The 206,660-nt window shown below is 42.0% G+C and overlaps 2 protein-coding genes, 1 long non-coding RNA gene and 1 other non-coding gene across 4 annotated transcripts in view; all 4 read right to left on the minus strand.

Annotated features, from left to right (window-relative positions):
- Positions 1-46,370, minus strand: part of LAMC2 (laminin subunit gamma 2) — a gene marked incomplete in the record, with an annotated part of 60,065 nt that extends 13,695 nt beyond the window's left edge. The window contains 6 exon segments of the mRNA XM_045165670.1: positions 366-502; positions 4,018-4,116; positions 7,059-7,194; positions 14,049-14,237; positions 36,051-36,268; positions 45,648-46,370. Of these exon segments, the coding sequence (XP_045021605.1) occupies positions 366-502; positions 4,018-4,116; positions 7,059-7,194; positions 14,049-14,237; positions 36,051-36,129 (640 nt within the window).
- Positions 46,371-77,168: 30,798 nt separating this feature from the next.
- Positions 77,169-196,523, minus strand: LAMC1 (laminin subunit gamma 1). Its single transcript, XM_025285507.2, has 28 exons — positions 195,653-196,523; positions 122,510-122,814; positions 117,477-117,607; positions 114,042-114,208; positions 111,668-111,856; positions 110,737-110,854; positions 110,293-110,391; positions 110,070-110,206; positions 109,581-109,703; positions 109,300-109,489; positions 108,875-108,987; positions 106,238-106,459; positions 105,928-106,116; positions 99,318-99,563; positions 98,708-98,861; positions 97,963-98,105; positions 96,772-96,950; positions 95,510-95,666; positions 92,743-92,948; positions 92,227-92,306; positions 90,259-90,396; positions 89,583-89,727; positions 87,749-87,898; positions 87,368-87,482; positions 86,200-86,399; positions 84,800-84,958; positions 82,175-82,274; positions 77,169-80,221 (listed from the first exon to the last, which is right to left on the minus strand). Exons 1-28 carry the CDS (start codon positions 196,065-196,067, stop codon positions 79,965-79,967), a joined length of 4,827 nt encoding a protein of 1,608 aa, XP_025141292.1. The 5' UTR covers positions 196,068-196,523; the 3' UTR covers positions 77,169-79,964.
- On the minus strand, positions 147,476-151,529 carry LOC123333641. Its single transcript, XR_006551061.1, has 2 exons — positions 150,646-151,529; positions 147,476-148,994 (listed from the first exon to the last, which is right to left on the minus strand). It is a non-coding gene; the product is annotated as an uncharacterized LOC123333641 (long non-coding RNA).
- TRNAC-GCA lies at positions 165,653-165,724 on the minus strand. Its single transcript has one exon. It is a non-coding gene; the product is annotated as a tRNA-Cys (tRNA).
- Positions 196,524-206,660: the final 10,137 nt, after the last annotated feature.

A 206,660-nucleotide genomic window follows, 5' to 3' on the forward strand; every position in this document is an offset into this window, starting at 1 on the left:
AAAGAAATAATATTAGTGAATGTGAATTCCATTCCAAGACTTGTGTTAAGCCCCTCAATCCAATGATTCTTTTGTGGTTTTAAAGTACATTAATAGGAAATGCAGGGAGTTGAAAATCTGTTCTCTTTTTAGTTATTTTTATAAGTCATTCATAAGCTGGTCCGAGTAAACTGTTCAGATACAACTTTTCCAAGACACGAGGCTCTTTCTTATTGCCTGACAAAATAATGTACATTTAAAGCTAGAAGAGAGTCATCCTGTTAAAGATGACTCAAGGATCCCATCCTGCGGACAGAAGTCTACAAGCACAAAGCCCTATACAGCAGTAAATAAAAGCAAAACACCTAGAAAACAGAATGCTTTACCTTGATGGAAGGTAGATATGATTTTATGGACACTGTAGTCTCCGGAGCTTTGGCAGCTGGCTGAATGCCCGTAGCAAAAACACTGGGTGCAGCCCTCAGGGTTTCTCCCATCCAGGTGATAGTAACCTGGTCGGCACCTGCAGGGGCGTTTTAGAAATTGGGACAATACTATAGGCTATTTGTCATCCCCACAGAGAATACAGTGACTGATCATTTCTACTTTCTCTCCCACCCAGCCCTTAATTCCCAAAGGTGAGAAATACTCAGTTGCACATGCCACTCTCACTCCCAGACCTCCTGATGGACAATCACAGGCCCCCATTAAGATAGCAAGAAGAATATTCACTTTCTCTTGCTCTAGCAGAGCAGCAACACATTGGGCGTGATGGTCTGGAAACGGTGATTTTTCCCATCCTTGGTAAGGAATTCAGTGGGCAAGATGGGGAGAGGTCAGGTAGGGCTGTGCAGAGTTGGCCCAGTCCTAGAGCAAGTGTTTAAAGGCGGTAATAGGGTGGGAAGTGGGGGCCAGCAAAAGACAGGCAAATGCCCCTGGATTGGGAAAATCCCCTGGAGAAGAGAAAGGCTACCCAAACTAGTATTCTGGCCTGGAGAATTCCGTGCACTGTATAGTCCATGGGGTCACAAAGAGTTGGACATGACTGAGCGACTTTCACTTTCACTTCACTTTCATTGTGCAAAATCAGAAAGGCAGGCTAGCTGTGAACTGTAGATGCTACATAAAACAGCAGTAAATAAATACCTTTTTTTCCTCTATAGATCAAGGGTTTAAAAACTCATTATGGTTTCTGTGGAGGAAAACTGCAGATTAAAAGAGATTAAAAAACAAGGAAAGAAGGAAGGGGCAGGGAGAAGGAAAGGAAGAGGTGAGTCGGAGAAAGGGTGAAGAAGGAATGATGAAGGAAGGGAAGGGAAGGGAGGGGCGTCAGCAAAGCTAAACACACAGTGCTTAAGGATGTACTTGGGAGATAAATTGTGAAGAATGGTGGTCACTTCCAGGAAGGAGGGAGGATATTGTGGGGCTGGTACATTTTTAGCAAAGGCCAATTTCATAAAAAAAGCAAGAGAGTTGCAGAAAAACATCTACTTCTGCTTTATTGACTATGTCAAAGCCTTTGACTGTGTAGACCACAACAAACTCTGGAAAATTCTTAAAGAGATGGGAATATCAGACCACCTGACCTGCCTCTTGAGAAATCTGTATGCAGGTCAGGAAGCAACAGTTAGAACTGGACATGCAACAGACTGGTTCCAAAAAGGAAAAGGAGTACGTCAAGGTTGTATATTGTCACCCTGCTTATTTAACTTATATGCAGAGTACATCATGAGAAACTCTGGGCTGGATGAAACACAAGCTGGAATCGATTGCTGGGAGAAATATCAATAACCTCAGATATGCAGATGATACCACCCTTATGGCAGAAAGCAAAGAAGAACCAAAGAGCCTCTTGATGAAAGTGAAAGAGGAGAGTGAAAAAGTTGGCTTAAAGCTCAACATTCAGAAAACGAAGATCATGGCATCTGGTCCCATCACTTCATGGGAAATAGATGGGGAAACAGTGGAAACAGTGGCTGACTTTATTTTTTAGGGCTTCAATCACTGCAGATGGTGACTGCTGCCATGAAATTAAAAGATGCTTGTTCCTTGGAAGGAAAGTTATGACCAACCTAGACAGCATATTGAAAAGCAGAGACTTTACCTTGTCAACAAAAGTCCGTCTAGTCAAGGCTATGGTTTTTCCAGTAGTCAGTCATGTATGGATGTGAGAGTTGGACTATAAAGAAAGCTGAGTGCAGAAGAATTGATGCTTTTGAACTATGGTGTTGGAGAAGACTCTTGAGAGTCCCTTGGACTCATGGAGATCCAACCAGTTCATCCTAAAGGAGATCAGTCCTGGGTATTCATTGGAAGGACTGATGTTGAAGCTGAAACTCCAATACTTTGGCCACCTGATGCAAAGAGCTGACTCATTTGAAAAGACCCTGATGCTGGGAAAGATTGAGGGCAGGAGGAAAAGGGGATGACAGAGGATGAGATGGTTGGATGGCATCACTGACTCAATGAACATGGGTTTGGATAGACTCTGGGAGCTGATGATGGACAGGGAGGCCTGGCGTGCTGCAGTTCATGGGGTTGCAAAGAGTTGGGCAGGACTGAGCGACTAAACTGGAACTGAATGCGAAGAACTGACTCATTGGAAAAGACCCTGATGTTGGGAAAGATTGAAAGCAGGAGGAGAAGGGGACGGCAGAGGATAAGATGGTTGGATGGCATCACCGACTCAATGGACATGAGTTTGAGTAAACTCCAGGAGTTGGTGATGGACAGGGAGGCCAGGCATGCTGTAGTCCATGGGGTCGCAAAGAGTAGCACACGGCTGAGTGGCTGAACTGAACTGAACTTCATATAATTTGTGTGGCTGACAACATTTGTTTTATGAGACTTTCTATTTCTCTGTTCTATTTTGAAATTTAAAAGGTTTTCAGAAAATGACTCCTCTTGTATCACTTAAGCTATGTTTCACCACCCCCACCCCAGTAGTAAAGAACTGGCTGAAAACACAAGCCAGGAATGTACCTGGCATTGCCTCTGCCCAGGTATAAGTGATTGGCCGCATGCCAAAGAACTGCTTTCTTTCTTTGAAGGAAATATGGGGGAAGGTTTTACCTCTGGGGCCCACCTCACAGCCCTCTGCTTACAACAGTCTCAGGGGAGCGAAGAATTTTAAGTCCAGGCTCAGTTTGTATTTAAGGAATTTCCTGCAGCAGCAACTGGGGGCGGATCGGCCTCACTGTACCACCTGCCCCAACGTGGCTCTGACATCCTCCCCCAGTTCGTGTGTGTGCACATAATCACCATCCCATCCCTGGGCAGGTCCTCGTCTGCACACAATGGTTATTTATGGCCATACGCTGCAGTATTTCCACTGACTAAGATTTTCCCAACATGTTTACTTAGGCCAGGCCTTCCCTGGGACTGAGTCATGAGGCTTCATCCCTGCATACCTTGTACAGAGCACCTGGGACTGAGAGCCAGCTGGCCAGGGACTCCCCAGGGCCCCGTCACAGCATACACAGAGAAGGCACCCAGAGCAAAAGTGTGGAGTCTAGTGAGATTTGGGGCCTTGCTTGTATTTTTTAAAAATTATTTATTTATTTAGTTGACTGCACTGGGTCTTAGCTATGGCATGTGGGATCTTCATCTTCATTTTGGCAATGTAAACTCTTAGCTGTGTGACATGTGGGATCTAGTTTCCTGACCAGGGACCAAACCTGGGCCCTTTGAATTGGGAGCATGGAGTCTTAACCACTGGACTACCAGGGAAATCCTTTGCTTGTATTTTTTTTTTTTAAGCCTAGTTTTTGCAGGACTTCCCAGTGGTTAAGATTCTGTACTTCCAACGTAGGAGGCTCGAGTTCCATCCCTGGTGAAGGAACTAAAATCACACATGCCGTGCAGTGTGGCCAAAAAGATAAATTAAAAAAACTAATAATAATAAGGTGTAGTTTCTGAGGCCAGGGAGCAGGAAGAAGGTCATCAACATTGGTTAAGTGTCCCTTTTCCATGAACCGCACTCATGCTGGTTGTCAGGGGACCTCCTGCTGTGTCCAGAGGGCCACAGTTCCCACAGACCTATCACAGCGCTCTCCCGTGACAGCTGGCTTGCAGACACAGCGGCCCGTGTCACAGGGCCCCGCGATGCCGGCTGGATCACAGTCACACCTGGAGTCTCTGGAAAGAAGAAAAATAAAATTAGAGCTGTGTTTCCAAATGCTCTGAACTACACACATGAAGATCAGGCGCTCATAAACAAATGTCACCAACTTGAGTCAATCTTTCATCTTCAATGAGGCCTCTCTTAGCTATTCTTGTCCATGCTAATCTCTCTCAGACCCTTTAAGAATTCATCTGTCCAGGCTACTAGTGTACTCAAAGTGTGGTCCGTGGCTGGAGCCAGTCCAAGAACTGTTTACTACCCACTTCTAGAGAGAGGAGGGGTGTGCCTCAGAATGTAAACCAAACTCATCATGAAACTGTTTAGTTTGGTTGACTGTTTGCGTCAGTTGACTTAAAATTTTTTTATCATTTGTTTCTCTATTGTTTAATCCAGTGGTGTCTGCTTTCATCACGGTTGATTCTACCTATTTGCTTCTTATTCATTTAGTTCTTCCTTCTGGTAGCACTTCTATTTCACATATAATTCATACCCTGCAATTCATTATTTAAAGTATACAACTCATTGGGTTTTAATTGATCCTCAGAGTTATGCAAACAGCACCACAACCAACTTTGGAACATTTTTATCACTCTACATAGAAAGCCTGTGTCCTTTAGGATCCTCCTCATCACCTTCCCCCAAATCCCAGGCAACCAGCAACCAACTTTTTGGCTCTGGAGATTTGCCTGTTCTGAAGGCTCCCTATAAATGGAATTGTACAACATGTGGCCTTTTGTGTTTTGATTCTTTCACTTAGTATGTCTTCAAGATCCATCCATGCTGTATCATGTATCAGTAGTTCATTCTTTGCATGGCTGAATAAAATCCCATCACGTGAATATACTACATTTTGTTCATCCACTCATCAGAATGCACATTTAGGTTTCTACTTTTTAACTATTATGAATAATGCTAATTATTCATAGTAGATAATTTGTGTACATTAATGTGAAAATTTGCATACGAGTTTTTGTGCAGATACATATGTTTTCATATCTCTCGAATGTATATCTAGGAGTGAAATTGCTATCCGTTTCACTGATATTTTTTTCTGGTTGCAAGACTTTCCTCAATGAAAAAAATCAGTATTTTCATTATTTAATTTTGGCACAATCTCCTTGTCTTGTGCAGACTAGCTCTTTGACTGATGACTGGTCTCTGACTAACCAAAGCCCTGGTCTCTATCACCGAGCTTGCCCCATAAGCATATGTACTTATCTCATGCGTCTAACACCAAGTTTGTTCTCTTCCCTACTGACCTGCTCCTCCTGGCTGCCCCATGACCCCATCAGAGCCTGCCCAAACCTGCCTCTGACTCCTCCTCCTTCACATTTCTCATCTAATCAGTGCCAAGTCCTATTGGACTTCCTGAAGATTTATTTTCCAATCTCCATCTTTCAGTTGCCATGGTCTCCTCCCTATCCTGGCCCCTCCACACTATTATCTGGCCCCTCTGAGAAAGACATATTCAGCATCTACTGGTTGCTAAGCACTGGGGATAGTGAAAAATAGGAAACAGTCCTGCTCTCTAGGAGTCTCAAGGGAGGGCAGATACATGAACAGCAATGGCAAGAAAGCGCAACTGCAGCTGCAGCCGAGCTGGAACGCTCACGGGCCTCTCCCCGCAGCAGTGAACACGACAAAGCCAAACCAGGCTTCCATTCTAGTGCGAGAGACAGACAGATACACACAGAAAGTAAGAGACTGTAAAACAACAGAGTCAGCACAGAGCGGTGGGGACTGGTCCGGAAGGCCTCTGAGAGGGGACGGACAAGGTGGGGATGGAACCCGTGAAGCTCTGTGTGGCTCTGTGGGAGGGAAGAGGACTCCAGGCCAAGGCCAAGGTCACACACACTCGGCTCCTTTGAAGAAGGAAAGGAAGCCCGGGAGGGGGTGAGAAATGGAGTAGAAGCCTTAGGTGGCAAATGGAGAGGGCAGGAGGGTCTTGGAGGCTCTAGCTGCCTAGATCGGAAGTTTCGATCTCATTCTAGGTGGGAAAGGAGCTAATGGAGGTTTGGAGCAGAGCCATGATGTCATCTACTTCATAGTTTACAAGGATTACCAAGGGAGACAGGGCCTAGGAGGGGTCAGGGAAGGCTGGGAGGGGAAGAGAACGGGGGATGGTGGTAATAAGGATGGCGCAGGCAAGGCTGGCGGGTGGGTCTCGCATGGACAAGGGGCTGGAATCATGGGTGATGAGGAAGCGGTTTCTCTGTGGGCAGCCTTCTAGCCCATGGCTTCGCTGCCAAGCTGCTCCTCCCCAAAGCCAGCCCAGCACCTTGCTGGCTCTGTACCGCTGCGGGCTGGCCATGTGACTTACAAGGTACGCTTCACCTTTTTCCAGAAAAGTAAGTTGAGGAGGACTAGAGAATGATTCAAGCTAAAGGAGATTCAAATTATGCAGGAAGTTCTCCTACTCTAAATTCACTTATTTGAAACAAGTTCCAGGTTAAAACATAAAGGACTCTTAACTTCCGCCCTAGTTCGTCTATAGGAGGGGTAGTTGTCAGGGTGATGAGCATGGCCTCCACAGACAACATTCTGAGCCTGAGTATGAAGTCCACCCGCAACACTGGGCACCTTATTTATCCTCTCAGGGTTTAAGTTTCTTACCTTTAACACAAGTATAACACTAATCCAGAGTTTTTAGGGTTATTGTGAGGGTTAAATGAGATAGCCCACACATAGTCCCCAAAAGACTTCCCTGGTGGTCCAGTGGCTAAGACTCTAAGCTCCCAATGCAGGAGGCCTGGGTTTGATCCCTGGTCAGGGAAGTAAGATCTCATATGCCACAACTAAGACTCGGTGCAGCCAAAAAATAAACATTTTTCTTAAAATAGTGTTTCCATGACTCAGTTACTTAGTCACAGTTACTCAGTAGATGTAAGTGGTCCCTAATGTTGATACGATCGCCACTAGTCACGGTGCAACCGGCGGTGGTGGCACAGGCACTTACAGGAGCTCCCGGTCTTGGGTGCACCCAGCATCGGTGAGGGTGTGGAAGCCTGGCAAGCAGCGGTCACACCTGTCCCCTGCCACACCCGGCTTACAGCTGCACCGTCCAGTGTTGTCACATCGAGGGCTAAGAGAACCTATAACCACAAAGGAGGGGAAAGGAAAGAAGAAAAGGAACTATTTCATTCATATGATATTAGAGGGCAACCGTCACTGTATGGGAGCTCAATAAATACTAAGTAATGATCTCCTAAAGGAGATCAGTCCTGAGTGTTCATTGGAAGCACTGATGTTGAAGCTGAAACTCCAATACTTTGGCCACCTGATGCAAAGAGCTGACTCATTGGAAAACACCCTGATGCTGGGAAAGATTGAGGGCAGAAGGAGAAGGGCACGGCAGAGGATGAGATGGTTGGATGGCATCACCGACTCGATGGACATGAGTTTGGGTAAACTCCAGGAGTTGGTGATGGACAGGGAGGTCTGGCACACTGCAGTCCATGGGGTCACAAAGAGTTGGACATGACTGAGCAAATGAACTGAACTGAACTGAATCACCACGACCTGCTGCCTTGGGCAATTCTTTCACATCATTGGGATATGCATCCATCACTAGGGAAAATTCTGACAGCCAAGGATGGCTTCTTTGGGGAAAGAAATAGAAATGACTCCGGAAAGCATTATTATTTATATATCTGCTCTGGTTTCAACATTAAGTCATTTGTCAAATCCTTGAGATCTTAAGAAGGAACATTTGTGAATGAGCACATGAGCCTCCACAAAGACAGGATGCAAAAGTGAGCCACCTTCTCCCTTATCTCTGGCAGGCAAACAGCATTTTTCAAGGGTCAGTGCTCATATGGTATGATTGCAAGAGTAGGAAAAAGCCTCTTAACCAAAAATATCTCTACCTACCTGGAGTGGTAGAAATTCTTACCTTTGGAGCATCACCTCTTGTGAGGCGTGAAGACCCTGTGCATCTTACCTGGTTTGGGGCACTAGAGCACTTTCCTATGATTAATTGTTTATAGATATTATCTATAAAATGATCTCGCAGACTGTTGCTGAAAGGTGAGAGATGCTCAGGATAACAAAGTGTGCCATCCTGGAATCCAGCCACCCTTAGCACCTCCCCTTCAACCACCCCCAGTTCAAGCTTCCTCCTTCTCTCACCTGGCCCCTACCTCCATCCTTGACTCCCTACACTCCATTCTCTCTATAGAAGCCAAAGTGCTCCTTTCCAATGGAGTTTGAATCATATGACTGGTCTGTTTAGGTCTTCTGATGGGTCTAGGTCTTCTGATGGGTCCCTGCTATGAGTGGAATAAAGTGCAAACTCTGTACCATGACCTACAAGCCTCGACCTCTCTTGCCTCATCTTCTGCTCCTTCACTGAGGTCCAGCATCCTAGCTTCTCTCCCTGTTCCTGGAATATGCTGATTGCTTCCCTCCTCGGGGCATTTGCACCTGCTGCTTCTTCAGCCTGGAATGTTCTATCCTGAGAACACACCCTAGTTGGCCCATTCTCAGCGCTTACGTCTTGATTAACTTCGCTAGAGAAACCTTCTCTGACTCTCATGTCTATAGTATTCAGCCCACTGCTCCCTCAGTCCTTATCCCTGCTTACTGATAACTCCCTTAGCTTGTGTTCCCTGCTGAATTCCCAGTGCCCGAAGCAGAGTCCTAGATGTCTGTTGCATTAATTAACCCTCAGGAAGGAAGATATGGCTATTGTGAAAGGAGGAGGAAGCCAAAAGATGAGGTAGAATGTGGTTCACCTACTTGATAATTTCCCTAAGGCTGGCAGTATTATAAATAATACTATATCTGAACCGTGATAACCAGGCTATTCATAATCTATAAAGCCAACAGAACACCAACCAGTTGTTCCTTCTTTCTCCTAATCTCTTACTTGACTGTGAACTTTTAATTCACTTATAGATACAAATCAAATCAATAAAGGTGTTTGGCTCTGTGTCTATAGCCGCAGGTAGAACATGAAATAAACTAGTTACATTCACAGTTAGAGTCTGTAGAAGTCTCCGTGTCAACCTTGCAAGGCTTGAAAGGACCCTCAGTGATAAGAACAGAAACTACCTTTTATGCTCTGTGTGAGACACTGAATTGAGCATTATATATATATATATATATATATTAGTTCACCATATTTATTGGTGAATTAAGAGCTGATAAAATATCAAATCCATTTGTGGATCATCGGGAGCACTCAGAGAATCAGACAGCTCACACCGGGAGCAGATAGAGAGAGGAGGGGAAGGCACCTCGGGCAGAAATTGAATATCACTGATTAAGCAAAGGGAAAGGATGACTGGAGTGGGGAGAAGTCTCAGAATAGTGGAAGCCAAGGGAGGAGAATTCCAAGGAAGATTAAGGGAGGAAGAAGGTGGAATAGTTTCCAATATCTAAGACAAGAGAGCACTTAAGATGAGAGTAAGGAGAGGCCACTGGGGTTGGCGTTTAGAGACACACAGCAGACGGAGCTAAGAAGGTAAATTCCTGTTTAAATTTATACAATTTAATTATTTAAACATAAATGAGTACATCTGGGACCCAGAAACATGGTTTTTTTCCTCCATTCAAATTACTGGAAATTATGTTTTTAATTTAAGAAAACTCTCCCCCAGGTCTCCCGCATTGTAGACAGACACTTTACCGTCTGAGCTACCAGGGAAGTCCAATTTAAGAAAACTCTCCCTACAATAGTTTTTCAGAAGCAACTCTTACTAGTCCATGGTCTGTAGCCTGCCAGGCTCCCTTGTCCATAGGATTTCCCAGGTAAGAATACTGGAGAGGACTGCCATTTCCTTCTCCAGGGGATCTTCCCAACTCAGGGATCGAACTTGAGTCTCCTGCACTGGCAGGTGAATCCTTTACCACTGAGCTACCTGGGAACTAAAATAAATGAAGTACCTAACTCAATGTCTCACATACAGTAAGTGCTCACAAAAGTAGTTTGTGCTTGAATCTTCTAGGCCTCCTTCAAGCCTTGGAAAGTTGACATGGAAACACGTACAGGCTCTTACTATAAACAGGATTGATTTATTTCATGTTCCCAAACTTCCAAAATAATAGCACTGGGTTTTCAAAGTATCTCATTAAAATAAAAACACCTGGGGAGGGAGGAGGGAGGAGGGTTCAGGATGGGGAACACATGTATACCTGTGGCGGATTCATTTTGATATTTGGCAAATCTAATACAGTTATGTTAAGTTTAAAAATAAAATAAAATTTAAAAAAATAAATAAATAAATAAATAAATAAATAAAAAGAAAAAAAATTAAAAAAAAAAAAAACACCTATCCCAATTCCTATATCATGAGCTACTCTTAGGAATTGTAAACAAATGGGCCTAAAGGATAGATGAAGAAGAGCTTCTTATTTCAAGTATGTCCCCAAAAAGCACTTCAGGACTTAGGTAGCTACCTGTCTATATGCATTAGAGGACTCAGGAATATATTCTAAAATGACTAAGAGAGCTTGCTTCCTTTTGAGAATGCTTAAAACATATAGACACTTACATTTTTAAATAGCACTATGATTAAATCACTGTATTTAATAATAATTAAAGTATTATCTAAGACATGTTTCAAAACAATAACTCAAATGTTATAGTCTGAGTAATCCACTGCATGGCTTGTACATATTTTTAAAAAATAAAATTAAGAGAACAAACCCAATATCATTAATGTCTGTACAGATCTCAAGAATTTAAGTATCACGGGAGGAAAACACAAACACACAGTGAATTTCAAAGTATCCGCAGAAAGCTATCAGGGTTACGAGAACTGAGGATAATTCAGCCCTGTTGCTGAGCCCCTAAAATCATCACCTAAAAATAAGTCTAGTTGGTATATTTAGAAGAAACTGGTGTAACATCCAAAATCTGTGACCACTTTGGGGGTTATAAATGCTGTTGGCTGCATTTGCCATGCATACAATGGAAGCTTTTGGTAAGATGAATTCTTCTGCATTTGAAATTGAATATACAACAAATTCCCTTGGGAAGTTATATTTTGAAAGTGAAAAATACCCTCTGGCTGATGGGGAAACTGAGAAATCACACAGAGAATTAAATTCTTGCTACTGATTTTGTGACCTGTGCAGCCAACAGGTAGCCGGAGATGGCACACAGTGGGGACAGCCCCGGCCACCAATGGGCGACTCAGCCCTCGACAAGTCCCATCACCTCCCTCTCTAAGCCTCTGCTACCTCACTGTAAAATGAAAATAATAGCACTGTCTTCATAGGGTTATTTGTGAAGATTAAATTAATTAGTGGATGAAAGTGTTTAGAAAAGTGCCTGGCACAGAGTAAGCGTGTAATTCATGTTAACTGTTAATATCATACAAGACATAAATCATCACTGGGTTCCACTGCTTCCTACTGGGTTGTTCACCCGGAGTCCAGGATGTCTATTCCCCCAAGAAAGGAAAGAACCAGGCTCACTGTTTCTGGGTGGCAACAAACGAGAGTGGAGAAGAAGAGACGGCATGGTAAAGCCTCTTCACCATCTAGCTTCACGACGCAGGCTCCTTGTCTACTCCCAGACTAATTGCCTTGTCTTCAGGCCAGGCTTTCCAGCTGAGCCAATTGCATTTCTCATCACATTCACGCTGATTATTTTCCTGGGATGACCCAACTCTAGTGACTCACAACAAAGCCGCATCACCTAAGGGGATATGGGCTTGTCAGAGAGGTTAAATGCCCATTAAAGTGAAATCATTTTTCTTCTAATTTTTCTTTGGTTCAGAGGAAGAATTACTAAACCCCAAAGATTCTGGGATGCTGAGTCAAACCCACAAGACTCAGCAAATCTGACTCAAACCATATGGTAGCAGCAAGTCTGGTGAATCTGAGAATGACTGCTGATGTATGGGTCTGTATCACCATGGGGTCACCCCAGTTTTCGAAGGCTCCCCAACACACGCTACTTGCAAGTCATGGCTGGGCCAAAGCCTGCCCATTTTTAGATTCTTTCAGCTGCTGCTAAGAATCGGCTCCACAGAATTATACTGAGTCATAAGGCTATACCTTTTTGGTAAATTAACATTGGTCACATTATAGTATTAAACACTTTTTGGCAAAGAGAAATAGATATGCCAAGGAAGACAATAGACAAATAAGGTAGCTTTACAAAGTCCCAACTTCAGGGACTTCCCGAGTGGTCAGTGGTTAGAACGCCCCACTTCCACTACAGGGGGCACTGGTTCAATCCCTGGTTGGGAAAATAAGATCCCATGTACCACATGGTGTGGCCAAAATTATTGTTTTTAATTTTTTAAGTCCCCAATATTTATCTCTCTCTTCCTCTTTATCTTTATTAACTTGTCTTTACTGTCTGCTCATGACTATGATGGTAAAGAAGCTGCCTCAATGAGGGAGACCCCGGTTCAATCCCTGGGTTAGGAAGAGTCCCTGGAGAAGGGAATGGCTACCCATTCCAGTATTCTTGCCTGGAGAATCCCCATGGACAGAGGAGCCTGGTGGGCCACAGTCCATGGGGTCGCAAAGGGTCAGACACGACTGAGCAACTAACGCTTTCACTTGTCATGATGACCTCAGCAGGACACGTGCATCTGTGTACACATAAACTACCTATAGTTCTGAGAATACAGCAGTAGGTGATACATTTAAAACAAGAACAACAAAAACAGGCTGTCCTATGAACCAGCCACCCTACTAGATCTTCTTATTTATTGTTCTATTTTCTCTTGCTCACCACCCTGTGAAGGATTCTAATCTACCTATTCTGTGTCTGTCTCTTTTATCAATCTCACTTTATCTTGCCAGCACCCAGCATAGCACCAGAAACAAATCTTTCTAATCTCTTATTTTTGAGAGGCTGGTCAAAGGGATAGTTATGGAAATGAAGAACTATCATTGGAAGAATACAAGCTTCTTTGTGGGTAGCCATTTCCTTCTCCAGGTCAAAGAGTGTCATCTGCTGGGAAAAGTCATCGGGTGCCTCTCTTGGGGCTGGAATTCCAACTAATGTGCCCTGAAGACCACAGCTGGTTCCTACAACCCAGCCTTAGAGAAAACATATTTCCTTTCAGATTGAAATTGCTGAAAAAAAACCAGTGTCTAGTAGATTCCCAGTTGTTCTAGAAATTTTTAAATAAGCTTTATTTTTATAATTATATGTTCATATGTTGAAAGGAAATAATTAGTTTTGCAATATATTTTTCTGTTCTGTTTGTTTACTTTTGGCTGTGCCATGGGGTACCTTAGTTCCTAGTCCAGGGATCGAACCTGTGCCCATGCATTGGGAGTACTGTGGAGTCTTAACCACCGGACCAACTGGGAAGTGTCTGTTCAAGAAAACTGAACATCTGCCTCTTGGTCTGCTCTCTCTCTCTTTTCCCCTGCTTCCCTCCCTCCCCATTGTCTCCCCTCCCCCTCCCTCCCTCCCCACATTCTCTCCCCTCCCCCTGCCCCCATTCTCTCCCTTTCCCCTCTCTCTCTCCTCCCATTCTCTCCCCTCCCCTTCCTCCCTCTCCGTTCTCTCCCCTCCCCCTCCCTCCTTCCCTCCATTCTCTCCCTTCCCCTTCTCTCCCCATTCTCTCCCCTCCCCCTCCCTCCCTCCCCCCATTCTCTCCCCTCCCCCTCCCTCCTCATTCTCTCCCCCCCCTTTCCCCATTCTCTCTCTTCCCCCTCCCTCCCTCCCCATATTCTCTCCCCTCCCCCCCTTTTCCCATTCTCTCCCCTCCCCCTCCCTCCTCATTCTCTCCCCTCCCCCTCCCTCCCCCATTCTCGCCCCTCCCCCGCCCCTTCTCTCCCCTCCCCCCCCCTCCCTCCCTCCATTCTCTCCCTCCCCCTCTCTCCCCATTCTCTCCCCTCCCCCTCCCTCCCCCATTCTCGCCCCTCCCCCGCCCCCTCTCTCCCCTCCCCCTCCCTCCCTCCCTCCATTCTCTCCCCTCCCCCTCTCTCCCCATTCTCTCCCCTCCATTCCCCGCTTTTATCCGACTACCTTTGGAGTTGCAGTTGCAGGGCAAACAGCGGTCTCTGTCCCTGTGTCGGTAAAACCCTTCCTTGCACCTCTCACAGTGAATGCCACCAGTGTTGTCACTGCAGTGGAGGCAGCGGAATCCATTTCCTGTCAGTCTGTGAAGTTCCTGATCAAAGATGCATTGCCTGGACTTCCCATTGCAATCACAGACTAGGGATTAGGGGGAAAAAAAGAAGACATCGTCAGCAGAAAACAAGTCGGGGCAATTCTCCTAGGTGTTTTATTATTATTAATGATGCCCAGGGTACTACATACTAGTTTAAACTGCTCCGTAGCAAAAAGTAACGGGGTGAAATTGGCCAAACGATGATGGAGGGAGTTCTCGGTTTACCTAAAGGAAGCGGTGCTGGAGGACTGTTGCCTTGGAGAACACAAAACGACGTGCAGTCAGGGTTGCCAGACTGCCAGACCCCTCAAGACAAACCAAAGCTCTAATATTACGTATTTTTATATGAAAAGTCCTGATTTAAATACATGCAAGGAATTCATCTTTAAAAGTCTGTGAAACCCCACAGTACAAGTCTATGGGCTGGAGAAGACCTGACGACCGCCAGGATGTGCATTCTGGCACCACTGTGAAACAGCTGAAGGTGTTATCTGTTCAAGACCTATAGCATCTGTCCTTCCAGTGATGGTCAAGGAGCTAATTTTTTTTTATTTACTTTAATGAAACACAGTGATTTGCAGTGTTATATTCATTCCTGGTGTTCAGCAAAGTGATTCAGTTATACATACATATATACATTCTTCTTCATATCCTTTATTATGGTTTATTACAGGATATTGAATAAGTTCCCTGTGCTATGAGTAGGACCTTGTTTATCTACCGTATATGTAATAGTTTGCATCTGCTAATCCCAAACTCCCAATCCGTCCCTCCCCGACCCAGCCGCCTTGGCAACCACAAATCTGTTCTCTACGCCTGTGAGTCTGTTTCTGTTTCATGGATAAGCTCATTTGTGCCACATTTTAGATTCCACACATAAGTGATAACATATAGTATTTGTCTTTCTCTTTCTGACTGACTTCACTCAGCACGATAATCCTAGGTCCATCTGTGTTGCTGCAAATGGCACCATTTCATTCTTTTTGTGGCTGAGTAGTGTTCCATTGTGTGTGTGTGGATCACGTCTTCTTTATCCATTCATCTCTTGACACACATTTAGGTGGTTTCCATGTCTTGACTACTGTGAATAGTGCTGCCCTGAACACAGGGGTGCATCTATCTTTTTAAATTACAGTTTTGTCTCAGTATATGACCAGGAACAGGATTGTTGGATCACATAGCTACTTCAGTTTTTTGAGGAACCTCCATTCTCTTTCCCAAAGAGGCTGCACCAATTTACACTCCCACCAACAATGTAGGAGGGTTCCCTGTGCTTGAGGAGCTAGTAGGACTATCTGGACAGGTATTTCCTCCCCTCTCACTGTGCCATAAGGGTCTCTCCCAAAGCCAGGAGTCAAAAAGAACCACAGTCCCACTAAGAAGGACTTTCCCCAGGGGTCTAGGAAAGTTTACGTTGTGCATGTTCCAAAGAGTCCATGCGGCACTAAAACAGCCAATGAGTTAACAGGGGAAATCCTTAGCGTTGTACCTGGCACACAGCAGACCCCCAACAAATATTTCAGCCACAGTTTGGAAAAGATGATGAGCCTTGGGGTTAAAAGAATGGTATCAAGTACCAGTTCTGCTAGTTCCTCAGGCAATCACTTCAACTCTCTGAATCTTATTTCTTTTATAAACGTAGGCTGCATTTTCTACCTCCCTGGATTGTCGAAAAGATCCCACTGAGAAAAGAAGATCAAGTCCTTCGTCTATGCTGTTTCGCCCCTCACTCACAGGAGAGAGGTATTGCCTCAGACGAGAAAAATGCAGCTCACGAAAGTTAAGTAACTTGACCCAGTGGAAAGCTGGGATTTGAACCTCTGTCTGTTGCCAAAACCCACTTTCTTTCCCCCAGAGACACTGTCTCTGTTGGCCATGCAACCCTAGTGAGAACTTGTCTCTGGCAATGTCCAGGGCCGTGACTTACCCTGGGGGCTCATTTTAAAAGTCAGCAAATGTACCAACAGATAGAGAGCAGCTGCCTGTGCAGGCCTTGTCAGCTCTGACGGAACAAAGGTGGCAAAGGTGGCTAAGTATAGCTGCTGACCTTCGTTAGGGACTTCTTTGCAGTAACTCCTAAAACTCATTCTCTTACTCCTGTGGGTGCCCCTAATCTGAGCAAAGTCAAGAACCCCTATCCAGAGACCAGTATGTTTCTGGGACTTTACATTCAGCAGCTCAGTTAATTCTTGCAATAACACTTTAACATGGGTTTAATAATTTTCATTCAACAGATGAAGAAATGAATGCATAGAGCGGGTGGGTGTCTCACCTCAGCTGACACAGCCAAGTGGCCAAGGTGTAAATGCTCCCAGGTGTGTCCAATCACAAAGCTCTAGCCTTTCCATGTTACTCTTGTGTCTCAAGGCTCTGGTCTGCTCCTGTGTGTAGGTATTCTTTCTGTGACTCCCTCATGGAGAGTTATTCAGCCTCTTCTCCAGTTCTTCCTAATCTGGCAAGATGTCCCATCCCTCCTGAGACAGCTCTGGTTGTTACAAATTATTTTTATGCAATTTTATTTTTTAAACTATCATTTTTAATTGTTTCCCCTCCTTTTCTCACTTATCTGATATTTTATTTATGTTTGGCCGCACTGGGTCTGCATCGCTGTGCACAGGCTTTCTCTACTTGCAGTGAGCGTGGGCTTCTCATTGTGGTGGCTTCTCTTGTTGCAGAGCACAGGCTCAGAGGCTGTGGCACATGGGCTTAGTTGCTCCGAGGCATGTGGGATCTTCCCAGACCAGGGATGGAACTCATGTCCCCTGCATTGGCAGCAGATTCTTATCCACTGAGCCACCAGGATGTCCCTGCAATTTTAAATGTGCCTCTGTCCCTATAATTTTATCATGCATTCTGTTCTTCTGTGGAAAACACAGACACACCTACTCTCTTCTCTATTTATTGACTCATCAGACATTTCTCACATTTACATTTATAAGGCGCTGCATTAGCCAAGCCCTTGAGTATCTGAAGATAGGACCATCTTCATCTTTAGCCTTCTCTTCTTCAGGTTAAGCTGAAGATCTGTCACCTCCAGAACTTTCAACCATTTCCCAGGTCACGATTTCTAGATTCATCTTGACTCCCTTCCTAGGAACAAACTCTCATTTTCACTGCTGCTGCTGCTGCTGCTAAGTCGCTTCAGTCGTGTCCAACTCTGTGCGACCCCGTAGACAGCAGCCCATCAGGCTCCCCCGTCCCTGGGATTCTCTAGGCAAGAACACTGGAGTGGGTTGCCATTTCCTTCTCCACTCATTTACACTACCTTTCTTTAAATGACCAGAATTTATTACAGCTCTTCAAATGTGGTTTGAACAGCTCAGCTTACAGCAGGACCAGATATTCTAATTCCACAGATGAGCCTAACATTTCACTAAACTCACAGCCCATGAAGTTTGCATTCAGTTCAAACTCCCAGGGCTTTTTCACAGAACTGATGCCAAGCCGAATCTTTCCCAACGAATGTTTGTGTAACGGATTTTTCTGGATCTCCAACAGATGTGCCACACAGCTGCCATGTGCTGTGAAATTTCTGCCGAGCAGCTCATTAGGCACGAACAAGAGCTAAATCCACCAGCCAATGATCCTTGTGAGGCTGTCCGGTTGGATCCCACACTGAACCAGTGCCCTCCCTGCCCTGGATGACCTTTGTGAACAATCTCAAAATAATTTCAAACGTCTCATTGCTTTTTTTATTTTCTGCTTTTTGTGTGGTCTCTGTTTTCTTTTTTATATTTATTTTATGTTTATTCTGTTTATTTATTTGTCTGCGCTGGGTCTTGCAGGACCTTCGATCTTTGTTGCAGCATTCGAACTTCTGGTTGCAGTTTGTGGGATCTACTTCCCTGACCAAGACCCGGCTGCACTGGGAGCGTGGAGTCTTAGCCACCCTGACCACCAGGGAAGTCTTTTTTCATTCAAAACAAACTTTTTGCTGGTAGAAGTTAATTTCATTAGGAAGTGATGTATTTTTAGAGCATTTAAAAATAGAAAACCCCGTTATCTTTTTTTAACCATTTCCCTTTCCTTCTGTCCCTTCTGCTTTAAAGCTCTGTTATGAAAGAAATGATGTTCTTCCTTTAAAATTCACAGCCTTCAATGGAGACGCCTTCATATAATTCCGATACAGGAGGCCTTTGGGCAGCGTCTCTCCACTCTGGAACTCTGCGGCAAACCTATTGTAAGCTACCCTGCTCTCTCTCAGTTGGGCTTCTCTTTAAGCCCAGGGTTAGGTACATTTCCCAGGTGGCACAGTGGTAAAGAATTCACCTGCCAATGCAGGAAACACAGGAGACATGGGTTCAATTATTCCTTGGAGTAGAGGAAATAGCAACCCACTCCCGTATTCTTGCCTGGAGAATTCCACGGACAGAGAAGCCTCACGGTCTATAGTCCACAGGGCCACAAAAAGTCAGACGTGACTGGGCACACACACCTATAATACATTTTAAAACAAGAGGAAACTCTAAAAATGTTTTTTTATTACACTTCCTTTTTTATGTTTAGCCTTGTTCAGCTTTAAATCTGTTACAGAATTTTTTTTTTTTTTAATCTACTTGCTATTCTTCTAAATTTGGGGCCAGCTGTAAATTTTTTAACTATATTGTCTAGTTTCCATCAGGGAGCCTTGACACAAAAGTATACAGTGATACAAGTATAAAGATGGGGTCCTGGACATGTCCTAGGTCCATTGGGAATCATTTGTCAAATCCTTTCATCCAACAAATATAGACTGAGCATCTATGTGCCATACCCTGTTTTCAGGAGTTTAGCGGTAGCCAGAAACCAACAGATGGGACTACCCTGGTGGTCCAGTAGTTAAGAATCTGCCTGCCAATGCAGGGGACATGGGTTCCATCCCTGGTCCTGGAAGAGCCCACATGTTGTGGAGCAACTAAGCCCACACGACACAACTACTGAGCCCACACAGCTAGAGCCTGTGTTCTGCAAGAGAAGCTACTGCAATGAGAAGCCCAGGCACCGAAATGAAGAGTGGCCCCGGCTCACTGCAACTAGAGCAAGCCCACATGCAACAGTGAAGATCCTGCACAGCCATAAATAAATACATTTTTTAAAAAACCAATAGCTGTCCAAGACTTCATGGAGTTTTCATGATACTTAGAGGAAAAGACATACATTTCATCCATTCATTTAGTAAGTATCGCTTCACATCTAACAGGGGCACTGCCCTGGTGCTCGGACACTGGGCTTTGTGAGCCAGCAAGATTTCAATAAAGGGAATCATAATGTTTTATATGGGCTTCTCTAGTGGCTCAGCCAGTAAAGAATCTGCCTGCAATGCAGGAGACCTTGGTTCAATCCCTGGGTTGGGAAAATCCACTGGAGAAGGAAATGGCAATCCACTCTAGCATTCTTGCCTGGAGAATTCCAAATAAGATATTAAATATACACTTATTTGAGATATATTGGGCTTTGTCACATACACATCTTGGACATGTCCTTTGTCACATACATATCATGTTATCACAGTTTTCCTCATTCTACCATGGACAGGCATAGGTCCAGGATCTGGCATTAAGCTATTACTGTATCAGAAAATACAGAAACAAATCAGACTCTGACCCTGAACAGACCTGAAGACATATAGGGTCTAGGAATTAAGAGTGGCAGAACCTTTCTCCCTGTCTCACTGATTCTGTATCACAGGAACCAGGTCCTACCCACTACCCTTATTTGACTATTCATTTCTATGGTACTCTTTCCAAATTAGGGACATCTTATCAAGGTTTTGACTTCCCTGGTGGCTCAGACAGTAAAGCGTCTGCCTACAGTGCAGGTGACCCAGGTTCGATCCCTGGGTGGGGAAGATCCTCTGGAGAAGGAAATGGCAACCCACTCCAGTACTCTTGCCTGGAAAATCCCACGGACTGAGGAGCCTGGTAGGCTACAGTCCATGGGGTCGCAAAGAGTCGGACATGACTGAGTGACTTCACTTCACTTTCAAGGTTTCCTCCTGTCCCCTCACCATCCCCTCACTCCACCAGCCTAAATCCTTGCCCTGTCAGCAGGGATGCTCCTCAGGAGCTAAAGAAAGGAGACTCAGCAAGTTCACCTCAAGTCCCACATAAGCCCCGCAGAAACCGAACACGCCACGCAGACTTTTTTGTATTTCTCTGTCTAGGAAAACGTGGGTAGTAATTGTGTCTGACTGCAACGTATGCTGCTTCTTTGGCACTTAAACATTTATTATCATAATAACTGTAATAGCATACCATCGCTGACCCTCAAGGTGCTTCTTAGAAAAGCCCGCCGGGCAGCAAGAGGCAGGCTGATCCACCCACCACCCCCCACGCTCCCCACCAGGAAACACAGTCCAGGAGCTGCAAAGTCTGCAAACAATGCAGCAAGGTGTGCAGACCGCCTCGGGCCCACCTAACACTCCCACCCTCACTCAAACACACAACTCCAACCGGTTGGGACAGGAAGCTCCGGGGCCAAAGGCTGTTTCCAAGCTGTATCCTTCAAAGAATGAAAGGAAACTGAAAATATTTCCTACGGTTGTACTGGGGCAAGGTCTTGGAATAATCAGCATCAGGGGCTGCAGTTCATCAAGACCTCATTTTAAATTCTCCAGAGGAAATGTTGAAAGCAATTACGAGAACAGATCAACAATTTGGCATTCCTGTGACCATTTGTATACAAGCAAGTCCTCTTTCTATTGTTCTAAACATCAAAAGCGCGGCTCTGCTTTTCACCAAGCTGATCTAATTTCCACCTTCCTATGATGGACCCTTGTGCTTTTTAGTGCTCTAACAGTAACAACAAAATTTTAAATCCAAACTCCTTTCAAAACCCTCTAGATCTGGCCCTGCTGACCTCTCCACCTTGACTTTGGTCCTCTTTCTATCTCTCGTTCATTGGACTCCAACACATAGACCCTGGCATGCACTAATCCTGGGGTGCACAAGCTATTTCCCTTCAGGCCTTTAGGCTTGCTGTTTCCTTTGCCTGGGCACTACCTGCTCCCACCCTCTCTGAACTCACTCGGCAGAAGAGCAATCTTAGGAAAAAAAAAATTAGATGGCATTGGTCCATAGTGATAACCAGTTAAGAGCCTCTCTTTCTGATTGCCCACAGGTCTTCATCTCCATCTCTCTCATGGCACTTATCACTTTCAATCCTGAGTCATCCCTATTTGTGTACATGACTAACTTCCTCTATCGCACTTCTCACTTTCGTATCTGAGAAAAGGAATATTACTTGCCATATCAGTAAACAAGCAAGTCACAGTCATTCATCAGAGATTACAGCCCTCCAATGTGAGCCAGTGAACTGTAAAGGAACTCAGGAAGGAGAACACCAGCCATCTAGAGGCCATCAGACTGCAGTCACTCCCTACGCTGAGCCCTAAGGAAAGGGAGCTCAGGATGTGAAAACACAGGATACTGGCCCCAGACAGATGAGGTGCACATCAAAGGAATGGTTTCAGTGAGTCCTGACTCTTACATCTTTCCATTCATAGAAAAGTGCTAAATTCCTTAACTTGGAATATCTGGTTTTCTTTAGTTTACAAAAAAAAAAGCTTTTGACATTCCGGCTACCTGCCCTTTGTTACAAAATTTCTATATACCTGCTCCTGCCACCAACACACCCACCCACCCCACCTCCTGGGAGCAGTTCTCTTTAGGGTTACTTGAGATGCTGCCTCCTGGGCTTAAGTTCCAAAAGATTCCACCAAATAAAACATAACTCTCAACTTATAGGTTGCGTGTACTTTTTTCAGTCGACATAGCCCATCGTACCTAGTACAGGGCTTGCGACTGTGACTGCTAGAGGAAAGGCTGGCTGAAAGGAAGGATGGATGGAAGCACAGACAGAAGGAAGGAAAGAAGGAAGGCGGTCTGATTCTAAGAAAAGCCAAACAAGAACCGGAACATAGAGAAATTTCTCAGGACTCTAGGCACCCAATATGAAATTTTCTCAACATCAATACATAAAGTTTTCATTGTTTACATATAAGGCATTCAGTGTAAAAAAAAAAGTTAATGTTTGTACCCCCAGAAATAAAAACTATGGGGAAATGACAACGGCATGAATTGCGAGAGGAACGTGATCCTTTTGTTAGAAGGAGCGTATGAGACTTGCGGGTTGCTGCTTTCATTGGACGAACCATTTCAGCGCCAGGATGTCCCGACCTCTGCGTGTGAGCCTGAAGCTGCCATTGCAAAGGGCAGCACGCCCAGGACTGCGTGCAAGGAGGGGCAGGGGCGAGGCAGGTGTGCGACCATGAGATCAGTTTGCCTCCATTATGCAGTCTTGACAGGCAGTGTACTTGGCCCCTGTGCTGGACTATCTCAGGAGCTAGGAATCTGAGCGTCATGTTTGAACCTGACAGTGTGCGCTGGCTCCTGTTACGTAGAGCCTCGCTGCTCTTGTTGCCATTTCAGCTGCTAAGAGCACTAATACTGAATCACTTAAACAGCAGCAAGTTTAGAATAAGTGACCTGGAATCTCCTGGGGATAAGTCCACATATAAACCGCTTAGAGATGCTGCTTAATTCTCTTCCTAATTTAGAGGATTAGACAGGTATGTGCCTTGTTTCCTTTCTTGTATTTTCTGCCTCTCATTCCCTTTCTGAGACATCGAATCTTTTCTTCTGCTTCCTTGTTGAAACTCTCTTCCCTTGGATACTATGATGCCATATTGCCAGGTTCCTCTTGGCTTCTCACCTCTTCCCTTACCCTATTCAAGTCTTTGTGGGAGACTTGCCCCAATTCTAAGTGTTGGTGCTTCTCAAGTCTCAGTCCTGAGCCTCCATGCGTCTCATGATAGAACTCTAGAACTCTCTCATCCAAGCCAAGGACTTCAATAACCACAACAGGTGTGGACGTACCAAGATACTTCCCTGGCCCAGAATACCTTCTCAATTTTAGATCCTCATGCCCAACCATCCACTTTATATTTTCAACTGGTTGTCTCAAAAGCTCTTCACACAAAACATATAAAGACTAAATTTATAAATAATACTGCAATGAGCTTTGGGGTGCATGTGTCTTTTTGAATTATGGTTTTCTTAGGGTATATGCCCAATAGTGGGACTGCTAGGTCATATGGTCATTCTATTTTTAGTTCTTTAAGGAACTTCCATATTGTTCTCCAAAGGAAGCAATCTAAATGTCCATTGACAGATGAATAAAGAAGATGTGGTACATATATACAAGGGAATATTACTCAGCCATAAAAAGGAATGATATCGGGTCATTTTTAGAGACAAAGATGGACCTAGAGTCTGTCATACAGAGTGAATAAGTCAGAAAAACAAATATCGTATATTCACACATATGTGTGGAATCTAGAAAAACGGTACCTCTTTGCAGGGCAGGAATAGAGATGTAGACATGGGGAATGGACATGTGGATGGGGTGGAGGGGACGGGAGGATGGGATGAGTTGGGAGAGTGGGATTGACATATATGCACTATCATGTATAAAACAGCAGCTAATGGGAACCTGCTCAGGGAGCTCAGCTCAGTGCGCTGTGATGACCTAGAGGGGTGGGATGGGAGGGCAGTGAGAGGAAGGTCCAAGAGGGAGGGGATATATGTATATATACATATAGATGATTCATTTGTTTGTACAGCAGAAACCAATACAACATTGTGAAGCAACTATACCACATTAAAAAAAAATTATAAAAAAAAAAACCACCACCAAACTTTTGTCATCCCTTCAAGTCAGAAAGCTGAGAGCTATCCTTATAGGGTCTCCATCTTTTTCATTTGCCTATATTCTATTCAATGGCCAATTGTATTGATATAATCCTCTAAACAGCTCAAGCCCATCCAAGTCTATCTCCACAACAGCCACGCAAGACCAAATCCCAGTTGTCTCGTCTCTTGTCGGCATAGCTTCCTAACTGAATCCTCTGCAACTTCTCTTGCCTCCCTCCACTCAGTATAGTCAGAAAAGCTTTTTCAAATACAAATTTTACCAATATCTCCCTGTGAGATATTTACCAACATCTCTCCTCTATAATGCCTTTTTAAAAATTTTTAGATAAAGACCAGAACTCCTAAACATTGCTTACAAAGACTTCCACTGTCTAATCCTATCTACTTTTCCAGCCTAACTTCATCTCTGTCCCATTCATTTCACTTATATTTCATTTTATGTTTTTACTTCCTCTGCTTCTTAATATTCTTGCTTTAGAGGAAAAGCATCATAGTGGGCAGACATGAGTTGGGGTTATCAATCCCAACCACCCTCCTTCCTTTTGTTTGTTCAAAGAAATTACGCTAAAAATTCAATCTTAATTTATTATTATTTAGATATCATCCCCTTCCTCTGAGTCAAAGAACTGGCCTCATTTACTGACAACTCTTTTCTGCTCAAAGACAGCAATCATCACCTCTGGGAAGTCAGCTGTAATGAGGCTCTTCATCAAGAAGTCCAAATATAAATAAATAGATAGACAATGGTGAATAGAAGTAAAGGTGAGAATAGTATACTCACTTTAAAAAGCTGGTAAATGCCTATTTTTAGAACAAAAACAATTAAAGCGGGTGTCCTTTAAGTAGCAATCTATTATAAAGTATTTAAAAAATTATTTTTACAAATACTCCAATTGCACATTACTTATGAAGTCTGAAGCAAGAAAAACCTGACACATCTATCGGTTTGGTATCAAGGGCATTGGAAGCTATCATCCTATTTGCAAAAATTGCAAGTCTCCATGTCTGTGATGCTCAAGATGATGAGTATTTTTATTATAATTTTTAAAAAGATGATGATGAAAATGCTCATATTTTCCAGTTTTAAAATCTTCTACATGAGATTTTTCTTTCCAAGGTTTCATTTGTTTCTCAGCTTGGGTAAATACTTTAAAGCAAAATCTGAATACTTCATAATTTATTTATTTGTAAATATTTATTTATTTGGCTGCATTGAGTCTTATTTGCAGCACACGTGATCTGCATTGTGCCATGAGGGATCTTTCATGACACTGTGCAGACTCCTCTCTAGTTGTGAAATGAGAGCTCCAGAATCAGTAGCTGCTACACAACGGGCTTAGGTGTCGTGAGGCACGTGGGATCTTAGTTCCCCAACCAGGGGTGGAACCCACGTCCCCTGCATTGGTAGGTGAATTCTTAACCTCTGGACCACCATGAAGTCTCCATTTCATCCTTTAAAGTGATCTTGAATTTTATGTTTTTATGTGTGACTGCTTCTAGTTTTAGCTTCTTCAGGTATGTCGCAATACATTTTCTAATTAGAATAAGAAAACTGAAAAGGCACTTCCCTCTGTAAGAGCTTTCTAACTGAATTCCGTTCTCTGCCTGGCCTTTGGCACAGCTTCCTTTTATGCCAACGCCGCTAGAACAACTGGTGCTGTAACCTGCCTGATCATTTGTTTTCCAGGACATGTAAATGCCCAAGCAGTACAAGTAAGCCTGCGATGTGAAGTGCGGAGAGGACCAACAGTAGCCGGCGTTGTAATCCCATGGAAAATTTTGAATGATAGAGTACAGACAAACCTTTTCAATTCTAAGTGGTCTAGTCCTTGAGAGCCAATGAAACTTTTACCACGTTTTTTCAATGATTAGGGCTTACAAGGAGTTACCTACTTTCATCACAAGTTCATAGCACATTGTATTGTAATCTAGACTTAGAAATGGCACAGGTGGATATGGATGACTCAGCCGGGGAGGACTAGACCAGGGAGATGTCTTCCCTAACACCCCACCAGGATCCCAGCAGACAATGGGGATAGGGGAAGAGGTCTCAGTTTCTGCCTGACTAGCAAAGCTGAGAAGGAAGAGAAGGTTAGGACGCAAAGGATACAGAAGAGGCTCCCTTCTCTTACACATGGTATCTTTAAAGGCTTGACTCCAAGATAACAGGAGTCAGCTACAGGGTGTGATCAGTAGTGATCGCAGTGAGGATTCTGTCTGAAAGTTCATCACCCTGTTGTTACTCTACAACCTTCTGACCACAGAAATTGCTGTGAAAGTGAGCGTTAGTTGCTCAGTCATGTCTGACTCTTTGCGACTCCATGGACTGTAGCCCACCAGGCTCCTCTGTCCATGGAGTTCTCCAGGCAAAAATACTGGACTAGGTAGCCATTTCCTTCTCCAGGGGATCTTCCTAACCCAGGGATCGAACCCAGGTCTCCTACATCACAGGCAGATTCTTTACTATCTGAGCCAATTGCTGCAGGAATGTCTATTTTTCATGAGATCATCAAAGAAAAGCATCCCAATACAGAAAGCACATCTGACTATTACTTAAAGAGCATAGTGTTCTTTCAGCACTTGCTACATGGCCCAGCGAAAGGTGTCATCTGCCCCTTTAAGAAATGGCTGACCTAAAGGACTTTAGAGAGTCCACGATAGCCAGAGGTGACCCCTGAAGCGATGAAGACTAAAAGGAAAGAAATCCTGTATGAGGACTCTGAATAAAGAAAAGTTTCAAAGGAAATTCTGATTTGCACTGAAATGCTTTATGGAGTATACATTACATGTGGTTTTTCTATTGCTTACATTTGTGTTTTTTGGCTCCTTAAAAAAAGTTACCTAATGATTCTTCCTCTTTAAACCTTTCGTTGCTTTCATGAACAAGATATTTTTGTACAAGGAGATTAGCCACAGATTTTTTTGCTCTCACTACATTCCTTCACAAAGATACACACATTTAGGCATGCGCACGCTTACCAGGCAGGCACCATTTGAATTCTTAGTTTTGCCAGAAGAACATGGTAACTTGTATACGTTGTTGTTGTTGCTGTTCAGTCACTAAAGTCATGTCCGACTCTTTGCAACCCCATGGGCTACAGCATTCCAGGCTTCCCTGTCCTTCACTATCTCTCAGAGCTTGCTCACATTCATGTCTATTGAGTCAGTGATGCTATCTGACCATCTTATTCATGTACATTACATTGTCGGAAAAGGTATGAAATGCATTTTATAGCACTTTCCTTCAAACTTCATTGCTGAAAAAAAATCCACTTGAAAATTGTAAATTAAAATTGTGGTGCTTAAAGTGAGAACAGTGAATTAAATGGTCTTTTAGGAACCCAATCATTTTGCTGTATCCATGAAGAGAGGTAATAGTTATTGTAAGAAGAATTTGGACTGTGAAACCTCCAGCAGAAGGTAGGATTGACGTGTCCTACATCCCAGCTCTTAGCAAAGGAAGTGCCTTTCCAGTCTCTTACTCTAATTAGAAAACGTATTGTGATACACCTGAAGAAGCTAAAACTAGAAGCAGCCACACATAAAACCGTAAAATTCAAGATCACTTTAAAGGATGAAATGGGGACTTCCTTGGCGGTCCAGCGGTTAAGACCTTCCTACAAGGAAGATCCTTCCCTGTAGATGGTCCTACAAGCTCTGCAGCCCTCATGCCACAACTAGAGAGAAGCCTGTACAAGATCCAGTGGAATCTTTAAGGAAGATCCTTCCCTGTAGATGGTCCAAAAAGCTCTGGAGCCCTCATGCCACAACTAGAAAGAAGCCCGCACAATGCAACAAAAAGTTCCCACATGACACAGTGAAGTTCCCACGTGCTGTGACTAAGATGCAATGCAGCCAAATAAATAAATACATAAAAATAAATAAATGATGTTACTTGCCATGCCTGGTCAGCTGTGGCCTGGCCTCTGTCCCTGAAGATCTCAGCCTGTCAAGATCCCCTCCTACCATATCCCAAGTACAACCCCTCGGAAGAGACAAGAGCCACTGCTTTGGGGTGCTGCTGGATCCACTGGGCTCACAGAGTAAACCGGCCTATCAAGATGAGAGATGATCTTTAAACATTAGAAATCCCCTTTAACCAACAGCAAAATCAGTAGTAACTTGAAAGAACAATAAGTATGTATAAAGCTTAGTGGTCAATGTTCTAGCCATGAAACAGACAGAATCCCGAAAAACTTCAAAACGTATTCTAATAATCTCCAGCCAGGGAGAGAAAGGCTATGGTTTTTCCAGTGGTCATGTATGCATGTGAGAGTTGGACTGTGAAGAAAGCTGAGTGCCGAAGAATTGATGCTTTTGAACTGTGGTGTTGGAGAAGACTCTCGAGAGTCCCTTGGACTACAAGGAGATCCAACCAGTCCATTCTAAAGGAGATCAGTCCTGGGTGTTCTTTGGAAGGAATGATGATAAAGCTGAAACTCCAGTACTTTGGCCACCTCATGCCAAGAGTTGACTCATTGGAAAAGACTCTGATGCTGGGAGGGATTGGGGGCAGGAGGAGAAGGGGACGACAGAGGATGAGATGGCTGGATGGCATCACTGACTTGATGGACGTGAGTCTCAGTGAACTCCGGGAGTTGGTGATGGACAGGGAGGCCTGGCGTGCTGCAATTCATGGGGTCGCAAAGAGTCGGACACGACTGAGCGACTGAACTGAACTGAACTGAGGGAAAGAAAAATAGCCTCTGGACACAACGATACTTTAATAGATTCCAAACATTGAGAGGTAGGATTTCTCTGACGGTCTGGTGGTTAAGATTCTTGAGCCACTTGGTCAATTACAAGCTATGTGATAAAAACAAACAGAAGAGGAAACTTGGTAATCTGAAATTTGCTCTCTTGTCAGTTCTCTTAGAAACTGGAGTTTGTGCTTGGTTTTACCCTGTTGTTCACTGCCATCTTTAAAGGAAAGGCTACTCTAAGGACTCACATACACAGAGCTCTGAAAGGCCAGGACACAGATGTCCCAGCTAGAAATGTAAGGGATGTTGTTATAATAGATCAAGAGTCCATCAACTCTGAAAATTGATTTAAAAGAAAATTCTTAAAAAGAATGAGAAATAAGCCATGGAGGTATCTTGTTAAAGAACATTAAACTAGCGACTGAAATCCAGTCCTGTTACTAACTGCCCGGCTCTGGTCAAGACAATCACTTTCCTGTGCCTCAATTTTCCAATCTATAAATGAGGGTCACATGTCCTGGAGCTGATCTCTGCTCTAGCCAGTGATGATGATCTGGACAGTCACTTTGCCTCCCTGAGTGTCGTTTTCCTTAACTTTAAAGGAGAGGCTCCGGTAGAGAACCCTTAAGAGTCATTCTCACTTAGGTCCATGATGCAGTTAATAAAAGAAGAAAGTGGTGAAACGTGCAAACCTTTTCATAACAAATGCCCAATATAGGTACAGCTGAAGATCTGATCATTTTTCCAGTGTTTAAATTAGTATGGGAAATTATCTAGCTGCAATTTTATTTTTTCTAGGATGTGAAGATCCATAGTCACACAATGAAAGAAAATAAAATCTGGAAAAGAAACAGTCAGGTTTCTGTAAAGAGGTCAACAAAACTGAAGAAGTCCAGGATACATATATGTTTGCCCAATTGACCTCCACCTTCTTCTGATAGAGAGGAAGTCCTCACATTGATCAGTGCTGGAAAAAGAGCCATTCTTTTCTTCTTTTATGACATAAGGAAGCCCATGTTTGTTGGGGAGGCATGTATACACACATACAGTCACCCACAGACACAAAAAAAGACTCAGCTTCTGGCTTTGGGTGTGGCTCAAATATTACATCATATACCTGGGAATTATATTAGAACACGGCTCAGTATGATTCAGTAATCTATTTGGTCTAATTTGTGACTAGAGTATTCTAGAATCTATGGTGTTATTTCTACACTGGTCTATAATAGATTGCTAAATCTTGTAGTGGCAAATTTCTCTAGGAGAAAAAAAAAGTCAAAATAGTTCAGCCACTAAGAACTTAAATGGGAAAAAATGTTCCCAGGATGGCCTCAACATCTTGAGTTCATGCTCCTGACTTTCCCATAAACACTGATCACAAATCAACATTCTTCCTCAGCTTCTTGGGTCAGTGGAGTTAAACCAGTGGCTCCCCCAGTTCGAAACACTCAGAATTTAAACCTACATGGGAATATTCCTACATGGGAATGCACTCCAACGCATTTCTATATGCCAATTTATTATACATACTTGAATATAAGATGAATATAAGGCCACATTTAAGTCTTTTCAAAATTTCTGTTACACAGCACTTTCTCAATTGTTTTATATTTAAAATAAAATATTATTTGGGGAAGACATGTTAACCTGAAATGACCTCAACTAATGTTTCAGATAATTTTTAAATAAGAAAGAGACCAAGCTATCAAACACAATTCTCCTAATAGTTCATCATCCCACAATTGTGAGCGCCTGAAAGTTATCCTAAGTAAGCCTTTTGAGATGATTATGCTATGATGATCACAATGAGTGCTTCGGGATAGGTTTTAAATCTTTTTCATGTCTTCTGAAAATGACGTACTTTTCAGTGACAGCAGCAAAAGATAAGACAAATAGGACCATGTCTCAATTCACCTGATCCAAAATAGAGAAAAACTGCATTAAATTAAAAAACTGCTTGAGGAATGTTAAAAATGGAATTTGAGAAACAACAGATCATCTAATGTGGGGGTCATCTTATACATGGGCATGTTCCAGAAAGTAACACATGCTGAACCTGTATGTGATGAAGTATGATGGTTGACAAAATGTAAGAAGAAATGATATGAAACTGAATCCTGAAATTCCAATCTGCTTTGGGTTCCTTGTGAGGAATTCTGTTTGTTTCATTGGGTGAAACTTAGAGTTCATTTCAGCCTGAGCCAGAGGACTCCTCATCACCTTTCCTGGACTAATGAAAGGAGCCTCTTCCAAAAAACTCAGAAGGCATTATACTGATATTTGGTACTGGCAGAGCAATTAGTTGTATAACAGTAATACTGAACACTGTGAGTGTTTACTAGGCATTGTGCAAAATGCTGTACATGCCGTAATCACAGCAATTCATTATCTTCACCTTAGAGATGAGGAAACCCAGTAACATGGGGGGCAGCTTGAGTCACTCCCTTAAGTGGTAAATGATGCCGCTAGGATTTGAACCTCACTATGTGAGGCTTTCCAGGTGATGCAGTGGTAAAGAATCCGTCTGCCAAGGCAGGATTTGCAAGAGATACGGGTTCGATCCCTGGGTCGGAAAGATCCCCTGAGGGAAGAAATGGCAACCCAGTCCAGTATTCTTGCTTGAAAAATTCCATGGACAGAGGAGCCTGGCGGGCTATAGTCCAAGGTGTCACAAAGAGTTGGATATGACTGAGCACACACACACAGATAAACACAGTCTTACTGCAGAGCCTGTACCTCTGTGCAGGATGCTATACCATTCCAACAAGTTGTGTGTGTGCTCAGTCACTCAGTTGTGTCCAGCTCTTTGCAACCCTATGGACTATAGCCTGCCAGGCTCCTCTGTCCACAGGATTTTCCAAGCAAGAATGCTGGAGTAGGTTACCATTTCCTTCTCCAGGGGATCTTTCCAACCCAGGGATCAAACCCACATCTTCTGCATTGCCTGCATAGGCAGGTGGAATCTTTACCACTGAGCCACCTGGGAAGCCCACCACTCCACAAGTTAAATAACAGAATCTACGAGAGTATAAATCTTTCCAGGGGTCCTTTCCACCAATCACAACACAATCCTAAGTACCTCTTTTCCAGCATCAGGCTATGGGAGAAATTAAATTAGTGATCTGAATAATCTTGGATGCTGAGTTCAGCATTCTAGAACAAGTGGTTCAAAACTGACCTAGTGGCTGAATCCTATAGTGTCACCTTAGCCTTCACCCTTTGTGTGTTTATATTTCTACCTCTGAGTAGAAACTATGACTCCTAAAGTAGAAAGTTTTGACTCTTACATTTTTTAATTGAAGTATAGTTGAACTACAATGTTGTGTTAATTACTGCTGCACAACAAAATGACTCTGTTAAACAAATATATATATGTATATTCTTTTTCATATTCTTTTCCATTATGGCTTATCACAGGATATTGAATATAGTTCCTTATGCTATACAGTAGGGCCTCGTTGTTTATCCATTCTATGCATAATAGTATGCATCTGTTAACCCCAAACTCCCGATCCAACCCTCTCCCACTACCTTCCCCCTTTCACCAGTCTATTCTCTATGTCCCTGATTCTGTCTCTGTTTCATAGATAGCTTCATTTGTGTATGACTCTGATATTGTTGAAACTCTTCCTTGCTCTAACAAAACTCTCCTCTTTCTTGATTCTCCCCTAGCCTCAATGCCCCTTCCTCCTGTTCCTTCACTGTTCTTCCATCTCCTTGTTAAGTATTGAGGTTTCTTTTACCTCTTTCTCCCAGGTAAGAGAGAAAGACCTGGGAGAGGTCATGTATGGATGTGAGAGTTGGACTATAAAGAAAGCTGAGCGCCAAAGAATTGATGCTTTTGAACTGTGGTGTTGGAGAAGACTCTTAGAGAGTCCCTTGGACTGCAAAAAGATCCAACCAGTCCATCCTAAAGGAGATCAGTCCTGAGTGCTCATTGGAAGGACTGATGTTGAAGCTGAAACTCTAATACTTTGGCCACCAGATGCGAAGAACTGACTCACCTGAAAAGACCCTGATGCTGGGAAAGATTGAAGGCAGGAGGAGAAGGGGACGACAGAGGATGAGACGGTTGGATGGCATCACTGACTCGATGGGCATGAGTTTGAGCAAGTTCTGGGAGTTGGTGATGGGCAGGGAGGCCTGGCATGCTGCGGTTCATGGGGTTGCAAAGAGTCGGACACGACTGAGTGACTCAACTGAACCCAGGTAGTCTCATCTATTTTCAAGGCTTTGTTGGACTCCCAACTTCATATTGTTTTAATTTCCTCTTAATTTCAAAATTATAGCTCCAGCTGTTCACTGGACATGCCCACTTGCAACTCAAACTCAACATATCCCCATGGAAACTCACCTCCTCTTCATCTACTGCTGACCTTGCTCTCAAATCTGACCCTTTTGTTGAAGTCCTCATTTCCTTTAATGGCATCACTGCCTAACCAATTACATGAAGTTGAAGCCTTGGACCCATCTTGGACTCTTTCTTATTTCTCACAGTTTCCCCTTACTATTATCCCCAACGCACATACTCACTGGATCACCAAATTCTTCCAACTTCACCTTCTAAATGTCTCTGTGATCTGTTTCCTCTTTGCTGTTCCATGACCATGATGAAAACCCTCATCAAGTCTCATTTGGATTATTTCAATGGCCGTTTATTTGCCTCTCCTAGCTCACTTCCATCCTTTAAGCCCTTAAATGAGCGACCTTTCCCATGTCCACTCTTCTTAGAAACCACCTGCAGCCTGGAGACAGTGCTTTGGAAAATCAAGTGTTCCTCACGTGCTGCAAATTATAAATCCTTCCTTCTCTGGAAAAAAAGACCTTCTGCAACCCTTCTTTGCTACAGGGCACTAACCTAACTGCATATCCTGATCCTGGCACGTAAGGCTCTTCACCACCAGATTCTTGGCTACATTTCTAGTGGCATTCCAACCTCCCTTCTCCAGCCGTACCTCCTCAGGGGAACTCTGCTGCAGACCATTGGACCTACAGCCACATTCACGCCAACTGTGAGCTCCTGAGGGGGAATCCTCATCTTTCTTGATGATCCCTAAGCATCCAAGTTCACCACACTTACACTGTTGGCATCAGACATCTTAAAGAAATGTAGTTCTAGGCATTTTAAAGTTCTTCACAATAACTCCTCTTCCTTTCAACAGCCCTGCAAGGTTACACAGCACTATTGCCTCCATTTAACAGCAAAGAGCCGACTCCGGGCGGCTGAGGTGCCTGAATGGTTACTAATAAGGAACTAATAAACAAAGCAGTCAAAAATGTAAAGCCAGGTCAGGCTCACTCGAAAACATGTGCTTTAGCTGAGACCAACTCTGATTATATCTAACACTATAATTTCACCTGCAAGGTAGCACCCAGGAAGCAATGTCCTTGCTTTAGGCTCTCAGAGGTACACAGATACAGGTCACTTTGGGAGATGGCAAGCACCATACTTTCACTCCAACTCCCACAAGATCCCAGCATCCCATAAATAGAAAAGCAAGGGTGCTCTAGCCTAACACAAACTTTTCACACTCTCATTGAACCTCAAATGAAGCCCTTTGAGGAGGCAGCCTAATATTTTTAAATGGCCTATCTTTGAAAAAGGGGAAAGTCTGGAAATGAGCCTAAACACTACTTCTGACTTAACAATTCATTAAGTCCCTCTGACTTACTGGACATTCTGAGTTTCTCCATCCTTGAGGAGTTAGAGTCTAAACTCTTTCCTCCTGACTCTAATTTTATTAAACAATTGATGTTGTGGTTGGTAAGCCACTAAGTCGTGTCCAACTCTTTTGAGACCCTGTGAACTGCAGCCTGCCAGGCTCCTCTGTCCATGGGATGTCCCAGGCAAGAATACTGGAGTGGGTTGCCATTTCCTTCTCCAGGCGATCTTCCCAGACCAGGGATAGAACTTATGACTCCCGAATTGCAGGCGGATTCTTTACCACTGAGCTACAGGAGGAGCACAAAACAATTGATATTTCCCTACATTTTTGTTTCTCTTATCTAATGCTAACACACACACTCATATACGCAACTATAGCCCAAAGGGAAACTGCTTCAACAATTACTCATTATGTAAAACATATGTACCTGTTCCCTTATTACTTTTATAATAAGGTCCCCAAGCTCCAGTCTAAGTACCCATGGATCAAGTTGCAGATGTGTCTCTGCCAGTAGCTGCTTCTGTAGCTTTGCACAAATCCATTTCCATATTTTCATTTATTAAGTCAAGGGGTTCTAAAAGTCAATCCATAAGCAGTCTCTCTGAATTCTGATACTCAAAGACTATTCTTACTTTTACGATATTTCTCATTAGGTGAAAGCTATTTATTCTAAGGGAATCTAACCTACATGATCATTTTCATAAGTGATTTTTAAATAGTAGTCAAGGATGATGACCTGGAAGTTAATTTCAAGATTATCTTAGACAAAAAAGACTGAATCAAATGCATTCAAATACACACTAAAACATTTGTTCCATTCAAATACCATTCAGGCTGGCATCACCCAGACTGCAAAGTAATAAATGGAGTATCTAAGATAATTCCATGTACCCATGAACTTGGTCTCATGTTCACACATGTTCACATGTGTGAAAATGGATATTGGATATATTGAGATAATTATCCAAGTGCCATCAGATACAAGAAGCAAAAATAAACCCCAAAATTTGAGGTAATTAGGCAAATATCATTGGTAAAATTCAGTGACTACTAAGTAAAACTTAAGAAAAACACCCGTTATGTTGTCATGGCTGATGCATGCATACAGTATACCGTTGCTAGGTGCCCAGGAAGTTTTGTTTATAGGAGTTGAACTTCTCACAGCGTGACAGCCACTGGGTGCCCTAGATAAGATCAAATGGTCTATGACATAGGTGCCCAATAAATGCCTGTTGAATAAATATTATGTGAAAATACTATAAAAAGTAACACTACGCAAAAGGAAAAGCATTGTTAAGACTCTTAAAGCTCATTTTCCATCCCAAAGAAATGGGAATTCCAGAGGGATGATTAAAGAGGTGCCTTTTCAACCTTCATGGGGTTCAAGGTCACAGAAAACATTCCCACCAAAATTCCATCAATAAAAACACACTGTGGGAAAAGAATTTATATACCCACATGTTACTGATTAAACCAGAGCCCCTTGATCAAAAAATAAATAAATAAATAAACACTCAAGAAGGCACTTTTTAAAGGGAAGAAAACCCTGGTTTGGCACAATCCATTGGCTCCACATTTTAAAATCAGACAGCTTTACATAGTATTGGTAAATAGCATATAATACTATTGTGAACCACCCTCTGGAGGAGCCCCACAGGGCGGAGCAGGGGTAAGCTCTAAAGAGGTTCTTGCAAAGTGGGGCGCCTTCTTGCAAAGTGCGTGCAGCCATCACGGTCTGCAGGGCAAGGCCAGTTCCCGGCCCAGGGCTGCGCTGTTCCCTCCGGGAAGGGACTCACCTGGCGTCCTGGAGTTGGCTCGGGCTGCAGGCAGGAGGAGCGAGAGGCAGAGGCAGCCGCTGAGCCAGAGCGCAGGCATGGCCAGGCCGGGCCGCGCCGTCCGCCGCTGCAGGGGAGCTGCCCGGCGCCTCGCCGCTGGGAGCTTTCACTCTGCGCTCCGCTGTGCCTTCCTTTTCCTTGATCAGGTGGTTTTATCGACTCTTCTACCTGACTCAGTCCTGACAGGAAGAGAGCCTGTGTTTCAGGGTGTGACTCACCTGTGAATAAGGAGGACCCAGCCCTCGGGAGGCAGACAAACACACAGCACACACGGAGCTGTAAAAGCGCTCACCCCTGCTGCCGGGCTCCCCCCTCGCCGCAAGGAGGGCGCACACCTGGCCTAGGCCGAGGGCGTGGTGCAGAGGCTGCGGCCCAGGGATCTTGTGGGAGGAATGTACCAGGTCCCCCAGAGCCCTCCTTTTCTCTCAGGGTGGTCCAGAGCAGCATGGGGAGGTAGCTAGCAGCCCGCCCCTTCCTCCAGCTGGGAGGCCCAGTCTCCTGTGCGGCAAACTCAAACAAATCAGCAGCTCTGATCAGCTCTGGGCTAGAAATCAACAAGGAAAACAGGCCAGTCCAACAGTCACAACAGGGTCCCCTCCACCCTCCGGCCTAGGCTCAACCTCTCTCTGAAATACAGTAACCCTACCCCAGCCTACCCACTCGCCCACCTCATTCCTTCCCTCACCATCATCTGGCTGGACCAGGGTTCCTCTACTGGGTCCCCAGAATGTTCTGATCACTAAGTCATCTGTTGACTGGTGGGCCTCCCTTATGAAGGATAGGTACCGCTCTGTATCCGTAACAACTGGTATAGTATCTAGCACATAGTTGGTGCTCAATAAATGTTCTGTTGGACTGAATAAGAGGATCCAGATTTCATATTCCTTTTATGTCATACAACATATTTCTCATGCCACTCTCTATAGGCCCTTTAGAAAATGTTTGTTGAGTCCAACTTTGAGTATTACCCAAGTTCAATGTCCTAGGTGAGTGAGTGGTGTCTAGAAACTGCAAGTGGTATATCTTACTTTGTCACTTTCCCCAGGGAGGCCGAGGTGCATAATTCAAGGAGTTGGCTGTCAAGGAGAAGGCGTTGGTTCCTACTAGAGATTTTTAAATTGTCAGAGGTAGATAGATAGTTAGTTCCATAGATGATTAACAACATAGATAGATAGTTCCATAAATGATTAACTACATAAGGCAACTAATAATGCAAGATTGTATCAAAGGGTGTAAGGATTTCAGTTTATGCAGGTAATCAAGACTAGAGTGGCTGCCTGGACAGCTAGGGATGACTTTATACAGACCATGGAGTATGAACCAGGTGTTCATGGATGACTGGGTTCTGAATACAGCACCAAGGAACCATAGAAGTGAGGTAGATTACTGCACCTACTCTAGAATCTCCAGCAACAAAAAAGGAGGACTAGAAATAAAGCTCCAATTTTCTTATCCCAAGCTTGATTTTCTTTTACTCTGTCCAGGATTCAAAGAAATAATGTAAAGATTCTTCTCTCCCCAAACTCATTGTATCTGATCACTGTTAAAGTTTCAGGTCACAGAGATCAGGTATCCAGAATTTTCCCTTCTAGTATTTGGTACGTTGTAGCAGCTGAAATCATGTCCCTGAATTGTCTATTCCCTGTGCATATATTCATCAGTGATAGGTAATGCTCTGCAGGAACAAGGAGCAGAGCCCTGCAAAATAAACTCTTGAAGGTAATTTCATTTTAGTACAGATTACTATAGTTTATTATATGGCACCCCACTCCAGTACTCTTGCCTGGAAAATCCCATGGACGGAGGACCCTGGTGGGCCGCAGTCCATGGGGTCGCTAAGAGTTGGACACGACTGAGCGACTTCACTTTCACTTTTCACTTCCATGCATTGGAGAAGGAAATGGCAACCCACTCCAGTGTTCTTGCCTGGAGAATCCCAGGGACGGGGGAGCCTGGTGGGCTGCCGTCTATGGGGTCGCACAGAGTTGAACACGACTGAAGCGACTTAGCAGCAGCAGCAGCATTATATCTCAGAAGTTCATAATATCTCAGGAGCAGATATTTCCACCTACCATAATTTTTAGATAGTACAGGACTGGAAAAGGTCAGTTTTCATTCCAATCCCAAAGAAAGGCAATGCCAAAGAATGCTCAATCTACTGCATAATTGCACTCATCTCACACACTAGTAAAGTAATGCTCAAAATTCTCCAAGCCAGGCTTCAGCAATACGTGAACCGTGGACTTCCAGATGTTCAAGCTGGTTTTAGAAAAGGCAGAGGAACCAGAGACCAAATTGCCAACATCCGCTGGATCATCAAAAAAACAAGAGAGTTCCAGAAAAACATCTATTTCTGCTTTATTGACTATACCAAAGCCTTTCACCGTGTGGATCACAATAAACTGTGGAAAATTCTGAAAGAGACAGGAATATCAGACCACCTGACCGGCCTCTTGAGAAACCTCTATACAGGTCAGGAAGCAACAGTTAGAACTGGACATGGAACAACAGACTGGTTCCAAATAGGAAAAGGAGTACGTCAAGGCCGTATATTGTCACCCTGCTTATTTAACTTCTGTGCAGAGTACATCATGAGAAACGCTGGGCTGGAAGAAGCACAAGCTGGAATCAAGATTGCCGGGAGAAATATCAATAACCTCAGATATGCAGATGACACCACCCTTATAGCAGAAAGTGAAGAGAAACTAAAAAGCCTCTGGATGAAAGTGAAAGAGGAGAGTGAAAAAGTTGGCTTAAAACTGAACATTCAGAAAACAAAGATCATGGCATCCGGTCCCATCACTTCATGGGAAATAGATGGGGAAACAGTGGAAACAGTGGCAGACTTTATTTTTGGGGGCTCCAAAATCACTGCAGATGGTGACTGCAGCCATGAAATTAAAAGACGCTTACTCCTTGGAAGGAAAGTTATGACCAACCTAGATAGCATATTCAAAAGCAGAGACATTCCTTTGCCAACAAAGGTCCGTCTAGTCAAGGCTATGGTTTTTCCTGTGGTCATGTATGGATGTGAGAGTTGGACTGTGAAGAAGGCTGAGCGCCGAAGAATTGATGCTTTTGAACTGTGGTGTTGGAGAAGGCTCTTGAGAGTCCCTTGGACTGCAAGGAGATCCAACCAGTCCATTCTGAAGGAGATCAGCCCTGGGATTTCTTTGGAAGGAATGATGCTAAAGCTGAAACTCCAGTACTTTGGCCACCTCATGTGAAGAGTTGACTCATTGGAAAAGACTCTGATGCTGGGAGGGATTGGGGGCAAGAGGAGAAGGGGACCACAGAGGATGAGATGGCTGGATGGCATCACTGACTCGATGGACGTGAGTTTGAGTGAACTCCAGGAGTTGGTGATGGACAGGGAGGCCTGGCGTGCTGCGATTCATGGGGTGGCAAAGAGTCGGACACGACTGAGCGACTGAACTGAACTGAACAAAAATACGGTACCTGTTTGTCATTGCTGCTGTAAATGCTTTATACATAGCCCTTCAGTCTTCAAAACAATGCTACAAAACAGATGGATTATTAATTTCCCATTTCACAGATGAGGAAACAGAGGCATGGAAAGGTCAAGTAACATGCCCAAAGTCCCATTGCTTATAAATGGCAAAACCAAGATTCAAATGAGGCAATCTAGTTCCAAGTCCACCACCCTTTGTTAGATCAGATTCAAAAGCATCATGAAAAAAGACAAGTTCACAATATTGAATGAACTCAATGTCCAGGTCGTGGTGATTTATCGCCATCTCCATTACAAGCCAACCAGATTGTGGACCTTTGGCCTACATCAATAAAGCCAAGTCACAATGAACTCTGAACAAATACTTCTGATTTTCCTAACATGTTAGCTCTGAAAGGACCCCCAGGGGTCACCTGGACCTGGGGTAGAAAATGGGGAGCAGGCTCCTGGGTACCAGGCCAATAGTGCCCTCTTGGATGTGGACAGAATACTGCAGTGCTTCTCAGCTCCTCCCTCTTCTCCTTGCCTTATTCTGGGTCTCCTCATACACCTAAACAACCAGTCTCCTCTGGCTTTATTTCATATCTTGCTCAGGGACATTACCAACTCCCTTTGCCAATTTGAATATTTCTGTAATACATTGCTGCAGTTCAGAGTGCTCTAGAGGTCAAAGATCAAGGCTCTGGAGCCAGTAGATTCCCAGGGCCAAATCCTGGCTGCTTCACCTAGGCAGGTTACTTAGTTTTCTCTAAGTCTCCGTTTTTTCACTTTTGTAAAATGGCAATAATAATAGAATACTTACCTAGTAAGTTTGTTGGGAAAATTGAGTTAATCACCTATATGGGCTTCCCAGATGACACTATGGTAAATAACCCACCTGCCAATGCAGGAGATATAATAGAGGCATGGTTTTGATCCCTGGTTGGGGAAGATCCCCTGGAGAAGGAAATGGCAACCCACTCCAACATTCTTGCCTGGAGAATCCCATGGACAGAGGAGCCTGGTGGGCTACAGTCCATAGGGTCTCAGAGTCGGACAAGACTGAAGTGAGGGATCACAATCATCTATATAGTGCTTAGTGCGGCAGCAGGCATATAATATGCACTACACGAGTAAGCCATGATAATGATTGTTGTTGCTGTTTTCGTCACTAAGCACCATCAGTTTTTGCTTGTTATAATTAGTAACAAAGAACATATGAGGAGACGTCCCTGGTGGTCTGGGCTCCCCTGCTGGTTCAGACAGTAAAGAATCTGCCTGCAATGCAGGAGACCTGGGTTTGATCCCTGGGTTGGGAAGATCCCCTGGTGAAGGGAATGTCAACCCATTCCAGTGTTCTTGCCTGGAGAATCCCATGGACAGAGGAGCCTGGTGAGCTAAAGTCCACAGGGTTGCACAGAGTCAGACACGACTGTGCTGCTAAGCACACACACCATGGCGGTCCCGTGGGTGACTTCTCCTTCCAGTGCAGGGGGTGTGGGTTGGATCCTGGGTTAGGCAGCTAAGATCCCACATGACTTGAGGCCAATGAAACAAAATATAAAAGCAGTATTGTAACAAATTCAATAAAGACTTTAAAAATGGTCCACATCAAAAAAAAATCTTAAAAAATATATGAGAAAGATAGGAGGGTTTCTTTTGTTTGTTTTTTGCTTTAATCCTTCTACTGATTGATTATTACATCATAATTTTAAACTTCTGTGAAATGCTTGGTCTAATCCAGGTTCATGTTCTGATTACACTTACTTGGAAGTTGTTAATTAATTTGCATTTTTGCTGCATCTCTGGAAATCTCCTTCACATTCATATTCACCTGGCTAATGTTTCAAAAATTTTGCATTTGAATATATATCCTTATGATTAACTTCAATTAACATGTGTTTTTCAAAAAAGTAACAAAAATCACTTGCTTTTCCATGTGACCCAAATAAATATTTTTTAAACCAGACAATAATCAGAAAGTAAATTTTAGGTTGTGTGTATTTTTACACAAAAAATGTAAAAAAAAATAATCTTGCTACTACTCAACAATAAAAAGGATTGATCTACTGATACTTACAAACATGGATAAATTTCAAAGCATTGTTCTAAGTGAAAGAAGCCAGGCACAAAAGCCAGATTCTATATGATTCCATCTATATGAAATTCTAGAAAAAGTATAACTACAATAAAAGAAAACAGATCAGTAGTTACCAGTAGGGGTAGGGAATTGACTGCAATGGTATGTAAGGATAATTTGGGGGGATGCAGGACATATTCAGAAATATGAGAGTGGTCAAAAGTAATCAAACACTTAAAACAGGGAAATTTGATCATATGTAAATTATTCCTCAATGAAACTAGTACTAAAAAATAAGAGAAAAATCTCAAAAAAAGCTATTTGATAATTAAAATGAGTGAGTGCGTGCTAAGTCACTTCATTCATGTCCGACATGTTGCAACTGTATGGACTGCCAGGCTCCTCTGTTCATGGGTTTCTCTGGGCAAGAATACTGGAGTGGGTTGCCGTGCCCTCCTCCAGGGGATCTTCCTGACCCAGGGACTGAACCCCTGTCTCTTATGTCTCCTGCATTGGCAGGTGGGTTCTTTACCACTAGCACCACCTGGGAAGCCCAATTAAAATGATACTTTAACTAAAATATGCGAACTCAAACCCAGAACTAGAAATACACCAGCATTCGCATAAATGGTGACAAAGCCAGAGCAGAGTTCAGCCCTGACATTCTGCGGCTTCTGATACTCTCCAAGGAGCTTCAGGTGAAAGGCCATCCCAGGCCTTCAGGCCCATATACCACCCAAGAATTGCAGGGACATCCCTCTCCTGGTTGTTGTTGATTTATTTTACTAAAGCATAGTTGATTTAGGGGTTTCTCTTGTGGAGATCTGTTTCAGCAGTTTACAAAAGCTAAGAGATGCCTTTCTGAAATGTTTGCTTAGCACCATGAATGTCAAACCCGTCTTGGACTTTTGTCCTAGGAAGTCAGCCCTCGGATTTTCCTCTTTTCAAGTTGTCTCATTCATCTAGAGTGGAACCCCTGTATCAGTGGGGTAATGTTTTGTGCAGAAGTTCTCTGATCAGAGATGGAAAGGTACTGGAGCATTCCCACAGGGCGTGGCCAGGAAGGCTGAAGCCTTGGAAGTCCCCTTTGTCCATTGTTTCTTTTGCAGCTCTGTCATAGGCCAGGGGACTTTTTTTTTTCAACAATGCTGTGTAAATCACTTTACAAAACTGTCATCTCTCCACCCCAACCTCCCAAATAGAACTGCAAATGACATGTTGATTTTCTTCCTTGAGTTCCATCGGTTACCTTAGTTAACTTTCAGAAGGAATGTCTGGCATGTCACCCGATTTCAAACTCACTTATGATAAAAACTGAAGCACTGGCTGTTAACATGCCAGCAACAGACAGGGCTGCTGGTCTCAATTTTAAGCCTATAATCTCCGGCAGATAGTTCTAATTACGTCATCATTAGCATAAAAATTTTAAAGGCAAAATTGGTGGAAAAAATCCCAACAACTCCCCTTTGTTCTTAATTGGTAAAGGAAAATGTCCATAAATGGAAATGGTTCGGTGTTTCCTGGATCAGCTGGGTAGATTCTCTGAGGTTGGCCTGACTCCAGGAGAACAGTGTTCTCTGAAGCAGGCACCCAGGCTGAAGTGGCAAGCTTCTTCTATTTAACACAGAAATGTATATGGTGTTCCCACAGCTAGTTTTTAGGAAGCAGTAGAAGCCAGACCAGAGTTCAAGTAATACCTTTTACCTTTTTTAAATGGAAGTATAGTTGATTTACAATGTTGTGTTATCTTTGGGTGTATAGTAAAGTGATTCAATTATACAAACATGTATATTCTTTTTTAGATTCTTTTTCATTGTATGTTATTACATGATATTGAATACAGTCCTCTGTGCTATACAGGAGGTCCTTGTTGTTTATCTATTTTGTGTCTGTTAATCCTAAACTCCTAATTTATCCCTCCCCTCCCCACATTTAGCTGTTTAAAGAGAAGCTAGTGATGGTTTAGTTGCTAAGTCATGTCTGACTCTTGCAACCCCATGGACTGTAGCCTGCCAGGCTCCTCTGTCTGTAAGACTTACCAGGCAAAAATACTGGAGTGGGTTGCTTTTTCCTTCTCCAGGGGATCTTCCCGACCCAGGGATCGAACTCTGGTCTCCTGCATTGCAGTCAGATTATTTACCGACCGAGCTACTAGGGAAGCCTTTTAAGAGGAAATGATCCTTTTTTCTGTGGCTGGCTGGTAATGCAGCTGGGACCAGGGAAGTGATGGGAAATCAAGAGCGGATCCCAAAGAGCAACTCATTTGCATCTTTTGTGATGTAGTTATCACAGGCAGAAATATTCACATCAATCATTTGTTTAACCAATACAAAAAGTGGAGAGGACTGGGGAGAAGGACACATGCTCAAAAAAAAGACAAAATAGAAAAAAAAAAAAAGCAAGGGTAAGATTCTGTGAGGGAACTCTAGTAGATTCAGAGGGTGGTGAAGTTTGCTCATCTACTCAGGTGTGAAGTATCCATTAGCATTAACAGATTAAATGCCACCCTCGAGTCCTCACTCATGCTTGTATGTGGACCAAAGATATTCAGAACTGAATGAGAGAGAAGGAGCCCCCTGCACTGAAGTTCTCCCCTGGAATGCCTTGGTGGGGGTCAGGGCTGCAAGGATGACAAGAAAGTCCAAAGAGGCAGGTGGCCACCTTGGATCAGAGGTCCTCACTCTTGCCTTGCAGAAGCAAAAAGCAAGTTCAAGAAACAATGTTTCTAAATGTGCCTCTTAATTTCAGTCTAGAACTTTCCACCTTTAATAATTTAAATTGTGAAGTCTGAAAAACCCAATAGCGTTTATTTTTTTATTTTTTTCCAATAGCGTTTAGAGTCTAATCCTCTGCCTTTAGTGAGGACATTTTGGATGCGTTTTAAACATTTAATAAGAGCTTTGACTACTCCAATATTGATGGCAAAGCTGGACTGAATATTCTGCTGAATATCCCAGCTCAGTGCTGGGGGCATTGCAGGGGTTTTGGAATTCTTTCCTCACCACCGCCCTCTGAAACAGGTGCTATTATTATCCTCAATTTGAGATTACCCAGGCTCCCTTACAAATCCATGCCAATGCCTCACTCTGGAGTTATTATTCAACGACAGTGTAAAAGCAAATTAAGCCTCTCACTTGGATAAACACATCCTTCTCCAGTTTAAAAAAAAAAAAAAAAAAGCTTAGTTGGAGCTTCAAATAAAAAATGAAATGTCTGATCTTTTTATTTATTTTCACTTTTGCTGAGGGAATGTTTTCCCAGTTTTACTGAGATAGAATTGACAGCACTGTATAAGTTTGAGGGGTATGGCATAATGTTTTAACTTACATACACCATTGAAATGACGACCACAATAAGTTTAGTGAACATCCATCATCATGTACAGATGCAAAATTAAAGAAATAGAACAATTTTTTTGTCTTCCTTGTGGTGAGAACGCTTAGGATTTATTCTCTTAACAGCTTTCATACATAACACACCGCAGAGTTAATTATATTTATCATGTTGTACCCTATATCCCTAGTTTCCATCTATCTTACTACTGGGAGTTCATGCGTCCTCACTGCCTTCATCCAATTCATCCTCCCCTCAACCTCTGCCTCTGGTAATCACAAATCTGATCTTTTTTTCTGTGAGTTTGTTTATTTATGGATGCATACTCAGTCACTCAATTGTGTCCAACTCTTTTTGACCCCATGGACTGCAGCCTCCCAGCCTCTTCTGTCCATGGGATTTTCCCAGCAAGAATATGGGATTTTTTCATATGGGAGTGGGTTGCCATTTCCTTCTCCAGGGGATCTTCCCGACCCAGGAATCGAACCCAAGTCTCTTTAGCTCCTGCATTGGCAGGCAGATTCTTTACCACTGAGACTTCACAAAAGCCCCATAATTGACCTACTAAATACCTAATCTTTATAAACTATACTATATTATAGAGACTCCCCTCCTGTAGATCAGCAATAAAGGTTTGGAGTACATTTTCCTTTTCACATTGAGGTTACCCAGGTTCCCTCACATTACACATTACCTTTTGTAACTCTTCAGTGTGGAATGACTTCGAATTCTTAGGCAAAATCCTTTTGTATCATCCAGTCTGGTCTTGATGGTCTCCTGATACCTTAATCCAGGTATAAGAGCTCTTTATTAAATAACTCAACTCTTGAACTCCTTAGTTTCAGCATGGTGTAGTGAATCTGAGCAGTCTGAAAGAGCTCCAGAATTTAGTAGCTGTCTCCCTGGGTTCAGCTTTCCTAGGGCCTGGTTACACAGAAATCCCCAAACATTCCTGGGTGGTTCTTTAGCAGGAAGCTTGAAGATTGGATTAGACTTTGGTTAAAAGGTAAAACTGTGAGATCACTGCAATTATGGAAAGAGCTACAAATAATCACAGAAAAATCTAGAGACATTCCTCACTAACCTAAAAATTTCTCACAGCCTCAGTGTGTCTACTTAGATTAAGTGGCAGAATTAACACAGTGATTCAGACAACTTAAACCAAAAAACCAAAATGACACACTTATCCCAACTATCTGGCTATTTTAGGTGAATATATTTCAGGCCTGAATTATTTGAATAATTGCTTCAATGTCTTATCTTTTATTGCAGGAAGACCCAACAAAGCAAGATTTAATTGCTTTATCACAGCTGCCTTTGTTATTTTCTTATCTCAGGGTCCTCTATTAAGTCAACCCTGGAAAGTAACTTAGAAAGTCATGGTAAAAGCAGCATATGACTACTTGGTTTTGCAGCAGACTTGTTTATATGAAATTGAATATATTTTACATGCCTCCATAAATTAAAAATGGATTATACTTATGCTAAAAATTCTACACACACACTCAGTCGTGTCAGACTCTTTGCGACCCCATGGACTGTAGCCTACCAAGCTCTCCCTCCATAGGATTCTCTAGGCAAGAGTACTGGAGTGGGTTGCCATTTTCCTTCTCCAGCGGATCTTCCCCACCCAGGGATGGAACCCGGGTCTCCCACATTCCAGGCAGACGCTTTAACCTCTGAGCCACCAGGGACTCCTACACACACACACACACACACACACACACACAGATATGTATTCCTTGAGCTCTGTGCTGTGCTAAGTTGCTTCAGTCGTGTCCGACTCTTTGTGACTGCATGCACTGTACCCGGCCAGGGTCCTCTGTCGAGAGATTCTCCAGGCAAAACTACTAGAGTGGGTTGCTATGCCCTCCTCCAGAAAAATCTTCTTTGGAGTAAAATGTGTGGGCTTTTGTTTGGTTTTCAGGTTTTAGTCTTACATTCAATATTTCTGAGAAAAGGGCAATTCCAAATCTTCTACCCTCAGGGCCTGATGGAAAACCCATCTTTGAGGTAACTGTTCTAATATTATCTACATTCTACTCTTTCTTGCTAACATTTTCTGAAGAATTTTTACTAACTTTATAAATAAACTACATTAATAAAAATTAATTTAATGAGCTTCCTTTTAGAACCAGATCAGAACTGATTGTCTAACCAGTCAACCGCAAAGTTGACTTTCCTTCCGGGACACAGACAGAGCCAAGAATGATAACCATAAAATGCCCTGCTGATTCAGGTCACCATCCCCTCACACAGAGCTAGGCTGGACCTCACCAGAGTACCAGTGGATGTCTTGGGTGTGGGTTGCCTCCATAATACTAACCTTACATATTTAGGAAAACAGTCCAAAATTTCCTAAAATTTATTTATTAGCATGCTATGGAATTACCATCTGTAAATTTAATTAACTTCCTCTTTTAAATATCTGTATTTTCTAGAAGTTTCTGATCTGCCATATAAAATCAACCTTCTTTTATTTTATTAAAGGGATCTCTCAACTGTTCCTAGCTTTAGGATTTGCTGAACAGGAGTCATTTCTCAATTCTTTATGACTTTATTAGATTTAGCTACACATTCTTTGCTTTTCTGGATGAAAAATCTCATTTTTAGGCTCACGTAATAGTCTTCCTTAGTGATGCTTTTGGTTGCTTTATTAAGGATATTTTCAAGCTTTTCCATGGATATATTGACAAAGAGAGACCAGATTGTAAAAGCATCTTACATTTAGATCCATCACAGCTTGCAAACTGGCAGCATAACAGTTTTGGCTGAAGAGCCCCTTCAGGGTCACCTGGTATGGTTATGGCTCATACAACAGCATCTGGCAAATGAAGTGTGCAGGGGTTGGGAAGGAGTACAATACTAAAATCCAGCACGGAGCCTCTCTTGCCAAACCACACACCCTGGCACAGGCCTGCATCCATCCAGAGGAAGAAAAACTTTCTCTACTCGGTCTGCCCACAGGGGTTCCTTTTAGCCATAAGCAAGAAATGGGAACCAAAGGATTAGTCCACATAATTTCTTGATTTTGTCTTAGACATGAAACTGGATTCAGAGACCATCATTTAGTTCATCTGATTTGCATTATTTTCCTTTACATACAATAATCAATACCAGTTTTCATTGAATTTTACATTTCACCTTTCTGCTCACTCCAGTTCCTGTGAGCTTTTCCCAAAAAGTTTCTTCTGTCTCCATTGATTTGATAGTTAGCACCAAACTTCAGCAAAGTACCACCTGGAAGATTAAACCATGTATTATGTCTTCCAGGTAACTTACAATCATTTTGGAAAACATTGCTGACCACACTGATCTTTGGAGGATACTGCTCTTAGCACATTTTCTTTCATCTGAAATCTGCCTATTTTTATCTCTAAGAAAGTTCCTTATGTATAAAAAAATATTGCCTCTGGTTCCAGGGTAAGGAAAGTTTTAAAATAATTTCTGGTGTGGAATTTTAGTAACATTTCTGAACATCCAAACAAACAACTGTTGTTTCTATCTTGTCTTTAAACTCGTTTGTGTTCCCAAAGAGGCACTCCAGTGTGGGAAGATATCTTTTCCCCAGAATCCATGTTTCCTTTTCCAGAGTGAGTTGTTCACCTACTTTTATCAAAGGTTTCATCAACCTGACTCCTCTCGTTGCACTTTCTAAGGTAGTGCTGTTCTGCAGAGATAGAAACGTGGAAATTTCTGCAGAGATAGAAATGTTCTATACATGAGTTTCCTAATAAGGTAGCCACTCACCACACCAGTCTATTGAACCTTTTACATGTGGCTAGCTACTTCAGTACTCTTGCCTGGAAAATCCCTTGGACGGAGGAGCCTGGAAGGCTGCAGTCCACGGGGTCGCTGAGGGTCTTACACGACTGAGCGGCTTCACTTTCACTTTTCACTTTCATGCATTGGAGAAGGAAATGGCAACCCACTCCAGTGTTCTTGCCTGGAGAATCCCAGGGATGGGGGAGCCTGGTGGGCTGTTGTCTATGGGGTCTCACAGAGTTGGACACGACTGAAGTGACTTAGCAGCAGCAGTGCAACTGAGGTTCTTTATTTTTATATTTATTTAATTTTATTTAAATTTAAATAGCCACATGTGGCAAGTGGCTACTATATGGCCTACTTAGCACAGGTCCAAGACCTTCTCTGGTAACCTTTTTAAAAATGGACATCTCACTAAGCACCTCCTTCACCGTGGTCACTTGTACCTAGGTGCTGTATCTTTTGGTCAGTATTTCCAGAATTTGAGTTCTTGCAAAATTATGGAGTGAATAGAATCAGTTCTAATGAAAAGAAAAAAAAAAACTTCTTTGAAAGAAAACATTTAGTAATTTGTTGTTTGACTATTAAAATTTTACCCAGAAGAAATTTTATGCTATGTGTTATTAAACTTTTCCAACCCTACATTTCTACTGGCAACTATCACTTTTATATTAATACAATCCTATAAACTAGAAGGTCTTCCCTGGTGGCTCAGATGGTAAAGAATCTGCTTGCAATGAAGGAGATGCAACAAGAGACACGGTTTCACTCCCTGGGTCCAGAAGATCCCCTGGAGAAGGGAATGGCTACCCACACCAGTATTCTTATCTGGAGAATCCCACGGACAGAGGAGCCTAGTGGGCTACAGTCCATGGAGTCGCAAACAGCTGGACATGACAGAGTGAATGACACTTTCAAACTAGATGTCTGGAAGTGGGGTGTAAGTTTCATGCTCCTTTAGTTTTACCTTCTTGAGTCTAAAATTTGGAGAATTGCACATATTTTTGTTTTCACAATTGTAAAGTAAGGTATTCACATTGCTATATTTGAAGGATGCTCTATGAGAAGTGAAATAACTAGCATGTGTAAAATACCCCAAAAATGTATTTTGAATTTCTGTCTAGAGCACTCTTGAAAACGTAGGTGTTGTCGTCACCTACAAATGGAATTCGCCTACGAAAACTGTCACAATGCAGATTTTGATTTTATGATTTGATTTTTTAAAAGAAAAAAATGTGATGTAAGAAAGATGAAAGAAATGCTTGTAATCTGTCTTTTTCAGTGATCCTAGGTTAGAGTTTTCGTATTAAACTCTGAGAAATTTATTTTATAGAAATAATTTATATACAGAATCTTTCACCACAATAAAATATTTTTCTGTGCTCATTCTTTCATTTACTTGTTGAATTAATTTTTTTGAGCATCTGTTTTGAACCAGCCAGGGTGGTAAATAATTATTATTTATCAAGGCAGGCTTGATAAATAATCTAGTTCATTCTATATAATCTATGACAAAAGAATGAAAAGACAAGTGTTACAGAAACACAATCTACCAGGCATCAGATCAGATCAGATCAGTCGCTCAGTTGTGTCCGACTCTTTGCGACCCCATGAATCGCAGCACGCCAGGCCTCCCTGTCCATCACCAACTCCCGGAGTTCACTGAGACTCTCGTCCATCGAGTCAGTGATGCCATCCAGCCATCTCATCCTCTGTCGTCCCCTTCTCCTCTTGCCCCCAGTCCCTCCCAGCATCAGAGTCTTTTCCAATGAGTCAACTCTTCCCATGAGGTAGCCAAAGTACTGGAGTTTCAGCTTTAGCATCATTCCTTCCAAAGAAATCCCAGGGCTGATCTCCTTCAGAATGGACTGGTTGGATCTCCTTGCAGTCCAAGGGACTCTGAAGAATCTTCTCCAACACCACACTTCAAAAGCATCAATTCTTCAGCACTCAGCCTTCTTCACAGTCCAACTCTCACATCCATACATGACCACAGGAAAAACCATAGCCTTGACTAGACGAACCTTTGTTGGCAAAGTAATGTCTCTGCTTTTGAATATGCTGTCTAGGTTGGTCATAACTTTCCTTCCAAGGAGTAAGCGTCTTTTAATTTCATGGCTGCAGTCACCATCTGCAGTGATTTTGGAGCCCCCCAAAATAAAGTCTGCCACTGTTTCCACTGTTTCCCCATCTATTTCCCATGAAGTGATGGGACCGGATGCCATGATCTTCGTTTTCTGAATGTTGAGCTTTAAGCCAACTTTTTCACTCTCCACTTTCACTTTCATCAAGAGGCTTTTTAGTTCCTCTTCACTTTCTGCCATAAGGGTGGTGTCATCTGCATATCTGAGGTTATTGATATTTCTCCCGGCAATCTTGATTCCAGCTTGTGCTTCTTCCAGCCCAGCGTTTCTCATGATGTACTCTGCACAGAAGTTAAATAAGCAGGGTGACAATATACAGCCTTGACGTACTCCTTTTCCTATTTGGAACCAGTCTGTTGTTCCATGTCCAGTTCTAACTGTTGCTTCCTGACCTGCATACAAATTTCTCAAGAGGCAGATCAGGTGGTCTGGTATTCCCATCTCTTTCAGAATTTTCCACAGTTTATTGTGATCCACACAGTCAAAGGCTTTGGCATAGTCAATAAAGCAGATCTACCAGGCATAAAGGGACCCAAAGGGGAAAATATTATTATGAAGTAGAGTTTCAAAGACACCCTGGTAGAATAAGTGGCACTGAAAGGGGGTGATGAATTAATCCCTTCCATTTATCTAATAAATAGCTCCTCAACTGCTTGTAAAGACTTTAAATCAGCTTGATGAACAGTAAGAATTCTTAATGGTACTGTTTTGGTATCGCTGGGGACATCCAGGCTTGTCAAAGAGTCTGTAGGCTAATGACCCTCCCTAGCAATTCCCCTCTTTCTCAGAATAAACCCAAAGCGGTTATACAGCCTCTAAGGTCCGCATACGTTATGCCCGTCCCACCCCTCCAACCCGTCCACTCTAGTCCTCGTTTTCCTTCATTCTGCTCCCGCCAACTTGACCCCTCTGCTGTATCTCAAACCAGGAGCCCATCCAGCTCAGAGCCTTCCCATGTGAGGATGACCACAATCAGATGCCACCTCTCCCCCCTGCCCAATCATTCTCTGTTTCTTCCTTTGCTTTCTGTTTCTTCTTCCCACTTATTACCACCTAACTTAAGATTTATGTGTTTTTTCATCTCTCACCTTCTAAAATACAAGCTCCAGGACCTCAGGGACTTTCTGTTGTAACAAGGTCTAGAGCAGTGCCTCTCTCTTAGTAGGCTCTCAGCAATATATTTTTGAATGAGTAATAATATTTAGTACTTGTTTTGAAAGACTGAACTTGTCACCTTTCACCTTTCTATATCTCATTTTAAATATTAATATGATGAGGGAAATGAAATATATCTTATCTAAATTAATCCTTAAGAATGTTAGGAAGATGACTAAGTTAATACTACACAGATTTGACCTGCTTGGAAGAAAAACAATTCTAAAACTCAAGTTCTCTTATTTTATTAAGATAATTTCACAGATTATCAAAGCTATAAATTCATACAAATAAAAGAGACTAAAATGAATATGCATGCTAAGTTGCTTCAGTCATGTCCTACTCTTTACAACTGTATGGACTGTAGTCCACCAGGCTCTTCTATTCATGGATTCTCCAGGCAAGAATACTGGAGTGGGTTGCCATGCCCTCCTTAAGGGGATCTTCCCAGTCCACAGATCAAACCCACATATCAAGTCTCCTACATTTGCAGGCAGGATCTTTACCACTCAGATCAGATCAGATCAAATCAGTCGCTCAGTCGTGTCCGACTCTTTGCGACCCCATGAATCACAGCATACCAGGCCTCCCTGTCCATCACCAACTCCCGGAGTTCACTCAGACTCACGTCCATCGAGTCAGTGATGCCATCCAGCCATCTCATCCTCTGTCGTCCCCTTCTCCTCCTGCCCCCAATTCCTCCCAGCATCAGAGTCTTTTCCAATGAGTCAGCTCTTCCCATGAGGTGGCCAAAGTACTGGAGTTTCAGCTTTAGCATCATTCCTTCCAAAGAAATCCCAGGGCTGATCTCCTTCAGAATGGACTGGTTGGATCTCCTTGCAGTCCAAGGGACTCTGAAGAATCTTCTCCAACACCACACTTCAAAAGCATCAATTCTTCAGCACTCAGCCTTCTTCACAGTCCAACTCTCACATCCATACATGACCACAGGAAAAACCATAGCCTTGACTAGACGAACCTTTGTTGGCAAAGTAATGTCTCTGCTTTTGAATATGCTGTCTAGGTTGGTCATAACTTTCCTTCCAAGGAGTAAGCATCTTTTAATTTCATGGCTGCAGTCACCATCTGCAGTGATTTTGGAGCCCAGAAAAATAAAGTCTGCCACTGTTTCCACTGTTTCCCCATCTATTTCCCATGAAGTGGTGGGACTGGATGCCATGATCTTCGTTTTCTGAATGTTGAGCTTTAAGCCAACTTTTTCACTCTCCACTTTCACTTTCATCAAGAGGCTTTTTAGTTCCTCTTCACTTTCTGCCATAAGGGTGGTGTCATCTGCATATCTGAGGTTATTGATATTTCTCCTGTCAATCTTGATTCCAGTTTGTGTTTCTTCCAGTCTTTACCACTAGCGCCACCTAAATAACTGTAACAAAAATGCTATAACATAAATTTCAAAGAGATGTTGCTTATGTAAAATACTTTCTTATGTTTAGAGTTTGAAGATGAAGAAGGGAAAAGATCTGCATTTAAGATCAAAGGTGTGAATGGAAAACAGAGAGAAAGCCCAGATCCTTAAGAGCCTTTGCATTCATCCTCCTAGTCTCATAACAGAGAAATGTTCTCCCACCCAGACATTCCACAGTTCCATAAGTTACAGGATGTTTTAGGTAAACCTCTGTGCTATCTTCTCAGTTTGTTCGACTCTTTGTGACCCCATAGACTACAGTCCACTAGGCTCCTCTGTCCATGGCATTCTCCAGGCAAGAATACTGGAGTGGGTTGCCCTTTCCTTCTCCAGAGGATCTTCTTGAGGCAGGAGTTGAACCTGGGTCTCCTGCATTGCATGTGGATTCTTTACCATCTGAGCCACCAGGGAAGCCCAAACCTTCTCTACCCCACTGGAAGATACACTATCACCAATATAGGCAATTAGAAAGATTTATATATTTTATTCCCTATTTTTCTACATTTATTTATAAAGACAGAAAGGAAATTTTATAGGAAAAAAATGTCAGCTCTTCTCAGGGTTTGCAAACTTGCAGAGCCTTTATACTTGTTTTAAAACTTCCCATCAGCTAGGATGTATTTAGCTGTAAATAATAGAAATACCAACCTGAAGTGGATTTTATAATAAACAAATGTAGAACTGAAAATTCAGAGGTCAGGTGGGTTAAATTATGCTATGACTGATGGTGCCATAGGATCCAAGTTCTATCTTTCTCTTCTGTCATCCAGAGTCCGCTTCATCTGAAGGCTGGCTCCCCACATAGTCATAGAATCATAGTTGTTATCGCCAGTAACAATCAGGGTTGTATGCTTCCTCCTTCATGTGGGGGTTAGCAGATCAAACCCCTCTCTCCTCTCCCAAACATCAAGTGAAAATCTTTCTCCTTCCTGATTGGGCCAATTTAGGTCATACGTCTTTCTCTGAACCAATGACTATCACCAGGAAAATGCTTTTTGCTGATTGGTTTAAGCTTGGGTACCCAAATCACTAGCAAGAGTGATGGATGACTATGATTGGCTTAGGCCAGGGGTCAGCAAACAATGGTTGTGGGTCAAATGCTGCCCACTAGCTGTTTCTGAAAGTTTTATTAGAACAAAGTCACTCTTGGCTACTTTTCCATAAAACAGCAGTGTTCAGTAGTTGCTAACAGAGACCATAGGGCCTATAAATCCTCAAATATTTACTATCTGTCCTTTTACGGAAAAAATTTGCCAACCCCTGGCTTGGATAACATGGGCCTACTTTGGAACTGAGTCCAGTCCCCTAAATCATGATTCAACTACACGATGAGCTAAACTTGGACTAAATGAGGTTGATAAAAGGTCTTCACAAGTCAATCTAAATTAATTTTTTCCTTTGATCTTTTCTGAGCAGAGCTAAACAAGAAAACAATACACTAGTTTCAGAAGGAAAGCCTCAGTTTTTGAACTGACACGACTAAGCGACTTCACTTTCACTTTTCACTTTCCTGCACTGGAGAAGGAAATGGCAACCCACTCCAGTGTTCCTGCCTGGAGAATCCCAGGGACGGTGGAGCCTGGTGGGCTGCCGTCTATGGGATCTCACAGAGTCGGACACGACTGAAGTGACTTAGCAGCAACCTCACTCCTCTCTTCCAGATGGATTAGTGTTGTTTAGCTGCTCAGTCATGTCCAACTCTTTTGGGATCCCATGGACTGTAGCCCGCCAGGCTCCTCTTTCCATGGGATTTCCCAGGCAAGAATACTGGAGTGGGTTGCCATTTCCTCCACCAGGGGATCTTCCTGACCCAGGGATTGAAACTGTGGCTCTTGCTACGACTCCTGCATTGGAGGTGGATTCTTTACCACTGAGCCAAGGAGAAGTCTTTATATTGGTCTGTGTTCCAATCTCAGCCATTTGTAGTTTTGTTTGTTTTGTTTTCTGAATTGTCTTCACATTATTGGTTCATTCCATGGAACCAGAACATTTGAACTCTCTACCAGATCTTCAATCCACCAACAGTGTTAAACGGCATTCCCCAGATTACTCACACAGCCAGACAAAACCTCCCTCAAACCAGGACAGTACTTTGCACCCTGCTCAGCCGCAGGAGGAACCCTCCAGTGCACCTTCACACCATGATTGTCCAGGTGAGCCCTTTCCTGCCAAGACAGCCATCTGCCCTTGCTTTTTTTATAGCTTTACTTGTTTAATTCTATTGTGACAGAAACAATACAACTCCACTGTAGGAACATTAGAAAACACAGATAACCAAAAGAGGGCGAAAAAAGAAAACTTGTCACCATCCCACACCCCAGGGAACTTTTAAAACAAACAGCATTTTCTAGAGGTGAGGTCTTCACTCTAAGTGATCTGAACTAACTTTGACTTTTCCAACAGGAAGTCATGGTGGAATATTTTATTTTTTTAGCTCCCTATATTTATGGAGTTTACTGAATGGGTCTATTCTTTGACTAGCCTTTCTAAGGGTCTTTATTAAGTTGTGAACTTTCTGACCATTTAAGGAAATTTATGGAAAAGGGCAGAGTTTGAGAAGTTGCTGTTTAAATGACTCTTTCAAAGTCTTAGGCCCATCTTCTGCAAACATGAAAGAGCGCCTAGCTCTTCGTTTGGGCTGGTGTATACAATTTCACCTTATTAGGTAAATAAAAGGGAAGGAACCTTTGTGAAATACAGGGTTGGGAAAGTAGGCTCAGCCTCACAAATCCTCACTTAGGCACACCTGTGGGTTCACTAATGCTTATTACAGAAACCACTTGAAAATGACCCAAGGTTGGGTTGTTTCCAAGACATCAGATGGGCACAATGTTAGGTTTAGGGCTAGAATCAACTATAGGATGGGATTCAATACCACTGCATGTCCATGTGGGGGATCTGAGCATGGGATCGGAGCCAATGTCATAATTAGAAACCAGGCATAACTTCAGAGAGCAATGCTTTCCATCCTTCTCCCAGTGCCCGCCCCTCCTCCATTATTCCTCTGCAGAGTCCACACAGTATTGCTGACACCTTGAAAGGGGAAGTCGCTCAGTCGTGTCCGACTCTTCGTGACCACGTGGACTGCAGCCTACCAGGCTCCTCCGTCCATGGGATTTTCCAGGCGAGAGTACTGGAGTGGGGTGCCATTGCCTTCTCCAACACCTTGGGTCATAACAAATTCGGCCATTCATATGGATAATTCTTGTTGAAGAGTGTATGAGCTCCCGGGTCCCTGGAAGAGAAGGGGTGAATGGGGGAGGGAAGTCCACAAATAGAGGTTAAAAGAACACTGGCTCTACATTAAAAAGATGAAATATTGCCATTTGCAGCAACATGGATGGACCTAGAGAATATTATACTTAGTAAGTCAGGCAAAGACAAATAATAAATGATATCACTTATATGTGGAATCTGAAAAATAGCACAAATGCATCTATATATAAAACAGAAACAGACTCACAAGCATAAAAAACAAACTTATGGTTATCAAAGTGGAAGGGAGGGTGCAGAGATAAATGAGTATGAGATTAAGATACAAACTACTACACATAAAATAGATAAGCAACAGGGATTTACCGTGTAGCTCGGAACTAAACCTCTTAATACAATGGAAAATAATATGAAAAAACATATATGTATGATTGAATCATTTTGCTGTATACCTGAAACTAACACAATATTATACATTAATTATACTTCAATTAAAAAAAGAACTCTGGCTCTTGGGCCCCAACTGCCTGGATTTTTATCCCATCTCTAGCTTCACCCTTGCAGGGAAGGTAATCTTGGGTCCTTAAACTTGTTAGGTTTCATTTTCTTCATGGATAAAATAATGATTAAAGTAGCACTCACCTACTTCATAATGCTGGTTGCTGTGCAGGTGGAAAGCAATGAATAGGTAAAGTAAGTATCAGCTGTCATCTCTATGAGGGGAACGGTGCAGAATGAGGAAGTTGGGAGCCTCAGAATATACTTCTCGTCACAGCATTGCTGGCCTGTGGAGATCATATTCACAGGGTTCCCACTACCCAGAACTGCCCGATTCACAGTTAGATATTCTGCACCAGACTGACTCTATGAGAGAAGTGAGTTTTATCTTTCAGCCAAAAAAACCTTTATTGGAATATAGTTGATTTACAATGTCATGTTAGTTTCAGTTATACAAGAAAGTGTTTCAGTTATTCATATATATGTACAATACATATATTCTTTTTTATAATTTCTTCCATTATAGCTTATTACAAGATATTGAGTACAGTTCCCTGTGCTATACAGTAGGTCCTGTTGGTTATTATATTTATATTTATAGCAGTGTGCATATGTTAATCCCAAATCTCCTAATTTATGCCCCCTCGCTTCCCTGGTGGTTCAGACAGTAAAGCGTCTGCCTGCAGTGCAGGATACCCAGGTTCGATCCCTGGGTTGGGAAGATCCCTTGGAGAAGGAAATGGCAACCCACTCCAGTACTCTTGCCTGGAAAATTCCATGGACTGGGGAGCCTGGTAGGCTATGGTCCATGGGATCGCAAAGAGTCGGACACGACTGAGCGACTTCAGTTTCAGTTTTACCTCTCCCCTCTGGTAACAAAAAAAAATTTTGTTTTCTAAGTCTGTGAGTCTGTTTCTGTTAAGTTCGTTTGTATTATTTTTTTAAGATTCTACATATAAGCATTATCATATGATATTTGTCTTTGGTTCACTTCACTTAGTATGATAATCTGTAGGTCCTTCCATGTTGCTGCAAATGGAATTATTTCATTCCTTTTTGTGTCAGCCAAAATAAAATAGATTTTATTTTTTTAGAAAAGTTATAGATTTATAGAAAAATTTAGTATATATTTTAGATAATTCCTATAAACCATATATCCAGTTTCCCCCCATTAAATCTTACATCAGAAGGGTATGTTATTACAATTAACCAACCAATATTGATACATTATTTTCAACTAGCATCCATATTTTATTCAGATTTCCCAAGTTTTTACCTAATGTCCTTTTTCTGTTCTAGGAGTGCATCCAGGACACCATGCTGCATTTAGTCTTTAGCTTCTCTTGGCTGTAACAGTTGCTCGGACTATCCGTGTTTTCAATGACCTTGACAGTTTCGAGGAGTATTGACTACATGTTTTGTAGTATGTCCCCTCATTGGGATTTGTCTGTTTTTCTCATCATTAAATTAGGCTTGTGTGTTTTTAGGGGGAGCAACCACAAGGGTCAGTGCCATTTAATTGTATCAAGGATACACACTGTCAACATGACTTATCATTGTTGATGTTGACCTTGATGACCTGGCTGAGGAAGTGTTTGCCAGGTTTCTCCACTGTAAAGTTATTATTTCCCCCCTTTTCCATCCCATTCTCTTTGGAAGGAAGTCACAACATGCTGCCCACACATACAGGGTGGGGAGATACCCTCCACCTCCTTGAGGTATCTGGAATTCTTCTGTGTGGGGATTAATGTTTTACTCCTCAACTAATTTTTCCAGTCTAGACTTCATTTGAACGAATTATTTTTACCAAATGCCACTGAAAATAGTCTAGAGCCAACTTCCTTAAAGTTGATATTCTCAAAACTCACCACTTTCTGTAATTAAGTATTAATACTTGGAGTGTTCTTACACTGGGCATGGAAGAAATGTGACAAAAACAAGATTTCTAAAAGCTGACAATCTTCTAGTTGAGTGTCACCAAGGGCAGGTCTGGAATGAACAATTCCTCAGTAACCCTATATGGAAAGATCTGAAAATGAATAAGGAATTAAAAATAAAATGAGTGGGATGGCCAGAGCCAATATGAATGAAGAGCTGTGAGCCAAGGGGAGAAGCATCCTTTGGCAAGTTTAAACTGGTTAGCTCAGCATGTCCTGAAAATATGCTCTCATGTGTTCCAGGCCATTAGGCTCCCTTTGTGGGCATGAATCCTGTCCCTCCCCCAGAAGGAAGCGTCTTCTCTCTTTAGATTGATATAGTATTAACATGCTCTTAAAAATCATACACACACACACACACACCCCTCACTACATACCACACACCACCAAACAACTTGAAAATAATTCTATGTCTTAGAATAATTGGCTGAGTAGCTGAAAATCCACTTGAACTTCTCCTTGGAAAGACTTTTCTTTTTTTTTACTTAAAAAAATTATTAAAGTATAGTTGATTTACAATGCTGTGTTAGTTTCAAAGGGATTCAGCTATACATAGATACATATACAAACACATATATATTCTTTTTTTACATTCTCTTCCATTACAGGTTATTACAAGACACTGAGTATAATTTCTTATGCTATATAATAGGTTCTTGTTGGTTGTCTATTTCATATACAGTAGTATTTTAATCCCAAACTCCTAATTTATGCCCCTCTCATTTCTATATTTTTGTCATTTCCAGAATGCTGTTTTATGATAGAATCATAGTTTTGATATTTTTAAAATTTATTTATTTTTAATTGGAGGATAAGCTTTACAATGTTGTGTTGGTTTCTGCCGTACATCAGCGTGAATCAGCCATCGGTATAGTATACACATGGCCCCTCCCTCCCACCTGGAAAGACTTCTTATAAAACTGAAAAGTATATGTTTGGGGTTAATCTGAAAGAAACTGGGGAAAGATAATTGTTGGACCAGTTTATAAGGTTTCCACATTTTCCCCATCTATTTGCCATGAAGTGATAGGACTGGAGAGGCTTCCCTGGTGGCTCAGCTGGTAAAGAATCTGCCTGCAAAGCTGGAGACCTGGGTTCAATCCCTGAGTTGGGAAAATCCTGGATGGGACTAGATGAAGTGATGGGACTCAACCTTGTTAGTGTTTTGAATGTTGAATTTTAAGCTAGTTTTTTCACTCTCTTCTTTCACCCTTATCAAGAGGCTCTTTAGTTCCTCTTTGCTTTCTTTCATTAGAGTGGGACAGATTGAAGGCAGGAGGAGAAGGGGACGACAGAGGATGAAATGGTTGGATATCATCACTGACTCAATAGACGTGAGTTTGAGTAAGCTCTGAGAGTTGGTGATGGACAGGGAGGCCTGGCATGCTGCAGTCCATGGAGTCGCAAAGAGTCGGACACAACTGAGCCACTGAACTGAACTGATTAGAGTGGTATCATCTGCACGTCTGAGGTTGTTGATATTTCCCCAGCAGGCAATCTTGTTTCCAGCTGTGACAGAAATAGGTGAGTTTTTTCATTTCTTCAGAGCCCCAAGACAGAGAGACCTCTAACATGCTCAGGTCAGGCACAGCCCTACTCACAGCATTCCAAGGCTCTGACACATTTCTTTGGAAACCCACTCATTGCATGGTATATAGAAGCATCTGTTGCCCAGTGGTGGAAGCCTGGGTTCCTGTCTTATCCTGTTCTGATGTGCTTTCACAAACTCCTGAAAACAGGCCTTCATTTTGATTTAGTATCTCAGGCCATTCAAATGAGCAGAAGGGGAAAAGCCCTTGAACAGTTTTACTGTAATCATGGTGAAGATTTTTTAAAAGAATTATCCTGGTCAGTTCAGAGCCTTCTCAATTTTCTACTTTCTATACACACAGCAAATGGAGAATCCTTGATCAAATACAAAGCTCAGGAAAGGAGATGGTGGGGTTGAATATGGTTTATTGCTAACTAAGTCTCTCCTAACAGTTTTTTTCTAAAGTATGGGACTTTGACTTTACAGACTAAGGCATTCATGGCTTCATTAAAAAATTAGGTGCCCTCTCTGTGTCATTCACATTGCCTAAAGCATGATTATTATAATCTTTCTGGAAGATTTTAGATTTTATTAATTCTTTTTTTAATATATTTCAAGAAAATATTTTCATAAAAAAAAAAACAAAAATTTCATACAAAATTGAAAAATGGCTACATACTCTTGAAAGCAAGCAGGAGATTGTCAGCTCCTAAGGGTTTGGGGGCCACGTCCTAATGGTCTTTAATAGACAACCCCACCCCAGCAGCCTCCTCTGGAGGGACATATGGTTAACCACCAACATTATCCTCAGTTTGAATAACCAACAGGAATAATCATGACTTATTAGGACAAGACATTCTATACTCTTCATCTTGCAGGCACACAGTATGGATCTTGTTCTTCCTTAATCCTTATTTTTACTGTTCAGCATTATAGGTAATATAGACAGTGAAACCCAAATTTTGCCCATCCTTTGAATTCACTTGGAAATTTTTCATAGTTCTTTGTGTTTTTTTTTTTCAGTGAGATAATTGATATGAGCTTCTATTCTTGAGATATTTTTCTTTTCAGTTAACTCAATTGCTGAAACAATTTCAGTCCAATTAAGGGTTCTGATTAAGGATTTCTGGGTAAATGGTTTTCAAATTCTTTGCCTAGAGGGGAACACTTCAAAGAAGGCAAGTTTGTAGAATGCACATGGCAACCACAAAAGGAAATACAGTAATCTGATATTTGGTTAGAGCAAATCCAATACCCCTACTTAAACCATGGGCTTCACAGAAATGACTCAAGTATACCTCATCAACTCCAAGTATGTACGCTAATATTCATTTGAGATTCAAACCCCTCCATTTCTACCAAATGTCCCAGTCACGTGTCCGAGCTCAGGATGCAGATGGTCAGGGTATCTGACCATCTATGAATTGTGATTGTTCACTCACAGCTTAGGAACTGCCAGTAAACCAAGATTTCATTCGGCTTCACTTGAAAAGTAAACTTCTGCACAATGTAGTGAGGTGCGTTCCACTGGGACAGGATTGAAAGACAGAGATTTGTGGTGCTTGACCAAGTAAACTCTCTAGTAAAACATGCTCACTCAGCTACTTACTCCGGCAATCACATCTAGACCTTGCCATTCCAGGTCACTGTACCTCTTCCAGAACCTCAGTTGCAAGCACCCAGTCTCTTATCATTGCCTCTGATTTTGGGAGGTCAGGCTCTCCAGTGGCCAGACTCTAATGATACCCCAATTCTGTTAGAACCTGTGATCCATTGAACCCACCACATTTACACTCTCCCCTCTACCCTCTTTCCATCACAGTCCCCTTCACCCATGTAAAATGCCACAATCAGTTATTAGAATCCCTCCCCTAGAGTCCCACTAGAATCCCATGCACATTTTACAGTCACATTTTGAATTCATCCTCATTAACCTCAAGGGGTTGTGAGCAATCAGGTTCCATTTCCCTAGGCTGATGGTTTTTCCATTCTCCTCAAAGTCTATTTGCCTCTCTCTCCTTCTCCAAACCTCTCACACCTCCTCCCCATGCCACTCGCTGCTAATAACCTATTTCCTAAGACAGGGCACAAAGAGAAGCCCTTGGAAGAGAGCCTGTACCACCACTTGTCCTGCCGCATCCAACCTGCCCTCTCTCCGCTGCCCGCTGTCACAGTCCCCGTCTCAGGCCAGCAGGAGGGCTCCTCCCTTCCTTCATCAAGGACCGCACCCACCCGCTGAAGCAGGATGCTTCATCCTCTCTCCTGTGCCATCGGTTTTCCTTTCTCTTCTGGATTTTTCCATATTGAAAACAGGTCCCTGGAACCCAGGCTGCATTCAGCTACTGCCCTCGTTTTCTGCTCCCTTTTACAGTTCTCTCCCTTGTGGACAACAGAAGAGTTGTCCACCAGGGCCTTCCCTGGTTTCTTTCTTCCCAGTCTCGTTTGAAACAGTTAGATTTCAAGAAACCTCTCCAACCACTGCGATTAGGCCAGTACCTCCAGGGTGTAAAACTCAGTGGCCAATTCTCAGCCCTCATTTCTTGTGTCTTTCAGCTTCCTTTAACTGACCATTCCTTTCTTTCTCTTTAAAACATTTTTCTTGGCTTTCCAGGACATTGTGGGCTTGTGTGGCTTTTCTCCTGCCTCACAGATCATCCCTTCTTGGTCTCCTTTGCTGATTGCTCCTCATCTCTCTGACCTCTTAATACGGAAGTTCTCTCCTAATGGAGCAGAAACCATCCAAGGCTCAGGTCTTGCTCCCCGTCTCTCGTTTGTCTGTACTCACTCTCTTGGTTTTCTCAGCTGGTCTCGGCTCTAAACTGACGACACTCACATTTATATCTTTAGCCATCTTGAACAGCCCCCTGTGAACTTTTAAGATCACATTCAACTTCCTAACTGAAATCTCCATTTGGACAGATAGCAAAATCCCTGGCATAATACAAAGCTGAGCTCCTGATTTCTGCCTCCTTCTCCCCTTCTGCCTCAGTCTTCCCATCCTTTTGGCCTTCAGTTCAAGCACCTAAGGTCTTCCCTGGTGACTCAGATGGTAAAGAATCCACCTGGAATGCCGGAGACCTGGGTTGAATCCCTGGGTTGGGAAGGTCCCCTGGAAGAGGGCATGGCAACCCACTCCGGTATTCTTGCCTGGAGAATCCCCATGGACAAAGGAGCCCGGAGGGCTACTGTCCATGCGGTCGCAAAGAGTCAGACACAACTGAGTGACTAAGCACATACACACACACCAAGCACCTTAAAGTCATTCTTGACTCTTCCCTTCCTCTCACAGTAGATCTTGCTGCACTGGTCTGCCTTCAGAGCATAATCAGCATTGGATCACTTCTCATCACTCCCACTGCAGTTTCCTTAACCCAGGCCCCCTTATCTTTTAAATTTATTTATTTATTTATTTTTGGTTGTGCTAGGTCTTCGGTGCTGCGCACAGGTTTCCCTCGTTGCAGCAAGCAGGGGCTGCTCTTTAGTTGCAGTGCACAGGCTTCTCAGTGTGGTGGCTGCTCCGTGTTGCAGGTCATGGGCTCTAGGCTGTGCACACTTGGTAGTTGTGGCACACGAGCTTAGTTGCTCCGCGTGATGTGGGATCTTCCTGCATTGGCAGGTGGATTCTTCACCCCTGGACCACCAGGGGAGTCCTGGGCCCCCTTATCTTTTGTACAGATAATTGCAATCCCCTCCCATCTCGCCTCCCTCCTTTTACCTTTGGCCTCTTCTATCTTAACACCACTGCCAGGCTTCTCCTATTACAGCATAACTCAGACCACATTGCTCCCTATTACAGAAGCTTCTGATAGCATTCCATCTCACTCTGAAAGCCAAAGTCCTTGTAATGTTCTCAAGATGCTGCACTGTGCATCCTGGCCCCCTCTCAACCCCCTTTCCCTCCCTGACCCCCTCCTCACTCACCCGCAGTCACGTAGTTGCTTCCTCTTTGGGGCCTCTGCATGCCCCCCACCCCCAGCCCATGCCTCTACCTGGAAAGTGCTTTCTCCAGAAAGCCGTGCCATCCAGGTCTTTACTCCAATGGCATCTTAGTGAGGCTTCCTGGACCAGCTTGCCTAAATCCACAAGCTCCACCCTATCCCCTAAATGTTTCCTTTCCCCTCCTCCCAGTTTTCTTTTTCTTTCATAGAGAATCATTTTCTCTTCTACCCTACTAGACATCACTGTGTCACTTAGAGGCAGTATAATATGGTGGTTGAGCTGCAGGTATATCTTTGGGGTCCATGTGCCTGAGTTCAAGGCCAGGCTGTGCTACTTACCAGGTAGTCAAGATGAAATCTCGCTGTTGTCCATTTTTCTCATTTATAAAATGGGAATAATAATAGTACACACCTCATCAGGTTGTAGGCTTCCTATTTGTACAGTTCTTAGAATGGTACTGGACCATAGGAAATGCTCCATGGTCGACCAACACATATTTCATCCATCTTTTATTATGCCTCCCCCACTAGAAGGTGAGTTCCATAAGGGTGGCATTTTGTCTGTCTTGTACACTGCTCCATCCCCACCACCGAGTCCAGGGTCTCACCAGAGCTGGGTCTCATTGTCTAGCTGTGCAATGAGTTCCTGAGACACTCAAGAGTCAGTGAGGAAAACTTGCTAAAAATTTCCTTAATGTAATGATGTCCGGGCTTCCCTGGTGGCTCAGCTGGTGAAGAATCCATCTGCAATGTGGGAAACCTGGATTTGATCCCTGGGTTGGGAAGATCCCCTGGAGAAGGGAATGTCAACCCACTCCAGTATTCTTACCTGGAGAATCCCATGGACAGAGGAGCCAGGCAGGCTACAGTCCTTGGGGTCAAAAGAGTCTGACACGACTTAGCGACTAAACCACCAACATAATGATGTCATATGAACAAAAGCTAGAGTTCCTGATTGCAGATGCTGATCTAGGCCTAGATACATTTGTGTTCATCACTCACGGGTGACAAGCCTTTCTCCTAGATTATTTTAGAAAATTACAAAATAGACTTTCAGGGTTCTAGGTGGGTGTGTGATGGTTCTGTTTTAGTACTAGATCAATAACCATCAAAAATCATTTTCCTTTGATAAAAGGGCACTAACTGAGGTGTCCAAGTCCTACGCTGAAGCTCTGCTCAGTGGTTTCTGATCAGAATATTCTTCACAATGCCACATAAGTGAGCAGATATCCACAGGATCCTCTGGGGTCCCCAGTGAAATGGGCTCCCTAAATAATTTGAAGGACACTATTATTATCTTTTACCATCTCACAGGCTCCAGAAAGGCTCAGAAAGGTAAACTTAGGAGTTCAGATCTTTCAGCTCATTAAAATAGCATTGGTTTTGTTGTGCAATTTTATTTTGCTTTAATAAAAATAATCCAGCACTGAGTCCTGGTTGAAACATCAAGGTCTGAGTCCTTGTTGTCCAGAGTTCATGTTCTGTTCTGTATGGTGAACGCTTAGAGCAGGCTTGGGCCTGACTCCAGTACTGGGCTGTCTCTGGTATACAATTCCCTGAGGATGGAAATGGACACAATTCTATTTTAAGAAATGATCTTTAAGAACTGAGTTCAGCCTTATCCACCTCTGAGATTAAAAGGTTTACTGAAGATAGTGTGGGCTCTGCCCCTCAAGCCATCCACCCTGGCCTCAGCGAATACCTGCCCCAGGGCGCTCTTTCTTTCTTGGGCAGAAGTCTGATTCTGCAGCCGCTGGGCACATTCTGGAGGCTGGCACTCCCCTCCCAGCCGCACCCACTGTCGTCATGCAGTGAGCACACCAAACAGGTTCTCCTGGCCAGACGGCGGCTGAGGTGTCTGCAGTGGAAGGGAAGTACAGTCATGCACACGCCCCATGACACAGTGACAGAGAGGAAGCAACTGCTCTGCCTTCCCCTGGCTTAAAATAAATACAGAAACCCCACAGAGTGGCTTTCCCCGGGAGGTAACGGAGCTCACAGGCCTCTTCCGAGCAGCTCTATACTTACTTTTGCATTTGTGATCACATATATACATATATATATATAGATATATAAGCTTCCGCAGTGGCTCAGATGGTAAAGAATCTGACTGCAATGTGGGAGATGTGGGTTCAATCCCTGGGTCAGGAAGATTCACTGGAGAAGGAAATGGCAACCCACTTCAGTATTCTTGCCTGGAGAATTCCATGGACAGAGGAGCCTGGTGGGCTACAGTGGGGTTGTAAAGAGTCAGACACAAGTGAATGACTAACACACACACATATGTATATAATATGTAAACATATAAATGTATATATTAATAGATATAAGAAGGTCCCAAATTGCACACACTTCAGGTCCCGCAAAAATGTAGCCTACCTGATTATCCTAAATTTGTAGTGTCATATACTTACCCACTATGTGAATGACTCTGTAAGGTCGTGTTGCCTCCATTTATAGTAAACACTGGCAGGCTGAGAGGCTTAGCTAAGAGTATACAGCTAAACAGTGCATGAACTGTGGCTACTCAGTAGGGCCTGAGATTTACATTGAGCTTCTTTTGATGCCTTTACATGTATTTTTTGGTTATCAAATTCCAAATGCATCACTCATGTTAAATGACTTGGCTCTGTTTGTTTTATAATTCGCAGACTCATTCAGAACAAGCTGACCACATTCACGCTCTTTGATGGTAATGATGAATCATAAAAAGTCTAGTCTGTAATCTTTTGGCCTATTCACACCTAGTGGATGGAAATGACTAGAAGATCTTATGAAAAGTGGAGAAATCAATTGTGAGATAAATTCTTATATTAAAGGATTTAAAAAATAGATACATCAGACTCTGCCTACTTTTTAAGAAGGCCTTTGTACTCTATGGGAGAAAAATCTTGATTAATCAACCAGTTCAACCAGTTCAGCATTACTATAAAGTACCTCGAGTTTCTCAGTAGTTTTAAGAAGCACAAAAAAGAGCTAACATTGTCTCTAACATTGTGATTAGCAAAGACTTATTCTGAACATCTCCCTCCCCAATTACAGCCTTTTTTCTAGCAAGAGGAGCTGCAAGTCAAGGTGATGCTTGGTTGGCTCCAACATGCAGACACTCAGGATATACCAGGAACAAGGGTTAATACAAGGGGAAGCCTGTGAGAACAGTTCATAGCACTCTCTGATGCTCTAGACAGCACCAGAATCCCCTAGAAGGGGCTTAAAACACAGACTATCCCCTGCCCCTTGACCCCTGGATTTCTGATTCAGTAGGTCTGGGGTAGAGTCTGAGGATATGCTTTCCTAAGAAGCTACCAGGCAAAGTGGATATTGCTGGTCCCAGGGCCTCATTTTGAGAACCATTGCTCTAGGAGACATTCTCAGTCCATAATTCTACGTGAGTACATACTTCATCATATTACTTCTTTAACCCTCATTACGCTCAACAGAAAAGCACGATTAAGCCCATAGCAGTTTTTGCCAGCCTTTTCTTAGAATCTAATAAGACATCAATAGACTACTAATGGTTTGATATCACCATTTTTGATCTCAACATGGCAAAGTCTTTCTAGTTGGGGCCCTGATGAATGACTAGGCACTTTAGAAAAAAAAATTATCTGGCTGTGTGGGACTGAGTTGCAGCACGTGGGATCTTTGTTGTATCACGCGGGATCCTTTGTTGTGGCGCACGGGTTCTCTAGTTGTGGCTGGGTGCTTAGTCGCTCCACAGCATGTGGGATCTTAGTTCCCATACCAGGGATAAAACTTGAATCTCCTACATTGCAAGGTGGATTCTTAACCACTGGACCACTGGGAAGTCCCTAGGCCCTTCTTTAGAGCCTCCCATAATAGGTGAGAGTTTGAAATAACCGAATAGTTTGCCATGTTGTAGGTCTTATGAAATGATAGCATCACACATGGGAGTAGCCAACAATAATCGATTAAAAACTGGAACATGGAAAATGAGCACATAGCACAAGCTTTCCTTGGAATTAGAGACCATAGTGGGGTTCCCAAACATCTCCAAGACACAGAGAGGAATGGTTGGGCAGAAAACTCAACTATGCAGCTGCACATCATAGAATTTGCTGTCCCTGCATTTTCATTCCCAAGCTCATTTCCCAGATTGTATTCACTCCAACACAGCTAAAAAGTACACACATTTTCATATAAATTGTATTTGTCCTTCAAAGACTTCCCATAATAAATGGTCCTGAGCATTCATTGATCACGCACAGACACACACACACACACACATATATAATGTTCCTAAGCATCGACCCACATCCTCACATATTCCTACTTTATAGAAATAGATCTTCCTCTATTTTTGTTTGTATTGTTTATGTTTTGTTTTTGCTGCTTTCTTGACTTAAATAAATTTCCTAAAGTAGTGATAATTGCTTTTGTCACATGATAAAACCCATGAATACCAGTACTAGGTAGGCTGTGAGAGCAATGAGTATTCCAAAAATACTTGTCAATAATGCATAAAATAGGCAATCATCTACAGAGAGAGAACAGACCATGTATCCTGAAGCCAAGTGGCCTCATGAACAATTTGCTTAAAATTCAGCACCATTTTCAAGGGTTTTTGCATTCATTTGAGCAACTTATTTTTGTTATCATTGTTGTTGTTGTTGGCTATTGGCATTTTGAGAATTAACAAAAAACTAATTTTGCTCCTTGGAGAAGTGGCTGGTTCAGGATCAGGACAGGGAAAGTACAGGTGAGCCTGTAATGTCTTGATGTGCCGAAAGTAAGGCAATGCTCAAAGAACGACGAGGATGTGTCAGAAAGTAAGAGGCCAGCTTTCAAGTACTCCCATTGGCTAAGTAAGGGACATTTAAGGTCAAAATAAATATCAAAAACAAAATATTAAATAAAATAGGAATCAATAAATCTAAAGTAATAGAAATCAGAAATTCCCTAGTGGTACAGTGGTTAGGACTCAGTACTTTCACTGCCATGGCCTAGGTTCAATCCCTGGTTGGGAAACTAAGGTTCTGCAAGCAGTATCATGTGACCAAAAAAATAAAGTAAGAGAAATATATATGACTATAGAAACAGATGGGCTTTCCTGGTGGCTCAGCAGTAAAGAATCTGCCTGCAATGCAGGAGAAGTAGGTTTGATTCCTGGGTCAGGAAGATCCCTTGGAGAAGGAAATGACTACCCATTCCAGTATGCCTGCCTGGGAAATCCCATGGACAGACAAGCCTGGTAGGTTATAGTCCAGGGTGTTGCAAAAGAGATGGACAAGACTGAGCACAACTGAAGAACAACAAAAACAAATAGATATAGTATTAGATAAACAGAAGAGATGGAAAAGCTCTACCTCATAATATTAATGCCAACTAATAAACATAGAAAGAATAATGGAATTATAAAATCTCCATTTGGCAGCCATCCTCACTGGGTAAATGTATAAGAAGTAACAGAATATTTATATAGTCTCAAAGTGTCTCCTTGTGAGATACTTGGTAATTATCAATACAAGGTTAACAGCGTAACTTTATAGTGGAGAAACCTAGAGGGTACTAGCCCAATCAAACGTCAAAGGTTATACCTATGGTTGATTTGTGTTGATATACAGCAGAAGCCAATACAATATTGTAAAGCAATCATCCTTTGGTTTAAAAATAATAAATAAATAAATAACATCAAAGTTAACATAGCCAGTAATTACTTAGGTCCCTCTTAAAAAAAAATCAGCATTATTTCTATGATCTCCTTGCCAAAGGTGCACAACCTGAATCCAGTCAAAAGAAAACATTTGACAGACCAAACTGAGGAACATTCTACAAAATGTGTCTGTTTTTGTTTTTTTAACGTCAAGGTCAGAAAACACACACAAAAAAGACTCAGAATTATTCCAGATTAAAGAAAATGAAAGAGATGTGACAACTGAACACGACACATGGTTTCTGATTTTCTTTTGCTATAAAGGACATTGTTGAGACAAATGGTGTATTCGTTTTCTATGACTCTGTAACTAAGTTACTCAAAACTTAGTGACTTAAGGGAGAAGGCAATGGCACCCCACTCCAGTACTGTTGCCCGGAAAATCCCATGGATGGAGGAGCCTGGTGGGCTGCAGTCCATGGGGTTGCTAAGAGTCAGACACAACTGAGTGACTTCACTTTCACTTTCCACTTTCATGCATTGGAGAAGGAAATGGCAACCCACTCCAGTGTTCTTGCCTGGAGAATCCCATGGACGGAGAAGCCTGGTAGGCTGCAGTCCATGGGGTCGCACAGAGTCGGACACGACTGAAGCGACTTGGCAGCAGTGACTTAAAGCAACACAAATTTCTTATAGTTCGGTAGAAGTCTGATGGGGGTCTCCCTAGGGTAAAAGCAAGGTATCAGCTGGGCTTTGTCCCCTTCTTGGAGGCTGTAGGGGAGAAATGTGTTTGTGTGTGCGTGCATGTACACTCACGTGCTGAGTTGTGTCTGACTCTTTGCAACCCCATGGACTGTAGCTTGCCAGACTCCTCTGTTCATGAAACAGAGGCAAGCATACTGGAGTGGGTTGCCATCTCCTTTTCCAGGGGATCATCCCAACCCAGGGATCGAACCCACATCTTCTGTGTCTCCTGCTTTGGCAGGCAGATTCTTTAGGGAGAAACATTCCCTTGCCTTTTTGGGTTTCTAGAGGCCACCCACCCACCTGACTCCTGTTACCTCCTCCATCTTCAAGCTGGCAGTGATGGTCTTATCCCATTGCATCACTCTGACCCCCTTTCCTGCCTTCCCTCTTTCAATTTTAAGAATCCTTATAATCACATTGGCCCAACCAGATAATCCAGGGATATCTCTCAATTTCACAATCAGCTGATTCACAACCTAATTACATCAGAAACCTTAATTCCACTTTGCTTGTGTAACCCTACACAGTCCTAGGGTCTAGGGATTAGGACCTGGACATCTTTAGGGGGGCCGTTATTCTGCCTAACACAATGGAGCAATCTGTATAGGGGCTGCAGGTTAGCTAACAGCATCGCATCGGTGGGAATTTCCTGATTTGGACAACTGTACTGTCATGTAAGAAAGTTTCCCGTCTTTAGGAAATACACACTGAAGTATTTATGGGTAAAGGGATATCATGCCTGCAACTTAAAAGCGTTCTCTTTTTCTCCCTCTCTTTCCACAGACAGCAAGAGTGAGAGCAGTGAAAAAGCAAATGTAATAATAAATTAACATTGGTGGAATCTGAATAAAGAGTATTGGAGAATTTTTTGACTCTTCTTGAAAATTTTTCTCTAAGTCTGAAATTCTGTAATAAGGGCAAAAATTTTTAGTGTAGTCTTTATGAGTAAATTTCCTTACTTCTAATTAATACTTAAATTTGTGTCATATTATGAATAATATTTTCATTCTGATGCACCTTTTAAAAATCTCTTTTGAAACATTAGGGTCATTTTAGCAAGTTGTCTAATGACTTATTTGCCATTAACTATGAATAAATTATGTATCGAGCAGTCTGGAGTATATAATGAAGGTAAAATCCATTATTTTGGACTTATACTCCTGTTGCCCTAGAGCCTGGATATTATTGTTGAGTATTTTCATTCTCTGTCTTCAAATTCAGCATTACTTTAAAAATGGAGTCTTGAAAAGGTATTTAAAAGTAGACAAAAGACTGTTCAGAGTATTCGTCCAATATTAATTTCTTAGCTTTGATAAGTGTAGCGTGGCTATATCAGACGTTATTAATAACATTAGGAAGGTAGGGGAGGGTAAAGTTAGGTGGCTCATGATACATACATATATATCCCTGAGCCTCTGTGGGGTGGGGGAGAGAAAGAGAGGGAAGAATCAAGAGCAGAGAGGTGTGAGCTGTAAGGTGGGTAAAGCCCAGGTTGCTTGAGGATAATCAAGTTCCAAGTATTAATTCTGCCACTGACTGGTTCCTTAATATTGTGCAAATTACTCATATATTTAAGTTCTGCCTTGATCGCTCCAAAAAAGGGATCTGAGGAAGCTTTTAATAAAATGTCTGTATATGATAGAAGCTCTTAAAAGGAAAATGGATCAAAATCATGAGAGAAAATGAGGCGACAGCTAACGCAGTGGCTAGGGTGATGGGCAGCGAACCATGGATTTTGTCCAATGGTCAAATGGAGACCCTCGTCACATGAGGGCCAATCAAAGAAATCAATTATGAAAGTGCCCTTTAAAACATGGTGTGCAATCTGAGTTAGTTTGATAGAACTAGTCTTGCCTGAGCCCTCAGATACCTAAAGAGGGCAGACAGCCTGTCTGAAATCTTCATAGCAAAACTCATCTCTCTGGCCAGGTCTGTGTCTCTGTATCAGCCCAACCGAGACATCACAGAGCGCAGACTGTCTGAGCCAAGAGGGATCAGCAAGTTGTAACACAAACTTCTCTGACCATGCTAAACGTGTAATCACCCAAATCACAGCTGTATCTCCTGAGACTTTATCTTGGACGCTGGCTCAGCAGCCCAGGAACGTGTAATCCACATCAGGATGGCACACCTTCTCCAGACATTTCTGCTCCTGGCTGGACTTGGGCTTACTCTGCACTAATCTCAGCTTGGAAACCATGCTCATGAGAAAAGAAAGGTCCTTGAAGAAGCAAGTGGGATTAGTGAACAGAAATTCAGAAAATCAGGCTCGTTCACATCCTAGAAACCAGGGACTGACTATTGAGCATGAAATCACACTAGAAATTGTGAACACAAGTTGCCATGGCACAAAATTTGATGATGATTGCCTTTAGTTACCAAGATGACACAGGATCTTGGTATTAGGGCAGACACCATGGTATGGGCCCCAAACGTCTCAGTCTGAGGCTCAAGTAGAATTTTCTGTTATTTGTTGCTGTTCGGCCACCCAGTCATATCCAACTCTTTGCGATCCCATGGACTGCAGCAGGCCAGACCTCTCTATCTCACCATCTCCCAGACTTTGCCCAAGTTCATGTCCATTGCATCGGTGATGCCATCCAGCCATTTTATCCTGACTCCCTCTTCTCCTTCTGTTACTAGTCATGGTGGGAAAGGATCATAGGGGTATGGAAGGGGGACCCTCAAAGGTATGACCAGGGGCCTTTCACAGAGAACCACTTACACTGTCGTGGACAAATTCACAGGGAAAATGCTGTAACAGAGGGTTACATTCTGATTTGATCAAGGGCCTGAAGCTCAACTTTTTATAGAAGTAAATACAAACTACACTGAACTCATCATAAGCAGTCCCTCTGTGGCCTATGTTATAAGGCTTTCTAGGGTAAGAAGCAAACAATAAAACACCAGCTGGTCAGTTGAAATTTACTGGGACCATTCCCAGGAGTTACAGGAAAAGAAAAGAATCAACATTATAAGTTGGGCCAGGACTAGAGATATCTACAGAAGGGCCTGTGGGTAAAACTCAAAGACACACATACATGGCATTGGGAATGACCATCGTGAGGCTGGGAGCACAGAGGCCCAGGCCTTGTGGACCAGATCACACCAGCTGGTTGCAGACTGTCCATTCTGGAATGGTCTGTGCTATGCCATCTGGTGAAAGACAGTGGTTTCTGTTATTTTTCTGCAAATCCATCCTTAGGTAGGAGTGTTGAGGGAACAGAATGCTACTGGATGGAGAAGAGGGCAGAGAGAGAGAGAGAGATGATGGAAAGAAAAAGAAAGAGAGTATCCATAAATCTCTCTCTCTGCTCACAGCAGGGAAAAAGTGACGAGTGGGAGAGCAGGACGAGAAAGGTTGATTTGATCGCACCTGTACACCACCACGAGTGACTACTGTCCACCTCCTATCCCTGAGGACGTGAAGGTGAATAACCAAGACCCTCTTAGAGAAGAGAGCAGGGAGGGGAAGGTGGGTGAGACGCACCTGACTAATACATGCACATCCAAGGGCCATACCAGGAGTCAGTACTAGGTCAAGGCGGGTGGTGGACTCAAGGGAAGCCTGGCCTGTTTCAACAGAGGAGGTAACAGCTTGACCTTAGTCTTTCCTGTACTGGGGAGGGGAAAGAAAGAACATTCTGGGCAGAGAAGAGTTAAAACAAAGACATGGAGGTCTTACAACACTCAAAATGTTGAGGTTCCTTTTTTTTGAGCTTTGCTTTGGTCTTCGGATAAATATTTCCCCTTCTTAAATATATGGTTTTTACTTAGAATTTCATTTATCCACGTAGAGCCGTTACATTTATTCTAGGAGACACCATACAAACAGAAGACACTCTGGTTGTTGACTCCTGACCAAATGGAGACTCTGAGAATTTCCTTATGGAAAATTCTTATTTTTCACTCCAGCTATCAACATTTTCAACTAAAACTCCTTAGTGTTAACAGGCAAAACTGCCATTTACAGTTGTCTCATTTCTGTTCCCATAAACGATTGGCCTAAAGAGATTTGATCTTTCCTTGGGAGGAAACTTGCTCGCCTTAGGTGGAAGGGACCACCTGACTTACTACTGTACTTCATGACTCTCCTGGGCACCAGGAGTCCTGTCTTCTCTGGACACTCACTCTATTTTGAGCTTAATGGAAGTGGAGCTGGTTTCAGATTTATTAAGGGGCTAGAATGCTTATTGAAGACATAAAGCTTTTGGGATATTTTGAATCAGATTGGCTTCCCTGATAACTCAGCTGGTAAAGAATCCACTTGAAATGTAGACCCTGGTTTGATTCCTGGGTTGGGAAGATCCACTGGAGAAGGGATAGGCTACCCATTCCAATATTATTGGACTTCCTTTGTGGCTCAGCTGGTAAAGAATCCTCCTGCAATGCGGGAGACCTGGGTTCAATCCCTGGGTTGGGAAGATCTCCTGGAGAAGGGAACAGCTACCCACTCCAAAATTCTGGCCTGGAGAATTCCATGGACTGCATAGTCCATGGGGTCAGAGAGTCCGACATGACTGAGCGACCTTCACTTTCACTGAATCAGATTATGCTGATACCAACTTTGGAGAAACTGCTGACTCTGAAATAACAAAAGGAGTAAGAACACATTTTTAAAATCCCACTCAAGGCTTCTTCGGTGGCTCAGAGGTGAAGAATCCACCAGCCCATGCAGAAGACACAGGTTGAATCCCTGGTCTGGGAAGCGCGTGCTCCAACTACAGAACCTGTGCTCGAGAGCATGGGAATGGCAACTACTGAGGCCATGTGCCGCAGCTACTGAGGCCCGCAAGCCACAGAGCCCACGCCCTGCAACGAGAAGGCACCATGATGAGAAGCCTGCCCACACGCTGCAACTAGAGAAGTCCCCGTGCGCTGGAACTAGAGCAGAGCCCATGCAGCAATGAGGGCCAACCGAAAAAAGAAGAAAATCCCTCTTATCACTCTGACATAACAACTATGGACGTCTGTCTGCATCTTAATCATATCTATACAAATGGGTCAAGAACAGGGTATGTAAGAAAGCTAGTAACTAGTGCCCTCTAAAGCTCTCTCCAAAGAAGTCTAATGAGAAGGGTACAGGTTCTTCTTCACAAGTATCAGTTATAATGATTCATGACTAGGAAATCCGCCTGCAATGCAGGAGCCGCAGGAGACTTGGGTTCCATCCCAGGGTCAGGAAGATCTCCTGGAGGAGGGCATGGTGACCCACTTCAGCATTCTTGCCTGGAGAACCCCATGGACAGAGGAGCCTGATGGGCTACAGTCCATGGGTCTCAAAGAGTCAGATACAACTTAAGTGACTGAACAGCAACAAATGACTGGGAAGGTGGCATGCCATCCACACGGCCTCAGGATCATGAGAGCCGAAGAGCAGAGCAAAGCTTCCCGCTGTCTCTGTGGTTCCACACTTCTTCACTTGGTCTTCAGTCACTTCAGCTGCGTCAACCCTCGTGATGGCCTGCTGGTCCAGCACCTTACTCACTCCTCCCTTATGTTTGAGAGCGATTCTCATCATCTGAAGAGTGTACCCTTAGCTGAAGATGTATTTGAAAGGTGGAAAGACAACTCTTTACATACATCTGCTAATTCAGGAAGCCCAAATAATTTGAAAATAGTCCTCAACAGTCATTAATCAAGTACTTAATCAAGTACTGAGACAACACCAGGGGGTCGGGTAAACTCCAGCCTGCAAGCCCGGGGCCTATTTCTGTAAATAGTTATACTGGACCACGGCTCCGTTCACTTGTTTACAGATTGTCCCCGGCTGCCTTCCAGGTCCAACAGCAGAGCAGCTGTAATGGATATTGTGAGGTCTGCAAACGGTAAAACATTTACTATTTGGAGCTTTACAGAAAAAGTTTGCCAGCCTCTGTACCACACCAAAGTATCCCAATCTGAGACAAATATATATGTGTATTACACTATTGGGTGTGTGTGTGTTCAGTCGTGTCTGACTCTTTGAGGCTCCATAGACAGCAGCCCGACAGGCTCCTCTTGTCCATGGAATTTTCCAGGGAAGAGTTCTGGAGCGGGTTGCCATTTCCTCCTCCAGGGGATCTTTCTGACCCAGGGATCAAACTCATTATCTCTTGCATCTCCTGCACTGACAGGTGATATACTCACCCACACTGGATTATTCTCAGGAAAATCATCCAAAAAATACATTATGAGAAGCTTCCCCTTTGTCATCCCTTTTAAAACATCTTACATCCCCAGTACCACACTCAAGCCACACCAAGTATAAAGGGTTACAAATATTCAGATTTTATTATAAATAAAATACTGTTCTTTTTAACATAAAAAAATGCCAAGTGTTGCATTTTTTTTTTACCACCCTGGAGAGCAAGACCATAGAGATTAAGGCAAACAGCTCAAGTGAAGGCACATGGAAAAGGGCCACAGTTGGAATTGAAAGGGAAACTTCCAGGGAACAGCTGTGTATGTTCCCTGCGACACCCCGCATTCTGCAGCAGCCACCCTGTCAGTTTCATTACATATAATACAGATAACTGGAACTATACAATACAATAATGGCTATATTGCAGGAGTGTAATGAAGGTATCCTCTTATTAAGAACTTTTATTTTAAAAATAAAATTCTGTTTAAAAATATACCACGTAGATGGAAAAGGAGAAAAGAAACCACCGATCTCCCCAATTTCACTGTGGCCTAAGACTTACTGGAGTGAACCTGACCCACGGGCTTGGTGGGAGAACCATCTTCGCAGTCTATCTTCAGTCCTTTTCCTGCAACCTTGACCAAAACGTCTACTGGGATGTGATCACGTAACAAGAGGAACTAGCTAGGAAACACTGATGTGAACACTTGGCAAGAAAGAGTCACGCCTCCCGTGATGGGAGAAGAGGCCTGAGAGGAGGAGCGGAGTGATGCCAGGTCAAGACACCGCTAAGTCAACTCTGGGATGCGAGGAGGAGACGGAAAGGAGAAGAACGAGGACCACCTCTCCCATCATCATCAGGGGTCCACAGCACGACCCCTGATGCCGTACCAGTGCTCAGTAATCACGCACCTCCCGATCAAAATGATCCAGCCAGTCTAAACAACTGCCAGAAAGGATATTTCCAGCTCATCCCTGGCTAGGCTCACACTGATGGTGAAGATGTCCTTCAGCACGCTTTTCTGATTCCAGCATTCCCTGTCAACCTGGCGTTCCTGCTCTGGGGCAGGCATTAAGAACACCATGCTGTGGTTGAGGACCACCATGACTGCAGTGGAAGAGGGCTCCAGGTACCTCTTTCTCATGGCTGTGTGTGGAGGACAGCAGGTGGATGTGAATGTCAGAGAATAGACACGCTGCGAACACAAGGCGAAGAGCAGACCAACGGGGAGCAAATCCAATCCAAAGAACGGCAGATGAGAGAGGAGGAGGTATACAGACGCACTGTGCCAGTGAAGAGGAAAAATGAAGTGAAGAAGTGAACAGACAGTGTCATTCCAGAAACAGGACAAGGGTATTTACATAAACTCCTTACTCTATAATCATGATAAACAACAAAAAAAAACACATTCACACAAAAATATAAATTTGAAATAATTAATAGCACCAGTGTGTCAGATAATAGTTTCTTTCCCCCGCTACGCAAAGTACAAAGTTGCATAGTGTTAAAGGCTATATATGAATCTTGAAGGCGGGCTGGCAGGAGGAGGAAGGGGTTTGTGGCAGAGAATCATCATGCTGTGATCTTGGAAGAAAATCACAGAGCTGAGGACCAGAAGTTGAGAAGCCCACTAGGAAACTCCACGTAAGGGCCTTCCGTCTACACTTGGAGGGGAAGGTCTAGAGGTGGTTTGGATCACAAAGTGCAGGAACTAGATGGTGTTGGCAGCTGCGTGAAATACTGAGTGCAAGTATTTGCCACCAGGATTTGGCAAACAATGTGTTTTGAGGGATTCTACGTGACGGGAACATCAGAAGAAAACGGAAACTAAAAAAAGGGTCTAATATTTCATCTCTCCGCAATGGAAGAAAAATGGATACGTGGGATCCTGACAATGCAAGTCACATCTAAGTTCTATCCCTTTGCTAGAAAAGACTAGGACAAGGAGGCTTTTGCTTTGTTTGTCAAGATCTTAAGGACCAACCACCCTTCTCTGCCAGGTAACAACACTAGTTTCGAGACTAATATACTAAAAAAATAAAAAAAGCTCTAAGAATTAGTTTGATTTTGGGAAAAAAAAAACAAACTTTAGTGGTTATCATATCCCTATTTCTTCTGTATAAATTCCACTTATAGGAATAGAAGGCGTCTATTGGTGAGTGCAAGCTGCCCGTTCAGATTTAAAGTATCAGCTGCCCAAAGATCTGAAGAAAGTTTATCTTCCTAGTCAATTATTAACATCTGAGAAAATGTTCGGCCTACTTCTGCAGTCTCATATTCTCCTGGAGACTGTCACAAATCATTGCATCCTTACCCGTGGATGGCTCAGTGTCCTAAACTCAAACAGCTAAACAACGGATGATGGCTCTCGACATTCTGAATGACCAATACCTTTGGCACAGGAGGTGTATCTCCTTTTTGCTTAAAAGGAGGAGGGGCAGGAGATGTAGATGCATTTTCTTTGCCTAAAGACTGGATATACTGGCCATCACAATGCTACTGTTAGTAGCCAAACTTTTCCTTCATAGAAACAAGAGTACTGAGACTGAGGAGGCTCTGTTGGCATCAGTGAGAAAGGGAGGGCTACTTGCTCAGCCCTGGCACACAATGGTTCCCACGAAGTGTTTGAGCCGCAGTACAGCAACGCAGGATGCCACGTCCTTATGCAACTCGGAAGGGACAGGTGGGTCTGAGGGAGCGCCGTTAAGTGGAAGAGAGACTTTATTAGATAGAACCCTTTGTTCCTGATTCACGATGTTTAATTTGCTTCTCTTTAAAACTTTGTGACTTTTCCTGGTTCAATAGGACAGTGGTGGAGAGCAGCAGAGAGTGGAGGGGGGGGCAGGGCAGGGGTCTGAAAAATGTAATCTTTGTGTGCAGGCACTCTGTGGCCTCACAGTGGCTCCCTAAGGAAGACGCTAGGGCTTCTCAATGGACGGGGTGTTGAAGCAGCCGGAGGGTAGGGTCTTCTTGATGTCTTCCAGGTTGCGAATGTCCTTCAGGATCTCCTCGATGTCTCGGTTATAGTCCATGATGGCAGCCTCCTGCTTCCTGGCTTCGTTCTCCAGGTTGGACACCTTCCTGTCTAGATCACTGACTTTCATTTCCTCTTTGGCTTTGTTCAGGGTGCCTTCAATCTCATTTAGCTTGTTCAGGTCCACTGTGTCCAGCTGCCCTACAGAGTCAGAAGAGGACAGACGCATTCAGTACGAATTATGACATCACTCCACAAGTACCGCCCCCCGGCCCCTAAACCCACCAGCCTTTTCATAAAGGAAGACCAGCAGCTGCCATTACACAGAAGTGGCCTGAGAACTAGACGCCTAACTAATGAGAACACACAGCACAGAGAACTCTATTTGATGCACTGCGGTGACCTCCATGGGAAGGAAGTCCAGAAGGGTGCGGGTATGTGTATATGCATGGCTGGTTCATTTCGCTGAAGAGCAGACACTAATGCAACATTGCAAAACAACTGTACTCCGGTAAAAGTTAATTAAAAAAGGGAGGGGGCACTAACAATGCAAACCAAGCACAAACACTGACCTAACCCAGCAGGGATGGTCAGAACATATCATGAATATTGGGGCTGGATTTTTTCTTTTTTTCCCTCAGAATATGGTTTCTGTGAAATGTTTTCTGAATATATAGCTACTATGTCCTAGCCCTTGTGCCTTACTTGTGGTTTGAAGGTAATCTAGTAACATTTAATCCCTTTTTCTTTTTCATGTTTATATATGTAATCTTTTTGTCTTTTTAGTGCCCTTTAATAAACATAAAAATCTTTAAGCTAGAACCCTAAGCCCTCAGCTCTTCGATATCAGGGAGACTGGGTTGCTTTGGGGGAGTGTTACCCTGCTCCCAGAGTTAGACTCTATTATAGAAGCCCTCCTGTGGAGAATGGCCAGGGTTGAAAGGCTGAAATAATTTTAGCAAAGCTTTGCTTTAAAATTAGCATGAAAAAAAGTCCCTTTGAAAGCAACTATTTCTATATAAACGAAAACAGACAGCCAGCTGCGGTACTTGATGTATACTGTACTTGATTAAATTCTCACAAGACCATTTGACATCAATGATTCTCAGATGTTAAGTAATTTGCCCAAATTTGCACAGCTTACAGGCAACAAAGCAACGATTCCAACCCAAGTCTGACTAACTTTAAAAGCCAAACTTTTCTGCCACAAAAGCTACCTCTTCTAGCTTACTTTCATTTTAAAATCCATCTGCTGGCCCATAATTTATTATTCCTCAAAATTAAGACAGATAAAAATATCACATACACCCCACAAAACAAACCATTGACCAAAACCAAGCTTTAAAGACGAACACATTAAAACAGGAGGCCTTGCTACACAGCTGTCCTAGTTAAGAGTATCGTGTGCGTGCTAAGTCACTTCAGTCGTGTCCGACTCTGCAACCCTGTGGACTATGGCCTGCCAGGCTCCTCTGCCAAGCAAGAATACTGGAGTGGGTTGCCATGCCCTCCCCTCCAGAGGATCTTCCCAACTCAGGGACCGAACCTGGGTCTGCTACCTGGCAGGTGGATTCTTTATTACTAGTGCCACCTGGGAAGCTCACGGGTTAGAGAAATCACAGCTCTATAATGCAGACTGGTGACAAAAGTCCATCTGTCCTATAAAGGGGCCTGCTCCCTATCAAACTGGATTAAAGGCAAATTTCAATATGCTTATATTTCCTTCAAAACAAAAGCCTTTTCTCTCATTTTGCATAAAAACCATCAGCTCATCAGACTATTCTTTAAAGTGCTCTTTCATTCTATCACTGAAATCCTTCACTTCAAACTCTTTGAAGACATTCTGCCAGCGGGACGAGCTAAGAATGATCATTGCTCAACCCTATTATAAATCTTGACCATAAAAGAGCCATGCTACCTGGCAGCAAACCTTTAAAATTTTATTAAGTCCTTGGATCATGGTCAGATTCCAATACTGAGGTCAGATTCCATGGAAGGACCTAGTAAGTACATGTTGAATTAATACAACTTAAAAGTCACGATTCAGTTTATACAATCTTTGCACTGTAATATCTACTTTTGAGTCAACGATCTCAGATCCCAAGAACAGTACAAAGAATTCAAAAACTGCCTACAATGACTACAGTTACTTACCAAGCTGCTCCAGGAGGTCATTAATAAGGTTGAGAAGGTTGGTAACAGAGTTTTTGGCTTTTCTGGCATTGATCTCGGCTTCCTGAGCAGCCTGTGAAGCCTGTACACCAAAAAAGGATAAATAATAATAAATGATACATTTTCGTCTTCTTGAAATATCTTTCCCCAATGAGTCAACAAATCTAATTTTCAGATGGTTTCCCTTCTTCTAACTCATGAAACTATAATCTCTCACTGTAGGGATTTTTTGGGTCATATCTTCATGTTGAGGATGTTGCTATTTTTAATTTACATGACCATCATAAAGAGGTAGTCGTACACCTATACTGTATCTGTATTTCAAAGATCAATGTTATTATTTCTTTTTCTGACTTTCTTACTCAAGAATACATGAAGGTGTATTCAAAATAAAACCCATCAAGCAGAAACAAGTTACTCAAAAAATTTTTTTGTGGTTCTTTGCTTCTCCTTTTTTAAAAATTTAACTAAATTTATTTATTTTTCAGCCACCCCATGTAGCATGTGGGATAGATCCCCAACCAGGGACTGAATCTGCGATCCTGCAGGGGAAGAGTGGAGTCTTGACCTCTGGACCACCCAGAAAGTCCCTGCAAGTTACTTTTTAAGGATGAATACAAAAACAATTAATACATTTTAGAACTAGAACATGTCCTCCAAGACTTGATTATTAGAAACAGCCTATTCTCAGAAAATTTTCCTAATTATGTGATATTCTTTTAAAACTCCCTCTCCCCCTGTAATCACATACATACATACACACACAAACTGAGACAATACAATTTACATTTAAAAAAATCAACCAAAGGTAAATCTATTTGGGAAAATTCCATGAAACCTGAACAAATATGCTTCTGCATGAGTCACAGGAAATGGCAATGGAAGAGGAAGTGTCTAAGGATCAGAAAACAGATGCTCTCACAAATAAATCTGGTCGGGATATACACCAGTAGCTTTGAGCTTTCCAACACAGAACTGTTTTTCCTAGTTTTTTTCTGGGTCAACAGAAATACAAAACTTTTGGATAGAGAAACAATGTGAAAATTTTAAAAAGAAAAGAAAGCAAGAGGAAAAAACCTTCAGAAATAAAGGATTAATCTCTGTTCAAATCGCAGCCACTGTGTCTTCCCGGGCAGTCTGCGAATATCCTAGCAGGGCTGCTGGCCCTCAGACTGCAAGTCACTGACGGCCTTCATCCCGCTGTCTGCAGCCCCTCTTCTAGGGACAACTGTGAGCTTTCACCCTTTTCCTTAAAAAATAGGTTACAGACTCCGATAATACGGATGCAATTCTGACCTTTCAGGCTATTTAACTATAAATGGGATAATACATATGAGGGTGCCCTGTGCTCCTTATAAATTATTTACCAAAAGGAATAAAAGATAGATCTTTTTTCTTCCCTTTGAATGGAATCCATACCCTCTTTGAGGGTATGAAGATATAGAGAATATATATCTTTTCCTTCCTTTCAACAGGCTCTAAATCTCATGATTCTATGAGTGCATTAAAAAAAATAAAATCCAGAGACCCTCAGCACATATGAAAAACACACATTTTTACTATGTGGGAATTTTCACTTGAGACATACCTTGCTATAGAAAATTCAGATAATCCAAAACAAAAATCAAAAAATGCATAATAAAATAAGGTATTTGCAAAGGGATACTTCTGTTATCACTTCCCTAAGGACGTCTTCATTAGATTAAGAAGCTTAGTAATTCTTCCTTCTATCCCAAGGTGAAAATGATCTACCATGATCATTTATACAGTCACTCAGTTGTGTCTGACTCTTTGTGACCTCATGGAGATAAAGTCCATGGACTTCTCCAGGCCAAAATACTGGAGTGGGTAGCCTTTCCCTTCTCCAGGGGATCTTCCCAACCCAGGAATTGAACTGGGGTCTCTGCATTGCAGGTGGATTCTTCACCAGCTGAGCTATGAGGGAAGCCCACACAAAGGAGTTCATGTCTTGTCATGACTGTGATTATAATCAGATTGAACCGGAAAGAAATTATTTACACTGTGAGTCCACTAATACTGCATAAACAGAAAAGTGGGCCCCAGTCCTTCGGGGGCCACGCAGTCACAAGTTAACTTTGTTACAAACAGAGCTATGCATACACATCATCACAAGAAGGGAAAAACTGAACTGGATGTAAGTTTGGTATGTTTTGTCATCTTCAAATCTGTCCTTTTACACAAGAAACTGGTCTTTGCTAAAGGCAAGTTGCTGGGAGACTAAGAGGAGGAAGGAAATGAACTTTTCATTGCATTCCTTTTTTTTTTCCCTTTCTGACTATATCCCATTTATGAATTACTCATTCAAAAATATAAAGACATACTTTCAAATGTCCTAAAGCCTCAAATGTGTAAAACAATGTTTTGCTTTTAATTGAGAGTAGCTTTGGAAAGGAACTCTTGTGCAACAGTCTGGCAGAAGATCCAAATTCTTTGTCTTCTATGTAAGTTACTAACCCAATTCTTGATCAGGAAACACAATTGAAAACAGAAGTCAATAGGAAAGAGACTCCTCAACAAGTCAGGAATCTTTCATCACTGAACACCCTTCACTTTCTACTCGTTAGCAAAAATGCCAAAATCACTCACCATCCCTGCCATCATCATATCCTGGTCAGCATCTTCTTGTTTTTTCTTCAGCTCTTTTTCTGCTTCCTGTAGTTGTTTCAACATATTATTCACCTCGTTATCCAGATCTGTAACTTCTGCAAAAGTCCTTTCAGCTTCTGCCTTGGTGCTGGTAGCGTTCTAGACACAAAATAAACAACTGCTGATGAAAAAATGTTTTCCTTTCTCTAAAGGATTCGGCCACTCAAAACTAGGATCCAGAAACAACAGGGCAATAATTTGCCCTATAATTTGTACTGTAGGTTGAATTATGTTATCATTTATTTGGGCTACAAATAGCAGTAATGAAAAAAATAACATTACCACCTAACATAATAACATTTTACAAAGCACTGTTATTTGTATCCTCTTATTTAATCCAGTTAATAAAAATTCCTTTTCTATCATTGCCATTTTTACTAGGGCTCACATCACGGCAACATTTAACTGGTGTATACTTTCCACCGCATCACACTGATTATACTCTTTCACATGGATAATTTTCTATTCAAAGCTAGCCTTATTCTAGTTGGCAGTTCATTATAATGTACAAAAAGTCCATAATCCTGAAATATGATATATCTGCTCTAAATAAACTAAAAAAATGCGTGTGATTTTCAAACACATGTAAGTTTACAATCAGCTCCAATCTCTCCTTTAAATGAAACAGACTGATCTTTAGGTAGGAGAAAGCCAGCCTAAAGAAGTTATTCTTTAAGATGAGTAGAAAGAATCCTGGCACGGGCAGCTATAACAATTCTAAAAAGGTGGGGCTTAGATATGGAAATATGTTTGAAAGGGGGGGGGCATGAAACACTGTATAGACTTGACACTCTAAATAAGACAGAAAAAAATAAACTATCCACGGCAGGGAACTGTGCTTATTTAGAAAGAGTTTTTTAGAAAAATCTTTAGAAAGAACTGATTTTTTTGTGGGAGGGGACTCTATGGGTCCCTGAAGCCATCTCCCTCCTCACAACTCAGACCCTGCCACCAAGACATAGTAGAGATTTTAGAGTAAAGGACCCTTTCTTTCTTTTGTTGTATCACACAGCATGTGGGATCTAGTTTCCTGACCAGGGACTGAACCTGCACCCCCTGTATTGGAAGCATGGAGTCTTAACCACTGGACTGCCAAGATAGTCCCAAAGGACCCTTGCAATAGCTCTCCCCTCTTAATCAACATGGTTACCTGCTCTAATGCTTGGTTAAAAAGGAATGACAAAAATGGAGTAATATAACTTTAATGGAGTCAAGGAAAAAACGTGCAAGACCTTTCAGTGTGTGTGCGGGGCAGGGGTCTGGAAAGAACCTGGAAAACGACTAGAGAACAGAGAACATGTGAGCAGAGGCCTGGTTCCGGACAGGAGGGGCGCGCACACCTTCTGGACGGCGCTGGCGATCCTCTCCGCCTCGTGGGCCTTGTTCCTGGCCTCGGTGGCATCTGCGGCGGCATTGCCCAGCGCCTGCTGAGCTTCCCTGGTCTTTTCATTGGCTTCAATTATAGTCTGGTTGATGGCAGGGATTCTCCTTAGGGCCTCCTCTGCAGCCGTCTTGTTATCATTCACTCGCCTATCAAAATCTAAAACAGGTTCAAGGAATGCATTTGAACTAAACTCTCAACAAGCCAAAACGGAACCTTTCAGGGAGCTGTCACGAGATTTTGTTTTATGAACAATGGAAGTCAGGGCAAAAGAAGGAGAAACAACAGGGACTGAAATCTTAGGAGAACAAAGCTCACGGCCCTACATGGAAGGCTCGTGAGAATGGACACCTGCTTCTGCAAGGCAAATTCTCACTTGAAACATTTATTTTCATGCAGAACCGAGGATGCTATCACCTCCACCTCAACCAATACTGAAAGATGTAGCTTGTTCTGTGTTTGCTATGTGTAAGGTACTGAGTTGAGAGCTTTATGAATTTTTGTAACTGCATCATTGGTATATGTTAGAAAATTGAGGATTAAAAAGGTAGATCATTTTTTCAAGGATTCACAATAAGAGTAAGAGGTAGATCAGGGATTGTAACTCAAACCCACTGACACAGAGCCCATACATTCAACCATTATCCTGTAAAGCTTCTGTATTTACAGAACTTATATTTATCAGAGGCAAGTTCAAGACTATACAATGAATTGAGCGTAGTTCTTTTTTATCTTGGGTAAAGAAAGAAAACAAAGACTGAGATGCAACTGGCAAAGAAAATGAAAGATACTCTCAATTTACCAATACTAAACAGATAAATAGGCGTATCTTGATTATAAGAAATATACTTTTTTTTTTTTTTTTGGTTTTCATACCATGGGTAAAATGACATGAACTCTGGGATTTTTCTTTGAAATATTTGACATAAAAAAGGTAGGGAAGGTGGGATAAAGTAACTTCAGTAAAAATCTTAATTGTTGAATCTGAATGACAGGTATACAGGATTTATTATACTATTATCGCTCATACTGTATGTGGTCAGAAAATCTCATAGTAAAAATCTTTAACAAAAGAAGGAAGACCAGCCTCACAGAGGACATTTACCCTGCTGCCTCCCCGCTCATACCTTTCAGGTTGTTGAGAATGTCATTGGCTTCTTTTAAGGTGTTTCGTCCCTTTTCGGCAGCTTCTTCCGCAAGGGCCTTGGCAGCATCAGCTCGGGCAAGGAGCTGGTCAGCAGTCTGCAAACACATGGCAGATCAGAGGACAGAGCCTCCCGGGTAAAGCCCTCCTCCCTCCTAGCAGACCAGGCGCCTCCAGGCCACCCCACTCTGAGCAGCCAGCATACGACAGGCTAGGCCTGGGTATCGCAGAGCACCCTCCTCTGATTTCTTTTCTGTGGGTTTTGTTGCTTCTGCAATTTGTGGTGACGGCTCAGACACAGCTTACAGTCAAACAATTTCAATTTTTGTCTCACGAAATGAAGCAATCTGCAAAGCAAACCAACCTGCTGTTCAGTCTTTCCTTTCTCCAGAAGCTTCTTTACTTCAAATTCTTTGCCTCTCATGTCATCTCTGAGGTCCTCGTAATCTTTCAACTTCTGGTCAATCAGACGGTCCAGATCTTCAGCTTCCTTCTTGATTTTATTTGCCTCATTCTATGAAAAGCAAGCAAGATCACATATGTTAGAAAAAACAACCTAAACTGTCCAAAAGATAGCCTCGGTAACTCTGTAATACTTAGTAGATAGTTTTGAAAAGAACAGCACAGGGCAAGATTTTATGGATCTTTTTAAGAAAAAAAAAAAGAGGTATACCCTACCTATACGCAGTAAAATGCACAGTACTTAGTTTAATGAGTTTTGACAAATATATTCACCTGTGTAACCAAACCCCAATCAAGATACACAGTATTTCCACCCAGGAAATGCCCTTGTATCTCTTTCCAGTCCATTTCCCCACCCACCTCTCCAGTAATGTGGCTGTCACCAGTCTGTTTTTTAAATCATCATAGATTAGTTTTGCCTATTATCAAATTCCATATATAGGAAATCATAAGTATGTACAAACCTAGACAGCATATTAAAAAGCAGAGACATTACTTTGCCAACAAAGGTCCATATAGTCAAAGCTATGGTTTCTTCAATAGTCATGTAGAGATGTGAAAACTGGACCATAAAGGTGGCTGAGAGCCAAAAAAATGATGTTTTTTAACTGTGGTGTTGGAGAAGACTCTTGAGAGTCCCTTGAACTGCAAGGAGATCAAACCAGTTAATCCTAAAGAAAATCAATCCTGAATATTCATTGGAAGAACTGATGATGAAGCTGAAGCTCCAATACTTTGGTCATCTGATGTGAAGAGCCAATTCATTAGAAAAGACCCTGATGCTGGGAAAGACTGAAGGCAGGAGAAGGGGATGAAAGAGGATGAGATGATTAGATGGTATCACCAAATCAATGGACATGAGTTTGAGCAAGCTCCGGGAGATGGTGATGGACAGGGAGGCCTGGTGTGCTGCAGTCCATGGGGTTACAAAGAGTCGGACACAACTGAGCAACTGAACAATGACGACAACAGTATGTACATGTCTGAAGAGATTTAAAATATTATGATAAAAACAAAGACCTCAGTCATAAGAATGGAAACTTAACATATCTCAAGTTTAATGTAAAAAATACACCATTTATATAGAACCTGGTGTGAGGATTCATGATTAGAGTACAGATGAAATAAAATATCATCAATCCCCAAATATTTTGCTTGCCCCAAAGCATCCTGACATAGTTCTTTCATTTAAACCACTCATTTCTCTCTTGTTCAAAAGCAGATAGTGCCTGGGAGCAACGATCTAGGTGTCAAATATAATTTGGATGTAGAAGTGATTATTCATATCACTGAAGGAGTCTTTTCTATTTAATGTTTATAATCACAGGATTATTTTACCTCAATAAGTTTTTTCAGGCAAGGCTTTATTGGGTCCCCTGCTGCAGCAGGGAGGAGTGAGAACAAGTAACAGGCTGCCTTGCTCACTCGTTCACTGAAAAGGGTGAGCCTGTTCCTTATGTGGGGTGAGGGCAGGGGTGTATTAACATATCTAACCTAGAACTCTGACTTTACCAGTTAAGTCAATGGGAGGTCAGAGGAGGTACTGCGGTTGCCCAATATCATAAGATCTTATGGAAAAACCCAAACGAACCTTTTGGTCAACTCAATAGGGACTGATGACAGTTGAGGGGCAGTCAGAACAGTGCTCCCCCAGACTGAAGGGGCATGTGGGCATGTGTTTGGTGGGGAGAGAGTGGGGGTGGCAAGTCTGTGCAGGCAGGCTGTCAGCCCAATACCTCCAGTGCTTCTGAATCCACAGGAGTGAGCTGGGCTACACTGGCGTAGATCTCCACCGCTTTATCACCAGCCTTCTTGGCCTCCTCGTGTACTCGGGCAGCTTGCTTCTCTAGATCCTGGGAGATGTTCTTCGCTTGTTCGTACCTAAGGAACAAAAAGATGTGACCTAATGAAAACCTACGTTCCTTTTAGCATCTTAATGCTCATCAGATTCATTCTAGTTTAAATCACTGTGACAGTATTTTCAAAACCTCAAAGAAATGCTATATTAAAATGCTATTATTTAATACCAATATAGCTTAAATTTCTATTTCACCTCATCACTTTATAGCATATGATGTACCATATGCTTTCTTATTTCAGACACTTTTTAAATATATGTACCTTATTTTCTCTGCTTATTCTGTGATTATTTTTTCTCTTCTCATTTATGCAGAATTTTAACATGGTTAGTTAGAAAGTAACATGGTTAGTCTTTACCATTCTCTGCTGATACAGCAACTGGATCAAATAAAATCTCTGTGGCTCTAGATCCCTTGCTCTAATTACTGCATCATTTCAAAAGCACGATTAATAAAAGATATCTTACTGCATGAATGTCTGGCCTGAACTCACCAGCATTTAATTCTTCATTGAACTGGTGCCACTTACAAGAACAATTTAAATTGTACTCACTTTCTATTAAGCTCTTCAATCTCAAATGCTGTTTGATTTTCTCCTGCTAGTGTCCTCAAAAGCAGATTATATGCCTCAGCTGAGGTATCATTGGCTGTCTTTGCTACTCGTACAATGTCATCAGCTTCTTGTTTATGGCTATATAACATAACAGGAAAAACAAATCATGAAACAGAACCTTTTAATAGGGAAAGAAGCAGAATTCAGGTAAAGCTTACCTTATTATATACATACATTACCATGGACAGAGTTCCACAAATATTGAAAAGTCTTATCAATTTGGAATTTTGTTATCATTTCAGTGGGGCTGAATTTATAAATAAGCATTCTATAATCTGAGAAAATGACACTTCCCAGGAAGATTAATGATATAAAATATATAGGGACAAATGCTTTTACTTCCTAAAAATTACTTTTAAATTTAATTATTTAAGAATATTTATACGTGAAACCATGTATGCTGGCAAGAACTCGTTTCTCTAGTCATAAACACAAATCTCAGACCTCATCTTTAATGGCTACTCTGGTTCTGTTACTACCTAATCTTAAAACCCCTTTGACTATTCAGATTGCTCACATGCAACCTGGGAAGAGTAATTCAATGCCAAATGGCAAAGAACACGTCAACTGGGACTGCTGAGCAACTGCTAAGGTTTTTCTTTTTTTCAGCTCTAAAATTTCATATTACATTGTCATACTGCAATACATGACCATTCTTTTTGATCTGATAAACTTTCCTTCAAATTCCATGCAAGAAGTACACCACAATTAATTTATCTCCAAGACCTAATTTTTCTTGGGAGCTTTCTATAATGTTTTCAGCTGTCTGCTTTTAATCAGAAAATCCAGCTCTGAAACCATGAATGCTCTATGAACTAAATTACGGCAGTTAACACACTCACATTTACAAAGAACAGAAAGAGAGCACATATGTTAAAGCAAGAAGCCAATGCAACTGCTCAGACACTGAGGCTAAAATTCTCCCAGGTTTTATTTAAGCACCCTAGACCCATGAGGTCTACTGTTCTGCAATGCATTTATAAACATTTATTGAGTACTTATTGTATGTCAGATACTGTTTCAAGCACTGGGACTTCAGAAATGAATAAAGCACACAAAAACGCCTGCCCTCACAAGGACTACATTTTTAGCAATTTTGTTTTTTAAAAAATGCTTTAACTTGATGCCTTCTACAATTTAAAGTCTTCTTAAGAAACTGCCTTACTTTTAATCAGGAATGAAATGATCTGTTTGGCTAATTTTCACGTGTACGATGGGTTATTAAATATTTTCTATTGAAACTTGAAAATAAAACATTTTTGTTAAAAATTTCAAAATTAAAAACAACGACGACGACAAGGGACTTCAACGGTGGTCCAGGGGTTAAGAATCCGCCTGCTGGTGCAGGGGGACATGGGTTCAATTCCTAGTCTGGGAGGATCCCACATGCGCAGAACAACTAAGCTCTCAAGCCACGACTTCCGAGTCTGTGTGCCCTGGAGCCTGTGCTGCGCAACAAGAGAAGCATGGCAATGAGAACTCCCACACTGCAACAAAGGGCGGCCCCCATGCAGCGCAACTAGAGAAAGAACACATGCAGCAGCAAAGACCCAGCGCAACCGAAACTGAATGAACAAAAACATTTTAATTAATAACCTTAAAAAAGCAGCTAAGTTCTGAGCTTATCTATTCAGCTTTCAAAATTTAAAATCGAAATTTTCCTTAGATATGTAGATACAATTTCCCTCCAAACCATCATATTCTAATATTCAAAATAAATATTCTAATATTGAAGGAAAGGGAAGAAAAGAGTACATGTAGTTCTTTTCAGAGTACAATACGTAACATTTCAGAAAAGAGGGCAAACTTTGCAGAAGTAATTATGTGGGACATGTCTGTGGGTGTAGGATGGAACATGTACATGTCATAAGCCATAACTTAATCATTAACAAGGGATCTGGAGGTTACCGTTCAGCAAGCTTCCGTGCCTCTTCTGCCAAAAGGGTCATGTTGTTGGGGTCTCCTGTAGACTCTGGCTGAATGACTGACTGAAGAGGAAGGAAACAAGGCACTGATCTCAAGGGAGGGGATTATTTATATTAATAAACAAGCATCAAAACTAAATTTTTATCAATGTTATTTAGAGAAAGAATGCCTTTTCATTTAAGAGATCTTCAGTTAATAACAGCATCCTTGACTACAGATTATTATTTCTATTTTCAGTGGAGAATAAAGAAAGCTTAAATTGCCTAGAAGGACCCAAACAAGAGACAGGACCCAGATGTCCTTTGGTTTTAATTCAGTTTGGGATAACTATTTCATGGCAACTATGAGCAGTGTGGCTTTCTTCCTCCATGTTTAGAGACAAATAAAAAGATACAAGGTGTCAATTTATCGGAGGAAGCACTTCCCTACCAGTAAAAGACTTGCTGTCAATGACCAAGGGACTCCCCAAGTCCCCCTCAGACTGTCCCAGTCACTCACCACATTGGCAATGGCAACCTTTGCTTTCTCAAGTTCTCTGGATGCGATTTCAATCAATTGCTCTGTGCTTTCGACCCGGGAACGTGCTTGTTCAGCCAAGTTTCCGGTCTCTTCAATGGTATTCCGGATATTCTGTAAACGGCTAATTTGGCTGAATAAGGTGTTATTCACTCTCTGGAGGCGATCCATCAAATTTTGGTCTACATCTGCAATAGCAGTGCAGAAGAAAGTTCATAAATTATCTGAAGGGGGGACGTATCATCTCATATGAAATCTGAGGCACTGCTTCTCATCACGCTTCCAAATACAGCATCTTTCTGACAAGTTTCCCGAAGCCAGCAGCAGAGCTGGTCAGTCCTCACTGTGCCCAGCAGTACTGCCACTGATACATTCAACCATGGTCTCCGGTTTAACTGGAGATGAACACACCATCTCTCCCGCTTGACAACGAGCCTCTCCTTTCTTACTCCACATGGCATTCCAGTCTTACACAATGACTGGCAAAGAGAAGACACTCAAAACATACCCAATGAAGCGAAGATTTTGACACTCCAGCACATGCAAAACTGAATAAAAATACAGTGCTGGTAAAAGCACTACCAGCCCTGAGAGCTGCACAGTTTCCTAAACTAGGAAAAACTCAATTTGAAACAGAAGTTGAAATACAGCACTTTAAAGTCATTTTTAAAATTTTAAACGAAGTAGACTCTTGCTGCCACCCCACACATGCATGTAATTTCAGACTGATCTCTGCTTTTGAACAGTTCTTTGAATTGTTCTTTCTTAATATTGCCCATTTGATTTAAACCTCATAGCTGTACTTTAATCAATCAAGAAACAAATATAAGCTCATACAAAGATAATTCTGACATTATTAAAATTCTCACATCATGAGAATATACATATACAGAAACCATTAAGTAGTCTTATTCAAATTGACCAGTTCTTAATTCTGCATGATGCTAGTGTTGGCATCTGAATTTTCCAAGGCATGTACAAGAGGTGAGAAGTTGAAGTCAAGATCAACAAAGGAGTACAGTCTTGGGAAACAACATCTTGGAAGCAGGGTCACCCAATCAATACACATGCAAAGCTGGTAGACTGCAAAACACACATCTAACTACAGAATGACCCCGTTCAGATATTACTTAAACAATTCTTTGACAATCCAAAGATTTTTAACAAAACACAAAATAAAAAACAAGTTAAAATTACAGAGAATCACTTAGATTTAAGAAGCAGCCAATGAAGTTAAGAAGCCCCTTCCATTTCAGACTCCAAGAAGATAACCTATCAATCTCTCTGGCCAGTTCTTTAGAGAAACAATAGTATCCCCCCAAAAAGGGAAGAGATAATCTAAGTGGATCACTTCAAAGCCCTCTAATTCCAAGTGTCCACTTGTACTGCATAATCTCCTTTCAAAACTGAAGAATAAACACAAGTTTAAACTACAAATGAATACTTAGGGAGAGTCTGAAAGGATAAATCATTATGAAGACATTCTTATTCTTGGCTAGTTTGGACCTAAGTGGGAAAGGTCAGCCAGGAACTCCATGAACCAGGACTTAGTGGGAGTGGATTTTAAACCCCAGCCTCACTCTGGTGGCTCCCACAGCTAGCAGAAGCAGGAACCCATTATGCTCCCCATCCTTCAGGTGGCTCAGGGGGAAGTGTGGCGGCCATGGCTCCTATTAGTGCTTCGTCCCACAGAATCATCTGCTTGGGCAGAGGAAAGGCTGTACTCATTGTGGCTAAAAAGAGCCTTGTCTGCTGCGGCTCCACCAAGGTGTGGAGCCTGGATGAGGGGCAGTGCTGGCCGACCTCGCTTTCTTGCCTCTTGACTGAGCTCGAGGTGCTGGCACCAGAGCTGTGTGCCACACCCCACCTCTTAGGTGGCTGATCGGCACTAAGAATGACCACCCCACATTCAACTCTTCAACGGATATGGCAGGACAGATATGAATTTGTTGTTACAGGAGAATACGTTAATGGAAAAACGTGTGTCCAAATTTGAAAAATGAACATTCTAAAAAAAACCCCACCATTATTTATACAGAACAGGAAACCTATAAATTCTTCTTAATCTAGGTTTAAGACTTAAAATGTAACAACTGAAACAAAAAACATGTTTTCCGCACCTCATTTTATTTTTCCATTTCTAAAAATTTACCTCATAGAACACTTTCTGGACTGTCCTACAAAAATTAAACAAACTTGCTCAAACCAGACACATCCGATTTCTTCCTTCTATACGTCAATCATTTTATAAAATTTTAGGAACATTTACAACAGGAAATAAGCAACATATTTAGTTTTCGTTGACCAGTACCCTGACAAGACTTCTCTAACTCATAGTGGAAATGGAGTCAATAGGGAAGTTGATCATTGTGGCCCCAAGTGTATTAATGTTACTGCACACTTACTGTGAATATCTGGCAAGCACCTGGATTTCAATGTTGGAGAAAACCCCACACAAAAGTAACCTCAGACCAACGGTGAGCACCTTGATCCAAGGATTTATAAAATGCTTGGGTTTTAACATCTAACCATGTCTGATGTAATGGGAGAATTACTTCTGCTTAGTGTATCTTAAAACATTGACAGGTTCTTTTCTACGTGTTTAAAAAATGAAATCATTCATATTCTAAACATACTTTAAAAACTGAGAAAGGATTTTATAAAACCATACTATTTAACCTTGAACTAAGAGCCACATCTAAAGACGGCCCACCTCACAGAAATTATCCACTTGTTTAACTTTGTGTACCTTTGACATCCTGGGCTTCACGAAGGAGGTCAGTAACTTCCCTCTCTGCTTCCTTTAGCCTATCCTCAAAGGCTTGATCTGTCACCATCTCATCCCCAGTTCCAAGGTTTGTAATGAGATTCTCTAATTCCCGGAGTTTGGCTCGATGATCAGCAACCTAAACATAATGAAAAAGGAAAAGGGAAATGAAGGCTGTATAAACATTCCTGAAGAACTTGATTGCAAACCTGCAGAAATAATAATCAAAGAGGTGCTCTTTAAGTGTGGAGGTCTACATTCTCCATGTATGTAAACTTTTAAGTAGACAACAGGAGTAGTTTTTCCTCATTTCTCTGGTTTCAAAAGAAAAACTGTCAGGCTGATTCCACTGACTTTAAACTCTGCATGCTGACGATTCTCCAGTTCTGATCACTCTCTCCTGTTTGAGATTACTTTCCTGCTATTGTCACTTGGCTCTCTGACAGGTATCTTCAACCTAACATCCAAAACTATATATACTATATACCCTTGATTTTTTTTTCTCTTAAATATGTATTCTCTGAATCATCTCCGTCTCAGTAAGTAGTGCCTCCAACTACCTTAAGTAAAACAACCCAAGATCCATCCTTGATTCTTCTCTTTCCCTATCCTGACCCTCTGTTATATCCTGCCTTGCTGAACACACATATTTATCTAATTCAGTCTAGGCTTTCCCTTTTGCCCTATTCCTAACCATCCAACTGCATGCAGCAGAGTGTTCTTGAAGTATAAACTGAATTTCCCAGCTTAAAACTCTTTAGTACACTCCGATTGGATTTTGAATAAAATCTAAATTTCTAACTCTGGTCAACATGGTGCAACATAAGCAGTCTCTAACAATCTCTCCAGTCTTATCACAAACCATTCCCTCTTCATTCAGCAGGATCCAGATACCCACGAGCTTCGAGGCCACTGTACCCCACGTTCCTTCTTCCTGGAACAGCCTACCCATCACTTCTCCTTTAGCTTGATCTTTCTTATCCTTAAGATCTCACCTTAAGTGAGTTTCCACAGAGGCTTTATAGAAAGTAGTTCTCCCCAGTTATTCTCTGCATTCTTTCTTGTACTTATCTCAGTTAGTATTTCTTTAATTTTTATTATGTGTCTCCCAGTCGGCACTTCAGCCCTTGAGAACAAGGGCTGGATCTATCTGGTTCGCCATATTTTCTCTAGAGCTGAGAGCTTAGGAAGTGCCCATTTAACATCTGCTGAATGAATGAACGCATGCACTGTTGACAGCTGACCTTATCCTTCACCAGCCGGTAACAAGCTGGACATTCCTGGCAGCCAGGCCAAGACCGATTGTAGAAATAGTTCTCTTCACACTGATCACAGCGATTCCCCACAAAGCCTTCTCTGCATTCACAGCGACCATCGTCCTTGCACTGGAGGGAAAGAGACCCCTCAGGATGGCAGTCACAGGCTGCAGAATAAAGGGAAAAGGGTACATAATAAGGAAAAAAACGGAAGACTGCATTTTCTTTAAGCTCAGAGTGGTATCAATAAGCCAACTGTACTATCATTAGAAGTAGATGCTTTGTGAAAAACAGGCCAATTTAGGAGAATTTAAATGGCTATGCCTGCTCAGCAGAGAAGACAGACATTTTTAAAACAACAGTAAATTTTAAAGTAAAGTGAGCATCTTTTGGAGGGGACATATTTCCTATGACTGAATAATTATACAAATTAGTCTATGAAGTAGAAATCAGTCCATTACAAAAAAAATGCTCTTTTCATGCACTTCCAAGAACTCATCTCTACCTTCATCTCTCCAACCGTTTAATTTTTCCTTTCTCTAAGGAACTAGAACACCCAAATGCTAGTGCTGATTTTCCATTATTTTGTAGTTTGTTTACTCATGTTGTTCTCTGAACGGAGTCAATGGCCTATGCTGCATTCCACAGGAGAAACGCAGGAATTCAGAAAGCAAAAACCCAAACTGTTCTGCGGCCTAATTCCAGGCAAGTGTTTATGCCAAGGAGCAGCAGATGTGGACATGTAAGCGCACCAAAAGGGCCCCAAGGGTGGGAAGCAACTGCAGCCAGTAAGTCAACAAACACGTCTGAGCAGAGTCCCTCACAGCTTCATCATCTGCACGAAGAACGTGATCAATTAAAAAGTTTCATTAAGCACAGGAGGCGGCTCGGTAATCAAAGGGCAATCACTTGGAAATATGAAAGACCAGAAAAAGGAAGAATCAGAAACACTATAAAAGAAGACATAAGTCGGGTGGTTGCTAAGAGACCAGAGAGGCTGTCGGTCCTCTGAGTTTTAGAAATGGATCATGTTTCTGGAATAAAGCATCTCTGAGGACTTGGGTACAGCCCTGACTGTAAGCTGTAGGCCTACATGGAGGCTGGTAAAATGTTTTGGATTCACAGTTCTAACGGGGATGAGAGGGCACTGAAGATTTTTATGCCACCCACGCCCCTTACGTTTGCAGCCTTCGGGTCCAAACCCAAAGTGGTTGACCTCGCAGCGCTCACAGTGCTGACCGGTGATGCCAGGCTGGCACTCACACTGGCCGCTGTGGATGTCACACTGTCCGTTGGTGGAACCCAAAGCGTGGCAGTCACACCTAATAAATCAACACATGACAATTCTCGGGTAAGAAAAACAGACTTTAAGCAAACCTTTCTTTTTTTTCCTTTCAGCATAGGACTGATACAATTTTGTATCAGAAAACAGAATGTTTTAATGATGACAGATGTTAAGGTTCCTGAGGTTCCAGTAATTTTCATGAGCTCTACTCATATCTTCTTTTTCTAACCTATCCCACACAAAAACTGCTGGTCCACTACTAAAACCACTTCCCATGGCTCTCCAATCTGGCACTGCATGGGCGCTGGGCTGGAGCTTTGAAAACAGGAATTCCCAGCCTCTGTAACCCCAGAAGTTCTGATTCTAAGCGTCTCAGAAAGGACCTTATAATGTGCATTAAAAAAAAAAAAAGTTGCTCAGGTGACGCTGCCACAGCTGGTGCCACTGCCTTCCACTCTCTCTCTCATTACTTCCTTACAGCCTCCAGCATCGCCTCTAAAGGTTGCCTCGCCTGTTTCAGGCACTCAAATAATTCCCAAACAAAGCCAAACCAACTGTGGAATATAACTTACAAAAATTCATCTGTGACAATTAAAAAAAAGCCAAGGTTGCCCGCACCAAAGGCACCTGCCATTTTACCTCTCGCAGCCCTGCCCGCTCTGCAGGTTGTAGAATCCGGGGTCACAAGCGCCGCAGTCCCGGCCGGTCACGTGGGGCAGACACTCGCACTGCCCGGTCACGGGGTTACAGCCGCTCTGCTGCTTCACTGTCCCGTAGGGGTTGCAGTCACAGGCTACGGCAGGAAGACACAGACGGCAAAAGATGAGCATCACCCGAGAGGAGCCCTCACGTTAAACGACACAAATAGAGTCTTTCAACTTGTGCTGTTCAATACAGCAGCCACTAGTCACTGAACGGAGATGCGCTGTCAACGTGAAACACACACTCAACTTTGAAGAAGCAGTGTGGAAAAAAAAAGAACATACATCTCAAGCATTTTTTATTGATTACTTGCTGAGATGATAATACGTTAGACAAATAAAAAACAATGTTAAAATTAACTTTACCTGCTTCTCTTTACTGTACTGTATCCACTAGAATAATTTAAATTACGTAAGTGGTTCACGCTATACCTCTATGGAACAGCGCCGCATTAGACCAGACAACTGTAAATATTTAAAGAGACCGTGCAGTGACGCTCAGGATGAGTAAGTGTAACTGTGAGAGGATTTGGCCGATGGCTGGTTACCTTTGCATTTGTCTGCTGGATTGGGAGCCAGGGGATTTCCAAAAAATCCATCTTTGCACCGGTCACAGTAGAAGCCGGCCGTGTTGTAGATGCACTTCAGGCATTCTCCCGTCAGGCGGTGGCAATTCCCAACAGCGTTGGGATCGATGTTGTCATTGCATTGGCACAGGCGGCAAAGCCTCACGGGGCCGTTACTACCCAGAGGGTCTCCAAAGTAGCCGTCATCACAGAGCTCGCATCTTTTACCTGCATGTGAGACAATCTGACGTTACAAGAGAAAGGCCTTACACGTTTCTAGTGCCGCTGGTTACAGACAGTCTGGAGGAACCACCAGGCACAATGCTACACGGTGCCATGGACACGGCATCAGCCTAGGGGAGAAGACCTGGGCTGCAGCTCTGGCGTGGTGCCCGGCCACTAGCGTGACCTAGGACACATCTCCATTTCTTCAGAAATACAGCACCTGGTTCGCCTCCTTCTCTAGCTGTTTTGAAGATTAACTGAAATCATGCCCTAAGAGTGCTTTGTAAATGAGGCTTTACTAACCTTTCCAGCACCAAGGGTTGGCACATTCAGCTGTGTCTGTTTTTGTCAATGATACTGAGAAAACTCAAAGACGACATTTTTTTAAAACATGGTTTTTAAAAAAATACTTATTTATTTGGCTATGCTGGGTCTTAGTTGCAGCACACTGGATCTTTTGCTGTGGCGCACGGAATCTCTAGTTGCAATGCACGGGCTTAGTTGCCCTGTAGTGTGTGGGACTTAGTGTCCCGATCAGGGATTGAACCCATGTCTTTTGCATCAGAAGGCAGATTCTTTACCACTGGACCACTGGGAAGTCCCTGAAAATGCCTCTTCATATCATTCATTCCTCATACAACAGAGTTGAAAAAGTGATAGTCACTCAGTCATGTCTGACTCTTTGCGACCCCATGGACTATAGCTCACCAGGCTCCTCTGTCTATGGAATTCTACAGGCAAGAATACTGGAGTGGGTTGCCATTCCCTTCTCCAGAGGGTCTTCCTGACCCAGCGATCAAATCTGGGTCTCCTGCATTGTAGGCAGATTCTTTACCAGTTGAGCCACCAGGGAAGCCCCATACAGCAGGTTTGGCAGGATCATTTTCTTAAAACATAAAAGGCATCTACTAATCCTTGTTTGAGCAGTGTCAGCTGGCACAGAAGAGACCTCAGAGATCTTCATTTGCTACTCATTCTTATTATGGAGAAAGAAACAGGCTAAGAGATTTGCCCACAACCAAGGAACTAATAGTAAAAGAGACAGAGCTAGCATTCAAGGCTCTTTCAATTAAACTCACTGCTCCTCATCATTCCTTTTCCACTTGCCCACCATTATTAGCTCAAGTTATGTTTGTGGTATCTTTGTAGCCAACTGGACCTAAATTAGCCTAAACTTTTTTTGGAGAAATAAAGGTTTGTTCATTTACTCATCCCATTAATACTGCTTGAGCATCTATCATGTACAGACTGTTCTAGGGTTGTCCAGAACAGGGTGGATGAGGTCTCTGCTCTCACAAGGCTTGTGCTGCCCCTGAGGGAGATGAATTCACAAACAAATAAATAAGACCACATCAGATATTGACACACATAAAAAAGTTAAAACAGAAAATATGATAAGAGAGACAGGTCAAGGGCTACTTCATATTGGGTGGTTCCTCTGTAAGAGAAGATATTTGGGATGACAATGAAGAGACACAAGAACTAAACAATGATAATATTCAAGGGAAGAATGTTCCAGAGAAGCAAGATGAGCTTGTAGAAGCAGTAACAGCAGCCATGTACGTCACAGTAAGGAAACTGGGTTTAAATTAAAGTGCAGTGAGATAATATTTGGGGGGGGGGGGTGGTTTCTAAGTGATGAGATCTGATTTACATTTTAAAAGTATTATTCTGGCTGCTGTATGGGGAATGGGTTGTAGGAGAGCAGAGTGAAGCATGGCGGCAAATTAGGAGGCTATCTCAGGTAAGAGACGACGATGGTGTAGAACAGGGTGGTTACCAGTGAAAGTGGTAAAGAGTGGGCAGATTTGAGAGACTAACACCTTCTGGCTGACTCCTGGGCAATGAAAGAAAGAAGAATCAAGGATAAGTCTAGGATTTTAGCTTGAGCAAATAGGTGGATGGAGATAAAGACCAAGGAAGGAACTGAGTCAGAATTGGAGACAATCAAAGACCTAGCTTGGATTTGCTTAAATTTGAGATTCCTTTGGCTGTCTGATTCAAAGTCACAACAGAAAATATTTGGCACCTTCAAACTAGCAACACTGGAGCAGCGTTAATAAAGACAGCATCTACAGAAGGCAGGGGAGAGTGCTGAGACATTTCAAGTACAGTAGCACTTGGGATAGTAATGCAGGGGTCCATAACCTTGACCTCAGGGGGTGAGCAGTTACCAGAACCTAACAGTTTCTAACTTATCAGAAAGAGCTGTTTGGAGAAGGTCACCTGCCAAGAGCTGAGAGATGCTTCAGACACGGGGCCTTGGAATACATACTCTGCCCTCATCCTCTTTTCCTCTCTGATCTCCTATGTGCTTCCCACCAAGTGGAGGTGGCCATGTGAGGTAGCACACACAGGTCTCATCAGGGTGGAGCAGCGCAGAGAATAGATATGGAGGGGCCGATGGAAGGCTCCCTACCCACCATTCAGGTAGAAACAGCAAGTAGGTAGCTGGCCCTCAAGAGAGCAAGGTCAGGGCTGAAGGCATGGATTTTCCAGCTGTAGGCAAGGAGGGGTTTTTGAAGCCTCAAGGTGAGAGGTGCTCACCTAAGGAGAGAATACAGATAAAGTTGACAAGAAAACCCCAGGCTAAGAAACAGAAGTGATCAAAGGGAGACCCAAAAGAAGAGAAGAAAGGGAGAAGACAACCAAGGAGAGGGAAGAGTCACAAAAGGCAAGAGGAGAAACTGGAGCAAAGGGAGTAGTCAGCAGTATCCAGTGTTGCTGAAACTCCAGGTCAGATAAGGACAGAAAACTGACCACTGCATCTGGCAAATAGAGACCACTGATGTAACAGAAGATCTAGCTGGGGATGGGGCAGGACGTGAAGAAACAGGATGTTAAAAGGGGATGGGAAGCTAGGGGCCCTTTTGCCTTTGAGGTAAATACAACAGTTTCCAGACACAAGATCCTTCTCCAGCGTAGGATTAAGACAGTACTTCAGTTCTGCTTTTCTTCAGTTACCTTAGCTAGTTTAGATATGATCCATATTTTAAACATCTTAGGGACTTCCCCGGTGGTCCAGTGGTTAAGAATCTGCCTCCCAGTGGAGGGGTCACAGGTTTGATCCCTGGTCAGGGAACTAAGATCCTACATGCTGTGGGACAGCTAAGCCCCTGTGCTGCAACCATCTAGCCCCTGCACCGCAGCCAGGGAGAAACCCGTGCACTGCAATGAAAGACGCCCTGCGCCACGACTAAGATCCACGCAGCCGAAAAGACGCATTCAAGTGTCTTAAAACAATTGAAAAATCTGCTAGAAAAGTCAAAAGAGAGCTACATGGTAGCCCATAAAAGCTCTCGTTGCAAAATAGCCTCCAAAGCTATAGCTAGCCTGCCCCTTTGTTTCAGAGTCTAGGATGTAGGTTCAAATCCAGGCTGTACTACTTACATGACTTGGGCAATTTATAGACTTCTCTTATTATCCTTCCCGTACCAGGAGAAATGTCTTTCTTCTCCCTTAGTATTCTTGAGTGCGTTTCTTTATCTGAACTAACCACACTGTATGAAAATGATCTCTGTGCTTCCCTCCACTTTTAGACCCTGGAGAGTAAGGACCCTCCTTTACTCATCTTCATAATCCCAAAGCCATGCACTCAAACAATTTTGTTGAAAAAAGATGAGTATTATTAATTTACCTGAAAAGATCGTTTTAAGTATTAAATGCAGAAGTGAATCATGCACAAAGATCTCAGTGACTATCATCAGTTATTCATATTCTTCAACAGTCTTCTAAATGAGGAACATCTTACTTTGCATCCGCAACCTCTATTCATTTATTTAATAAATACTTGCATTTATTCAACAAACATGTGTGCCAAACACTATTTTGGGTGTTAGGGATACAAAGGTGAATAAAACAGAGCAAAGTCCCTGCTTCAAGGACCTTAACTCTGGGGACGGAAGGAGGAGATAAGCAATAAACAAATGAATACATGTAAAAATACCAAGCAGCTAAAAAGCGCTATAAAAAGCAAAGTAGAATGTAGGAAAATAAAGAGTGATAATATTGTGTTTTTTTACAGGTTCTGTGCTGGTTTCATGCAGACTTCTATATCCTAATTAACATCCTCAAGAATTGCTATAGATCATTCCCTTCAATCCAGGCGATACTTCATAAAACAAACGCAGTTGATCCTTGAACAATGCAAGGAGTTGGTGGGGGGGGGGGGATTGACTGCTGCCCTGCACAGTCAGAAATCCACAAATAAGTTCTGAAATTCCAGCCCCCACCTTATGCAGTTCCTCTGCATTCACAATTCCACGTCCATGGATCCAGCCAACCATGGCCTGTCGTACTGCAGTATTTACTACTGAAAAAGATCTGCAGTAAGTGGACCCACGCAGTTCAAACCTGTGATTTGAACCCGGAACCCATACAGTTCAAGGGTCAGCTGTATATTTCACATTCTGTGAGAAGCATTTAATCAGTGACTAATACAACATTTTCTAAAATCTCCTATATGATATTCCATCCTTCTATAAGCATCCCCAATACTTTTACTTCACCATCTGTACTATTTAGTATAGACATGAGAATGACTCCACAATGCTTAACTGTTCAGTTCATTGACCAGTGAAAGAACAATGAGCAGAGGGATCTCTTATCAAAATGCTCTGTTAAATGCCTCTGCGTGTAGACACGTGAGATACTTACTAAACTCTGTGCCAGCAGAGTAAAGGGTCCTAAGAACCTGGGGCAGGTGCGGAGAGAGGCTTTACTGAGGAAAACCATTCTGGGGAAGTAATGATTCAACTCAACCCACAGAACAGTTAGGAGCTGGCTAAGAAAAGTGAGATCTGGATAAGAGAGTTGGGTGAGCATTCTAGTTCATAAGCAATACTTCATGGCAGGCGAGTCGGGTGCATCTGTGGGAAGACAAGACCAGGGGGGCTTGGAGAAGAGGGTACCAGTGCAGAGGCAGGTGGTGGGGAACGAGGCTGGAGAAGTCTATTTGTAAGAGACTCTACTGGGCCACTGTTTTGTTTTTTTATTAAACAAAAAAAAAAGAAAAGTTAAAAATATGAAATTCTATACTAACTTCTACTCCTCATTTCCTCAACTGCCTTAAGCAAATGACTGGCTCTCCCTGTGTGGCACTGCCTGGTGCTCGGTGTGGGGTCAGGGGGAGGAATGGAAGGAAGGTGGAGTGTTTTAATGTTTCCCAATAATTAGAGTGTTTTTGATGAGACAAGAGAGATGCAGATTATGAGCTCAGTGTTTCGGTTGTTCTGTTTATGTTCACGCTCTGTAGCAATGTTTTTTGAACAAAGAGCTTATAGTGGAGTCAAAGGCTGGCCGGCTGGCCAGAACCTCTCTTATTACACAGAGGCTCCAGTCAGTGGAAGCAGGGGCACGGTCACCGGTGAGCCCCAGGCTCCTCTGTCAACCAGCACAGGCAGCTCCTGGAGCCGCCAGCAAAGATCTACTTCAGTGTTCTTATCAAAAAGAAAGAAACGCAGAAAATGGGAACAGAGGTGTATCCAAAGCTATAAAAATATTTTATTCCCAACTAAATGTGATGGGCTCTGATACATTTGAAACAACAATTTAGAGAAAAAATTTTAAGAATTTTAAAAATGCCGCTTTACATCAAGAATCCCCGGGCAGCCTCACAAACTGAAAATCAAGTTTTGAATCACATCTTATAAGAAAAAGTATCTTGTAGTAAATCATCATCGTTGGCACCTGAATGCCTAGGCTGAAATTCCAGCTCCTTCAATGCCCAGCCATCCATCTTTGGACAGGTAACTTAATTGTGTCTCTGTTCTTAGCTGTAACCTGAGGATGGACTTCCCCGGTGGTCCAGTGGTTAAAAATCTGCCTTGCAATGCCAAGGACGTGGATTGGATCCCTAGTCAGAGAAACGAGGACCCGATGCGACCAAATAAATATTGGTGGCTGAGGGGTAAAGAATCTGCCTGCCAACGCAGGAGACTCGAGTTGGAGCCTTAGGTCAGGAAGATCCCCTGGAGGAGGAAATGGCAACCCATTCCAGTATTCTTGCCTGGAGAATCCCACGGACAGAGGAGCCTGGTGGGCTACAGTCCATGGATTCACAAAAGAGTCGGACACAACTTGGCGACTAAACAGCAACAAACAACCTGAGGATAATACAAGAAGCTATCTCGGAGGGCTGTGAGCATTAATGAGGCCGCATATGTTAAAGTGCTTAGAAAAGCACCTGGCCATAAATATTATGTCAGCTATTATTAATATCAGATATGCATTTTATGAATCCATAATAAACCTGTTTCCGACAAAACTTTTGCTGCTGGGAAAACCAGTCACGGAACCAAACCAGAAAATCCTAAAAACTTCCAAAGCTCTTCTTTCCCAAGTGCTCCTGTGGGTAGAGCCAACTCACCGGTAGTCCCGGTAGGACAGTTGGTGCACACCACCTCCTGTGTCTTGGGGACAGCAGCGCAGCTGGAGCCCCCAGGACACGGACAGGGCTGGCAATCGAAGGAGGTGCCTGCGGTTGAATCGCCATAGTAGCCATCGCTGCACTTCTCACAGTGGGGCCCGGCCGTGTTGTCTCTGCAGTTACAAACACCTATTTGGAGAGCAGGTGTGAGAAGACAGGCGAGCGTCCAAGCAAACAAGACAGCGGGCGTTTCTGAGCCGCCTGCTAAAGAGAGCTTAGGTCCAGCCATCCCCAAAGGTCGTCCTCTCACCTGACTCAGGCTCGCAGGTCTCGCTGTGCCCGTTGCAGGTGCAGAGCACACAGGGACTGTACGGGCCGAGGCTCGGGGTTTCTCTTCGGTAACCCGAGAGGCACACCTCACAAAACTGCCCTCCGTATCCCACAGGACACGTGCAGGACTCCACCCAAGTTGCGGGGACCCCAGGCCCAGGATGAGCGCTTGCCAGGGTGACATCATCCAAATAGCCAGCACCTGTGTGTGGTGGGGGAAAGAGGATCATTGGACTGGCTTCTGTTTTCCAAAACTTCATGAAAAGTCATCAGCGCTAAAGGATAACCAGACTCAAAATTTCAGAGACAGCCAACCATTAGTTTATCTACTGGAGAAGATAACTAGAAAACAGCACTTAGAGCAATCATATGGTACCTGGTGCTGCTGCTGCTGCTGCGAAGTCGCTTCAGTCATGTCCGACTCTGTGCGACCCCACAGACGGCAGCCCACCAGGCTCCCCCATCCCTGGGATTCTCCAGGCAAGAACACTGGAGTGGGTTGCCATTTCCTTCTCCAATGCATGCAAGTGAAAAGTGAAAGTGAAGTCGCTCAGTCGTTTCTGACTCAGCAACCCCATGTACTGCAGCCTACCAGGCTCCTCCGTCCATGGGATTTTCTAGGCAAGAGTACAGGAGTGGGGTGCCATTGCCTTCTCCAGGTACCTGGTGCTAGGTATCTGGAATGGCAGTACACCAAACTTTTATTTTTTAAACACACACACACACACACACACACACACACACACACACACACACTTATACACACATACACGCACACAGAGATTTCAATTTTACAGTTCTCCCAATCAGATCCCCTGGAGAAGGAAACGATAACCCACTCCAGTATTCTCGCCTGGGAAATCCCATGGACAGAGGAGCCTGGCGGGCTACAGTCCATGGAGTCGCAAAGAGTTGGACATGACTGAAGTGACTTAGCACACGCACCCAATCACCAATGTGAAAAACGAAAAGCACTGGGCAATGATCTGGGGCAAGAAAAGACAGAAGGAAGAACGTGGGAACAGGAAGAGTTTAAGGCCACAGCCACGAAGCCATGTTTTTGTTCTTTTGCCACAAAAGCAGGCACTGATCATAGAGATTAAGGGTTAGAAAGCAGGGAAAGCACCTGTCAATAAGGACCATGAAACTGTATTTTTTGCCCTGCATAAAATAGCAAAAATAATTAAACAAGTTTGAATAATTAGGGCTACTTTGACAAACATAATTATTCCAAAGCCATTATGCCATTACGCCATGTATCATAACACTTTCTTGTTTTCAAAAGAAAATAAAAATAGAGAAAGCCTTATATTGGTTTAGCTCAAAGGTTTATCCAGCCTAACAGTGCATGCGACAGGCTCAAAAGGAACATCGTATGGAAGGGCCAAGTTTTTATTATACCAGCATGTTTCCCTTTAATTTTCATTCCACTACCATCTCTTACGGTCTTATCTTTTAACTCAATCTCCCCATGTTATGAAATATCACTTGTTTATATAGAAACTGACAACCTGAGGCTAAAGGACATCTCTTATTTTTGCTTTGAACTTAGTTTAACTTTTAATATATTTATGGGTTTTTTCAACATTAGATCATGAAAGACATCTCCACTGTTAAAGTGCTTCCAACTCCATCTTCAAATGTACTTGTGATTTAATTTACTTAATTCACTGCAATCTAACTTGTTTCAACACTTCTCTTAAAATAAAGAGTCACCAATGATTCTTTAGTTGCCAAATAACAAAATCCAATTGTACTGTCTTTCTCAACCTGTTAACTGTTCCTCTTCCTTAAAATTCTTTTTTTCTCTTGAGTCTCAGATCATGGTCCTTAAATAACCATGTTTCCAGGATTGCTTCTTTTCTCTTCTTACATTTTTTTGTCATATTTCCAAGTTTAAAAATGATTGCCCATATTTTGACAACTCTGATTCTAAATCTCCAGTCCCAACTAAGTCCCATCCATATTTCTAACTACTTATAAGACATTTTCATTTGGATATTCATGCAGGCACCTCAAAAATCAGCACAGCCAAGCTGCTGATGCCACTGCCAATGCCACTCCAATGCTCTGATTCCTCTCCCCCAGCAAGCTCTACCTTTCTACAGAAATAGGTCCTTATTCTAAAAAATTTTAGGAAAACAATTTAAAGGCACACTTAAAAACAGCTTTGTTTATCTAAAATTATAACAAATGTTCATTCAGTAAATTTTAACTTTTCATCATTTAGCTAAAAGGGCTTGATAATTGATTTAGTTAAAAGGGCTTGATAATTACAGAGGAAGAAGTAAAAAGAAATGGAGGTTATATAATGTGAGCCAGTAGAATTATATTGGGATTCTTAGAAAAATCTAATTATATATATAATGTAACCTCAATAGGCTTACCCATTATAAGACAACACCATTTACTAATTTTGTCTAATTTTCTCCAGGTCCTCAAGAGACGTTTCAAAATGCATTATTTTTATACACAATTCATGTATGATGAGGAAGTTTATTATACCACTTCTTTAGGATCAGGTTTATAATCAGGACTTTAGAGATAATCTTTTGATTATGGATCCTTTTTCCTAATCATCATTTTAATTGATGGTCTTAATTACATCATAACTTACTTCTCTCACTGTATGTCCCACGAATCTTGATAGAGGTCAAATTGTTCAGGAGTTTCTGAAATTCGAAAGGGGTAAGAGTAGGCCTCCAAGGGTAATCTGTCGCTTCATGGAGCCTAGAGAAAAAGGAAGGGGCACGTTAACCTCTGTAAGGACAATTCTGGGTGCTGAGAAAGTATTTCTTAGTCATCCATGCCACCCGCAATGCACTGCTCTGCTGGTCTAACCACGTCAGAGATTAGTCTGTTGGTTTGACCATACCGCTGGAAAAGGTACAGGTAATCAAGGGGAAAGTTCCCTTTTACAAAGTCACATCGAGAACCCCAAAGTTTTTCTTTAATACACACCTTGAGGCCTGAGGCACTTAGATAAAGAAGCCACTTTTATAATTCTGGTCAAGTCAGATTTTATAAACCAAACTGTCTTACCTGAAGACATATTTCACAGTGGTCTCACTTGGATAGGAATTGCCCTGAGCGATCAAGGGCACAGACACTCTTAGGCCAGCTCCTTCAAGCACCAGGTCTTCTGCCGAGAGGCGAGTGTCTCGCCTGTCCACGCGGAAGGAGAAGGAGAAATTCTGACCATAACTCAACACCTGCTTGCCCAAGAACTTCGCTGGAAGGCAGACACAATGGTGAGCAAGAACGTGAGGTCAGGAATAAACACAATCACACACCACACCACACGGCTTCCTAGCCTTACTCACCAGGGGCGATGAAGTACCGAGGGAAGTAGCTGTCTGAGATGACGGCAATATCCTGCCTCTCAGAGGACCACTCAAATGATGCTTCAGAGCCATCCCTTTGTTCTGCACGCCACCCATCCTCATCTACAAGCGGAGGATGAAAACACAAAGGCCGTTACCTTGCAAACATCCTGAATTCAGGTCCTCTATATTCCACAAAATGTACAGAAAGTCATCAATCAAAGTTTTTGAGTAAATGGAGACTGTAACAGTACCTATATATGCTATACCTCTGAAGCCGTATTTTTCTTTATTTTATATAACATTTATACTCCTAGGTAAATTCTAAAACCACCTGTATATGTTTTCATTAAAAGCCAAAGAAAAATCACATACATTAAAAGAAAAAGTGTTGATAGTCTCAAAAAATCTTCAAAGAGTTACTGACTTTTTTAATACTGTAAGCCTAGGCTCCAAATTCTAGGGGACTAAAGGAAAGGTCTACTTTACCAATCTCAAAGGTGGAGGTTATAGAATAAATGCTGTAGCCAACGGCATTTGTGCACACGGAAGAATGCCCAAAGCAGAAGCAGGGGGTGCACCCTCTAGGGTTAGATGATTCCAGATTAAAAAATCCAGGTTTGCATCTGAAAGAGATTAAGATACAACCAGGTATTTTTTGTATCTGAAATATGAGAGAAGACACAACACAGCCAGAGAAAGAATGAGCTACCTCTCACAATTGAAGCCTTCGACATTGTCTTTGCAAACACATCTTCCTGTTTCAACATTACATTCATCTATGCTGCCAGAAGGATTGCAAGAGCATGGCCTGTGAAATGATGAAATAAGAGGATAAAGAAATTTCGCTCCAAGTCAGTCTTTTGTTTTACATGTTAACAGATTTAAAAAAAAAAAAATAAAGAAATACATAAAAAAGCAAAACGAATCCTAAAGTCATCTTTGTATTTGGATTTTATTTCAGTCAAGGACACCCATCACACTTAGACATTAAAAACTGCTTCATCTCTGTACAAAACCATCCTTTAAGCTAGAAGCCTTAAATCTGGGTGATAATTATTACGGGGGGAAAATGTTTATATGGTTGCAGATAAGCTACAAGATCTATTACTAAGAATCAGCTACAACTGGATTCCGCCCCCTTAAAAAATCTTACCTGCACCCAGCCTCAGTGAGAGAATGGTACCCAGGCTGGCAACGGTCACACTTGTCCCCCATTACTCCTGGCTTACAGCTACATCTGCCATAGCTATCACACTGCGTACTGAGGGAACCTGAAATATAAAGCACTCAACGTCAACCACCAGATCGGAAAGTAAAACTAACGTCTCAAAGAAAACTAGTAACTAAATACAATGCTTGAAATTCAGTATGTAGATTGGTGTTCAGGGTCTAGATGGTAACCAAGAGAATAAAGATCAAATTTTAAAACAGAACTCCCTCAAAACCATACCCCTTTAAACTATGACATTTAAACTTTCCAGACATACACCCTAAGATGAATCTACTCATAATTATTGAAAAATACTAACAAATAACTCTGTACCCATGATAAACTGCAAGCAAAATCAGTCACTGTGGACAAGCACAGGCTCCTTAGGGCCTGTGTCTAGAATTTAAGTATACACAGGCAGAAACAGCAAATAAAGTTCAAACTCCTGGAAAAGTAGAACAGACTAAGAGCTCTCAGCTCCTCTGAACACACAGCAACATGCTGCAGGAGGTTAGCCCTCCAAAGAGGTTAGACTAAACAAAATCATTAACAAGGAAGAACTCACGGAGCAGCTAACCAACCTTTTACAGTCAAAGTTCAAACGGTCTCAATGATCTTATTGCTAATTATTTATAAAACCATTACTCAGGCCAACCCCAGTTTTATACACATTGGAAAATCATCTAAACGCTCCACCTGGTTAAAGAGAGTTGAGGCCGATGACAAATCATTCACACGTTATAACAATATTCACTCTTCTACATTTAACCTGTGAGAATCCTAAGGAAACACAGCTTTATTTCCTGGGGATACAGGAAATGCTTCTTTTGTCTCCCAACCCATCAGGCCGAAGCAGACCCAGGCTGTCACTTACCAACAGGACTACAGTGGCAGGGAGAGCAGGCTTCCCCGTTCCCACGGCGGAAGAAATTCTCCCGGCACCTCTCACACTTGGCTCCGTCTGTGTTGTCCTGGCAGCTGGTACAGTGGCCACCGTGGCCCGTGGAGCGGTACAGTTCAGGGTCAAAGTAGCATTCCTGAGATCGGCCATTGCAGTCACAGGCTGTTGGCCAAAACGTTAAGTCAGATCCATGTTCCTTTACAAACAGCACTTTAGAAGACTCAAACCAAACTGTAACTCCCCACATCTCTGTGACAGATGGTGGTGGTGGTGATGGTTTAGATGCTAAGTCGTGTCCAACTCTTGCAACCCCATGGACTGTAGTTCCTCTGTCCATGGGGTTTCCCCAGCAAGAATACTGGGGTGGGTTGCCATTTCCTCCTCCAGGGGATCTTCCCAACCCAGGGATTGAGCCCGTATCTCCTGCATTGCAGGCAGATCCTTTACCTCTGAGCTGTGACAGGTGGTAGGTAGCTGAATGACTACCAGATACATTTCCCATTTAAAAAAATGAAAAAAGTATGTCTGTCAATAAAGGGTTTATAGTCAGGTTATCAGCTTACAAGGAAATGTCCATCCTTATCAAAAATGGTACCATCATAGCTTAGTTGGTAAGGAATCTGACTGCAATACAGGAGAACCCGGTTCAATTCCTGGGTTGGGAAGATCCCCTGGAGAAGGGAAAGGTACCCACTCCAGTATTCTGGCCTGTATAGTCCAGGGGGTCGCAAAGAGTCAGACACAACAGAGTAACTTTCACTTTAAAATATAACTAATTCCTGTACTTGGGAACCTCCAGATAGTAGTATCAGTTCAGTTGCTCAGTCGTGTCCAACTCTTTGAGATCCCATGAATTGCAGCACGCCAGGCCTCCCTGTCCATCCAGCCATCTCGTCCTCTGTCGTCCCCTTCTCCTCCTGCCCCCAATCCTTCCCAGCATCAGAGTCTTTTCCAATGAGTCAACTCTTCGTATGAGGTGGCCAAAGTACTGGAGTTTCAGCTTTAGCATCAAGTAAAAGCCAAGTCAAATTACAATTTTTCAGAGTCTTTATCCTTCATTTTAATACCAAGTCCAAGCACAAGGATCAGTTCATACTCAGGTTTCAGTTTACCATTTTAGGGCTCAGACAATTCAAATACATTAGCCACTAATGTATTTCAAAATGCCAGATTACTTGCATACGGAGACTGGGGTGATCTGAGCCATACTGGGTACAATATGTACCTCTGTAAAAGGAAGCAGGAAATCTAGATGCTCTAGAAAGTAAATCCACTAGAAGGGAAACCCAGACCCACTAGATGCCTCTATCTACTGGGAAGCCGCGGTACCAAATGGGTCACCTGTTAAGCAGCTATAGTCCCTACAGGGCACAACCATATTTTAAGAACAAGCATCTACAGTCACAATGTATAATCTTTTTTCATTTTCTCTCTTCCTAAGAGTACTAGGATCTACTCTTCCTCTCAAAGCCTCTCGCCTAGGCACAAGGGCAGTATGAAAATTTCTCTGTATTTCGCTCTCTAGAGAGATAAAGAAAAAATAATTTTGATAAACAATCTTTTGAATGGGAGTCTTAGTCTGCTACTCATCACACCTGACTAACGTTAATCAACAACCATGGTTGTCTGAAGAAATAAGAATTGGAAAGAAGAAGAATATTTTAAAGAGCAACAAAGACAAGACTAGAAAAACCATATTTTAGTGTAGGCTACACATCCAACCAGTTCATTCTGAAGATCAGTCCTGGGTGTTCATTGGAAGGACTGATGCTAAAGCTGAAACTCCAGTACTTTGGCCACCTCATGCGAAAAGTTGACTCATTGGAAAAGACCCTGATGCTGGGAGGGATTGGGGGCAGGAGGAGAAGGGGACGACAGAGGATGAGATGGCTGGATGGCATCACCGACTCGATGGACGTGAGTTTGAGTGAACTCCAGGAGTTGGTGATGGACAGGGAGGCCTGGCGTGCTGCGATTCATGGGGTCGCAAAGAGCCGGACATGACTGAGCAACTGAACTGAACTGAACACTGGCCCAGTATTTAGAACTAAGGAAAGGCCAGACCTTGAACATGCTGCTCCCATTCTGTTAGGTATGCTCCTCAAGGAAATAGAAAACCTTCGAGTTTATGTTTATGGCCAATTCCACACATCTACGATTCTTCTCCAACGTGCATGCAGGTTTTATATATATATATATATCTCTCTCTCTCTACACACTCAAATTATGGAAGAAGCACTGCCTTGCAGGCTCTTCCTCTCAAGGAAGAATCAAAGGAAGTCACCCATGCCCCCCGCCCCCCAAAGTCCTAGAGACAGCTCAGCAGATGGAAGCCCGGGGCACTCACGCTGGCACTCGCTGGCACTCTCAGCGGTCGCCCTCCTCCACGGCCGGTCGTTGAAGAAAGGAAGGCACTTTTCACAGTCCACACCATAAGTATTATGTTTGCAATTACACACCAGCTTGTCAAACTCATTCTTTACACACTCGCTTGCGTGTCCGTTACATTTACACCTGGGGAGAGAAGAGACACTCAAAAGAAAAAACAGCTAGAAAGCGCTGACTGGACACAGAGAAAGGATGTTCATGGAGAATTAACAGCAACCTCTGAATGTTTCTGAGTTTACCAAGCACAACTGTAAACTGAGGAACTGAGCAAGATTAAGTAATGGCTGTGTTTTTAGTTATGAAGAAAAATTCTGACCAAAAAAGGTAGCTTTATTTAACTGGGGCTAGAGCATTAACTGGAGAAGGCAATGGCACCCACTCCAGTACTCTTGCCTGGAGAATCCCATGGACAGAGGAGCCTGGTAGGCTGCAGTCCATGGGGTCGCTAAGAGTCAGACACGACTGAGCGACTTCACTTTCACTTTTCACTTTCATGCATTGGAGAAGGAAATGGCAACCCACTCCAGTGTTCTTGCCTGGCGATCCCAGGGACGGTGGAGCCTGGTGGGCTGCCCCCTATGGGGTCGCACAGAGTCAGACACGAATGAACCAACTTAGCAGCAGCAGTAGCACAGCATTAACTGGACATAAAAAGAAAGTCCCCGACAATTTCTGAGGACATTTGTAGGACCCTTTCCTGAAGTGAAATGTGTGTGTTTCAAGAAGAAGCCAAGTGTAGTGGTTAAGAAGAACACGGGTGTATACATATGGCAGATTCACTTTGCGGGCAGTGAAACTAACCTAACACTATGAAGCAATTATACTGCAATTGAAAAAAAAAAAAGAACATGGACTCTGAGGCCAGGCTGCCTGTGACTTACAGATGTAACTTAACCTGTGCCTTACCTGTAAGAGAAGGATGAGAATAATGTTTATTTCATAGAGTTACTGAGATCAAGAGGTTACTCTTTTTATGTGCCCAGGATTATATGGGCATATAACAAGTCAATAAATGTCAGCAGTTATCCATCATGATTTTAAAGCATTCTGATCTGAAGACCGTAAGAGCCAGACACAACACCACCATATGGATCTCTGGTAGACACTCCCTCGGGTTGTTTGGGGTAAGAATCCTTGACGGATCCCTAAGACAAAGGCACTAGAATAGTAAGGACTTGTGGAAATCCCCATGAGTATTTGCTGCCCTGCCGTGCCCCTCACTCACTCTTTAAAGACAGCAGTCAGTTCAAGCACCACTTAATAACACATTCAAACACTTCTGAAATATCTACAGTGCACTAGGATGAATCCCAAATTATATCCCCAGCTTGCCTCTTTCTTCCAAGCTTCTGTCCTTGACTGCTACACAAACGTAATGTCCTCCATGACTTACAGCTTTACATTTTATACCTGAACTCACCATCTCGCCAAATGAGCTCATCTTCTCCGTGTATATTGTTATAAATTGGTATCACCATTCTCCTGATTGCTAAACCTTCAAATCTTCTCTGACTAAAATCCTGATAACTCTTCCTTCACAAAATGCACCTAAATGTTCCTTTCCACCCTGTCGTCACCACCCCATGTCTGGCATTTGTCACCTAACACCTAGATGACAGCATCATAACAGGAATATAAAATTCTCTCAATCATATTCTTTCACTCTGCCTGCAGCTCACCTTCCTGATCTACTGTTCTGATATCAGAGCCCTACTCCAAAAGAGTACATGGTTTTTCACTGGTTACAGCTTCCATCAGCTTCCCCTGAGCCTCAATCCCATACCAGGGACACAGCATACAAAGATCATGTTTCTGTTCTGGAGACTTCATAGGCTAATACAAGGAGAAGTCAGTCCAAGATTCTTGGCCCACTGTCTGAGGTCTCTGGCTATCAAACTCTCTCTGGTTTACAACTCTACAAATTCATGTAAGATGTTCCTTCCATCACGGAGATTTAGATTCTTTCAACTCTAAACCTTTGCTCATGACATGTTCATCCTCCTTCACCTAACCCAGACATCCTCTCTCCTTATCTAAACCCTACCTATTCTTCGAGGCCCAGCTTAGGTTCGATCTGCTTCTCTAGCCTGACTGTCTTGTAAGCATTCTCTGACATACGACATCTCTTTATCTAAAGCATGTGACCGTACTAGCATTTAACTTTTCACATGTTCACACAGCGCCTGCCTCATTCATCTGCAGGATCCCAGAAGGTCAGGTCCTTCTCAGAAGGTGAGTGTCAGTCCCACACTTTCTCAGTAGCTTCACAGTGCCTGTCATAGGGCTCTGCATTTACATGCTCAGTAAGAATTCACTAATGTGTCTCCAGTACTTTGGCCACCTATGCGAAGAGTTGACTCACTGGAAAAGACTCTGATGCTGGGAGGAATTGGGGGCAGGAGGAGAAGGGGACGACAGAGGATGAGATGGCTGGATGGCATCACTGACTCGATGGACGTGAGTCTGAGTGAACTCCGGGAGTTGGTGATGGACAGGGAGACCTGGCGTGCTGCAATTCATGGGGTTGCAAAGAGTCGGACACGACTGAGCGACTGATCTGATCTGATCTGAATGTGTTTATTGGTCCAATCACTTCATGGGAAATAGATGGGGAAACAGTGGAAACAGTGACTGACTTTATTTTTGGGGGCTCCAAAATCACCGCAGATGGTGATTGCATCCATGAAATTAAAAGACGCTTACTCCTTGGAAGGAAAGTTATGACCAACCTATACAGCATATTCAAAAGCGGAGACAATACTTTGCCAACAAAGGTCCGTCTAGTCAAGGCTATGGTTTTTCCAGTGGTCATGTATGGATGTGAGAGTTGGATTGTGAAGAAGGCTGAGCGCCAAAAAATTGATGCTTTTGAACTGTGGTGTTGGAGAAGACTCTTGAGAGTCCCTCAGACTGCAAGGAGATCCAACCAGTCCATTCTGAAGGAGATCAGTCCCGGGTGTTCATTGGAAGAACTGATGCTGAAGCTGAAACTCCAATACTTTGGCCACCTCATGCACAGAGTTGACTCATTGGAAAAGACTCTGATGCTGGGAGGGACTCGGGGCAGGAAGAGAGGGGACGACAGAGGATGAGATGGCTGGATGGTACCACCAACTCGATGCACATGAGTTTGGGTGAACTCCGGGAGTTGGTGATGGACAGGGAGGCCTGGTATGCTGCGATTCATGGGGTCGCAAAGAGTAGGACAGGACTGAGTGACTGGACTGAACTGAACTGAATGTGTTGACTGGACAAGGTTTTAGAAAACCTAGTTACTTTGTTTCCAGGATAATGAGGTCTAACAACATTATTAATGCCCTTGTAAATAAGTGGCTGCATTTACTCCTACACCAAAGCTTCTATGGCTTTCAAGGTTATTTAATGGCTTACTTACCTACCACCCACAGCAAAATCAGAGATTGCATAATAATAGGATTTGAGAACTTTGGGGTCATTAAACACTTCATCTCCAAAAGTGTTCAGGCGATTGAGAGTTACTCTGATGTCAGTGGCAGTTACCCATTCCTGTCAGAAAATAAAAACACAGAAAAGATGGTAAAGGCACTGAATTATTATAAGAGACATGTATGTGACAAAATCTTCTAAACAGTTAATGTGTCATTTAACTTATGTCTTCTTCTGGCATTAAATCTATTATACTACTCAAAGACTTCCTTTAATATCCTTATATTTTTCTCCTTGACTCTTCCCTTCTTGGATCTAAGTTGTTACTTCACCATTCAGAATCCCCCAAGGCAGAAATAATATTAGTTTCGTCACAAGGCTGTAGAAAGGCTTAAATGAAATACGCTTTTCAATACTCAGCATACATTAGGTACTGAATACACATGTCCCGTCTCTCCACTCTATATCCGCACCCCAAAGCCAGCCTAGAGAAGCCAACAGAGTTCACAAAGCACCACAACCGCGTTCAATATGCTGGTCATTGTCTCCCCCTGCCCATCTTGTTCCATCTCCCTTTCCCTTTTGCCCCAACCAGTACTACAGATCTGGGAGACACTTCCCAGCACAAAGCAATCAATCCTTACACTGGCCTGAACCCATCAGATGTACTCTTCTGTCCTGACCCTTCCCAAATGTCGCTTCTTGTGAGGCCTTCCCTGGCCGTGCTATCTAAAACTGCCACCACCACCACCACCTCCAACTCCCTACCTCCCATCACTATTTTATCAAAATTGCCCGCTTCCATCACCACCACCTGCCCACCCCACCACTGCCACATCAGATTATAAGCTCCACAGGGCAGGATATTTTTTTGTTTTTGTTCACTGCATTTCACTGCTGGTTAGCATATACTTGGTGCTCAGATTAACATTTACCAAGGAGAAGACCCTTGAAAGTCCTTTAGACAGCAAGGAGAACAAACCAGTCAATCCTAAAGGAAACCAACCCTGAATATTCACTGCAAGGACTGACGCCAAAGCTGAAGCTCCAATCCTTTGGTTACCTGATGCGAAGAACTGACTCACTGGAAAAGACTGTGATGCTTGCAAAGATTGAGGGCAGGAGGAGAAGGGGACAGCGAGGGATGAGATGGTTGGATGGCATCACTGACTCAGTGGACATGAGTGTGAGCAAACTCAAGGAGCTTGTGAAGGACAGGGAAGCCTGGTGTGCTGCAGTTCATGGGACGGCAAAGAGTTGGACACAACCTAGCCACTGAACAAGCAAATGGGCAGACTGGCAGAAACTATAACTCATCAAGATGGCAGGTCTATCATAATGGCAGAGGACAAGAAGGAAGGTTATACAGTTTTCCCCTAGGTTTTATGAGATCTGAGTGCATATAATAAATGCCCTTTCATTGAGGTAATTTTAGTCAGATGTTTACATCTGGGGTAATTGTAACAATGATCCTGAGGAATCATGCCTGCCAGTGTCCAAGCCCTGTGTATTCCCTTTTCACATTGATTCTAGGTGGGCAAATGACTTGCTTTGGCCAAAGAAACATCAGTGAATGTGATACAGGCAGAGGATTGATATATATGCATGCCCTGGGACTTACCCTCTTGAATACTTTCACAATCACATGAAGAAGCCTAGTCTACCTCCTTGAGGAGGTAAGATGACAGGGAGAAGATAAACCCAGCTCCATCCCAGCTGACTGGCCAGGGAGTGACCTCAGGCTGACACAGAATCATGAGAAACAAGAAATCATGGCTGTTTAAAACCATTAAGTTTTAGAGTGGTGTATTACATATAATGACCCAAAGGTGCCACACCCACTTTCAGTTCTCTCCTGGGACTGCACCTCAGCATCACCAACACAGACGTAACAAGCCAAGTGCAGAGCTGAAGGCGTCTGTTTTCAGAAGGTTTCACATGAGACAGGGAGGCACACCCCTGATTAAGAATCACTGCTTACACCATGCCAAACACCTGGCAGATAGAACAACACAGAGAGCTCATCAAGGCTAATCTCCGTGAGGCCTCCATGTATAATTAGAAAGGAGAAGAGATGGTGATTTCACCATATCCAAACTTGGAACTCCAATAACAACTCCCACTCACGGTCACAATGTCAGGAATCTTTTAGCCGTCTGTAGTGTAAATAGCTGTACAGATCTCTGTGTTTAGCACTTGTGTCTTTGACAGGCTTCAGCTTTATCACAGCTTTTCTTGAATAAAAGCTTCTCAAGAGCTGAATCTGAGACTTTTTCTTTCAAAATGGGCATCTTAAAGGAAACACTCTAGAACTAGACTTTCTAGGTTTTGAATCCCAGTTTAGTGGCTAGAAACAGTGTAACTTGGGACCAGTGATTTTATCTTTTCTGGGCCTCTGATTCCTCATCTGTAAAATGGAGATAATAAAAGTGTCTACCTTACAGAGTTATTGGGAGAGTTAAATGTGTTAATACATTTAATGTATCTAAAGGGCTTAGAACAACACTTGGCACACTATAGTAAGTGCTATAATAAATGTTAATCATTATTATACATCACTACATGCTCAGCAATATTCAGCATTGAAACCAGGAAGGAAGGTTTCTGAGAGATCACAGCTTTTACAGGGAGGCACAAGGAGCAATGAGGGTAGGAGCCATCTGCCTCTGTCCTCACTGTCAGATCGGCTACCAGTCAGATCAGTTGCCTTTCCTTGGTAGCTGTATATCAGAGTCAAAGCTCTTACATCCAGAGACACATAACTGATGCTTCTGCATAAGGATACCAACTGACCAAATCTATTGCGAATGCCCACAGCCTTCTGTCACCTTTAGTCTTATGAGTTTCTGAGGCGTGAAGAATAAGAAACATCAGAACTCCTATAGCTGGGGAACTGATTTAAGACAAGCTAACAAGGCATACCGTTAGCAAAGGGGCGAGAAAACCACAGTCAGTTTACCTCACTGCTTTTCCTACTGACTACATGGTCCCTCTCCAGGACAGTAAAATACAATAACTTGTGTAGAAAGAATCAAAGCCAGGAAACATATGCCAGTTGATAAACTTAGACTTGTGGACACAGCAGGGAAAAAAGAGGGTGGGATGAATTGAGAGAGCAGCATCGACGTAAGTACACTACCATGCATGACACGGCTAGCTCGTGGGAGGCTGCTGTGTAACACAGGGGGCCCAGCTCAGTGCTCCGTGATGACCCAGAGGGGTAGGAAAGGAGGGACAAGAGGGAGGCTCAAGAGGGAGAGGACATACGTATACTTATAGCTGATTCACGTTGTTGTACAGCAGAAACCCACACCACATTGTAAAGCAATTGTCCTCCAATTAAAAATAAATTAAAAAAAAAATTTTAAAGCGAGTATTTGTAGATCATTTCTCCCCTAGGTAATCTGTTTCTTCATCTACTCGAGTCAGTTATTCTTTCTGCCATTTATTTTGAATACATCTTCCTGCCATTCAAAGAAATTTTCTGAAAGGCCTTTGCAAACATACTCACTGCTCACCAGAACCGTCAGAGTTTATCAAAATCAAGATTTATGACCCCCCAGCAAGCAACAGAAATACAATGGAAGGGAGGAACTGGACTCAGACAGAATATAGTCTCGTCTTTTTCCACTGTCCAAAGCCACACAGCCAAATTAGACAAAGAGTCCTTGAACATAAAAAATTCCAAAGAGAGAGAATGAGAGGCTACAAAGGCAAAACACCCAGAAAAACAGGGGCATTTCCTACTCAGAAGTCACAACAGCTCTTCATAAAGTATATGTAGCACTTGCAAACCCACATCCAGTCACAGCAAATTAATATGGGCTGCCCCCATTTAGATGTTAGCTTCAGCCACGTGACGGAAGCCTCTCTGATCAGTGTGAATGTGCTCAGGGTGGCAGGACACTCATCCACCCCTCCAACATCAACAGCCAGAACATAAGACAAGGTCACAGACATCTAAGCAATACAGAGAGATTCCAAATTGTAGTGCATACGGAACACGCACACAGAATTTATGAAAAAAGAACTCTGAATCGGTTGCCACCTAGGGACAAGTTTCTATCACCATCCTTAAGCACTACACCAGGGCAGCTAAATTCACATCTCGACATAAAAACCAGTGCCTTTAGGTGATGAAGAGTTTTCATAATGATTGGCAACAGTGCCAGACAACCAAAATTTCCTTGTAAAATAATAAAGGGGGCTTCCCTGGTGGCTCAGTGATAAAGAATCCACCTGCCAATGAAGGAGACATGGGGTTTGATTCCTCATCCCGGAAGATCCCACGTGCCAGGAAGCAACTAAGCCCATGCACCACAGCTACTGAACCTGTGCTCCAGAGCCTAGGAACTGCAACTCCTGAGCCCATGTGCTGCAACCACGGAAGCCCGTGCGCCCTAGAGCCCCTGCCCAGGAACGAGAAGGCACTGCAGTGGGGAGCCTGCACACCACAAGCAAGAGTAGCCCCCACTCATCACAACTAGAGAAGAGCCCACGCAGCAACGAAGACCCCGCACAGCCAAAAAGAAATAAAAACTTTTCTAAAAATAGCAAAGGAAGGTAGAGTTCTTAAACATCTTATTTCAGTTGTTCCCTCTTGCCAACATTAAAAGCATTTTTTTTAATTTTGTCAAATCAAAGAGGTAAGACGGGATACAAAAAAAAAACACCCAGCAAATTCATTCAAATACCCTCCTTCAAAAGGAAGGTAGAGGAGCAAAATATTTCCACTGCAAGTACAGAGATGCAAGTTAAAATTGCTCAGCATTTAAAAATATCTGTAAAGTTTACATGCCTGGATACATGTGCACGCAAACACAAGAACATCAACGGGGAAGCAGGAACGAAACTACTTTCCTTCACTTATTAAGAGTACACCGGGGAGCAGAATAAAGTCCAGCTGTCTATCCTGACCCTTCCTCCAAAAGCGGGCACGCGGCCCCCTCCCCCCCATGATGATCTTCCCGCGCCCCACATGGGAACAACCCAGCGGCCACCAGGCCGAGCTCCGGTGCCTACCTGCAGCACAGGGCTGTTGTCGAAGTTGTAGGCGCTGGGCCTTCCTTCCAGGGTGGAAAAGGCCACGTTGCCCCCGGTGAGAGGAGAGATGTCGCTGAACTCGTCTGTGCACAACGCCTGCTGCTCGTCGCCGCCCGTCCGGATGAAGCCACGGGTTGCCTTCGAGTACGTGTTCTCGCAGGAGCCGCTGTAGTACTGGTAAGGGATCCAGGGCCCGTCTTCCCGCGTGCGCTTGTAAATGGCGAAGCTCTCCGGGCGGCTGGTGTGGAACTTGAGGCGCACGTATGTGATGTCAAATGCTTTTCCTGTTGGGGCGAACACGTGGATGCTTGTAAGTCATGTGGATGAAGTGAAGAACCCTCTTCTATCCCCACTCTGCTCTGGAACTCGACAAAGAGAACACAAACCACCCTGCGCAACTAGACTAAGAGGGTTCCCGAACGCACTACGCGTTGGCTGTGCCCGACAGGCCGTTCTCAGCCTGGAAACAGTGCGTGTTTTCCCTGGGCTCAGAAGCTGGCTCAGAAAAGCCCATTTATGATGTGTGCTGTTGAAATTTTGCTTCCCAGGAAAACTGATAGTATATTATGTACTTATACAAAGTGCATTTTATCCTCAACGCTGTTGCTTCTACAAAAGCTTAATTAAAAGACAGAAAGGAAAATATTTGCTAGCTTTCTTCTGGGTACTTCCAAGATTTTCAAAAACCCATTTTTTATTCATTTTAATTTCTCTTCTTGATGCAAGAAGAGTATCATCAGGACTAATCTTTCTTTCTTTACCAGATTCTGGAAAAGAAATTTGAGAGATAAGGTCAGGAGTTGAGTAGGAATGAAGAAAAAAAACTTCTCCAGTCGCTGAACAGAGACAAAAACAGAGAGAGACAGAAAAGAGAAAGGCAGTTTAAAAAAGCTGTATTCAGAAGAGAATATATGGGACATGAGTGCCGAGCAGGGAACAACAGCAAGGAGCAGGAGCCAATGGGTTGTCATCCCTCTGGGAGCCCGGTCACTGGGTCTGGCAGCGCCGTGTGGCAGCCAGACCAGAACATGGTCTGACGGCTGGGCGGCGTGGGTGCTGGCCAGCAGGACTTTAGGTGGGTAAGAAAGATATTGTGCAGTATGGCAGAAACCACCACAATACTGTAAAGTAATCAGCCTCCAATTAAAATAATTGTAAAAAAAATAAAAGATTTACGTGTAACTGGTTTTAAACGCCATTCATTCACAAATGGGTCTTCCGATCAGTTTTTGTCAAGAAGGGTTTCTCGGGCACAACCACCTGCTCAGACCCACATTGTATATTTCGGGGGACAAGATGTGTCAGACACAGGGGGTCTCTTCTCTGTGAATCAACTTCCCGTGAAGAAGCCTCCTCCAGGACCTGGAGGAGAGGAGTTCCTGCACTCTCCCAAGTGCTGAGGAGAGGCTTCTACCACTGTCTCACCTCCTCACACCCACCTGCCCCCCGGGGAGGAGTGATGCTCGTGTGTGGCCTGGAATCTCCTCAACTCTCTCCTCTCTGCAGCCGGCCCCCTGCCTCCTCTCCCTCACTTCTCAGAGCGCCCCTCCTCCGCCGGGTGAGGGAGGCCTGTTGCCACCCTGCTACTCCATCCAGGACTGAGTGGGTGACTTCAACCTGGGTGGGGATGTCCAGGCTCTCTTCTTCAAATCAGTTTTATCCAGGATAAAACTGATCAGATAAGCCAAATCTGACTCTATGGTCCAGATCTTAGAGGGGTGTAACTGTACCCATATACATGAAACGCATTCACGCACATAAGATCTTGAACATAAAGATGTATGTATGAAGGAAAAAAACACAGGACTGGGCACTGCAAGACCGAAGTGCAGATCCTGACTCCTCAATTACTAGCGGTGGGATCTGTAGTGCTTTGTCCATCACTTTCTCCTCTGTAGAAATGAGGATGATATAGACATAGAGAACAGATTTGTGGTTGCCAAGGGGGAGGTGGGGGTTGGGGAGGGAAAGATTTGGAGCTTTGGATTCGTAAATGCAAACTATTACATATAGAATGGATAAATAACAAGGTCCTACTTATAGCACAGGGAACTATATTCAATATCCTGTGAGAAACTATAATGGAAAAGAATATGAAAAAGAAAATATATATATAACTGAATCACCATGCTGTATAGCAGAAATTAATACTGTAAATCAACTATATATCAATAAATTTTTTTCAAAAATAAACAAAAAAAAATGAGAGTGATGATCCCTGAGCCACCTATCTCAAAGAGTTGTTGGAAGGTCAAACTAAGATTCTGCATATCTGCATATACTTGATTAGTTATAAAATTATATACAGAGTTTATATAATATATATATCCTGAATTTTATATATAGTCATGAAATTGTATATATATGTTTATATATATAACTGTATATATAATCATGAAATTGGAGCTTAAAGACAATTGTCTCTTCAATCTAGTCTGAGATATAAATGTTAAGGCTTTGAGGTTTTTGGCAGCATTACGTTGGTTGAACACTAAGCCAGCTGGCTTGTTTCTCAGTACCATTATCAGAGGTGGCTCAGTGGTAAAGACTCTGCCTGCCAAGCATGAGATGAGACCTGGGTTTCATCCCTGGGTCGGGAAGGTCCTCTGGAGAGGGAAATGGCAACCCACTCCAGTATTCTTGCCATGGAAAATCGCATGGAGCCTGGTGGCCTAGAATCCATGGGGTCACAAAGAGTTGGACATGACTTAGCAACTAAATAGCAGAAACATACAAATAGAAAGCATGACTATAATACAGTACAGAAGAGAATCCCTGAACTAGGATCCTGGAGATGTTCACACACAAGAGCCTGATAGCACAAGGGCCTACCTGATACAGTTGCCAGAGAATATAACACAAACCTGGACCTTCTACCTAGGAAGCACTACAACACTTTGGACACAGCTCATGCAAATACAGCTTACAACACACATGTTAAAAGAATGCAAACTGAACCTGTATCTCTCTACTGTGTCAAAAATGTAAAGAAGTCACCTGTGAATGAGGGCGAGGTTATAAAACAGTATCAGTGGTATTCCAGAGACTATCTAAAACATTCTGGAATGGTAAAACAATTTAGTTACTCATGAGTAAGTGGCTTGGGATGTTCAAAGGCTTACGTACTAATCTTTGAACTACAGATTACCCTTGCTTTTCTGTTCTGTCTACATTTCTGCCATTTCATTGTTCTTTAGCAACCCAATCTGCAGGAGGATGGATCAAAGGAGAGAAGGTAAAACGGATCTGGGTATCCAGTGTCCCAGACAAACATCTGCACCACAAAGCCACACACTGAAAGAAACAGGAATATGTGGTCACTCAGTGTCGACACGGAACATCAGAAAAGCAACTCTGCTAGCAGTAAGCTCTGAAGCAGCCAGCTTGCTGGCACTGGCCCTGTCTCCCCACACCTCATTTTCAGAGCTGCTTTTCTCATTCTAACTTTTAGCTACGGTTGAAAGAGGTGGCAGTCTATGGCTATGTGGAAAGGAGGCTCCCACATTCCACATGACAAGATGGACACATGCATGACTTTCGGTGTTGCGGCCAACCCAGCCATGGATGCCGACCACTGCAATTCCACGTGATGAATGCTATGACGGAGAAGGACATGAGGTTTGGGGAGCCTGGAGGAAAGTCACCTCACCCACATTTGTGAGGGCAAGAAACATTTTCGAGAGGAAGTGACATCTAAACCCAAGACCTGAGAAATGCAGAGGGATTAGCTAGGCCAGGCAGATGGAACAGGATATACGAAAGAACAGAGGACACAGAGGGGTGGAGTACAGCTAGGACTGGGGAGGGTGGCTGGAGACAAGGCAGCTAGCAAGCAGGGCACGCTGGGCCTGAGGCCATGCTAAAGAGCAACTTCAACTCCCACTGACAAGCCAACTGAGGGATTTACGTCAAGAAATGCATGATCAGTTTTGATTTTTAGAAAGATCATTCTGGCCACTGTGTGGAGATTAGGTTAGAAGGGACAGGACTAAAGGTGGGAAGAACTGTTAGAAAGATGTGGCAGTAATCCGGGCTAACAGTGGCTGCACTTGATACAGGGACAGCTGGAATAGAGAGGAACGGATGGACTCAGTCTCTCAGACACATAGTTAGCAGACCTCAATATCAATAATAATTTGGTAAATGATGGAGGGGAGCAGAAGTCATTTCCGATAGCCGTCTCTACTTTTACCCTATTGACATTCAGTTTCATTGCTGAAGTTCCTTCTACGTGTTCCGTAAGGCAGTAGGATTAAGAATAACATTCAGTTTCCTAGTTTAAAAACAACCAAATGGAGAGACATACCATACCATCCACTGCAACAGATAAAAAAGGAGGTTAAGCAAAACTGGAGGCAGGAGCGAAGGGTACGATTGGGAGATGCGTCTATCTTGGCTACGCAAGATTTAAGGTGTCTATGGTCACCGAGACAGGAAAAAATACGTCTGGTAGGGAGTTGGATGTGAATGATCTGAAGGCCCAAGAGAGACGTCTAAGATGGAGATACAGATTTGGGATTCAAGGACTTCCCTGGTGGTTCAGCAGTTAAGACTCCAAGCTTCCAATGCAGGGGGCACAGGTTCAATACCTGGTCAGGAAACTAAGATCCCGCACGCCCCACAGTGTGGCCAAAATAATTTTTTTTTTAGTTTTTTTCAAAAGTTAAAAGAAGATCTAGGACTCATTAGCCTGCAGTTGGATAATGAAGACTGCCATGGTTGCAACCAAAGAGGGCAGGAGTGTTGAGTGAGAAGCAAGCTGACTTTTGGGATCATGCTCAAGAGCATCAACATTTAAAGCACAGCCAGAAAAAGAAGTGACAGAGGGGACTGTGAAGACCAGAGGGAGGAGGGCAAGTCAGAGAGTACAGATATCATGGAAACCAAGAAGGAAATAAATAAGCAGTGGTGTTTAAATCTGCATAATGACTAAGAAGCATCCACTAGCTTCACACCACAAAGAGGTCACTGCAGGGAGGTGGGAGGGGGGTTCAGGATGGGGAACACAGGTACACCCGTGGCGGATTCATGTCAATGTACGGCACAACCACTACAATACTGTAAAGTAATTAGCCTCCAATTAAAATAAATCAATTTATATTAAAAAAAAAAAAAAAAAAGAGGTCACTGCTGCGCTTAGTGAGCATAGTCCCACTGGCAGGGATCTTACTGAACTGGAACTGAGAACCCATGGCAGACCGGTGGTGGGAATGCAGACACAGTGAGTGCAGCCAACCTGGTCTGACATCTCGATAAAGTGGAGGAGAAAGAGAAGACCACAAAGCTGGAGGGGTACAGGGCCAGGGAAGATGCCTCCCTTTAAGGTGACAGAAGATACAAGGAGACATTGCTGTCATGTTCCAGTCAGCAGAAAGGGAAAGACTGGAGAAAAGAGGCTGGGAAACAAGAATGTGATTCAGCGCTGTGAAAGGACTGGCTCCATATGGGAGGAAGCCTGCGCCTTGCCTTCTACCTGAGTGCAAATGCAAGGGATTTAGTAGGCTTTGGTCCATGGGGTCTTGAAGACTTGGACACGACTGAGAGACTTCACTTTCACTTTTCACCTTTATGCACTGGAGAAGGAAATGGCAACCCGCTCCAGTGTTCTTGTCTGGAGAATCCCAGGGTCGGGGGAGCCTGGTGGGCTGCCATCTCTGGGGTCGCACAGAGTCGGACACGACTGAAGTGACTTAGCAGCAGCAGCAGGGGATGGAAATTGAAAGCATTCGTACTGATGACTATTTTTTCTGTGCAGTGACAATCAAGGGTACCTGCTAAGGGGCTGAGGGCAAAGCCTGTGAAGAATGTTAGGTAGGGAATATCTGAAGAGAATGGAGACCCAAGACAGAAACTAGCAGAAAGCTAACGGAAGAGAAAGAAGACAAACAGGACAGAGACAAAGCTGCCAGGTAACAGCACGGACAACTTCGAGGAGGTATGATTTTCTAGAGAAGCACTTAGTTCCCACTGTACAGGTGCGATGGACGGACAATGCAGGAGGACTGATGTTACTTCAAGGACTCCCTTGGCAGTCCAGTGGTTAAGACTCCACACTGCCGCTGCAGGCGGCACAGGTTTGATCCCTGGTCAGGGAACTAAGATCCTGCATGCCTCGAGGTGTGGCCCCAAAAATAAATAAGAAAGTAAATACAGAAAGTGGAGTGGAACAGTCATGGCTTATATATTCTGTGTTATCTAGAACTACCTGTAATCATGAATAATCAAGAATTGGAAACTTAGGAGCTAGTTTTTATTTCAGTAAACAACTACAGTTGAGACCTGCCACACGCCTGTTAACACACTCTCTCTCTTATACTTCCCTGCTCCTTATCTGTCCATCCTACTCATTTCACAGTAGACAGAGCAAGAAGGTCTCATTCATCTACCATTTAATAGAAAAAGAGGACTAGGTCTCCGTTTTTCCAGTCCAATGACAGCTACTATACTATCTTCGTAACTTGGGGGCACACGAAAGTAGACAATGTGACTTCAAAGTGAAGGAGCCAAGCAATGAAGAAAATCAGTAAGATCTTGTCTGGAAAGTATTCCAGCCACTATACAGCTTAGAAGGTCTTCCCCCTCCACCTCGCCTTCACGCACATGAAGACTAACCCTGGATATACACACCCTCAAGAAAATATTTAGCTTCTGAATGTTCTGCTGCCTTCCACCCTCAGCCCTCGCTGCCACATTCCTTCCATAAACAAAAAGATTCAGGTGCAGATGTTCAGAACCAAGCACACAAAGTTAACTAATACTTCCTGCTCTGAACCCTACAGTGCATGTGGCCAAGGGATTGATAGACGAGGAAGGGACCACAGCCTGGACAATGAGAATCCAGCTCCTGTCCACACAGGGTCGAGCCAAGGAATTCTGCATCCGTCCCCTCCATGGTGAAGTATTTCTAATCTCTCTGAGTAGGGGAGAAACCGTTCCTGTCTCAGAACTGGAGTCAAGTACTGACTGCAGCGGAACATGAATGCTTCTCTGTTATGTGCGGCTCGGAGAATTCCATGGGGACATTGTGCAATAGCGTCCCTTACAGAGAAGTAATGAACAACAATGGACGTACAGAATTGCACGAAATTTCAACATGCCCTTGCATGGCCTGCACTAGAAGAGAACGAGCTCATTTTGAAGTATATTAGGAGTCACTGATCCACTGCTGTTCTTATATGCTCTCTCCTCAAGATCAGAAAGGACTGCTCTCCTTGCAGTCAGCCTTGATCTGAGATAGACATGCACAAGTGCTTAGTCGTGTCTAACTCTCTGAGACTCTCTGGACTGTAGCCCGCCAGCTCCTCTTGTCCATGGAGTTTTCTAGGCAAAGTATACTGGAATGGGTTGCCATTTCCGACAACCAGGGGATCATCCTGACCCAGGGATCGAACCCATGTCTCCTGCATCTCCTGCATTGGCAGGCAGATTCTTTACCACTAGGGCCACCTGGGAATACGAAACTTTAATGAGGTTGTAGCACAGAAAGTCGATTAGAGATGGGAGATGTTTAAGCTACTAGACGGGAGTCTCCAAACAGTTAACACAAACAGTAGTCGCAGAAAACAACTACTTGAAAACGTTTCCAATGTTGTTAGGATAACTGCTGGCTGAAATAGGAGTTCCCAGGACAACGTGTACAGCTGCATACCAGCTGTTATTGTTCCACCTCAGCAGACAGATTGTACAAATACGGCCTCGCCAATCAAGATGACCCAGGGCCAAGTTAATGCTCAATGTGGGATCCTCAAGTGGACACAGATGGGTGATCAGAAAGCATGGAGAGGAACCATCAAGCATAGACAGAATGTGTTGGGGGGTGATCTGGGTACATGGAGTCAATCTAACTGTTAGGAGACTCAGCCCTAATTGCCTGCTGAGGCTAGTTTCTGTGGCTCAATTCTCATCTTCAAAATAGATTGTCTTTAAAAACTTATTATCTCACTCCTGTCCCTTAAATTTTAGTGCTCTTTTTGTATGCCCTCTCTCTTGTCAATCAGCTAAATGCCAACAGGATAAGGGGACAATCCCATAGGAACTGCATCTGAATCAGCACAACTGACTAAGGAGGACAATTAACCTTTACAGTTCTCTATGAAATAGTCGTTCTTCACTGAATTTATTAAAATAAATGCAATAGCATCCACAACTGGAGAAAGCATCCCTTTCAAACGAATAAACAAAGTGTTCAAATTTCCAGGTACACGCAGAAGGCACATTCCATCTCATACGAGCCCCTGTCATGACAGAAAGACATGCTGAGATGAGCGGTGCTGGAAGGCAGACAGTTTCCATTCCAAGCTGCCACGGGGAAACGTCACAAAGCAGGCGGGTAAAACAGACAAGTGAAGATAACCACTTTAGAATTTTTTAAAAAGCTAATAAAATTCTCTACCACAGGCTATGTATTAAAAATAATGGTATGGCTGAGAGTTGGACACGACTGAGCGACTTCATTTTCACTTTTCACTTTCACGCACTGGAGAAGGAAGTGGCAACCCACTCCAGTGTTCTTGCCTGGAGAATCCCAGGGACGGGGGAGCCTGGTGGGCTGCCGTCTATAGGGTCGCATAGAGTCAGACATGACTGAAGCAACTTAGCAGCAGCAGCAGAACAATAAAGCTAAGGAGAAAACTCGAGTTTTAAAATGGATTGGTATGATTTGGGACAAAATAAACCCATAATCTCTTGGGGAAACAAGATTTGTCCCTAAAGGACCAAATTTAAAGTTCAAGGCAAACAAGACAGTTTTACTCTCTTCCTATCACCTGCTAAACTTCTACTTAGCATGACTGCTGAATAAGACCATGGGCACTAACTTAGTATAGCAATCCTCAAAAACTAAAATCCTGCTTGTGTTCCCCAACGGTAATATCCAAAAATGCTACATAGTTTTCAGCAAATTGAAGGGTCAAAATTGATTTGCTTTACACACTAAATCAATAAGAAATCATCATACAATTGTTACATGAACAGAGAGAATTCTTATCTGAACACTAGAACATCAAACACTTTTGGAAGGTAATTTCAAAATAGGTGCAAATTACTGTTAGAGGTTACAGATATTTTCCTTTATTAAAACATCAGATAAATGTATCTCAATTTGTATATCCTACCATTTTATTTGAATTTGTTACCAGAAGAGACAAGATTTGCAAGTGAAATTTCAAGCCAAGAACTGGGCATATGACTTATTAACCCAAACCACATGCTCACAGACTCAATACCAACCCTAATTCAGGCTAGTAGGTCACAAGCATGCCTGAAATCCTTGAGCCAAGAGAAAGGAATGAAGCCAGCATTTACTCCCACTCGTCCAAGCTGAGGCAAAAAAATCCACTCTGCCGAACATCAGAGTTCTAAACTGCAAGGAACTGAGTGATGTGTAAGATTTAATGGAATCACACAAAGAAAGTGGTTAATTATAATACCAAAGAAATAAGGAAATAAACAGGCAATGAAATGTAAGTTCCATAAATAAAACCCAAACTTTAAAACCAATATTTTTTAAGACATGAAAAAGATGTCTCATTGTTCAAGACATGATAAGGAAAAAAGACACCAGTTTTATGGGTAGCTATCTCTTGTTCTGTGACATCTGTACACTACTGAGATCTGACTATTTTTAACTACCATCCCTAGCAGAAGACTGAAGAACTTTAAAACAGTAGAGAGAAAATCTGACTGGCAAAAATAAGAGATTCTAATATAGTCATAATGGTAAAGTCATAGACTAAGATGATTTCTAATAAATCCTCCCTACATACAAAAAAATCACAAAAAGTTAACCCATAGTGTACTTTTATTCATTCAATAACTATTTGCTAAGTAAATTTAAGTGACAGTCCATCATGACAAGCTATTTAGAAACCCAGTCCTTCATTTTGCTAGAATGCCTCTTACCCTCCAGTTTAAGTCTTAAACTCAGCTCTCTATGCCTCCAGATCATAAACTATTTGTATCTGTTCTAAATGGAAGAAACAATTACAAACACTATAAAATATCTTAAGTACTAAAATGTTTTTCTCGGTTTTCACAATAGTGTAACTTCTTACCACAGTCACCTATTAGATCAGTTAATAGCCATAACTGGTGCTAATAACTGCAAGTCCAAATTCTCCCATTCCTTCCTCAGATATTTGCTGAGGACCTATTATGCCACTGTCCTGGGCCCTATTCCAGGCACTGGGGCTACAGCAGAAAAGCAGACAGCTAAGGTCCCGACTTAGTGGGGCTTACAATGCGGTAGGGAGTGGAAGTGAGTAAGGGAGAGGTAAAAAGCAAAAATAAAAACAAAAGTCTTGTGTGTCAGATGGTAAATGACATGATAAAGAACAAACAAGGGACAGAAAGCAAGGGAATGGAGCGGTATTTAATGCAGTGTCAGAGATGGCCTCACCGATGTAGATAAGGTGACATTCTGGGAAAGCATAAAGAAGTGAGGAGACATGGGGGAGAAGAACATGCCAGGAAGGACACACCCGAGGCAGGTGTGCTGGCCAGTTCCAGGGAAGGATGAAGAGGCCAGTGCAGCTGAAGTAAGAGTGAACTAGAAGGAAAGGACAGGGGATGAGGTCAGAGAAGCCGAGGGGAGGGAGAGACTGCCAAGCATGCCAGCCTTTAGGCCATTGCAAGACACTGGCTTCTCCTCTGAATGAGATGAAAACCCACTGCAGGATTCTGCACAAGGGAGTAATATGATCTCACTACTTGTTTAAAAGGATCACTCTGGCTCCTTTATTGACAGGACTATGAAGGGAAGTACAGACAGACAAAAAGTTGGGGGCAGTTAGCAATCTCCCAGGTTGGAGATAACAGCAGCGTAGTCCAGGGTGGTGGCAGCAAGCAGTGATCAGATTCTGACTGCATTCTGAGGGTAGACCAGATCAGTTACTGATGGGCTGGACATGGGGTGTAAGCTGTGGCAGCTATGAAGATCAAGCTGTCATTTACTGAGACAGCAAAGAACAGGGTAAGAACAAGTGTAGGGATGGAGAGTAAAGAAACTGGGAGTTCAGTTCTGGATATTTTAAGTTTGAAATGCTAATGAAACATCTGAGTAAAGATTTCAAGTCAGCCACTAGGATATACAAGTCTGGACTTCACGGAGAGGTGCAAGCTAGAGAGAGAAATCTGAAAGTCATGAGCCAGACAGACAGTACTGAGAGTGACGGCATTAGATGGAAACACCTGCAGAATGACTTGCGAGGTACAGAACTGGGTCTTGGGACATACCAACTTTCAGAGATGGGGGAAGTAGGGAGGATTCAACACAGGAGACTCAAGAGGGACAGTCACTGAAGCAGAAAGAGAATCAACAGAGCAGAATTCCAGAAGCCAAGTTAAAAAAAAAAAAAAACTTTTCAAGAATAAAAGAACGATTGACTGAGTCAAACGCTTCTGAAAAGGTGAGAAAGATGAAAACGGAGTGTTGGCCACTGGATTTCACTTATTACTGCTGACCTTGACAGCAGATGGACTGGCAGAACGACAGGGATGAAAGCCAGAGAATGTTGAGGCGGTGGGGAGGACAGAGACTGGAGACACCTAATAAAGACATTTTTCCAAATAATTCTGCTATGAAGAAATGGGGTGGTAAACAGAGGGGAGAAGACAGGGTTCAGGGAGAAATCACTTTCTTGTCCAGGAAGATAGTACATGTTATGGTGATGGGATTGATCCAGTGCAGCAGCTGAATTTACACAGAACAGTGAGGACCATCTCTAGTTATCATGTAGATGGATTAGATTGGGAAAAGAGACCTACTCTGGTGCACAGTGAAGTTCTTTGAGCCTTTCCAAAAGTTTCTCTCAAGAAAGAAGAAATAACAGAATTAACAGGATCACTAAGTACCTAGATTAAAAAAGGGTTATCTGGTACAAACTACTATATATAGGATGGATAAACAACAAGGACCTACTGGATAGCACAGGGAACTATATCCAATCTCCTGTGATAAACCATAATGGAAAAGAATATAAAAAAGAAAGTATATACATGTATAACTGAATCACTATGATGTACAGCAGAAATTAATACAACATTATGAATCAACTCTACCGGAAAAACTTTTTTAGAAACTTAATCTGGTACCCAAACAGTTCAAAGACCACAGGAGCTCTGGAAGGCCTTCCCTAGTAGAGCCAGCCCAGATGGAGACTTTCTTGCTACAGCAGTCTCATAACCTAGCCCACAGTAAGGTACCAGACTAGCTGTTAGAATCAATCAGAAAATTTCTGAGAAAATGAAAATTGTTAAGCTTCATCCCCAGAAGTTCCGTTTTGGTAGGTTCAGGGTGAATTCCCCAAATATGCATTTTCAAAAAATACCCTAGGTGATTTTTATGTACATTTGAAAAAATACTTACTAGAAACTCACCTCATCCTGGTTCTCACCCTTTAAAGCTTTAGGAAGCAAAGGCTCTGCCCACTGTGCTACACTGTAGAATGAACTCTGGCACTCAGGAGTGGAGACTTCCACTTTCACGTCATGTATTTTAAGGTGAAATTCACTGCAAGTGTTAACTGTACAGGCAGGAGCAGTGAACCAGAGTAATAGCGGTCTATCTTCTTGCAGATACAGACAGATGTTAAACTACACAGGGGCTGCTCACTCCACAGCCAAGAAGGCTTGGGGTGACTGGACCAGGTGAACCTAAGCTCCACAACATTCTTCTCCATGCCAATGTCCTTTTCATTCAACTTGTATCCTCAAGGCTCTATTTCCCAGGCAAGTAGAAAGAAACATTTGATTTTAAGAAAACCCACCTTCTGCTGGAGGTTTCACAGCGCTATTCTTCTCATGGAGATGTGTTTGTGTGTGAGTCGCTCAGTCCTGTCTGACTCTTTGCGACCCCATGGGGTTTAGCCCACCAGGCTCCAGGCAAGAATACTGAAGTTGGGTTGCCATCCCTTCTCCAGGGGATCTTTCTGACCCAGGGATTGAACCCAGGTCTCCTGCATAGCAGGCAGACTTTACCGTCTGAGCCACCAGGGACCTGATTCTCTGTAATCAGGTCAAGATTCTCTGTAATCCAAATTCTCCAACCCCTCTAGTTTCTGTCCCTTCTTCCTCCTCCAGACAATTACTTAACAGTTTATAAAAGGACAGACCACCAACAGTTCTCAATGGCAAGAACAAATCTGGAAGCAAAGAGTTAACTTCTGCTTCAGTACACTCAAAAAGATAAGAAAACACTTTTTCTTCTTTGTCTAGAAGCCTAGACTTGTTTAATCCCAGTCTGTGTCGGGTAGTGTTGGCATTTTCAGGGAGAGTGTTACATTCTGTTGGGTAAAGACCAATGTAGAAATATTTACTTTTCAGAGAAGAAATTTCAGGTATTTATTTTTAAAAAAATATATATATGCTTAAGAGTAAAGTACCAGACATTCACATTGTTATTAGAGAGAACGGGGCGGGGGGCGGGGGGTGAGATTGACTGAAGAATTATAACACTTTAAAAATCCAGACTTAATACTCTGGATTTTAAATTCTCCCCTATCATTCACACCTGATCTATAGGGTGTGTTTGCTATTTTGGAAATTCTTGGAGGTGACTGATCTCATCTCCCTCCAGAATCAAGCCTCAGGACACACCTTCAGTAGTTGTGAATCTAAGGTTGATTACACTGTAGTCCACAGACCAACTCTAGCCTATCACCTATTTTTGTCAACAAATGCCCATTCACTGCACTTTGTCAATGGCTACTTTCTGGCTATAAGGGCAGAGCTGAGCAACTGTGACAGATGCTGCAGGCCTAAAATATTTACTGTGGCCTTTACGGAAAACATCTGCCAATCCTGCTCTAAGAAATCAAAGAATACAAAAACAGAAAATTCTACTAAAATATTGTCTACCTCTTTTCTGCAAGGCAGAGTATTTTTAAAAAATAACTGGCCCAAGGATGTCCGAATTTTTTTCTCTATGATCCCGTAAAATATGGAAAGAGGAAGTCTATTCAGGCATTTTTTAAGATTAATAACAATTCAAATCCGTTTGAAACCTATATTTATTATTTCATAGGAAAATTATTATTTCAAATGAATAGGCAAAAAAGATCAGCAATTAAAAGAAGAAAAGATGAACAGCTAATGCATTTCAAAAATCAAATCTATAATAATGTTAGCCCACAAAAACGAACCAGTCAAGCAGAAAGACAAGAAAAACAGCACCGCTGGGAAAAGGAGCACCGTGTTTCTAGTGATGCCCCCTCTCAGATCCACCCCACGTGGAGACTTAATAAGCAAAAGCAGTGAAAGGAGGAAAACTGATGAGCAAACTCCACAGCAACCGCTGGGATGGCAGGAAAAAATGATGCTGAAAACGGCAAATAAAGTGGAAAAGGCAAGTCAATCCCACGTAGATCTCTGCGAGCTCCTCCCTCCCTTGTCCTCCGGGTAGGAATTCAGTCCTTCACACAGGCCTCCTTGTACTTCTGCTCTTCTGAGCGGATGGACAATTTACATCATGAGAATGCTCTGCCAGCTGGCACTCTCTCCACAAGCGACTGATTGTGAGCAGATGCCTTCATAAGATAAGGGTAAACGAATGCGCCCCTTCTTCATTTTTCATTCATCCCCCTACTCTGTGCAGAGGAATGGAAATGCATGCTCTACACACTGTCTTTTAGAGACCAAAGTCTGTGTTCTTCACATCCCTTCATCTCTCATGGGTGGTGCTTGGACTTGCTATTGCGTTTCTGATTACCCTGTGCCCCCCACCACATACCTAAGATGTATGCAATCTCGCAATCTCCCTCGATTATCTGTGAACAACCATAAGCTCCCAGATACAAGTGCCTGCTTATTTTCTCTAATGATTTAAACACTGACTACTCTCAAACATAGCCTCAATTTACAACATTTGATAATCTACCACAACAAAGATCAAACTTCCAGCCAGAAATCAATCAAAACTATTGGTGTAGTTACTGTTACAGATAAAACAGTCACATTTAAATATTCTTTTTTCTAGTTAAATCACCTTCCTTTTAACATACATTATACTTTCGGAAGCTTCATTTTACATTTCTCTTCAATAGGAAAGTAGTGAGATTTGCAATATCCCTTTTCAGGGAGGAGAAACTTCGTGATCACTCCTGAAATTGTTTTATACATTATGTATACACCACATTCAGTGAGGGGAAGACAAGATCATGTGACAAATTATTTACACAGAATGCTTCAGGTAGGTCAGTCAGATTCCCTGTACTTCAAAAACATGAGCCTTCTTTATCTGCTTTTCCTTCTATATTAAGAGCAAATATTTAGCAGTGATATCAGAAGAAACGTTCTTCTAACCCATCCTTCACCATATTTCAAACAGACAGTGCTGAGTTCTCATCCATGGGAGGATTCCCCATGCATCACAATGGGACCTGTTCTACCTTCTATTTACATTCTGGAGAACTGCCAAAGTCCTTCCCAGCTCTCTTTGATCTGCTGCCAGAAACTTGGTACCCAACACCCACCTAGAAGAAAATTCCCTCAGGAGATCCACAACTAAAGAAGAGGAGTCCGGAAGGAGCTGGAAAATATTCTACAAATCCACCCTACATTATATTGCTACCCAATTTATGAATCTGTGCAAGGTACCTAATCCAGTGCAAACTCCTTAGGCGTGTTATTGCAAGGCACCCATAAGCCTGAAGACTTGGGCTTCATTTTACACCTTCAAACTATATCCTAAAACTCTCTAATGTAAGACTTCAGTCTTGCCATCTCTTTTATATTCATACCAATGCTCACTTCAAAGCCATTCAAAGCCTTCACTCCTACCAAATCCTACCTTTCTTCCTAGGTTTAGTTCAAGTGGCACTGTCTCCAATGTGTGTTATCTTACTTATGGGAACACACAGTTCTTACTCCAAATCACGTAATTCAGAACTTGGGTTTTCACCCCTTCACATAAGTTTCTTTCCCCCTACAAGAAGTTTAACTCCTTTTTTAAATTAAAGTTTAGTTGATTTCCAAAAGATATTAGTTTCAGAGTATAACTTATTCAAAAGCAAGTAATCTACCTATACTTTCTGGATATCCTCTACAATAGTACTTTTCAAATTTTTCTGACCAGGACACATAGTAAGAATAAAAGCATTTTATACTGCAACTCTCAACATACACACACAGACAGACACTGAAACTCAAGTCTGATTTTAAAAAAATGAAATACTACCTATGATGCAATCTGATATTCTCTTCCATCCCCTATTTCATTTGTTTATTAAAAAAAATGCTAGTCACAGCTCATAAAATTCATTTTATGACATTAGGAAGTTGTAACCTACTTGGAAAACACTATTCTATAATCTCTTGGTCACTGTCCTTGGCACAAAACAGTTGCTCAGTTAAGTATTTGTCTACTATAGGCTGACTCATCTCCTGTACATAACAGGTCAGAATTCCACAATGAATGTTTTCTAGATACTGACGTAAAGTTTAAGATGATAAACTTTCAAGACCTTCCAATTACTTAAAAAACTGAACAATATTTTTAAAGCTTTTGTATATGGCAGCTTTTAACTTGATTTAAAAAAAAAAAAAAAAAAAAAACCTTTTCCTAAAGCTAAAGGGCAAAATTCCATTCATCAACATGGCATCCCTAAGAAGACCAGAAGCCACCAACCCTTCTTGAACTGATCCTTCCAAAGTGGTTCTTTTTAGCAGCTCTGGTTCCAGAAGAACTCCTTTAGCCACAAGTCTGTGACAAGCCTTCAGGGTAGCAGCAAGGATTTCCTCTCTGTGGGGAAGATGGACTCATGCCCAGTGCTGGGGGTTAGACTATACTAAAGAGAAGACATCTGGATATTTATTGGGAAACTCAATTCTCCTTGTCTCATGTTCAAGGCACTTTTCTCATTGGGTTATCAGTACCTGGAATTGTCTCATTTATTTTTTGCACATCTTCTTTATATGCCCCCCAATAGACACACACACACACACACACACACACACACACACACACGAGAGTAAGCTTTTGAGGACAGGACTCTTGTCTTGTCCCCTGCTATCCCTTTACTTTGAGGGATGTTTTTGTCATTGCCTTTTAAAGGGAGAGAAATGTTTGACTTATGAAATAAGCAGCAAGCCAACAGGAGAAATCAGTGACCCAGGTAAGCCTGGCTTGTTGTTTGGTTCATTCATTCACAGATTCATTCATTTTGCAAAGATATGCTAAAACTTTCTGCTAGGCAGTCGGTTAGGCAAGGATGGAATAAGACTCAGTCCTTCCCCTAAAGGAATTCTGTATGATAAATAACGGAAGACACAAATAATTAAAATGTAACATTAGAGAAGTACTATACTGGGGAGTAAGGAGCAATCACACATCTATTTGCTCATCCATAAAATAAGGGTTCAACAAGATGAATTTAACATTCAGATTCAAAAAGCTTGATTCTACAGTCCATGTGCTTAGAAATCCACATTTCTAAAGATGCCTGCCTCACAGATCTTTTGAATACTTCCTTTGCTTATAGCAACATTCTAGAGAATGTTAAAATACCATAGGAACTGATTTCACAAGGACAAATGACGTCAGAAACATGAATAGCAGCTGGTTTCCAGTTCACCTCAGTTCTTTAAAGACATTAAGTAATTCTCTGAACCTGTATCATACTTTTGCCAATATTCTGTGCTCTGTTTAATCCTATAGTCCCAGGTGAGTTTATACTGAATAATCTGCAAAGGATAACAAATTAAGGTTCCATTTTTAAGGTTAAAACTTTTCTAATGACTTAACAAAGGGCTCTCAAATAGTTGCTTCCATCCTTGAATGAGGAAAAAATAACTCTCCATTTCTAGGTCCACAAAAGATGAAGAGGTTCAATCTCCAGGCTGTAAACAAATAATCAAACACCTCTGTCCACAAGGGACAAATGACACAATGTTTTAGAATAATTTCTTCAGTACCAAGAAAGAATGGATTTTCTGCCCTTGTTTCTCTTGCTTGAAAAAGTAAATGCCTGGATCCCTTTGAAAATTAGCCCAATCTACAAAACAGTGGAACTAAACTGAACTCCCACCAAGACTTGGCTCATGCATTCTTCCACAAATGTGGAACAAAGACCCCATTGACTTACGCATGTAGGCGGATTAGAATTGCAATGCAGCCATGTAGCACATTACTGCTCAGTGATTCTACCCGGATAAGTCAAGGGAGCCTTCTCCAGATAGATCTCCCTGTATTCCTTCTTTCCAGAGCACATTACTGCTTAGTGATTCCACCCTGACAAGTCAAGGGAGACTTCTCCAGATGTATCTCCCTGTTTTCCTTCTTTCCACAGCAAGGTAATTTCAAGTTCACCCTATAATACAGATGTGGGATCTAGCATAAAACAGGCCTGTCTACACATTTTTAAACAAATAACAGGCATTACATTTTTAAATTTGCCTGCTTCTATTTAGTGCTGTTTCTAATCCTTTTTAGAGCTTTTCTAAAACACCAGATAAGTGGAAACATGCTAAGGGTCAAACACTCCAAGTTCTTAAAAGTCCAAAGAGAAAAACATTATTATGAAAACTATTAATAGAAGGAATATCAGAATGGGAAACGGGTCACGTGGTAGAAAACAAGAGAAAAAGGAGAGCATGAGCATAAAGCAGTTTTTAACCAGTTTTGTTGTCTTTAGAATTGATAAAGCACGTTTACAAACTTCTTTCAGTGGCCCCCACTTTCTAACTTCTAAGCACATACTAGCTGCCTAAAGTAACAGAATGTAAGGATGGATATGCTCTCTGCCCTCAAAAAGTTTACAGTCTAGTGGAACCACAAATCCAAGTGCAACCTAGAGAAGGATGTGCTAAGTTTTAGCAAAAGTGTATGCAGGGCAAACTGACTTCAAATGGACGACTTCACAAACTTATATAAAGCAGTTATGGACAAATTTAGGTTTCTTCTTCTGAATAACTTGATAAAATACAAGTGGGAGGCTTTGACACAATAGACCAACATAATCTATACTCTGAAAAGCATTTTCTTTCGGTTCTTCTCCTGATGTTTTAGTACAGGAGCTTTAAGAACACTCACTTGAGTAGAATGCCTGGCATTGTCACTCTTAATGCCAGAATAAAAAAGAGAGCATTGTAAGAAACCCACAGAGAATTTATATGAATACAGGCACAGATAGGGACACAGACTGATTTTAAATACCATATATGCCTGAGTATAATAAAGGAATTTCCCCCTAAATTATCCTTTCAGAAAAGGGAGAACTGCTTTGTATTTCAGTTCTTACAAACCTTCCCAATTATTTCATTTTAGACCACAAATTACTGTGAGGAAATCAAATTAGTCTGAAATGACCTCAAATAACACAAGTTCTGGATGCTTACATAGGACACATAATAGAAGGTTTTTGTTGTTTTGTTTTATAAGAGGCAAGAAATTAACTCAGATTTATGTCATTTTCCCTGAGAAGTATGGCTTTAACAGTAAAAGTGTTGAATACTATAAATAATAAACCTTTTAAAGAATACTTTATTAGGAAGGAGAGCAAATGGTTATACTATGAAGAACACAAATACAAACCAAAAAGAGAAGCGGAAAAATACATATACTAATATTATATCAATCAGTACATATGGCTTCAGAAAAAATTTCCAATGTTAACAATCTTATACAAATGTAAAAGTACTGTATCATAAATAATTTATTCATGAAAATGAATACATCTGTAAAACTGTGCTGATGGCTAAAAAGGGACTTTAACAGTCACTGATGTCAGAGATGTATGCAAAGAACTGGAATAAAATCATTCCATAGATGTGAAATTGTGGAAAAGATATTAATTTATAAATATATTTAAAATGTGTAAGTTAATAAATTAAATATTTTAAATAGATAGCTGATTATTTCACCTCTAATCCTTTAAAAATTTTTATATAGTCAAATTGGCAAAAACTTTGTTTTTAAAACCTTCTAAAAGGGAAAAGGAGAAATAGCTTACTATTTGGGCTGCCTTTCACACATATTCATATGGTAGATTGCATGCTGTGACTCAAAAGAAACTAGACAGTAACTCAAAGGGGATTCTGTATAAATGTAACAGAGCAGTACCCATACAAGAGTGCCAGTCCTAGAAGATAGCAGCACAAGCCAGGCAGCGTGTGGGCTGGCGGGCTGGCCACTCACCCTGGTCTTATTCTGTTTCCATATCACAGATAAAAGTTACCCAGGTGGAAGGATGCCCTGCTTGAAACTCTTCCATCCCTTCCCCATTTTATCTTTATTTTAAAAAGGAAAAACAGCTTGAGGACTTCCCTGGTGGCCCAGTGGTTAAGAATCGCCTTCCAATGTAGGGGACGTGGGTTCGACCCCTGGTCAGAGAATTCAAGATCCCACATGCCACAGAGCAACTCAGCCTGCACGCCACAACTCGCGAGGCTGCGTACCACAACCAAGAGCCCACATGCCACAAGTTAAGACGTGACACGGTCAGATAAATAAATACATATTTTAAAAATACCTCTTTAAAAAAAAGAAAATCAACTTTACAGGCAGATCAATCACCATCAACACTAATACATGAAATAACATCAGAACAGGCACACTAGTATGATCTACCCTTGATGACAACAGACTACCATAAGGAAAAAAATCTGTTTTTCTCTTATTTGTCTTGCACTACTTCAAAAAATTATCACCTTTCCTTGCTTCTTCCAAAGTCCTCCCACCTGCACAAGTCACTTGAAGGCCAAAACTGCTGGAAGTTAGCAGCACAGACAGCAGGAACATGGGCACTCAACTTGCCTTAAGCCGTGCTAGGGCTCAAGAGTCCTTGCTCCACTGTGTCACTAACAGACCATATGAGACACTGTCCACAAGGCTTGAGCTGGAGGAACCTCACCGTGAAACTACCCTGACTCCAAAGAATGCTGTCCAAAGTCACAACCCTCACTTCAGTTCCCAGCACCAGGACATGGTTGGCACTGACCCTAATAAACACCCAACTTAAACCATCTTGAGAGATCCAGGCACATGCCTAAAATGCCACAAACATTTTCATCATCAATACTAATAACAAGGCATATCTTGTCTTATTGTTGTTCACTTCATCATGCTTTGCAGACACTGCCAAGCCAGTTGAAGGTCTGTGGCAACCCTGCATCCAGCAAGTCTGTGGGCAGCATTTTTCCAATAGCATTTGCTCACTCTGTGTCTCTGTGTCACATTTTGGTAATTCTAGCAAGATGTCAATGGCACCCCACTCCAGTACTGTTGCCCAGAAAATCCCATGGATGGAGGAGCCTGGTAGGCTGCAGTCCATGGGGTCGCTAAGAGTTGGACACGACTGAGCGACTTCACTTTCACTTTCCACTTTCATGCATTGAAGAAGGAAATGGCAACCCACTCCAGTGTTCTTGCCTGGAGAATCCCATGGACGGAGAAGCCTGGTGGGCTGCAGTCCATGGGGTCGCACAGAGTCGGACACGACTGAAGCGACTTAGTAGTAGTAGCAGCAAGATGTCAAATTTTTTCATTATTACTGTATTTGTTACTATATTTGAGACCTTTGATGTGACTGCTTGCTGACGGCTCACATGATGATTACCAATTTTTAGCAATAAAGGATTTTTAAATTAAGGCATGTATATTAAAAAAACATTTTAAGTATTTATTTTCACTTTTTTTTTTTTTTGCTGAACCACACAGCATGTGGTATCTTAAATCCCCAAAAGACTCTTGCTCCTTGGAAGAAAAGCTATGACAAACCTGGACAGCATATTAAAAAGCAGAGACATTACTTTTCCGACAAAGGTCCATCTAGTCAAAGCTATGGTTTTTCCAGTAGTCATGTATGGATGTGAGAGCTGGACCATAAGAAACCTAGCACTGAAGAATTGATGCTTTTGAACTGTGGTGTTGGAGAAGACTTAAGAATACCTTGGACTGCAAGATCAAGCCAGTCAATCCTAAAGAAAATCAGTCCTGAATATTTATTGGAAGGACTGATGCTGAAGCTGAAGCTCCAGTACTCTGGCCACCTGATGGGAAGAAATGATTCACTGGAAGGACTGATGCTGAAGCTGAAGCTCCAGTACTTTGGCCACTTGATGGGAAGAACTGATTCATTGGAAAAGACCCTGATGCTGGGAAAGACTGAAGGCAGGAGGAGAAGGGGATGACAGGGGATGAGATGGTTGGATGGCATCACCAATTCAATGGACATGAGTTTGAGCAAGCTATGGAAGTTGGTGATGGACAGGGAAGCCTGGCGTGCTGCAGTCTATAGGGTCGCAAAGAGTTGGACACAACTGAGTAACTGAACTGAACTGAACTGAGGGATTGAAACCATGCTCTCTACAGTGGAAGCACAGATTCTTAACCACTGGGCTGCCAGGGAAGTCCCCAGTATGTACATTCTTTTAAACACAATGCTGTTGCATACTTAACAGGCTACAGTGTAGTGTAAACCTAACTTTTATATGCACTGGGCAAACACAGCATGCATGTGACTCATTTGATGTGACACTTACTTTACTGTAATGGTATGAAACCAAACTGGCAATATCTCCAAGGTAAGCCTGTGTAATCAAAAAGCATTCGTGCTATAATCTCATCAACACCATGGCTCTTTGATGCTGCAATAGCGGTCACATGTCATTTAACACTGTCCAAAGCCAAAGAATGTACACCACCCAGAGTGACTCTAGCATAAACTATCGATTTGGGGGGATACTTATGGGTCACTATTGTCCCACTGACTGTAACAAATGCAGCACTCTGGTTTAGGATGTTGACAGCGGGAGACGCTGTGTGTATGAATGAAGGGAGGAAGTTCAGTTCAATTCAGTTCGGTCACTCAGTCGTGTCCGACTGCAATTCCATGGGAAGTCTCTATATTCAATTTTGCCATTAAAACTACTCGAAAAATAAAGTCTATTAAAAAGAACATTACTAAATTTCATTTAAAGGGCTCATTTCAGAAGCCAAATGAACTTTATCATAGTTTTTCAAAGGTAGTTTTCATTCAAAAATACTAAAAACTTAAAACATTAGTACTACGAAAAGTTGTCTTAAGACCGGTTTTTTAAGTCCCAAAGTGGTTTGTGTTGAAAAATAAAAACTAAAAAATAAAATCTTACCAATCTAACAACATATATAAAATAACACAGTCTAGCAGTATGCATTTTTCTACTTAACATAATATTTTTTAAAAAACTAGCATCAAACTATAACAGTTAAGATTTAACATCAGAGAAGGCAATGGCACCCCACTCCAGTACTCTTGCCTGGAAAATCCCATGGGTGGAGGAGCCTGGAAGGCTGCAGTCCGTGGGGTTGCTGAGGGTTGGACACAACTGAGCTACTTCACTTTCACTTTTCACTTTCATGCATTGGAGAAGGAAATGGCAACCCACTCCAGTGTTCTTGCCTGGAGAATCCCAGGGACAGGAGAGCCTGGTGGGCTGCCGTCTATGGGGTCACACAGAGTCGGACACGACTGAAGTGACTTAACAGCAGCTACTGGGTCTGGAAAGAACAAACTGGAAGCAATAAACTCTCTGATCCTCTAAAGGTCTGACTCAACTCACCTAGCACTTAGTATAGCTGGGTGTTCTCTCAATGGTTCTAAATCCCAACGCTGAAGTCTGAGAAGTTAAGGGAGGGAACAGGGAAGCCTTGACTTCCATAAGGAGAGCCAGGACAAAACACTGAGGATGGAGAAAGGGGAGCTGAGCCTTTGAGAACTCCAGGGATACGCCCCATCCAATCTGGTCCTTTCATGAGCTACAAGCTGAAATGAGTTGTGCCCATGTATATTTCATCACTGATCAGTGTAATGCTCTCTGGAAGTAAATAACCAAAGATAAAAGATATTGCCTAGAAATTGTAGAAACTCTCCTGGTATCTTAAATATCATCTGTGGGCGGGGGGGAACAGCCAATAATATTTTTTTTTTTTTACATTTTTATAGCACTGTCATTATGCAATAAGATATCCCTTCATTATGCCTACAATAATAAATACATTTATGTGTCCATTCAGTAGAACTGTACTGACTCTATTATAAAAATTGGTAACATTGGTTAGTTATTTTATGCACAATCATCTGATTTTCAGCTTTTCAAACTCAGAAATTTAATTTTTATCAGTGCATGAAAGGCTGATTAAGCTCTTGGGAACTGACTTGGGCCAACCAAACTCAACCAAACTGATGTATTCACAAACAACCACATGTTCATTTTTGATAAAAGCTGTTTTTGTCAAAACAATAGGAACAGATAGCTGCACAGGGCAAGTCCTCACAGAAGACCATATTAGAGATTGTAGAATTGCTTGGTAAGCAGAGAACTGGAGCAAATGGGAGCTAAACATTCTTAGGCAAGAGTTCTCTCAAATTATGGCAAACGGCCCTTCTGTATTCTAGAGATCCTTCTCTCTAAAAATAATCAGACCAATGGTCTAATATTAGAGTATTTTCTCCCCCAGAGAATGGGACACAGATTAAAATTTTTATTCATTTCAATATTCCTCATAGGTCAGTAAAGATTCTGTCTTATAGTTTTTGCATTAATTATATATCATGATCCCCTTAATCTCACAATGTTGCCTTTAACCACAACATGAAAATTAGTTAAAATTACTCCATCTATTAGGATTCATTTTCTCACCTGGACTCCAGATTTGGGGATTTGAGGATCTTATCTCATTACTTGAGCTTTTAGATTTAAGTGCATTTTAAAAAGCAATTAACATCCCAGTGTGATACCTATCCTTCCAGTTAACACCTTATCTGCAGATGCAGAAATTCATAGGATCCATAACTAGTCAAAAATAAACAACCAATATGATAAAGTCCTGTTAAGAATAATCTTGATGAACTAGTATTTTTCATAACTTTATCTGTATCTAAAATATCAAGGGGAAAAGTACACTAAAACACACACACAAAAAGCAAAGCACGACTTTCAAAGGTTAAGAAAAAAAATAACACCAGAGTTGAATAAATTTTAAGAGAGAACTTTATTACCCCAAACAAGTAAACTCCAAAGAGATGAGAGAGAAAGCTGGTAAGAACCAGTCAGCACAAACAACAGCACTGAGAAAAGACTTGATAGAACAGGAAAAAGGGAAGGGAAAAGAAATTCTTGCAAATAATGAGCACTGTCCGCAACCATGAGTATCTCCTGTTCAAAAAGACTCAACACTATTATCTCCAGGATCACAGGCACTTCACAGGAATCCCTACTCCCCTCAAACTTTCAGCAAGTACACTTGCTTTCCAATAAAAGCAGAAATGGAGGGGCAAATTGGGTTTGAGATTGGTTGCCTTTTTTAGGTCCTTTGTTCTGCTCTCTCTAAATTAGAAAGAAGCAACCCTAACTGATCTCCAGAGACCCTCTTATTTACACCAACTATCAAAATGAACTCAGGAAGCACAACCCTGGTCTTTTAAGCAACTTCAGGAAACTGCAGTGAAAAGGTCAGTCACCAGGTAACAAAATCAACAGGCCCTTCTCTAACTAGTTGTGCATGAAGTTAAAATACTTTTGTGTTTAAATATTTATGAGAGGCATTAGATGGTGGGTGGAGTCTGGGGTAAGGGAGACAAACTGGAGTCTCTTGGAGAAAAATGATGTTTTTGTTTGTGCACAAAAGCTTTGAATGGAAAGTGATTTCTGTCAAAATTCATATCCAGCCTTCAATAACCAGTGGTCAAACCTCTAATATTAAAGAGGCCATTCACAGGGTGAGTTGATGACTGCGATGCAGAAAAGCATGGAAAACAAGTGCAGCAGACTTTCTCTCATATAGTATTAGATGTAGTATTAATATGGTCCAGATACTGCTTCATCCTAAAGTTCTACAATGGTCCTGAAGTTAAGACCTGCTGATGCATGAAGGCTGGTACTCAGCCACTGCAGAACAAACCAAGAGAGAAAAGAGGTTAATAACCCCTCCTGTCTTACCAACCCAACCACCAGTTTGGTTCCATCACCTTCCCAGGCTGCTAGACAAAGAAGACAAAGGCTGGTGAACACTGGACATGTTAACAGAATAAAATGTAACTACAGAAGTGTTTCTCATTTGACATCAAGAACCCCATGACTGCATTCTTTCAGTCCTTACTGCTAAGAAATAAAAATGAGAAAGCTCAGACAAAATGTCCTTCCCTACTCGGAGATACAGGCCAAGGAAAGGGAGCTGAAAGCATTAATATGAAGCGTGCCTAACAATCACAAAAATGTCTGGTAAGCAGAGAACCTTTCAAAGGGTGGACAGAGTCTCCATTTCCATCCTTCTTTACCCCTGTGGAGGCATATTTACACTGTTGGAAACAACTTGCCAGCAAAGTTAGTTCTTGCTTTCTAATATCTGTAGTCAAGTCAAAGTCACTCAGCCGTGTCCGACTCTTGTGACCGCATGGACTGCAGCCCGCAAGGTTCCTCTGTCCATGGGATTCTCCAGGCAAGAATACTGGAGTGGGTTGCCATTTCTTTCTCCATATAATATCTGTAAGACCTGGTAAAATGACAGAAAGAAGTTTTTATGACAGCTGCAGAAGCAGTGACAGAAACTGGCCAGACAACATGATGTTGAATCCACGGATTTCATAGGTCCCCAGTGTGCCAGGAGATTAGGAAACTTACTGTACTATCTCTTACCCTTCCTCTCCACGCAGGAGACAGCTGAGTCATGAGCCAAAACATCTTAAGCACCCAGAATCTGAGGATTTGTTTGACAGGAAATGAAATTTTTTAATTTTTTATGCATTTTTTTCATTTACTTTTTAATTGTGGGAAAACTGCTTTACAATGTTGTGTTGGGTTTCTGCCTGATGACAACATGAATCAGTCATAATTATATGGATAACCCTTCCCTCGAGTGTCCCTCCCCTCCCCGTATCCACCCCTCTAGGTCGTCAAGAGTGCCAGGCTGGGCTCCCTGTGCTACAGAGCAGCTTCCCACTAGCTATCTATTTTACACATGATAGTGTATAATAATGCTACTTTCGCATTTATTCCACCCTCTCCTCCCCCTGCTGTGTCCAAAAACCCATTCTCTACATCTGTGTCTCCATTCCTTCCCTGCAAATAGGTTCATTAGTACCATTTTTCTAATTTCTATATATATGCAATAAAACTTGCTTTTCTCTTTCTGATTTACTTCACTCTGCACAACGGGCTCTTGGTTTATCCACCTCACTACAACTGACTCATATTCCTTCTGGAAGGCAATGAAATTTTAAAAAACTTTCCAAGGATACAAGAGTTTTCTCTGTCAAATGCTTGTAGCTATTCACTCCAATGTACTATACAAATTACCACCATACCCGAAATGGCAGACTCTAAAAGTGATAAATTGCCTACTTCCGAAGAAAGAGAGGGGAGGCCAGATCATCACTATCCCAAATGAGCAAACAAGATGGTCCACTGGAATGTGTGGGAAGAAAATATTAGAAACTCAAAACTCTCTACTTGGTTTTGTCTCACTAAACTTCCTATCTATGGTATTTGTAATGTACATAATATATTACTATAGCCTACATGTGTATCATTTATAAATAAATTAGTATACATACATTACAGGTGTATACCAAGAAATATTTTACTACCAGTGATGACTGATCCAAAAAGTTTAGAAACCATAGGTCCAGATAGCCAGTTAGAACTCATGCTTGTCATGGACTCAAACACTGGGTAAAGCTTTAAGATAACCTGAGAGTTCATTTCCTAACTTATGCAACTTCACTTTATTCTTACTCAAACATAGCTATAATCTTAATAACCTGTTTTGGAAAATATTTTCCATTACACAAGAAAATTATAAGCAGTGAATAAATTTTGTTTCATCACAATTCTTTTAGTCCCAAGTGGGACTGAGGTTGTGTTTGAATTTAGGAGGAAATAAGTTTTCTTTTTAAAACTCAGTGAGATAAAGGCTAGTCTATATGTAATCTGCTATTCTGCATATTTCCAAAAGTAGATAAGTGAAAGAGGTTTCAACTACTGCTATTCAGTTACCTGGTATTTAGGTAGTTTCATCTTTAATTCTTACAGCACTGAGTAAAAAAACTCCCAGGATTTTTTTTCTTATAGATTTCAATAAGATTACCAATTAAAACTATAAAATCAACAGGTCAGAGTGAAAAATATCATTTTTTCTAACTTACAGAGTATCAAAATTCTCTGGAGTAGATGGGAAATGTGTTCTGTGTTCAGCTCTTCTTTAGTAAGTACTCAGCCTCCTCTTCAAGAGGGTAGACAGAATTGAATCCAGCAAGGAACCAGAACCTGTGCGATCAACATCAGGATTGAATGGAACTGCAGTTTGCCCTGGGTCTCCTACTGCTGACACTCCTTGGGCTCTACTATCTCCCACCTCCTCTCCTTCCTCCAGCCAGTAACTGTCCTTGCCTGTTCACTCAATGCCAGCTCCTGTATGCCAGCTGTTGCGCTGTACTACCGTACTTTTCAAGGTATTATACTGTAAAATCAAAAATGCTTTATTTTTTGTTTTTTTATGTATGATTTGTGTGAAAAGTATTATAAACCTATTATAGTACAGTACTATATAGCCAACTGTGTTAGTTGGGTGGGTACCTAGGCTAACTTTGTTGGATTTAACAAACAAATTGGACTTTGAACACACTCTCAGAACAGAACTCGTTTGTATGTAGGGGGCTTACTGTACCATGATGTTGGGGGTAGGGCTAGAACATATGAAGTCTGAGAGTACAAATATGCAGCCCATAATATGTATCATTTCAAAAGGTTTTAGAAGCTTACTTGTATTAAACAATTTTTATGAAAAAAAAAAAAACTTTACAAAGCAAAACATGGTTGAACATTTGGCATATATCCCACTTAGGCAAAAGTCTGATTCCTAGATACTTGATTCATATCAAATGGGTGTGTCTCTTTTAGGTTCCCATTCAATCAGTTCAGTTCGTTCGCTCAGCCATGTTCGACTCTTTGTGACCCCATGGACTGAAGCATGCCAGGCCTCCCTATCCTTCTCTATCACCTGGAATTTGCTCAAACTCATGCCCATTGAGTCGGTGATGCCATCCAACCGTCTCATCCTCTGTCGTCCCCTTCTCCTCCCGTCTTCAATCTTTCCCAGCATCAGGGTCTTTTTCAGTGAGTCAGTTCTTTGCATCAGGTGGCCAAAGTATTAGAGTTTCAGCTTCAACATCAGTCCTTCCAATGAATATTCAGGACTAATTTCCTTTAGCATGGACTGGTTGGATCTCCTTGCAGTCAAAAGGACTCTCAAGAGTCTTCTCCAACACCACAGTTCAAAAGCATCAAATCTTCGGCACTCAGCTTTCTTTATGGTCCAACTCTCACATGCATACATGACTACTGGAAAAACCATAGCTTTGACTAGACAGACCTTTGTCGGTAAAGTGATGTCTCTGCTTTTTAGTCTAGGTTGGTCATAACTTTTCTTCCAAGGAGCAAGCATCTTTTAATTTCATGGCTGCAGTCACCATCTGCAGTGATTTTGTACACTGTTTCCATTGTTTCCTCATCTGTTTGCCATGAAGTGATGGGACCAGATACCATGATCTTAGTTTTCTGAATGTTGAGTTTTAAGCCACCTTTTTCACTCTGAGAGTTCACTTTCATCAAGAGACTCTTTAGTTCTTCTTCGCTTTCTGTCATAAGGGTGGTGTTATCTGCATATCTGAGGTTATTGATATTTCTCCCGGCAATCTTGATTCCAGCTTGTGCTTCATCCAGCCCAGGGTTTCTCATGATGTACTCTGCATGTAAGTTAAATAAGCAGGGTGAAAATACACAGCCTTAACATACTCCTTTCCTGATTTGGAACCAGTCTGTTGTTCCATGTCCAGTTCTGACTGTTGCTTCCTGACCTGCATACAGATTTCTCATGAGGCAGATCAGGTGGTCTGTTATTCCCATATCTTTAAGAATTTTCCAGAGTTTGTGGTGATCCACACAGTCAAAAGCTTTGGTGTAGTCAATAAAGCAGTAGTAGATGTTTTTCTGGCACTCTCTTGTTTTTTCGATGATCCAACGGATGTTGGCAATTTGATCTCTGGTACCTCTGCCTTTTCTAAATCTAGCTTGAACATCTGGAAATTCACGGTTCACATATTGCTGAAGCCTGGCTTGGAGAATTTTGAGCATTACTTTGCTAGAGTGTGAGATGAGTGCAATTGCACGATAGTTTGAGCATTCTTTGGCACTGCCTTTATCGTATAGTAAAAGAACATTTTCTAGATTAAACTATATAAACAGTATTTTTAGTCTGGCACTGCCTACCTAGTACTTGCTTTTTCTTTTAACTTCTCATCTGTATCTTATCGAAAGATTGGTTTAAGGAATTACTCTTCAGACAACAGTAAATGAGATCAAATGAAGAGGAAGGACATTAAATGTCAAGGTGAATTTGAAAACCGAAACTTCAGCTTTAATGCTATTAAAGGAAAACACCAGGCACTGATGCTGCAATGATCTGTCCTCTAACCTAGAGGACCCAAGAGTCATCCATTCACCACACCCAAGCACGTTCATTCACAACTCTGTTAATAATAGTACTGTGGGGAAACTCTCTCCCACCGTTTCCCAGATTCAGGTTAGAGATTCACTGTGGAAGGTCCATACCCAAAAGGAAGGAATCTGTAAAAGGAATAATGGTGTTTGAAAACCAGTGGAACGAAGGGCTCCATGACAGTCAACTCAGTACCTCTAATGAAGCAGAAATGTAGACACAATCAGTCAGAACTTTTGGGGTCCAAGATAGTCAAAGAGCTGTCTGCAGACTTTGCAAGGATCACTTGAATTAAATGTTGCCAAGTCTCACACTCTCTGGAATGTGTCGCAGCAAGAGTTTATCTACATCAGAAGCTCACCATGGTCACATTATCACAAACGGTGCCCCCCAAAAAAACAGACTCAGAAAGTCAAGCTCTACCTATATACTATTACTTGTTCTAAGCTCCAAATTAGTCTTTTTTTAATTCTCAAGAGACTTTTTTCTTTTTCTCTTTCAAAAAGCATAAAAATTCCCCATGTTCTAATCCTCTTACACTGTTGGGAATGTAATTGTGCAGCCAAAATGAAGAACAGTTCAGAATTTCCTTAGAAAACTAAAAATAGGTCTACTGTGTGATCCAGCCGTCCTACTCCTGGGCACATATCTGGGGAAAAAGGAAAACTCTAATTCGGAAAGTTATGTGCACCCCAATGTTCGCAGCAGCACTACTGACAGTCGTCAAGACACGAAGAGCCTAGATGTCCATCAACAGAGGGATGGACGGGGAAGACGTGGCACATACACAGAATGCAATACCACCCAGCCACAAAAAGAATGGAATATGCCATGTTCAGTAACATGGATGGACCCGGAGACTATTACACTAAGCAAAGTCAGTCAGATAGAAACCAAAATATCATATGATATCATTTATATGCTGAACCTAAAAGACATGATACAAATGAACTTGTTTAAAAAACAGAAATGGACTCTCAGACACGGAAAACAAACTAGGGTTACCAAAGAGGGAAGGCAGGAGAGATAAATTAGGAGTTTGGGATGAGCAGATACAAATCACTATATATGAAATAAACAAGGACCTATCGTACAGTACAGGAAACTATCTTCAATATCTTGGTAATAAACCAAAATGGTAATAAACCATAATGGAAAAGCATCTGAAAAGGATACACACAAATACTTTGCTGTACACCTAAAACTGACACAATAAAGTAAATTTACTATACTTCAATTAAAAAAAAGTTCGAATGTTCACCCAGGCATCTGAACCATGAGTAGGGCCAGTAAGTTTACTTCAAATACGATCAATTCTCATTATTCTGGTAGTTATGTTCTGTAAAGTTGCATGAACACTAAATTAGCAAATAACGGAAACATTGCTCCCAGGGGAAATAGAGAATTAGATTCTTGCAAACATCTGGACATATTCTGTCAACATATTAATACATAACCTTGTTTTATGTGAATTTCTGTTTGGGGGCACTTTATTTAACATATATTTTAGGTTCATTAACACTGAACCCTTGGCCAACAGCACTATAACTCACACCTAGACAAAGCTTATCTAACATGTATTTTCTCCCTGAAGTACAAAAAAAGCCTTCTTGTACTTAGAAACACTAGACACTTGAGGACCATTTTAGGTAGTAAAGTCACCAAGAAAAAGCACCAAAATGAGAAAAATGTGGTACTAAATGTTCACCGTATGAGAGCTGAAATGAGAGGCTGGGGCATCCCTTTCTCCAATGTCAGCTGAGAACGTGGGTGTCAGGCAACACTCCTCACCTCTCTGAACATGTTCCCAAATAACTGCAAAGGAACCCTGAGTAGGGACTTCTGCATTACCAATAAAGTTTAGTGAGGAGGGGAATTTGCAAATACCAAATCTATGAATAATGACTATGGATTGCACAGGGTCTACATACATATCTCAAACAGCATCACAACTTTAGTCTCAGTCTTCCTAGTGTCCAGAGAAAGAAAAACACAGACTACTTCTTTATTATTATTTTAAATTACAGCTTTATCTGGATACAGTTTCAATTTTCAAGTGAGAAACCCCACAGGGTAACAGCTACAGAACACAGGATAAAGCATTTTCCTCCACCCACATGTAGACAAAACATCTATGCACACACAATTCCAAGTTTCTCATTATGTCTCTTCCTGCATCAATCACCAATTCCCTAACTTGACAACACACACACACACACACACACACACACACACACCACCAACTTTCAAATTTAGAGCCTTGAAAGACATTTCCTGGATCAGCCTTTTGTGAAACAACAACAATATCAGCTTCCTGACATATAAAGCACGTTTTCCTAAACATGAATCTTGAAAAGCACTGTTACTTTGTATAGCCACTCAGCAGGTGGCAGGGTGTGATGAAACAGGAAATGAGAACAAATGCCTCCCCCACACACTTGCAGACCACCACAGGGAATAATACATCAGCAAACAATCCCACATCTTTATCATCCAACCAGCCATCATCTGTTGGATGATTTCGCATCCTTTAACTCACTCTTACCCACTGTTCAGTTATCCTTTGCATCTATCTGACAATTACATATTAATGTAAGAAATCTGCCAAGGGTGTCATTCCTGTGAGAATTACACTGAATTCAAACAGAAAAAAAAAAAAATTACCTAATTCCTAAAAAAATAATTACTTAAATTAAAAGCAAATCTCCTTAAGCCACAGATTTAAAAATACAACATTGAGGGAGTTCCCTGAGGGTCTAGTGGTTAAGAGTCTGCCTTGCAATGCAGGGGACTCAGGTAAGATCTCTAGTCAGGGAACTAAGATCCCACATGCTGTGGAGCAATTAAGGCTGTGTGTGCTGTAACCAAGAGCCAATGTAGTCAAATAAGTATTTTTTAAAAACAGAATTTTTAAAAACAAGCATATAACATTGATATCTCAAGAAATTATTAAACCCTTTTCCTCTAACTACCTCCAAAGATCCAAAGAGTAGTTTTCTCCCTAGTTATCAACTAGATAACATCCTTTATTCTACTTCAGTTATAAAACCATAGGATATTTTCCTTCACTACCCCAGAAATCAAAGAAGCCAAATAAATACAAATGGTGGTATACTAGTGAGAGCATGACCCAGACAACAAAAGAACAACACACAGATGTTACCATCACCCACAAAACTGGAAGTATCCCAGGAACATCTGAGTATCCACAAAGCATCTCGGTCATTTAAACTCCATGACAGGCCAGAGTGATGCTCAGAGAGCCAGGACACAGAATCCAACAGAAGGGGCTCAGCTCTGGAGCCCCAAGAAAAGCATTAACATCTGTTCATTTACTTAAAATCATAGATGCTCTGTATGGTGGAAGGAGCGTTCCCAAATCTAATCACCTCATTAACAGGTGAGGAAGCGGGCCCACAGATTAAATGATTTGCTAATACAACCTCTGAATCACAGACTGAACTGTATGACTATGTATTTGCCTCATAAAAGGACTATGGAAAGATGATTTAGTAAACAATAAAAATACTCAAATTTTAAAAGATGTAGGTCTGGGCATTTCATTCCCTTGTTTAGATTTTTCAAAGCACTCTGGACTTTAAAAATCTTACCATATGACACAAGAGATTTTCATGGCCAAGTCTATGTATCTCTTATCTCATTCTGCACACATCCTGCAATCCAGCACACTCATGCATCCGTCCGTTCATTCAGTCACTCTTTGAGTAATTCTTCATGACGAGTCTACGTTGTGCCACGCACTGTGTCACTCCAAACTACTTAACAGAACTCAACCAGGCCATTCTTTGTGCACTCAGTACCTTTGCCCATGATATTGTTTTTACCTGGAATGCCCTATCTTCAAAAACACAGTAGGACATTAAACTGCATTTTTAATAATTAGGTTTTCTATATCCTGGTGGATAGCTCCCATCTGTCTTACTTTGAACATGCATTAGCAAAAGAGAAATAATGAAACTCCGTATTTATTATTCCCACATACAAGGCTGTTTTGAGAATCTGGCAAGAATAGCAAGCTAAAATGCAATGCGTATTTGCCGGTGGGTGGGTGTGTGTGGGTGTGTGTTCAGTTGCTCAGTCGTGTCCTACTCTTTGCAACCCCATGGACTACAGCCTGGCAAGCTCATCTGCCTATGAGATTTTCTAGGCAAGAATGCTGGAGTGGGTTGCCATTTCCTCCTCCAGGGGAATTCTCCTGACCCAGGGTTCAAACCCATGTCTCTTGCATCTCCTGCACTGGCAGGCAGGCTCTTTACCAGCTGAGCCACTGGGGAAGTACCATGTTCAACCATAAAACATTAAATCATTCTCTTATTTAAAATCAGTTCATTTCAGTTCAGTTCAGTCGCTCAGTCGTGTCTGACTCTTTGCGACCCCATGAATCAAAGCACGCCAGGCCTCCCTGTCCATCACCATCTCCCAGAGTTCACTCAGACTCACGTCCATCGAGTCAGTGATGCCATCCAGTCACCTCATCTTCTGTCGTCCCCTTCTCCTCCTGCCCCCAATCCCTCCCAGCATCAGAGTCTTTTCCAATGAGTCAACTCTTCGCATGAGGTGGCCAAAGTACTGGAGTTTCAGCTTTAGCATCATTCCTTCCAAAGAAATCCCAGGGCTGATCTCCTTCAGAATGGACTGGTTGGATCTCCTTGCAGTCCAAGGGACTCTCAAGAGTCTTCTCCAATACCACAGTTCAAAAGCATCAATTCTTCTACACTCAGCTTTCTTGAGCAAGACAAAAAATGCCCCCTTCACTACCTGCATTCCAGACTCCATTCATGACTCATTGCCTTCATAGCCAAGCCTCAGAAATTCTCTGGTAGAGAGCTTCCCTCATGGCTCACAGTCACCTTCTTTCTTGTAGGTGGTCAAGTGAGAAAAAAAGGAAAGATTCCAGCACCCTTAGGCTCTACCCCACAGCTATGCTCCTACCCACTGCGGGAATATGAGCATGTCCCCTCAACCTTCAGAGTCTTAATTTCCTCAACTAGAAAAATGGAAATAAGTGATTTCAGTAACAAAGCACTTACTGAGGTCCTGCTAGCCAATGGAACAGATACATATGGTTTCACGAAGAACAGGTAAACAGATAATACAGCTGTGAAGAAAGTTATCACAGTAAAAGGTATGAAAAGGCTTTGGAAAACAGAGATGAGAAACCAATTAATTCTGTTTTACTTAAATCACAGGACTGGAGTAAGGCTCAAAAAAGATAAGATATGTGAAAATAGTTGTATAAATGACAAATCCTTCCACAAGTATGGGTTACAATGAAACAGCAACTCACTCCAATATTCTTGCCTAGAGAATTCCATGGATAGAGGAGCCTGGCAGGCTATAGTCCATAGGGTTGCAAAGAGCAGGACATGACTGAGTGACTAACACATACAAGCTAGCATCAGCTGTTCTGATGCATGTTTATTCCCTAGACCATCTAGGACACTGTAACTGAATTAATTCAGTATATATTATATAAACTGAAAAATGTGTAAAGCCCAAGAGATTCAGATTAATGTGCCAAGTACAAGATGCTGGATGAAAGTTCTCTGATTACAAACTACTCTTTTTCTTTACTGACACATAATTCACATACTATAAAATTCACCTATTAAGCTTTTATAGCAAAATCTGACCTGATGTGACATGGGCTATTTATAGTCATTATTCCATTTATGCATGAATTTTTCTTTCACTGCAGAAATTGCCATGCATTCAATTATGGGGTACTTGTCCAAAAATTGGTGAGAGGAGGAGTACATAATATACACATTGGGTTACATTTCTAAAAATCATGAATTCTGAAACAGTCTGCCCCATGGGTGTTGGAGCTGGGACTCAGTTCAGTTCAGTCGCTCAGTCGTGTCCAACTCTGCAACCCCATGGACTGCAGCACGCCAGGCTTCCCTGTCCATCACCAACTCCTGGAGCTTGCTCAAACTCATGTCCATTGAGTCAGTGATGCCATCCAACCATCTCATCCTCTGTCATCCTCTTCTCCTCCTGCCTTCAATCTTTCCCAGCATCAGGGTCTTTTCAAATGAGTCAGTTCTTTGCATGAGGTGGCCAAAGTTTTGGAGTTTCAGCTTCAGCATCAGTCCTTCCAATGAATATTCAGGACTGATTTCCTTTAGGATGGACCGGTTGGATCTCCTTGCAGTCCAAGGAACTCTCAAGAGTCTTCTCCAACACCACCGTTCAATAGCATCAATTCTTCGGCACTCAGCTTCCTTTATAGTCCAACTCTCACATCTATACATGACTACCATAGCCTTGACTAGACAGACTTTTGTTGGCAAAGTAATGCCTCTGCTTTTTAATATGCTGTCTAGGTTGGTCATAGCAAGACCTGCAATAACCTAGTGCCTGCTTCACAGAGTGACCGTGAGGATGAAAAACATCTAATGCTAGCTCAGTGCCTGCACGCAGCAGGTCTTCCTCAAGAGTCAGGGGCTACCGCTAGCCTTCCAGGACTACTTGGTGAAGAGCACTAATACCACCAAAACTTTCCAGTTTTGACTTCTTCATTCCCATCCCAGTGGATGTACTTGCCCTTCCTTGCTTATGTACTATAAGTACATAAGTATATAAGTATAGTACTTATATTATAATATATTATATATATTATACATATACATATACAAATATATACATATTATATACATATATGTACTATATATGACTTCTGGCTTATTATGTCTTACCTTGTACTATAACATCCCAGATGTTACTTCAATTTACCTAAGAATAAGTAATGACTTTACACTTTAAGTTCACCTTAAGCATCTGAGTTTGGATCAACTGCATCCACTGTCATTCTCCACAAGAAAAAATGAACACAAAACAAAATAGATAACCCAATAAAATACAATATCATCTAAAAGATGCCTAAAAGGCAATAAACAGCAAAGGCTTTTTAAAAATACCTTATTCAAATAAGAAATTGAGTATCACCAGCTACTTTTGATATAGCCCTTAAGCTTCTCAGTAGGTTACTAGGAAACAGACCCTAAATTCATCTTCCATATGCTAAAGGAAACTCAGGTTAATGGACTCCAATCTACTCATTTTCTGGAAGATTGACAGGTATAAACAGTTAATCTCTTTTTGCCATTCACCTAGCACAGAAGTACCCATGTGAGGCCCCTAATAACAGATCTTTACCAAGTTCCTTCTGCTATCATGATACTCCCCACACTATTAATATCAAGGTCAATATTGACAAGCTACAGAACACTCAGTGCAGAACTGTATCAACAAAGAAAAGCACAAAATACATTTGGCAGTTATGTGGTCAACTTTCAAAGGAGCCATCCTAATCTTTTTTATTATTATTAAAATAAGAATGTTTTTGTAACTTAAAAATATACTTACCAAAAAAAACAGAATTCCAAACAAAATTGAAAAGCCTTATGAATCAAAGATTACATTTCATTTCTGAGCAAAATCCCAGAGTTAATCAGTAAATCATCATCAATAGTTAGACAAAGTCCTAGGCAGGAAATCTGTAAGAATATGACCTCCTTTAAAGATTTTTCTAGAAAATATGGTTCCATTTCAATGAACACTGGTATCAAAACAAGAAATTACGTTTCTGATGCACTCTTAGAATGTACTTAGCCTTAACCTGTGACATTAGAAAAACTATACACCAATAACTAAAAATACAATAAACAAAACTTATCATCCCAAGCTCTGTAGATACTTTATAGGATACCTCATTTAATCTTCAAACAACTCTTTGAGATCACAACACTGCTTATCTTCACTGGTTGTTCAATTTTAAAAAAGAACAGAAAAATTGAGAGTGCTGGATTTTTATTCCATTTTCCCCTGTATACAATACCAATCATGTGCTCATATACGTTTGTATTAGCCTATAGTGAAAAGATATAGGGGAATTTAAAACTTTAAAATGCAATATAAGGGACTTCCCTGGTGGTCCAGTGGTTAAGAATCTGCCTACCAATGCAGGGGACCTGGCTTCAATCCCTGGCTCGGTTAGATTTCACAGGCCACGGAGCAACTAAGCCCGTGTGCCACAACTGCTGAGCCTGTACACTTCAGAATCCAGGAGCCGCAACTACTGAAGCCCACACACCCCGGAGCCAGGGCTTCACAGGGGAAAACACCACAATGAGAAGCCCACACGCCACAACGAAGAGAAGCCCCTGCTTGCCGCAACTAGAGAAAGCCCCCACACAGCAAGGAAGCCCTAGCACAACCAAAACTAAAAAAAAAAAAGAAACAGTATGTACAAATACAGATATTTGTATGTATACATATGTATGTACATGTGCATGCATATACTGACTTATACACACACACACATCTCCTTCCTATTCGTGGTGTTTCTCTGGAGATTCATGACTTATATATACACTTAAATGTATTATATATAAAAATATAACCACCAAATGCATTAACTCATGCACACAAGTTAACCTGTTTTCAGAAGACATTGGAAAAATTCTTCCCCTTCTCTGTGATATATCTGAACTTACATATGTGGGTTAATTAGGCCAGTTATAGTTCCACTTTGTTTTCATGTAAATTCAGTTTGGGACTTGTCCAGTTGTGTAAAATTTTACAAATACATACACTATTACTGCCCCTGTGTGCCACACTCAGATGCCAGAGAAAGCCTAAACACACCTGATTCCCTGGTGCTGCGCCTGCCACAGGGTAAGAGTCAATTCTACAATAAGCAAGATGTTACCCACTTTGCTTCATAATATCTTAACACATATTTAAAGTGTCAGATCTTATTCTCTTTTATACTTATACCTGACAATGAAAACATAACTAATTTGTCATTCAAAAATAAATTACCATATCCCAGAATGAACAAGGTTGTAGGCAAACATGATCTTAAAAAAGAAAAGGGGAAAAGTATCAAGTTTGATGTACGAGCAAGCAACTGTTGAAATAAATTTAATATCATCTCATAACACCTCCAGGGAAGATGCCAAGCAAGAGCATCTTTTGCATATCTGAGTTCAGTCAGTGTCTGAAACTGGCTAAATTCATTCTAACAATTCAATTTGATGAGACAGATATATCTCTGAATGTTTGTTTTCTAACATTTCTTCGGGAAAAAAAAAACATAAAGAGTATTTATAAGATATTATGCTACACTGTTTAAAGGAATGATAGTAAAGATCTAAGGAACAGCATGGCCCTGACAAAATCAATTACCACAATGTGTTCAACAGTAAGCATCAGATGCCAGCATCTTCCAAATAGTAATGAACAGTCACATAAAAGCTGCCAATTTCACTAAGCCATCTTTTGTTTAATTGTTTATTTATTTATTTATTTCTGGCCGTGCTGGGTCTTCACTGCTGTACAGGCTTTGGGCTCTTCTCTAGCAGCAGAGAGCAGAGGCTACTCTCTACTCATGGTATACGGGTTTTTCACTGTACAGCCTTTTCCTGTCCTAGGGCATAGGCCTTAGCGCATTCAAGCTTCAGCAGATGCAGCACATGGGTTCATCAGTTTCAGCTCCCGGGTTCTAGAGCATAAGCTCAAAAGTTGGGGCACATGGGCTTAGTTGCGCTGTGTACGCCATCTCTGAAATGCTCATTTTCTAGGGCATCAATACCCACATACAGCAATTTCAACTTTTTTTCATACTATTAGCTATTTGCTCTGGAGCTTTTAAATTACTTTTGGTTGATAAATTCCAAAAGATGGATATATTAATTTGCCTATACTTCAGAACAAGCTTTAATCTTATTATACTGAAGGCTTACAGACAAGTGTTAGTTTGGACTCAATGTGTAAAACAAAATAAATCTGACTATATTGATACTTTGAGTGAAACGCTGACAGTCTTTTGATTTTTTTAAGTAACCATGAACATCTTAAAATGTCACAACATACATTCAAAAATCATTTTACGCCAAATAATGAAACTGGATGTAGAGATATTCACTAACTCCCTATCTGTGCCCCTAAAATGAATTTAATGGATATGGAACACTGAGATCACTAGTAATTCACCTTTCAAACAAAATTTCCTACTATTTCTCCTTCAAGTGTTCTGGATTATGTAAGTCAGACACCACCTTGAAGCTGCAAGACAAGCTATTTTATCAGGTATTAAAGAGCCACACTGCAATTCTTAGCACTTTCTGACAAGAAAAACAATACTGAATAATATTGATCCAGCCCAAAAAAAAAAAAAAAATTAGAATTATCCATGACTTTGAAATCTCATTTTGCAAACAAAATTTACATAGAAATAAATTATAACATGAAACTGACTGAAGGTTTAAACATAACTCTCAAACTGAAATTTAGTGTACTAAAGAAAACAAATGTGTGTAACTTAGTACTATTTTTATCTATCTTATGTACTGAGAGTTTGATTTCATTAAAGGGTCCTGGTAACTAAGAAGGTTTGAGAACTGCTATATGTAAATGTTCAGGTCAACTGGGGATATTAATATTTATTTTTATTTATTTATTTGGCTGTGCTGGGTCACAGCTGTGGCATGTGGGATCTAGTTCTCTGACCAGGGATCGAACCTGGGCCCCCTGCATTGGGAGCACCAAGTCTTATCCACTCAACCACCAGGGAAGTCTCCCAACCGGGCATATTAAAAAGATGTAGGCTTCCTTCTTCACTACTTTTCAATTATGCACAGATAAAATTTAACTACACAAAGTTTTAGTTTCCTTAATGAAGTCAATTATTAATATTTACTTTACCAGATGTTGTGAGCATTCAATAAAATGTCTGTGAGGAACCTAACTGGCTCAGCTAATGCAGGAGATGCAGAAGACATGGGTTCGATCCCTGGGTCAGGTAGGTTCCCTGGAGAAGGAAATGGCAACCGACTCCAGTGTTCTTGCCTAGAGAATCCCATGGACAGAGGAACCTGGCGGGCTACAGTCCATGGGGTTGCAAAGAGTCGGACACGACTGAGAGACTGAGCATACACGCATCGCAAAAAGTACTGTCAACAACAACCATAACAAAATGTCAGGAAGCCATAATATAATAAGGAAGCGATAGGAACATCTTATAAATGCCAAGAAGAACTGACAAATTATTTCCCAAGATTTCTTCTGGGCCCACAGCCCAGCAAAGATGAGCTCAGAACAAACAAAAAGCAAAAAAACTAAAAGCAAGAATTATTACAGAAAGAACTTCTGTTCCTCTTTGAAAAACCAGAGCAGAAAATTCCAGATTTAGGTGGAGCTTTTAGATACTAATACCAAAGACTAGAATGGCAAGGACTTTACTTTTGAAGGGAGGCAAGGGGGGGGGGAAACACCACGCTGGCAAACCAAAACGTGAGAAATCTAAAAGTGAACCAGGTCCGCGCGAGTTTCGTGGTTTGTTGTTTCAAATGTCTCTCCTCTGGCCTCTCTGATTGGCACATCACCCCAGACTCAGTCACCATTAAAGCACATCTGGACTGCTACAATAATTTAACTAGTATACCAGGATCCAAACTTTTCCTCATTCCAAACCATCTAGCCACTAGACTATTTTTCCAGTAACTCTGCTATGTAACCATGTCACTAATCTGACAGAAAAAGCTGAAAATGGCTCCCTTCCATAACACATCTCAAGTCTGCTTCATGTTCAAAGTCTTCCAGATGAAGTGATCACATCTCCCTCTGGCTGTTACAGAAGCCTGCTTCTGAACACAAATTCTTCTTTCCAATTAAACTGTTCCACTCCTCTCATCAAAGTGATGCAAATTTTGCATCCTTTTCTCTGCTTATGCTATTTTGTCAACTCAGCATAACCTCTAACCAGGATTTCTGTTCTCATTCATTCATACAACCACCCAAAGAGCATCTACGATGTGTCTGGCACTAGGGATAGTGCTCAGGATACAAAGATGACTAAGACCTGACCCTTGTCCTCAGGGGATGTAAATCATTACTTAGTGAGTCAGACATGTAAACAAATCATTAGGACACAGTTTAATAATTGTTGTAATATTGTGTACAAGGTACTATGGAAACACAAGAGAAGTAGTGATTCACACCACAAGAGGTAAGAGATGGAGAAACCATGGCTGCAGAGAAGAAGTGGAATTTGAATTTGGAATTTGAATTAAGTCTTAAAGGATGACTAATGGGGACCAGTGGGACAGAATAAAAGGGCAAGTGCTATTTAAGAAAAAAATGAAGATACGTATCACCCTCCAAGAACTGCAAAAGATCCTGCATTAAAAGTACAAGAAGTAAAGCTGGAAAGTAATTCACATTAGGCTTGAACTTCTAGATACATGATGAAGAGCCTAGGATAATTTTTAGCAGTGACATGCTCAGGGTTTTAGAGCTTGCTCTGAAGACAATCTTCTTTCAAGATCAACAGAGCCTTCTTGCGATGGTTAATTTCACAGTCAGCTTGACTTGGCCAAGGGGTGCTCACATTAAACATTATTTCTTGATTTGTCTGTGAGGTGCTTCCGGACGAGATAAGCATTTGGATGGGTGGACTCCGCAAAATAGCCTGCCTTCCCCAATGTGAAAAAAGTCAAAGTGAATTAGCTCAGTTGTGTCCAATTCTTTGCGACCCCCGTGGACTGTAGCCTACCAGGCTCATCCCTCCATGGGCTTCTTCAAGCAAGAATACTGAAGTAGGTTGCCATTTCCTTCTCCAGGGGATCTTCCCAACCCAGGGATCGAACCTGGGTCTCCTGCATTGCAGGCAGACGCTTTAACCTCTGAGCTACCAGGGAAGGATAATGTGAGTGGGCACCATCTATTGTATTGAGAGCCTGCACAGAAAAAGACAGGGCAAGAGGAAGGAAGAGTTCACCCCTTTTTTGCTTCCTGTCTGCTTCCTGTTTGAGCTGAGACCTCTGTCTTCTGCCCCTGGATTGGGATTTATACCACTGGCTCCCCTGGATCACTGTGAGTGGAGAATCTAGAGACCCCTTCTCCCATGGGCCTCAGTTCTTGGTAAGGAAACAAAAAAGAATCTGAGGTCTTATCTGTTGCAAGAGAGTTTACTGAAGATTAGGAAAGAGGGAACAGAGAGAATACCTTAAGACAGAGGTGGGCCAGACCAAGGAAGGCAATGGACCTGGAGGGTGCAGAGACTTTAAGGCAAGGTTATTTGCATAATCCTGGGGGGGAGGGGATCATTGACTGACAGTCTTGATTGACAGTTGCAGGTAATATAACAAGAGGTTCTACTGCAGCATGTCCTCCCCATCATTCAGTCTCTTATAATTAGATGTACGTACTCATGGAATATTTGTGAACATTTAATGAGCCCAAAGCCACCAAAGGTTACCTAAGTACACGACAGTGTGAGGTGTGCGCATGTGCCAGAGTAGGGAAAGTCCCGCCAGTCGGCCAGTGGGCGATCTCTCCAGTCCCCTATTTTGGAGTATTGATAAGGGTGTATTTGGGGTGGGGCTGGTAAATAGCTTAGTGGGATTAGGTGGTCACTGGACATTTAGCTGATGGGGCCGCCTCTCACTACTTGTGGCTAATCTTCTGCCTAACAGCTCTCAGGCCTCTGCATTCAGACTGGAATTACATCACCAGCTTTCCTGGATCTCCAGCTCGCAGACAGCAGATGGTGAGACTTCTCAGCCTTCACAACTGCATGAGCCAATTCCTCATAATAAATCCTTTTACATAATAAGGTTCAGGATGGAGGAGACATATGTATACCTGTGGCTGATTCATGTTGATGTATGGCAGAAATCAACACAACACTGTAAAGCAATTATCCTCCAACTTAAAAAAAAAGAAGAAAGCAAAAATAAGGATCTCTCTCCTACTGGTTCTGTTTTTCTGGAGAGCTCTGACTAATCCATCTCCCCACTGCCACACTGTTCACCCTTCTTTCCTTGCTGCTCTCTCTTCCACTTAAGACAGAACAATAACTGTCATTAGGGAACACTTGCTATGTCACATGCACTGTGCCAGACACTTAATACCGTCACTATATTTAATCCCTACAACGTTTCTAAGATAAAGGAACCTAATGTCAGAAAAATTAAATTTCTTGTCCAAATGGCACACAGCTTGTAAGTGGTAAATACCTCCCTCTGGATTCTGTGGTCTCCATCCATGATGCCATACACCATCCTGCACTGATCAGCCCTCTGCTTGTCCTGTCCCCGTTCCACATCTGTGTGTCTTCTCTTTTACCTATCTCGTAAATTGCTGCTGGACCTGGGGTCCACACTCAGGGCTGCCACAAATTATCAATACTTACTGACTTACACTGGGCAAATCACTTAATTTGACGAGCTTCCTGGGCCGAAATGGAGAATTAGACCAGGTAGTCTCTCCGATCACTTCCATTTTCTCCTGCCACACACTTGGGATTAATGTAAATTACAAGTGTTGATATAAAACAGGGCAAGTGGTCTCTTAACAACTTGGGATGCTGTGGTCCACCATGATGTAACTTATTAATAACCTATCTATCAAGATTTATGCCAAACACCTTTCAAACTAGGAAACCAAACCTGAGTTAACAAAATCATCAACGAAGCCTCCCCTCTTACCTTTGAGAAGGTTTTATTATTCTGCTAACGCAGCCTCCTCTAAGCGTGGCTGCTTTGCTTATGAAGGCTTGAATTAGAGGCCACTTCACTACCAGGGGATTCTAAGAAAATCACAAGACAGGCAATAGCTACAGGGAACCCAATGGAAAGAATTAGCTATATTAAACTAGTAAACTGAGACACACAGCAAAAACAGATCCTGTCATAGGACAGCTATCTTTCAAGAAAAACTTTCCCGACTTTATTCTAAGGGAAGAAAAATTTATATGTTGTAAAACAGAACAAAATATAGATATTACCTTGACTGAAGAACACTTGGGTATTGAGATTGCAGCTGGTAGATTTTTACCTTTAGTAAATTGTAGAGAGCCTTTTTTGGGTAGCTTTTTGTGAGTTTTTCTACTCCATTAATCACCTTCTTTTACCCTCCAGGGAAACCAAGTAGGTGGGCAAAAATTCCTGGAGGTTTTCTGGGAGGTACTGAGAACACCCACACCCAGAGACATAAAAAAAAGTACTTCAAGTCTAGATAAACAGTCTCAGAAGATAATTTGGTTAACAAGAAACATTAGGATGAGTAAAGATAAAATATTTACATATTGAGACATAAGAAAATGTTATAGGAAAACAGGAGAGATATCTAAGAACAAAATTTAAAATATTTAAGATGTGTTCTTTAATGATTCATTCACACACAAAATTCCCAAATCACCAAATCCATCATTCTTGACTAAAGTGAATGTCTTTAGGGGACAAAAAAAAAATATGGATCTCTATTATCAAATAACTGCAGAGAAGAAACAGAAATAGACTTAAATTTGTATCTTCCAAGTAAAATAACCACAGAAGAATCTTCTCCACCAAAAGTAGTGTATTCAAGTAGCAGGAGGGAGTTCCAAAAGGGAGGGAATATATGTATACCTATGACTGATTCATGTTGAGGTTTGACAGAAAACAGCAAAATTCTGTAAAGCAATTATCCTTCAATAAAAAATAAATTAATTTTTTTTAAAAAGCAGACAAACATAAAGATGTAGAAAATCAAAAAACACTGTAAAATTCCATCACTCCCAGTATCCCCAACAGTTGACCAAAACTCACATCCACTTAACCACACAATGTGCAGGCTTGACATAAAAATCCTTAAATTGACTCTTTAAATATACGTCCAAGAATTTACTAAATTTAGAACACAGCAGTCAATAGAGATGAACTTTGGGAAAACTACATCATAGACAAAAAAAATAAATGTCCTGCCATTTTAGAGAGAATGAGAGAGAGTCTCTTTTTAGAAGGGTCAAATATACCCAGTGACAAACTGATAGTTTATTTTTAGAAAGAGATGAGGTCTGTTATTATTTGCTAAACAAGAGCAAATCCTTTTAAAGATGACTTTATGAGTCATCTTAGGGGTTGGGCATAATAAATATCTGGTATGTTTAGTTAAGACACATAATATATAAGGAAAAAAAACTTCTTAGGGGTTGTGCATAATAAAATATCTGGTATGTTTAGTTAAGGCACATAATATATAAGGAAAAAATACTTCAACAGAAACTAAATGAGGATGATATATATGTACATTCTCAATTTCCCAACCCTACCAGCTTAGGCTATATCTGACAGCTTTTAGAATTTTTAAGTAAATTTCTATATGGTCTGGAATGGTCTAGGAAGCTTCCAGAAAGACAGGCAACTTTGTATTTCTGGAGATTGGCCTGTATCATGAAATCTATTTAGACATCAAAGATGGCTAAGGAAGTGGTAATGAATGAGGCCTGACCAAAGAAAGTCCCTGGCAGCATTCAGAAGGCTATAAGGTGGGCACCACTGGGACTTAGAAACAAATGCACCCACCACCACTAAACACTTCTCTTCTAGAGAAGCTGAGGGGCAAGAACCCAGCTGTGGTCCTCTGACCCTGTATCATAGGGAAACAACACTTTAGCAAACCAAAGAATACTTAGTCCTGCTCCAGAGTCTTCCTTATCCACTTGTTTTTTTAACAGCTCAGTAGGCTGTGAGCTCTTCAAAGACATAGACTTTCTTATAAAGCTCACAGTGCTCAAAGCTTTGTACAAAGTGCTTACTACATGTATGATTCTTAATGCTTGTGTTGTGATTTTGAATCAGAGAATTACTCAATTACTATGCCTACCATCTAAATAAAGTAGGTATATAGACTGTGAGCAGGATACGCCCTTGGAAGAAGTTCTCTGTTCCATGAAGTATGGGTCTGGGTACATAATCTCCTATTTCTGTTTTTGTTTTTTAATCAGCTCACAAACTGAGATGGTGCATGGAGTCATGAAGAGAGCACTAATCTAGAAGTAGGAAACCTGATCACTATCTCCCCTGGATTTCAGATTCTTCATCTGTAACATGAGTGTGATCGGTAAAATGACTTCTGAGGTCTTCGAGGTGCCTTCATTTTGCCTCACTAAGCTGATTAAACACCAGTGGCATTCGAGAATTTAGGAGAGAGAGCAAAGCAATGGGCAGGGGAACTGAGAAGCAGCCCTTAAGGATGAAGACACTCGAGTCAGGCTTCAAAGACAGTGGTCCTCGTCCAGTGGACAACAAATATACCAGATTTGGCAAGGTCAAGTGTTCACACAAGGAGGAAACGGAGATGAGCTAGAATACGAGGAGCTGTAAGTGTCCGATAATTCTCTCGGGAAAGCTGACTAGTCTCAAGATCAGACTTTTACCATTGAAGCTTATTATTGATCTAAGTATTTTTCAAACAATACACAGGCTTGAGATGGGGGAAAAAAAAAGTTGGTAGGTCAAAGTCAGCATTAAAAAAATAATTAGAATGGAAATATCAGAGTAAGTCTTGTCTTAGGACACCTGTGTCCACAGTACTGAATACGTGGCAATATAAAATATTCCTTCTAAAGGGTTACAGTTAAAAATATAGAAAAAAACTCACCTATTAAAAATTGACAAAGAAACAAAGTTTTTTGAGTCTTCAAGCAAATTTTTCAAGTTTTTTAATTTAATGCATTGCAAAACCCTAACAAGAGATCTGATTTACAGCACTCTTACGGTACCATAAATTCAAACAAATAAATTCAGAAAGGGCTGATCTTTATCCTTCCTGGACAGGAAGCAGAAGTACAGAGAGCTCCAGCCAACACGAGGAGGAACAGAGTAATCATTGTGTAAGTGCCTTGTGTCGTTTACCTGTGTTTGCATAAGGAAACCCACATGCTCGCAAGACAATAATTCCTTAGGTCTCCAGTCACTAAGCCCCTCAAGAACTTTTATGTAGCTTCTTTGAGAAAGAAAATGCAAATGCAGAAAAGGTTTCTACTTAATCCAAATAATTTAATGAACAATTATGAATGAATAAGAACATCTCTGTCCTCAAACTGCTTATAATCCACGAAGGGAGATAAGACAAACACCCAAAAAGACATGGACTGTGCTCAAGGTGAGGGAGAGGGAGGAACATGAGTAGGAAGAATAAGAAATTAAAGATGTTAAGACAAAGAAAGCAACTGAAATTAGCATTTTGGTATAAACAGAGTATCGGCTGGCACAGTTTGGGAGAGACAGTATTAGAAGTGGAAATCAGGGTACCTCTGAAGGAGGCAGAACAGCAAAGAAAAGGCATGAGAGCTGCATAAAAATGGACAGGCAGCTAGTCAGACACCTGTAAGGAAATGGTGGTAGTTAAGGCTACAGCTGATGGCACCAGGGGATGTACCTTCTCCTTGGCAGGCAATGACAGGAGAGCTTTTTGGTCAAGGGGAATGGCAGGAACCTATGGATACCAAGAATCTGAACACAGTCGGCTTCTTAGGGTTACCACATTCATGGCTCTCCCTGAGATCATCGCCCATGCAGCAGCCACAAAAGGATACCAACCATAAGAGTCTGCTCTCTCAGACACAAGATCCCCGTGATTGGAACTTGGTTTAAAACTACTGCCAAGCTTCGGTTCTCACACAAAAATGCACAGCCTCGGGATGCTTCTGGCTCCTCTCCCGCTACTCTCCAGTGGAAGCCAAGTAGAAGTGCAATTTCTGCTGGGAGTCCACAGGCTGTTTTTTTTAAAGCAACCATTCCAGGAAGGAATACAGGCTGATGCCCCTGGGGGGGAAAACAGCTTGGGCTTTCCAAGTCAATACCCCAGAGACTCAATAACTGGCCCAATTATCTACTGCTGCACAGAAGGCCACTCCAATGCTCAATGGTTAACAACCACCACCATTTTTATATCTCACGATCTTGAGAGTCAAGAATTTGGGAAGGGCTCAGTTGGGTGATTCTGGCAGTCTGCAAGGCACTGACTGAAGACACTTGGTAGTATTCAGCCGGGCTGGTCATGCCTGGTGCCTTGGCAGGGATGGATGGAAGGCTGGACACTGATGAGAACACCCACTAGAGTATCTACCCATGTCCTCACAAGTCTAGTGGTTTTAGTATATATAGTCAGACTTCTCCATGGTGGCTCAGGCTCCAGGAGACCAAGGCGGAAGCTGCCACTCCTCTCAAAGGCTAAACCTGGAACGTCTGCGCTCCCACTGTTGGTCAAAGCAGTCACACGCCAGTCCACGTGCAAAGAGAAGGATGTCAAAGCACTCATGCCCATCTCTAATCTATTCTAACCAGCAAAATCAGAGCTGCATCTTAAGGCAGACATGATTCGCTAACTACTCATGATTGGGAATTTTAACTCAGGTGAAGAAAAATCCATTTGACCACCTCACTTAAAAGGAGAGAAAGAAAGGGAATTCTAGAGCCACAGATACTCTCGGACCCCGTCACTCAGAGCTTAAGACTAAAAAACTTAGCTGAAGAGAAACTAAATGTTCAGTGGTGAGCATACTGTAGGGTGTACAGAAGTGAAAATGTAATGCTCTACATATAAAACTTGCATGTTAGAAAACAATGGTACCTTGATAAAAAAAAATTCTTAATTAAAAAAATTAAATCACCAAAAAAAAAGAGTTAGTAAGGAATCATGGAGAGCTTTCTTCAATTTAAGTTTCTATTATAATGGAGGAAAAGCAGATTAAAAATATCAGCAAACACTCCTGGAGTGCACACCAGGCACAAATAACTACATTAACACATTGGAGAGGCAACGAAATCAAAGACACAGTCCCTGCCTATCAATGTCTCCAAGTGGTGAGACAATACATACACCAAAATGTAGTACAAGACAGCACTTGAGGAAGTAACTGCTGGTATTTCAGAAGCAGGAGAGAGACTGTGGAGGCAGGAGACTGGTTAGAAAACCACCTGTGGAAGGATGACTCATTGTAGGCTGATTCTCCAGCCGACAGACTGCAGCCTTACTTTACAACGAATATTTTGCAATGCCTTCCCTTCACCATCCCAAAATGAAACCCCTAGGTTACCATCTACCACACACAACTTTCAAAGGAGGGTGCATGCATGTGTGTGTGTGTAGGCCTACCTATAACGTAAAGCAGAAATCAAAAGGAAACTATGCATTTCAACAGATAAGATCTCCATCACTACTAAAAGGCATTTCAAAGCCATCAGACACCTTTACCAGACAACCAGCTTATAACAAGTAAGTCTGCATTTTTATTTATTTATTATTTTTATTTATTTTTTGGCCGTGCCATCGTGTGGCATATGGGATCTTAGTTTCCCAACCAGGGATTGAACTCGTGCCCCTTGCCATGGAAGTACAGAGTCTTAACCGCTGGACTGCCAGGCAGGTCCCAAGTTTGCATTTTTAAAAACAGGATTGGATGCCTTTCTATACACGACATACAAAAAATTAAGAGGCAAAAGAACAGGGGGGGACAATGCAATAAAGAAAAATGGTGTCAGCAAAAGTAGTGACACACCAGATGAACCCATAAGTGTTTTAAGAAAAGAATAAAGATCACTTTAACTGAGAAGGTATAACAAGTCAGGTCAAATTACAGACTGCCGAAGTAGAGAACACAAGTTAGAATGATATATCGCAGCCAACTTTATCAGCATGTTCCCTTGTGAAATATTCACCTAATCATAATGATTTTATTGCTCCACAGGAAAAAACACATGTTGGCAGGGTAGGCACATAGATAATTATTCATGTGCAGGAAAACCTGTAAAAGCAAATTCCAAAACTTCAACTGAATATGATCAATACTTTCCTTGACAATTGATGTTTTAGAAAAAAAAGAGGCTAAGTATACAAATATGCACACCGAGTCACTCTTGAGTGCTAGAAGTGGAGCGTGATCTACACACGCGTCAAACAAGCAACTTGAACTCCGTGAGAAGGACTATTGGCAGAAAAATGACTTTCCTCTTGCTAAGCTCAAAAACTATTTATTTATACAGTGGCTGTATTCATGGAAAATTATGTATAATAAAATTATGTGGAAAAAACTGTTTGTGTGTAAAGACAAAGTTATGTTCTAGGCTCAGATATTTATAATCAGGTTTTTTAATAGCATAAATGTCCCATGAGAAATCACAAAAGTTGGGCAAGACTTGGGCAATTCTTTGCTGTGTAGGACTGCCTCCCGTGTACTAAATACCCCTAAAGGGACAGTACCACACTCCTCTGAGGACCACTTCTCTGGGGGGTACAGCAGAATCCATGAGGCTTACCTATTCCAAACACTTTAAAAACTTCAGATTTATCACGTTTTACCCTGTACAAGACAATCTTTCTACAAATTCCCATAGATTTACCATTCTTAGTTCTAAAAATCTTGAAATTCAATCCAGCTCTCAGATTAGAAATAAGGTTTCAAAGTGCATTAAAACAGTTTTAAAGAGGGGTAAGAGAGTTTAAAGAACATGACCCACGTTAATGACAGAAAATTCATGACAACTGGCCTAACACATCTAAGGAGCTTTAGAAATTTATCAAACTGAAGTCAAGGATGATTCAGTTAGGAAGACAAATTAAAACCCAGGTCTTTTTATCAGCGCTTCCTGGTGTTGCCACCGAGACAGTCTGCTTTGTTTTTTAGAGAAACAAATATACTGATCAACTCTTCAGTAAATTTTGTAAGTAGCAACATTTTTGTTATCCAAAATACTATTTATCAGGCCAAACAGTATGAATTAACTAATATGGTACCTACTTTACCAAACAGGTGAGTAGTATCTGGGCACTGCTGTTTTTTCCCCTTGGCTCTGCCATGTGCCTTGCAGGATCTTAATGCCCCTAGCAGGGACTGAACCCTGGCACTCAACAGCAAAAACACGGAGTCCTAACCACTGGGCCACCAAGGAATTCTCAATTTGAAGTATTTTAATTCACTGTAACCTGTAGCCAAAACGTTCCTTAAAGTGGTTAAATAGCAAAACAGTTAGACACTAAGCTAAAAAGATTTTGTATTAATACCACATCTCTTTACAAAAAAAGAAAGCGAGACAGCTTACAGAAATAAATATCATGCAACAGAATAAAAAGTAGTGTCAACAGTTACAATGATTACAAAAGAACTGCAACCTAAAATAAAGCATTTCTCATCTATCAAATTAGCAGAGCTTTGTAAAAATCATAGTCCTTAAGGGGAATGTTTAAACAGGAATTTGTATATTGTTCAAGTCAGCAAAGAAAAGAAAAAATAAATAAAAGAGTTAAAGGTCAGTAAGAAGAAATAAAACTAGTATTATTCACAGATCATGACTGTCTACATATAAACCCGAGTCTAAAGAAAAGTAATTAGAACTAATAAGCAAATTAAGCAAGAGTTAAGCAAGTGATCTTATATACAGAAACCAGTTACATTCTTACATGCCAGCAACAAAGACATAGAAGACATAATTTAGAAAAAAGTTAAAATAACAAGAACATCAAAAATGTACCCAGGAATAATTCTAACAGAAAAAGGGCAGGGTTCACATGGACAGAATTATAAAACATCACTGGCGTTTTGTCAGAGGTTTTCTGATTCTAACTAGCAATAAACAGTGTGCACTTAAAGAAAAAACTACTGGAATTCATTAAAGAAGTACTACACTCATTAAAAGAAAGACTTAAAATTGTCAAGATGTCAATTCAACCCAAATGGATGCATAAAGTCAATGCAATTTCAACCAAAATCCTAATAGAGGTTATTGAGGAACTTGATAACTTCAATCTAAAATTCACGTTTAAGAGCAAAGGCCCAAAGACAGCTAGGATATTTGTAAGATAGAAGAATAAGTTTGAAAGGGACTTGCCTTAGAAGATAAAGACAATACACAAATCAATTATTACATTAAAATTAAGAAATTCTGCCCAAAAGCTATCACAGGGAATATAAAAGACAAATCACACACTGGTAGAAGATACAGAAAATATGTAATTGATGAAAGATTAGTATCAAGAATATAGGAAGAATTCTACAAACGAATAAACAGGCAAATCAATAAATGGGCAAAAAACATGAAGAGACATTTTACAGGAGAGGAAATATGAAAGACCAACAAATACATGAAAAGATATTCACCCTTATAAATAAAACAACTGAGATATAATTTTACACCATCAAATGGGCAAAATTTAAGAGTTCTAACAATACCAAATGTGGATCAACTGTCTATTAACACTGTTAGTGAGCATCTAACCCAGCATAACCACTCTGGAAAACAACCTGCATGATCTCATAAAAACGGTGACACGCGTTAAGATCCAGCAACCCAGTTAGAGAGACTACCACATAAGCATCAGAAGACATATGTGAGAATGCTCATAGAACATTACTCGTCATAACAACCAAAACATGTCCATCAGCATATTAACCAATAAATTATCTATAGTATAATCACAATAGACTACTACACAGGAATAAGAACAAAAAATTACAACTACATCTTAGAAACGTATTAAGTGATTACTAACAAAGTGCTGACGACTACATAAACCATTTTTATAAAGTTCAAAAGCAAGCAATACACTATCTAGAGATGATAAACTACTTTCTTTTAAAAGCAAGGAAATAAAACATAAAACCCAGGGTAGTAGATATCTAGGGTGGGGAGGGTGGGCAGAAATGAACACAGAGAAGCGTTCGCTACTACTCCAGATTTCTGTGCACGGAAACAGAGCATCTGCTGAACAAACAACATAATTATCTATTTTGTCTTGCATTGAACTCTAAGTACAAAACACACAGCTGACCATCTGTATTTCAAAACAGACAAAACACACACAAAGAACTCCAGAGATGATTCCGTTTGCCACTGGTGAGTACTTAAAGACCACTAGCCCAGGTGACACCGGGATTTCCTCCTTGAGGAAAAATCCCTGGAGTCACTGACAATTAGTATTAAGAATTTATAAGTATTACCCTGTAATAACTTTCAAATGACATGAAGAAGGAATTTCAACACCTTCTTTATAGGACTTACTTTATCCTTAGAGAAACAGAAACTCTTAAAAGTTTCAGTCTGAGAAACTCTGCTCTCCTAAAAAAAGAAAGGTATTTAACTTGGCACTCTGGATCCTGGAAAGGAGCATAAGGGTTACTTAAAAAGAAACAAAATTATGGTTGGTCTCAGCTCTTTTTTCGGGTCTCAAAAGAAAGCTCATCAGAACAAAAAGACAAGTCTTCTATTACTACTGTCCACAACAAGGATGATGTCTTAAATTTCGAGAAAACAGCTCTGTGGATTTTCTCCAAAGGTCAATAAACACATCTCTTCCAAACACTTTTTCACAAAGTCTGGACATATTTGCTCAATTTAGCCTTATGCTTTTCAATTTAGAAATGAATTTTCTGATTCATCAAGACAAAGAATACACAAATGCCTATGGACTTCATAAATCAAGTACCTAACTGAGCTGCTGACCCATAGCTCCCGTCCTCGATGAGCTCGTATGAAGAAACAAAATAAGTACACATTTAAAAGATTCCAGAACAAGATGGTATGCTCAAGTGACCAATGAGTGATACAATAAGCACTACTGTCTCACATTTCTAGAATGTGGAAAAGAATTTTTAGAGAAGGCAATTTCCTTTCAAAAGAAAATGGAATGATAAAGCACAGAGGACAACATGATATATATTCAGGCAAGAGCGTCGGCAAAGGACATTAAAGCAAATAAAAACAATGAGTCTAAGAAAAAGGAAAAAGATGTCAATTCAAGGAGACCACAATCTTTCAGAAAGCAAAAACGAAGCTGAGAGAACCCTACGGCAAAAGCAATCATGTATAACCATTTATAAGGCATTCCCAACATGAGTGACTCTTCAAAGATTCCTAATGACTTTGCTTTCTTACTGACTTAAGACAACTGGACAGAAAGAAAAAAAGCTGTAAGTACACAGATAGGGAGGAAAATAAAGGGTGGAGAAAGCAAGGACACAGACATCATGTGTTTCTGAGAACAAGAAGAAAATCAGAATTAACTTCCAATTCAAGAAGTATTGCAAGTGAAATGCTTTAAAGCAGCCACATTCCTAACATAGGCACTGGAGATAAAATTGCATTTCTACAAAAAAACAAATAAAACATAACTACTTCTTTGAAACCTATGTTTAATGCTCTATTTGAAATTCCAATACTCTCACCATAATTTGGCTTCCCTGGTGGCTTAGGTGATAAAGAATCTGCCTGTGATGTGGGAGACCGGGCTTTGAAACCTGCGTCGGGAAAATCCCCTAGAGAAGGGGTTGGCAACCCAGTCAAGTATGCTTGCATAGAGAATCCCATGGACAGAGGAGCCTGGTGGGTTACAATCCATAGAGTTGCAAAGAGTCGGACACAACTAAGCGACTGACACTTTCACTTTGACATAATTTAATAACCCATCCACTCAAATTGTCCTAAAATACCTCTGTTGAAATTCACCCTTTCAATGAAATAAAAGTTCCTGTTAAATGGACTTTATTCAATCATTTAAAAAAATAACTAATTTATCAAAAGTCTGTTGTGTGTCAAATTTTTACATAGTCTTTAGTAGTTCTATGATCAGTATCTGTGAAAGTGGTAATAACTTATACGTAATCAAATGTGATACAATCCGTAATCCTTTATCTGTGATTCTAAATCCAAAAAATTCTAAATAGCAGAGGATTTTCGTAACATCTGACAACATGACTGAGCTAGTGTGAGGTCCTTATAGCCTTTAATTCATAAAATTATGAATACATTTCACTGCAGAGATTAGTAAAGTGTTTGACTGGGGGTACCACTATGGGTTTTATATCATACACATTGATTTTATTCAATTTACTACAATTCTGTAAGTCATGGACCTGGCTCTAAGTCTCTGACCTAATTAATGGTTAAAATATAGTTCCTACCCTCAGTGAACTCAACTCATATTGAAGGAAAAGATAAACACACATTTAAAAACATCCCAGAACAAGACTATGTTCAAGTGACCAGTAAGTATTACAAACAATAGGTTCTGTTTTATTATTCCTGGAGTGCTTGTTTCTGAAACACATCTGGATTTTAAAAAGCATGATTCATCCATCATGATGGAAGGTAAACATGATCAGTATTGTCAAGTAAATCAAGACATAATGATCCTGCAAGGACGTGCTTCTCCTCCAAGATGAATGTGATACAGAGCCGATCAGTGCAAGTACCAGACACTGCTATAGTGAGATCTCAGTGTCAAGATGGGACCATGAGAAGAAAAACTGGTATCTCAGAATCAAATGAATTGTGCAGAGGTAGGGAATGAACGAAGAAGGCAATGGCACCCCACTCCAGTTCTCTTGCCTGGGAAATCCCATGGACAGAGGAGTCTGGTAGGCTATAGTCCATGGGGTCGCTAAGAGTTGGACACAACTGAGCAACTTCACTTTCACTTTTCACTTTCATGCATTGGAGAAGGAAATGGCGACCCACTCCAGTGTTTTTGCCTGGAAAATCCCAGGGACGGGGGAGCCTGGTGGGCTGCCGTCTATGGGGTCGCAGAGTCAGACACGACTGACGCGACTTAGCAGCAGCAGCAGGGAATGAATGCTGCAACTGAGCAGGACGAGCGCACACCCCTATTCTTCAGAGGCTCTTCTCCTGAAGACCTAGGGGTGTGAAGGTCTGCAGAGAAAGTGTCTGCTCATTTTTCTAAATCCACTTCCTAAAACTGCTAGCCACAGAATGGGATCCTCTGAAGAATGCACTTCAGGAAGACCAAAACTCAGTAAAGAGAGGATTCCACAGTGCAGGGGCTGGCAGGCACAACACTGCCTGATGCAAAGAGCCGACTCATTGGAAAAGACCCTGATGCCGGGAAAGGTTGAGGGCAGGAGGAGAAGGGGGCTACAGAGGATGAGATGGTTGGATGGCATCACTGACTCAATGGACATGAGTTTGAGCAAACTCCAGAAGATAGTGAAGTACAGGGTAGCCTGGCGTGCTGCATTCCGTGAGGTTACAAAGAATCAGACACGACTTAGCAACTGAACACAACAGGAGCAATGCCAGCCCCCCGCTCCCTGCCCTCTGTCACTGTAACAGATCTGTGGCTGGCTCTGGCTGCCCAACCAGACTACATTTCCCAGCCTCCAATGCGTACAGGCGTGGCCAGGTGACTAAGTGCTCTCCAGTGGCAGCTGATACAGTGATGTGGACTCTGTAGGGTCTCGGTCTTGAGAATTAAGCCTACACACCTCAGCATTACCTTCCCTTTTGGAAAAAAGAGGTGCCTATGATCAGCTTCTACCACACACGTGAGGACAGCACCCTGAGGAATTGTAGATTATGAAGATGAAAGGACCCTGGACCCCAGAATGTCTGAGTGGATCACAGCTACCCTGCTGACCACTCAGGACCACCACGTGAAAGAGGAACCTCTGTTTCTTGAACGACTTTACTGTCGCAGCTCTTTACTACTATAGCTCAGTCTTCACCCAACACCACCAGTGAGGGAGCTACATCATGCACCAGCCGTTCCCCTCCACCTGAGCCAGTTTCAATAACCCTATGTAAAAGGCAAACTCCATCTTGAGAAAAATCTAAACAAAATTACTATTTCTCTCTATCTGCGTTCTACGGCTATAGCCTCAGAGAAACAGGAATTCTCTGCATTCTACAGCTGGGGCCTCACAGAAACAGGAATTCATTCATTCAGCAAACTTTGGAGCACTTACTACTATATGAAAGGTATTATGCAATACACTAAGAATACATAAGCCAACGTAATAAAGAGAATCAACACACCCCTCCTAGGGTCAGGGCCTCTGTTTCACCCAGAAGTTAAGCTCTAGGTCCTCTTTTCTGTCCCATCTGCAGCATCTTGCAGGGCCTTTTTAAAACTTTAGTTTTTCTGGCTGCACTGGGTCTTCGCTGCTGCCCAAGGGCTTTCTCTGGTTGCGGTGAACGGGGGCTGCTCTCTAGTTGTGGTGCACGGGCTTCTCGCTGCAGTGACTTCTCTTGTTTTGGAGCGCAGGCTCCAGAGCACGCAGGCTTCAGTAGTTGCGGCGCATGGGCTCAGGAGTTGAGCAGAGGCTCTAGAGGGAGGGCTCAGTTGCTCTGAGGCATGTAGGATCTTCCCGGACCAGGGATGGAACTGGGCATCCCTGCACTGCAAAGTCAAAGTCGCTCAGTCATGTCCCGGATCTTTGTGACCCCATGGACTATACAGTCCATGGAATTCTCCAGGCCAGAATACTGGAGTGGGTAGCCTTTCCCTTCTCCAGGGGATCTTCCCAACCCAAGGATAGAACCCAGGTCTCCTGCATTGCAGGCGGATTCTTTACCAGCTGAGCCACAAGGGAAGCCCAACAATACTGGAGTGGGTACCCTATCCCTTCTCTAGCGGATCTTCCTGACCCAGGAATTGAACCAGTGTCTCCTGAATTGCGGGCAGATTCTTTACCAACTAAGCTATCAAGGAAGCCCCTGCATTGCAAAGTGTACTCCTAACCCACTGGACCACCAGGGAAGCCCCGCAGTGCTTTTTACATAACAGACAATAAATATTCATTAGGTAAATGAACTGAAAAATCAATAAATTCATTTATCCTCAGCGAATTCAGTCTAATGGGGGAAACCAAACAGTAAAATCGTGCACCTCTCGAATCACAGGCATGCAGTATGTGCAGTGATTTGCAGAAATGAACAAATACATGGACACTGAACAACATGACGGCAAATGCTATGGAGGGGCAGGAGGAGTTAGAAATCAAAGTCTTTCCAGAGAAACTGAGATCTGCCATGAGTTCTGAAGGACAATTAGGAGTTAACCAAATAAACAAGGTAAGGAATCAAGAAGATGTAGCACCCATGCTGTCTGAACATGTTTACCATGACTGGAACTTAAGGGCAGAGTTCCAAGCACACAACAAACACATCTAGTATTCCTTCAAATACCACTGCTTCCACTAATTAAGCCAAAAACAGAATTCTTTTCTTTAGCATCTGCATCACTCTACCTGCTTAATACAAACTGCTGTCAATGCAGAGCTACCCACCTCTTTAACACCCAGATTTAATTTTCACTTTTAAATCTAAAAAGAGAATTTATTTGACTAGTTCTAACAAGCCCTCCATCATATAATCAAAGAAGCTCAAAGCTGGTAGGAATCTGAAAGGTCACCAGGTAAGTGGTCTGGGAATCATTTCATCAGCTACAATCAGTTCTTTGCAGTCATGTGGAATTTCTGATCTTTCTCTTATAGTGCTTTATATTTTGTCTCAGTGTGTTCCCTGATATACACATGCTTGCTCTCCCACTAGACTACACAGTTTTTATGTATACTTCACATCCTTCTTTATCTCATATTCTTTCCGTGCTCAATAATCATAGGATCTGTAAAAGAATCTTCTTTTAATCCGATCCAATCCCATCAGGTCCCTTAGTCCCTGTCAAGTCCCAGTCATTTGCTTGTTCCTGTGTACGGCCTCATTGTTACCTCCAGGAAAGATGAGTTGTTGTGCCTTCTTTCCAAGACCCACAGAGTTTCCTTCCTCTTTTTTTTTTTTTTAATGTATTTCTTTTTGGCTACACTGGGTCTTCATTGCTGTGTGCAGGCTTTCTCTCGCTGCAGCAGCAAGCGGGGGTGACTCTCTGGTTGCAGGACGCAGGCTTCTCATTGCAGTGGCTTCTCTTGTCGCAGGACGCAGGATCCAGGGTGGGTGGGGGGTCCTCAGCAGTTACAGCACGCAGGCTTAGTGGCCCTGCCGCATGTGGAATCTTTTCAGACCAGACCTGGGATCGAACTTGTATACTCTGCATTGGCAGGTGGATTCTTAACCAGTGGACCAGCAGGGAAGTTTCTTCCTTCTGTTTTTAATGCCATTGATGCCACACTGCTTCTCTTTTTCCTCCATTTCTATGTTATAGATTATGGAGGCTGACTACTCCAAACGTCTGGGGAGGGAAATGAAACAAGTTCCAAATAAACCACCCCTTTTATAAGTTGCAGAATGTCCTTATCTCAGAAGTTGTCAGATTTTTCACTGCAGATGTTTTAAGCCTAAAATCATCAATGGCCTTTCCCATACCACCTTCTGTTCCTCTGACAAGGTTACTGTGTTTCCTGGAGACTTCCTGTTTGAATAATCACATACTTGGGTGTCCGAACTCCCATGTGTCCATTATTCACCATAAAAGGGACCTGAGGAAGTCACCAGGCAGTTGAACATAAAATGATGTATGAACAAAAACAGCTGTGTGTTAGCAGGATGGACAAAAAGACAGCAGGGATCTAGACACTGCTGTGAATTTCAAAAACAAGGTCTATTTAGTCAGGCGTGGTTAAAAGGCTGCTGATTCAGAGCATTAGTGGCCCATTTCATAACTGAAAATCACTAGGGATGTGAAGAAGTCCTTTTAGTTACTTCCACAGAGTCGCAGCCCAACACCAGCCTTCCTAGCAGTCTCCCTTTTGGGAACAAAGCTGCCTCTCCTTTCTCTCACAGAAATGGCAAATCCAACTTAAAGGTTTCACAAAAAATTTAATACTTGTTTTGTTCCCCATTCCAAAGAACAGATCCCTCTTCCCCAAGGGGTTTTCCTACTTAAAACGGGAAAGCACAGACACACACAGAAGAACACAGAAAAACAGCACAGAAAACAAGCCTACAGTCTCCAAACATCTGGAAAGTTTGTTAATTTGCACAGTGTATCTTCAGGTACACTAGATTTACCATCCGTGTCTTGTGCCAGGATACAAGAACTTTAAAGTGGGCCTAAAATAAAACCAAGCTTTATCAGAATGGCCACAAAACTGAATGATCCCAATTGCACCAGGAACTGATGCTAACTTATTTCTTGGCAAGCTACAAAAATGCTGAAAACGGCAGTAAACAAACCAGCTTGAGCCTCTGAAGCGATCCTGATAAAGTAAACAAATTTCATTACAGCTGCATTACAGATGGGTCCAAACTTTCATAATCTGTAGCAGAGTTGTAAGAATCTGGTATTCAACAGACTTTCTATCCCATGACTTATCTAAAATGCTCACTAGAAATTCACAACCATGCACAGAGCCACTTTGAAAATTAATCCTAGATGCTCAAGCCCACAGAACAAGACACTTTTGCCATGAAGGGGCAACCACATGACCAAAGCAATTAAAGTATACAACTGCTCTTTGGGTTTCCAGCTGTCTCTCCCCGCAACAATGTTCACCTTTAGCCTCATGTTTCTTCTCACCTCCAAAAAAGAACACAACTTCAGTGAAAATTTCAGGATGCTCATCATTACCAGATCAAGATCTGGCATTTAAATAATAATAATCTAAAAACAGTGGCACTGAAACAACAGAAGTCATCGTCCTGTCAAAACAAGGTCCCTAAGCAGCAGGAACCGCTAGGGGAAGAACAGCAACACCAACACAGACAAACTGCTAAACCAAGGCAACTACACCCGAACTTCTTTGGTAAAGTGAAAGTGAAGTCGCTCAGTCGTGTCCGACTCTTTGCGACCCCATGGAGGCTCCTCCCTCCATGGGATTCTCCAGGCAAGAGTACTGGAGTGGGTTGCCATTTCCTTCTCCAGGGGATCTTCCCAATCCAGGGATCGAACCTGGGTATCCTGGCATTCCAGGCAGACGCTTCAACCAATGAGCCACCAGGGAAGCCCACTTCTTTGGTAAGAAGAATTAAGCAAATTAAGCAAGGACCATCCGTAAAACACATTTTTTAACAGCTTAAACTTTCCTAAGTCTCTTTTCAACTCCAAAATTATTCTAGTTAGCCACATATTTAACAGTCCAGAAATGCCAACAGTCCAGAAAACTGAAGTTGTTTAGGACAGAGTCAGAAAACAAAATCCATTTCTAGATCTAATCATTTCACATTGCCAAGCTACTATAACTTAGTCCTCAGTAGTCAGTGATAATAAGATGACCTCAGATTTTGAGAACATCTGGGCAAACCATTTCTGCCTCTAACCAGGATCTTTGTTGCCAGAGCAGGAAAATATCACTTCCCAGTCCCTGCCAGTGAACAGAAAGTGCAGCAGAAGCTGTTCAACTCATTTTCAACAAGCTGTCATGACCCCCTTTTCAAAAACTGTGAAGCTCTTCTCTTAGAAATACTTAACATCCTTTTATTCTCTTTGAAGACAGCTGATGGAAAAACCCGCTTATGCTTCTGTATCTTCCCAACTGGCAAAAGGGGTGGGGGCATTTTAAGCCCAATACACAGACTAGAACGCAGCCATGAGTGCCACCCTTTTCATAAGAAATGTGAATTTAAGAATCATCAGTCACTCGATGTAATGCCTGTGTCACAGCAATGTGTACAATGCAGGTCTATAAAGAAAGCAGATAAAGTAGGACTGTGATCAAGTAATACTTCATCTTAGTAGAAGTGGAGGTAGTATGTTGCGGGGGAGGAATACAAAACCCAAATCCAAGTGGGAAATATAACCCCCTTCTTCAGAGAGAAAGCAAAAAAAAAAAATTAATTTTAAGGGATCTAGGAATCCCCTGATTGAACCTTAGCTCAGGAGTGCTCTGGGGAACCTAAAGAGATAAACACAGAATGACAGATAGATACACAGATAAGACAGATTACATAGACAGAGTTGTAGGTTTATAAACTAACGTTTACAGCAATCAAGGTGAAAGGAGTCACTTTTGAGCTTGAAAGAGGAAACAGTGACAAAGAAATCTCCCAGGACCACAGCAGTTATTTATCAATCAATAAAAGGTGGTTTAGACCTATTCAGTTAGCAAACATGAATAACAAAAAAGCCACAATGTAAGAGAGTTGACTTGAAGCAGAGGAAATGAAATAGAAAACTGGAGATGGCCCTGACAGACTTATCTTTAAAGATGTCAGATAAAGTAAGCAACTGAACTAACTTGGCCATTCTCAACAACCAGAAAGGAGTCACGGATAAGGGAGAAAGGAGATAAGGCAGCATTCCCAACCACCCTTCAGGAAACGTGGTATGTGGTGCACTTTTCCTATCGGTAGACACTGACGAAACACAGGATCTCACTCTGAAATTCAATAAATTCCTTAGAAATTCCTAGAAGTGTTAACAGCTAAATATAAAGCTAGTACAAGCACCCAAAACCTAGTATTTTTCCATTGCTAACAATCCTCTGTTCTTCACAAGTGTGTGCAAAGATCCTTTTTAAACAAACAACCCAAATCCAGCGCTCAAGCAGAGACCTGTCAGAGAAACCAGGCTCAGTACCCCCGTTTTCTTTCATTTCACTGCCCAGTTAAAAGGTCCTCCTTAGCTCTCCATCACTTACCAGGCTTGTTCTAACACAGCAAGGTGGCAAGAGCATAATCTATCCACAGCAGATCTGAATTCCGATCTAAACTCAACCTGTTCCACCTCAGAGCAGTCACCAGTCATCTTTTATTACTATCCATAGGGATGACTAACCAAGTCCTCACTTGGTTAAAGGTAGTGATGAGAAGAGCAAAGAGAACTGCTCACCTGCACACACTCCACTTCCTGAGACTGACTATGAAGCTCAACTGAATGCTTTTCTGAACCTACTCTGTGGGTACGTCAGTTAAAATCAGCTGACACCTCAATGAAGATCAGCTGGTTGGCCTGTTCATCCTTTCATTCAAAAAAACATTTCTTAATGCCTATTAATGCCAGCAACTGCTGGTGGCATAGAAAGACGGCAAGAGAAAGAGAGTTTAGATTAAGTCTCAGATTCTGTGCTCTCCTATTTTAAACCAAAATCACACCTCAAACTAAAAAAGTCACCTATATGTTTTTTGTATTTTAAAAGACTGAAATGTTTCTTAATTCTTCTTTCTAATTTGAATAATTCACATACAACGAAGTGCACCTCTATATATATGTATACACCTATGTAATCTCCATGCAACTCAAGATACAGAACGTAAAGTGTGAAATATAACGGAGAAAACGAAAACCTGATCATTGGTCGTGTCTCTGAAAACATCTGAAGGCATCTCTATAGTCACTGCCATGGGCAACCATTCTTCATACACACTGTGATTTCTCATCACGAACAAAAGTCATTGAGTCCATAACTCTACACAGGACCACTTATATTTTTTACTTCAAAAAAAATATTTTTTTAAGTGAAGGAGGCTGATTCTGAATTTTTACTTTTAAAAACTTGCAAAACACAAAGTAGATAAAAGAAATCAAAAAAATATGATACAGCAAAAATCCAATGTGGACTGCAATATAATAGGAAGCAGCCATGCAGCTGGAAACAGAGTAAAAGCAGGGAGCTGAGGGAATATACAACTCCTAAGTTTTAAAAGAAATAATGTAAATCCCCTAATTCATCTCCCAGCCTTGCCACAAGACATCTGAGAGCACCACTGTCTAAGAAAGAGATAAGTCTGCTTTATTTTATTCATGAGTACGTAGCTGCATAGGGCACCAGGCTGACTGGACCCAGTTGCTTCAGGCTGGCCCCCCAGAAGAGTCCACGGAAAGAAAGGCAGATGTTCTTAATTAGTGTCACACAGTCTGGCACAAAACTCTAAAGCCTCAGCAACATTTCTATAAATGAGTTTTCTGCTAACCCCTTTGAGCAAGCTGTCCATTTTAGGCCTGCATGAGCAACATCTAACTTGATCATTTTATAAGAAAGGAGAGGTTTGCAAATCTTAGCAAGGCCCTTTTACAAATCTTAGAGCAAGAAATTTAGGCAAAGGAATAGAACTCGCACACAGTCATCTTGAAATTTTACCCTTTGAAATGACAGTTTAAAAGAAGGGACAGATTCGTAATCTCTTATTTTCAACAATCTCCTCCAGAATTTTGGACAGTAAAAATAAACAAACAGCTCTCCTCTAAACTTTGACACTTGCCCCTAAAACTAAACAGAACAGCAGCAGAGCTGTGAATTACATACAGCTGGAAACAAGAACCAAGTAAAGAAGCATCTGTTGGTTTTGCTGCCTGTTAACTCTAGACAAGTAAGTGGTTATTATTCATCTGTCTAACCACTTTAATGTGGTTCTTCACTATCCTGCAGAAAAGGCATGCCTCAGTATGCCTGTATTCCAACTGCACCCCAATGAGTTAAATAAACTAAAAATCCCACACACAATAAGCAAATAAAGATATTTCACTGCAACCCTTCCCCACAACTGCTTAATAATAATAGCCTTTTAGAGTCTATTTCAACAACAGACGTGTGAATACATACTTTAAAATAAAATTTATGTCTATTTCTAAAGAAAAAATACACAATATTAACATTAAAATTTCAGGATCGGTCACAAGGGAGATTCAAATCTGAGCATATAAAATTTATCCAGCTAACTTTAAATCATATAAAAGTCTAATTTTTGCCCCCAAAAAAGGACAATCACAGATCTTTCAATTCTGTATCAGTTCCACACCCAACTTAGTACTTTCTTTAAAGCTACAGAAATAAAAACACTATGGACCATATTAACAGTGGCATATATCTCAAGAAAATGACGAGATGGCACTGATAAATTCAAGTTCAGAAGTGTTACTGAGAAGAATGTAAGTTAATGTGGACTGTTTTGGGGCTTCTTATAGTTCAGGCATTCATTTATTTACTCGTTTTTTATATACCTATTGAACACTATGCCAGACTGTTAAGCATTGAAGATATCAACCCTTCAGCCTCCCTCCAAATGGTGAACTAAGTGAATGCTCACTGTGTGTGCACCTTTTACCTAAAAGTTTATTATGTAACATTGAATGTATCCATGTAAAGCAGAGGTCACCAAACTCATGCTGTAGAGGGTCAGACAGTAAACATTTTGGGCTTTATGGGCCAGGACATATTGACACACTCAACTCTGCCTTTGCAGTGCAGAAGCATCCAGAGACAATACCTTAATAATGAACTTGACTGTGTTTCAAAGGAATTTTACAGATACCAAAATTGAAATTTCATATAATTTTCATGTGTCATGTTTTTCTTCTTTTGATTTTTTTCAACCAATTAAAGATGTAAAAACTGTTCTCAGCTCATGGCCCATACAAAAATAGGTGGCAGCCCAGGGCTGGATTTAGCATGTGGGCTATAATTTGCCCGCCCACACTCAGGAAACAGACCTAGGACTCCACATCTAAGCCACAAGTTCCAGGAGGTCAGGGCAATGTCCAATGAATCATTATACACCCAGGAATCTGTATGGTGCTGAGGCATAGCAAGCAATTCTGGGCTCCAAAATCACTACAGATGGTGACTGCAGCCATGAAATTAAAAGACGCTCAGTCCTTGGAAGGAAAGTTATGACCAACCTAGATAGCATATTCAAAAGCAGAGACATTACTTTGCCAACAAAGGTTCGTCTAGTCAAGGCTATGGTTTTTCCTGTGGTCATGTATGGATGTGAGAGTTGGACTGTGAAGAAGGCTGAGAGCCGAAGAATTGATGCTTTTGAACTGTGGTGTTGGAGAAGGCTCTTGAGAGTCCCTTGGACTGCAAGGAGCTCCAACCAGTCCATTCTGAAGGAGATCAGCCCTGGGATTTCTTTGGAAGGAATGATGCTAAAGCTGAAACTCCAGAACTTGGGCTACCTCATGCGAAGAGTTGACTCATTGGAAAAGACTCTGATGCTGGGAGGGATTGGGGGCAGGAAGAGAAGGGGACGACAGAGGATGAGATGGCTGGATGGCATCACTGACTCGATGGACGTGAGTCTGAGTGAACTCCGGGAGTTGGTGATGGACAGGGAGGCCTGGCGTGCTGCGATTCATGGGGTCGCAAGGAGTCGGACACGACTGAGTGACTGATCTGATCTGATCTGATATTCAACTAAACTAAAAACATAAATCTCCAACCCGGCCTTCAAAAACCTCCTGGTCTAGAAGAGGAGAAAAGTAAAGAAACAAGACAACGCCATGTGATAAGTGCAGTAGTAGATACCTACAGGGTGGTGTGAGTGGAAGATCTAATCCAGGCCAGGGAGTAGGATGGAAAGGGGTAAGAGAAACAAACTGGGGAAGGGTTCCTAAAGGTGGTGACACCTGGGAGAAGTGTCCCAAACCAGAGAAGGAACCCTCTGAGCACATGAAATGACAAAAGATAAGCCTAGAAGTTGAAAAAGGTCCAGACCCTAAAGTACCTTATACAACATGACAAGGTGTCTGGACTTTATCTTAAAGGCTTGAGGAACCACTGCAGAAATTTTTCGCTAGGATATAACATCAACAGATTTGCATTTTAGAACCAGTGCTCAGTCCCAAGCAATGGCTGCCCAAATAGAAAGAGCAAAACTGGAGGCAGAAAGACCACCAAATTAGTTAACAAGCTGCTGCAGTAATCAAGGTAGAATTCCATGGGGAGCTACAGTAAAGCAAGATAAAGATAAGGATCCAAGAGACATAATGGCTGGATACAGGAAGTGAAAGTGGAGTCTTGGTCAGACTGCAGTAAGGAGGGGTGGGAAAGAAAGTGATGGAGTTACAGCTGCCCAGAGACTTTCAGCAGTGGATGCTATCCGCTGGCCAAACAGTAATCTTTACTGGCACCTTATAAAGCACAGTCTTTGGCAAAAGAATGGATGAGAGTCTCAGGGCTAAACAGTAATTTAGCTGTATCTTCATTTCATTAAGATACAGATTTGAACTAGATAAGATAATAAGGAATGAATTTAGTTTTGGACATGACCTCTGGACATTCCAAACTGACCATGTCCAACTTGGAGAAGAAACTGTCCTGAAAATGTGAATTTAGAATGCACTGATTTGCCAACTTACTGTTACTCTGAAAACCTTGAGATTAAGAGAAGTTCATTCAGGAAGAGTAAGTAACATGGAAAAAAAAAAAAAGAAATTCAGAAACATAAGTGGAAAGGAACAGAGGCAGGAGAAGGAAAACCAAGGGAGTTTGGTATCTCTGAATCAGTATATACATGAACTTGTATTTTACAGTTGCCCTGGAATAAACTAGTCATTCTTTTGAGAGATCTGTTAGAGGAGCTAAGAGCTGAAGGAGCTATTATGTTAGACTGAGTCAAAAACCTACCTCCACTCTAATTTTTGGCAAATCACCACCTCAGGCTCCTCATCTTCTCCTTCCCTCAATGAGTTATGAAAATCTAATCAGTAATTGACTGGATGCTTTAAAATACTACAAAGGCACTCCTGATTTAGTACTGTAATGGCATTGCATCTGGGTATGAAAATTCCAAATGAAAGTAATTGAAAGTGCTAGTTGTTAAGTCGTGTCTGACTCTTTGCAACCCCATGGACTACAGCCCGTCAGGCTCCACGGTCCATGGAATTCTCCAGACAAGAATACTAGAGTTGGGTTGCCATTCCCTTCTCCAAGGGATTTTTCTGACCCAGGGATCAAACTGGAGTCTCCAGCATTGCAGGCAGATTCTTTACCGTCACCTAACCAAGTATAGACTTCTGAAGAATGGACCTTCAATCTTCTCCACCCTTCTGTCAGGTACTGCACCATGCTTTTAGTAGGTATTTAAAATATGTCTGCAGAATATTTGGAAGTAATGAGAGAATGTATGCACAAGGCTGAGGAGTGAAGAGCAAAAGGCATATCTGACTTCCTAAGAGGATTTAGAATTGAAATAGACAAGCTTTGTCCCTCCCACAAATGTGGTCAATGACAAAATCATGGGTGGAAGGGAGCTTACAGCTCCAGAATTTTCTCCTAATGTGTACATTGTTTTTCTGAATACTCTAGAAACATGAAGAAGGTATTTGGAGGAAAAGCAGTGAATTGTAGAACAGGAAACCAGCCAACAGCAACTTTATAAAACTGTGTTCACCAACTGCTGGCCATTAAAGAGGAGCTCCTTAACTTCTCAAGTTGAAACCTGCAAAATGTAAATCAGGCCTTTGAAAGACAAACTAAAATAGTGTCCCCTCAGGGTACACAAATACCACAGTGAAGTCACCAGAGTTCTGACAGTCAGAACCTACCCTGCAAAGATTTTCTTGGGGAAAAAAAATTGCTGTTTTTTCCTGTTAAATGTACACTAAGGGACCAAATAGAATAAACTGCAATATCCTTCCTTATATAGCAATTATTCTTAGACACCAAAAAAGAGTATCTTAGATACAGCTTAAAAGCATCATTTAATCACTGTTTGTTCCCCGAAACTTGTAGCGAGCTTGGACACCAATCTGATCTTGGTGTAAATTTTAGGAGTTCCATAAACTTTGACTGAGTTGGTTTTATAAGCACTCTTTTCCTTAACATAATTGTTTTTAGGAAGAGGGAAAGGTACCCTCCTCCAAGATCAAGACCCAATTTGCCAAGTTTTCACCTACAAATGACTACCAAGTTAATTAAACAGTTTAATAAAAGGCAAGTTCTCAGCTACAATCTTACTATCAACTATTCTGCTGATAAGGATAAAACTCACTATAACTTATAAAACCCCAAAGCTAAACTCTGAAAAAGTAGTTGAATAATTCATATAGAAGTCAGGAGAGAAGATCCAGAAGTTGAAGGCAAACTAAGAAAAACTTTTTAGAAAAGAATGCCTTGCTGAGATTTCTCTTCACAACAGGCAAAAAATGTGGTTCTGAATCCCACAGCAACTGTAACTCATTATATCTAAGGATACATTACACCCTGCACCCTGGATTACTGTATGTGGTGCTTAAAAGATGGCTGCTTTCAGAATCAGTGCTGATTTTCCTGGCTTTTGTACAAGTGATGATAATGGTACAACCATCTAATTTGTACCTGCCATTTATTAAAACATGCCTCACCACCCAAAAAAAGGACCAGTTAAAATGATCGTGTAATTTCACACACATGTGTATGCATGAAAAGTTTCTGGAATGTTACAAAAGAAATTGTGAGCAACAGTCTCCAGGGCAACTTAGCAACTGGAGATGAAGTACACACTAGTCATTATATTGTTTTAATTCATTATGTCATGTTTCACTTTTACAGTAAAAAAAAAAAAAAAAAAAAGACGGGATCAGTGGCAAAGTATGTATATTTCTTGTGACTACTTAAGTGAGAACTGACTTTGCTTATTTTAAAGTTTACTGTGTTTAAAGCTCAACATTAAAAGGAAAGCTAGAAAAGTTCAACATTAAAAGGAAAGCTAGAAAAGTGGTGGCCAGACCTAGGTCTTTCACACTGCTCCCGTAGAGTTTCACATGCTCTGTAAGGGCAGAGCACAATATGCATCACTTGTTTAAGGGTATGTGAAATCTGAACTGGATGGGAGATTTTAATAGATGCACAAACAGTCATGGTCCTTGAATTCATGGGAAATAATTAGTTACCTAGAGCCCATGGAGTAACTGGAGTTAGGGAGTGAATACACTGAATGTCCAATACATAAAATCCTGTCTATCTGCCATAAATCAGAGATCACAACATGCATGAATACATATATCCTTGTCATTAAAAAAGAGATGGGAGAGAGAGAGATTGAGACATCTAACCCCACTACACATAAATCTCCCTCCCCTTCCAAGAACAAGTACAGTAAGTTCTTGTCAAGTTTTTTAGAAATTGTCCGCCTAAAAAGCTTAAAGAAATGTTTTTACAGCACTTATATGAAAACTATTTTAGGTAACTTTTTACTTAGAAGTTTTAAATCTACAGTTTTATGAACTTCATTTAGCAAAAATGTTGCCAAAAACTGAAGAACTTTTCAGCAAAACAAGTTTAAGCATATATAACATTTTCAGAGAAAAAAGTCTTTCAAGCATTCAATCGCTAGGATCCAAAGTTCATGTATCTGTCGCCCAGAAGTAGCAACCTGACAGATACTGTCTCACCTAACACAGTATCTTTATAACAGAGAAGTAATCACTGAGTTATCTACCTTCCTACACCATCACCTGAAATAACCTTTCACTACAAAGTGATCGCTTCCCAGGTGGCTCAATGGTAAAGAATCCGCCTGTCAATGCAGGAGACTGGGGTTTGATCCCTGGGTCAGGAAAGATCCCCTGGAGAAGGAAATGACAACCCACTCCAGTATTCACGCCTGGGAAATCCCATGGACAGAGGAGCCTGGCAGGCTATGGTCCATGGAGTTGCAAAGAGTTGGACACGACTTAGTGACTCAACAACAACAACAGATGCAATGCTCACAGCAAAAAATTCAGAAGGACCAGACTCTCAGCCCTAGGTAACTACATAAGAGATTCTTATGCAGAAGTTTTCAAATGAATCTCAGGCATGTGAGACATCAAAGCCATGATTTTGCTTCAAAATATTTAATTTTCAAAACAGATGAAATAAGACTTCGTGGAGATTCAAAATTCAACACAGAAACTTTAACAAAACAAAAATGTAAACAAAAATAAATGGATAAAAATTTCAAAAGTAATTCTGGCCAAGTTTAAAAATATAACACTTAGGAGAAAAGAGCTAAGAGCAGCCCCACAAGGTCTTGGGAGGCCCTTGGTTTCTTGCAGAATCTTCAGAAGGGCACCTGTTCCAACATATGATTTAGCTCCATATGTTTCCAATACCTTTGAAAAACTGAACTGTTCACTTCTTCCATCTCTGAAAAATGGGTGCCTCAGAGTTCCAGTTTATAAACGTATTTTTGAAAAGTTTAATCTTCCTAATGATTTGTCTACAAATAAAATATTTACTACAAAAGTGCTAAATACTGCTTTTCTAAAACTTACTCCACACACAGTAATTTGACTTCACTTTTCAAGTACTTTCTCTGGAATCTTGACACTTACATAAAACTTAATGTACCAGAGAGCAGTATAAAGAAAAATACAAAACCACAACCAAAAGAACCATCTGCCCACCAAATAGTTCCTTTCAAAGATTCCCCAAATCATGTTTCCAGCCTTACAGAACTATACTGATTTGATAGAAGAATGGCTTGGCACCCTGTTCTCTCTGGAAGTTCATTACTACCAACTACCAGTAAAATCATGGCTTTCAACCTAACTGAGGCTGCAGCTCTACATGTCAAATGTCAGTTTCTTATGCATATGTTAGTCTGTTAAACACAATGATGAATCACTCAGCTTGTTTGTATATTCCAAGGATGACGAAAAACTGACCCAGATCAAACATGATTTTTCATACAATTCTTTGAGACAAACACGTCCATCCTCGTCTACCACCCAGCGATGAAGTTTTCTATACATCCCTTTCCTGATTTCTAAAAGGTCACTCACACATGCTTCTACACTTTCCTTGAATCAAAGCAAAAGGGAAGGCAGTGCGGAGAGCTTTTTACTCAGGGACCAAACTTCACCCAACAATTGCAGTGGGTGCAGATACTTCCTTTTGTTTCCTCCGTACCGAGATTAGCAGTGAAATCGCTTTGTGGCCCTTCATTAAAGATGAACAACTTTCAAGAACAATAAATTTAAAAGTGAACTTCTATTTTAATTACACGCAGGCAACAGCGGTAGTAAAGGCATTTGCTCCCCTCAAATCCCCTTAACCTTTCCTCTCTAGCGTATTCAGCAGAGCAAACAGCAATCACCCTCAACCCTACAGAGAAAGACTTTTAAACAAGGTAAAAGTGCTTAAGGTGGACAAGGAGAGGGGGGCGAGCAGGGTTTCTGATTCATGCTTCAGCACAGAGGAACCAAAGAAGCCGAAATGGAGAATAATCTAAGGAAGGAAAAGTCGGCTAAGTTAGAAAAGGAAAGCAGACAGAGAGATGCTGGCGGGAAGCACCTTGGCTCGCGGGAAGTTAGGTGTTAGATCTAGCGTAGAAGTTGGAGAAGGGAATTTCTGTGTGGCCCCGGCTGGGTAGCAGAGAGCCCACGTGCGGCTGTTCGGGGCCCTGTCCAGGAGGGACCAGGGGGTGAAGGTGGCCCGGGAGCCGGGCTGCGGGCAAAGCTGCAGCAGGGCACACGGGGCTGTCACTGCTTACCCAGGTGCAGCGTGAGGTTGATGGAGTTGGGGTACTGCACCCCGGCCAGCATGGTCTGGCTCTGCCACCAGGTGGTGTCGGCCTGGTTGTTGTAGTCGGTCAGGAAGGCTGCCCCGTGCTGCAGGTGGGGCTGCCCGGCGTCGCACAGGTGACAGGACTTGGTGACCCCGGTCACCCCGGTCTGCACGCAGTACTCCTCGGGCGGAGTCCCGCACGTGTTGGTGGCCACCACGGTCACGTTGAAGGCGGCGTTGACGAACTCGGGCATGCAGCGCTGCGGCCGCCCGCCCTCGTCCGCGCACTCGTCCATGGCTGCCCGGGCGCAGCCGGCCGCGGCGGCCGCCAGCACGACCAACACCGGCCAGACGCGGCCCCGCGGCCGCAACGCCGCCGCGGCCCGGTCGCTGCCCCTCATCCCGCCGCCCCCGCGCTGGGCCACGGCAAAGGCCAGGGCGTGGGTGCGTTCCTCTTGCCCGGCGGCGTCTCTCGGAGGCCGCTCCGCGCGGGTTCAGCCGCCGGGCCCAGTGACCCGGCTCTGCAGACGCGCGGTGGAGGCGGCTCTGCCACCGGAGAAACGGGCGTGTGGGCGCCCCGGGCGAGAACCGCGAGGCTGGCTGAGAGCTGCTCCGCGCGCACCTCTCTTGCACCCGGGACACAGCCCGCAACTCGCCGCCGACCCCCGACTTCCGAGCGCGTACCCGCGCGCGCACGCGCGCCCCCGGGGAGGAAGGAGCGGCGGGGTGGGGTCGGCACGGTGGGGTGGGGTCTGGCCGAGGAGGAAGCCCAACCCCGGCGTCCTCTCAGTCGCTCCCCGGCCCTCCGCGCGCGCCGTGGACTGCGCGTCCGCCCCGGAGACTCGCGGCTGCACCTCGCGCTCGAGCCCGCGGCGCGCGGTCGGCGGGGGAGGGGCCTGGAGGGGCGCGAGTGGTGGGCGGGGGAGGGAGAGAGGGCGGGGCGACGGGGAGGGCGGGACGACGGGGCGGTGCATGCCGGGAGGGCCGCGGAGGCGGGGGAGAGCCGGCGCCCAGCCGGGAGATGGACGGCAGGGTACCCTGACGCCGAGTCCCCAGGAAGACTCGGGGTTGGGGGCGGGGGCAACGGAGGGGTCTTATAGGGGCGACGCCGGAGAGGCGATGGACGCTTGGAGTTGGCCCTTGAGCCCCGCGTGGTCTGGGCCGTGGCTCGGGTCCCAGCCAGGCCAGGTGTCCGTCCTGGTGTCCAGCGGGCCGCGCCCCGGGGCGGGGACCTTAGGGACCCGAAATTGCGGAGGGAGGCGGGGTGTCCGCCCTTCCTCCCAGCCCCCTCGCCGCGGGGCCGCCCCGGGAATAGCTCGTGCTGCTCGCGGCCGGCTCCAGGGCTTTCCGAGCAGAGTTCCGGGGTGTCGGGGGCTGACACGGTCCCTGGAGATTAAAGAGCCGGATCGCAGTATCAGAATGAGTTTTCTGAAGTGATTTCCTGCGTCTGAATTAAAGCGTAGCCCGTGGTTTTTAACAGGGGCGAGGAAGGAAGTGAGAAGGCTGGGAATGGAATGGCATTTTTTTCCCCTGGGTATGCAGCAGACCCACTGCGAAATTCTTCCACTGCGTTGTTTATGTTCCCCAGCTTGCCTTTAAAAGACTCGAAAGGATCTGGGATCTGACATCCTCCTTTTCGGGCCTGCTGAGTCACGGAATATTCTCCTTGCCAGAATGACTCAGTTCACAGAACCTCAGCCAGATCATGAGGTTTAGCCCGAGATCGGAACCTGGGCACCTACTCAGTGTTAATACGACGCGCACAGACGCAGAGGGAGCGCGCTGTAAACGTGGATGAATCACTTTCGGCGCACCGGAGCAAAGTGGGGTGTACGCGGTGGATGCTCCTGAGACAGATTTTTTTTTTTTTTTAACTTTACAAGATCTTAACAGTAATAAATGCACTGGGGCCGGGGGCGGGAGCGGAGGATATCTAGTTTTGTACCCAGAAGTCCAGTTAAGAGAGAGATTGTGGGGATACGAAAAGATGAAATAAGTATCCGTTCGTTTACTATGGTAAGGTTTCTATGGTAGGGGTCAGCGTTAATTCTAGGAGGACCTTACGAGTGATGGTTTTGGGGAGGGGAGCGGGTTAGGGGACTTTTCTGAATGGTGAGCTTGCTTCGCAGATACATGGATCACTTATATTGTTAATTTATTTGATGAGGTGGGTGGAGATTAGGCATGACTCAGAAGCCTGTAACTCCTCATCCCTTGGCATCTGCTCTTTGGTTGAAGAAGGTTGTGGATCTGTGGGTAACAATGTTTTTTCATCCTTTCATGTTTGAGTCAGAAGCAAAATATATTCATTTATACCTAGAGGGGGTGATAGTCTCTCTCAGTCCTTAATTGTTCTTGAGAACAAACAAGGACATAAAAGACAAAGATAAGGATGTTAGTTTGTAAATAAAGCTACAGATAATTTTAATAACTATATTTAAATACATATATTAGTACATTTGCCTTATAAATTTTCAGTATTTTATTAGATATTGGCAAACCAAACAGTGTATCTCCTTTTGTTTACTGCCAAGTCAAAATAGTTGAAGAAATGGAGAACCCAAAATCTATGAGTCAACATATATGTTTTCTTGCCACTGATTCCTTTTGGGTTCTAATGTCCAAGGCTAACTAAAGCTATTACTTATGCTTATCTACCCCACAATTTCATTACCAGAACCTCATCTGGTATTTGGAAAGCACATAAAGAGACTTTGAATTGATTTCTGAATTCTGTTGCTCATCATGAGAGTGTGACAAGGACGTATCTGTTTTGAAGAGAGATAAAAATGTAACCAGCCAGTGTGCGCTTGATGATAAAAAAAAATTTTTTTTTGCTCCATTGTTTGAATCCTGATTCAAACAAACCAATGATTAAAAGAAAAAAAAATTAAGACAATTTGAAAATTTTACATGCTAACTAGATCGTTGATGATAACAAATCAAGTATTTTAAGTACCTGGAGATGCCACTGCTGACTAAATAGACTTAGTATTTTTTTTTTTAAGTGAGAATGTTTGAGATTTTCTTTTACTTCAAGCTGGCCTGTTTTTTCAAAGAATTTCTGAGTTCTTAATTCATGTTCTTAGCTGCTTGGAAACTTCATTATCTCTGATAAACAAATGTGGTGTTTAGAAGAAAAATGTGACAGTTTTGGGGAAATGGTTTCAGATCCCTCAAGAGATGATCGTCAGTGCCTTTATACTCAGAGAATGGTAGGATGAAGGAAGGTAATCGTTTATTGTACAGAGGAAAGAGCTCCAAATTTTTTTTTTTTTAATTCCACTTGGCCTAGCGTGATGCGATTCATGGGGTTGCAAAGAGTCGGACACAACTGAGCAACTGATCTGATCTGAGTACTTCAGAGAACAGAGATTTCCCCCATCAGGATCTGTGTAATCAGTTTCAAGGAAAGATGCTGATTCCCCTGACTCGGGTCACTGCAGATGCCTGAGCATACCCCTAGCAAGGTGAAGAGAGTGATGTGAAAACCTTGGAGTTTAGGAAAAGCAGTTCTCCAAGGAAAGAAGTTGCTGTTGCCAGAAGAGGGCAGGTTACAAGGCAGAAAAAAATCCCAGAAGCCCATTACATCAAGACTGAGACTATGTGATCTATATAATTAGAAAAATAATTTTAAAAGTTTGTATTGACCTTTGCAACTTGGCCCTTTTTTATCGTTTATAATTACCAGTGTGTTTATTTTTCCATCCCTTAGTCTTTCTGATTTCATTTCCCTATATTCTTTCCAAGTCTAGACATTACTCTATCTTTTTCAAAACTATTTTATTTATTTGGCACCGAGTCTTAGTTGAGACATGTGGGTATCTTGTTTCCTATGCTCTTGCTTAATCACTCAATCATGTCCAACTCTGCAACGCCATGGACTGTAGCCCTCCAGGCTCCTCTGTCCATGGAATTTTCCAGGCAAGAATACTGGAGTGGGTTGCCATTTCCTCCTCCAGGGAATCTTCCTGACATGGGATGGAACCTGGGTCTCCTGTGTCTCCTGCTTTGGCAAGCAGATTATTTACTGCTGAACCACCTGGGAAACAGGGATCAAACCCAAGCCCTGTGCATGGGGAGTGTGCAGTATTTGCCCCTGAACCACCAGGGAAGTCCCAAGCTTTATCTTTTATATTTAGAATGCAACTTAAAGATAACAGTTACAACTAATAATATAATGGTGTTAGTCTATATTTACATTCTGCTTTATACTTTTCAAAATGTAATAATTCCGAAGCAAGGAATAGTAATTGTCTAGGGTTGAGGATAGAGGAGCCTTGCTGGCTACTGTCCATAGGGTCCCAAAGAGTCAGACACGACTGAAGTGACTTAGCACATAGCATACATAGGATTGAGGAAACTAAGGATCCAAGAGACTAGAGAGCCTGCACTTTCTGCATGCCTGCCCAATGCTAATTTCTGTTGTTTAAAGATCATGGATAAGAAAAGGGTAAAGGAAAGCTTTCTCAAACTTCTAAGCTTTTGAGATTATCAAATGGGAATTTCTAATCAGGTGAGAATTAATATGATACATTGAAAAAGACCCTGATGATGGGAAAGATTGAAGGCAAAAGGAGAAGGGGATGACAGCGGATGAGATGGTTGGATGGCATCACCAATTCAATCGACATGAATTTCAGCAAATTTCGGGAGATAATGAAGGACAGGGAAGCCTGGCATGCTGCAGTCCATGGGGTCACAAAGAGTTGGACACAACTCAGCGACTGAACAACAACAACAGCAGAAGAGAATTACAATATCCCTCTTCAAAGTTACACAAACTACATGTGATTCTTAGTGTTAGGTCTATAGATCCTTTCTTGGTCCTTGGTACAAGTCCAAGCATAACTAGATAAGATATCACTGTGGCCAGGCTCAAGTGAAGACAGGATTCCTCTTCTATGAGGTAAAGCCCGTTCTTCTCATCCAACTCCACACACCCAGTTTAAGCCATCTTTACTTGTGATACTAGTCTAAAAAGGGAGAGGGCAAAAAATGAACACATATCATAATCCACAAGATTTAAACTAGAATTTTCTTAATATAAAGACAATTTTTGAAATAAATGTTTCCAAAAGTTAAGAGCAAAGTTGAACCCCTCCCCTACCCAAAATCTTTCCCATCAAAGGAACAGAGAATTTCACATCTCAAAAATTTTATTAGTCTGCCAACCAGATATTGAATGTATCCTACTGTAGAGAACAGAGAGATAAATAAGCTTTTATTGGGCCTTCCCTAGTGGTCCAATGGTCAGGACTTCACCTTCCAATGCAGGGGGAGCTGGTTCGATCCCTGGTTGGGGAACTAAGATTCCACATGCCTCAGGACCAAAAAACCAAAACATAAACCAAAGGAATATTGTAACAAATTTAATAAAGATTTTTTAAAAATAAGCTAAGCGTTTGCCTATGTGGATCACAAGAAACTGTGGAAAATTCTGAAAGAGATGGGAATACCAGACCACCTGACCTGTCTCTTGAGAAACCTGTATGCAGGTCAGGAAGCAACAGCTAGAACTGGACATGGAACAGACTGGTTCCACATAGGAAAAGGAGTACGTCAAGGCTATACATTGTCACCCTGCTTATTTAACTTATATGCAGAGTACATCATGAGAAACGCTGGGCTGAAGGAAGCACAAGCTGAACTCAAGATTGCCAGGAGAAATATCAATAACCTCAGATATGCAGATAACACCACCTTTATGGCAGAAAGTGAAGAGGAACTAAAGAGCCTCTTGATGAAAGTGAAAGAGGAGAGTGAAAAAGTTGGCTTAAACCTCAACCAGAAAACTTAAGATCATGCCATCCGGTCCCATCATTTCATGGGAAATAGATGGGGAAACAGTGGAAACAGTGTCAGACTTTATTTTGGGGGGCTCCAAAATCACTGCAGATGGTGATTGCAGCCATGAAATTAAAATACGCTTACTCCTTTGAAGGAAAGTTATGACCAACCTAGATAGCATATTCAAAAGCAGAGACATTACTTTGCCAACAAAGGTCCGTCTAGTCAAGGCTATGGTTTTTCCAGTGGTCATGTATGGATGTGAGAGTTGGACTGTGAAGAAGGCTGAGCACCGAAGAATTGATGCTTTTGAACTGTGGTGTTGGAGAAGACTCTTGAGTGTCCCTTGGACTGCAAGGAGATCCAACCAGTCCATCTTAAAGGAGATTAGTCCTGGGTGTTCATTGGAGGGACTGAAGTTGAAGCTGAAACTCCAATACTTTGGCCACCTGATGTGAAGAGCTGACTCATTGGAAAAGACCCTGATGCTGGGAAAGATTGAGGGCAGGAGGAGAGGGGGACGACAGAGGTTGAGATGGTTGGATGGCATCACCGACTCAATGGACATGGGTTTGGGTGGACACCAGGAGTTGGTGATGGACAGGGAGGCCTGGCGTGCTGCAGTTCATGGGGTCACATAGAGTCGGACACAACTGAGCAACTGAACTGAATGGAACTGATACAGATGAAATGGTTTTACTGTGAGAACTCAGAATTTCTACTAAGTTGTTGACCCTTGGTGGTTAAATACTGTCAGAAAGGGTAATTCTTTCAAAACCAAAGTTATTATTGGTAGTTTTTTCTCAACATTTAATTCCATTATAGTTCATTATCTCATTCAAATACATACTTTTTTTTTTGAGGCTGTGCCTAGCAATTGTTCACAATTAGAAGTTCACAGCTCTTTGAGCAAGACTCTCTTTGGCAGTATGATAATACCAACTTTAAATTTTTTCTGATTGAATTTATATTCCTCATAAAGAACTCAAAGGCCTCCATCTCCAGTTTATACATGTATTTGAACAAATACTAAATTAATTTTTCTTCCCACCCAAATTTTGTTTACTGTAACAACCAAATGAAAGCAAAATTTTTAAAACTTCATCCATAATTATATGCTATAATTATACTACTATACTACTAACATGACTTTTTTAAAATCAGAATTCTCTCTCCTAGACTTAATCATTCCTTTATTTTAATAGACATCTTTTACTGAAGTACAATTTACATGCAACACACACACACAAATTCCAGGGTATAGTTCAGTAGTCCATATCACAAAGGGCACACACTTGTGTAATCACTACCCAGGTCCAGAAATAGAATATTACCCTAACTTAAAAGCCCCATCATGTCCCCTGACAATCAGTACCCTTCCCTTCTCCCTAAATGTAGCTTCTATCCTTACTTCTGTCACCATAGATTAGTTTTGCTTGTTTTCAAATGCTATTTAAATGAAATCACACAGTATGTGTTTTGGGGAGGGGGGATGGCTTCTTTGATCAATATTGTGTTTTTTGATATGAATCCACATGTATTTAGCAATAGTTTATTATTTTTTTTGTTGTGTGGTATTATATTGTATAAAGAAACTATAATTGGTTTATTCATTCCACGATTGGTGGACATTTCGGTCATTTACACTTTAGGGCTTTTTTGAATAATGTTACTCTGTTACTATCAAAATTCTTGTCCTTTGAAAATATACACATGCACACATTTTTGTGAGTATATACCTAGAAATGTAATGTCTGAGTCACAGGATTAGGCAAATATTCCAGAGAGGAAGGCAGTTCTTAAAGGAAGCCTATTTGTGAAAGTCGCTCAGTCGTGTCCAACTCTTTGTGACCCCATGGACTATACAGTCCATGGAATTCTCCAGACCAGGATACTGAAGTGGGTAGCCTTTCCTTTCTCCAGGGGATCTTCCAACTCAGGGATCGAACCCAGGTCTCCCACATGGCAGGCAGATTCCTTACCAGCTGAGCCACAAGGGAAGCCCAACAATACTGGAGTGGGTAGCCTATCCCTTCTCCAGGGGATCTTTCCAACTCAGGAATCAAAATGGGGTCTCCTGCATTGCAGGCAGATTCTTTATCAACTGAGCTATCAGAGAAGCCAAATCTACCAAACATATAGAAATAAAATCAGTGAATTAGGCAAAATGAGGTGACTGAGGAGTATGTTGCAAACAAGGAACAAGATAAAATCCCAGAATAACTAAGTGAAATGAAGGTAAGCGATCTACTTCATAGAGTTCAAGATAATGATCATAAACATGTTCAAAGAACCAAAGAACTCTAGGAAGAATGGATGAATAGAGGGAGAAGTTAGTTTTTAACAAAGAGTTAGAACATAAAGAAGAACCAGACATGAACAATATAATAATTGAAATTAAAAACATACTAAAAAGATCTTCAGGACCCAGATAATCACGATGGTGAGATCACTCACCTAGAGCCAGACATCCTGGAATGTGAAGTCAAGTGGGCCTTAGAAAGCATCACTACGAACAAAGCTAGTGGAGGTGATGGAATTCCAGTTGAGCTATTTCAAATCCTGAAAGATGATGCTGTGAAAGTGTTGCACTCAATATGCCAGCACATTTGGAAAACTCAGCAGTGGCCACAGGACTGGAAAAGGTCAGTTTTCATTCCAATCCCAAAGAAAGGCAATGCAAAAGAATGCTCAAACTACCACACAATTGCACTCATCTCACACGCTAGTAAAGTAATGCTCAAAATTCTCCAAGCCAGGCTTCAGCAATATGTGAACTGTGAACTTCCTGATGTTCAAGCTGGTTTTAGAAAAGGCAGAGGAAGCAGAGATCAAATTGCCCACATCCGCTGGATCATCAAAAAAGCAAGAGAGTTCCAGAAAAACATCTATTTCTGTTTTATTGACTATGCCAAAGCCTTTGACTGTGTGGATCACAATAAACTGTGGAAAATTCTGAAAGAGATGGGAATACCAGATCACCTGACCTGCCTCTTGAGAAATCTGTATGCAGGTCAGGAAGCAACAGTTAGAACTGGATATGGAACAACAGACTGGTTCCAAATAGGAAAAGGAGTATGTCAAGGCTGTATATTGTCACCCTGCTTATTTAACTTCTATGCAGAATACATCATGAGAAACGCTGGACTGGAAGAAACACAAGCTGGACTCAAGATTGCCGGGAGAAATATCAATAACCGCAGATAAGCAGATGACACCACCCTTATGGCAGAAAGTGAAGAAGAACTAAAGAGCCTCTTGATGAAAGTGAAAGAGGAGAGTGAAAAAGTTGGCTTAAAGCTCAACATTCAGAAAACGAAGATCATGGCATCTGGTCAAGCACTTCATGGGAAATAGATGGGGAAACAGTGGAAACAGTGTCAGACTTTATTTTGGGGGGCTCCAAAATCACTGCAGATGGTGATTGCAGCCATGAAATTAAAAGACGCTTACTCCTTGGAAGGAAAGTTATGACCAACCTAGATAGCATATTCAAAAGCAGAGACATTACTTTGCCAACAAAGGTCTGTCTAGTCAAGGCTATGGTTTCTCCAGTGGTCATGTATGGATGTGAGAGTTGGACTGTGAAGAAGGCTGAGCACCGAAGAATTGATGTTTTTGAACTATGGTGTTGGAGAGACTCTTGAGAGTCCCTTGAACTGCAAGGAGGTCCAACCAGTCCATCCTAAAGGAGATCAGTCCCAGGTGTTCATTGGAAGGACTGATGCTGAAGTTGAAACTCCAATACTTTGGCCACCTCATGCGAACAGTTGACTCTGATGAAAGACTCTGATGCTGGGAGGGATTGGGGGCAGGAGGAGAAGGGAACAACAGAGGATGAGATGGCTGGATGGTATCACCGACTCAATGGACGTGAGTCTGAGTGAACTCCGGGAGTTAGTGATGGACAGGGAGGCCTGGAGTGCTGCGATTCATGGGGTCACAAAGAGTCGGGCACGACTGAGTGATTGAACTGAACTGAACTGAAGACAACATCAGACATACCAACATTGGCATTAAAGGAGTCCCAGAAGAAGAAGAGAGAAAGGTGTAGAGAGAATATCTGAAGACATGATAAATGAAAACTTCCCTAACCAAGGAAAGGAAACAGATATTCAGGTAGGAAGCACAGAGAGTCCCAAACAGGATCAACCCAAAGAGGACAATACTGGGAAAAGATGTAACTAAAATGGCAAAAAATTAAAGATAAAGAGAGATTATTAAAAGCTGCCAGGGAAAAGCAACAAGTTATGTACACAGGAACTCCCATTAGGCTATGAGCTGACTTTTCACCCAAAACTCTGCAGGCCAGAAGGGAGAGGCATGACAGTTAAAGGGATGACAGGGGGAAATCTACAACCAAAAATACTCTACCCATCAAGGCTTTCATTCAGATTTGAAGGAGAGATCAAAATTTTCACAGGCAAACAAAAGCTAAAAGTGTTTAGCACCATGAAGTCAGCTTTACAAGAAATGTTAAAGGGACTTCTCTAAGCAGAAAAGCCCACAACTAGAAATATTAAAATTATGAAAAGAAAATTCTCATGGGTAAAGGCAAATATATAATAAAGGTGATAAATCAACCATGTCCAAGGTTAGTAGGAAGGTTAAAAGATAAAAGTATTACTACTTTTTTTTAATCATCTATATCCACAATAAGTAGGTAAGGAATACATGAAAATAAGGGATGTAGAACACTATGTCCAATCAATAAAGCTGAGCTCCAGCTGCCTCCTGCCTCTTCAGATGGCTCTCCAAGATTGACAGGTGGATGTGATTTAGGATCTTTTCAACCTACTGGCTCCACCCTGATTCTCAGAGGGTGAGATTTTTTGTGTGCCCTTGAACAGTGGAGTCTCTATTTCTTACCACCCTCTAGTTCTCCTGAAAGGAAGTGGCTTTCAGAGCCAAATGTTCTGTGGGTTCTTCTTCCTGGTGCAGGACCCCCCAGGCTGGGGAAGTCCACTGTTGAGCTTAGAACCCTCACTGTTTGGGGAGAACCTTTATAACTGTAATTATCCTCCCATTTGTGGGTTGCCCACTCCGGTTGTATACGTTTTGACTATGTTGTGTCTTCATCCCTCCTACACGTATTTTTTCTTTTTTAATCTTTAGTTGTATAAGATCTTTTCTGCTAGTTTTCAGATCTTCCTCATCAATAGCTCCTCTATAAATAGGTGTAACCGTGATGAACCCTTGCCGGA

This window comes from Bubalus bubalis, chromosome 5 (assembly GCF_019923935.1).
Source record: "Bubalus bubalis isolate 160015118507 breed Murrah chromosome 5, NDDB_SH_1, whole genome shotgun sequence".
Classification (NCBI taxonomy): domain Eukaryota; kingdom Metazoa; phylum Chordata; class Mammalia; order Artiodactyla; family Bovidae; genus Bubalus; species Bubalus bubalis.

Excerpts from the sequence above, each read along its gene's own strand:
- LAMC1 (XM_025285507.2), bottom strand. The coding sequence starts at position 196,067 with ATGAGGGGCAGCGACCGGGCCGCGGCGGCGTTGCGGCCGCGGGGCCGC. Across the intron at positions 110,855-111,667 it reads CTGCCACTGTAGTCCTGTTG|GTTCCCTCAGTACGCAGTGT; the intron begins GTAAGTGACAGC and ends TTTATATTTCAG. Across the intron at positions 98,106-98,707 it reads AGCGGGCAGGGCTGCGAGAG|GTGTGACTGCCACGCTTTGG; the intron begins GTAAAATGGCAG and ends TTGATTTATTAG.